This window comes from Lissotriton vulgaris, unplaced genomic scaffold (genome assembly GCF_964263255.1).
Source record: "Lissotriton vulgaris unplaced genomic scaffold, aLisVul1.2 SCAFFOLD_722, whole genome shotgun sequence".
Classification (NCBI taxonomy): Eukaryota; Metazoa; Chordata; class Amphibia; order Caudata; family Salamandridae; genus Lissotriton; species Lissotriton vulgaris.
The window spans coordinates 710,442-957,971 of record NW_028247608.1 but is presented as its reverse complement, the minus strand read 5'-3'; the positions used below and the strand labels follow the sequence as shown (position 1 = coordinate 957,971).

General features: G+C 45.7%; 1 protein-coding gene across 1 annotated transcript; it reads left to right on the top strand.

The window, feature by feature from the left end:
- Positions 1-7,139: 7,139 nt before the first annotated feature.
- Positions 7,140-116,321, top strand: DNAJC5 (DnaJ heat shock protein family (Hsp40) member C5). The gene is made up of 5 exons (XM_086949752.1): positions 7,140-7,233; positions 56,465-56,582; positions 80,771-80,984; positions 85,195-85,366; positions 113,170-116,321. The coding sequence occupies exons 2-5, from the start codon at positions 56,476-56,478 to the stop codon at positions 113,271-113,273; spliced, it is 597 nt and encodes a 198-aa protein (XP_086805878.1). The 5' UTR covers positions 7,140-7,233; positions 56,465-56,475; the 3' UTR covers positions 113,274-116,321.
- Positions 116,322-247,530: the final 131,209 nt, after the last annotated feature.

Genomic DNA, 247,530 nt, shown 5'->3' with positions numbered 1-247,530 from the left:
TACGATACCAGATCCTGTTCTTTTTTAATAATTTTTAAAAAGAAACCTTCCTTAATCCTGATACACACATGATATGCTTGGGGACAAATGTTATCCAGCTTTAATGAGGGGCCTTCGGATGGCGGACTGTTGTTTTTCTTGGCATAATTGACTTGATTTGACCGTAACCGTACTAGCGGCCGGCCGTGATGGTTGTAGGCCCGTGACTGTACCTGATTGACGTAACAATAAAGGTTTACCAAAAAAAAAAAGTTGTGCAGGACACGGAGCAGTGGGGAAACACTGAGTTCCCTGGGAATCATGGGGCAGAGCTACACGGAGAGTATGGGGGAGATTTGTTGAGTAAAACAGCACACAGAGGAGACAACATGAACAGTCATGCATCCTCATGGAGCTCTGAAATAAAAAATAAAAAAAAAGCAGTTCCTAGACTGTAGGCATTGGAAGGCTACAACAGAAGCTATTATTTTGGAAGAAAGAAAGACCTCGATTAAGAAGAAAGCCATTAAAAAAGACAGTCAACCAGTCCTGAGCATTGTACTACACAAAGCCCTTTCTAAGTATTGGTGTTGTACACAACAGGTCTTTTGACAACAGACCGCTAAACGCGATCAGTAGGCAAGACCTAAAATCGATTTTATATCACCACACCACACATGAATGCAGCTTAGCCAAGGTGAAACCAGCTTAATACTTAATACATGCTTAATACTCGGACCCGTTGCTGGAAGTGGCAGGGGTGTTCAGGCTTTGGTTATACCTTTTGGGGTGGCGGTCTTGGATTTGGGGTGGAGGTCTTGGATTTGGGGTGGAAGGAAGCCTTCAGGTGTTCACCAAGCCCCAGACTGAGATGGGCTTGGTATGAACCCGGCATACACTTTACCGTGACAGATTGCACTTTACATCCATGATATGCAGATTTCTTCTATGCCACTTTATCTCATTCAAGATATCCTGGAAATCTAGTCCGGCTCCAGCCCTTGTGGATCAACATTGGACACCGCTCCAGTGACTACCTGAGGTTTCCACATTGGAATTTGGACAATGCTCAGCCCTGGGCAAAGGCAGAAGTAGAAAGCCATGGTGCAAACAATAGCTTAACAAACACGTAAAATCACATATTTGTGACTGTGTCATAGCTTAGGGCGCACTGGAAGCACATACTTTGAAGCACCGTGTGTGCTTTTGGCGGGTCTACTACTATGTGTTATCAGCTGTGGACGACAGACCGTGGGATAGACTGGTGGTTCCGCCTGCATTGTGTACAAGTTGCAGGCCCTGTACATACGAGTTTCGCAGGCCAGGAAGTGCAGTCATCTGATTTCTGGCAATTTGAGAACGCTTTCCTGCACTGCGGAAGCGTGATCGCCTTTACCATGCACATGGCCTCCCTTCCCCCACCCCACTGACTCACTTTCACCTTAGCAGGAATTGCACTTAACTCCCATGAGAGATGCATCTGAAGGCCTCATTCGCTTCGCTTTTCCTCACCCCAGAGGCCCTGAATTGTGAGTCATGAAGACCAACACCCTCTGTACATCAGCATCCGTTAATAAAGGGGAAAAAAGCTGATTACTGTAGGCTGATTCTTAAACTATCTTTCAGCTGCTAATATTATATAGAAAGGTTACCATAGGCGAAGTCAGCATAAACATGGTTCAGATCCGACACCTCACACAGGAAGATTGAGAGCGTGAACGCCCTGTTACTGCTGGCTCTGGCTTCAGACCATGCACTGGAAAGTTAGAAGCAGCGAGGCTGTCTTACAGCGGGTTCTGGTTCCAGATCCTACATAAGATTGGCAGCGGCTCATCCATCTTTCACCTGATGTTGACAAGCAACCTATAGAGTAAAGTCAACAGGAGTGATTCCACGCAGATCGGGCTAATGGCCTGTAAAGAGAAGCCATGCAGAAATAACGCTGTCTGACATTTTGGATGAGACAGTGAAGCCATATTACCTCTTTGTATGGACTTTCGATAGCACACTGGAAGGTTTGTAGTAGTAAAATCATACAGCTCCTGGTACTGATATTGTACCTTTCACAGGAAGCACTGTAATAGTGGTATTACCCCACACCAGGTGCTGATACCAACCAATGCACAAAGGTGCAGCAGTTAACACACCTTGTCTGACACCTGATGTTATAGAGGATGCTTGGGCCAATGAGATCCTCATACATCGTGCTCTGGTACATGGCAGTATTTAGGACTTATGGAAGCAGTGAGGTCTTCTTGTACCTAAGCTAGCTAAAGAACTTGAGGACCCTCTCCATGGCAAACCAGTACTATTTTTCCGCTCTCCTTCTTTGTGAACTTTGGTTCTTTTTTTCATGAAAAATGTCTAAACATCAGAAACGTCTTTGCCAATTCTGCCCCCCCCCCGACTAGTTCATCTCTCACCGACTCTGTTGTCCCTAAAGTTTGTGTCTTGAACAGATTACCCTCATCAGTACCCCCTCGCACCTTCAACTGACCTTCCGACCCCAGCATCCAAGGTTGCTTCAGTGCTCTCTCCAGGTTATAGGCCACTCACTCTCCAATTGCTTGTTGTTACAGCAAAAAATTGTGGCTCCCTTCTTTTTTTTTTAAACATGATGGTCCTATAAGACCGTGGGAACATCAGGTTGGTTTACATACTATTGATTCACACCAAAATAATAGAAAAGTCTGTAAGTCTCCAAGTATCACCATTTTTTTATCTTCCACAGTCCCAAGACCCTGTCATTGGATAGAGATTGCTCTCAAACCAGCTTTAGATGACATTCTGCTTGGCTTTGATGGAGGTGGTATTCTTAGTTCTTTTAGATCTCGGTGATCATTGGCACGGTTGATAATCCAAGGCTCTGGACTGAATCACCAACTTTCCGTGAAACAAGGTCCAGGTATCTTTCTCTGTTCCGATTCCACTATGAAGCTTTAATTGTCCCTCAGGGATCCCCACTCAGACCTACACACTCTTCAATGCTTATGTGGCTGCTCTGGTAGCCCAAATCATTGCCTTAGGGTTCACTTTTGCATACATTGATTTACTCCAGCTCCACATCCGGCTTGATGGAACCTCAGCTGACTATTTCTACTTTTCACAACTGTGTATCTAGCAGCAGAGTCTTTGAAAACACCCTGAAGCCCAATTTTGATATATCATAGATAGGTTCTTTGTCTAGAATGTCCACCCTTTCTCTGCCTGACCTTTAGAGTGGAGATATCTGATGCCCGGCCTTCTTTCCAGCCCTTGATCCCAGCTGCACAATCTTGGTGTAAATCTTGCTAAATCTGTGTATTTGTTTTTTTTATCAACAAAAAAACTTCTGCCTGTTTATTCTTGCTCAAAACTTTGAGAATAAGTCTCACTCTTCTTCATTTTGAAGGTAGGACTATAATCACCCAGGCTGCAGTCTTTTTATGAGTGGCCAATGGAAATGCTCTTTATTTAGATCTTCCTTAGGTCCTTGTAGCCTTATTTCAGATAAGACCGAACACCACTGCTTGGCTGTTACTGTGTCCATCACCGCAACTCTGTTGCTTCTCACCTTGCCAGACTCACTGGGTTCCCGTCGACAAAAGAATTGCCTTTTCAGTCTACGTATTGTCTTTCCACTGCGCTGTTAACGCATGGGGACTCCTGTGTTTGCAGAGTAGGCCTGTGTGTTGCATCACTCTTTGTCCCTGCCAGGGAAACCTAATTTCTGCTATTCTCTTATAAAGGGGCCATCCTCTCGAATACTCTTACTCTACAACTGTAGTCTAATCTTCTGAACTTTCAGGTACAGCTGAAGAACCATCTTTTAATGCTTTTTGGTCCGTGTCTGGAACGGAGCTTGCATTCAGTGTCAGTGCACCAAAGGGTATCGGCGTGCTCTGTACGTTCACAAATCAACCTGTCATTCACCTGTTGCTGATATCCTACAGTACACTGGAATTTTGGCAGTAGAATAATCCTTTCTCCCAGTATGCTGCCCGAAGGAGAGAAAGTGACCCAGAGCAATTAGTTCCAAAAGTAATTATCTATTTCTTTTTCCTGGCAGTTGTATTAGTCAAGTGTTTTGCCCTGGGGACAGTGCAGCTTATTGGGAGAGTGCTCCTTTTATCCACAGATAAAATTTTCCCCTAGAGGAAGAGGGTGAGGTTTCGCAGGTGTGTTTTGTCACATTCGTCTTTCTGCTTCCATGTGGAGGACATGAATTTAGTGGCGCTTCAATGCGGGGTGGCAGAGCTGAGGAGGTGGTATAACCCCAATTGCACTTCCTGTTCTCTTGCCATAAGCAGGCAACAGTATAGGGGAGAGGTGTGGCGCAGCAGCCAGGGCAGCTGACTCCGGAGCGCAGGGTTTACCGTTAGATCGCCGGCGGCAGCTCGTCTCAGCACTGTGTGACTTTAGGCAATAGCTCACTTAATCTCACTGAAGACCCCCAGCGCCTTGAAACCCTTGAAGGGTGATATATTCGCACTTTACAAATACCGGATTTGGATTTAAGTATTAAACGCGGTTTCCCCTTTAAAGGTGCCTATAAGTATCATAAGTATCGCCTAAATAATATTAGTTCCACTTTGAGAGGCAAATGGGCATTGGCCAAGCATTTAATTGTCTTCTGCTGAGAGCTATATGTCACCTTGCAGTGTCATCAGAACCCCTAGTCCCACATGCAGACATTGTACAAAGTGAAGCTGATCTCTACTTTTGGTGAGCTGCAGCGATTTTATGAACGGTCGGTTTAGCTCTTCAGAGGTGCAGAGCAAGTTGGAGAGGCCTGCTTCATCCGCAAAAAGGAAAGGAGACAGTAGTTTTTCTCCTCTTGGGTGAAGGTTGATCCTCAGTTCCACTATTTATAAAATTCTGAGTACTTCAGAAGAGGGTAGCAGTACTAACTGCTATCATGTATAAAAACGTTATGAAGCCTACATTCAACAATGAGCTTTAAGCCATGTTTCACATCTCCTGCCGAAGTCTTGTTCCATTGTCATTTTTTAGGGCTCACCTACTAGACAACACAAGCTGACTGGTTGTGAATGACTTAATGCGAACTCGTAGTGGGTTTACAGCCCACCCATTGTTTCATTGGTTGTCTTTATGGTCACTCATGTGTTTGTTTCTTATTCATTGGCTTTCCTTCCTCTTTTTGTGTATATATCTTCCCTGGATAATAGCCTCTTTATGATTCTTTTTATTGGCCGACTTGTATCCTTTCACATATTTATTCTGCATTCGATGAGTGCTTATGTTTTCTAGCTCGCTCTCCCTTGTGCTGCTTCATCCCCTTAAATACTCATGTCTGACCGCTCCATCCACACCTATGTGTTTCTGCCTTCCTTACACATTGTCTGTAAAATCACAGCAACAAAGATATTTTTACTGGGGTATGGCTGAAGAGCAGACTTGAAAGGTTGTTTTTGTTTAATCTAATGCATTCCACGATTGCACAGAAGCACAAACTTTGGCGCACACAGGCTTTTATGATGTTGAGGAAGAGTCACTGAGCTGATGTCTGGGCTGAAGGTGTACTTAGCATGACACTTCTGATGTATGTGGAAAGTAAATGAGGCAAGCAGATCAGCACTCGCATTATATGCAAGAACTATTGCCTTTTTTTTCTCTTGCAGCTTAAGGCAGTGAGAATGATCCTGCCATGCTTTCTGATCATCTAATGCCTGCTCTGATGGGTAATAAGGGGCTGTGCTGGGTGGGAGGTCTGACAACTCAAGGTGGCTATTACAAAAATCTGCACCCACTGCGAGGCTCCTCACACCTATTAATGCCCAGACTCGAACAGAGTGTTTTAATCATCTACCCATTCACTTATCCAACTTGATAACTTCAGCCTACCAAAGTCATCTCTCTACTGGTCTCAAACTCCTCTACTTCTTCAGACGTTTGCTACTGTTGACCACCACATTCTGCTCTCCACCCTAACTAGTATTAGGATCCCAGACTCTTCTCTTGTATTATATTCCGAACTGACTCGTGTGCAGCTTAGCACATCAGTTGCCATCGCATTTCCTACATCACAGACCACATCCCTGCTCCAAATGTGTGGGAAGTAACTTTGCTTACTTTAAACTGCATTCATGTGTCTCCGCCCTCCCTACACAATCCTGCATCTGAGTGTGGATACTTATGCATTTGCCACGTACTGCTGAATAGGTCAACATCCCGCACCCTTTCAGCACTTTGAGTATTTTCTTACTAGAGAAAACTGCCCTATGCTTCAACCCAAGCGAGATCCAACTAAACTGCAGAACCACAAAATTTCTTGATGCAGTGGCAAAGAGAATCAAGGAGGCACAAAAAGAAGCAACTGACCAATAGCCGGAAACATGTTCTGGGGTATTTTTCGAACTTTTGGTTAGACTGCAGAAGAAGTTGAACCACTGAAACATTTTAACTTTTGATACTTACTCTTTTATTCTTATTAGTAACCACCCTTTCTTTTAAACAATGTATCTTAAATTGTTGAGTTTTAATTAACTGTGCAATAAACTTTACTCTTACTCTTACTCTGAGGGCGACTGCGACTTGGCCCACATGATGAGGTGTCCTGGATTGCATCCACTTCTGACCTGTAGGGACTTGAAAAAAATATTTATATTTAGCAACCTGTGTGAAGTGTGGGGGAAACCTTGTCAGCTTTGTGAAGGTTGTCGAGTTATACTCAAGATCGGAAGTCATTTTATTTGTGATTTTTTTTGTTGCTACAAACAGGATCTTAGCAGAGAAAAGGTCTTTATACGTTTGCCATTGTGCATGAACAACTCTTAGTTAAATTAGAGTGAAATTATTACAACACGCAGTATGACTTTACAGGGGCTAATTTAAATGAAACTTTGTGAATGGTGAAATCTGAAACTCTGAAAACATTGCTGACCGAAAAGAAAACTTTGCACACGCCGAGTTTCAAAGAGGTGGTGAAGATCCAGCTCACTTGCAAACCTAGAAAACAGTGTCATTGAATGTAAACTCTCAGTACTGGAGTCTATGAAATCGATGGCCCTCTGGCAGTGATGCTCCTCAAGCAAGGGCAGCATTTGTCTATTAGTATAACTCAAGTGTTCTGAAGCTGCCTTCGCAGCATGTCACATTCTGTACATTACCTTGCCCACACCTTCTGTTGCTAACTCCCTTCTTTTTCCTTTTCTTTTTTTAGGAAGAAGGGGTCCTTGTAGCTTTGAAGCCAGCGCTGAAGACCAAAGTTGGCGGCCACCGCTTCTTGACATTTCCTTCAGCCATAATATCACAGTAAGGGTTGGCAGGGAAAATCTGGTTTCATTGTTTGGTTACTTGTTGAGTGCCAAGTTATAGCTTTAGGATGTCATTGAATATTCAGTATTCTTTCTATGTATCTTCTCTGTGTGGTGACATTCTTCATCTGGTGGCTGGTGTGTAGGCGGCCTTGCAGAACACAATTAGCTCCTGTCTGAATAAAGTCTTCAGCTTCTACCTCCTGCATGTGTTGGTGGTACCTACAACATGGCACCTCCTTTATCAGGAAATCTCCATGAGGCTGTGGTGCCCTGCAGATCATTAAAGGGCTACAATAAACTGAGGATCCCAGCATAGTTGCTGCATAAACGTAGGGAGGCGGTGTTGTATTACCAGGTTTGGATGGCAAGTTTGTGATGTACTTGGCGGGTGACAGTCTTGCTGTGGAGGTGACTTGCTGAAGAACTCTGGTGTGTGTAGCAGACTTCTCTCTTTGCTGCTAGCTTGTCAGGCTCCATCCCTCAAGGACCTGTGAGTTTAACTAGCCTGCATCCAGTTGCCTTCAGGGAGCTATGACAGAGCACAGAGATTAAGAAACGTGATATTAATGTGTGCATAAATCATTCATGTCCTCGCACAGAGGGTAAAAAAGCTTCCTAGGAACTGCGCAGGCTGGCTTAGAACACTATCTCCCTTCACCAGGAGAAGTGGAGGAATATTTGCCTCCCTAGGCTAAATAATATTTTGCTACTCCCTCCCTTAACACAGGAGTTGCTGGTTGCTTTAGGAAGCAAATTAGCAGCGCCCTGCTGCTGACTCTATGTACGTCTACAATGAATTGCTTTGCTTTAGAATCAAACCAGCCCTTCTCAGGTGATGTCAGAACTAATGGTGGACTTTTTTTTACCTGAAATGCGAAAATTTCGAAATATACCTTCATATACATTTTACTCGTGGAATAGAATGTTGTACTCCTGGTGGAATTTCACCCATGCATGAACGAGCGTACCGGCTCAAAAGACCATGAACTGACATGAAGCATAAACCCTCCAAAAAAGGCCTAAAATAGGTCAAAACATCAATCAATCACAGTATTTCTAAAGCACGCTACATACCCGTGAATGTCTCAAGGCGCTGGGGGGCCACTACTGATCGAAGAGCCAGGTCTTGAGAAGTCTTCTGAAGGCCAGCCGGTCCTGGGTCTGTCGTAGGCTGGTAGGGAGAGTGTTCCAGGTCTTGGCGGCGAGGTAGGAGAAGGGTCTGCCACCAGCGGTTGTTTTCCGGATACGGGGAATTGAGGCGAGGCTGGCAGAGCGGAGGCTGCGGGTGGGGGTGTGGAAGCTGAGTCGGTCGTTGAGGTATGTAGGTCCGGTGTTGTTAGACGGACCGGGAGGGTCGGCCGAGATTACGGGGAGAGGTCTCCAGGGAGAGCCGTCTCCAACGACTGTACAGATAAGTAACTTCCCCCCCACAGACGGACACCACACAAGATTGAAGGTTAACGAGACTTTATATGCACTTCTTAGGTTACGTTGATATAATACAAGGAGGTCTGGACTCAGGGGTCCCCTCGGTTCTGATCTCTGGTTGAGGAAAAGGGTAGCGGGACAGTCTTAGTTACCAATGAGTTCAATAGCTCTCAATCCTCGAGCTCGGCGTGGTTGCTGATCGGGCCGTGGAGGAGCCAAGCAGGTCCCGAGATGGATGAAGGGTGGTCGGCGGGCCGTGGAGAAGCCAAGCAGGTCCCGATATGGATGAAGGATGGTCGACGGGCCGTGGAGAAGCCAAGCAGGTCCCGATGCAGATGACAGTTACAACGGTCCGCGGCCTCGCCAGCAGATCCGGACGACGGTGAAGGATGAAGGTTACGACGGCTGTGGCAGCGCCAACAGGCAGGATGATGGTGCACAGGACAGAGCTACGGCAGCGCCAGTAGTCCGTCCAGGATGAGTTCTTCTTTCGTCTCTCGACTCCAAGATACAACTGCCTTCCTGTTCTGGAGCTGCCCCAGTTATAGGGCTGGCGTGCTTTGATGTCCGGACCCTCGCACTTGGAGGTCGGGAGGTCCGGGATGAGGGAGTCCAGACACCCAGCAGGGGGGTGGAGCCAGCGCCCGGGGAGGCGATGGGCGAGCGGCACTGGCCGGGGGAGAACCATCGACACCTCTTTCTCCCATTGACTGGCCAAGTAGCTCGCTCGCCTCCTGGGTGGAGGGTGGTGCCGGAATGTCTGAGGCCGGGCTAGGCCCAGGGTTGAGGTCGATCGGGGGCCAGGCGGCCTCGTGGCGAAGTGTCCAAGATGGCGGCCCGGGCTGGGCGCGTGGGTCGGCCGTGGATCGGACCCACGAGGTTATCATGCTCGAGGGCAGGTGTCCCTGAGGGGACGTAGGACGTGCAATGGTGGTGTGTGGTGCTTGTATGACTGGCTCGGGCTTGGTCGAGCCGGGGGAGAGCGGCCCGTCATGTGGCCTGTCCAACATGCGTCCCCCCCAGCTGAAGGCGGGGAGAGTTACCCATCCTCTTGGGGACTCTCTTCGTCGAGGCGGAAAAACCGGGACAGGCCATCCGCGTTGGCGTGGTCAGACCCAGGCCGGTGTTCAACGGTAAAGTCCATACCTTGCAAGGAGATGGACCAGCGTAGCAGTTTTGGGTTTTCCCCCCGCATATGCATCAACCACTGCAGGGGTCGGTGGTCAGTCTGCACCCGGAAGTGGGTGCCAAAAAGGTAGGGTCGGAGCTTCTTGAGGGCCCATACCACAGCGAAGGCTTCCCTCTCTATGGTGCTCCAGCGTTGCTCCCGTGGTAGGAGTCTCCGGCTGATGAAGGCCACCGGTTGATCAAGGCCTTCGGTGTTCACCTGGGACAGGACCGCCCCAATGCCCTGGTCGGAGGCATCCGTCTGGACGACGAACTCCCGGCTGTAGTCTGGGGCCTGGAGTACAGGAGCGGAACACATGGCGGCCTTTAGCTGTTCGAAGGCCGCTTGACACTCTGGGGTCCAGTTCACCTTCTTGGGCTGATTTTTCGACGTGAGTTCGGTGAGAGGCCCCACGATGGTACCATAGTCTTTCACGAACCTTCGGTAGTAGCCCGTGAGGCCCAGGAAGGCTCGCACCTCAGTTTGAGTGTTAGGGGGTTGCCAGTTCTGGATGGCGGCAATTTTCAGTTGAAGAGGGGCCACTAGACCGCTTCCCACTTGGTGTCCGAGGTAGGTCACTGACCCTTGTCCAATTTGACATTTGCTGGCCTTGATCGTGAGGCCAGCTCGCTGAAGGGCTTGCAACACTGCTTGGAGGTGGTGGAGGTGCTCGGTCCAGTGGTGGCTGTACACAGCGATGTCGTCCAGGTAGGCGGCGCTGAACTCTTCGAGCCCCGCCAGGACCTGATTGACGAGCCGTTGGAACGTCGCTGGGGCATTTTTCATGCCGAAGGGCATGACCGTGAAGTGATAGTGGCCATCGGGGGTGGAGAAGGCAGAACGTTCTTGTGCTCGGGGTGTGAGGCCGATCTGCCAATATCCTGCCGTTAGATCGAAGATGCTGAGGTAGCGGGCAGCGCCCATTCGGTCGACCAGTTCATCTGCCCGGGGGATGGGGTGTGCGTCCGTTCTGGTGACTTCATTCAGGCCCCGGTAGTCGACACAGAACCGGAGTTCGGGTGTGGTTCCGGGGGCGGCTGCTTTGGGGACCAGTACGACCGGGCTGGCCCATGGACTGTCGGAGGGCTCGATGACCCCGAGCGTGAGCATCTTAGTTACTTCCGCCTGGATGCAGGCCCGTACCCGATCAGGTACGCGGTAGGCCCGGTGGCGGATAGGAGGGCTGTCTCCGGTGTCCACATCGTGCACACACCAGGAAGTGACACCTGGGGTGAGGGAGAACAGGCTGGCAAACCGTGATAGGAGGGCTTGGCACTCTTGGCGTTGTTCCTGGGAGAGGGTCTCCGAGAGTCGGACCCCATCCACGGAGCCGTCTTGCTCCTGGGTCCGCAAGAGGTCAGGGAGAGGCTCGGAGTCGTCCTCAACCCCGTTGTCTGTGGCCATCAAGAGGCTGAGTTCTGTTCGTGCAAAGTGGGGTTTCAGTCTGTTGGTGTGGAGGACTCGGAGCGGATTCCGGGCGGACTCCATATCGATCAGATAGGTGGCGGGTCCCTTGCGCTCGATTACTTTGAAGGGTCCCGTCCATTTGTCTTGGAGAGCGCACGGTTCTGTGGGGGACATTACCCAGACCTGTTGCCCCGGCTCGAATTCAATAGATGAGGCGTTCTGGTCATACCATCTCTTCATGTCCTCTTGACTGGCCTCTAGGTTGGCTTTCGCTAGGTCTCTGAACCGCTGGGACTGGTTGCGGAGGGTGAGGAGGTACCGGAAGACATCTGGAGGACTCTTGGCCGGAGGCAACTCCCAGCCTTCTTTGATCAGGCTGAGTGGCCCCCGTACTGGGTGCCCATAGAGCAGCTCGAATGGGCTGAAGCCTAGGGACTTCTGTGGGACCTCCCGGTAGGCGAAGAGGAGGCACGGCAGCAGCACGTCCCACTGGCGACGGAGGGGTTCCTCCAATCCCCCGATCATCCCTTTTAGAGTGCGATTGAACCGCTCAACAAGTCCGTTTCCTTGGGGGTGATAGGGGGTCGTGAAGCGGTAGGTGACCCCACACTGTTGCCAGAGGGACTTCATGTATTTGGAAATAAAGTTCGTGCCTCTGTCACTGACGACTTCTCGGGGGAACCCCACACGGGAGAAGATCCCCATCAGGGCCCTGCCGACCACTGGGGCTGTGACGGTCCGGAGAGGAATAGCCTCAGGGTAGCGGGTGGCGTGGTCCACTAGTACTAGGATGAAGCGATGGCCTTGTCTTGTACGTGGGTCTAGGGGTCCCACAATGTCTATTCCGACCCTCTCAAATGGGGTCGTGACTACGGGAAAGGGTTGCAGGGGGGCCTTTAATTTGCGGCCGCTCTTCCCACTGGCTTGGCACGTGGGGCAAGATCGGCAATGCTGGTGCACATCGTTTCTCATTTTTGGCCAGAAGAAGTGGGTCACTAGGCGGCTGTAGGTTTTATCTTGTCCCAGGTGCCCTGCCAGGGGGACATCGTGGGCCAGATTTAGCAGGAAGTCTCTAAAGCGGAGTGGCACCACTAGTACTCGGTTGGCCCCCAGCTCGGCGATTCGTTGCTCGCTGTACAGTAGGTCATTGTCCCAGTAGACCCAATGAGTTCCGGAGGTATCCCCTGCGCTTTGGGCGAGCGCTTGTTGTCGGAGTCCCTCAAGGGAGGGACAGGTCTTCTGCTCCTGACGAAATTGTTCTTGTGTGGGCCCCCCTTCTTGAGCCCACTGGTCGAGATTAGCAAGGTCGGAAGGTTGAGCAGGTTCGAGGGGGATGCCCTGGTCGGGGGTCTCGGCGGGGGCGACCGGAGGCGGAGGCGCCGGCCATTCTGGTTCTTCCGGGTGATGGTTGGCACGGGCGGCCATAGACCGGGTGGTGACGCACGCCCAGTCTGGGACGCCCAACATCCCCAAGTGTTCTTTTCGCTCCACGGCTGCCCACGGGGAGCTTTCCAGGTCATTTCCGAGGAGGCAGTCCACGGGGGCGTCGTCTCGGACCGTTACTTTCAACATGCCGGAGACCCCTCCCCACTCAAAGGGGACGCAGGCCATCCGACACAGACTCTCCGAGTTGTCGGCTGATCGTACAGGGCAGAGAATGTTCGGTAGATATTGTTCTGGGGTCACCAGATGACAGCGGACGGCTGTCACACTGGCCCCGGTGTCTCGAAGGGCTTCGGCCCGTTGTCCATTGATGCTCACCCATTGGCTGTACTTCTGGGTGTTAGCGGGTAGGGGGACCCGCGGGACCATGTCTCTTCCCCCTAAGCACGCGAGAGTCATGGCGGCTGGCTCCCACCCTTGATACTCTTGCTCGTCTGTTTCTGGTTCCTCGGAGATCTGTTCTTCCCCTAGTGCCGCGGCGGCCACCTGGCGGGGTCTTGGGCTCGGATACTGCGGGCAGCTTGGGTCATTTGCATAGTGGCCTACTCGTTGGCATCGGTGACATGTAACATTGGCTCTGTATCCCGGTCGCGCCGGGGTGCTGCCCCGGTTGGCCGGGGGGGTGGTGCTGGTAGTGGGGGCGGCCGGAGTGTTGTCTCTTCCTCGTCCTTGGCCCCCTCCTCCTCCTCTGGATCGGTGGTGACCATTGTTGTTCCTGTTCTGCTCGTAGGACCCATTCCGGCCCACTCGGGTGATCTCCCACCGGTCAGCTTCGGCTGCGAGCTGCCGGGGATCGGTTAACTTGCTGTCGAGGAGGTGTTGGCGTAGTTCAATGAAGCAGTTGTTGGACAGATGCTCCCATACCATCAGATTGAACAACTGCTCGTAGGTCGTGACGTTGTTCCCTCTGATCCAGCCTTCGAAGGCTCGGCTGAAGTACGTTACATAGTCCACCCAAGTTGTACCTGGAATGCGTGTGCAGTCTCGGAACCTCTGACGGTACATCTCGGGCGTGAGGCCATAGCGAGTGAGGAGGGCCGCTTTCATATGGTCGTAGGAGGTCATCTGGTGGTCTGGGAGCTGTAACAGAGTATCGCGGCCCTCATTGAGGAATTTGCCCCATAGGCCGGCTCCCCAGTCGGCTCTATCGATCCGGTGCGCAGTCATCGCGATTTCATATGCCTTAAACCATTGCTGGATGTCGTCTTCTCGAAAATATTCTCGGACCACATCCTTGGGGATGTGCACTTTTTTGTCCGTGGTCCCGGGGGTGGACGGTCTGTCGGGCACCCCTAATTCTTTATTCTGTTTGCGCAGGTTGATCTCGGCTAGGTTCCGCTCGTGCTCGTACGTTAGTCTTTTTTCCTCGAGCTCCCTTTGCCTCTGTTTCTCCTCTCTTTCTTCTCGGAGGCGAAGGTGCTCTAAGTTTATTTTTTGCTCGGCCAATTTGAGTTCTATGTCCATCTTGAGTCGGGCCATTTCAAGTTCGTGTAGTCGGGCTTTTTCTCTTTCTTGGATCTCGTCTTGCGAGAGACCCGTTCTTTGCTCTTCAGGGGCCGTGTTGGTCTTTTTCGCGGTGCTTTGCTCCGGGGCTTCGACATCCCCGGTCTCTGCCCAAGATTCTAGGGCATGCTTAAAATCGTCCTTGGTACTTAGTCCGGTGGTAGCGATACCTAGTTCGATGCAGAACTGCTTTAGTTCACGATGGCTGTATTCCTCTAGCTTTTCCATTTGGAACTTCTCAGTTGATCCGCTCTCTTTAGTCGACATTGTTGTTCGTTGTGGGGTGAGCTACTCTCTGTACGTTATGCGGTGATTCGGATCGCGCCGCTGGCCACCAATGTTAGACGGACCGGGAGGGTCGGCCGAGATTACGGGGAGAGGTCTCCAGGGAGAGCCGTCTCCAACGACTGTACAGATAAGTAACTTCCCCCCCACAGACGGACACCACACAAGATTGAAGGTTAACGAGACTTTATATGCACTTCTTAGGTTACGTTGATATAATACAAGGAGGTCTGGACTCAGGGGTCCCCTCGGTTCTGATCTCTGGTTGAGGAAAAGGGTAGCGGGACAGTCTTAGTTACCAATGAGTTCAATAGCTCTCAATCCTCGAGCTCGGCGTGGTTGCTGATCGGGCCGTGGAGGAGCCAAGCAGGTCCCGAGATGGATGAAGGGTGGTCGGCGGGCCGTGGAGAAGCCAAGCAGGTCCCGATATGGATGAAGGATGGTCGACGGGCCGTGGAGAAGCCAAGCAGGTCCCGATGCAGATGACAGTTACAACGGTCCGCGGCCTCGCCAGCAGATCCGGACGACGGTGAAGGATGAAGGTTACGACGGCTGTGGCAGCGCCAACAGGCAGGATGATGGTGCACAGGACAGAGCTACGGCAGCGCCAGTAGTCCGTCCAGGATGAGTTCTTCTTTCGTCTCTCGACTCCAAGATACAACTGCCTTCCTGTTCTGGAGCTGCCCCAGTTATAGGGCTGGCGTGCTTTGATGTCCGGACCCTCGCACTTGGAGGTCGGGAGGTCCGGGATGAGGGAGTCCAGACACCCAGCAGGGGGGTGGAGCCAGCGCCCGGGGAGGCGATGGGCGAGCGGCACTGGCCGGGGGAGAACCATCGACACCTCTTTCTCCCATTGACTGGCCAAGTAGCTCGCTCGCCTCCTGGGTGGAGGGTGGTGCCGGAATGTCTGAGGCCGGGCTAGGCCCAGGGTTGAGGTCGATCGGGGGCCAGGCGGCCTCGTGGCGAAGTGTCCAAGATGGCGGCCCGGGCTGGGCGCGTGGGTCGGCCGTGGATCGGACCCACGAGGTTATCATGCTCGAGGGCAGGTGTCCCTGAGGGGACGTAGGACGTGCAATGGTGGTGTGTGGTGCTTGTATGACTGGCTCGGGCTTGGTCGAGCCGGGGGAGAGCGGCCCGTCATGTGGCCTGTCCAACATGTGTTGTGTAGCGCTTTGTGTACGTGGATGAGGAGTTTGAAGGTGATCCTCTTGTTGACGGGGAGCCAGTGTAGGCCTCTCAGATGGGGTGTGATGTGGCTGCGTTGGGGGACGTTCAGGATCAGTCGTGCCGAGGCGTTCTGGATTCGTTGTAGTCGTCTCAGGAGCTTAATTTTGTTCCTGAGTAGAGGGCGTTCCCGTAGTCGAGTCTGCTGGTGACGAGGGCCTGGGTGACGGTTTTTCTCATGTCGGGGGGGATCCATTTGAAGATCCTGCGGAGCATTCGGAGGGTGTTGAAGCAGGGCGCCGAGAGAGTGGTGACTTGCTTGGTCATGGAGAGGGCAGAGTTGAGGATGACCCCCAGGTTGCGTGCGTGGTCGGTGGGTTCCGGGGCGGTGCCTAGCGATGTGGGCCACCAGGATTCGTCCCAGGCTGATGGGGTGGGTCCGAGGATGAGGACCTCCGTCTTGTCTGAATTCAGCTTCAGTCTGCTTTCCTTCATCCAGTCGGCGACAGCCTTCATTCCTCTGTGGAGATTGGCCTTGGCAGTGTGGGGGTCTTTGGTGAGCGAGATGATCAGCTGGGTGTCGTCTGCGTAGGAGATAATGTTGAGGCTATGTTGTCGTGCAACGTGGGTGAGCGGTGCCATGTAGATATTGAACAGCGTCGGGCTGAGGGAGGATCCCTGAGGGACGCCGCAGATGATCTCGGTGGTTTTTGAGCGGAAGGGTGGGAGGCGGACGCTCTGGGTTCTGCCGGAGAGGAAGGATGTGGTTCAGGCCAGGGCCTTCTCTTGGATTCCGGCGTCGTGGAGGCGTGCTGATAAGGAACGGTGGCAGACGGTGTTGAAGGCTGCTGGTAGGTCCAGGAGGATGAGGTCGGCTGTTTCTCCCTTGTCCATCAGGATCCTGATGTCGGTGGGGGCGATGAGGGCGGTTTCGGTGCTGTGGTTGCTGCGAAAACCGGATTGGGAAGGGTCCAGGATGTTGTTGTCTTCGAGGTAGCGGGTTAGCTGTTTGCTGACTTTAGCCGGGAACGGGAGCAGGGAGATGGGCCGGAAGTTCTTGAGGTCCTTGGGGTACGCCTTGGGTTTCTTCAGTAGGGCGTTGATCTCGGCGTGCTTCCAGCTTTCCGGGAAGGTTGCTATCTCGAAGGAGATGTTGATTGCTTTCCGGAGGTGGGGCGCGATGGTTGTGCTGGCTTTGTTGAAAACGTGGTGAGGGCAGGGGTCGGATGGTGATCCGGAGTGGATGGAGTTCATGGTTTTGATGGTGTCTTCGTCGCTGACGGTGGACCAGGCGGCTGGTGCGGGTGGAGGTCGCGGGGGTGGTGGTCTCGGTGGTGGGTGCGGGGTGTCGGACTTGAAGCTGTCGTGGATGTCAGTGATCTTGCGGTGAAAGAAGGTGGCCAGGGAGTCGCACAGGTCCTGTGATGTTGGAATGTCGTTGGTGTTGGAGCTGGGGTTGGAGAGTTATTTCACGATGCTGAAGAGTTCTTTGGTGTTGTGTGCGTTGTTGTCTAGGCGGTCCTTGAAGGCGGTCCTCTTGGTGGTCCTGATGAGTTGGTGGTGTCTGCGGTTGGCGTTCTTGTGGGCTATGTGGCTGTCTGGTGTTGGGTCGTGGAGTCATTTCTTCTCCAGCTTCCGGCAGGTGCGCTTGGATGTCCGGAGGTCTTCGGTGAACCAGGCGGCTATCTTGTTGGTGTGGTTGGTTGTGGAGATCTTGAGAGGGGCGAGGGCATTGGCGCAGTCGTTGATCCTCTGTTTGAGGTTGGTCGAGGCAGTGTCGGGGTCGATGGGGTCGGCGGGTGGTCTCAGGGCGAGGGTGGTTGTCAGTTGGTCCTTGGTGACCTTGCCCCAGCAGCGGCGTGGCAACTGTTGGGTGCGGTGGTGTGTGGTGGGTTTCTTGAAGGTGAACTCAACACATCTGTGGTCGGTCCAGTGGGGGTCGGTGGTGTGGTTGAAGGAGACGTGGGGGCTTGCGGAGAAGATGGGGTCCCGCATGTGTCCGGCGGCATAGGTGGGGGTCGTTAAGAGCTGTTTGAGTCCGAGGTTGGCGAGATTGTTGATCAGGGCGGTGGAGTTGGCGTCGTCGTTATTCTCGAGGTGGAAGTTAAGGTCCCCGAGGAGGATGTAGTCCGTGGAGGTGAGGGCGTGGGTGCTTGTGAGGTCGGCGATGGTGTCGTTGAACTGTGGTCATGGTCCGGGTGGTCTGTAGACGAGTGTTCCTCTCAGGGTCGTGTTGGGGTCGGTGTGGATCTGGAAGTGCATGTGTTCGGCAGTGGTGAGGGTGTCGTCGGTGTTGGTCAAGACTCTGAGGGTGTCTTTGTGGACGATGGCGATTCCCCCTCCAACTCCATTGGCGCGGTCTCTGCGAGAGATCTTGTAGCCATGTGGGATGGCTATGGCGATGTCTGGTGCTGAGGTGGCGTTCAGCCAGGTCTCCGTCAGGAAGGCGACGTCGGGGCGGTAGAATCTAGGAGGTCCCAAAGTTCGATGGCGTGCTTGCGAGCGGAGCGGGTGTTGAGGAGGATGCATCTAAGGTGGTTGGGTTCTCTGCTTGGAGGCTTGGCTGGCTGGATGCTGGTGAAGCTGCAGCTCCGACAGGTTAAGGCCCCTTGGGTGTGCTTTGGTAAGGCCTGGTAGCAGGGGTGGTCTCGTCCGGTGTTGAGTGCGTTGAGGGTGCTTGAGTCGTAGTGCAGTCTGGCGTTGCGGCGGGCACGGGGTCCAGGGGTTCTGGCGCTAGGCACAGTCCAGGCGCAGACGGGCTTGCTTTTGGCGCTTTCACAATCGCTGCGCCCGCTACACGCGTCCGCTGCTCGTCTGGATGACGGTTGCCATTTCAGGCGGAGGAGGAGGGAGGAGCAGCGGGGAGGCAGGAGCGGGCGGCGAGGGGGCATGGCCACGAGGGAAGCGGCGGGAAACCTGTAACGGGGGAAGCGTCGAGAAAAGCGAGGCAACAGTGAGCAGAGTATGGACACGGAAAATACAGCAGTGGGCAGAGTATGAATACCAACAATCACAATCACAATTACCAGTCACAGAAAACAAACCGCTAGTAGAGTGCTGTGCAAAGCATAGGAAGCTCGAACACTACTGGAGGCAGCAACGGGGGTGAGCGCGAACAGGAGGAACTGTTGGCGGCAGGGGGAGCGATCCGGCCCTTGGGCGAGGTCGGGGTCACCCTGACTGACCGGCAGTGGCCTCTTATAAGACGGGAGGGGGTGTGGCCACGAGGGAAGCAGCAGGAAACCTGTAACTGGGGAAGAGGCGAGAAAAGCGAGGCAACAGTGAGCAGAGTATGGACACGGAAAATACAGCAGTGGGCAGAGTATGAATACCAACAATCACAATCACAATCACAATCACAATTAGCAATCACAGAAAACAAACCGCAGGCAGAGTGCTGTGCAGGGCACAGGGGGCTCAAACACTACTGGAGGCAGCAGCGAGGGTGAGCGCGAACAGGAGGAGCTGTTGGCGGCAGGGGGAACGATCCGGCCCTTGGGCGAGGTCGGGCCTCGCTTCATGGTCCAGGCCCGAACACTGCCTCTTTTCCTCTTCGAGGATAGCAGAGCACCACAAGGGGAATGTCATGATAGGAGCTGATCAAGGTCCTAACCTGTTGAAAGTAGAGGTGTTAAATTATGCATATGTTGAGAAGTTGGACTTGAACCCCTATTGCAGGGGATTTGATGAAGGAGGTCAGCTGCATGATGAATTCACTCCTCTGTTCCTGGTGGTAGGCGAAGATTTTGTGGAGGGTTGTTACAAGGTAGAGATGAAGAAAGGAAAAACATGTAGGTGTAGTGGATTAGGAAAATCCATAAACTTAGTTTTGTAAGAGTTTGCTGTGAGGGAGCAACGGGCCTTCCAGTGGTTTATGAGACAGTCTGGATTTTAGCCTGGAGGAAGAGTAAGATGAAAAACGTGAAGGATATTTTATCGGTACATGGTTTATAAGAGAATCCACATGATATAATTTCGCAATAATAGGTGTGTGGGACAAAAGTCCTTTCCGTGGCTTTGATAATGGGTGTCACCTTTTCCTGTTCTGTACATTTTTGTTTGCAGTCAATTGAAGTAATAACCTGTGAGCCTCCATAATCCAACAAGAGATGTTTAGAAGTGGAACACAGCTCTCCTGAAAGGGCATGCACCCAAAGTGTACCCTTCATCATACTGAGGCGGTGACTACTGCTTTCTCTTAATTTGCTGCAAGGTGACTGGCTCTGATGTCAGTGGTTTGTGGTTCAGAGGGTACAGATTATTTTACCGTCATCCCCTTGTATGCTGTTGGGCACAGGACAGATTTGTTTTGTGTGGTTTGCATGAAGAATGCTGGGTGGCCATTTGGGATTCCAGATGTATGCTGCACATGATTATGGCTTTCTTGTAGGCTGTGGTTTGTCGATGGTGGACTTCCTTTCCTCACATTTGGATAAAAGTTTGGAAATTAATGTATAGTTATGCTATTATTGACTCAGGCTTTCATCTGTGCTCCCATAGTAGGATAAATACTGACCTCCCAGTAGTCACAACTTTTCTGGCTTTAAGAGGGCTCTGCATATCGGTGTAGAGAGTACATTGCCAGTGCTAGTCCCTTTCTGGTATTTGCCTTCCTTTAAAGCTCAAGAGAAGATTTGGGCCCTACAGTTCTTGGCCTTATGACCAGAGCTGAAGGACATGTGATGAACTGCTCAGTGATGAGGCGATCGTACTCCTGCCAGACAGGAAGACTGCACGTCCAACAGAGTGAGGAGCTGTGGTTCCTCTCTTCAGTGCATCAGCCCGCTATGAGTGTTGTGGTTTTAGCAGCCTTAAAGGCCACATCCATTACCCAAAACATAGTTTCACCTGTGGTTGATGAGTTGCAAAGATACTGTCTTGCGAGCCGTATTAGTGTGTGTGCACCATCCTCCTGCTCGTATGTGTATGTATAACTCCAGGTAGACTGAGATATTTTTGTTTTCCTCTGCCATTGGGGTTGTTGAGTGGCTGCAGCTTATCATTCTGATTCTGGACCTCATACACTAACGTATAAATTCTGAAAATATTGCTACGTAAAGGTGCAGTCACACCCTAGCCATAAATTCAACTTCCCAACAGGAACTAATTAGGATTTGGCTCAGCTGGGTGCCCAGGACACTGGAAAACTGGACAGAATTTTTTTAAATGTATAAGCGCGCTTAAAGCCTGGTATCCTAAAGGGACTTGGTAGTGGGGTTGTTCCACTATAGACTTTGACCCCACCTCCCTGAAAGAACTTTTTGAAACTTAAAAACGTACTGGTACCGGTTTAGACCTCAACTGGTCCACGTATCCCGAAAGACTATCCATTTGACACATTCAGATGGTTAAATAGACCACAAAAATTTTGTGGGACCTGGTTTGACACCCAGCAATGTCATCTTCAACATGGATAGGGCCAATACTTTGGTTGGGTGATCGATTTGTAAAACTGTTTTTTGATGGAAACTCTGCAGCAGCGTTTCAAACCCACTCAGCTGTCTAGTCTTGCGGCGTGACCCCTAGCCCTTACAGAGGGCAGCCAGATGTATCCAAACTGGACACATTGTATTTGTATTGTCTCTAACCTCTGTCCTATTATTTAAAAACTGTTTAAAACATTGTGTTCCCAGTCAGTCATAAAGTGGATTTGAGGACACATAAATACCACCCATAGACTAACATTAGCCAAAGGATTTTGTTATTGGAAAATATAGCCCTTCATGTGTAAACCCGTTAGACCGGTTTGAGCTTGCATCTTGAAAGGTTCTAGCACCTTTGGATTTTTTTGCTTATATTCTAACAATTTTATTTACTTAACCTTGCCTTGAAGTCTTGTTTTTTCTTTGAAGATAAATGACTACTGGACATTAGAGGTGTGTTTTATTCACTATGTGCCTCTTTTCCAGTTTTAACCCTTACCATCTCCTTGAGGAAACTTCTCTAGCATTGGATTTTCCATAAATTCACATGCTTTAATGATTCCCTGTCGTCTAGCCAGGAATCCCCTGTTACTTTAAATTGCAATAAACAGTGTTAAAATGTCCATAAACCTCAACAGCAGTGCTTGTTTACTAGCACATTCACCTCATTTGAAACAATCCCAACTTCGGCCAATGAGGTATGTGAAACTATGTTCACCTCAAACTTTGTCTGGTAAATTAGTTATGTGTTGTGAGGGGCAGGAGATGTCGGTGAGCTCGCTGTCATTATCATGGTTCAGTTGGTCCAGGAAGGCGTGAGCAGATCCTGTGAGAATTGCTGTTTGTTTAATGGAATTGGTTTGGGATACGTAGAGTAGCTGACGGTGGTGGTTCCTCCTCCTCCTCTAAGGCAGAGGAGTGTCACCCCACTGCTTTGGAGCAGTGAAATAAAGGAAAAATAAAATGTTCTCCTGCTACGACAGCTTTGCTGGTGGGGTGGGCCTGCTCTGATAACAGAGGAGCATGGGGAGGAGTGGTGGCACACTAAGTGTGCAAAACTGTTTGACCGCTGTCTGGGGCCAGCCAGTCATGCACATTTTGCATGTTCTCCACCCAGGCTGTATCACAGCCAGGGTGGAGAACATGCCCAGGCTCCCACTGCCTGTCTGAGCGCTGAACCACGGCGCTCAGACCAATCACAACGTTCTTAGGGGAGCCTGGGGGCTTCCTGCTCATGCCGCCGACCAGGAGAGACGACGTAGGGACGATGAAGTAGAGATGTGGCGAGGAAGTACTTTTTTTTTTTTTCTTTCTTTTTTTACTCCCAACTGATCCGTGCCTTCTGCCACTGGTAGCTGAGCAGGATGTTAATCAACATATGGATTATGGACCTGGCCTGATGGTGGAGTGGTGATTGGCGAGTAAAACAAAAATGATAATGGATGACAGAGATGAGAATTAAGGTCAGGAGCTTTTGTGGTGTAGTAAGTTGATAGAGTGGGTGCTTGAATATGCACTCTCATTTTGAGTGTATGGAGGAGTGTTTGCTGTTTGATGGTTTTCTCCAGGTTCAAGCTACCAGGAACCTTGATGAGGAAGTTAGCAGCAAATACTGGATTGTGCAGTTTGATTTAGCAGGTGGCAGTGTAAGTGATGACTGTGTGTTGAGGAATGGGGAGCCACACCGCCTTAGAACAAGGTATGCTGGGTGGCAAGTGAGTGAGAGGAGCATAGAGCCTTCTATGACTTATTGGAGTATTATTGTGATTTGCCCAAGTGTTACATGAGAGGACGTGAACGAGAATAGGAACATACACCAAAAGGTACTTGCATTGAAGAACATGTGTTCTACATGCTTCTTGTTGGGTTTCCTATGATTCGTTGGCTAACTTCAGCATGTCTCCTAGAACTGAATCAATAACCTGTTTTACATGTTATGCTTTGCTACCAACAACATAAAATCAGTTTACATGAACTGCTCCCCGCCAGTTTGCAGTCCTCAACAAGAAGTGGAATGGAATAGCATCTGTTTGGTTGACACCGTATGGGGCAGATGGGGTGGGTGCAGGCGCTAGTGGCTATGTCCTATGGCATTCCTTCTTTGTGAACAAATACAGACTTTGAATGTGGACTTCACCACCAGTCCCGTCTACCTATTCTTCCTTTGCATGCTAACTGAGCAGATCTTGTGCAGTCTGCAGCTTTACTCTTTATTTAATTTAGCTTGAGTACCAGTCCAGAGTCCAGCAACTGTCCATGGTTGTTGGTAGCTTCCCAAAGGTTTGTCTCCTAGCCCCAACACTGGCCTTTGCGAGGTATTTTTCTTCAATTTAACCATCCTGCACTGGTCCAAATTTGAGACTGCCTAAAAAATTAGTGTCATGGTATTCTCAGTGGTATAATTATGACCTTACAAGAAGAGAAAGGACAGAGGTAAATACCCCATGCATGCCTTTATGTTTTGGAGTGCCGGAACATTTACGCTCTGTGGTGATTGTGGGGTAGCGACGTTTTGCAGGATCAGTTGTCTCTTTGTTGTCATATAGCAGACACTTCCTGCTTTGGCATAAAACGCTCCTGCTGAATAGAAAGCCCTCCATATCTTGTGTCAGTAAGGGACCCAATCTCATGGGTGTTTCTGAACCATGTATATGTGCAAGCAAGCTGTCTCACCTTGACATTTGTAACTACTTGAACAAAGGTTTGAAAACATAGGTCGACTTTTCAGACCGTTGACTCAGAGTGTGGCTTCTGATCTTTTGGTCTTGCCTAGTGCATGTGCTATTGCATGTAAAGACCTTGTGTTAAAAAAAAACTATAAAGGGCTTTGGACTTGGCCATTACTTAACATTGTTTGGCTTCGTTGTAACTCTTTTTTTCTTGCTTCTCATCGGCGAGCATGTGTCATCTTCAGTTTGTCTGTTTCTCTCTTCCCTGGAGCATGGGCAAAGTACTGATTGATTTCTTAATCAGTGGACTCCCTTGCTGCCTGTGCTGAGATTGTGGTACTTTTTTTGTTTCTTTCTTGCAAGACAACTTGATTACGGGTTGGTGAGTACTTTGTAGCACGCAAATTACTTTACATAGTGAAGCTATTTTGGCGAAGCGCACAAACAAGTAATAAATCCCTTTTCGCTATAAAGTAATTTTCATGCTACAATGTTGTCTCTGGGCCGTAAGTGTGAAAACACAAACCTTTTGAAAACACTGCGTGTTTGATGATGACTAAACATACTCTAAATTATAAAACCAGAAACCCACAAACATATATTTTGGTTACCTTTCGCTTTTAATGATTATGAAGCTGTAAGCAAACACCCTTCCATTAAAACTGTTGCCAAGCAGAATGTGTTTTTGAGAATGAACATTTACTGCTGTGCCACATTTACTCATTTGTTGGTTCCCTTTTTATCATTTAGCGGATGTTTAGTTCATCATCAACCACGCAGTGTTTTCAAAAGGTTTGTTCCACCCGTCCCTTACCTTCCTTTACCTTTACCCACCCCTGAACACTAAAATTACCCATTTATTTTACAAAAGGTCGATGCACCAGAAAAGAAGTCCACATCCAATGTAATCCCTAAACCTTAAAATCACCCTTACCTTCGTTTACCATCTCCCACAAAGTACCTCCTGTTACCTCAACCCTTCCCATAACCTAAAATAAAACCACCCTTCCCTTACCTCTGCCATCCCAAAACCCTAAAATCACCCTTACCTCTCCCTATGCCGAACTCTAAAATCACACTTACCACCTCCTCTAACCAAACCCTAAAACCACCCTTACCTCGACCCACCCCTAAACCCTAAAAACACCCTCCCCTCCTGTTCTTCAACTCCCCACTAAACCCCTTACCTCCCTTTACCTCTACCCATCTTAAACCCTGAATTCACCCTTATCTCCCTTTACCTCGACCCACCTCTAAGCCCTAAAATTACCCTTACCTCCCTTTACCTCTACCCTCCCACAAACCCTAAAATCATCCTTACCTCCCTTTACCACTGCCCACCCCTAAACCTTAAAATCACCCTTATTTCCCTTTACCTCTACCCGTGCCTAAACCCTGAAATCACCCTTGCCTCCCTTTATCCCTACACACCCCAAACACTAAAATTACCCTTACCTCCCTTTACTTACTTATGTATTCATTTTTATTTAGCACAAACTGTACCCGGAGGTGTCTGAGCACTTTACAACAGAGCGAAGAAAGTAACATAAGTAACGAGAGTAGCATGGTAGTATGTAAAACTACTTATATGTACACCAGGTACTCGTGGTGAAAGTTACAGATTAAAAAATTACACATTCCCTCAAGATTACATAATAAGAAAAGGTGGAGTGATTTGGGTTATACAAGTACAGAATACTTATTTACAAAATTGAGATGGAGGGTCGTAGTAACTCTTGTGAGTGCCATGTAGCAATCAGGGTCCTGAACTGAGATGAGGGTGTGTGTGCCTGGTGGGGAGCTGGGCGAGGAGACTTACTGATAGAAGTGTCTCTGGAAGAGAAGAGTTTCAAGATCAGTGTAAAAAATTCAGAAAGAGGCGGTGGTCAGAAGTTTTGGAGGTAGCGAGTTCCAAATTTGAGTTTTATTACCGGAGAAGGATTGCGCCATAAGTCTTTCCTGTTTGAAAGTTGGAAGTTCGAGCAGTACATTTTCAGCATTGCGTGAGGGTCTGGAGCCACCTGATATTTTGAGTTTGTTGGCCAGGTAGCGAGAGGTGGGTGATGCAAGCAGTCTTATATATTGACCTAGATTCAAATGGAAGCCAGCAAAGATAAAGCAGTATAGGTGTAATATGGTAATTTCTTTTGGCCCCGTAGACGAAACGTGCCGCTGAATGGAGGATGCTTTTTAAAGGAGATAGGTGGGTTTTGGGGAGGCCAGCAAAAAGAAAATTACAGTGGTTCAATCTTTGGTACTCTTTAGACTGGACTAGAGTTTTCAGGTCTTGCTCAGGAATGAAATGGCAAATCCCCCAGAGAAGGCGCAGTTGGTAGCGTGCCTTCTTGGCCATGGTGTTTTAGCTTTAACCATACCAAACCCTGAAATCACCCTTAACTCCCTTTACCTCTACCATCCCTAAACCCTAAAATCACACTTGCCTCTACCCAACCCGAATCCTAAAATGACCTTTACCTCCCTTTACCTCAACCCATCACTAAACCTTAAAATCATACTTGCCTTTCTTTACCTCTACCCATCCCGAAATCCTAAAATCAACCTTACCTCTCCCTAACCCGAATCCTAAAATGACCCTTACCTCAACCCAGCCCTAAACCCTTAAAGCACCCTTACCTCCCGTTACCATTACCCACAACAAACCTTGAAATCCCTCTTACCTTTCTTTACGTTATCCACCCTAAGACTTAAAATCACCTTCACCTCCCTTTACCTCAACCCAGCCCTAAACCCTAAAATGACCCTTACCTCTCTTTACCTCCACACACCTGCTAACCCTAAAATCGCCCTTAAATCTCTTAACCTCGACTCGGCAAACAACCCTAAAATCATCCTTAATTTCCTTTATCGTTATCCAACCCTAAAACTTAAAATCACCCTTACTTCCCTTTATCCCTACCAACCCCTGATCCCCAAAATCACCCTTACCTCCCTTTACTTCTTCCCATCACTAAACCTTAAAATCACTCTTGCCTTTTTTTTTAACCTCTACTCATCCCAAACTCTAAAATCATCCTTATCTCCCTTTACCTCAACCCAACACTAAGCTCTAAAATCATCCTTAACCCCTTGTTCTTCAACCCACCCCTAAACCCTAAAATCACCCATACCCCCCTTTACTTCTAGCCACCCCTGAAAGCACCTTTATCTCCCTTTACCCTCCCACAAACCCTGACATCCTTAACTCCATTTACTACTACCCACCCCTAAACCCTAAAATCACCCTTTACCTCTACACATTTTACAACCCTAAAATCACCCTTCTTTCCCTTCAACTCTACCCGTTCCTAAACCCTGAAATTATCATTACCTCCTTTAATTCTACCCAGCCTGACCCGCCAGTGCTTGAAATGGAAAAATAGAAGTGCAGGTATTCTGTACCAGAGTACCTACCTGCTTGTTTTTAGAAGAGCCGATACTCTCCAATTAAAAGTATAGTATTTCTCTTGAGAAGTGTCTGTACTCTCCCTCTCAAACAAAAAATGCTGGTATTCTGTAACGGACAGTACTGGCCAATTTAAAGCACTGCTGACCCCTGAAATCACCCTCCTTTTACCTCAACCCTTAAATCACCCCTACCTCCTGTTACCTCTGTCCACAACAAACCCTAAAATCTCCCTGACCTCTTTACCGTTACCCACCCCTGAAACTACAAATCACCCTCACCTCCCTTTACCTCTAACCAGCCCTAAACTGACCCTTACCTCCCTTTACCTACCCTTGATCCCTAAAATCACACATACCTTCCTTAATCTCTACCCACCTATAAACCCTAAATGTATCCTTACCTCCTCCATCCAGCCTCCAATCACCTTCAAACATTAAAATCCCCCTTACTTCCCTTTACCTCTACCCACCCCTAAACCCTAAAACAAATACTTAACACTTAAAGACAAAGAGTTCTTAGTTTGCCCTATATTCCATGCGAGTATAACAATCGCTATGGGGCTGGATGGCTTGGGGGGAATTTTATTGTTCGCTGTTGACAGGCTAATTCTTGAGGCTAATTCCCATTGATCCTCGTGGGCCCTCCTGGTTGTAGGCGACTGTCTGTATGAAGCGAGAGAATGAAAGAAAGAGTTGTACCATAAAATCCTGTGCCAGCCTTCAAGAGTACCATAAAATCCTGTGCCAGCCTTCAAGAGTACATTCATGTCCAGTTCTTATTGTCCTTCTAGTGTCCATGCCCTGACTGAAGCCCCTGCGATGTCCTTGTCCTCCAGGTGCACTACACATGGGCTTCATGTTACCAAGTAAAGCTAGGCCTTTGTCCAGCTGGGCATCTCAGTGTTTTTTTTGCACTGCTAATTAGCAATTGGAATGGAGGGATGTGAGGGAAAGGTGTGCAGTGGAGTTTTTGCATTTTTCTATGTTATGTCTGATTTATTCCCTTAAAATCGTTATTATTTCTCCTTCTTTTGTCCTTTTTGGTTGGCTTTGTGTAAGAGATGGATGGTCTGTCAATCATTTCTGGTGCCGAGTGTTTGTACACAAGTGTCCCGCAGCATGGTGTGATATACTAGGCGTAGAGAAAGCGGGGCACAATGTGTTGTGGGTCGTAAGCATAGACAAAGGATGTTGAAATGAAGTCAGGAACTTGTTACAGATGATGCACGTGTGCACGCCTACCCGTCAACAGGTCCAGTACAGCCTACGCGTCTGCAAAACTATCCTATTCACAACGTTCCTGGTGGGCATTTTTTTGTGCGTCATAAAATTGGTTGCAGTTAGGCCTTTGTATAAGATACATGGTGTGACGCATGAGGATCCGAGGCGTGCTTCTATCTTGGTGCGATGAACCAGCAGCTGCGCGTAAGTATGAAGTGCGAGAATAGATGAGTCCGTGCATTCGGTTGCTTGTCATCTTTTTAAAGATTGGTCTGTATCATCTAATTCTGGGTCGCAACTTCCATTGTGCAGCAGGTGCAGTGCACCGGGGCGTAGAAGCCCGATGAGCCCACTGAACCTTAATTATGAATGAATTTCATAATTCAGACTGCAGTCAGGAGGCCCATTTTCTTCTTTGCACCCGTGCCTATCACACTCGGGCTGCGCTACTGATTTCATTATGTGAAAGCCAGATGTTTGGCACGACATTGACATGTATTATTATTATTATTAGTGCACTATGCAGCGTGAGACCAGGCTCTTCCGTCAGGTCAGACCCACTTCCTCCCGCCTGGCTTGTTCTTCGAGCCAGACATGGTCCGTTCAGCTGTGCACTGTCCGGCGACTCGAGGGTGTTCAGTAATGGCGCGCTTCCGCCGGTCTGGCTTCCGAGGGAGCGAGTCTCCACACCCCCTCCCATCCTCTGACAGAGCACCACCTCAAGGAGGCCCCCAGCCGGTACTGGCCCACTTCCGCCCGCCTGGTTTCTAATTGGATACTGGCGCCCCCGAGGCCTGCGTGGGCGCTCGCGCTGCCCGTGGGCGTGCGTGCCCGACGCCGCAGAGCACGTGGTGGCTGCGGCAGCAGCGGGAGCTACCATCAGGTTCAGGGTTTTCGCGGCTCTGCGGCGCGGACTCCAATTAACACGTTGCGCGAATCCTGCCGACGCCGTCAAGTCTCACCTTGGAGCCCTCGCAGAGATGGAGACGGGAGGGAGTTGTTGCAGCTATGAGATGTTCTTTATGTTATGGGGCCGGTTATATCCAGGAGCTCAGGGGAGACTGTTGTCTAAGCTGCTTCTGATGCCTTCTCATTCGCCATGTGCCGATGATCTCTGTTGAGCATAATTTATTTAGTACACATACTATCTTGGCATATAATTCTTTATTTTTATTACTCTTTGAGAACGTTTGTGCTGAGTGCAAGGCTATTACGACAGAGCAAATTTGGAGGCATTGTAAAAATTGGCCCACAGAATAGCCAATCTGGAAGCTAAAAGCAACCCTCCAAAATATTTAAATACTAGTTCATAACCCACAGAGGAAGTATTCCAATTACCTGAGCTCGCAGCTTATCGGAAGAAAGGGGTTGCATATTAAATTGTGCATATTTCATAACTCCAATTTTTATGCCTGGCGTGACTATTCAGTTGTTAATTGACCTTGTGTTGAGCAGACAAATAGCTTTAAGAAACTTTGCTTCAAGAGGGTCTTCCATCTTTGCCACCCGAAACCCCCCCCCTATCAACCCTTCAGAAACCTCACCCTCTTCAGTAACTCCGAGCTGTAACAGTTTGTCCAAGTCTTAAGTGGTTGCATCATGAGGTTTGCCACCCCCTGACTTGATACTACTGGTTTAGTGTTGTTTTTTAAACTTTTTCTGTGTTGAAAGTTCTTCAAAAGTTCCTAGCCCTCCTTGAAAACATCCCCAAAATCTCTCAAGATGTCCTCATCCTCATTGATGTTGGCCAACAATAAGATCTGATCTGGGGTATTGGGGTTAAGCTTGAACCTCAAATCGTTCTGGTGTCTCCATCCCAGTCACCCTCCCTGGCCACAGAGACTTTGCCAGCAGTCTCGCTCCCCTTGAAAATAATTATTTATCATGTAACCTATTAAGTTAATCTTGACACTGCCATAACCACCAGGGTTGATATTAAGTGGAGACCTCTCCAGATCGTTTCAGCCAGTTTTTATTGCCTACAAGAATAAAAGGGGAAGCCAAGTCTGTTGTTACTATCTCCATTTTGTTGAAAGTCTTATGTATTTAGGTCTATCTTCCTTGTTTGATGGAATCCTTGTGTGCTCTACTGTTAAGAATGTCTGTCTCCTTTAGGAGCTATTATGGACTGAAAGTTCTTGTTAGTTGAAGCAAGATACTGCCATGCTTGCTTCTTCTTGGTGGATTCATTAAGCTTTCTCAATGCAACATCCTGTTTGTGTCGTTATTGTAGATGTAAATGAACAATAAGCTTTCTCACAGATCTTCCTATAGGACTGTATTAAAATGCGGTGTGCCAGGACATCCGACTGTTGCACCTAGATGTAAATAACAATTATAACGAAAGACAAAATGGGAAAACAAATCAAAAGCAAATTCACATTGAAGGTATAGGCAAGTTGGACTAACCAATTCCTAACTTTGCCACTGGATTTGAGCTAGCCTGGCTGATGAGGGGTGTTACCCGGAAACCGGTCCCAGGATGATTGTTCTGGTCCAGGGAAGGCCTGGCTTGGCCGTATGGGCTGGACTGTTCCCATGAGGCACAGGGTCAAGACTGATTTGCATATAGCTGTGTCTGAATGCGAAGTGAGCTAAAGAATGATGATGGATTCAACCCAGATCTGAGAGTGAGTGTCTGAAAAGTTTCAGCGCTCTGTCCATCATTTTCTTGTGTTTTGCTTGCTTTCTTTCTTTGCCCTAAGTTATCTAGGTATGCCCGACCTGGGTCCCTTGCTCATTTTCAACAAAAGGAAAAAATCCCTCGGTTGAATGTCACTAAAGGATGCCCTAGTTCAATCCACACTTCATTCACACCAGTGTCAAAAATCCGAGAGCCCCATGGTTATACACATCATAAACATTGCAGAAGTAAAAACAAATCTTCACAAGATATGGTCCAATTTATTGATCAATCAGTATACACTCATAGAAGTACAAAAAGAGACAAATTTGAAGTGAATCATTAGAAAACATCATGAACAATTAATCCGTTTGGAATCTATACATCATGTCCGGCTAGTATCAGCAGATGACACACCAATAGTTCCTCGAATTTAATTTAAAAAAACTATGCATCAACGTGTTTCGGTGTTGTGGCTTGATACGTACACCACCTTTTTCAAGACAGAGTAATAGATTGTCTCTTTTTCGAGTTAAAATAACTCCTGAGTTGAGTTAATGAGGCTCCGTTCTCAATGTGAGTCCTCCGGAGGCTACCCAGTTTACCTATGTAGGTGTTCTACGTAGCTTTCCTCAAAAAGCTGATCCCATGAGATGAATTTCATATGTCACAGTCGTGGGTATATCTTAAATCACAAAGACGATTTTGTTCTATATTTTTTTGCTCGTATATTGCTCTGAATAATTGATGGCTCAGCCCGATCGGGTCAGTGAAGTCCAATATCATAAGCATAGGCGTCAGCGTGATTGTGCTGTGTAGCCGTCATGGTGTTACTTTGTTATATGGTTCCCAAATACGGCAAACCTGTTGTTCTTGCGAGCAGCGTACGCGGTAACGCGTCGTCCTTGTAATACCCGGAATCCCTTGCTCACTTTGCCACTGGATTCAAGCTAGCCTGGATGATGAGGGTTTTTACCCCAAAACTGGTCCCAGGATGCTTGTTTCCAGTCCAGAGACGACCTAGCTTGGCAGTTCGGGCTGGACTGTTTCCATGCGGAACAGGGTCAAGACTGATTTGCAGATAGCTGTGTCTGAACTGGGATGGCGAGGTGAGCTATAGAACAATGATCGATTCAACCCAGATCTGTGACTGGGGGTGAGTGTATGAAAAGTTTCAGTGCTCTGTCCATCATTTCCTTGTATTTGCTAACTTATTCCTCTCCCAGGACAATGTTGTTTCTGATTGACACTTCCCACCACAGCTGTAGCAGTGTTGGTTAAGGGTAGAAGGTATCTTCTTAATGAAGCCGTCTCTGTTGTCTGGCCACTTTTCATCACCCTACCAACTTCCCCACAAGCTTCAAAATATTGTTTAAAGACTTTGCTTTGTGTGCAGCACTAGCACACAGCATGAGTTTCCCTTAGTATCGACAACAAAGAGAGGTTCTACATAGCAATAACATCTCTTTACTTTGCAATTCGCCATTCTGTGAAATACTCCATTCCATTTAACATTGCAGTCCATATAAAACTGCAATAGGGATACCATTCCTTGCAGCATTCCACTTTCTCACTCCACTCCATCTGACATTCCTCTGCATGTTAAGTTCCATTCCATGAAGCATTCACCTCCAGTACATGGAGCGTTCCGCTTCATGGAACAGCACCATTAGACTGCAACATTTCACTCCATCTAGCTTTTCTTTCCATGAAACATTCCACTTCATGCAATAATCATGCAATAATCCATTCCATCTCGTTCTGTGTGTTATTTCTGCCCGGTACTTCATTGCTGCATTGACACTTGAGTTTCAGCTCAATGTAACACTCCTCTCTGAAATATTCCTCTCCATGCCAAAGGTGCCTTAACCGTGTGAGCGATCTTGCAACCGCATACATTTGGCGAACCAATACAGTTCATAAGGTAGCGCAGTTAACTAATGTTCTGCCTGTTATTACTAAATAAATCTTGTTGAACTCCAACCTGGCTAAGTTTGCTAAAATGAGTACAACCAAGTGGGGTGAATTTAACTGTTATTTAGTGCAGTAGTTTCCAAACCTTTGACTCCTGAGGACCATCATTGAGTCACTACCGGGAGCCAGGGTCCCCCAAGCAATTTGTACTATTTAAATTTCAAACATTAAACAGTGATCCGCATAAAATACACAAACAAGTGCATACTAAACAAATACTCAAATTAGTAAAGTTTATCTTATATGGAAAACATTTGCAAAGATTGAAAACATTTATGGGAAAGTCAGTGCTTCATCTCGGCAACTAACTTTTCAATGTTTAGTTTTATTTGGCAGTACGAGGCTACTGTGCGGGCTGGACTGAAAAACCCAAAGCAACCCTGGCAAATGTTGTAAGACCAGTCCCCTTACAGTGCACACCAACTGCAGCTAGTGAGCCTGACCACTACAAATGGGGCTTTGAGGGGCTCTAACCCCAAGAAATTTAGGGAAATAGTGCATCCTACAACACATTTGTCATTATATTTTAAATTGTATTAGCTTTTGAAGCATAGTAAATGATTACCTTGCTATGCACCAGGATACACCAATCGCTGTTGGGGCTCTTCAATGATTCCCTCACTATCACCCTCCAACAGAGCATTTTATCTCTTTATAGCCACTCTCTCACATGTACATCATTTGTTTTATAGTTCCTCTGATACCAGTGTAGGGTGTCATAGCACTTTACGTCAGACTCATACAGAGACAATGAATCATATGTTTGCAAATCAGTGTATAGAAAATGTTACATTAGGCAAAGGGGTCTACAATGTGTAGTATTCACATGTCATCCATATTGGCAGTCAAGAGTGCTTGATCTGGAGAAGCACAAACTCAGGATTCAGAAAATAACACAGAGATTAGCATTGACTTTAACCCCTTCCATGCTGATGACAGAACGGTTCCGTCATCAGCATCGGTTGAGCTGTGCTGATGACCGAACCGTTCCGTCATGACTCCGCCTGCGCAAGGCGGAGTCAGCACAGGCGGGGAATATGCCCCGCACGCAAGGGGTTAATAATAGAATATATATCTACCCAAACAAACCTTTTTTTAACAGCATCATGATAATGAAAGATTGGGGGGAAAACATAACTTACTAACTTGTACTATGCAGTTTGCATGCAGCTCTTTGATGGCAGTTCATCGCTCACTGTGCTAGATTTGAATTGTAACTTATGAACTGCATAGTAACAACAGAATCTCTGACAAAAGCAGTAACCAACTGAGCTATGCACATAAAATACTGTTTTTATAAATGCATGGTACACGTTCTTTGTAGCAGGCATATTAACCCTCTGCGCTAACTTAGATGAGTCAAAGCTGCCACTGGACAAAATTCACATCTCTCTCCAGCAGGTATATTGATCACCAGAGTTATCTTGATGCTTTTATTGTTGCCTGAAAACTGCTGATAATAGAAGGAACTTTGCAATGCTTTTAAAACTCCTGCCTACGGACCCCCTGGAAATGTGTCACGGACCCCTGGGGTTTTGCGGACCACAGTTTGGGATCCACTGATTTAGTGTGCTAATTAGCCTCAAGACTGTAGTTGGAAAAAATACCCAAGACACTATATATCTTGTAAAAGGCTAAATCTGTTGTATTTATAAATGCCTGTTACTTGATTTTGCCAATCTCAGAGCACACTGGCTTTGTACGTTGCTGTGGTGTTTTAGGCTCTTCATTATACAAGGCTCTGTGGTTCTCCTGTTGCCAAGACTTGCTTTTTGAGATTCATACCATGTCACTGCAAAAATTCAGGCAGATTAGTCTGTAGTGGAGCTAACTAGATTCTGGGCTGTACAGGACTTCAAGTTTTCTCTCTTGATTAGTCTGTCATGGCTTAGTTTTCCTGATGGCCGTAGTAGGGATCCAAGTCCTAACCCAGGGTTTATTTTAATCTTAGTACAATAGTTAGGAATGAGTTCCTCAACACAGGGGTTGCCCCCCTTACCCCAGCCATTTCTTGTTCTTTACTGCATCATCGGGCTTCTGAGTTGAATGCATTGTCCAAGAGGAGGACATAGGACTTATTCTACAGGTTTTATGTTCCTAAATATCCTGTTCTGTACTACTCCCACCATGTCCGAATCCCTTGAGAGCTTGTGAGTGTTGAAACATACCCGTCTAGTTGCTGTGTAAAACATTTCGCCATTGTCCAGCCTTCATATGGACAGACATACGGACCCCTCTATCCTGGTCATTATTTCTTACCAGAGCAGTCAGCCACCGGAGTGGACTTGACTTGTGTTCTTAATGCCAGCTAAATATTATATTATTGGCTGAAGTTGAACCCGTTCTCTGAAACTCTTCGGGTGACATATTTTTGGATCCATAGAGAAGAATGCAGATTCTTGGTCACTGACCCTGTTCCTGATGGTGGGACCTGCTCTGTCACGCATCAGAGCTAGTTTGATGAAAAACAGGTTTCCTGCATTTGGTCTAAAACTGGAGTAAAATGGTGGAATCTCTTTTCCACAATGCCCCACATTCACTCAACTTACCTTCAACCTGCCTAATAGTCGGCACCACTTTTGACGTTTCTTAAACCAACTGACTAAATGTTTTAGAAATTGTAAGAGGAATTATTTAAAAAATAGGTAAGTGTCAGGTTTGTAAGAAGCTCATGCAGGACAATGGGATAGTGGCTGTGGATTAATAGTGAAGTATGGGTTCTTTCCAGATGATCCTCCCACGTTTTGAATGAGACAGAGACTTCCAGTACGACCTAAATCGAGATCTACTACTACTGCGTTGAGTCTCAGGTTGAGGTTGGTTGGGTGGTGGAGAGACCTGTACAGGGGGCACCACTGGAAATATCGGTAGGTGCAGAGATATCAATGGTTCTAGAGATGAAGGTGGCTCTGGAGAAAACGAAGAAGAGACTGATCGCTTTTGGAACTGGTCATCAACTGCTTATGTGTTTTTGACCTCAACCGTACATGTGTTTGACATTAAGTGTTTCAATGTAAAAGGAGACCCACATCTCAACGGTGAGCAGGTTGGCACAATACCAGTTTTTTACGTCAATGGCTTTGAGGTGGGACAGGAACGCCGTCTTTTGTTCTGTGTATGTCTCTTTGGTTCTACCCTTCAAGGTATTCTTGGAGGATGAAGAGTGAGCAGAGATAAATTACACTTTATTCTCACCCTTCGGGGCACCCTGAAGCTGCCTTCTGGAGTCTCTCCTGTGGACCTTTGCACCCTGATCCTCTGACTGTTCTTTAGTGTCATCCGTCCCCAACCCTCTCCCTGGCATTTTCTGGCAGTGGTTGCCCCAAAAATATAAAGACTGAACTCTGTGCTCCAGGATCCTGTTACCAGGAACCGGAAAAACAACTGATCTGTCACCTTCAAGTTATGTTGGATGATGCTCTTAATATCACAGTGACAGTTTTTGACTCCATATTGCAGCCTGTCCACTGGCCTGATCAATCGTTCCCTTTTTTTTTTCTTTCAAAAAGGCTTGTAAAAGATGTTTTCTAGCCTCCTTTCTCGATGTAGTGACAATTGATTTTAATTGGATACCTTTTTTAAACGGAACATAAATGAAGTCTAGCCCTCTTTAACCTGGAATAGGCTGCAAAAAAATGCTTCTATGTAAGCACAGTTGTCTACTGAATAGGTTTACGCAGCTATACATATGTACATTTTAGAAATATTTTGGGCAAAGTGTTCTGGGATCCTGTATGTCGGGACAATTCTGTGCGTATAACTTTGAGGATTGCAGTAGAAGAGAATTAGGATTACAGGTAAGTAACTTTTCCTTCTTTGGTGTTTACGAGGAGGCCATAGAAAGGAGTGTTTCTCAGGTACCAGGGGCAGTTCTTTATTGCCTTGGCTACTTCTGTGCATGCAAAAAAGTGTGGTCTTGCTCAGAATATTCAAAATGCTGATCCTCCAAAGCCATCTGCTTTACTATCATATTTATCCTATCACAGGCCTTTTTGTTTGCTCTCTTGCTTTCAGCAACCGCTACCTGTTTGAAGGCGATTCCATCCCAGGTACAGCAGGATGTCCTTCTGCTTAAAAATGATGAGAAAACTGAACCCTGTATTTTTTCATAATGCTCTTTTCTCCCTCAGCCCATGCTCTGACTCCATAAGTGCTTGTCTCTAGAGATTTAATTGAAAAAAAAATTGGAATGAAACAAGTATTGACAAAACCAATCGGTCTCACCTATGCACAAGCTATTGTCTTTGTCAATATGATTTAGTCATGGTGTACAGCAGCGTGGCAGCTGTTCAACATGGTAAAGTTAGTAGCATAGAAAGGAGTGGCATAGAGTGGAGTGGCATGGAATGTTGTGGAGTAGTGTGGCGTAGAGTGTAGTGGTCTAAAGTGGCCCAGAGGGATTTGCGTAGAGTGGAGTGGCATAGAGTGTAGTAGATTACCAGAGTGGAGTGACGTAAAGCGTCCTATATTGAGGTAAAGTAGAGAGAAGTGGTGTAGAGTGGAGTGACATGGTGTAGAAGGGCATGGCGTAGAGTGGCATGGAGTGGTGTAGAGTGGTATGGAGTATGAATGATGTGGTAGCGCACTGCCATTACATACTTGGTTTTTAATTAAAATTACTATTATATTTTCACAGACATACAGTTTTCCTGATAAAAATTATACAGTGCACAAACAATAATGCTGCCATTACAGACAACGCATTTTCGTTTGATAGGACCATTACGTTTTGATAGTATTAAAATATTTGTTTCCACCACACTTTTGAAGTACAAATCATTTGCTTTTCTAATTCTGATATATTCTGAAATATTTGCAAAGTTATTTACAGACATTTAAGTTTTGTTGGGTTCTATAAAAATGGCTTTCCTTTCACAACCCCAGATTGTCACATACATCCTCTCACTTTAAAAGTCAGAGAAACAAAAGTAAACACTAAATTCCCTTGATAGAGCCTGACATTTGACCTTTATCTTTGAAGGCACAGCAAATATAACAAGATAAGAGCGAACTATAAAGGCCTGTTTACAGAAAGCAAACACTTGTGGAAGAATACAGTAATCATGCAATGTTGCCTGGGAGGGACAAAGACATCCAGGAGAGCCTAAACAAGTAAAGCCTACAAATAGAAAGCAAGCAAATGAGAGTTGCAGAGCCAATGGTAAGTAATGGGCAGAATGCATTCCTAGGTCAGCTTTCGGAATGTCCCCAAGAAATCTTTAGCAGCCATACAGCTGCGCTGTCTAGTAGGCTTTGACCTTAAAAGGGAAGAAAGAACACAACCATACGGCCAGTGCTTGATGCAGCTGAACTTCTCAAAACTTTAAGACTCTGGCAGTCTGTGAAAAATTGAACTGTGACTTCCTTTCCCAGTTTATCCTTCCTCTTTTAAGAATCATTGTAGATTCTGGTAGGGATGTCATGTAGCCATCACATGGCTTAGCTAGTCACTCAGCACAACCTTGTTCCTGCACCCAAATCTGCTCACTCCTGAGAAAACGATGAATTTGGTGTTGGACATGTGCCATTGAGTGTGGTATTGGATGGTATGACCATTGATTGCTGTGGAACATCAATAAGAGTTGCACTGCAAGAATCATGCTGTCAAAGTTTCTAAAATGAAAGTGGTAGCAGGATTTGAATTGAGGTTGTTGGATCTATTGAAGGCTGTGGGTGAAGTGCAAATAAAGAGACTTATTAATGGAAAAGTGTTCTGTTTGCTTCTGGAAGTGCTGTATCGAGGAACTCGTATAGTTGACTGTGTACACCGATACTACGGTTGCAGCCTTGCACAGCCTGGGGTACCGACGGAGAGAGTGGTGCCTCACGTCCTGAGCTGCTGCCAGGTGAGGTGATGTTCCTTACTCTTAATTGATGGGTTGACTAGTACACCATGAGCATCCATCAGAGATTTTGTGTTGTGTAGGTTGTATAGTACCCGATTTTGTCACTTTTTTTGCAAATCTACATTCAAGGATTAGAGTAGGTGGGATTTAGTAGTGCCAAGGTTGGTGTGCCCTGTGACTGAGAGTTTCCTTGCAAAATGTAAACATTTTAAGGGTATTCATCAATTTCTCATGAATCTCTTCTCACACTGTAAAATTTTGACATTTTACTCCTGACAAGGGCGCAAGAGGTAAACGTTTTCCAGGGTGTAAAAAAAGGGAGTTCAGGGAAAGTGAATTTGTAATCACTCAACACTCATGCAAAACTGTAATTTACAAAGGTTTGTTAGGAGTACAGTTTGCAAGCCTGCTTCTGTAAACACATGTGAATTCCTGAAAGTTGTGAATCTGCACGAATGCAAGGCCTTGTACCTATGGGTGCACTTTTTTGAGTTTGTAACTATCAAGCCCCTAATTTATTTTTATTTTGCACACAATATTGGCTATAATGTTTTAAGACTAATTCTCCAATATGCATCTTTTATTCTGGCATGGTGCAAACCTGTTTTACTGACTGATACCTCAGATAGATTATATTTTTTCATAGTGTTATTTTTTGTAAACATTTTATTTTGAAAGCAAACAATCGCCAATCTTGCTTTTGTGCTCATGCATGTAGTTGTATATAATTAGGGAGCATGCTGGGACAATTATAAATAGCCTCAAATCACTTGCTCAACTAGTATAGGTGTTATTATTAATGAATTATATATGTAGGTTTGAACAACTTCTATATATGGATTCAAATGTTTCCTTCAGTGGCAGACAATCCCCTTCAACAGATCCATACTGTGGTACTGTAAACTTGCAGCTAACGGGATTGTGCTGCACAGAATTGGGCCTTCTTGTCCAATGGACAAAATAAACATGAACACTTGTCCTTGACCCCAAATAATATGTCCTCAGTTCCAACCCCTGTGAGTATTCAAAAAGCTAAGTGGAACCCTGGATAAAACATCTGAAGGGGACTGGCTGGCTCCGATAGGAGACGGAGTGAGAAGACAGCCACATCTTTGTAGTAGCAGCAGAATGAATGTGTAGTAGCTGAAAAGAGGTTGTGTTCCTTTGTTAGGATTCAGTCAGTCATTTGCAACATCCAAATATTTATTTTACTAGATTCTGTCACTCCTACTCCCCACCCTCCTCCCCCCACGACTACGCTTTTCAATGTGACTGAGATTTATGGAACTTTAATGATGTGTGCATCCCAAGTATGTGAATTAGAGTTTTAGAATTTTAAATGGTGGGTGTTGTGGGTGCAGACAAATCTCATAATTCTTCAGGAAACACAACTATTGGAAAGCAAATCATCCATTGAAAGCAGGTTTGAAAGAAACCAGTTTCCAATCTCGGTAATCTACTAATAGAGGGGTTTCTGTATTAGAGAAGGTACAGAGGATATCCTTGTCTAATATTAGAACAAACCCTTGAGGTACATAGCTCATCACAAGAGTTAAGTGTGGGGAAGATGTGTTCAGACTGGCATCAATATACTATCCCAGCGTTGTAGTGTAGTTCCTATATCCCTGATAGGCGCTGCGTATTGGAATAATGTACACCATAGTTTTGACATAGGACTGAGGTCAGTATGTCTCTATCGAGTACATTAAACATAATTACTTGTGTGTGCCAGCTAACTCAGAGGCAGGCGCGGTGCGTCCATTGGGGCGTAGGGGCGTAGCCTCACTAAACCACATACAAATTTTTAAAAAAATCGCGCTACCTGCCGGCCGGGAATCCGGGAGACACCCGACTTTCCCGGAGTGCGCAGGGGGGGTGGGGGCCTGATGGGCCTGCTAAAGCTGCGCATGTCGACTTCTGGGCACAAACATGCCCGCGCATGCACAGATTGTTTCCCCCCTGATTTTCCCTTTAGAGAGAGGACATGGGGGCGGGCGGCAGCCCCCGGGGTTGTACATGGCGACTGGGCGAGCAGTTATGGTGCCCCCCCAGCCAATCCTGGCTGGGGGGGCACCATACAGCGCCAGGATTGGCTGGTCAATACCTAGCCCGAGTACATAACCCCCTGTCTGGGGGGCCAGAGCTCTCTCCCTCCCTCGTACTGCGGCCTCTGTTTGTTTATGGGGTTCGTTTGATGGAAGACTTGACCTCAGACCTGACCTGACCGGACCCAGGAAGGAATACTTGAGAGGGCGACACTGCGACAGTCAAGTCCCGAAGGAACCGCTCGGCCAGGGAGACCCGGCGTTCACACCAGCTCAGGTATGATCAGAGTGCTATGAAGGAACATTGTTTACTAAACGGGTTCACTGTAGTAGTGTAGTGTACACGGAAAGTGAAATCCGACCTTGAGAAATATAGATGCCGAGTGATTTTTATTTATTAAATTATGCCGCAGTAGCAATCGCCAGTTAGGCAGCACAGGTTTGCTTATGAAATGTGGTGATAGAAAAGTATATACCTGATTAACTCATTAAAGAAACACTATAGGAAGTAACGTCGTTATGCACGCGCTTGGAATGGCGGTTTTTGGCGCGCTGCTACAAATGAGTGTAGCTTTGTCGGCCATCTAACTGCTAATGACTCGTTTTGCTGCCCTTATTTAAACTAGTTTTGCTGGCCCTTCTGCCCTCATTTACACTCGTTTTGCTGCCCTTCTGCCCTCATTTACACTCGTTTTGCTGCCCTTCTGCAACTCGTTTTGCTGCCCTTCTGCCGTCAATTAGACTCGTTTTGCTGCCCTCATTTACACTCGTTTTGCTGCCCTTCTGCAACATTTGTGTTTGTCAGTGTTACATGCAATGTTTATTCCCCACGATCCCCACCCCTTTATGAATGATGGATGCAGGATGGATGAGTGGATGGATGGATGGGTGGATGGATGGATGGGTGGATGCATGAATGAATGATGGATGCAGGATGGATGAGGGATGGATGGGTGGATGGATGAATGGATGGGTGCATGAATGAATGATGGATGCAGGATGGATGGGTGGATGGGTGGATGGGTGGATGGATGGATGGATGGATGGGTGGGTGGATGGATGGGTGGGTGGGTGGGTGGATGGATGGGTGGGTGGGTGGGTGGATGGATGGATGGATGGATGGATGGGTGGATGCATGAATGAATGATGGATGCAGGATGGATGGATGGGTGGATGCATGAATTATTATTATTATTGTATTTCTTATATAGCGCCAGAATCGACGGATGCAGGATGGATGCAGAATTGGTGGATGGATGGGTGGATGGATGGATGGGTGGATGGATGGATGGGTGGATGCATGAATGAATGATGGATGCAGGATGGATGCAGGATGGATGGGTGGGTGGATGCATGAATGAATGATGGATGCAGGATGGGTGGGTGGGTGGGTGGATGCATGAATGAATGATGGATGCAGGATGGATGGGTGGATGGATGGGTGAATGCATGAATGAATGATGGATGCAGGATGGATGGGTGGGTGGATGCATGAATGAAAGATGGATGCAGGATGGATGGGTGGGTGGATGCATGAATGAATGATGAATTGAGGATGGATGCAGGATGGATGGATGGATGGATGGATGGGTGGATGCATGAATGAATGATGGATGCAGGATGGATGGATGGATGGATGGGTGGATGCATGAATGGATGCAGGATGGATGATGGATGGGTGGATGGATGGGGTGGATGGATGGATGGGTGGATGCATGAATGAATGATGTATGGATGCAGGATGGGTGGGTGGATGGATGGGTGGATGGATGCATGAATGATGTATGGATGGATGCAAGGTGGTTCCGGCTCGCTTGCTGCGGTGCAATATGCAAATTAGTTTACGCCGCACCACTTTCAAATGTCACTAGCCGCCCCTGCTCAGAGGTCACTAGAAACCTTCTTTTTTTTTTTTTCTTTGAAAACCTTTATTTAACATTTGCAATCAAATACAGACAAGGGCCTACAACCCCCAGGGCTGGCCGCTAAGCATTTCAGTACGTTATTACAATCCAACTTCAAACCCGCCTCCCTGGGGAGCATAGGAACTCCATCCACAAAGCGCATCGGTTGCAAAGGCAGTTCAATTCGGAAACAGGATAGGAGGTTTTCATTTTAAAATAGTAAGAAGAAAGGATCAGGTGTCGCACAGTGTCTCGGATCACAAAGGGGGGCGAGCAAAGAAACAATGTGTCCAAAATAAGCTCGCTATAATATAAGTCAACGGCGTTAAGACATATGACATCAGGATAAACTAGGACATTATTATTCGTCTACGCCATCATTATTGTCCGCCCCATAGCACCAAAACCTCAGAAAAAGTCAAGGTACAGATGTAGAAACAAGGATGTAAGAAAGCCGAACCCACTACACTAACCCGGAAAAGGAAAAGAAGAAAAGACAAGGGAAGAGAAGGAAGAAAAGAGGCCATAGAACAAAAATAAAAACTAACACCCATCCCCACACCCCGCACCCCTGCTGATGACTACGGCCACCCCTCTCGCAGCGTGCCTGTCACCCAGTAACCAGAACCCGAAATATAGAAGAAAGGGAAAGAAAGAAAAGGCAAAGAACCCCACTCGATGAGGGAAATCGGAGGAGGGCATATTTCTACGGACTCCCGGTCTCCTTCCCCCGTCGTAGCCAGCCCCGCCCTGGACTCCGTTAGGTCAATAAAACAATCCCGTTAAACATAGTGTCACAAAGAGACCCAGATAAAATCTCAACCCTGGCCCCGTCGATCAAATTCACTGAAGTCGTCAATTAAGGAAAGCCCTTTCCACAAATCACTGCAAAAGTCTACAGAACAGGAGTACACAGATGAGAAAAGAACGGCAGGTCTCAATGTAGATGGTTGGTGCCAATGTTGCCCCTCCCTGTCTTCGAAGCCAAGCTTTACCCCATCCGCCATCTTGAAAGACCGACAGGGGAGGGGAGTCGACACGGTCCGAAACAGCAAAAGATAAAAAGTAGAAAGTTCCAAAATGGGGACGACATGTAAATGTTCCGAGGGATACACAATCGGGGGTTCCAACGGCTCCATTGGGTGACCAGGCACAGTACAGTCAGGTAGATCCACTACAATAGGGGCAAACCCTGCTTCCAGCGCCGGGTCAAAATACGTCTCCGAAACATCTATTGAAAAGCGGGCTGGCTGCCGGGTCGCGGGTGTCGAGTCAGGATCCGGTCTCAGGCCTGGGAGTCCATCCGTCGCAGACAACAAACTGCAAGTCTGGACTTCAATAGTCCCCTTAAGTGCCATGAGTGCCTCCAGCACCGTTCGCAGTGACGGGCCAGTTCGAGCCTGCTCCGCTAGATGCCTTTCGTCCTCCAACATGGTGGTCCCCACGGAGAGGCGCCTTCTCCGGGGCAAAATTAGGCGGAGCAGGAGTAAGCCATGAGGGACTGACAATTAGCGAGCAGTAATACGCAGCGAGGCACCGACCCGGGGGAATCGGCGATGTGAATGCCGAACCCCCGGTCAGGGACCCCCGCGACACAGCACCGTGTGTCACTCGTCACCTCACCTACTGTAGGGCACCAGGCAGCTGATGGTAGCAGACCAATCAAAAAGTCCGAGTGTTCCAGAGATCGGACCCGACCACATTCAGCAGTCCGTTGTTATTCAACTCGGACCCGGCAGAGCCCGCACTCGAGACCCCGGCGTCCCTACTGGGTTAGGCCTCAATGCGACCATCGAAGTAGCTCCGCTCCACAACGGCGGAGAAACTCCGGGATTGCACCACTGGAATGCGGGTCGGATCACACACACGGATCCGGTGCAGGTAATCAGGATAAGCAACAGGATAATCGTGCGAAGGACGGAGGTCAGCGGAGCCAGGAAACTATGCGGCCATCTTGGTTGGTGTCGTAGCTCCTCCTCCACTAGAAACCTTCTTGAATGAACAAGAAGGGATTCGTTTCTGACAACTGCATAAACATGACAACTTTGTTTCCCTTAGAGTCTGAATAATCTTAGAGTCGTGGAAACAATAGATAACCGTTTCACTCAGTCAATCGTGCATGCTTCCTTTCTACAGAGTGTTGCACAGAAGTAGGGAGACGGGCGTTTCAATAAAAAGGGTTTATTGAACAATCTTATTTCTCATGCAAGAGATATGAACTGCTACAATCATAAGACAGAATGCGAAGTATAAAATGTACAGCGTTAGCAGTAAGATGAAATAAAACATTAATAGCATGTCTTGTAGCTATGACATATATTCATTAAAATACATACATAAATGACACAGGCTAAAATACTCATCTGGTGCTTCTAAAATAATCCTACCCCATTGTACCTAACTTCAGTCTAGTACGAGGGAAGAAGTAGGTGCTGTTTTAGTCTGGGTTAGTTATGCCAAGAGTTGCCAAAAGTTTCTCTTGGTCCAAATCAGCTCCATACCTTAGAATGAGAGAGGTTGGTATCTCTTTCCCGGGAATCGATCTCTACCACTGCATAAGGGAAGTCAGAAACACTGGAGCTGGATTCTCGGCGAGGAGGATGACAGTGTCTGGTCAGTGCGTCAGTTGGGGACTTGACTTCCTTCGGGACTTGTTGTGGGGAGCCGCTTCGTGCAAGTAGGTAGCCGAACCGCACCGCGCCTTACCATAGCAAGTGAAGGTATATTTATACCTTGAAGGTGTTTAAGCATGCCAGTATTGACATAAAAGTCTGGCATAAGAACGACATGAATGAACCCCTAAGGAATAGGTGTTCATGCATAATAAATGAGTTCTTGGAGAAATCACTATCCACGCAAGGGGAAGTCTTAAAGGCTTTAGAGTCTGGTTTTCCAAGAACTCGTTGTGACGTAGATGAATGGATGTAAGTAGCCATGCCTGTATTTGGTTAGCATGAACAATGCCTAAATAGGGCTGGATTCCAATGCCTAAATAAGGGCAATGTGAATTGTACCTGTATAAGGGCATGAATCGGGAAATTCATACGGAATTCAAATCGACACACAACAGCGTAGACAGAACCAAATACTTTGAGCTTCTACTAAATATGGATGGACTTCCTCTACCCCTTTATCATAGAATCTATGTTGGATGTATAACTAGATAGACCTCTAAAACCTTGTAAGCATAGTTAACACAGCTGTGATAATGAAGGATTTACACGTGAAATTTGGAAGATGCATCAGACCTAAGAAGCTTTAATTTCATTTCTGGAAAGTATGGCCATCAGTCGAGAGAGTCCTAACATTTCACTTAATTATATCCCCAGGCAGGGATATCATTAAGATTGAACAAGGGAATGCATTGGTAAAAAGTAGATTGATGCTCTGTAGAAGGCTTTTCCTGGAAGCAGCAGTCAAGAAAGTATTGCACTCCAGGTCAGATGAAATCTTTCAATTCAGGTTGGCTCAATCCTCTGTGAAAGATATGAGAGATATATCAAAAGTACTTCAAAGGGTTATTTAGAGAAATTTCTGTAGGTCTCATGAGCTAAAGATTGAGAGCTAGAGGAGAAACTGAAGGACTTTGAAACTAAATGGCATTGTTACCATAAGTCAGTGGACCAAAAATAAATTATTCAGGGATTTTCCTCACATGCAATAAGTCCAGATTATTCAGTCTATGATCGCAATGTTTCAGTCTCTGTCTTGGATCATGGGGAGAAGTTATGAGGCCATTTGTCTGATCTTGAAGGCCTTCACGTCCTCCATAAAGGAGAGGCTGGTGCAGGTTTCATGGAAAACACCTCCACCTTGTGATTCTTCAACAAGCAGGGCAAAGCAGGGTCTTGGTCCTGTGTCAGGCGGCTCTTGACTTGAGGTGGTTATAGCGCCAGGACATTTACCTGACTGGCTGCAAACCACCTAGCAGGGTCACTTAGCACCATACCAGAGGAACTGAGCAGATGGCGCCTGGAAGATCACAATAGTGAGGAGAACCCTGGCCAGATCTTTTCGCTACCATCACAACACGCAGTTTTGAAAGATTTGCCCTTTGACGTTTACACAAGAACATTGATGCAGTGTGGCTGGAGTGGAAGATGGGGCTCCTTTATTTGTTCCCACCCTCCTCTCCTGGCTAGAGTACTGAAAGAGATCAAGAACAACTGCGCCTAAGCCATTCTGGTTGCCCCGGATACCTGGACCGTCTGGCCATGAGTATCTGTCTTCCGATTTGGCAGCCGCTTCATGAGGACCTTTAGCCTTGGGAACACTGCACGGTCCTCCACCCTACTCCTTTCAATCTACATGTGTGGCGATAGAGTGGTGGCAACTGACTGCGTTTAATCTGCCGCCTGCATTTGTGGATTTTATCTTTGTCTTTGGGTTTAGGGCCCATTCTTACAGTGCCAAAGCTGCGTCTCCTGGAAATTTGTCAAAACACTGCTGCCTTGACAGCCAGATTCAACAGGAGTGACTATTTGGCTGTTCGGTCCTGCAGGACCTTTTGGTCTGTGTCTTTCCACAGACCAACTACCGATGGAGATACTGCTTTTGCATATATTCTGGTGAGGAATCTGCAGTTGAAAGTATCCATGAAAAGAATAAGTTATTTACTTTGGTAATACTCTTCTACTCTTTCTAACAGCACGTTCCTCACTGCCCTCCTGCCTCCCTGTTCTGTTGAATGGATTCTTTTTCCATCTAAAAACATCCCAAATTGGAGATGTGCACACTGGCATGAACAGTTGGTTTGTGGTTCCACGTTCAAGGACGTGGACGGTGTACAGAAAGAAACTGATGTAAGAGCGATTGGGTAAGAGCGCTTGGGTGGTCGTTTTTGGGGCAAAGCGGAGTCTAGGTAAAGTCGCACTATGCCAACTAGTGGCTTACAGTGGCTATGCTGAAAACGTTCCTGATCTGGTCTGGCACCTGAAAATATTCTAAGTGGAAGGAATCTATAGTTACATTGATTATCTGTGTTACTGAAGGCAAGTAATTTGTTCATCTTTTCTATAAGAGCCTCTTGATGCTGTTAGTAGTAAAGCCAGTCTGACAATGTCATTTAAATAGTGATGCTAATACTAAATGTGATTTCACCACTTATTTAATCAGTTGCATTTGTAATGTCATCATCAGTAACCCCTTCGCTGCTTGTGATGACCAACGGCCGTCGCGTGCACTTCCTCCGTAGTGCTGCACACGTCCGTTGGCCGTCGCGGCCCCGCCCACTGCTTTAATCTGCTTCACCGTGGCGGAATTGCCGCCGCGGTTAACACTGGTGACATCAACTATAACAAACAGCTACCGGAAGCAAATAGATGCCCTAAAAGATCATATAGATCATAAAGGTTGTAGTTGGCCTGACTAGATGTCCTCAGAGTTTGCACGTAGACTGCAAATGAGCAGTACATCTGTATGCCATCATTTACAGAGAAAATGCTGATTGCATGGAGCTGGAAGTGTTCAGAAGTGCTGGTTGGAAACTAAATACATTCCGCCAGGTAACATGTAGAGAATAGTCTTCCGCCTATAGAGAGAGCAATATTCACAAAAGTCTACCCTCAGCAGCTGCAGGTCATCCCAGGGAACTTGCAGAGAAGAAAGACTGTTGTAGTGTTGCTACCAAGGAACAGATCTCCTTATAAATATTAAATATACTTGTAAGACTGCAGTACTACTGTCTAAAGATTAGTAGTCCTCGCACATAGATGGAAAGAAGTATTTCTTGGCTAGTAGCAGAATTGGAAAAAAAGGCAATTGCTTGCAGCTTCTGTGATGTATTGAAAAGGGCACTAGAAGGCCTTATGGTTGCTTCGCTAACAATAATTCGCGAATAACTGTTTTTAAAGTTGTGATTAATATCTATAAAGACCCCTCAATGAAGGCTTTTCAGGACATTGTAAGTTTTTATGTATTTTTGTGTATTACATTAATTGCTAATTGGTCTTGGTAGACAACCATAACGTTGCTTAAAAGATTTTTTTTTAAATCACTGATATTATATTATGTAATTCTGCATTAACATGACCATTCACACACACAGCTCAGTCAGCATGTGTCTCTTCTATCAGGCAAGAATAGCAGCGTTGTAACCCCATGAACACAGCAGATTTGTGACTAATGTTTGGTGTTTCAGCATCTGCTACCTGGATTAGTAGGCCAGTAAAGGGTTAAAGAAGAGCCGTGAAGGGACACAGCTAGTGTGTAAATACCTGTTAATCCACCACGTGCTAGGAGTAAGGCTAACTTAATCCCAACACAGGGGTCGCTTTGCCGGCGGAAGCTGATCTGTCTGCATTAACTGGCGGTTGGAGCTAATCTGGGAATGTTTTTATAGATTTCACCAAAGTGCAGCCACAACCCTTCCAGTCTGTGCATGCTGAATCCTGCCAGCCCCCTGTAGGCACAGACTTCACAAGCAAAAGTACAGTCCATATGTCTTGCCTATGAGAGCTATTGGTGTGGGCAATGTTTTGTAGCCATGCTGTACAGCACCACAGACGATTTGCAGTGGGGCTTCAACTAATTTAAGAAAGCACTATTAGACAGCCAGGGTTAATGTCCTTTTTTCTTTTTATAATAAAAAAAGTGCATTAACACTGGATGAATCATAGTCCCTTTTTTAATTAATCTTTTTAGCCATGCTGCCCAGAAGTTATGCTACCATACAGCATGGCTACAAATTATTGCCAAAGTTGGCAATAACTATGCTGTTTAGCATGAACACAAAGCAATGGCAAAGCCAATGGGCCTAAAGACGAGACCTATTGGCTTTGCCAATGCATTTTAGGTCTCGGCCCAGCACTCCGGGGATTCTGAGCTAATCCATGTGTTTGCCTTTGCATGATAAAAAGAAAACACTTGACATTTGGCAAAAAATCCAATAATGTAAAGAAAGCAATTGCGCCCATGCCCATGTCTTTGTGAAAATGTATTTGGAAGCAGATAACCCCTGTTTTCACATTAAAAGCTGATGACATCTTTTGTGCAGTAAACATTCATTTTACAGGAGAAAAGGGCATCGTTGAAGTGTGTGTGGTGTAGTAAAACATTGCTACAAATGGCAAGAGATTTAACAAGGACAGCAGGGAAGAATAATACAAGTAGTACCTCAGCCACAGCGCGATCAGCGAAAGGAGAGCAATCAAGTTGATGTACTCAGTGCCTGGTCCATGCTTCAGTCGGAAAAAAAAGGAAGTGAAGCCAGCATGTGCGGGCCAATTTCACGTCAACAAATAAATGTAACATTGATGGCAACAAATGTAAATCAGTGTGCGGGCTGTAGGCCCCTTGTTGCATAAATTATCTCTTACAAGTCAGAGCGCATGCGCTGTTGCAGATCAGACCAACAGCCTGGAGCTGCGAACGATGACAACCTGGCCTCGGGCCTGAATTGATGACATGCGACCTATGCTATAGGTCTGGTAATGAATACGTATCATTTGCGAACACTGATCCGTCTGGCGTGTAGCATGTGACAAAGGCCTAAAGTGAGGAAATGTGGTCCTGTAGCAGCAGTTTACTTCCTTCTCCCTTTGGTCAAAGCCTTCAAGAGGAATGTGACCAAATATCTCTGACAAGACTACATAGAGTCCCCTTCGAGACTACACCTCCATCCATGCCACCTCCGTACCATTGCATGTCGGAGGATCATCTGGCCCTTCTCCAACAGTAAGTTTCGGCACTCTTAGCCAAGGGAGTCATCTAGCGCGTTCCTGTCCCCGAAGTAAGTCGTGATTGCTATTCCCACTACTTTCTGGCGCCCAAGAAGGACAAAGGCCTGCATCCTATCTTGGATCTCAGGAACGTCAACCGCTTCCTCCGGAAGGAGAAGTTCAAGATGTTGATGCTCGCTCGACCCTGGAGACTGGGTGGTAGCGTTGGACTTGCAAGATGCTTATTTTCACATCCCGTCCTGCCATCCCACCAGGCGTTACCTGTGGTTCACGGTAGGCCACAAACAGTTTCAGTTTGCCCTACTCCCATTTGGCCTTATCAGCGCCCTTTGGGTGTTCACAAAAGTGATGGCGGTGGTCACAGCTCATCTGCGCAGATCAAGGGTTCCAGTCGTTCCCTATCTCGACAACTAGCTGTTGAAGGTTGGCTCGCCCCAGGCTGTTGTCTCCCATTCCAGACTACAGCCGACCTCCCGCCTTCACTGGGGTTCTCCATCAACGTGCTGAAGTCACACCTCTCTCCCTATTTTCATCGTAATGGTTCTGGATACGACGCAGTTTCGGGTCTATCCTCCTAAACAGTGAGTCCAGGATATTCGGGCTATGATTCCTATCTTTCAGCCTCTATCCCAGGTTTCGGTCAGGATAACCGTCTGGCTCCTGGGCCTGATGGCCACCTGTATCCTGCTGGTGGACCATGACAGATGGCATATGTGGGCTCTGCGGTGAGACCTGAAGTTCCAGTGGGCACAGCATCAGGGGAATCTGTCTGATTGTGTTCAGAGGGCACTGCACGACAATTGTAGTGATGGCTAACTAACCAGGATTGGATCAACAGCAGATCCCTCTCCCTTCCCCAACCAGAGTTCACAGTGGTGACATATGCATCCCTTCTGTGGGGGGGGCAGCCACATGGGAGAGACAGAGATCAGAGGGCTCAGTCTCCGGCGGAGTCCGGGCTCCACATCAACCTTCTGGAGCTTCGGGCGATCCATCTTGCACTAAAAGCATTCCTTCCCTCTGTCTGGGGAAGAGTAGTCCAGCTCCACAAGTAATCATTACAACAGATGCATCTTTACACCGTTTGGGAGGGGGCGCACATGCAAGATCTCAGTGTGTGGTCAGTGGTTCAGTGGTCTTCAATTAAAATGTCTTTACACTTCAGTCATCTCTAGCTTCTTGCGATTCAATTAGCTCTCACAGCTTTTCAACAGCATCTTCAACACACAGTGGTTCAATTCCACACAGGCAACATGACCGTCATGTATTACATTAAAAAAACAGGGAGAAACCCACTACATACAGTGGTCTCTAGCTCACTTCATAAGGTATAAAGCCATACATCACATCATCCACTTCCTAGCAGAATACCTACCAGGGATGTACATTGACTTTGCAGGTGCACAAATGGGAATTTGGCACAACTTTACTTTACTCATACTTCCAACTGGGGGAGCCCGGAAGGTAGATCTATTTGCCACACAACAGAATGCAAAATGCCAAAGATTCGCCTCCAGGTTTTCTCACCCTCAGTCCAAGAGCAATGCCCTATGGATCTATTGGTCAGGGATATTTGGCTACGTTTTTCCTCCTCTCCCACTCATTCCTTAATTGGTTCAGAACCTCAGGCAAACATCTCTTACACTGATCCTATTAGCCCCTACATGGACTCCAAAATCATGGTTCACAACTCTGCTAAATCTGTCAATTGTGTCACATGAGAAGTTGCCAATCTGGCCACACCTAACTCGGGATACGAGCAGGATCATACACCCCAAGTTCCTCAATCTAGCGATTTGGCTCCTGAGATCCTAGAGTTTGGATACCCACATTTTCCACAAGAATGGATATCCATTCTTAAACAAGCTTGTTGGATCACCTCACAGGCATGCTATGCATCAAAACAGAAAGATTTGTACACTATTGCTTAACAAAACAGATACAACCACTCTCACCTATGGTACAAGATCTTGTTTGTTACCTACTTCACCTACAACAGGCAGGCCTTGCCTACACTTACATTCACTAGCACTTGCTGCGTATATGCAAAACAGACCGCAAACATCTTTGTTTAACATTCCAGTGATCAAAGTCTTTATGGAAAGACTTAAAAGGGTTTTTGCACCCTCCACTCCACCAGCACCAATCTGGAATCTCAATATAGTCCTCACCAGACTCATGGGTCCTCCTTTAGAACTATTACATGTATTTGATCTACAGATTCTCACATGGAAAGTAAACTTGAGTAGCTATAACATCCCTCAAATGGATCAGCGAACTTCAGGCACTCACTTTGGATGAACAGATTTTTGAAGTCCGTCCTAATAAACTAGTACTAAGAACAAATCTAAAATTTCTCCCTAATGTGAGTTCTTCTTTTCATTTAAATCAGTCCATTGATGTCCCAGTTTTCTTTCCAAAACCAGACTCCATAGCGGAAAGAGCACTTACATTGAAGAGGCGAAACCCTTTAATAAAACTCTGCAGCTTTTTGTCGTTTTTTAAAACCTTCGAAAAGGCTCTCCAATTTCCATACCAGGAATTGCAAGGTGGATAGTAAGATGTACACAAACTTGCTACCGCAGGGATTGCTTCTCACCTCCTCTGACAACTACAGACCATACAGAAAGCCACAGCCAGACTCCTCCTGAATCTCCCTAGAGAAACCCACATCATCCCCTACCTCAGGGAACTCCACTGGCTCCTGGTACAGAAAAGCTGCCAGTTCAAGCTCCTGACCCATGCATACACACACGCCCATACACAACTGTGGACTTGCCTTTCTTGAACCATCGCCTGAACTTCCATCAGCCCACCAGACGCCTCCGCTCCACATACCTTTCTCCAACCCTCCCCTCTGCATCCAACGTAGCATATGCAGAGGTCACTCCTTCTATCTAGCAGTGAAGACATGGAACAAGCTACCCTATCATGTACGGACCTCCCCATCTTTTCCAGAGTCCCGAAAGTCCTTCAAGACTGGCTATTCGGCTAATCAATTGGACTTTGTCACTGCATGATACCCTTACAGGAGACGAGTAGCGCTGTACTGACCACAAGGCCAAATGAATTCTATCTGCTACTCCAAGATATCATTTCACATATAAAAAAGAGCATTTTTAGGCAACATTCCTTTAGTGGACATCTGTAAAGCAGCCACATGGAATAACCCACATGTATTCCTCAAGCATTACTGTTGAAATGTTCTAGCTAACCAACTAGCTAGAGTGCTTCAGGCTGTCTTGCAAACACGTTTTCAAGCATCTAGCCACCGCTTTTTGGGGAGCACTACTTTACACTCGATGCTAAGCCCATGTATAATAATAATAATAATAAAAGATTAAGATTCTGCTCTGGCTGACACGGTCAAGCTGCACCCACCCTGTATCTAATGCCAACACATGCTACAATAGGAATATATTACTTAACCTGTTAGCATCTGTTTGTAGTGTGGGGTACTGTAGATTTATGCGCCACGTGGCCTCCTCCCCAGAAGCTACTGACTGATGAACGATCTTTCCTATTATACATTTACCTTCCTACAATATAACTTACATGGTCATTTTTACTGCCTCATTTGCTGCACATGTCTTAAGCTCACTCGATGAGTTAAAAACAATCTAGCAAATCGACCTACCTAATTATTATTAATGAGGCAGGTCGCAATTTGCAACCCATTACGAATCGTTAAAATCACAGGGATGATGGCCTACTGGGGTAAGCTGATCACTATGTCTGTGATTGCTTTTAATTAAAGCTGTCATTAAAAAAAAATGCAGGCAGTTTTCCTTAAAGGAAAATAGGTTGCATTTAAAAAAGAAAAATTAAAAGTTTTATTTTTATTTTTCAAGAACAGGCAGTGGTCCGTGGGACCACTGCCTTCTCTTAAAAAACACATTTTTGCAAACTTTGGGACTGCTTCCAGTTTGCGAATGGGTTGCCACCTACTTGAAGTAGGTGGGAAAATGCAAATGTTTTGTGACAGCATTTTGGTTGTAAAATATTCTTGCATGCTGGAGCGATTAGGTATTAGGAAGAGACGCCCTAAACACGCTTCTCACTAATACCGAATCGGTATGTATTCACAATTTTAAATTGCGATTCGGTTACATGTCATCAAATCGCATTCATACATACCAAAATGTATTTTACTGGTTGCAAATGGCCCGATTCAATGAATCAGGCTGTTTGCTATTGGTAAAATGCGTGATACATATGGCCCAAAATCTTGTAACTTTTACAGACTTTTCGAATAAAATCAACTTTCAATGTCTGAGCCCAACACTAGATGGCAGGGTATGCTAAGCATATGAATCTATGGCACTACATGCTACCAATAGACACTTACAGGGAAAGTAACATTCTTTTTAGTGTGTACAATTGTATGTAGAAAACTAACTGATCACTACAGTTATGTCTAAGGCATACCTTTTCATCACTGAGAATGCTCTCTTTAACTGGCCTCGGAAGGGAGCTTGTTGCGTGTAGGACAGTAAACATGTGTTTTCTTAACGTTCTGCTATGCATGTTGGCACCCGTAATAGAAAATTCCGAGCCCTAGAACACTATTTTTTTGTTATTACAATTCATTGTGGGATATATTTTGAAAGGGTTATGAAAATCCTAGGACTGTTTTATCTATATTCATGATACCATATTGGATGCCCCCTCATATTTTGAATTTTCTGTATTTTTCACTCTTACAAATGTTAGAATGATTCTAGTTTCTAACCCCTCAAGTGTTAGATTGATGGTAGCTTCCTCCTTCAAAGGGGTTAGATTGATGGTAGCTTCCTTCCTCACAAGGGTTAGATTGATGGTAGCTACTTCCCTCATAGGGGTTAGATTGATGGTAGCTACTTCCCTCACAGGGGTTAGATTGATGGTAGCTTCTCACTCGCAAGGGTTAGATTGATGGTAGTGCATCTCTCACAAGGTTGAGATTGATGGTACCTTCCTTCCTCACAAGGGTTAGATTGATGGTAGTTTCTCTCTCACAAGGGATATATTGGTGGTAGCTTCCTCCTTCAAAGGGGTTAGAATGATGGTAGCTTCCTCTTTCACAGGAGTTTGATTGATGGTAGCTTCCTTCCTCAAAAGGGTTAGATTGATGGTAGCTTCCTTCCTCACAAGGGTTAGATTGATGGTAGCTTCCTTCCTCACAAGGGTTAGAGTGATGGTAGCTTCCTTCCTTACAATGGTTAGATTGATGGTAGCTTCCTTCCTCACAAGGGTTAGTTTGATGGTAGCTTCCTTCCTTACAATGGTTAGATTGATGGTAGCTTCCTTCCTCACAATGGTTAGATTGATGGTAGCTTCCTTCCTCACAAGGGTTAGTTTGATGGTAGCTTCCTTCCTCACAATGGTTAGATTGATGGTAGCTTCCTTCCTTACAATGGTTAGATTGATGGTAGCTTCCTTCCTCACAATGGTTAGATTGATGGTAGCTACTTCCCTCACAGGGGTTAGATTGATGGTAGCTTCTCTCTCACAAGGGTTAGATTGATGGTAGCTTCCTTCCTCACAAGGGTTAGATTGATGGTAGCTTTCTCTCTCACATGAGTTTGATTGATGGTACCTTCCTTCCTCACAATGGTTAGATTGATGGTAGCTTCCTTCCTTACAATGGTTAGATTGATGGTAGCTTCCTTCCTGAAGGACTGAAGACTCTACTCTTCCCTTGAGCGCTCCCTCACTTGACTTCCCACCTTCCAGGATGTGTTCATCAGCGCCAGGATGCCTAAGGGTAGCTGAGCGCTCTACAAAACCTAAAATCAAATCAATCAAATCAAATCTTCCTCACAAGGGTTAGATTGATGGTAGCTTCCTTCCTCACAAGGGTTAGATTGATATGAACTTCCTCCCTCACAGCTGTTAGACTGGTGGAAGTTTACACCGCCTGGACTTTTAGATTTGACAGTAGGCAGTTTCCACCTTCACAAATATTGATTGACAACAGTTTACATCCTCACAGGCATTCGAAAGGCTGCAGTTTTAGCTGTTTCAAGAGTTGTCTAAATATTTTTTTCATCCATACAGATTAGCTGACCATGTCAGAGCAGCGGCAGCGTTCCCTGTCCACGTCTGGAGATTCGCTCTACCACGTGCTGGGGCTGGACAAGAACGCCACGTCCGATGACATCAAGAAGTGCTACAGGTGAGCTGGGAAGGGAGGGTCTCTGAACACCCAGAAGTAGTTGTGGGGAGGAGGCGAGAGAAGGAAATTGGACATTGGAAGCCCTGATGAAGGAGAAAATAGACATTTGGGCTGGGCAACAGCAGGGGTAAGGGTGGGAGGTACGTGTATCTTCATCCCTCAAGGCTAAATATTAGTCAGTAATCTGAAATCCAACAGCAGTAGTCATTACATGGAGATCAAACACATATTCTACTGGCCTAGGAAGTCGGATGGTGTGACGGTCTGGCGCCACAGATTTCCTGTTTTTGTGCAGCACATACACGGAAGGGCCAGTAGGTTGTAGCACTGTTCTTCCTGTATTTGTGAAGAACATACCTGGAGGACATGGTTTGGAGACCCAGCTTTCTTGCACTTGTGTACCACATTTCTTGGAGGGCGAGAAATGTGGCTTTCCCAATTTCCTATACTGGTGTTGTGAATACCTGTGAATTGCCTAATTTAAAACCCCCTTTTATGCATTATATCTAGGTGGGAGGCTACATCTAAGTTCTAAATTTCATGTATTCATCTACAGCATACATAGAAGTGCAGGCAGTTCGGAATTCTAGATTTTCTATATTTGTGTAATTCCTGTCTTGGAGCATCTAGCATAGAAACCTAGATTACATGTATGCATGTAGTAGCTACCTAGCCTGAACACTAGCTATCCTGTATTTGTCTAGGGCAAACAAGGGCAGGAGTTAGTTTGGGACCACTGACTCCATGTATTTGTGATCCACCTACCTGGTAGGGCAAATATTGTGGGGGACTAAATGTACAGGTGCCTGTGCAGTGCATTACTAGGAGGAGAGGCTAGAGGTTCTAGATTTCTTATGTTAGTGGTGCAGTGGTTCCTAATCTTTATAGAATCTCGACCCACATTAAGAATACCTATCTTTAATGAACAAGATGGGTGATTTTTGAATGTAACTAAAGCATTGTGTGGTAGCACTTCGTCATTTACAGACAGTTTACACATACATACAGTTTTACTGGTATAGCTTTATAGGCCACAAGTGAAGATACAAATCTGGTTTCTATGAATATTTATCATTTGTGCATTACCAAGTAAAGTTTCTTGATCCTACTAAAATATCTGGTTCTAGCACTTCAGATTTGCCACAAAAATGTGTGTTCTTTGCTTTCCTAACTGCTACCTGCTAAATGCATGCAGGTCATTTACAGTTATTTACATTTTTATTGTGTGTTGCAAAAAGGACATCCTACATCCTTTTCATTCACACTCCCTGTACTCCAGCATGACTGTCACACTTTAAAAACTCCTCTCACTTTGCAGTCTGAGAAAGAAAGGTAAACACCAATCCAATGTTAAAAGAAAAAGCAATTTACCAGAAGACATAGTCTGACATTTGACCTCTGCCTTTAGAGCACTGGCAAATGTGACAAGATAAACACAGAATATAAAGGCATCTTTATTTATTGCTCTGACTTTCCCCACCCGACAAAAATCAGCTCGCGACCCACTAGTGGGTCACAACGTACAGTTTGAGAAACGCTGCTGTACCTCATACTTGGTAGACGGTTAGTTTCAAGACCTTGATTCTGAATATTTATGCAGTACATACGTAGGAGGGAAGCTAGTGTTGAGTTTTACATTTTTGCATATACGTTTTACAAACCTAGGAGGGCGGCAAGTGTGGGGCTAAAGATTTGCTTTGTTAATATTGTGCATATCGAAGTGGAGGCTAGCTTAGAGACCTCGAATCAATGTATAAGTGTAGTAAAAATATAAACAAATACGTGCCCAGGAGGACGGCTAGTGAGGAGTACAGTCTAAATGTTCTGTTTTCACATAGCACATACCTAAGTGGGCAGCTAGTGTGGTGTTCTCGATTTCCTAAATTGGCGGAGTGCTTACCAGGGATGTGGCTAGATCAGTGTTTCCTAAAGGGTGGGTCGCTGTCCACTCGTTCAGAGTGAGTCGATTTTTGGTGTGTTGCCAAAGTCCAAGCAATAAACAAAAATGCCTTTAAATGCTTTATTTATTGTCCCATTTTTGCTTTGCTTCAAAGATGGAGATCAAATATCAGGCTATGTCCTCTGCTGCTTATTTTTTAACACATTGACGGGTGTTTATGAACTCCTCTCACTTTGCAGACAGAGAAAGAAATAAGTAAAGACATTCGGGCTGGGGTACATGAAGTGTGAAAGGAAATGAAAGGCTGTAGGATGTCATTGTTTTCCCTTACACAAGAAAATGTAAATCCTGTAAATGAACTGTACACATTCAGCAGACAGTTGTTATTCTGAAGTGTTGTGGAAACAAAGATTTTATTAGGATCAGAGCAAATCAAGACACTTCCCTTGATGATGCACAATTAATAAATATTCATTGCAGTCCAGTTTCCACACATTATCCTTTGTGTACAGCTTTATCTGTAAGACTGTATGTCTTTGGAAATGTAGCCACCATTTCAAAGGAAAATGTGCAGTCTATAAATAATACGCTCCCAAACCATTATTTAAATTAAAAATCGCCTGTCTCATGTCCATTAAAGCGGGGTGAGTGGCGAAAGTTTGTCATGCTAAAAAGTGGGTCTTGGTTCTAAAAGGTTTGGGAGCACAGGGCTAGATTATGTATTTATTGTACATGCCTAGGAGTGCGTCTAATGCCTAGTGCTAGATTTCCATGTATTTGTGAAGTGATTACATGGGAAGTTGTCTAGTGTGGATCCGTGGATTCACGTTTTTGGAAACCACACACTGAGAGTTGAACCCTGTCCCTCGTATTCCAGGAGGAGGGAATAGACTTAGATTTGTGTCTGCGCTTCTCACTTTCTTCCACGTGGTGGTGCCATCGAGCCATGGCATAATTATTTATTAAATGCACAATTATCGCCTGTTGAACGGATACACTGAGAGACTGCTTCTGGCTTGCCCTTCGAGAGTAGTGAATACATACACAGACCGCTTGGCAACGTTTTCACTATTTGTTTACTTTATTCCCCAATTGCTGTCAGGGCTCAGAAGCTAAACAAATCTGTGAATTAGCAGAAAAGCAGGTGCTCCTGCTGCCCAACTCGTTTCATTAACCGGGTCTGGTGGCTTAGTGGACAAATCGTCCACAGTAAGGGCCTGTGTTTGACCTCATGGTCACAGGTTCAAATCCTAGCGGTTCCACTCATCCTTTCATCTTTCTGATGTCGATAAAATGAGTATCATTGAGTTGAGTTACAATAAACATCTGTTATGCAGCTCCAAGATGTCCTCGGGTGAATGTGCGATTTACAAATACACATGCTATGTTATGTTATTAACCTCGGAAGACAAGTGGTTGTTTTGTGTGTTAGCAGATTTTTATTGTCAGCATGCTATACTCGCAAAAAATTGGGTTTGGACTTATAAATGGCTCGGTCTGTGCGCATTGATTTTGTACTTGATAAGGTTGTTCTGATCATCTATTGGCTGTATATTAATGAATTGTCCTGGGAATGCCTTCTTAATTAAATTATGGATTTTATTGTATTTCTGCAAACCCCATCCGACATGATGTAAATTATTCATTCCTCTATTGTGACATGTATTTTTGTTTTTATGCATCTTTTATGGCCATAATGTGCCGAAATAAAGATTATTGAAATACACATGCTATGTTATGTTATTAACCTCGGAAAAAGCAATGATTGAATTGTTGCTAATCGAACCCCTCGCCGCCCTGTGCCTGAATTTCCCCCCCCCCCCACACACACACCTAGGCAGCAGATGCTTCATTGTAATGTAAGTGCAATTGCATTTATATAACGCTTAAACATGCTATGTTCTGTTATGAACCTCGGAAGCAGCAATTATTGAATTGGTGCCAATCTAACTGCTCGCCGCCCTGTGTCTGTACACCTCCCCACCCACCTAGGCAGCATATGCGGCATTGTAATGTAAATGCATGTATATGGATCTTACTGCCCCTCATGAAGCCTTGAAGCACTTTATGCTGCTCTGGAAACCCAAGGTTAGTAGTTAATCTAGTGGTTAGGTAATTGCTGATTATTGGGATTAGTCTCATTCATTTACTCCAGTTTTTAGGTCTCGCCTGTCGATGCGCATGCGCATCGAGCAAGCGAGAGTATTGGGACTTATCCACTCTTTCCCCAACTTGCAAGGAATCGTGGCGATTCCTTGCAGTGCCCGTGACTTTTAAGCTCAATGCGCATGCGCATTGAGCTTAAAAGCGCGTGCACATGCCCCCAGCCGCCTGCCTTGCCTACTCTCCCGCCCCCTCACTTCTTGATTGCACGGCCGCTAGGCCGTGCCTCCCCTACTCTCCTACTCTCCTCCCCTCGCCGTCTGTTCCCGCACTCCTCCCACAGCCCCGCTCCGCCCCCTCCCCTGCCTGGTCGCGTCGCATTTATCCTCCCCCCAGCCGCCTGCCTTGTTTGTTTTGTTTTCTTTGGTGTTCGGTGTAGTGCTTAGATTCTGTCTGAGCACTTCGAGGAACTGCAATCCTTTGGAGACTAGAAACGAAATGGGGAGATTTGTGCTATAGAGAACGTCACAGCACGCAGGGTGAGCAGTGGGCCAGCTACGGGCTATGACTATTGATTTCTTTTTTTGCTGTCCCATAATTTTACATCCAGTGCATGTCAAGGTTCGTTTCTACTCATTTTATTGAGCATATTTGTATAGTGCCAACTCAACTTTTGCTCAACAACGCGCTCGCTGTACATTAGACCAAAAGAGCGGAACAAAAGTTATTCCAATAAATCAGTTGTTGAGAGTGACAGCTTTTGGCTACTTTCTTTTGCGATGGAACAGGTCTTTCGAGCAAGAATTTGCGCCTGTGGTCGCCATATGCGCCCAAGTAGGGGCCACCCGCCCCTTGGTCCAAATTGGGCAACTGGTCTCTGTAGCCCTGAAAAGTGTACGTTTAATACTTCTGTTTTCTGTAATAACGTTATCTTTGAAGGTCAGAATACTTACTTTTTCTGAATTTCCTTTATTTTCCAAGCCCCTAACACCTTCGGTGGCAAATACTAGCTATGCCTCACAGCGCTATATGTTTCTGATAAGGGATGGCACCTTTCCCAAGCTCGCACTATCAGGAACGATCAACCTCCCCCATTGCCTCCTTTAAGCTTCTTTACTGTGAGTGCTCAATAAAATGTTCACGCTGACGTTCACCAAGCAGGGCGAAACGTGTCCGTGATTGTGGCACGTCTTTGAGCGCGTTCTTCCTCTGGCTCACGGAATTGCATTTACCCTCCAGTGATACTGGGTGACGTCATGCTTCCAGTCATTGCAACTGAAAAGGGCGCCTGTTTTTCACACTCACAGTTCTGGTTGTGAGCACCTCCCAGGGTGTAGACTCGACAGAGTTGGTTGGGAGAGTCCCGCAGGAATGCGTTTGAGGAACGAAAGAGAGCTAGAAAAACAAGGCGTGAGTCGATGTGTTTATCGATTCGTGCTTTCAGGAGTGCCTTCACCAAACGGGACTCACTCCCCTTCCCGCCGTGTCGCATTTCTCCTCCCCCCTCCCCTCTCTTCCCTCCGTCTTGTTTGTTTATTTTACCCGCTCCGCCCCCTCCCCTTCCCGCCGTGTCGCATTTCTCCTCCCCCCTCCCCTCTCTTCCCTCCGTCTTGTTTGTTTATTTTACCCGCTCCGCCCCCTCCCCTTCCCGCCGTGTCGCATTTCTCCTCCCCCCTCCCCTCTCTTCCCTCCGTCTTGTTTTTTTTTTACAATTTTTACCCAAATCCAGACAAAGGACCCTATATCGCCTATAGCAATACAAAGACAAATAATGACGCCGTAAAAATAATTTGCAACAAACTCTCCTAGGTTAGACAGGTGGGAAAAGTTAGGAACAATATTGTTTAAAATGTATCCGAATTAAGTAGGGTTACAGCGTTCACTGTACGGCTGTAAAATAGTCTGAATAAACTGCAGGATACACCATCCCACTGTGGTGCAGCTTTTCACTTGTGCAAAGCAGTGTTCCTACCGGGACCTTGCAGGAAACCGCCTACTATGCTAATCACAAGACTCCGTGTTTGCACAGTGGGGGACAGCACACCTAGAGCGAACCCAAATACCGTCTAATACAGGCCATATTTGCAGTGTAATTACCGACACCCAGGTTGCAATCAGTGCTCATTTTATGCACCTCGGACAGACAAAAGGCCCAGTCACCTGGTCACATTCGAAACAAGTGCACTCGAGGCTTTAGTTAATGGTACGTGCTCCTAGCTTTCCGGGACAACCTTTTGTATCATTAATGGGGGAACGACTCCTGCGGTGACGGAGCGAGGATTATGACGTTCATTGCCCTCAGCTTTTCACTTGTGCAAAGCAGTGTTCCTACCGGGACCTTGCAGGAAACCGCCTACTATGCTAATCACAAGACTCCGTGTTTGCACATTGGGGGACAGCACACCTAGAGCGAACCCAAATACCGTCTAATACAGGCCATATTTGCAGTGTAATTACCGACACCCAGGTTGCAATCAGTGCTCATTTTATGCACCTCGGACAGACAAAAGGCCCAGTCACCTGGTTACATTCGAAACAAGTGCACTCGAGGCTTTAGTTAATGGTACGTGCTCCTAGCTTTCCGGGACAACCTTTTGTATCATTAATGGGGGAACGACTCCTGCGGTGACGGAGCGAGGATTATGACGTTCATTGCCCTCGTGTTTTGAAAAATACCACCGAGTTAGAATGCAACATTTTAGAGCATTTCGACGGGATTCCTGACATTCCCTCCTGCAAGAAATACATTTTCTACAGAAAATTCACGGTTTTTGTATGTCCGTAATAACGTCGCAGGATTCTGCGTTTGCCCACGTGGCTACACCTTCTGCAAGAGGCAGATTCTGTTTTTATTTCCTGTCCCCCCTGAATTTAGTTATTTGGAGCGTTTATATATATATGCTGCCTCATGGCCATTGGGGTATTAGGTTGCCTTACAACTGAACATTCCAAACATTCTGGGAGAATGAATCAGGAACGTCATTAGCAGGGATGCACAGCACGGAGGAAGACTTTGACTTGAGTGATGTTTTACAAGCACTGGGCACTCAAATACCAGCCTGGCTTGCTCCGAAAAACAGCTCCCAACAGAAATACACGAGGACGAACATGGTTTCATGTCAAAACCTCCTCAGAGAAGCCTAACACTTACAGCGGGGCATAAAGGCCAGATGCGCCCCTCCTTGTCCTTACCGCACCCCCTCTGCGCAGGGAGAACGACCCTCCAATTGTTCCGCGCTGGCCAGCTGCTTTTGTGCTGACAGGTCACGTGACCAAAACAGGACTCATAACAATGGCGCCCCCGCGGAGGTACATGAATATCGAGCAGCAGGCTGTAAAGTAATCAAGGAGGCCGCTATTGTGCCGACTCCTGGTGGTCTTCTTACACGGCCGCTCTTGCATATTAGATCTCTGAAAGCCAGCTCTGGGTCATTTAGGAGAAATCAATGTCGAACCCTCATAAACCCTCACATACATGTGAAAACACAGAATGACCAGTCGGGGCTGCTGGGGGAAACGGCAGCACATACATACAGGGTTCTAAATCATTATCCAACTGGGAGCCGCAAACAGATCCCTGCACGTATGCAAGACAAAATACAATTATATCGTATATATATATCCACTTTGGGTTTCTCTTACTTCCATATATGTCTTTTGGATATAGTCTTAACTCTAAAGCTCACATCTGGATTTTGTCTGAATCTTGTATTTTTAGATTATTTACTAAAAAATCAAAAGTAAATTAAAAAACGCGTGGGTTCTTCTAGACTAGAGACTTGCACAGGGCGACCAGGTCCTTAGTTTTCTTCTTGCTTAATCTATAGGCCCTCGGCACCAGTAACGTTCTCCATCCGGAAGACATCGTCTCATATCAGGGTCTGAAACGTTGCATCACACAATTTCTGGTTTGTTTCATCACCCCTGGTTCACAAATGCTAGAGGTGTCACATTTACAAAAATTATAACTATTGGCTTTGTAAAGAAGAAAGCTATTAATTTAGCTATTTAGAAAAAACAACACATAAATAAAAAACAAAAAAATAAATAACACCTATAGCTCAAACTTTACTACTGCGAGACCTATTGCATTTCCAATGCTTGTTTTTTATAGTTAGTGGTTGTTTACAGCAGTTCGGTGTGATCATTAGTGCGGGGGCAAGGGAGTTTATGCAGATGGTTGGAGGATTAATAGATGAGCTGAAGGAGATTAAGTATCGTTGGCTTCAAGGGGTATGACTTTCAAAGAAGGAGCGATTGTGATCTTGAAATAAGACCTGGTTAGGTTGCAGATGTACATTAATTGAGATTAAAGTAAACATGTGACTTAGACTAGGATGTGCTCAGCGACAGGAGGCATGCAATGGATGGAAAAAGTCATTTGAATGAAAAGAGTAGACAGTCAGAAGTTGAAAGTCGAGGTCGGGTCTACATTCAGGGCGTTTTAGGAATATTGTGGAGGCTTTTTGAAATAGCATGCGATTTGAGGATGCAAAACTGCAGAAAGAAGCAACATAATTTGCGTGTGCGGTAGTGCTATATTTGCTATTTTGATAGGCACTAGAATCAGGCGAACATCTGTCGGATGCTAGGCTATTGATAGACCACCGGTTCAGCAAGGACAGCTCAGCTTCTCAGATACTAAAGAGTAAAGTAATGGTTGAATGCACATATAGGGAAATATTGAGAGCTTTAGGCCGTCCGAGGAAGTAGTATCCTACCAATGTGATGATATACAGGATAAATAATGCAACATATAAAAGGATATTCTCCAATTGCTTATGTTTTATGATGGTTGCCCTTAAACTTTGGGTCATGGTTTTAATTCAGAAAGAAAAGTGGGGTTTACTATGGATGCAGCCGATTTGGCATGGCACAGGATGAGGGTCTGGATAACAACCCCAGACAGTTGAAGTGTATTGCCTGCATTCCTGTGCCTTGAAGGTGGAGACCAGACACTGAGTTGAGGGAGGTTGGAGACCAGGCGCTCCTTACAAATTCAATGAGGTGAGGCTGATTAGTCCTTTTTCCAAGTTCTACAGGTTAGGTAGATGGCAAGCTTGAGGGTGGAACTGCAGTTTCTATTATTCAGCGTGAGGAAGTTTCTAGGCAGGGCCTGTCCTTTTGTGTCTTTAATTGCTGCAATGGGATGGTTTAGGACATCTAGGATCAAGTATCTCACACTTAGTTGCATCTGTGTGGTGGGTGCTTCAGATTGGAGATGGCCCCAGTGCTACCTGCTGTGAGAAGCATTACTTTACACAAAGGATGCACCATACTGAGGAGAGAAGGTTTTTTAAAATGTGTATTTTAAATTCAGAAACAATAGGATTCTAATGGTGTAGGAACACACTGCACAAAGCTGATGTTTCTCATTCGTAAATAACCCCTTTTGCTCACTGTCGCCCGGCATCGTATTAGCCAAACATCAGAACTGCTGACCACACACTCCCCCAGCCCTGTGTCTTCTTTACCGCCTGCCTTTATCAGATGACGGCTCTTCCCATGTGTTTGAAAAACAAAGATCCAAGTTGGCGAGTGGGGTTTACCAGTGGCTGCAGAAGGTTAGGAGCCTGAGCATAATGAAGTCAAAGTGCAGCCCTGCTATATACTTCGCATAGGTGCAGAGTCATTCATGAAGTCACTCAGAAAAGACCGCAAGTGCTGTGCAAGTCATGCGTGTGACATCCGGCATGGTATGTCACAAATGCCATTTCTTGCGTGCCACACTGATTATTCTCTCAAACTCTCCAGTGGAAGGAGGGGGGGGGGTGTAAATCCTCTCCTCTGGCCCCAGGGATGCCCTACCCAAGTACAGGCACACCCTCAAGTGTAATGCTGGTACAGTATGTGGCCACCACCAGGAGGGGAACAGAACTCGAGGCAATGTTTTTAGATGAAAATTATACTTTTAGACATTGGTCACTATACGGCATACAAAACGTGATTGTTAAACTACCATTCGGTCAGAATATTTCTGTATAACTTTCAATCTGTGCTCCATGATTTATCTTTCTTGCTCAACACCTATGCAGAAGCTGCACTTCATGATGGTCTTTCACAGCAGACCCTCCTTTCTGATGGATACTTCTAATAGCCGATTCCTCGCCTTTAGAATACCAGCACCAGGCTGCCTATGTAAAATGTTCAGCACAACCCCCTGCATGCCAGTAGGTTGTGTCGGGTGGCTCCGTGTCGACTCTGCTTTGCCCCAGAGGTGACTGCTGGAGTCGCTTATAGGCACCACGCAAACATGCTGTCAGTTTCTTTCTCTCCACTCCTTCGTAAGCGGATCAACATTTAATTCCAATGTGCAAGGGAACAGGTCCCTTCCTAAAACTACGGGATTAAGTCTTGTAGGGGCTACCAGAAACACTGTCTGTTAAAGATCCCCATGAGGTGTGTCCCTGGTGTTTGTACGATCAGTGTGTCCTGATGCACACGAATGTGATCCTGGAAAGCGAAGCCAAGCTGCATGTTGCTGAGCACTGCAGAAAGTCATGTAAGGGCCACTCCTACTCAAAGTCAAGGAAACACAACTGTTTCTGCTCTTGGGCGGTGTCATGCAATGACATTGTTGATGTCACGGTCCAAGTGTTCGGGTAAGTCCAAATTCTAAAAGAAGCACAAGCAGTCCAAGCAGGCCTCCTCCCAGCTTCTTCACTCTGCGCCTCAGAAGACTTGAGGATGTCAAGGTGCACCTAATTCTCGCTGCCAGTCCCCTACTCAGGAGCCCATTCCACAATTGATCCTGATGCACCCTGAATTTCCGCATCTGTCAGCAATGCTACAAGCGATTGAGGTGTTTAAGAAAGCCATGCTCCAAATCATTGGTACCCTACTGGCTCCCTCTGGCACGCCTCTGGGCTCCATGTTTCTGCGAAAGCCTCCAGTCTGGGTACTGACAGCGGGTCTGTCCTTGACACGCTCTGTGAGTCCTGAACCAACTATGGGTTTAGCTCCAACTTTGGAGCCGACTCCATGCCAGGTGCCATGATCTGTACTGGTCCCTACTACATTGTGCCAGAGGAGGGCATCTATCACCTTGTCCTGTCCTACGTCTAAACCGAATCCATCTCAATCTTGGCTGATGTAGCTCTTTGGCACAATCACAACACACTCTGCTCTCATACCCTCTGACTCTGTTCAGACTTGTAGCCACCCCTAGTACTCCAGCAACTGTTCAGATCGGACTCTAACCTGAGCCTACCAGCTTTTGGTGATGATGGTGGGGACGAATTCTCCCCACACTACCAACGGCAGTTTTTATCTGGGCATACAATAGGCCCGTGGGCTGGCCACTTCCCCTAACTTGGGGCTGCTTCATTCACCATGGCCATTATACAGGTGGCTGAAGTCTTAGATTTGGATTTCCCTCCATTGAGGTAAAAACCAACTTCCTTACAGAAGTATTACAGCCTGGATATTCCTCATCTGAAACCCTACTGCAGTTCAATAACTTCCTGACTGATGCTTCTCTCAGCACTTGGGCTAAACCCTGCTCCCACCCACCTGTAAACAGTCAGGTGGCTCATCACAGGCCTGCTCTGGGGGACCCTGCCTTTCTGACACAGCACCCTACTCCTGAGAGCCTAGCAATACAATTTGTTTCCTACTACCCCCATGAACAAAGTCAAAAGGAACTTAACCATTTAAGAAGAGAATGTTTCTTCCACTAGCATTGCCCCCGGGTCAGTTAATGCCAGCTTTTTGCTGGCAAGGTACTCCCATGCATTAAGGGACTTGTTTGCTGAAAGCTTATAGGCAGCCCCAAAATAATGTTGTGCCAAAAAGGTATAGACTGTTCAAGGTGGCCAAGTATGTCATAGGTTAGTCCTGTGTTAATAGGTTGAGTGCGTTACTTGGGATGTAAACGCATCCCTGTGTTTGGGCACACTGTGGTGGTTCGTTGCAAAAATACAACAGACTCCGGTGTGTTTCAAAGAAATAAAGTCTTTTTACTTTCAAAGATTCATTTTTAAGTTGTTTTCTTTGTAAGTGTTCATAATATCCAAAAGAGTACTTTTGTTTAGTACCAGGGATTAAACATAAAGGTGCTCCAATGCATTTCGGACCACAAGGTCCTTTTTCTAGGAGTGCTGTAAGAAACAGAATTAAGCGCTTATCAGCAAATGTTAACAAAACATAATATAAACAAGAACACATTATTACCTGTTAAGTGCACTGAAATAGAAATAATCGTGAAGAGTGACAGCGTAGCGGAGTTGGTCAGTACGTACAGCTCATAATTTGAAATATCGGATGAAAGGTGATCATGCAAGGAGGTATTCGTGAATTGAAACGACCGGGTGTTAGATACATCGGAGGGAAGGTGATCATGCGGGAAGGTGTTCGTGAATTAACGGGTGTTGGGTAGTGGTAAAAAAGGTTGGACTAGAGGCGGTTTACGTGAAAAATCATGCGCGTGCATTACAGAGAGTCGTGTATTTAAAACAGTAAATACATGCAGCTCGTCGAAGACGAGACTTACGTAAATGTCATTGATCCCGTTGAACACGTTCTAAACAAAAAATAGAGCGAAGGATGTAAACGCGTGTAAGCTGTAATGAAAACAGCCTCGGATATAATGTGGGATGGTGATTCATACTTACTGGAAAGTATAGGCGCATCTGGACAAGCAGGGAATCTCTGGTTGTGGAGAGTGCTCGGTGAAGCGTGCGAACTCCGCGGAGTTAAAGCGTAGTTCGAAGTGAGGGACACGTGATGGGGTGATTAAAGATGAAAGAGGGACTAGGGGCACCTAATGTGGAAAACGGTCGGCCATCTTAGAGGAGGGTAGAGAAAGGTGTGTTACGATGAAAAAATAGGTAATGTGAACTGTCATGCACTACAAGCAGATAGGACAAAATGTTACAATGTGTATCATAAGTATCAGAGGATACTACAGGTAACAACTTAATTCTAAATGGTCATTCAGACCATGCGGCTTCATGGCCTGAAGTCTGTAAATCCAAGAGATCTCTCTCTGTAGGAGTCTCTTATTAATGTCTCTTCCTTCCACTTTAGGTACAGTTTCAAGTACAAGGAATTTGAGTTGTGCGACGTTATGGTTTGCTTCAATGAAATGAATGGCTACATTGGACTTTACGTTCTTGGTTCTAATGTTTGATTTGTGCTCATTCACACGAATCTTGATTTTTCTGGTGGTTTTTCCAACATATATTATGCCGCATGGGCATTTCAAGAGATAAATGAGGTTTGACGAATCACAAGTTGCATCGACGTTGAGTTTTATCTCAAATCCTCTCATCGGATGGTTGATCGTGTTCCCTTTAATGATGTTATTGCAATTATTGCAATGATGACATGGACGTGTGCCAGTGTGTCTTTGGGGTTCTGTGGTGGGTCTAGATAAGACCTCTTTGAGATTCGCTGTGCGGGTATAAGCAAAGATAGGTGTGTCCTTAAATAGGTCACCAAAGTCTGGTTCCGAAGATAGAATGCGCCAGTGTTTCATAATGATGTTCTTGTATGTTTTGCTGGATGTTGAGAATTTGGAAACAAGTACCATTCTTTTATTGTCTTTTTTAACTGAGCCTTTGAGGGCTTCTGATCGAGGAATAGTGGACACTCTCTGAATGGCTTCATTGATGGTTTCCTTGGGGTACCCTCTGTTCAGGAATCTTTTCGCCATGGTTTGCAGTTAAAAAAGACAATAAAAGAATGGTACTTGTTTCCAAATTCTCAACATCCAGCAAAACATACAAGAACATCATTATGAAACACTGGCGCATTCTATCTTCGGAACCAGACTTTGGTGACCTATTTAAGGACACACCTATCTTTGCTTATACCCGCACAGCGAATCTCAAAGAGGTCTTATCTAGACCCACCACAGAACCCCAAAGACACACTGGCACACGTCCATGTCATCATTGCAATAATTGCAATAACATCATTAAAGGGAATACGATCAACCATCCGATGAGAGGATTTGAGATAAAACTCAACGTCGATGCAACTTGTGATTCGTCAAACCTCATTTATCTCTTGAAATGCCCATGCGGCATGATATATGTTGGAAAAACCACCAGAAAAATCAAGATTCGTGTGAATGAGCACAAATCAAACATTAGAACCAAGAACGTAAAGTCCAATGTAGCCATTCATTTCATTGAAGCAAACCATAACGTCGCACAACTCAAATTCCTTGTACTTGAAACTGTACCTAAAGTGGAAGGAAGAGACATTAATAAGACACTCCTGCAGAGAGAGATCTCTTGGATTTACAGACTTCAGGCCATGAAGCCGCATGGTCTGAATGACCGTTTAGAATTAAGTTGTTACCTGTAGTATCCTCTGATACTTATGATACACATTGTAACATTTTGTCCTATCTGCTTGTAGTGCATGACAGTTCACATTACCTATTCTTTCATCGTAACACACCTTTCTCTACCCTCCTCTAAGATGGCCGACCGTTTTCCACATTAGGTGCCCCTAGTCCCTCTTTCATCTTTAATCACCCCATCACGTGTCCCTCACTTCGAACTACGCTTTAACTCCGCGGAATTCGCACGCTTCACCGAGCACTCTCCACAACCAGAGATTCCCTGCTTGTCCAGATGCGCCTATACTTTCCAGTAAGTTTGAATCACCATCCCACATTATATCCGAGGCTGTTTTCATTACAGCTTACACGCGTTTACATCCTTCGCTCTATTTTTTGTTTAGAACGTGTTCAACTGGATCAATGACATTTACGTAAGTCTCGTCTTCGACGAGCTGCATGTATTTACTGTTTCAAATACACGACTCTCTGTAATGCACGCGCATGATTTTTCACGTAAACCGCCTCTAGTCCAACCTTTTTTACCACTACCCAACACCCGTTAATTCACGAACACCTTCCCGCATGATCACCTTCCCTCCGATGTATCTAACACCCGGTCGTTTCAATTCACGAATACCTCCTTGCATGATCACCTTTCATCCGATATTTCAAAGTATGAGCTGTACGTACTGACCAACTCCGCTACGCTGTCACTCTTCACGATTATTTCTATTTCAGTGCACTTAACAGGTAATAATGTGTTCTTGTTTATATTATGTTTTGTTAACATTTGCTAATAAGCGCTTAATTCTGTTTCTTACAGCGCTCCTAGAAAAAGGACCTTGTGGTCCGAAATGCATTGGAGCACCTTTATGTTTAATCCCTGGTACTAAACAAAAGTACTCTTTTGGATATTATGAACACTTACAAAGAAAACAACTTAAAAATGAATCTTTGAAAGTAAAAAGACTTTATTTCTTTGAAACACACCGGAGTCTGTTGTATTTTTGCAACGAACCACCACAGTGTGCCCAAACACAGGGATGCGTTTACATCCCAAGTAACGCACTCAACCTATTAGCAATCCTTCGACGTACGTGGACAGTTACGTCACCTGATGGAGCACCTTTAAACTTATGAACTTATAACATAGTTACACATCCCATTCACATCAAACTCAAGCAGTGCGCCGTGCCAGCCCCATTAAATAGGTTAGTCCTGTGTGCCACTGTCTGTTTTGCAAAATAGTCAGGACTAGCGTGGTGCTCCACATGGATGAGATCCACAGACTTCTCAAATGACGTTCAGGCGTCACTTTATTTATTTATTTATTTATTTATTTATTTATTTATTTATTCAGTGTTTTCTATTGCGCAAACAAGACCCAAGATTGTGTGTCAGAGCGCTTTACAGTTTAACAGGATTCAACTTCCGAAGTTATACATGTCCTTTAGGCATACTATGAGTCGTAAGTATTCATCTAACAGTGGCACACACTTACACTTACAAATAATACACATACTGATGCTTACTAAGAATCAACTCGAGTTACAGTAGGGCATGTCCTGTCACACTTACATTTACAAATAATACTCATAATACTGATGATTATTAGGATTCAACTTGAGTTACAGTAGGACATGTCCTGTCAAATACAACATGTGGCTTTTAGAGGTACCTATCCATAGACCACACCCCCGTCATCTAGAGAAGGGACTGAATGTATCAAACAATGCTGGTTATAAGCGATAGAGCTTGATCAAGGAGGGTGATCTGGAATGCGTTATCCACAGTTTCATTGCCCGAGATTAGCAGGATTGTTATCCTGCCTAATGTAGCCTATTGGAATAGCTGATTGTAGAAGATCCAGGGATTGTCTGTTGGTCTCAGATAGAACCCTAGTATTGTCCACTATTAGTTAAGGGAGGAGTTTGCTCATATGAAACGAACTCGCTTCCTTTTTGAATTGTTGAAGCGGACGTGATTCTTCTAATATTCGGGGGCAGAGCATTCCAAATTCTTGGTGCAGCTCTCGAGAACTCTCTATGATATTTTCTCTTCTTATGGAATAATGCTGGTTTCAGTAAAAAAAAAATCTCCAGAGCTGCAAGAGAATCTGCTGCCTCCAGGTATCGTAATTTTCTGGGCAAGGTAAAGTGGTGTTTTGTGGTGTAGTGGCTTGTGTGTGATACATGCCATGTTTACATGGATTCTTGCTTCGCATAGCAGCCATTTGAGTGCATTCAGATGTGGAGTGATGTGGTCAAATTTTCTAGATCCTGTTATGAGTCTACCTGCTGCATTGAGGCAAGCTTTTAGGGGAGCTGTTGAAATCTTAGGTAGTCCTGATAGAGTTGTGCATCCGTACTGCATCCTCGAGATGACCAAAACCTGGACAGCTTTAAAGAATGTGCCTTTTAATGAGAAGGATATCTCCCTCCTCGAACTCCCCAAAAACAGCAGAGCCACTACACACTCCCTCATCTCTCCACACCAACAAAGCAGTTCCTCAACAATTGCGTCCCTTTTTGAGGCATCGCTAGTGGTTCATCTACAGACCACATCAAGGCCAGTCATCCCAACAACCGGCACTCCAGTCCTTTCGGAGAATCCAGCCGGCAATGTCCAGGCCTGCAGGGACAGTGAACCTCCCAGTCCTCAGCCCCTTCGGCAGCAGCCCCCAAGCCGCTGTAGTTTGCCCTTACATGAAAATGACCACTCTGTGGAAGGCAGAATCAGCCATTTTGTTCCCATGTGGCAGGCCATAATATCTGACTGGTATGTCCGGCAGATAGTCCAACAAGGCTATGCCCTACCGTTCCTTTCCATCAGCTGCATCTTCCATCCACATTAGAGCTGCTTCGGAGGATCATTTGTCCATTTTGCTGCAGGAAGTTCGGGCTGTTTTGGAGAAAGGAATCATAGAGATGACCCTGGCCTCAGACATCTAAACTGGGTGTTACTCCTATTGTTTCCTTGTACCAAAAAGGCTGGAGGCCTTCGTTCTATTTTAGACCTTTGTCCTCAATTTGCTCCTGAAAAATGACAAATTCAAGATGCCCATACTGCCTCACATTCTACCTGCCCTGGATCCAGGTGACTGGATGTTGGTGTTTGAATTGCAAAATGGCGATTTTTATTCCTCCCTGTCCTAATGGCGCTATCTACAGTTTAAGGCGGGCCACAAGCATTTTTAGTTTGCTGCTCTCCCTTTTGGTCTTATCCGTGCTCCTCGGAATGAAAGGTGATGGTCGCAGAGTACCTTCAAAAGTTGGGAGTACTAGTCTTCCCCTACCATGACTGGCTGTGGAAGGCGGGCTCGGCACACTCATGGACCCCCTCCAGATGACTCCAAATGTCCTTGCATCACTGGCGTGGACAATGAAAATGTTGAAGTTACGCCTGACTTTGCAGAGGCTTGCTTTCATTGGAGTCATTCTGGATATGGGGCACATTCGGGCCTTCTCTCCAAATCAAAGAGTTCGAGACATTCGTGCTTGTTTCCCGATGTTTCATCCTCAGTCCTGGGTCTCAGTGAAAATGTCTCTGAAGCTACTTGGCCTGCTGGCCAACCTCTCTTTAAATGTTGCAGCGTACAGGCTTAGCCAGCGGTGCCTTGTGGATCACTTTTTGGCAGTTACACCGGATTGTAGAGCAGGGCATCTTCCTGCAATGGAGAGAACCTTGTTCAATCTCCTCACAACTGCTGAGTATGCACAATATCAGCAATTCTGTATGCTGGAGTTTCCAAGAAAGCGCTCTTGTGGAGACACATTTAATCGAGAGTGGAACATGGTTTAGCTGTATGCCTTCACGCCGCTATCACTGGTGCCCCAAGTCTGAGGAAGGTCAGGAAGGCCAGGGCCGAAGTCATTCTAGAGACCCCAAATTGGGCCAGGAGAGTGTGCTCCACAGAACTTCTGGGCATGGGCATCTGTCCTCTAGTCAGCCTGCTGCGTCTGTAAGATCTTCTATCACAGCTGCAGGGCAGGGCCCTGCACTCGAGCTTGTGCAATCTGCACCTCCATACATGGAGAGGCTGCCGCAGTTAACAGCATTTGATCTACCTGCTGAGGTAGCGGATGTTATCCTGGTGGACAGGCACCTTGCTACAAAGTATGTTAACACTAGATGATGGGATAGGTTTGTGGCCTGGTGCGACACCTAGAACACAGACCCTTTGTTGGCCAAAATGCCCGACGTGTTATTGTTTGATTTGTTATTGGCGCAGGAACAAAGGACTTGCGGTACGCACTATTAAAGGCTACATGTCGGCCTTCCAGCCTTTTTCTGTTTACTTAACCAGCCATCCTTGTTCAGATCACCTGTTGTGATACGTTTTCTCAAACGTTTAGTCCACATGTTTGATTCTAAGCCTTTTGTGATGCCACATTGGGACCATACTTTAGTCCTAGCTTTCCTTACGTGTCCCATCTTTTGAGCAGTTACACAGCTGTCCCCTACATCTCCTGACCCTGTGAAGATAGTCTTTCTCATTGCGATCACCTCAGCTCGGCGCGTGAGTGAGCTTCAAGCTTCTTCAGTCCTGCCGTCCTCCTCCACCACCTCTCAGGATAAATTGGTGCTGATGACTAGAGCGGGCTTTCTGCCGAAAGTTGGCTTTTTCACGTCAGACAGTCCATCACTATTCTGACATTCTTTGCCCCACCTTACCCCTCGATAGAGGAGGTGAAGCGCCATCGTTTGGATAGCAAAAGAACTGTCCGCTTCAACTTCGATAGTTCCAAAGACCATCGGGTGGACAATCACGTTTTTGTGGGGTTCTCTGGGTCAAACAGTGGCAAGGCAGAACGCAAATTGAGCTTATCCTGGTGGATGGTCCCTGCATCAAGATCTGTTTCATGTTAGCCAAAAGGCAGCCCCGTGAAAGATTGCAGTTTCACTCCACCAGGGCCAAAGCTGCTACCACTGCCCTGGCATGTTGTGTGCATGTCTTGGATATTTGTGAGGCTGTTCATATGGGCTTCAGTGCACACCTTCATGAAGCATTATTGTCTTGACAACCAGGTCAGATGGAAATGGCTTTTTGGCCATTTGGTTCGTATGTGTTGTAAAGGTGAGGGATCTTCGCTTACATAGAGTATCAATCAGAAAAAGCATTACCAGGGGTAAGTAACTTGTTCGTTATGCGCCTACTCCTAACACCATTGCTGAAAAGAAATAACTTCTCAGGGATCCCACAAACTTTCGGTGTGGTCCGGTATAGTTGACTTGTAGTAGAAGTCGGTGAAAGCATTTTTATATGATTTATTTTTAAAGAATTTAGTAACAGTGAGAAATTGAGTTGAACTTATCTGGCTTAATTTATTAGCCTCAAACACATCCTTTTTCAAGATTGCTCAGCGTGTAAAGGCACTTTCCAAAAACATGGGGGATCAGATCTGTAATGCTTGATGGGGAACATTTCATGCTTTTATGTTTATAGTTCAGGACACATCTTTCTGGCTGCACGGTTATGTTAAATAATTCTATACAGCTTTACGCCACCCTAGGGCCACCTCGTAATGTCAAGTAGGATTGAAGATATAGTAAACCGGGACCAGAAGGGAGGAAAGGCAGAAGTGTAATACATGGAATTGGGCTCGTGACTTGTGAATGTAGTGGTCTTTCTCAAAACACTGAAACCTCACTGGGTGGTATGAATGTGGTGGATAGCTGCAATGGGTGTCTGGCAGGTGTGTAAGGAAGGAACAAAAGGGGTGAAGGGAAAGCTTATCAGTAGGGAAAAGGTACCTTGACACTTTACACAGCTGGGAGAGTTCACATAATAAATCGAGATGAGCCCTGTTACTGCATTTCAAAGAGACATATCATTTTACACCTGACTAGGACATCCCAGCCCACCGACCTGCATCCCCTCCTCACACTTACTGTGGTTGATCCCTAGCTTTCATCTTGCTTCCTCGGCACAATTTCTCCCTTGTCTTCCGAGCCTTTTTGAACCAATGTAATAATTGGTTCGAGTAATTTACCTGCCATTCCTGTAAATAAATCTTTGCAAATTTTACCCCTGAGCTTCCTTTAAACCTTAGTCTTCATAGCATGTTCTCGGGTTGCAGGAGTGCCGTCCTGATGCAGAGAGACAGCCTCCTATAGGGCCTTTGGTTTTTTTCATGAATTTATAACTTCTCACACATCCTTTCCTTCCACCTTCTGTGACAGGAGATCTTCCCGGCACAGCAGGTTGATTAGAGGACAGATGCTCATGCCCAGAAGTTCTGGGTAGCACACTCTCCTGGCCCAATCCGGGGTCTCTAGGATGACTTTGGCCCTGTCATTCCTGACCTTCCCTCCTCAGTCCAAATGCTGAAATTATTGACCCTCTTATTATAGCCTTGTTCTTTCAACAATACACTGTTTTGGTCACTGTTCTGGACACCTATCCAATCAAAGCCTGTGAAACTTGAAATTGTCATGTCAGTGAGGTCCCACTGATATCTGTAGTGGTAAAGCCAACAGCTTTCCAGACCTTGTAGCACGGGAACTCATTGCAGATTTCAGAGATAAGTTGTGCAGCTAGCCATTACACAGACTGAGGTAGGCTGTATTTTGTGTTACGACACTTTATATCACCTGTATGTGTTTAGCCCATATTCTAACATTGTTAGGGCTTTGCAGAAATTTCACAAGTCCCTTGACTTCCAGCTTTTCATGATTCTAGGGTTGAAAATCACAGACCTCGTCTGAATCCGATTATAGTGATCTGTTACCCATAGTGTGTCCTAGTTGTGTTCTCAGTTATATGGTTATTCCAGCAACTGTGGGAGTATGGTTTTGATGTTTAGGCATCCGGGCTGGAGGAGGTAGGCATTTTCTATTACATCTTCAAGAATGATGGGTACTCCTGTTGCCACACCGGTGGGATATATGTGGTGTTTATTGTTGGCAAGTGCTGTTGAATTCTGTTTGTAATATGGCATGTTTGGGACTTTTGTCCAAAGTGTTCCGTTGGATGTTAGTCTGCAGCATATCATGGTGGGAAGTACAGATTTGAATATTATAGAAGGTCACTTACATTGCACACCTCTTGTAATGTATGTATGCAAGGTGTTCCCTTTAATACACCCTGTAGCAAATGTGTGTGTATTGTTTCTTAGTGGTTAGTGCTTTGGGAGTCATCGGAGAGCTGGCTGTGTGGCATACCCAGGCTCTACTGGCTGTATGAAAGGGGGTCTGTTTAATGTATTCTGTGGGGAGTTTGTGTGTTTGCAACATATGCTGTGGCATTCATTCCTGTTGGGTAGCTAGCATTTTGGTTCCTTGCTTATTTATGGAAATGATCTTAGCACAAACCTAACCTGAAGGTCCGTGGAGTACTGTGTAATCGCACATGGCCCTCCAACTCCAATCCGCTCTCTGGTTTCAATGATTTGTTGAAAGAACCTGCCTGAATAAGCTGCACAGCATGGCGGCATTTGGGAGCTGGCCCTCAAAGAGAAGGAGACCTGTTGATTGAAGGAGAGAGTCCCTGTGGCCATGGTGTGTGTAGTCCCTACTTGCCTACCCTCAAATCTTCACTGGCAAGTGGTGTCAGCCCTGGCTGCTGGGCAGGAGGAGCCCAGTGAGGAAGTGGACAAAGACTTGTTCTCCAGGAAGCTATCAAATCAATAGTCTTTGAACAGAGTTTTGGGAAGTACTTATGGTGAATTAAAATCAACCGTACTGTGGACTAAAGAAAAGGACCAGGCTCAAAGGCAGTACTGTTTCGCTCAAAAAACACAACAGGGATGCTAAGGGTCTAAAGAGGAAGCTACAAAGAACCAGTACATTCATAAGTAGTATGTGTAAGGAGAGCAGGAAGAATGTGAAATAATACCCATCAGCCCACCCAATGGCGGAGTCTCGTCATCTGGGTTTTGTTAAGAACTGGTATCTGCTAAGTACCTCCTTGATTGTATGTAGAGGAATACTAGCGACAGATCCACCAGTGATAGAGAGCCAGCTGACAGAGTAAATTAACTTGGGTGGACGACTTGATTGTATCTGGTTTTGTTTACCAGTTGACATGTAGGGGTTGACGGGTGGGTCCAAGCTGGAGTTAAAGCATTTATTGCTTTAAATGTGCTGGGTACTCTGCTTTCATTTGTGGCAGTTTGTTTTGAAAGACAATTGGCAGTGCTGGTCATGGCACATGAATAGTAGTGCGTGTTACCTAAATGCGCGGCCCAGATCTCTGTACTGGGGTGAATGTATGACATTGTTCTGCATTCTGTCCATCAATTGTTCTTTTTGCACTTGTCACCCCGAGTGGGCAGAGTATGCCCAGCCGTGGGTCCCGTGCTCTCCATGTAGCTGGAGTCAAGCTATCCTGGCTGATGAGGGTTGAAACCCCGAAACCGGTCCTAGGATGCTGGTTTCCAGTCCAGGGAGGACCTGGCTTGGCAGTTCAGGCTGGACTGTTCCCATGGGCACAGGGTCAAGACCGATTTGCATATGGCTGGGTTCAAACTGGAATGGCATAGGGAGCAAAACAACAATGGATTTAGTCTCAGATATCTGTATTGGAGTGAATGTATGACATTGTTCTGCATTCTGTCCATCAATTGTTCTTTTTGCACCTAAATGCGCGCATTACACTGTTGATGGCCTCAATACCAGCCCACAGGTGTTGCGAGTATGGGCGTTGCAGAAATTCCAACAAGTCCCCTGACTTCCAGCTTCCATGATTCTAGAGTTAAAAATCACAGACCTCGTCTGAATCCGCTCATAATGATGTGTAAAGTATGGCATACTGATCACTCCGGTGGGGGCACACTCAAGTGATTCTTTTACACTCTTCATGAGTATAAGGCAAGTATGGCGAGTGTGTGAGGTCTCTGCTTTAGAGAAGGAATCTACCATGGTTTGACCAGAGGGCATCACTTCTACTTTGAACACCACGAGTTAAGCAACTGTGAGAAGAGCAGAGATATTGTGCTTCTCTTACGGTGTAGTCGTGGCATCTCAAACGTAATATCTAGAGGTGAGCCCTGCACATCTTGGAATGCTGACAGTAGAGCTATGGCTTTCAGGTGCACAGTGGATGCATAAGAAGTGCTTGAGCACCAGGACCTTTAATGAATTGGTGTTTCCGATGCGAGGAAAAGAGAACTTGGGATATTACTAGAGACGTGGAGATAGAAAGGAGACTGGTGTACAAGGAAAATTGTTCAAACGTTGTCGGATAATCAAAACAGAAATTGGCTGGCAGTTATGTTAAAAGAAAGAAAAAATCCATGTAATTAATTTGCAGAGACATTTGACATGCTGTGCCATTCATAATGTTCAATGTGCTAATGTTTGCCTTTGTCCCCCCTAATACAGGGGGTTCATAAGGTTAAAAAATGTTTTGGCTTCTGATTATTGCGTATGTTTTCCATAAACCCCTATTAGTAATGAACGTGTCTGGATGGTAAGGTAAATGTTCGTGTAAGTCAGAGTTTTGGGAATTTCATTTTATGTTAATGGTTAATGCTATGTCATTAGTGTGCAGAATTATTTGTGCTGCACGACAGGTTAGTATGTTTATAGTTTTCTGCTATTTGTTGAGTTGGGAGTGCAGTGTGAGCCCACCCTTTTGACTCCATATGTTTTAGTATGATGGAGTCACTTGCCACTGAAGAGGAGCAGTCTACACTTGGGTGAGCACAAGCATGGTCATGGTTATAACCTCCGCCCGACTGGCACCCTGGCCTGCACATGCGAAGTTTGGACACAAACCGGGTGGGAGGTTATACAAGAAAGACCAGGACACCCAGTAGCCTGCTTTCACTATTCTGTGAAAGGCCAACACTTTATTTTATGTCACAGAGAACCATGTTGTTTCATCTGTACAAGTTGCGGCTTCCTAATAATTTCTCACATGTGATTTGTGTTTTCTCCTGCCTCCAGGAAACTGGCACTGAAGTATCATCCCGATAAGAACCCCGATAACCCAGAAGCTGCAGAGAAATTTAAGGAGATTAACAATGCTCATGGGATACTGACCGATGGCACAAAGAGGAACATCTACGACAAATACGGCTCACTTGGGCTCTACGTGGCCGAGCAATTTGGCGAGGAAAATGTCAATACCTACTTTGTGCTGTCCAGCTGGTGGGCAAAGGTAAGAGTTCAGCAGAGACTTCCATTTCCAATTCAACACCTCTGCTCTTCCCTGCTTCATGTCTCTTAGCCAAATTGTACTCCTGACTCTCTCTCTCCCTCTCACCCTCCAACCCCCCTCTCGGCTCCTTCCTCCAGCCCCTTTCTCTTCTCTTCCATCTAGCCCCTCTCTCTTCTCTTCCGTCTAGTCCCTCTCTCTTCTCTTCCCTCTAGCCCCTCTCTCTGCTCTTCTTTCCTGCCCTCTCTATGCTCCTTGCTCCACGCCCACTCTTTCTGCTCTTCCCTCTAGCTTCACTCTGCACTTCTCTCCAGTCCCACTCTCTGCGGTCTCCTCTAGACTCACTCTCTGCTCGATCCTCAAGACCAGTTCTCTGCTCTACCCTCCAGGCCAGTTCTCTGCTCTACCCTGCAGGCACGCTCTCTGCTCTACCCTCCAGGCCGTTCTCTCCTCCAGACCCACTCTCTGCTGTTTCCTCCTGGCCCACTCTCTGCTCTTCTCTCTAGCCCTATTCTTTATGCTCTTCCCTCAGCCCCGTTCTAATCTCTGATTTTCCCTACAGCACGATGCTCTCTGCTCTTCCCTACAGCCCACTCTCTGCCCTCCCCTCCAATCCATTACCCTCTCTGCTCATCAATCCAGCCCCTTCTTCTCGTCTCGTCCCCCAGCACTTCTTTCTTCTTGGGCCCCCAGCACCATTCTCTTCTTGTTCCTCCAGCCCCACTCTCTGCCCGTCCCCTAGCTCCACTCTCTGCCCGTCCCCTAGCTCCACTCTCTGCCCGTCCCCTAGCTCCACTCTCTGCCCGTCCCCTAGCTCCACTCTCTGCCCGTCCCCTAGCTCCACTCTCTGCCCGTCCCCTAGCTCCACTCTGCCCGTCCCCTAGCTCCACTCTCTGCCTGCCCCCTAGCTCCACTCTCTGCCTGCCCCCTAGCTCCACTCTCTGCTTGTCACCCCTAGCTGCGCTCTCTGCCCGCCACCCCTAGCTCCAATCTCTGCCCGTTGCCCCTAGCTCCAATCTCTGCCCGTTGCCCCTAGCTCCACTCTCTGCCCGTCGCCCCTAGCTCCACTCTCTGCCCGTCGCCCCTAGCTCCTCCCTCTGCCCGTCGCCCCCTAGCTCCACTCTCTGCCCGTCGCCTCTAGCTCCACTCTCTGCCCGTTGCCTCTAGCTCCACTCTCTGCCCGTCGCCCCTAGCTGCGCACTCTGCCCGTTGCCCCTAGCTGCACTCTCTGCCCGTCGCCGCCCCTAGCTCCACTCCCTGCCCACTCCACCTAGCTCCACTCCCTGCCCGTCGCCCCTAGCTCCACTCTGCCCGTCGCCCCTAGCTCCACTCTGCCCGTCGCCCCTAGCTCCACTCTGCCCGTCGCCCCTAGCTCCACTCTGCCCGTCGCCCCTAGCTCCACTCTGCCCGTCCCCCCAGCTCCTCCCTCTGCCCGTCGCCTCTAGCTCCACTCTCTGCCTGTTCCCCCTTATCCCACTATCTGCCCTCCCCCCAGCCCCACTCTCTGCTAGTCTCCCTTGATCGTCCCCCTGGCCCCGCTCTCTGCTCGTCCACCCTAGCCCCGCTCTCTGCTTGTCTCCCCCTGACCCCGCTCTCTGCTCGTCGTCTTCCCCCTGGCCCCGCTCTCTGCTTGTCCCCCCCTGGCCCCGCTCTCTGCTCGTTGTCTTCCCCCCTGGCCCCGCTCTCTGCTCGTCCCCCCTAGCCCCGCTTTGTGCTCGTTCCCCCCCCCCCCCTCGGTCCCGCTCACTGGTCGTCTCACCCACCCCCTGACCCCGCTCCTTGCTTGTTCCCCCCCCTGGCCCCGCTCTCTGCTCGTTGTCTCTCCCTGGCTCCGCTCCCTGCTCGTCTCTCCCTGGCCCCGCTCTCTGCTCGTCGTCTCTCCCTGGCTCCGCTCCCTGCTCGTCCCCCCCTGACTCCGCTCCCTGCTCGTCCCCCCCTGGCCCCGCTCCCTGCTCGTCCCCCCCTGGCCCCGCTCCCTGCTCGTCCCCCCCTGGCCCCGCTCCCTGCTCGTCCCCCCCTGGCCCCGCTCCCTGCTCGTCCCCCCCTGGCCCCGCTCCCTGCTCGTCCCCCCCTGGCCCCGCTCCCTGCTCGTCCCCCCCTGGCCCCGCTCCCTGCTCGTCCCCCCCTGGCCCCGCTCCCTGCTCGTCCCCCCCTGGCCCCGCTCCCTGCTCGTCCCCCCTTGGCCCCGCTCCCTGTTCGTCCCCCCTGGCCCCGCTCCCTGCTCATACCCCCTGGCCGGCTCTCTGCTCGCCTCTCCTGGGCCCTGATCTCTGCTTGTCCCCCCTGGCCCCCACTCTCTGCTTGTCCCCCCCTGGCCCCCACTCTCTGCTTGTCCCCCCCTGGCCCCCACTCTCTGCTTGTCCCCCCCTGGCCCAGCTCTCTGCTCCTCCCCCCCTGGCCCAGCTCTCTGCTCCTCCCCCCTTGGCCCCGCTCCCTGTTCGTCCCCCCTGGCCCCGCTCCCTGCTCGCCTCTCCTGGGCCCTGATCTCTGCTTGTCCCCCCTGGCCCCCACTCTCTGCTTGTCCCCCCCTGGCCCCCACTCTCTGCTTGTCCCCCCCTGGCCCCCACTCTCTGCTTGTCCCCCCCTGGCCCAGCTCTCTGCTCCTCCCCCCCTGGCCCAGCTCTCTGCTCCTCCCCCCCTGGCCCCGCTCTCTGCTCGTCGTCTTCCCCCCTGGCCCCGCTCTATGCTCGTCCCCCCAGCCCCGCTCTTTGCTCGTCCCCCCCCCAACCCCCCCGGCCCGCTCTCTGCTCGTCCCCCCCCCTGACCCCGCTCTCTGCTCGTCCCCCCCTGACCCCGCTCTCTGCTCGTCCCCCCCCTGACCCCGCTCTCTGCTCGTCGTCTCCCCCTGGCTCCGCTCTCTGCTCCTCCCTCCTGACCACACTCTCTGCTCTCCCCCCCTGGCCCCGCTCCCTGCTCGTCCCCCCTGGCCCCGCTCCCTGCTCGTCCCCCCTGGCCCCGCTCCCTGCTCGTCCCCCCTGGCCCCGCTCCCTGCTCGTCCCCCCTGGCCCCGCTCCCTGCTCGTCCCCCCTGGCCCCGCTCCCTGCTCGTCCCCCCTGGCCCCGCTCCCTGCTCGTCCCCCCTGGCCCCGCTCCCTGCTCGTCCCCCCTGGCCCCGCTCCCTGCTCGTCCCCCCTGGCCCCGCTCCCTGCTCGTCCCCCCTGGCCCCGCTCCCTGCTCGTCCCCCCTGGCCCCGCTCCCTGCTCGTCCCCCCTGGCCCTGCTTCCTGCTCATCCCCCCTGGCCGGCTGTCTGCTCGCCTCTCCTGGGCCCCGATCTCTGCTCGTCTACCCTGGCCCCCACTCTCTGCTCATCCCCCCTGGCCCCGCTCTCTGCACATTCCCCTAGCCCCCTCTCTGCTTGTCCCCCTAGCCCCCTCTCTGCTCGTCCCCCTAGCCCCCCCTCTCTGCTCGTCCCCCTAGCCCCCCCTCTCTGCTCGTCCCCCTCTCTGCTCTTCTCTCCTGCTCCACTCTGTTCCGCCTCCCCCCCTCCCCCCACCCGGCCCACACTTTGGTCTTTCCCCCAGCTCCACTCTTTCTTTTCTTCCGTCCAGCCAGGTGCCCTATTTCTTCTTTTCCCTTCAGCTGCACACTCTGCTCTTCCCTACTGCAAGACTCTCCTCTTCGCTCTTGCTGGGGGCAGATTGGATCTGTGCCCCAGCTCTATTTGTTAGTCCCACCCCCTCAATGTGCCGCACCAAAACTAGTGAATGTCAAGAGGGGGAAAAAAACTGACATTGCACTTTTGCCACACACATTATACCCAACTCCCTTTTACCTCACTGATGTCAGTGTCACCAGTCCTTGAGTGTTGTCCCCATTCCCTGGATCTTTTCACCCTGGACTCAGCTGTTTTCAGCCCGGGTCACGGTGCACAGACTTCTCTTTTCTCTCTAGGGACCAGTCCCTGCTCTTCTCTCTCCAGGGCCTAGTCACTGCTCTCTTTCCCCCGTGCTTGGTGCCTGCTCTCTTTGCCCTAGTACCTGGAGCATGCTGTGTGCCTCCAGGCCCAGTGCCTGCTTTCTTTTGCCGCTCCCAGTGCCTGCTCTCCTCTTCCCAGCGATCATTGTCTGCTTTTTTCACCCCAGACCAGCATCATCTATGGAAGTCGCTTTAGGCCATGGTAGAATCTGATCACTAATCCAGTCTGAGCCCTCATCGGAGTAGAGCACCTAGGCGTTCAACCTGTTGGGTCATCCTTTGCCTCTTGTGCCTGCAGGCCCTCTTCGTCTTTTGTGGCCTGGCCACAGGCTGCTACTGCTGCTGCTGCTTGTGCTGTTGCTGTAACTGCTGCTGCGGGAAGTGTAAACCTAAGCCACCAGAGGGCGATGAGCCAGAGTTCTACGTGTCACCAGAGGACCTGGAGGCGCAACTACAGTCAGATGAGCGGGGTAAGTCCCTGGGGTTGCGGGGCTGGGGGTAAAGCAGGGGAATGGATCTAGAGGAAGCACTTTGGAGGATCCCAAGTTGTTCAGGTTTTGGAGAACTACACATCTATGGCGGAAACTGCGGATACTTCAAAGCTGCGGGTTCTAGATGACCACACTCGGAACCAATGTGTTAGGGATGGTGCTAAAATAGCAGCAGTTTTAACTTCCTGCACTGATAGTTTTGGGTGGGACAAAGAGATGGCAAAGCAGACCCAAGAAAGAAGGTAAATAGAGCCACATGTATAAACCTTTTTGCCTGTCACAAACTGGCCGATTCTGTGAATCAACCCATTTGCTAACACAAAAAGGCTTTTGGAGACTTAGAAAGCCCTATTTGCGAATCTGTAACCTATTACAAGAATAGAGTGTATTCTTTCAGGCTACTAAGTTAGATCTTTAATAAGGTATTTGACGATCCTAGACCCATCATATTCAATTGGTTGATCAGTCTTGCCTGTCGGTAAAATATAGAATATTTCCCGCTTAATACAATTTCAGTTTCAGTTTCATAAGTCTTTATTTCGGTAAAATTAACCATAAAAGACATCACAAAATAAAACACACAGTATAGCATTAAAACTAACATAATACATGAATTACATAATACACGGTGCATCATTGGCTGTTCAATAATAAAAGTAATAGTGATAATAATAATAACAATAGACTGTCAGACTAGCTAACTAATGCTGTGCATATATTTAACTCTAATTAGCCAAGACCAGCCTAGAAATTTGGCTACTGATATGGCTACCGGGAGAGATGTTACCATTCCTAACAACCTTAGGGCCTCGTCTGCCCCTCTCGTCTTGAACTTCTGACAAATCGGTTTTAGCCATTTTTTCCGTGGGGCAACATATGCAGAGCATACAAAAAAGAAATGACCCAAAGTTTCCTTCTGGTTATGACACCATGGGCATGAATCCCCTACACCCCCCCTCCATTTGTGTGTAAACGACCTCAAGGGTAACGTTCCTGCTCTAAATTGATGGAAGAGTTTTCTATCAATACTCTTTGTTATGGCATCCCAGTAATGCTCCAAACTTGTATCCCCTTTATGGCTTAAAAATCTACCAGAGAGGGTTAATGAGCTATGTTCCATAATCAGTCTATTTCTATATGCCGCCCAAAACTGGTCTTTGAGATCCTTTTTTCCGGGGAACTCGCTGGTCCTGGGATCCGACCATAGCTGGATAAGGCCCATATCTGACAGTGTGGATTTAACCGCTTTAAACCAAGGGAGATTGCCACTACCCACTATTCGTCTGAGGTCTTCTATACCCACAGCAAAGGAGGCCAATTCAGGAGTTACCCATATTCTCCTCCATAATAGGATAATTCTCAGTTTGGCTAGTTCCTCTATTGGATAACAGCCCAGGTCCAACATTAAAGGAAGCATGGGGGTCGATTGAGGGAGACCCACCAAGTTTCGTAAAAATGTATTTTGTATTTTCTCAAGTTGGGACAAGTTAGCGTAACCCCATAGGTCCGCTCCATAAACAATTGCCGATCTAATCTTAATATTGTATATTTTGAGTGCTGGGCTCACTCTCTTGGTTAGAGAGGATCTCTGCTCCTTAACCAGTGTCCCACTCAACTGTGAAAATGTTAATGACAATGCGTCCAACTGAGCAGACCATCTTAATCTATGGTCCAGAACCACCCCCAGGTAAGTCATCTCATATACCTGTTCCAAATTTACACCATTAAGATTAACTTGTCCCAATCTTGGTCTATTTCTGGTAAAAACCATAAACTTGGTTTTGCTTGTATTGACCTGTAAGTCGTTGGCGTCACAAAATTCTACAAATTTGCTAAGTGCCAATTGTAGCCCCTTTTGGGTTTTTGAAAGTAAAAGCGTATCGTCCGCAAAAATTAGAAGCGGAACCTTCATACCACCTAAGCTAGGTGCGTCTGTGGGAGTATCCGAAAAATAATCAACAACTCTATTAATATAAAGGAGAAAGAGGGTGGGGGCAAGGACACATCCTTGACGGACACCTCGAGTCACTGGAAACTTTTTGGTGACTTGGCCCTGCTTGCCCCAACGAACCTGTGCATAATTCTTCTCATGGAGTCTTATAATTAAATCCAACAGGTCCATTGGCAGACCCATTTGTGACAAAGCCTCCCACAATTTGGTTCTTGGTACCAAGTCGAAGGCGGACTTAAGGTCCACAAAAGCCGCATAAATCACACCTTCACTTAAAACCACCACCTTCCAATAGATTAATAAGAATCTTAAGATCTGATCTATTGTGCTTACGCAAGGCCTAAAGCCGGCCTGCAGTGGTGCTAGAATAGACTTTTCATCCATCCATGCTGTGATCTTAAACAGCACCATCCGAGAGATGATTTTTTGGATGGCGTCTATGAGGCTAATTGGACGGTAGTTAATGGGCAGGGAGCGATCCCCCTTTTTAAAAATTGGAATGATTTCCGCCCCCTGCCAAGAGTCTAGTATCGGGGCACCATCTGCCACAGCATTAGCTATCTTCAATATGTAAGGGACCCAAGCTGCCTGATCTGATTTAAAGAGATCTGAGGGAATGCAATCTATGCCGGGAGCTTTCCCACCTTTAGTCTGGTTTAAGGCCAACTCCACATCTAGACTATCAAAAAGGGGATATCAGTCACTAAACAAGCATGGGCAAGAAATATAAGTACACTCTAGCTAAAATGAAGGACCGTCATATGGACTGCAGAGTCAATACTCCACAAATGCTTTTTTTCCATCCATTCTGTATCTTTTTTATTATTGTTTTTTTTCTTCTTTTTTTAGCTAAAAGAACAAGAATGACTATATGTTCAGTTGACAGTAATTCAAAGCCATAAGTATCTTCTATATGTGCCAATAGAAAAAACATATCTCCGAGGCATGTGAGCTGTAGATCACATGCATTGCATACTCCTGCCATCTAGTGTTGGGCCCGGATTTTTGCAAGTTGTTTTTCTCCAAAGAAGTCTTTTCAGTCACGAGGTAAGGCGACTCCTCCTTTCGGTGATAGTGTGCGTGGGCATCGACTCCATTGTTAGATTGTTTTTTTCCGCCACCGGATTCGGATGTGTATTGCTGCACTACGGTTCGAAACCGTTCTTTGGCTTTCCCTCGGTGCGCAAACCACTCACTTCGGTATTGTTTCGAACGTGTATCGCACTTGTCCGCGTATCGTATCAGTCGCGGAAAATCTATATTTCAATCAGGAAACTCGGTTGGGCCTAGCCGCGCCGGTGCACCTCGCAGTTGATGGAACGGACTCCATTCAGATTCTGTCCTCGGTGCAATTGCGAAGTATTCAAGCACCAACTCACACGAAGTGTGCAACTTCTGCTTATCTTCGGAGTACAATGAACAGGATTGAAACATGTGCAGATCATTTTTGTCTAAGAAAACGCTTCGCGATAGTCGGGCTCGACGTTGTGAAATGCAAAGCCAAAACATCGAATACACGCTGGACATCTTCAGTGAAGGTTCCTAGCAGAATTCGATGCACAAGGGGCAGAAGACGAACTGGAAGAACTTGTATCCATTCTGGAATCGGACTCCGAGATGGAAGACAACATACCTCAAGGTCAACTTCCCGTGAGTACCGAACACCCCTTGCCACAAAATCGAACTCAGACCAAGCAAAAGGCTTTGGTTCCGCAACCTTCTTCGGGCCACGGTCAGCACAGAGAAGATGTTTCTGACGCCCCGCCTTCCGGCACCGGCACGTCGTTAAGCCTTCTGGCTTGGAATTGAGGTGGGCAAAGTCAGACACCGAGCCGAAACTTTCAGGCTCGAAGTCGAAAACTGCTTCGGAGCTGAAACCCTTGACACCGAAATCAAAGGCTGCTTTGGAACCGAAATGTTCCACGCTGAAAAGTCATTCTACCCCGGCACCGAAGTGCTCAGTGCTGAAACCGAAAAATTTAACTCCGAAGCTGCAGGATCCAATTTTCGACGCTCCACCACCTAAATCGGACCCAAAACAAAAGGAACTTTATATTATTACTGATACAGGACATGTTCTTACTAAACTGCGTAAGAAGTGCAAACCTGAGTCAGAGGACACATATTATCACATTCCTTTGAAGAGCAAGATTGTTGGTACTAACCCCTTTTCTCCTTCTCTTCCACCACATTCCCCTACACCACCTTCCCACAATTATAACATTTACTTATTACACCAACTAACTCTCCACCGAAGTAGATAAGTCGTTGGAGAAAATGAAGAAAGGCGCAAAAGTGGCTAAGTAAATGGGAACTCTATAGTCTCCTTCTAATCGCGGCTCCTTTCATCGTTCCTTCTATCGTGGTGGGTCCAAGAACATGTCCTCAGACAATACTGCTGCCTCGTACAAAGGCAACAATTAATCCTCCTGCTCAAGAGGCTTCTTTAGTGGAGGATATAGAGGTAATAACGGCAAAGGTAGGGGCAAAGGTTACACACCACGCAATTCCCCCTCCCCTAACATGCAGTGACTTGCCTACACTTCCCCCTCGATTATTTAACACCTGCCGGGGACGTCTTCTGCAATTCCTCCCCATTTGGCAATCAATAACCACATACAAATGGGTGTTATGAATTATCCAACATGGTTATTGCCTGGAGCTTACCAACAATCCTCCAAACATTCCACCCCATTCTCACAAAATTTCACCAGAACATTTACACCTGCTCAAACAGGAATTCCAGTCTCTCATGTTAAAAGGAGCCATAGAGCCTGTACCCTTACAATATCAAGGGTCAGGCGTGTACTCCCTGTATTGTCCAATTCTCAAAAAGGACGGCTCCTTGAGACCTATTCTGGACCACAGAGAACTAATTCACTACATACTGTCAAAGCATTTCTACATGGTCAATCAATCAATCAGTGACACTTGTAAAGCGCGCTACATACCCGTAGGGTCTCAAGGCGCTTGGGGGGGGGGGGGTGCCGCTACTGCTCGAACAGCCAGGTCTTCAGCTTCTTCCTGAAGGAGAGGTGGTCTTGGGTCAGGCGCAGGTCGGACGGGAGGGAGTTCCAGGTCTTGGCGGCCAGGTAGGAGAAGGACCTTCCTCCTGTAGTCGCTCTTCGGATGCGGGGGACGGCGGCGAGGGCGTGGTTGGCTGATCGGAGGTGGCGTTTGGGAGCGTAGAAGTTGACTCGGCTGTTGAGGTAGCTCGGGCCTTGGTCGTGTAGGGCTTTGTGTGCGTGGGTGAGGAGGCGGAAGGTGATTCTCTTGTTGATGGGGAGCCAGTGAAGGTCTCTCAGATGTCCGGAGATGTGGCTGGATCGTGGGATGTCGAGGATGAGTCTGGCTGAGGCGTTTTGGATCCGCTGGAGTCTCTTCTGGAGCTTGGCGGTGGTCCCGGCGTAGAGGGCGTTGCCGTAGTCCAGTCGGCTGGTGACGAGGGCCTGGGTGACGGTCTTCCTGGTCTCTGTGGGGATCCACCAGAAGATCTTCCGTAGCATGCGTAGGATGTTGAAGCACGCCGAGGAGACGCTGTTGACTTGCCTGGTCATGGAGAGGGAGGAGTCCAGGATGAAGCCCAGGTTTCGTGCATGGTCTGTCGGTTTGGGTGCGGTGCCCAGGGCGGGAGGCCACCAGGAGTCGTCCCAGGCGGAGGGTGAGGAGCCCAGGATGAGGACCTCCGTCTTGTCCGAGTTCAGTTTCAGGCGGCTGGTCGTCATCCACTCGGCTACCTCTTTCATCCCTTCGTGCAGGTTGGCTCTGGCGGCGGCGGGGTCGTTGGTCAGGGAGAGGATCAGCTGGGTGTCGTCGGCGTAGGAGATGATGCTGAGGTGGTGTTTGCGTACGATGGCCGCGAGGGGGCTCATGTAGACGTTGAAGAGGGTGGCACTTCAACAAGTGCTCCCACTTCAACAAGTGCTCCCACTTCAACAAGTGCTCCCACTTCAACAAGTGCTCCCACTTCAACAAGTGCTCCCACTTCAACAAGTGCTCCCACTTCTACAAGTGCTCCCACTTCTACAAGTGCTCCCACTTCTACAAGTGCTCCCACTTCTACAGCAGGGCAACTTTATGTCTACTCTAGACTTAAAGGACACATATTTCCACATTCTAATTCATCCTGCTCATTGCATATACCTCAGACTCATGATAGTGGGTCATCATTACCAATTCAAAGTACTACAGTTTGGAGTCACCACTGCTCCCAGGATATTTACCATATGCCTGGCAATAGTCTCAGCTCATCTGAGAAGACAGCACATCCATGTCTTCCATTACCTGGACGGCTGGCTCATCAAAGCCAGCACTTACCAAAAGTGTCTCCAACACACTCAAGCCACAATTCAGTTATTACACCAACTAGGGTTTACAGTGAATGTGTTGAAGTCTCATCTACAGCCTTCCAACACACAAACCTATCTGGGAGCCACCATAGACACTCAAATAGCTCTAGCCTCTCCCAATGCTGACCGAATTCTCAATATTCGGTCCCTTCTCACTCATTTTCAGCCCAACCAATCATTACCAGCTAGAGTATTCATGCAACTGATAGGAATGATGACATCTTGCATCTTAATTGTTCCCCACGCAAGACTTCACATGCGTCCCCTTCAAGAATGCTTAGCAAGTCTGTGGAACCAGTCGCAGGGTCAGTTGACCGATCTAGTGTTGATAGATGGCCATGTCCATCGCTCTCTGCAGTGGTAGAACCCACAAAATGTACCCAAAGGCGGCCTTTCATTGACCCTGTTCCACATACGTGCTAACAGCAGATGCATCGCTCACTGGTTGGGGTGCTCACCTACACAATCCAAGGTTTGTGAAGTCTAAAGTACAAGAGTCTCCATATAAACCACCTAGAGCTACTAGCAGTATTTCTAGCGCTTGGAGCTTTTCAAATTAATCTCATAGGCAAAGCTGTCCTAGTCTGCACAGGCAACATGACAGCTATGTATTATATACAGAAACAGGGGGGGCACACTATCTCCAACTGTCACGCCTAGAACAAGCCTTTTGGAAATGTGCTATACACCACAAGATTTATCTCCTGGCAAAACATCTTCCAGGAGTTAACAATCCGATTGCAGAACTTCTCAGCAGACAGAGATAGCAAATCGATGAGTGGGAACTTCATTTCCAAATTCTCCTCTCCTACTTTCAGGAATGGGGATTTCCTCAAATAGACCTGTTTGCTATTGTATTTGCCTACACTTTTCCGCCTCTCCCACTCATTCCTTTGGTAGTTCGGAAGCTCTGACAAACATCCCTCAAACTGATTCTCATAGCTCCCACATGGGCACTCCAACCTTGGTTCACCACTCTGCTGGAGCTCTCAGTAGTTCCACACCAAAAGCTGCATCTCAACTCCAGTCTCCTCACTCAGAGTCATGGAGAAATCAGACATCCAAATCCCAAAGAACTCAACCTGGCGATTTGGCTTTTGAAGTCATAGAGTTTGATTATTTACAATTACCACCAGACTGTATGAATATCCTAAAAGAGGCTAGAAAACCTACTACTAGGGCATGTTATGCAGCAAAATGGAAACGGTTTTTATCTATTGCAACAATAACAATATCAATCCTCTTGATGCTTCTGTGCAAAATATCATCTGTTATCTGTTACATTTACAGCAATCTGTACTAGCCTATACATCCATTCGCTTACATCTAGCAACAGTAGCTGCATACTTACAAAACAGAAAACACGGATTTCTATTCAGAGTACCAGTGATAAAAGCCTTTATGGAAGGATTAAAAAGAGTGATACCACCAAGAGTGCCACCTGCACCAGTATGGCACTTACAAATAGTCCTTATAAGGCTAATGGGTCCATCATTTGAACCAATGCACAGGTGTCAATTACAATTCCTTGTGTAGAAGGTTGCTTTTCTTATCGCAATCACTTCACTAAGGAGAGTTGGTGAACTCCAGACATTAACTATACAAGAGCCTTTCTTTCAGCGTCACAGAGTGGTTCTTCGAACCAATCCTAAATTTCTTCCTAAAGTAGTTTCTGCTTTTCATATCAATCAATCAATTGAGTTACCTGTTTTCTTTCCTCAACCTGATTCTGTAGCAGAACGAGCTCTACACACACTTGATGTTAGAATAGCTCTACTATATTATGTGGAAAGAACAAAAGAATTTCGTAAAACAAAGCCGCTTTTTGTTGCTTTTTCACCACCACACAAAGGCAATCCCATATCTAAATCCGGCATTGCAAGATGGATTGTGAAATGTATCCAGACATGTTACGTGAAAGCAAGAAGAACTTTGATAATAACCCCTAAAGCGCATTCACCTCACAAAATAGGGGCTACTATGGCCTTCTTAGGGAATATTGCCCTAGCTGATATCTGGAAGGTGGCAACATGGTCTACACTGTACACATTCACCAGACACTATTGTATAGATGTGTTAGCGAGGCAACAAGCTAATGTAGGCCAGGCAGTACTCAAAACACTTTTAGGGGTGCCGCTCGGAGACGAGTTTGGACTGTTTGACCATTTGAACCCTGCTGGGAAGTTGCCGTAAGAGAGGAGAAGCTGCGCTTGGGGAAATCCTGCAGACCTCGAGGACGGGACTGCGAGGCCCACCAGGCTGTGCGCAGGAACACCTTGCACACCTGCCGCCTCTTCCCGTGACTCCTCCCCTCTGGCAGCGCCTTGATAACGCCTCGCGGCCCCCGCTTCGCGGGAGCCGCTCGGAGACGAGTTTGGACTGTTTGACCATTTGAACCCTGCTGGGAAGTTGCCGTAAGAGAGGAGAAGCTGCGCTTGGGGAAATCCTGCTGACCTCGAGGACGGGACTGCGAGGCCCACCAGGCTGTGCGCAGGAACACCTTGCACACCTGCCGCCTCTTCCCGTGACTCCTCCCCTCTGGCAGCGCCTTGATAACGCCTCGCGGCCCCCGCTTCGCGGGAGCCGCTCGGAGACGAGTTTGGACTGTTTGACCATTTGAACCCTGCTGGGAAGTTGCCGTAAGAGAGGAGAAGCTGCGCTTGGGGAAATCCTGCTGACCTCGAGGACGGGACTGCGAGGCCCACCAGGCTGTGCGCAGGAACACCTTGCACACCTGCCGCCTCTTCCCGTGACTCCTCCCCTCTGGCAGCGCCTTGATAACGCCTCGCGGCCCCCGCTTCGCGGGAGCCGCTCGGAGACGAGTTTGGTCTGTTTGACCATTTGAACCCTGCTGGGAAGTTGCCGTAAGAGAGGAGAAGCTGCGCTTGGGGAAATCCTGCTGACCTCGAGGACGGGACTGCGAGGCCCACCAGGCTGTGCGCAGGAACACCTTGCACACCTGCCGCCTCTTCCCGTGACTCCTCCCCTCTGGCAGCGCCTTGATAACGCCTCGCGGCCCCCGCTTCGCAGGAGCCGCTCGGAGACGAGTTTGGACTGTTTGACCATTTGAACCCTGCTGGGAAGTTGCCGTAAGAGAGGAGAAGCTGCGCTTGGGGAAATCCTGCTGACCTCGAGGACGGGACTGCGAGGCCCACCAGGCTGTGCGCAGGAACACCTTGCACACCTGCCGCCTCTTCCCGTGACTCCTCCCCTCTGGCAGCGCCTTGATAACGCCTCGCGGCCCCCGCTTCGCGGGAGCCGCTCTGAGACGAGTTTGGACTGTTTGACCATTTGAACCCTGCTGGGAAGTTGCCGTAAGAGAGGAGAAGCTGCGCTTGGGGAAATCCTGCTGACCTCGAGGACGGGACTGCGAGGCCCACCAGGCTGTGCGCAGGAACACCTTGCACACCTGCCGCCTCTTCCCGTGACTCCTCCCCTCTGGCAGCGCCTTGATAACGCCTCGCGGCCCCCGGTTCGCGGGAGCCGCTCGGAGACGAGTTTGGTCTGTTTGACCATTTGAACCCTGCTGGGAAGTTGCCGTAAGAGAGGAGAAGCTGCGCTTGGGGAAATCCTGCTGACCTCGAGGACGGGACTGCGAGGCCCACCAGGCTGTGCGCAGGAACACCTTGCACACCTGCCGCCTCTTCCCGTGACTCCTCCCCTTTAACCAGCCTCCCGTATATGACCTGGTGCTGCAACGCGTGAGCGGGACGCGTGTGCGGGACATATCCGGGACAAAGCCCGGACTAAGGGCGGACCCTCTGAGACCCTCAGAGAACCGAGGTGACCGGACTGGGCTCTGCCCCTTGGTATTCTATCCTTTGCTCGTTATCGTTATAGGCTCTTTTGGATAACTCTTGGACTGTTATTTGTATTCATATGATATCGCCAGTTTGGAGTTGATTATGTCTGACAAACAGGGGGGTATGTTAAACAAAACCCTAGACGACTATTTTACAAAATCCACTCCTGAAATTCCTAAGGAAATGGCTTTGGCGGAGCGACGAGCTGAACGCCGTCGTTCCGTGGAAAGCATGAAGGGTAGGGCACTGTCACCATTACCTTTACCTGCTACTCATATTAATGAGTCTACCCAGAAAGCCAATGAAATTGTACATATACTGGATAGCCAGCCTCTGGAAGCGAGTGATATCACGCCCATATTAACTACCTCCCCTAACCCGGATTTGAATGCCCCCCCCCCCCCCAGCATCCCATACGAGTACTCCTAGTTTAACGAAGGCATCTGCCCCTATGTTTACCAAAACAACGCGAAATAGGGCAAAAAAAATTATGCCTGCTCCTAGAACATATGGCCCACCCCCAAATAAAAAACGGCGGAAAAGGGGGGACTCACAATTACCAAAAGTGAGCCACTCCGACTTTGGGAAAAAGACGAAGATTATTGTTAAAAACCCCAACAATCCACTAGTAGTCACAGAAGGAACTAACATTATATCATCATCCTTACCTAATATGTCTACAAACAAAGAGGTTAGTTCAGATACTACTATGGTTGATAATGTGTCCCAAGCAATCCAAGGCCTTGTCACATTAGATACTCTAGAGAGTTTAATTAAAAATTACTCGGCGTCAATTTTGGAGAGGCTGATCGAAGTGGAACTTAGATTATGTAAAATTGAGCAGGCATTGGGAAGCAATGAAGTTGCCACCACTGTGGCTCCAAGTAATGTACTGCACAATACTACATTACCACCTCAACCCATCATTGCTGTCCCAGTCCCTGTCCCAATTTCCACTCCGACTACGAATCCTTCCACTCCAAAGCACACGGGGAACAAAATGATCGCACAATCTAACCCACCACCCAAACAGTTACAAAAAAAACCAGATCAGATAACGGGTACTTTAGTTAGTAAATCTTCTAATAGCATGGCAAACACACTCCAGGAGAGACCAACAAGGGAGGCGGGGGGCTCTAAGTATACCTGGGGGAGACCCAAACGGACCCCCTTACCCGAACTCCCGCCAGAGGCAGTGCCTTTTGTGGTAGTTCTAACAGGAGTCCCTGTGTTGGAATCGAACAAGCGGGAGGGTTTTGCCCAATTGAAGAATAAGATTATGCATTGGCTAAGTCTATTCAGGCCAATTGCAAATCATATTAGTGGCGAAATTGTTCACGTTCGCCGTCTTCAATGGCTGGGGGGTAGACCCAAAGACATCGAGGGTGATGTGGTGGTAGTGAACTTTAGGGATCCTAATGCTGTCCAATTTATATTAAATTGGCCGCCAGGTAATACTAACAACTGCATAATCCCTAGACCACTGACATATTTCTACCCAAGGTCAGTGGTGTTTCCATCTCAGCACCAACCACCCCAGCATATAACATCACAACCTTACCCAACTAGCTATCTTCCAACCACACAGTGTTGGGAACACTCAACATGCACCGTACCCGTTAAACTTACAGAATGTTAAGAACCCACAATATTTGCCATATTCGGTCCCAGTCCCTGATTCCCATGGATGGAACTATGTGCCTGCTAGACCTTATAACGTCAACAACAGAAGAATGGATCATTTAAAACCATTCACACCTCTAGAGACCTCAAATAGATTTGACATATTTAGTGGCCTAGATGATTGTGATTGATGTTATCGGACATGGGGGGGTGAGGAAAGTGGAATAAGAACCCCCAGTGCTGTGGGTATTGCTAATGAAGCCGAAGTGTTGGTGAATTCTGGGCCCTTACCTTTGGTTGATTTAGCAACTAGGGATATAACTACCCCAGGTGAGAGTCAAATACATCCAAATGTGCTGGTAGCACCTCAGAATAAATTGAGGAGTACGATAACATCTGAGGAAGTTTCTTTGGTAGTACAACTTGAGGCTCTACCTAGATGTAGGGAGACACAAAAGGTAGTTCCTGAAATGACAGCAGCAACAAGGGAGCCAATAAAATTGGTTTCCTGGAACATAGCCGGAGTCTCAAAAAATTTGAGGGACCCAGAATGGGCTAGTTACATTGAATCCTCTGACTTCTGTATGTTACAGGAAACCTGGGCAGTTGATACACCACATAGATTAGGGTACAAGACTTATGGAATTGGTGCGACTCCATCCAGAAGTGGAAGGGCCTCGGGTGGATTACTAATCTGGGTGAAAGTACACATAAGGGCACGTATTGAGGTGGTGGATACAAATTCCCTAGATATACTAGCATTAAAAATTACTGTATGCGAAGGGAAAAATGTATTCTTAATAAATATCTATAATAGGCCATCACCCAAAACAAGTGAATCACTGATATTATCCAAATTAGATTGTTTTCTAAGCAAATTAGATGGTAGGGAGGACTTTATTATCCTGGCTGGCGACTTAAATTGTAATTATGAGCCAGTCATGGGTCTTAGTGACATTTTTGAAGAGGAAGACCAGGCTAATAAAATTCCCACCATGGATAATGTTAAATTAGTCAAATGTTCAACCTTGGCACTCCAAATGATTAAAATATGTACAGAGCACTGTCTTAGGGCCTGCAATGGACGGTTACCGTCTGATTGCTTGAAGAAACCCACCTTTTGCAGGAGAAACTGCCAAAGTAATATAGACTTTGTGATTGCCTCTATACCAACTTGGCCCTATCTTCTTGATCTTGAGGTAACGGAGAGGCTAGAGAGTGACCACTTTCCTCTAGATCTTAAAATGGAAGCCACATTGCTAGAGGATATAGCTTCCCCTCTATTAGCAGATGAAAATAATGGTGACAACACTGAGATCCATATTAGCAATAATAGGCGATCACTCAAATGGCCATTTATATTGGACCATGGCGATATCCTTGTAGAAATATATACACTATTTGCAGGTACCTTTGGACCATACCTAGTCTCAACATCAGATGAGGAAAATAAATCTCATTTTAGGACATTACACCAAACATTTTTTGATGATCTAAAACTTTTAGTTACCAAAATGCCTAAGAAGAATCAACAAAAGAAACAGAATTTATCTCACGGCAAACCCTGGTATGACAGAACCTGCAGAGAGTCCAAAAGGGCACTCCTATTAGCGATTAAATCTAAGGCACCACTAGATATCAAAACAGCTAGGAACAATGATAAGTCTGTACAAAAGGCTTCAAAAATAGCTTGGGAAGAAGAAAAGTGGGCTGATATGCTGCTGGCCGCCAAATCACGTGATAACGTAGCATTTTGGAGGCTAGTAGCCAATGGAAATCATGTAGGGAGAGTGGTTAAGGACGTCTATTTGGACGAACAAACCTGGATTAACCACTTTACTAACCTTTACAAAAAATATGATGATCCCCACATAGACACGAATCCCCCAAGCTACGAACTTCCAAATGACTATCTGGACTTTACATTGGGTGAAACCGAGTTGGCAATAAGCCAAATAAAATCTGGCAAAGCCCCAGGTCTAGACAAGATCCCGGGCGACTTATATAAGCACGACTTAAAAGTATGGGTACCATACATTAACTATCTGTGCAATAAGTTATCCCGTACTCTAGACTTCCCAGAAAGTTGGAAGGGAGCCGAAATTGTTTTAATTTTTAAAAAAGGAGACAGGATGGACCCCTCTAACTATCGACCAATCAGTTTAATGGATATACTCCAGAAAATTTTTGCACGACATATCTTATTTCGTGTCAATGATTGGCTGGAGGAAAATACAATTCTAACTAGATACTAAGCTGGATTTAGATCCAAAGTTAGCACAATAGACCAGATCTTTAGACTCTGCTGCCTTTATTGGAAATATGTAAAGATCAAAAGGGGTCATTTATATGTTGCCTTTGTTGATTTAAGGGCAGCATTTGATTTAGTGCCTCGCAATTTCCTATGGAAAACGTTGAGTGCAGTAGGGCTGCCTAATAATTTACTAGTTCAGATTAAAGAGCTACATGAAGGAAATTTCGCGAGAATTCGATGGGGCCCAAATGGTGAACTGACCCCAAAAATTCCCATCGAGCGTGGTGTTCGCCAAGGCTGCGTACTGGCCCCCACGCTCTTTTCTATTTTCGTGAATGACATTGCCTCATATCTAGAGGGATGTAAAAACGATTCCCCTAAACTGAACGGTGAAAAGGTAACATCCCTATTATTTGCTGACGACACCATCTTGATTTCCCAAACTAAAAGAGGTCTCCAGGCACTATTGAATTCCTTTAGTGATTATTGCAGTAAGAAGGGACTGGAGATCAATGGGAAAAAGACAAAATGTATGGCCCTAAATCCAACCAAACCAGACAAAGGCTGTCAAATGTTAAAAGGAGCTAAATTAGAATCGGTGCCCCACTTTTCATACTTAGGGGTGACATTAGACTCCAATTTTACTTGGAAAGCCCAAATGGAAAAAAGTAAGTTAACATTTTCTCAGAATGTAAAACCTATCCTTAGGAAACAAAGCCTGAGCACTAGCAAAGCCGTGTCCCCGGCGATTGAACTTTTCAAATTTAAAGTACAACCAGCAGTGCTATATGGTGCAGAAATTTGGGGCCTTGGATCCAAGGGCACTTTTAGTGTCCTGGACAACAATTTTATGAGAAGTTTGGCAAGGGTCCCGAGAGGTACTCCTTTAGTGCCCCTCCAATTTGACCTAAACATCAAAAGGACTGACCACCACATCATATTACGCCCATTGCTGCTGTGGGTCAGACTATGGCGGGTACCTGAATTACAAGACTACAGGGACGGGCTAATTGAAGTTATGGAGCTTGACAGCTTAAAAGCTATTCCGTGGTTAACACATGTTAAAACTTGGTTTATTAAAATAGGTCTGAAACACTTTTGGGAGAATCTGGATCAACTACCATCCAACTCGAAATTAATTCTAAAAAGGGCCTTCTGGACCTTCATTGTTAACATGATCACAAGTGCTCCAACTGGTGGGACCTTAGTAACAAAATTCCTCACCTTTAAGGACGTTCCATTGTTCGAAACTTTTATGGATGAAATAGAGCCCCCTCTTGCCAAATCTTTATTTTTAAAATTTAGATATGGAAATCTCTTAATAAAGTCAACTTTGGCACGTTGGGTAAGGGGGCCAAATTCTTCATCCTTAGTGATAGACGAACTATGTTCCATGTGCGATGGCCACCAGATAGAAAACGAGCAACATATCCTCTTTTTTTGCCCTGTGTACGCACAGGCCAGGAAAAGATGGATCAAACCAATCTGCCTATTGTTAGGCGTGAGATCATGTACACAGGCTTTGAGAATTTTTACAACTAACACAACTCAACCAATAATATTTAGTGTTAGCAGATTTTTACATTCTATTTTTTTCATAAGGAAACAACTGGGACTTCAATTGTAACTGGGGTCAACTCTAGAGATAGAATTGGTCCATTTTTAAGTAATTAGTGGGGGGTCCATTACTGATTTTTTTGCTGTTTGTGTATGATTGTCTCTATTATGAAATGAATCGTTTTAGCTAATGGTTTTAAAGTTCCATGCTGTACTGTTTCTATGTTCTTTTTTTAACTGTAATGTATATGCATTGTTTCTTTTATGGCCACAAAGCCGAAATAAAGAATTTTGAAATAAAACACTTTTTCAAACAACCGCAATGGCTACAGGTTAGCCACCCCTTTGGGAATATACTGCTGCATAGTCTATGCAAAGCATGTGATCTACAGCTCACATGACTAGAACGGATAATGTTACTTACCCAGTAAGCATATGGTATGTAGAGCTGTAGCTTCACATGCGCCTCCTTAGGTACCTGTAGTTGTTGCAGTTTCTTACTTTACATATATACGCATGGACATCTCTATTTTACACTTCCTTACTTCATTCTTACCCTCTGCGGGAAAACAATCTAACAATGGAGTCGATGCCCATGCACACTCGGAGTCACCTTACCTTGTGACTTGCAAAAACGTCTTCAAAGTAAAACAACTTGCAAACATCTGGACCCAACACTAGATGGCAGGAGTATGCAAAGCATGTGAATCTACAGCTCTACATGCCAAGAACAGATGCTTACTAAGTAACATTATCCTTTTCCTGTGATGCTTTTTAATACCGAACACGATTATTATTCCTATCTAAGTATACCTGCCTGCTATGAAATGCTTGTTATGTTCTTTAAAAACTCTGTTAGGGTAATTTATTCTCTTTCATATTTTGTTGCAAGTATATGGCCACCATCTTTATGCTGCACAGTGGTTTTCATTTCTTTTCATTTTTTTTGCATATGTTTGCAATAAAAATAATTTAAAAGTAAAGAGCCACCACCACACCAGTCCATCTGTTATTGAAAAGCACAGGTCTCCTCTCATGCGCTCATTTTTCGCATTGTCAGTGGTCTCTTGCTTCCCACAGGGCTCACTCTTCCTCCACCTTTGCCTTTCTTCTTTGTACCCATATGACAAAGGAGATTGCATTTTTAGATCCTTCTCTAAACACTGGTGATTTGTAATTCGTGGAGTGCAGTTTGTCAGTGAATTTCTCTTGTGGAGTGTTTAGAGTTCAAGGCTATCGTGCAGTCTCCATATTGGCTGCTCCCTATCACTTCCATTTAACTGTTGGTAACATCCCAGGTGGCCACTTCTGTCTCCGACACTCAATTTCCTTGGGCAGTGACGTGTTCGAATAAATTATCTCTGGATCAAGTTAATCTTGCCTTAATGGTGTTGATCTGTTATTTCACCCTAGATGTCCCGTAGGCCCTCTTTCATGGTCTGTGCATCATCAGCTTCTGTGTGGCTGTGTTGCACTACTACCCTGGTCTTTGTCTGTTCTGAACCTTGGATCCCCTGCTTGGGTGAAGCAGTTGCAAATGATCTGTTATTGTACAAAGGCACTTAGCTTTGTGGTTGCTTGCTTTCTCCAAGCAAGTGTGGCAGCATGGGTTCTACCCTCCACCACCCCATCCAGCTCCCTTGCCTGCGATGCTTCATGTCCCCCACCCATAAGTCTGCAGGTACCACATGGCCATTCTCACTCCCAACTATGTCTACCCCAGGAATTGGACAAAACTGCCAAGGCTCCTTCTCTGATAATGGATCCTTGTAATTTTTAATTTTATTTGATTCATCTAAAATGAATTTGCCCTCTGCAGCCTTGATGTTGTCTACATTTTTCCTTACCAGCACCGCCACAATGTTCTTCTAAAACTGATTGTTAATATTAGTGCATTGCACCACTGCTGATAACATCCTGTCAGAGGATAGAAATATGCCAAATTGTTCTCTTTCAAGTATTGTGTGGTGGCACTTATTACTAGCTATTTTGGAGAATTCCAGTCTGCAGGCATGGGAGCTAGAGAAGGATGCATCAACTTCTACCATCTGTAGCATATCATTTATTTTTTACTGGGAAATACCACGTTAACAAGTGAGGAGATTGATGTAATAATAAACTGTAAAAAGCGCAGAGGAGTATTGTACCATAGTCGCAGGTAAGTAACCTGTTCTTGTTTAGAATGCCTTTCCATTTCTCAGCTTATCTTTATACAACCCAGTGTGTATGCCAGTGGATCAGTTGAAATAATTAGTTCTAATTTCTCATAATCCAAAAAATAAGTTAAATCACCCATAATGTACAAGCATCTTAATTTGTAATGGAAATATTAATATTGGACATTGAGTCAGTGGCAGCTTAAAATTAGATTCTTCTTACTTCAAGTCTGAACAATGCAACAATTAATCAGCATCATCAACCCCAACAAGCACATCAGAGGACAGATGTTTGGGCATACCTCCCCTATAGACCTGTCACTAGTTAACAACTCCATGAAACAAGCCAGAACATTACAAGTTTCTTTGTCATCTCATCACAATACCCACGAAAGCTGTTTTTCTACTTATTTCTTATTCAAGGAGAAGTGATCACTGTCCTTGTTTTCCTTTAACCACTAATGTTCCCATAGCAATGTAGTAACAGGCAAATCCTCCACACCCACCAGCTTATTACCACAAATTAAACTCTTTTCCCCCTCAAATTCCATGCTCTATCGCTTGGGGATTTTAGTTCAATTGGAAAGTTTGCCTTTTCAAATGGCTATTTAATTTTATGTAATGACATGTACATGATTTCTTTTTTAAAATGTTTCCAAGTCCTCTTACTGTTTAACCACAAGTTGGTTTCTTTCTGGCATTTAAAGAACAATAACTTTGTGTTCGAGGCATGTGAGCTGCTGATCACATGCTTTGCATACTCCTGCCATCTAGTGTTGGGTCCGGATGTTTGCAAGTTGTTTTTCTTCAAAGAAGTCTTTCCAGTCACGCGGTAGGTGACTCCTCCTTTCGGTGATAGTGCGCATGGGCATCGATTCCATTGTTATTGTTTTATTCTGCCATCGTGTTCGGCCGTGAATTGCTGCGCTCCAGTTTCTTCGGTTTCCCTCGGTGCGCAAGACAATCGCCCTCAACAGTATTGTTTTCGATCGTGTTACTTAAAAATCCCTCTTTCGATCGGGTAACTTGTGGAAGGCCGTCGGACCTACCCGCATTGGTCCGCTCCGCAGCCGATGGAACAGACTCCATTTAATTTCTGCCCTCGGTGCCACGCGAAGTATCCGCGCACCAAATCTGCAACCTGTGCTTGTCACCGGAGCACTGAGAACAGGACTGCAATGCATGTAAGGCTTTCTGATTAAAAAAAAACGCTTTGCGACCGTCTGGCTCGATGTCGCGAAATGCAGAGCCAACACACAAGTTCCATTCCGGACCTCTTCGGAGAAGATTTAGAACAAGAGGCCAAAGACTACATGAAAGCTGAGGAGGAATAAGTCCCAATCTTCATTTCTGACTACAGCTCCGACGGGGACGAAGACATCCCGCAAGGGCAGTGTACCATGAGTACAGATCCTCCTTTGCCCCAAAGTCCACCTCAGCCCAAGAAGAAGGCTCCCGTCCAACCCCCGCCTCCGGGCCACGGTCGGCATGGAGAACATTTTTCAGACGCCCACCCTCCGGCTCGGCACCAAAACACACAGATGTGCCGATTCCATCTAAGGAACAACATTTTGATGCCCTGCCTTCCAAACCGGATCCTAAACAAAGAGAGCTATATATCCACCCAACTACTGGACATATCTCCACAAAACTGACAAAACGGAAACCTGAGACAGAAGAAGCCTACAACATTCCTTTAAAAAGGAAAAATGTCGGTACAAATCCTTCTCTTCCTCCCCTTCCATCTCCTCCTTCTCCTCAGTTTCAACCTTTAATGATTTCACCTCAACACTCACCACCACATGCACCTGAAGATCAGGATGATCGGGATGGGTCTGGGGACAATTACCGAATACCCCCAGACCCCTGGACAGATTATAACACCAATGCCCCCACAGGGAATGATCCTGACCTGTACCCTACCAAGCTCTCTCCGCCGGACTACAGTGTAGGTTATATAGAACTGCTAGGTAGAGCTACTAACTACCATGGTGTTCAGCTGCATAAGGAATCCCTAGAATAGTATTTCCTTTTCGAGACCATTAGTAGCACACAAAAGTCCTCACACACACTTCCCATGCTCAAGGGTATGATCAGGCATGTTGACAATATTTTTAATGACCCCGTCAGGGCCCGTATACTTATTCCTGGGGTAGATAAGAAATATAAGCCAGCACCATCTGAATCATCATACATAAAGGGCCAATTACCATTGGATTACTTAGTGGTGTCTAACACAGGCAAGAGGGCCAATTCGCACACAACAGGAGATGCTCCAGATAAAGAATCTAAGCTGATTGACACTTCGGGTAAAAGGGTAGCCTCTCAGGCTGCAAACTTCTGGCGCAATTCCAATACACAAGCGCTGCTAGCGCGATACCAAAGGCTGGATTGGGATGAGATGGAGCAGTTGCTCCAATTTCTACCTGATGAGAACAAGTCCAAAGCGCAAGACCTAGTGCAGGAGGGACAGCTCATTTCAAATAATTCAATCAGGTGCCGCTAGATGCTGCAGACACTGCTGCTAGAGCTGTGAACACCAGTATCCTTTTAAGAAGGCATACCTGGCTACGTATTTCAGGATTCAAACCAGAGGTTCAGACTTCTATCCTGAACACACCATTCGATAAAGAACACCTATTTGACTGTGTGGTAGATTCATCATTGGAAAAAATGAAAAAGGACACAAAAGTTGCCAAATCTATGGGAGCCCTTCAATTAACACCAGGACGTGGTTCTTTTCGGCGCTCCTACCACAGAGGATCTAAAAATACCTCCTCAGACACTACTACCACCACTTATAAAGGCAACAATCAACCCTCTGCCTCTATTGGTTCCTTCAGAGGGGGGGGGGGGGGGGGGTTACAGAGGCAACAATGGCAAGGGTAGAGGTAAAGGCTCAAATACACGAGCATCCCCCTCCAATACCAAACAGTGACTTCCCTGCACTACCCCACGACCATCTAACACCTGTCGGGGCGTCTTTCACATTTCCTACCAGTCTGACAGTCCATAACTACAGACAAATGGGTACTGGAGATTATCCATTCTGGTTACAGCCTGGAGTTCACCAACAATCCACTAAACATTCCCCCAAAGTCACACAAACTCTCACCGAATCACCTACACCTCCTCAAACAAGAGGTTCAGTCTCTCCTTCTAAAAGGGACTATAGAGCCCGTACCACTACAATAACACTGGTCGAGCTATGTGTACTCTTTTTACTTTCTGATACCCAAAAAGGACGGTTCTCTCAGACCAATCTTGGACCTCAGAGAACTAAATCTTTACATACATTCAGACCATTTTCACATGGTAACACTTCAACAAGTTCTACCACTTCTACAACAGTGCGATTTTCTGTCTACCATAGACTTAAAGGACGCAGATTTTCATATCCCAATCCATCCCGCTCATTGCAAATTTCTCTGATTTGTGATTGCGGGCCAACATTACCAGTTCAGGGTACTCTCCTTCGAAGTCACCACTGCTCCAAGATTCTTCACAAAGTGTCTGGTAGTAGATGCTGCTCACCTGAGAAGACAACACATTCATGTCTTCCCCTATATGGACAATTGGCTCATCAAAGCCAGTACGTATCCAAAATGTCTCCAACACACTTACAGAGCACTACAGTTACTACATCAACTGGGGTTCGCAGTTAATGTGCTAAAATCACATCTCCAACCTTCCAATACTCAAAACTACCTAGGAGCCACTTTAGATACTGAAAAGGCTTTGGCCTTTCGCAACGCAGCCAGAATTCGCAATATTCAGGCCCTAGTTTCCAGTTTCAATCCAATCACTCGCTTCCGGCTCGAGTGTATATGCAACTACTGGGAATGATGGCATCTTGCATTGTGATCGTTCCCCATGCCAGGCTTCACATGCGGCCCCTACAAGAATGCTTAGCAAGACAGTGGAACCAATCACAGGGTCTTTTAATCGATCTAGTGTTGGTAAGCGGCCGTACTCCTCACTCTCTTCACTGGTGGAATACACAAAACTTGTCAAAAGGACGGCCCTTCATAGACCCAGTTCCAAAGACAATGCTAACAGCGGACGCGTCCCTCACTGGCTGGGGGGTCCATCTTCAGCACCATTCAGTGCAAGGCCCGTGGAACCAACAGCAAAAATCGCTCCACATCAACCATCTAGTCTTTCTAGCACTCAAAGCATTTCAAACTCACCTGGTTTGCAGGGGGTGGGGGGACACACTCTCCCACGGTCACACTTGGCCCAAGACATTTGGAGGTGGGCCATTCACCACAAAATCCATCTTCTAGCTGAACACCTCCCAGGAGTCAACAATCAGATTGCGGATCGCCTCAGCCTACAGAGGCATCAAATACACAAATGGACTTTCACCCAGACATTGGACATTGACTCCTGAGGCGGAAAGCCGGGAGAGACGCTCGTTTGTTTTAAAATTGTATTTTGCATTGATTGTTTTTACCTGGCTGCACTCTCCTCCCTGGGCACTTCTCCCCTCATAACTTGCTGGATACCCCCGCGCAGCGGATGTAAGCGCTGCCGCGGGTTGGAAAAATCATTGCCGCCATTACACCACCAGCCCACAGGCCACGCCCACTGCCGTGAGGCCACTCCCCCCTCTCCTCCTGTAATAATGTGCATTTCTCGGACGCGCAGCGGACGAGCGCAACAGGCGCGCCAAAGGCAAGCCCGTCTGCGCCCGTCCACGGCCGGACGGGGTCAGGGGCACAGCACCACGCCCTTCCTATTTCCTACCTCCCCGATATACTTTGCGCATATCAAGGCCCTTGGGACTTGAATCAAGCAGCGTGGGGGCATATCATGGATGCCGGGATTTCACGTGCTTATCCCCTTCCCTCTCTACCACCCAACCTGCCTTCACTATCCCGACCTTCCACCTGCCCCAGTTCTTTTATTCCCCAAGCAAGTGACACATCGACCATCTCTGCCTTCCTATTAAATACACGGTCAGCTGTAAAACACCATCTTGACCTGTTCATTTTTTTGGACACTCTCACCTATTATTCCTCACGGAAACTTGGTTTTGCCAGGACTCCTTGCCCAATTTACTTGCGGCCCTGCCCACTTCGTACTATGCTTTGCGGGCTGATCGGCCTCCTGGCAAAGCAGGGGGGGGAGTGGCTCTGATTATTCGCTCTGACCTACACTTTCAACCATTATCCCACCCACCAATCCCAGCAGTTGACTACTTAGTTGTACGCTCTAACTCTTTTCAGACACCATTCACTTGTGTTTTGATGTACCGCCCTCCCCAAATTATGCCTCATTTCCTTCCGGCTTTTCAGGACCTGTTAGCCACATTGGCTGTGAATAACTCGGCGGTCCTGGTACTTGGAGACTTTAATTTTTGGCCATCTGACCCGGCTGAAGACGTCCCTTCCAGAGACTTCACGGAATCACTCTACAGTCTGAATTTCATATCACATATTCATACCCCAACCCACGTTCAGGGTCATATTTTGGACCAAGTCTGGTCTCTCAATATCCCTATCCCTGCTCCTATTATCACCCCCTGTTTGTGGTCCGATCATCATTTGATTTCCTTTTCCTTGGATTTAAGTTTAACCACAAAACCCCCCTTGCCCAAGAACACCTGGGCTCGTAACTGGGGCAAAGTTGATGTCCCCTCCTTTTGCTCCTCTCTATTAGCCTCCAGTCCAGCTATAGAGGAACTTTCCACACCGTTTCAAGCCGAGACGTTAAACAAATGGCTGTCCAATGCCTGTGATCAGGTGGCCCCCCTAAGGCGCATTAGGGTAAGACGCGCCCATGACGTTAACAAATGGTTCTGCCCGGAGCTCAAGGTGAAAAAACTGGTTGTCCGCCGAGCAGAGCGTGTCTGGAGACGTTCTTATTGCACTGCCTCTAAATCATTGTACTCCTCCATCCAGGCTGAGTACAAGAAAGCCATCTTAGACGCTAAAACCAGCTATTTCTCCAATAAGATCCTCCGGGCAGAGAACCAACCCAGAGAAATGTTCGCCACAGTCTTTGAATTGGCCTCTTCGGACAGGGCCACCTCCAAGCCTGTACCCTCCCAGCCCCTGTGTGACTCGCTGAATTATTTTTTTATTAATAAAATTGCAGACATTAAGGCCAACACCCCCCCCCCCTTTCCCCAGCCTTTTTAAACCCTGACCCACCACCCAATACCAATCACCTTGATTACATAACTCCTCTGTCTAAAGAAATGTTCTCGCTTTGCTCCCCTGCATCAAGTCTGGATCTCCTTCTGACATTTGCCCGGCTTACATCCTACGCGACATCTTCCTGACCTGCCCTTCCCCTCCTCTTACTTTTCTCAATGAGACCCTCAAGCCAGGATTTGTCCCTCCCTGTCACAAATCAGCTACCATCGTCCCAATCTTAACAAAACCAGTCGCAGATTCAACAGCGTTAGCAAACTATCGGCCTATTTCCCTTCTCCCTTACCTGGCCAAAGTTCTTGAACGCCACGCCACTAAAGTCCTCAGCTCTTTCATCGAGGACAGTGGCTACCTCGCACCGTGCCAAGCAGGGTTCCGCCCTCTACATTCCACCGAAAAAGTGGTGGTCTCCGTCATGGACACACTTAGAGAGGGGCTAGATGCTAATCTCCCACAGGCATTGGTTCTTCTAGACTTGTCGGCCGCCTTCGACACGGTTGACCACACCATCCTTCTCTCCCGTGTCGAGGCGGCAGGCATTGGAGGTTCTGCCCTGGCCTAGCCCAGCTCATTTCTGAGCGATCGTTCACAGGCAGTCCATTTGGCAGACTTTTCCTCCCCTGCCTGCAAAGTGCACTGTGGCGTTCCCCAGGGATCTTCTCTTTCCCCTCTTCTTTTTAATTTGTATTTCTTTCCACTTATTTCTGCCCTGCAGAGGATGGAGGTCACGGTGTTTAATTACGCCGATGACCTCCAGCTCATTTTTAACCTCTCTGATTCTTCTGATTCTATCCACAATTTCCAGTCGGTGATGGTCTTTATCAGGGATTGGATGAGCTTTAACCATCTTAAGCTCAACCCTGATAAGACCGAGCTTCTCCTCACTGGTGGTAAACTCAACCCTTGGTCTTCTATCTTCTGGCCCCCTTCTTTTGGTCTTCCCCCTTCTCCTTCTCCCTCCGTCAAGACACTGGGGATTATACTCAATCATAATCTCACCTTACACTCCCAGATCAGCACGGTGGTTTCTTCTTGTTTTTTTATTTTGCGCACTATTCGAAAGATCTCACAGATTTTTTCCGTTTCAGCTCTTAAACTTATTCTTATGGCTATGGTCCTGTCCCGTTTAGATTACGGCAACGTTCTGTACAATGGGGCCCCCGCATACGCCATCCGGCGGCTCCAACTGGTGCAGAACCAAGCTGCCCGCTTGGTCTACGGCTTACCTAAATCACATCACATTACACCCCTTCTAAGATCCCTTCATTGGCTCCCTATCAGAGAAAGGGCCCTTTTTAAGATGGGATGTATTACGTTCCAGGCCCTTGCAGGAACAGCTCCGTTCTTTATTAAGTCCAAAATCGAACCCTACATCCCCAGCAGACAACTGCGTTCCTCCTTTCTGTCCCTCTTGGTGGTGCCCAGGTTCAAGAAGAGCAAAATGGGAGGCTCTAAGTTCTCTGTCCTTGCTCCGCAATTTTGGAACTCTTTACCTCTCCCCATGAGATCAATACCATCCTATCTGGAGTTTCGCAGCACCCTGAAAACTACTCTGTTTTCACAGGCTTTTAATATCTAAACCGCTTTGACATCTTATTCAGGATTCCCCCTCAACAGCGCCATGAAATCGCTTGGTGAACGTGCGCTCAACAAATACCTTTAAATTCAAATTCAAATTCACCCTCGGGTTCTCCTTTCATACTTTCAAAGTTGGGGAGTCCCTCAGTTAGATCTGTTTGCCACACACCAAAATGCTCAAGCTTCGCCTCCAGGTACCCATACCCGCAGTCCAAAGGCAATGCATAATGGATGAACTGGTCAGGGATATTTGCCTACGCCTTTCCGCCTCTCCCACTCATTCCATTAGTAGTTTGGAAGCTCAGACACACATCCCTCACACTAATCTTAGTAGCTCCCACATGGACCCGTCAACCATGGTTCACAACCCTGTTGTAGCTGTCCCTGGTTCCACATCAAAAGCTGCCCATAACATCTAGTCTTCTCACACAGCCATTGAGAAATCAGACACCCAGATACCAAACATCTGAACCTCTCAATCTGGCTCCTGAAGTCATAGAGTTTGGTCATCTGAATCTTCCACCAGACTGTAAGAACATCATTAGGGAGGCCAGAAAACCTACTACAAGAGCCTGCTACGCTGCTAAATGGAAACGTTTTGTTATCTATTGCAATAGCAATAATGTCAATCCTCATGATGCTTCAATACAAAACATCATTTATTACCTGTTACACTTACAACAATCCGGATTGGCTTACACTTCTATCCGACTACATCTCGCTGCAATAGCTGCTTATCTACAGAATAGGCAACATTTATTGCTTTTCAGAGTGCCCGTAATCAAAGGTTTCCTGGATGGACTTAAGAGTCATACCACTGAGACTTCCACCTGTCCCAGTGTGGAATCTTAACATAGTCCTCACAAGGTTAAAGGGCTCACCTTTTGAACCCATGCACAAATGTGAGCCACAGTTTCTCTTTTGGAAAACTGCTCTCCTCATTGCAATCACTTCACTGAGGATAGTGGGTGAACTACAGGCACTTACCATAGAAGAACCTTTTTTCCGGTTACATAGAGACAAAGTGCGTCTTCGTACCAACCCCAAATTTCTACCTAAGGTAGTAACTGCCTTTCACATCAATCAGTCAGTTGAATTACCAGTATTCTTTCCTTAACCTGATTTTGTGGCAGAATGAGCTCTACATACCTTGGATGTCAGAAGAGCCCTTTTATATTACATTGAAAAGACAAAATAATTTCGTAAAACCAAACAACTTTTTTTTGCTTTTGCACCACCTCACAAGGGCAATCCCATATCCAAGTCCGGTATTGCCAGGTGGATTGTTAAATGCATCCCAACTTGTTATGCAAAAGAAAAAAAGAACTTTAACTATACCCACTAGAGCGCATTCCACTTGCAAAATAGGGGCTACTATGGCTTTCTTAGGAAACATCCCCATAGTTGGCATTTATAAAGCTGCAACATGGTCTATACCGCACACATTCACCAAACACTATTGTGTAGATGTGTTAGCGAAACAACAAGCTAATGTGGGCCAGGCAATAATTGGAATACTGTTTCAGACACCTCCAGCAGCTACAGGTTAGCCACCGCATTGGGAGAATACTTCTGTATAATCTTTGCAAAGCATGTGATCTGCATCTCACATACCTCGAACGGATAATGTTACTTACCCAGTAAACATCTGTTCTTGGCATGTACAGCTGTAGATTCACATGCGACCACCCGCCTCCCTGGCTACCTGTAGCTGCTGCAGTTCTCTCTTTTATTATACATACATATGCATGAACATCTCTATTCTTTAGTACTAACTCCATTCTCACCCTCTGCTGGAAAACAATCTAACAATGGAGTCGATGCCCATGTGCACTATCACCGAAAGGAGGAGTTACCTACCTTGTGACTGGAAAGATGTCTCCGAAGAAAAACAACTTTTAAACATCCGGACCCAACACTAGATGGCAGGAGTATGCAAAGCATGTGAATCTACAGCTGTACATGCCAAGAACATATGTCTACTGGGTAAGTAATATTATCCTTTAATTTTAAATGTAGCTACTGCCAAAATCTATTCCTTAATTTTATGCAAACTAAACGTATCGCTGTGCTGCTGTGTGTTGATGAAAGGTGGGGGCAGGGAGGTGGGGGATGTGTGTGTGTGTGTGTGTGTGTGTGTGTGTGTGTGTGTGTGTGTGTGTGTGTGTGTGTGTGTGCGCGTGCGCGTGCATGTCCTCGTATGCCTGAATGTGTGTGTCCGCACATGCATGTAAATGTATGTGTGGGGATGGGATGGGGAGAGTTGAGGCTGGGGATTTGAATTAAATGGATATTGATATCCTTGGACATTCTGAAGGTCACCCCTTTTTGTCATTCTCCTTATTTACAGAGACAGCAGACACACCAATCCTGGTACAGCCCTCGTCTGCCACGGAGACCACGCAGCTGACGGCAGACTCACACCCCAGCTACCACACCGACAAGCTAAACTGAGCCCCAGCAAGTGATCACATTGTTCTCCAGACACAACCGTGAAGGGAAGGAAGTCATTGAGGAGGCCAACTCTCCGCTGGGTTTATGTGCTTTAGAAACAGGGGTGGGCGACTCATAGGACCAGTCAGTGTCTCCACCCTTCCACACACACATCCATTCAAGCCTTTTTTTTTCCACCTAAAACCACATTCACCAAACTCCTGCCAAGGTTTTTGTAATCCTTTTCTCCCTCTGCATTGTGTTCGACGTTCCACCTCTGTTGTGCTCATCCTCCTCACTGTGTCCAGTGCAACCTCCTATTGCTCAATTCCCTGTTGCTGTCCTGACTCGGGGATGGCCCTGCCTGTTTTTCCTGCTTAGTCTTGCTCTGGCATACATCTAAACTCTCGCACCACATTACACACACATTTGTCCCTTCTTTCTGGATCTCCTGTTGTGAGTTATTATTGCTGTATTTTCCCTTTTTACTATGGTTCACTTTTTAGTGGTGATTCCCTCATGTGAGTTCTGCCCCGTTGGTCTTCAATCTTTGTGGTAATTGACATGTGTCCATATCCCATCTCTCCTTACTCCCTTTACCATCTTCACTTGCCCATGTCATCATATCTTTGGGGTGTTGCTCCCTGTCTCTTCTCCAGTTCTCGACATCATGTCTCAGGGTGTCATTCCTGCCTATGCTGCCCACTTGATATTCTGACATAGTTCCTGTCTCTTTTGCCCATCCCGTCTTGGCACTCTGACCCAAAATGATTACAACCTGTGTTGCCCTCTTAATGTCTAGTCGCTGGGCTGTTTTGTGCCCGAGCTGCTGGCCCACCCTTCCTTGGTGTTCTTTGTTGGGGCTATTTCTGCACCTCGTCCCCTTTGACGCGCTGTCTTGGGATGTTCGAGCATGGTGCCACCTTGGCACCCTGCCATAGAGGGCATCTTCTCGCATGCAGTACTAATGTTCGGTTTTGCTGAGGTTTTGTTCTTCGTTCTGTTCCCCCTGCTCTAATTCCTGACCATTTTTACATTGACTCGGCCTCCTGCAAAGCATGTGTGCGTTTAGCTGTGTCTCTGTGCTGTGTATGTACTGAGGAGTTGTTTAAGCTGGAGACATTTCAGTGTAAGAACAGTAGTGTCCCCTTTTTCCTGCTCTGCCTCTTAAGCGGGGGAGATTCCCCAGAGAATGCCATAGCCTGGGCATGCCTCTAACTAAAAGTGCTTACCCCTTAAAGGGATAGTCAAGCCACAGTTTAGTTTAAAATTCTCGCTTATACTCTTTTTACTATCATCCTTGTTGTTGGTTTTGAATGATGTGTTTTACTACAGTATGTCTTTTTATGTTTAGTGTATATGAAGCTCAGTTTTATTTTTAATAGACCATCCCATCTCGATGAACATAACATGGGAGAGTTCTCGCCTCTGGTGGGTCAGATCTATAGTCCCTGCAGTGCTGCTGTAGTCTAGATTAGGCCATCCACAGGGCCCCAGTCCTGAATATCACAGCAGGAATATTTGAGACTGCAGTGGTTCATGATAGTCAGGCTAGTCAGTCTGGAACTGTTCAGCAAGCTACCACTCCTCACTTCTACCTGATTTCTTGCTGTCTGATAGCAAGCACATCTGGAAGTCTATCGATGGTCTGGGGATTGTAGAGCAGTGGTTCCTTGAGAAACATGTACATGCTCATCTTCGGGGTGTAGGCAAGCGCCAGAGACGCACATGTTGAACCAAAGGAATATCAGAAAATTTCCTTACATGGCAGGGCCTCCAAACTCAATGAGACCTAGTCTATCATTCGTCAAGCACTTTAGTGCCAAAAACCTTTGTAACATTTCATTGTGGGACTCAGAGCATTACATCTAGGCAGACAGAACTATGTATCCCAGAATGTCTGTGAGCCAGGAAGGGATTTAAACGATTTGACTTGGGGTCGCATAAGAGAACATGATACTCCTACCCATCGTCTCTGACGCATTCCCATATGACTTTTTGACTTGTGTTTAACTGCACTGTTGAAGAGACAAGCACCCTATTTTCTGAGAATAGCCATTTCTTTGTGTCCCATAAAAATGGCTTCCATGCTCTTTATTCCTCTAGCCACTGTACATGTTGGTTACATTAAGCAATATTTGTTAGCACAATTTAAGGATAAGTCATTAGAGTGTCACAATTTTAATTGTAAAAAGCATAGAGCAGTGTTCTTCTATTTCAAATTAGGCAAATATATCGAAGCTTGTTTTTGAAAAGGAAAATATATCAAATACATAAATGAGTCACTGAAACTACTTCCGAGAGCATAGGAAAAGGGTGCTCAGACACAGAAGCTTACAACGGTCAAGTGAGTTTTTAGAATAGGTATAGAGGTTCATAGTACAGCATCCAGTAAGGGCCATTCTGTATCCTTCAAAAAAGCTTGAAGGCACTTCTTCAGGGAAGCTAAAGAGCTGACTGCCTTTTGGCCTCGCACACAATGTTCCATATTTCAAGAATCCTCCATTTCTCTTGTATCCCCTGTGGGTTGATCTAATTTTCTGAACAAAAAGAAGACTGACCGTTTCTTCTGCACCACGCTGACACATCTCTCCCTTGTTACAGTGAACTTTGTGCTACCTGGATGTTCAGAGAACTTAAAAGTGCTATATATTGCCCCATATGTTGGCTGCTAAAGTTTTCAGTGTGTGGAAGTCTGGTTTGGACAGTATGGGCATAACTGTCTCCTCTAGAAACAGAAAGAGATGGCTGTGTTTTGGGAGTTTGACTGGTCTATATTCACAGCAACATCATCTCCTGAAAACCAATTAGCTATAATCATTTTTTTACTGGGCAGTTTTTGTAAATTCTTTGGATACTGGTGAAGGTGTTATCCTCTACTCCCTCTCTATCTTCTTCCAGTTATGATGAATCATTTTGGGATCTACAACTTTGAAGAAAATGCCAAAAATCCAGGCAGTCCTTTTTGGACAAGACAATCGTGGGTAACATCCTTTTTCCTAGACCTGGTGCCATGGGAAAATCGATAGTCCTGCTCCCAAGGTTTGTTGGTAAATTTGGGGGAAGTTCAAAAAATGTTTTTACTCCTCAAGACTGTGCCAGTTAGAGGGTGAGACAAGCCTGTTAACATTTAGGCTGTAAAGGCCATCACGTCCTTATTCTACCATAAGTACGCACGCCCTGGTGGTGTGACCAGATATATTTTGGTCAACACTGTTTACTGCTAACCTTAGACACCTTTAGATAGAAGGAATATATTGCGCTAGCTTTTTAGAGGCGTCTCTTGCTCTCATTTCAGATACATAATAATTGGAATATGATTCATGCACAGAGCTCCTCCTACCTCAATAGGCTGGTCAGCTGTTACATTTTTCTTGGAACCATTGATTACTAAATAATTATTTTCCTTCAGCCTCTCTTTTAACAAAAGCCTGAAGCAGGAGTGGGCAACTCTTAATTTGGGCAGCTAATGTTTTGGGAACTTCCAACCTTTGCATTTTCACGAACCTCAACAAAATACCATCTTCCAACATACCCTCAAATTATCTCTTTCAACTCTGTACCTTTTCAAGAACAGCCTATACAGTAGAAATAGCCCCAAACTGCCTTTATTTGATCATAAAATAAGAGAATTGCTTTTCCTTGTTACTTTGTCAATATTTTTATGCAGAATAAAAAAAGGGCATATTTCTTGCCTTTATGGTCCTTTGGAAAGACAGTTTAGAGTCTTACTAGTTCCATGGTCTCATCCCATTTAGGTTGGTCTTAGCTTTCAATTAGAGTGGAGTTTGATGGAGCCAAGAGGGAATATCTGCCAGTATTAACAAAGCTACTGGGTTATAAAGGGCATGCCCTCTGGCAGTCGCGCTTTGTTCTACAAGCATAATCCTGATGTATTTCTCTTGTATGCTCATCTAGGCACCTGGAAGTAGTCTGCATTGAGTTGGCTGAGGTGAGACTGAAGGGCCAGTTTGCAGGAAGAGACACTGAATCGACTTCTCTAGAAGGGTGGCCATATAGATTGCTGCATCAGAATGCATCCACTTAATGCAGATGGGGTGGGAGCTGCGTAGAGAAAAAAGCTGTAGGGGAACCATTCCTACTGTGCTGCCACCCTACGCATTGCTTGGCATTGAGGCGGGCTGGTTGTTTTGGTTGAGCACTTAAAAAATCTTTATGAGAACCATACTCTAGTCTAATTACCTGATAATGAAGAACAGTTACTCGCTGTCCGTTACGCCGATTGGCATGTAGGGCCACGTCTGTGTTTTAGGCAGTTTCTGTATGGTGCCTCGTGTGTTCTTCAGGGTTTTAATTTGTTTCCGCTGTTTGCCTTTAGGCATTCTTCGGCCTGCCTCTCTTCCGTTTGCCTTCAGGGGTCCAATGAAAGCTATTCTTTTGATGGAGTGTTTTTCTCTCCTGGTGGTGTTTCCCATCCATTTCCATCTTTCTTTCATAATGATTGTGTTCAAAGTTTCTTGCTTGTATCTGGTGAGCAGTTCCAAGTTGGAAATGGTTTGCAGCCAGAAAATCTGCAAGATTCTTCTCAGGTTACTGGTTTGGAAGGCTGACATTTTGGTGATGTCACCTTTCATCAGCTTGGTGTTGGTGCTGCACTAAGATGACCTCAACACATATACAGAGAACAATGAGAAACGTTCCAATTGTTCTTTCAACGTAAGCTGTAAAATCTGTGGCAATATTCTATAGTTTAATAATTACTGAAATCAAATGTGACCCATTCAGGAAAACTGAAGCTACATTTCTATTTTGTCAGAAAACTGACTCTTCGTATCGATAACGTTCTTGGATTCATTCATGATTACTTTACCTTCCTCCTTTATTCTACTTACCTTGTGCATAAATAGTCTACTAATCAAAGAAACCTTGCAGCTTTTCCTCAGTTCTTTGTAGAAACAAAGTTAATGTTTAAGCTAACTCTTGGTAAAGAATGCAGGTTTCTGAATTCATTGTGTGAAGGACGCCTGTGACAGCAGATGAGTGCTGTCCAGGGGTTACAAGGAAGCAGTGTGTTCTTGGTTTCTCTTCTTTCAATCACAATTCTATTTTTAGGAAAACTGATGGTAGCATGTTCACAGTCCTATTGCCCACCAAACTTCTCTCACTGAACTGCTTCTAGGACAGGTAAAAGGCATAACGTACCATTCAAAATGAGGTATCTTTCTACCATTGTGAGAATATCTTCATACACTTGTCCTCCAGGCCAAGAAAACACCATCTACATCTGAAGGAAGGGGAGCATAGGATCAGGAAAAGAGTTGTAACATTCCTATTAAAGGCGGTAAAATGCGATTTTTATCGGCCTCTTGTTTTCTTAAAGCTAATGTTATGCCTGGTCTTTCTGTTACGGACTGGTGTAGCTTAGCAGTGGATGTGCCTGGCACGCTGCTGAATCTAGTTGCTCAATTTCTCTCCATCTGAGTCTGGTTTTCATCACAACCAATGTTAAAATCTGGTTTGAAATTGAATACTTTTAAAAACTATTAAAAATAATCATTGATTGATAGGCAATCTGATGAACTTAAGTCTTTCAAATCATGCAGAAACAAAACATGCAGTTAAGTTGAAAATTAATTTAAAAAAAATCCTATTCTGTTTGAGAATGTCAACTGCCTCTGTTATACCCGTTGAAAACCTGTTTGTTACATAGGAAAATTGTGCTTCACCCCTATGCAGTCTGAAATCATAGATATCTAGAAGTTAGTGTTCATAGCTCGAACCCTGTATTATTGGACTAGCCTACATGTTAAACAGGATCATATCACTGACATTTCGTATAGTTGGCCTCCAGTACTGGACCCCATGCTCCTGTTGCGGTCTCTCCAGTGATGTCTCGTATGGTATTACTATTTCCTTTCACTTGCTGGTGCTCTCACAACCTGTGAACCCAGCTTTTCTCTAGGGATCCCCTTAGGAAAACATTTTGTTGCTGCTCAGAGCTGCTTCGAGCTGCTTGAAGTTATCTTGTTCGTAAGGAAATCTTCGGATTACCCCCATTAGCCAGTGACTGACAGACCAGTGGTGACAGGACAAGAACTGTGATGTGTCTGGTGTCAGCCAGAGTCTGCCACAGCCATAGTTATCTCGTAAGGTCACTGACTTGGTGTTGAAGTCACTAGATCTGTTTGAGGCAGTTTACCGCAGCCCTACCGCATTGTGAGAGCATGTTCCATATGGGAAATGTGAAAATCTGTGTGACAACAATTTAAAAACCTGAACCATTGCAGTGTATTGCACACAAAACTATGAAGGAACTGTGCCATAACTGGCACTTCAGGACCTCAATCAAGTGTAAAGCTGCTAATGTTGCCATTAGTTTCATTTTTTTTATATTTTGTACGTAGTTTAGATTTAGCCCATCTGTTTGGCTATGCTGTTTGTTAATGTCACAGCAGTTGATGGTCCTTCTGCTTGAGACATAGCAGCTGTAGGTTATTGCTTTAGGAACCGGAGATGGGGTCATTCAGAACATTAGAGTATTAGTAATTCCTTGGATGAGGCTCCAGTGTTCTATTAGACGAACAGGAGTGTGTGGGAACCATGGCATAGGACATGGCGATGGTAGGTTCACAAAGCTTTGTCAAATATCAGAGATACACTGGATCTCTCCCTTCCAACTCCTGCAATGGTGCTGTATGCACTGTTCCCCAGTTTGGTTTCACATGCGCAATGATTCCTGGACCACATTCAATCACTCATTTCTTCGTTTATAAAGATGCTTATGAAGCACTTACTCAAATTGAATTGTTCTTGGCACTTGAATAAAACGTGCGAAGCATCCACAAATGGTTTTAAGTTGAGACTGCTTCACTTGGTAATATGATGTCATCACCTGTGCCCTTCCAAAATCTAGTACCAAGCGCATATTTACTGATATTGTCGCATAGGTAGAGAAATCAACACTGACATTGATGGCTCGTGATGACCGCCTGGCCTTTGTAGTTTTACCTTTCCTCACCTGCTGCAGCACTGTACGATCTGCTTGATCTTAGACTTTTTCTTTTATCTTCCATTACTTGCTCTCCTGTCCTACATATCTACACCAAATACATGTACTTACAGTTAAACTAAGAGGGAATTATTACATAGCCCGTGTTTATCCTGAAAATCTGGCCCTAATGAAAATTAGAAAATTGAACTTTTCAAGCCATTTCTCAGTTTTGGAACTCATCCAGTTTCAAGGCAAAGTATAAAATAAGGCACCTAAACAAAAAGCATAAATGTAGAGCACACAAAAGCTTGAGGAAAGCGAAAGTAAAGCCAGAAAGCTCCTTCCGATGGTTCAATTCACTGAACCAATCGTAATAAACCAAAGTGGCTAGAATGATTTAAAGACGCACCCTTTTAAGGACACTGATCGCCTCATTATGACACCATTGGTCAATTAGAAGAGAGTACCAGTGCAGACCAGTCACTAGCCAGTGAGAGAGGTGCCTTTGGCAGAAGACCTCATAGTGTTTACAGAGAGTTCCTTAACCGCATCGCTGCGGCGGCTTTTCCCGCTGTGTGCGGCAATTTACGAAAAGCCGCGTTACGTGACGAGCTCAGCTCGTCATCCGCACACGACTACCGTGGCTGATGACGAGCTGAGCTCGTCATCAGCAGCGAAGGGGTTAAGAAAGGATGTTTGGGGTGAGGGGGTGGCAGGGATCTAAGAAATCAAAGGCTTAGTCTTTTTGTTTGCATCTTCCACTCAATGTTTATCTGAGTGTGCTACTAGGCAGCCCAAGTAGGAGATATGTATTTTAGGACAGCGTGCCATTTCCTTCGGAGATACCATCTCTGCTGATTGATTGTCACAGGGTGTGTATTTGTATCCCGTGTCTATCTTGATGGTTCAGTGCACAGATTCTGAATCTGTGCACAGAGACTCATCCAGAATTTATAAAAGTTTGCAGGAAAAGAGCAGGCCCCTCATATTATTCCTCATTTCAGCCAGAAAAAAACTCATAATAACATGGTGTAGCAGATAAATTCCCGGCTGAAAAAAATGATTCCATCTCCATAATTTGAATCCCTCTGCCAGCACTGCTCTATTTGTAATCTGGGAAATCAGGGCCAAAATGTCATATATTTCTGGAAAATGAAGGTCCAAGTCGGTGACATCAAAGATCCTTCAGAGCAACATTCTGTGTGGACAGTAAGATTCTCTGGGAAACACTTGGCATGTCTTAGAATTCCTGCATGGCGTTGAGCGAAAGCTCGTATTGCACTTGGCTTACCGTATGATGACTTGTTGTTTCCTGATAGCTTAGGATATCCATAATGCTCCGATTAGTGTCACCCTACCGATACCCAAAACTGTTTCTCACTCAATATTGGTGATCTGACGAAAGAGGAAGCTGTCAAGTCAAGTTAGTTTTGTGTGTCCTTTTTGATGCGTTTTTATTTTAAGAATCACGTTTAACTTATGCTTGTTCAGCATCACTCAAATTCCTTTCCTGCTGCCAACTGCCTTTGCTGATAGTTTGGGGCTGTTTTACTGTCATTTAACACTTTGAGGTGTTTATCTTTCCCAAAAAGACCCTTTCTGGAAAAATCTGTTAAGAATTTCTATCTCTGGTGTTGTGGTGGAATGAATCAACCACAACATAATAGAATGGATAAAACCAGAACATGACCACAGCTGGCAAAGAATTATGAGCATAATGCACAAATAGTCTTGTAAGTGTTCACTCGTATGTGAGTGTAGATTTCCTACAATCTGGGATTTAATGAAATTTCCAGGAATCCGCCTTGAAAGCTTTGCCAGGTGCAAGCTTCCATTCAGATTTGTAAGATAGCACAGAAATAAGCAGCCAGAGCTTTCACGTGGAGAGGATTGACACATATTTAATTCCTGCTCTTATGTCTAGAGCTTGATAGAAGTGCTCAGCCAATTGTGACCTAAAATAAAGCAAAGTGAATAATGAGCCTGCAATTTTGTGGAATAAGGGAGCCAGGGTTAAAATAAGGGGTTAGGTTTTTTCAGCTTTCATAAAGTTTCATGGAAAAGTTTGCAACTTCCCAAGGTAATAAACATTCTCACTTTGCCACCCGGTGCATAGAAAAAAATGCAAAAGGTAAATTTGCTGAGAATAATTCTGCAAACATTTGCCATTATGCAGAAAAGTTTTGCAAAAGTTAATATGCATAAAAAACTTCTGCATGCATCTTGCAGTTTCGCTTTGTACAAGTAGAACAAAAATAATATTGGTAACTGCTGTAAAGTGTCTAACAGTATGGAAAAAGTTTAATGTGGGCAGAGGTAAAATGGCACCTCAGAACTTATGCAAAACATGAAATGTTGAAACTTTACAAAACTACAGGCACAAAAAAAACTTTGCATACTCCTAATTAAAATTCTGTTTTCCTCCTTCCACGGCCTACAGCTGAGCCATTTTTCCAACATGCTCTTGATAAAAGATTCTTGGGATCTACATTTTAGGTTTGTTTTCTATTTAATAGGCATTCTAATCATTTGTCTACTCCTGAAACTAAGTTTCTAGGTGTATAGATCGCGACAGCAAGCCCTGTTGGGTCCATCTATTCTGTTTCCACGCCTGCTGTAACTCTGTAGTCTTATTGTCTGTATGTCTCTACCTTATACTTGTCACCTCCTTAAGTTCTGTCACAGGCTTCGAATCTTGCATGATCTCTTCCACCTTCTCACCTACCCCTCCTTTGTTCACTAGCCATCCTCCCTGAGGTGATTTCCCCTTATTTAATGCTTTGCCTCTGTTGTGGAATTCCTGGCAATCACTTTTTACCTCGAGGTCTATATTGGAAGCTGAGAACAGGACGGTTCCGCCAGAAGTATGGACATTTCACCTCAATTGGCTCTGGGAGAGCTTTGTATCCTTGGTGAAAGCATTATTTAAATATATAAGTACATATTTGTTATTAAGCGGTTGCCTAGAGGTAGAAAGTTGTCTTAGTGCTGCTGGTTGTAATTTTATGATGTACTGTAATCTGGAATACCTGAATCCGGTCATAAAGATTTTTTTGGCAGGGATAGGAGAGAGAAATTCCAAGATATCGGATACTGTCTCCCTAATCATTTATGTATCACATAAATGTACTCTGCAGCCTATGATCAAAAAGACTTCCCAATTGAAATGAAAAAGTATGCAATAGAAGGTAACCCACGGGAAACCTGTATAGTTTTGTCACCCACTTTCTTAGTGGCATGCTTCATCATTGGGTCCTATGCCGGTTCCTATAAACCAGGACAGGCTCAACCATATTCCATACACCCAGGCATCCCTTTAATAACTGGTGTCCATGGTATAGATAAGAACAGTTAACTAAAACATGTCGACACTAGGAACGGTATAGAGTCATTATAACCCTTTGAAACCCCACATCTGTTTTTATCTATACCATGGACACCCTTTATTAAAGGGATGCTTGGGTGTTACTAAGATATTTTCATCTCGGAAGACCCTGAAAGTAAAAAAAATTGTAATACTCCTTTGAATATGCCTTTTAGCGTCCAGGCTGAGACCCAGTGATGAAGCATGCCACTAGTAGATTATGTGAGAGTCTGTATTAAAAATGATTGACTTTTCTCGTGTGCTATCTTCATTTGTTTTCATTTTGATTCCGTTTGGAAGTCTTTTTGATCATAGGTTGTACGATATTTTTTGTGATGAAGTACTGTAATCTGGGTGAGTTCACGATTGTTCTGGCCCCCGAGGCAGTGACATTTTCTCATACTGTCCCCTGACAATGGGACCATATATATAATGCTTCTTGAGTCTACCTGAAGCCCACTGTTAATTTCAACCTAGGCTGATGATTTCCATTGCTTTAATGTTGCACTGCTCCTAAAGGTCACAAACAGAGGGATTTGGTGCTGCAGACTGTAAGACAAAAAAAGAAAATAGGTGAAACTTAAATAGTCTAGTCTGGATGTCATTTGACACTCGCTTTCTTAAATATTGCTTTTGTTTTAGGTGGAACGCTAGTGTCCATATAGAAACTACCCAAACTGTCAAATGTGCATTATGTAAGTTTACTGGTCCATGCAGACCCAATACGTCGTATATTGTAAGGATTGTGGCCAAATGCTCCCCCCAATTACAGTCACCCTGATTCATATCCTTTTTTTCCATCTCGTCGGTGGTCCAGCATCCCTCCACTTGCCGCTTTTGACACACAAGCACTCCTGCCTGCAGATAACGTTTTATTTTCTAGCCCGGCAGCTGTGTCTTAGCTTTTCAGAATTATGTTTCAGAACTAATTACCAGTACTGCACAATCATATCTTGACCTGATTACCAGGGTGCACTGTCTGATCAAGCTATCGTATCGAAAACTAGTTCCCAGAATGCATTTTCTGAGTAGAAGATCATCCTTAAAACTAGTTTCTAGAATGCATGGCTTGAACAAGCAGTCCCATTCAAAAGTATCTCCCATTGTGTATGCAAGTGATTATGTACAGAACTAATTCCCTGAATGATGTTGTCCAAGCAATCTATCTCATGTTTGTTTTGTAAAAGCAATGCAATATTTTCTGATCCGTGGAAATTTGTTTAAATTGCATACAAAAATGGGACCTGTGTCATCAGGTGCTCCACAGACTTTTAAGCCAAACATATATTTTGTTAGGGACATGCGGGACCTATAATGTATTTGTGTGTATTTGTTGTTTAAAAATAATCATGTTTGCAGATAAATGATTTGTTCATCCAACGTGACCAAGGAACCTAGAGGTCTGCCAAGTGGACTGTGAGTTGGTTCTGTTGTGTTGTCCCATGCTATGGTTGAGAGATCATGTCTGTATGTGGGTGCCTATGACATCAGTAACTGAGTGATCTTGGCCCCAGTTTTTGTTATCTGTGTCTTGCGAATTTTGTCTTGGCATGGCAACGTATTCCATCTTCATGTCAGCTGCTCCCTGACCTCAAGTGATCCCTTCTCCTGAAAGTCCGATTCTGAAGCCTGGGTTTGCAGCCTGACCTGATAGGCAGTCCCAGACCATGGATGAATTCTGGATGTGCACTAACAGCAAAGGACACCGAGCATTTTAAAGGAAAAAGTGTCCCATTTGAACCAGTTATCAGGTGTCACCACAATCAATGCATCAAACACAATCGAAAGCAGTTTTGCGCTAATTAGATCTCCTTCTTTGTAAAGGACCGTAGTTTAACTGTACTGTGGATGTCTGAGGTCTGTGGTTACTACTGAACTCCTATGTACATAATGTTTAACACAGAGCAGAACCATTTTTTGTGTTTTTAGCATGGCCAGTTATATACCGTATGTCTGAATATAAACTTTGAGAAAACCACACACAAAAAAAATGTTAAATTATCTGAACCAATGTTGTAAAATAAATGTTTTAAATGCAGGAACATACCTGTCTTTCCAATTTACTTTGCAATTCATAGTTCTGCTTCCTGTGGTGCATATTGCAGAATGGTTTCTGTGGTGTGGGAAATGTGTGAGGAGTTACTTTTGAAATTGCAGTGTATGTGGAGATGAACAATCCCAGATGAGACTATTTTGGCACAGAGGTAGGACCGTGGATGAAGCTGCAATCATTTTTTCAAAGGAGTCCTGACATAGTTGTATGTTTTGTTTTTATTAACCTGCCGTATTTGCTGAAAAGGAATGCAACTTTTTATTTTACGTTTCCTTACAAAATTTAAAATTTGATTGTTTTGTTTTTTTAAATATTTTTTTATTGGAAAGTTCATCAGTTACATAATCAACAATCTCAAAAAAAGTAATTACATCATTACAATTGTTTAAAACTGATTTTAGCAAATCCATTTCGAAAAATGCAATATATTAAACTTGCTTTCATAAAATACAACACAGAACCCCCCCCTGCACTTGAAAATAAAAACAATCCATAATTGTTCATTGCACATATTACCAATAAAGCATCCTTATCCAATGCCTCCCAAAGTTCTAAGAATTTCCGATAACATCTTGATCTTAGCACACATCTCTTTTCGCATTCCCTGATTCTACATAATTTGGACCACCGTTGTTGAAATTTTGGAGTATCTTCAGACCATCACTTTTGAAGAATTCATGATCTGGCAATTAAAATGACAACATATAGTCGCATTTTTTTGTAGAAGGCCAATATTTAGATTAGATGAGTACCCCAAGACCATTATCAGAACATCTGCAAGAACAGTACTGATCAGTCTCTGCCCATAACTTTCTTAATTTTGAACAGCTGTATATAAAATAGATCAAATTCCCTCCACCTAAAGCAATTTGCAGAAATGTGAGGGTTAGATTCATGGAGAAGGGGCGGAGTTCTGTAAAGCAACCCCTTGGAATAAAATTAGAGTCGCTGCCAATGCACCCCCTTTAATAGGGAGGAATTTATATCATTTATTTTATCCTAAGTTATAGCAGAAACCTGAAGGTTTTCTGTAGACTGCCATTTATCACGCACGTTCTTGAAGAGCTTAGCGTCCTTGTATTTGCGTTAAAGGAAAGCCAGCAACTTATAGATCCACAAGTCCTAGATTCTATCAAGTCCTCTGCTAGCTCCAAAGTTTGCCAATATACCTATGAATCTCGTAAAAAATGTCTAATTTTATGAAAGGACCACTGCGTTGATGCTTTAAAGTAATTAATGCTAGGCTCAACTTCCCTCTAGTTCTTCCAATGTTCTGCATCTAGAAAACCCCATATCGTAAGACACCCATTGCTCTCCCCCCTAGAAGCAACATTTTTTTCTAAAAGGGTTGACCCACAATATTTATATCTGTCAAATAAGTTGCTCCATTAAAAAAAGGAATATCATAATGCCTAAACATTTGCTGCTTACACTTAATGGTCCACTGTAGAATCTTATTTCTCACTTTTTATTGGAACTTTCATGAGGTGTACAAAATCCACAATTTCATACTCCTATAAGAACATTTCTAAAAAAGAATCATCGAACACATTAATACCTGGGGACTTGAAAAACTTATATGTAGTATGTGCAAATTCACAAAGTAATATTCTTTCAAGTTGTGAAGAGCAAGCCCTCCTTCTTTCACTGGCCTGCATAATGTATCTATTGCCAATCTATGCATAAAAAAGCTGAAAATATGCCCTGCATCTCTTTTGAAAATGTCATTTGTACAGCATTAGGAATAGCAGCAAACAAAAAAATTGCATAAAGTTAAAATAGACATTTGAATCAAAGCTACCTGACCCTTTATTAAAAGAGGTAAATTTGTCCATTTTATAAACAGACCCTTAATCTTATTAAGGAAACATAATACAAATGTTATAAATCAATAATCTTTTCTGAGACGTATATCCCTAGATATCTCTTTGGCCTTAAATTAACTGAAGGATGGAATTTTGTTCATAAAGTGTCTAGTGCGCTAATGCATTATAAAATATCAGTTTTTAATTTATTTATCTTATACCCTCTCAATAATTGATATTCTTGAAAAATGTCAAACACCCTCTTTTGGCTCTCTAAATCGGGTTTAAGAAACAATGGTTAAATCATAAGCGTATAATTTAATAGTCAACATACCTTTCAATGGTGGTACGTTATTCACATTAGTTCGAACAACTATAACTAGTTGCTCTATAAAAAGGGCAAAGAGTATAGGTGACAGAAAATAGCCCTGTCTTGTACCTCTGCTCACTTAGCAAGTTCCAATTTTACTGGAATTTAAAATTATTTGTGCAGAAGCTCCTTTATATAAATAGGATATTATTTTGATAACATTAGAGCGGAACCCAAACTCGCCAAGGATAGTAAAAAGACTTTCATAGCACAGTAAATTGAAATCCTTTTGGGCATCTAATAACATAATCTGAGCCGGAGTTTTATTTTGTGAAACATAATCCAAAGCTTCAATCAGAAAGTTTGTATTAAAACATAGTTGTCTCCCAGGTACAAAGCCGCACTGAACCGGATGTATAACCGAGCCTAAAATGCTACTTATTCTATTTGCTAAAAGTTTAGTTATAATTAAGGCTTCCAGTTTTTCATTTTTACTGATTTTTACAGATAAATACAGACAGAAAACAATTTATTTCCTGTCTGTTTTTATTTTTAAAAGCGGAAAACTACAGAAAATTGTGACTCTCCTTGTTGTCCTTTATGAATTCCAGACCAACTGCTAAGCAGATAGACACCATGGGAATTTAAAAACAGGATGCAATTAACTTGAATACATGCATATGTTAACATATATTTATATATAATGCTAATATTGAAATGTGGGTGTAGTGTTTTGTTATATTTGACTGATTCATTTGCTAAAACACAACAGGCATCAAAGTATGAGTGCATATTTATTTGTTAAATAAATGTGGAAATATACCCTTTTTAACTCAATTTTTTTCTCAAAACAGAAAATAAATATGGATAAATAACAATAAAATAGCCCAAAAATAAATATGGATAAATACAGACGGAAATGTAAAAAAAAAAACCATAAAACCGGGAGCCCTGGTTATAATTTTATTATTAACATTTAAAAGACTTGTAGGTCTATGTGAGTTTACATTTTCCTTATCCTTGTTTTTCTTCAGAAAGAAAGCTAACCACAACTGCAGTGCGAGTTGAAGCCAGGATGTCACCTCCAGATTGAGATTATTAAAAAAAAACATTGCCCAGATGTTTTTAACATGCTAATCCCTGAGATTCCATCTTTACCAGAGCATGATCCAAAAAAACATTTTGAATGTGCATACAGCTAATTGATTTCGAATTGCGAGAGGAGAGAAAATAATCTAATCTGGCAGCATATTCATATTTTTCCGAAAAACAGGAGTATTGACGCTTATCTGGGTGTGCTATCTGCAATAAATCAGATCCAGCCCCCTCATACATTCCAACAATGCATTTGCACCGTATTCTACTTGTGTCTATCGGAAGATGAATCTAGCTTCGGATTTTTAAAGAAATTAAAGTCACCACCTAAAATTACAGATCCAGGGATATTCAACAATGCCTGGTATAGCTCTAACAAGAGTACTGAATCAAGTAAGATCGGCATCTAAATTGTGGCTATAGTAAGTCTAGTATTATTAAGTATGCTGCTAATTAAACTCCCTCTGCCTTCTGTGTCAGACCAGGAAAAAGTCATTTGAAACAGGAAATTCTTTTTATTTCATATTCTTTTTATTAGAATTTTTTTAGAGAGTGAAACAGAAGCATTACATATGCAACATTAGACAAGTAGTAAAAGAAAAATTATTTTAAACCAAAACTGCTACTCCTCTATGAGTGGCATTTGCAGTTGACCTATATTGATAACCTGCCCATTGCCTAAATATTTTGTATGTAGGGTCCCTTTTATACATGTCATGCGTCTCCTGAATAAGCACAATATCCGAGGAGTGACTTCTAACCCATTCATCTATAGCCCGAGCTTTGCTTTTATTATTGAGACCGTTAGCATTTAAGGGGACAATTCGTAAGGAGCCCTTATGCAACTGCATTTAGCATTACCACAGCCACAAAAGCTGACCAAATTAACTTAAAATATAAAGCAAATAGCAATAGGGAACACATTGTCTCTTCACATGGTAAGAGCATATTCCATATTTCCCATAAGTGCATAAAATAATAACCTCCAACCTTATTGCACCCTCTCTCAAAACAATATAAAATTGTGTTTGCAGCATTTTCTGCGACTTAAAGTGCAACATGCCTAATAAAGTGCCTATTTCTTCCAGGAATAAAGTGCAATGATACATCTTGAATCTAAAAACAGGTGCCTGAGTGCTTTGTTAAAGTCAAAAGAAACCACTTAAGATAACACAAAGGCATAGTAACAACATGCCGCCCATAACTTTTTTTAATTTTGAAATTTTCATTAACATTTTCCTGGATTAATGATAAATAAAATAACTCCCAACATTTACTGCATCTTAGAGTGCCACATGTATAGAAAAGTACATAATCCATTGAAGAATAAAATGCATTGTTTTCACATTCATTATAAAAGAAAGGGACTGAATGCATTGACTGAGGCAAAGAAAGCCCCTTGGGATACTTCCTAAGCTAACAAACAAGAATACATCATACAGTGCATCACGTTTTAAATTTGAAGTCTTCGTTAGCCATTCCCCTTGATTCTTAATAGAACATACAGCATTTTGCAGACCTGTACTCTTCCATAATCGTTCTCTACCAATCGATTTCCTACAATTGCTTCATTTTGTACTTCTTTCTAACATAGCCAACCTATAAAGGCTAGTAGTGAACGCTCCAATTTTTCTCCCGTGCTGTAACCCAGTGCGCCCACTCATCCCCCACAAAACCCAACACCCAAGGTGCCCTGAGGGAGGATAGCCCACACTTCCTCCCTCTCACCTTTTGAAATGCCTGGGTGCCATGGTGCTGCACCCTGGACACTCATGCTACCAGAGAGACTGAAGGTCCTTTGAACCACACCTCCAGAATATCAAATGAACGCCATTAAAAGGCTGTATAAGGTGCCGTTTGTCATCATCCTACACAGCTAAACCGATTTGAATGCATAACACCAGAGAACCTCAGGTCTAACCCAATACCCCATACACCTTGCTTATAGACCTGTAAACTAAAGAAGCAAAAAAGATTCATGCATTAATGTATGACATTCTTCAGATCTACACTTCATGTAACTTAATTAGACAAAGATTGCAAACGCGTCTGAGCCTTTTCTACATCTGCAAAGAGATAACACTGGCTTTTTGCTAAAACTTTAAGTTTAGATTGTTGTGTAATAGACGCTTTTGCCCCCTCTCTTTAAATAAACCAGGCATCCTAACAAAGTCTCTTCGCCTCCGTGCTGCTACAGCAGTCATATTATACAGAACAAGGGAACCCAAAGGAATTTTAGACAGGGACCTTGGGCAATTTCATGTTATAGAGAACAGTGGTCCCTATTCAGGGGGAATACAGTGTGATAGATAACCATACACTAGAATAGAATGTATGTCTTTTGTCCAGCCTGACAAGAATTTATTTTCATAGTATTTTTCAAAAGTAGTATCAAATAAAACATTCAAATGACAAGTGGGCACAGCCGTGACCCACAGAACACAAGACAGAACAATAAACACAGAATTGGCCAAAAGGCAAGCAAAATGGGTCTGTACACTTGTACTCAGTATAGACAGACACAAATTAATCATTTAACACCGTTGCACAATGTGTTATAGCTTGAGTCTGGTGCATAGGGTGTTTGGGTGTCGACGACGTTTCGATGCCAACATTAAATTTAGGGCATCATCTTCAGGACAAACAAATAATGCATTGCTGTCTTGATAATAATGTATCACACCTTTTTAACAATTCTAAGGTGGCAGAGAATCAACGGTTCACTGTAGGTGCAAGGGCGCTCAACATCTGGACTTTGGGGGTTGGTGGCACCAGCGGGATCAATTCTGTTTGCTTAATGGCAGAAAGTCCTGTTGGGTGCTGTGTGCCAGCTGTTGGAGAATGCACGATCGCATTACTTCAGTGAGTGTGGGCAGTATCGCCGCATCTGCTTCGGAGTTTCAATGGAGACCGAGTCTCCATTGAAACTCCGAAGCAGATGCGGCGATACTGCCCACACTCACTGAAGTAATGCGATCGTGCATTCTCCAACAGCTGGCACACAGCACCCAACAGGACTTTCTGCCATTAAGCAAACAGAATTGATCCCCCTGGTGCCACCAACCCCCAAAGTCCAGATGATGAGCGCCCTTGCGCCTACAGTTAACCGTTGATTCTCTGCCACCTTAGAATTGTTAAAAAGGTGTGATACATTATTATCAAGACAGCAATGCATTATTTGTTTGTCCTGAAGATGATGCCCTAAATTTAATGTTGGCATCGAAACGTCGTCGACACCCAAACACCCTATGCACCAGACTCAAGCTATAACACATTGTGCAACGGTGTTAAATGATTAATTTGTGTCTGTCTATACTGAGTACAAGTGTACAGACCCATTTTGGCTTGCCTTTTGGCCAATTCTGTGTTTATTGTTCTGTCTTGTGTTCTGTGGGTCACGGCTGTGCCCACTTGTCATTTGAATGTTTTATTTGATACTACTTTTGAAAAATACTATGAAAATAAATTCTTGTCCGGCTGGACAAAAGACATACATTCTATTCTAGTGTATGGTTATCTATCACACTGTATTCCCCCTGAATAGGGACCACTGTTCTCTATAACATGCTACAGCAGTCATGTCTGAAAAAAATGTCAATTGAGGCACTTCTTGAGTCGAAAGAGTTTTTTTCTATGGCTTTAGACAGAATGTTCTCTTTGATTCGGAAGTCGGCAAAATTAACTTCTATTGTGCGAGGGTATCTGGCATTCGATTGGCGATGAGCAGGTACCCTATGAGCTCTTGTAATAGTTAGATCTCCTGTTACCTCCAGAATTGCATTCTTTGTCAAGGAATCAACCCAGTCTCGCACATGAGGCCCTTTACTTCCTTCATGAACACCTACTATGCGAAGATTCGAGTGCCTCTTATCATTTTCAAAGTTCTGCCATTTACTTTCAATAGAGTCTTTACTTTGCCGAATTTGCTTAAGTTCCTGTTCCATGGATAAAACTTTATCCTCTAAGCTGGAGGCTCGACCTTCAGCCTCTGTCCTCCGCTCCGGCAGTTTGACCATTGCTTCCTCGATCTTAGTCAGTCTCGCATGTAATGCTGCGATTTCCTGAGACTGTGTTATTCAAAGTTCTTTTATTTCAGCAAGGATAAGCTCAAACATGCTTTTAATGGACTGACTGGATTGCAGTTCTTGTTGTAAATCCTGGCAATTTACCTTACTCCTGTCTTCCATTATTTCTGGGAAGATTTCTACCCTAGTTGCTGTTATGTCCTGGATAACTAGCTGTCGATTCATGTCCTCACCTGCTTGAGACGTTATGGAGCTCCCGTTGATGTTGTTTTGAAAAAAGAGGGTATTGTTTAACTACAGTGGGGCTTACAACCGGCTCTGCAGCTAATACCGCAGAATTTCCCCCCAATATACTGTTACTTCCCATTTTTTCCAGAGTGGAGATGGACCCAAATTTATGCAAATCAGAAATTTCTTCACCACTTTCAGTCTCTGTCCCTTTCTCTCTTTCAGTTTGGTTATTGGAACCCTCTATTTTTTCTGCCTTCAAAAGCAGCTGTACTTTTAAATCCATCCTGTGTTGTGCATTCCTCAATGCTTGAGTATTAGTAGGTGGTCTTTCTTGAGTGCCCTTTTGCTGCAATTTCTCAGCAGGAGTAGACTGGCTAAACGAGGCTGTGTTGGCACTTGTACGTTTGTGCTTGAGTGTGCGCATGCTGTGGCCGAGAATGCCTTATCCCCCCACTTCCTCTTCTTGGTATCAGTAGTTGCATTTGAAGTGAAGAGCGAAGTAATTGGCTAGGAGAATGCCATTTGAACATGGTCTTCAGCCTTAAGGGATAGGAAGCGGGCAGTGACTTATGGACCATACAAAGTGATTTAAAACTGATGCGTTGTTCAATGGGGAGCCAATGTAGATGTTCTAGTCCCTTCTTGGCGGATTGTTTTTGGGGAATGTCCAGAATGAGTCTTGCCAATGCATTCTGCAGTACCTGGAGTTTATGTTATAAGCTCTTATTAGCAAGTCTGGACAATATCAGGGCCAGTGCTACCTGGATCCTAGCTGAACGCTGGACAAAAGGGAAGATATTTTTTAACATCCCTATGAGCCATGAGCAGCCTTTTTGGTCGGGACAGGACAGCATCCCAAAGATAGAGGCCAACAGCTACAGTTCCATTTGGTTGCCCCTGATCTGAATATCATCACCTCAGTTTTTTCCCCGTTAAGTTTCAGGAAGTTAGCGCACATCTAGTCTGCCACTCCGGACATAAATCCACCCACATTCTCTGACCATGAGCCCAGCCCCTTGGGGATGGTAACCATAATTTGTGTATCGTCTGCATATGACACCACCTCTAATCCAAAAGAATGGATTACCGTTGCGAGGGGTGCTACATACAGATTAAAGAGGGTGGGACTCGAGGAAGACCCCTGCAGGACTCCACAAGATAGAGAATAGGAGTCTGAGTGAAAAGATTTTAGATTCACCCTTTTGATCTCCGTCGGGAATGAGGACAGAAGGGCAAGTGCTTGATGAGAAATACCAAGACTCCGGAGTCTGTCCAGCAGCAGCGTAGGAAAGATGGTATCAAATGCTGCTGACAGATCCAAGAGAATTAGCACTACTCCCTGCCCTTCATCCACCGTACGCCTGATATGATCCAAGGCTGAAACCAAGGCCATTTCTGTACCGTGATGCCTTCTGAATCTGAACTGCGACTCATTGAGCCAAGATTGCTGATCTGCAGTTTCCATAAGCTGCTTGTTGGAATGCAGTTCCAGGATTTTTGCTTGACCAGGGAGCAGGGAGATGGGGCGATAGTTTTTACAGTCCATAGAGTCTAGATTTGGGTTTTTTCAAAAGAGGTCTTATGATGGCTTGTTTCCAAGAGTGAGAATAGATTCCAGAACGGATACTGATATTCATTAATTTACAGAGGGGTCTGCCATGTTATCAGCAGTCATATGTAGAATTGTTGGTGGGCATGCCTCCATAGGAGAGCCTGAATGCGTTATCATAAGATAATGTACAAGAAGAGGTGGCGTAAGGTCACAAAATTTTGAAAGACTTCTGTGTTCACTGTTGGGCGTCAGTGGAGCATCTTTGATAGGACTTCGGATTTATAATGGGTGTTTTTGAGTCTGACTCTAAACCAGTGTATATGTCCGTGATCTTATTTTGGAAAAAGATAGCTAATTGATTGCAGAATGTTTGTGATGTGTCAGGTTCTGACAAGGATTGGGAAGATGAGAGCTGTTGTACTAACTGAAACAGTTGTTTGGTAGATCTTGAATTATCAATTACGTGCGCGCAGTACAAAGATTTTTCTTCCGCAAGTGTGCATTTATATTCCTCAACCCCAGCTTTATATATAATTCTGGGCCTAACTATGCAGCCTTAATCAGCAAGTACAGGCTCAGCATGACAGTTCTTTCAGTTTTTAGCCAACTTTTGGATAACAGCCTGGAAGCATGGGAACATGGCCTTAATGCAAGATACGGGTCTTAATGTACAACAGTTCTTGCAGTTTTCTGCCAATTTTTGGACAGCAGCTAGAAGGCCTGAGAATGTTGGCTTAATGCATGATACGGTCCTTAATGTACAGCCCTAATCAGCAGATGCGGGCTTAACAAGACAGACCCCCTGCCTTGGTGAGACCCGACGTGTCCAGGTTCCACGTGACGGTGCACTCTCACCTAAACCGCCAGGGAGGCGCCACACACCACACCGATGACGCTGCGCCTATTGTGCTCTTTCTCTGAAGCGCGCCGTTCCACTCCTCTTTCTGCCCTGTAGTGGCAAATCCATGGGTTTACTTCAGCATCGCAGTCACAGCCCTCCGCACACTCTGGCTGGTCGCCCCATTCCCAGCCTCCTCGGCCTCATGCCTTCACTTCCGGTGCGTGGCCAGGTGAGCGCACGAATGGCAACGCATGTCTGAAGCATCCACAGTCATTCCTTACAACCATTTTGATAGGTGTATTTTTTTTTAAAATACGCCACCCCTTAACTTTTGAATACTTTCAAAATTCAACCACTCCCCCATTGTTATGTAACATTTGGTGATTTTGACAGGTTTGCTGAAGATTTGTTGCAAATGTGAAAAGTTATCGTGAAACCAAAGAACTTATTTAACCAAGAATTGTCAAACTAACTTAAACTATGTAGATACCAATCAGTGGCTCCAGTATTAATATTTTTTTTGCCCCAACTTAAACTGCGACCCCAGTGAGCGTGTGGAATTCTCGCTACAGTACTTATGCCCAAGACTTTCAATTGCAATGATTGCAAAACTTTTGTGCAGGCCGTAACCACCATTTACCTCGTTAGAGATTTCGTTTTATTTCTTCAACTCTTTATAGCCAGCCTCTTGACCGTACTTGCTCCCCATCAAGAGCCTCCCGTACCCCTTGTTTGAAGTGTTAAGGGTTCATCAAGGCAAATTACGGTGACTCATTTTTAACAAAAAGGGTACTATGATCCCCTTCAGCTGGTTTGCAGGATCAATATTCAGGAACAAAACCCTTCCCATCAATCAGATAACTGAATTGCCAATGGAAATATGTGAATCTTTTTGGAATCATGAAGATGCATTAATTTTACATTTTCATGGTGCAAGACCATTACGTTTGTGTTCCTAATTTTGTTGACCTGACATTTTTATGTGGTGGACACAAGGTACACAATTTGAGAAAGAAATATAGCTTGAATTACATTGTACACCCTGATGAAGTGAAAAGTTATTTGCAAAGCAACTGTTGGCATTCATTTGGCTATGGATGGAACATCAGGCTTCTGCATTGAACGTAGTCTTAAATACATTGAGGAATACCTTTTAGAGGAACTTTCTATTGTGTTCTTGATTCATGGTGTAATGTATATAGCCTCTAGAGTTCCATCTCAACAGTTTTACATTGATTTGCATCATGATATACCGTTCAGGCTAAGCGTATAGAGGTTGTGCACCTTAAGCACTGGTTGGAAGTAAACCACTATTAAAGATGTGCTTTGGTTTGGATGTGCCTGCCTTCCTTATTTGTCAAGTGCCCAAAGTGTAACAAGAAGTAATCAGAGTAAGAACCACATGAGTTCTGTATCCTGTGCCTGTCATAGAAACTAGCTGCAAAGCAATTTACCTTCAGCATTAAAAATATCAAAGAACCTGGCAAGATGGCCGACCCATTGCGTTCATGTGAAGCTCTGTAAACCTCCTTCCGAAATACGTGTAATACTCACAGTCACAATATCAGCAACCTGTTGGCCTTGCAATGCTAGACCAGAAATTGTTCTATTCTGACGCAAATAGGATCCTAATAGAGAAGCTCCCCTGGAGACAACTGTTGGCGGCATGGAGAGCACAGCCGAAGTACTTACCAAGCGGGCAAAAAGTGAACAGATGGAGGACCAGTTGCTTCACAGGTTCATCAGAACTTTAGGGAGTGGTGCTGGAGACCCTGACAAGATGGCGCCTGCTGGAGATGGAAAAAGAAGTACAGCTTAGCTGCAGGCTGGAATAGTGATAACACTCCAAATTGGCAGTAGGTGAGACACTGCCTGACCTGTACTTTGACAGTTCTGGGGCTCCAGCGTTGGCAGCAGACACATCAGAACTTGGAAGAAGATGCAGCGGCCCTATTAGATAAATAATTCCTAGCAGAAATGTATTAGGAAGTGCAGCCAAGCTTCGACCTGCACGGGTGATGGCACAATACTTTGGTGAGAGACACTTGAAAAGGGATGAGCCACTACAGACTCAGCCGTGGCCTGTGTGGGGGGGGGTGCTAGCAGCAAGCTGTGACCACGGTATCACACAGGCTGGGAGGTGGCAGTGAGACCTTGGAGCCTGCTGAGAGGCAACGGAGCCAGCTGTGGGCTTCGGATAGGAGGTTGGAAAGTAAAGGGCTCATGATGAGCTGAGTGCCACAGATGAACAGACTCGAGGATTGGACTGCCTTGATCTAGATTCTGCCACAAGTTTCTTACTGGAAAGCATTAATAACTGGTCAGATGTACGCTGTACTCATGAACCTGGCTTTACATAGCCTACCTGCATTTGGTTAAAATATCGTAACTGAAACTGATATATTGTACAACAATAAGTCCAACTGCATATGCCCTCTTATAATTGTTTTTACATGCCCACTCTTTTCCATGTTACTTGCCCTAACACACATCACTCCGATACAGATACCTCCCTTCTAACATGGCCGCCACTTCCTACCAATCTATGCCCTATCCACAATGGCCGCTGTTTTTCACTATACCTGACTGTTTAGTCCCTCCTTCACTCTCACTCCAAGTCACGTGATCCCTCCCTTCACCAATCCCGTATGCATTTAATCCCTCCCAGCAGACACCATCGCTGAGAACACTCCCCACAGACACCGCAATCACGCCGCTGCGCCGAGAAATGCCCGGTAAGTTTGTATACTCCTCACGGGCTGCTAGCCACACCACTTGACTATCCCAACCTGACCCGGACCTTTCCCTTCTATCCCCAGGCCATCGCGCCGTTGGCTTCATCGTATTGGATTTTTTAAAAGCCGATTCCAAATAGAGATTCAGGCGCCCACACCGTCGGTGTGGTCCTGTACACCTTAAACTAGGTAAGCGTATCCCCCCTTTCAACCCGCACCAGCCACCCCACCTACCACACCCCCCTAGGTCCCCCTCTAACTCCCTCTTCCACTCACTTAGGTCCAAGACCTCGGAATTTCACCGGCCCCAGGGTGCAACATTAGCCACTGCAACTCTCTCCATTTCCAATTATCGGTAAGTCATACCGCCTGTGCCGTTTCCGACCTCTCGGCTCCAGCACCGGTTGCATGAGGTCCACATCACTCCGGCTGTCTAAACGCGTTCACCCTCATCACGCCGTCCCTTAAGCACTCTCATGATCTTGTTGCACCTTTATACCGAAATTGAATGTTTTAAAATGGAATTTTAAACAGAAACCGTTAATTGTCCAAAGTATGGAATCCTGCTTCTATCTTATGGTCAAATCTCCATGACGAGTCTTCATACTACTCCGACGCCATCCTTAGGAATTGTACCCTTAAGGCACGGATTGTGCATGAATTTCACGCCACTTCTTTAGGCACTCTAATGAAATTGTTGCGCCGCAATATTAAACTTTTTAACTAAGTGCATAGCATGTACTGTCAATTGATCATCACTATTTACTTCAAGCGTACCACCAAGTATGATCTCCCGCTCCTGTTCTTAGTTTATATCACCATGAGGAATCTTCACATTAATCTGATGCCACCCTTAGGAAATGTGCCCTTAAATGTACCGACTGTGCATGGAGTGCACTTGCGCACCAGTTTTTTTGTAGAAATATGTTATTTCTTGGTTCTACATTCTCTCAACACTCTTAACTCCCTTGGACCTTGTCCTCCTTTTTTCCCCTCTCTCTCCCCTGTTAGGGATCTGAGGCAACAAATATTAGGCATATCATTCATGTCCTGATGATGATCCGTGTATCAAGATAACGATCGAAACGCCGTCGACTTCTCATAACACCGTATACAAGCTCTAAATCCTATGTGTGCTACTACTGTAAATGTGTTTTGTTATGTTTTGCTGTACCTTGACACTGTGTAATCCCTGGTACTGTAAAACTCTTGTTTTTGCCTACAAGCCTTTGTGTTCCAGTCCTGTCAATGATTGTTTGTTGCACATGTGTTGAGTAGGGTACAGGCTTGTGCCCCACTTTGTGAATTGTTGTGTAACATCTCCTATATTTAACTTTAAGTAAATATTAGACCTCTGCCCGGCTGGGTATGTCCAAACAATATAGCTACCATTGAGTCTATATTTATTCACCTTGAAAAATTCCCCCAAAGGGACCACTGTTGTTTAAATAACAGATGAACAGGCAGCAGAGAACTTGAAGGAGAGTGACATACGAGGTAAGGAAACCTTGAGAGTGGGGAGTGAAAAAAACTTGGGCTACTCCACTTGATGCAGGCCTCATAATTGTAGAATTATGGGCAGAATGAGCTTGAAAGACTAAGCTTCGTTCCTGCCCCCATTCTTACGAGAAGTGACAAAAACTGGTGGTGACCTAAATTGCAAAAGTAAAACCTAGCTTTGTGACTCCACTCAGTGGATATCAAGAAGAATAACTGCTAAATATTGGTTGTGATTGGGGAAGTAGCAGCCTGCAATATCAAAACTTAATGCACAGAAGCAAACATAAGGAAACAAGAGGAAATTGATTAAGCTTTTGTCAGACGTGAGGTATATGTTGATTGATAGCTAGCGCTTGCCCACTGATGCGACTGGACTTCATGAACTTTCACTGCACTGTTTGCAGAGTAACCAAAATACATGGAAACCTTAACAGCTTGTCACTTCATCTTAACAGACAGTTAATGTTGTTAAAGGACATAACCATGAAGCTCAGCAGCAAAATATGCAATGACATCTTGATTGGGTTCTGTATCAATGAGTAAGAAGGGGCGGCAGTCACAGGAACAACCGTCAGAACCCACCTAAATACAGACGCTACAAGTAATTGAAAGTTCATAATTGGCCTTACAAGCTAAAATAGACCCAACATTGATAGAATTCAGCTCATTTGAGGACAGATTTGCACTAAGTTGTCAGCAGAGTGCAAGAAACCAGCAATGGTGGAGCACATCGAGTTGGGTGGGAAGGAACTACAAAACAGAGGTCACATTTTCTTAGATTGCACACTAGGAGTGGAAGATACCAAGGGAGGATTGAGGAGAAGCAACCTCAGACTGCGGGGGTTCGTAATGCAAGCAGGTGATACATTTGTGTTGGAATTTATGCAAAGTACTGATAAAGGGGAAACTGAGCCCCTTTGGGTGTGGTCACGTCAACAGTATGTCACCGGCCACCGGCGCAACACTTCACTGAGAGACAAGGAACAAAGATATGAGATGACGAAAACTCATGTTGAAGTGGCACATTTATTATTAATTCACAAGTGGACCAATAAAGGCGTACCTTTAGCAGAACAATAAATGCATATCATTTCATACTACTGAGTAAAAGCCATTTAAGAAATCCCGACTTCACTCTGTCAGGAGTAAATGCAACATGACAGAAGCTCAAAATGTTGTAAGGCAAGCTGAAATGAGTATCTTTAAAAAAAAAAAAGGCATAATTGAAAACGGCTAGATATCCAAAGACATAGAATACATTTGTTATAAAGTTCTAGTGCCTAGAAGCAAGCCTTTCTGATGGGAACTTGAGACAAGCCTTCATGAAGAGAACTATTCATGCAGGTTAAACATTTTAAAGAGACACAGAATGCGAGGGGCCAGGATTATTTAAAAAGGCACAAATGAAATTAATTGAGGAATGAAAAAACACATTTCTATAAAAATTCAGTGCCAGGAGGCACCTAACTAGGAAGATTAGCCAAACAGGATCTAATTATTTAACCCCTCCCCTGCTGATGACGGAACCGCTCCGTCATCAGCCGCGGTTGCGCTGTGCTGATGACGGAGCGGTTCCGTCTCGGCACGCCTGCGTGGTGCGGATTCCGCGCCTGGGCTGAGCGCTCCATTGAGCGGGCGAGGCCGTGACGGAACCGCTCCGTCATGAGCACAGCGCAACCGCGGCTGATGACGGAGAGGCTCCGTCACCAGCATGGGAGCGCCGCGTGGCCCCCCCCCCGCCCCCTTAGCGCTGCTGCGGAATAGCCGCCGCAGCGAAGGGGTTAAAGAAACCTCAAATGCAAGGAATTGGGTTGTGGATCAAAAATACCGAGTATAGTCAGAGATTTAAAAGGCAAAGATATTATCTAGCCTGGGAGGGCATCACCTGAGAGAGTAGGCTTGACAGTCCCAAATCAGATAAACGGCCGGCCGGAGAACTCACGCTCGTGATGGACACAGCAGCAAGTTCTGGCTTCAGATTTGATGTGTTAGATCTAATATACCTGGAAATGCAGAACCAAGGTTCTATTCTGACGTCTTTGCTGACGCATTTTCGGTGAAGGTGGCTGACCGCATGTCCAAGAACATGGAACTGGTCAAGTGGGTTGATCGGGTGGTTGGCCATGGTTGACCCCACGATATAAACAAACGGCTATGTTTGACCACAAAATATAAACAAACAATCATCTGATCACGAACATCTCTCTAAAAAAGTATATGTGAGAGTGGAACTTGGGGCATGTGCTAATATCATAAGACATTGCAGTTTTCATTTGAGCAAGCTATCTTTCAAAAACAATGTAGCAAGATGTACCAGCTTATCTTGTGTACGTGCGTGTTGGGGGGTGTCTTGCAATGGTGCTTGTGAAAGGGTACTGTACTTTCCAGGGTTGCTCAAGTTACCTCGCTGTGTTCAGCACATCAGAAATGCACGTTTAAAAATTATTTAGGCCCAGTGGATTTGGTTAACATAAGGCGGTGGCCTTTGGCTTGGGCCTACAAACCCGGGATTCAGGGGATCCGTGGGATTTCATTTGCTGATTGTACATGGCAAAAAGTGTGGGATTTTAAGCATATTTTCAGATTCTCTCTGGCAGGGCCATGTAGGACCTTCAGGCTATCAAGGTCGATAAAAAATGCTCTTCTTGGCCATCAGATGGTAGAGCGTGATCCTGACCCTCCATCAGTACAGCCCGCCATTAGGCTACCTAGACCCTCTGGTACGAGCAGGCTGGGCCGACTTACCAACTAGAGACATGAAACCTGGTGGACTGTACCCCGCGAGCCACTTGCACACTACATGATGATGGTGTGTTCTGGACAACGGTATCTGCAAACTTCACGGCCGGGCATAGCTCCGCCGCAGCGCCGCACCAGCAGCAAAGGGCCGGGCCTTGCTCCGCCTGTTTCCCGGCCGGGCTTGGCTCCGCCGGGCCCCTCCCACCACCAGTGACGCCCTCAACAGCGCCAGGAGGCGCATAAAGGCAGCACCAGGGCCGAGTCCATTGGGAGTCCTTACCAACGGTATCTGCAAACTTCACGGCCGGGCATAGCTCCGCCGCAGCGCCGCACCAGCAGCAAAGGGCCGGGCCTTGCTCCGCCTGTTTCCCGACCGGGCTTGGCTCCGCCGGGCCCCTCCCACCACCAGTGACGCCCTCAACAGCGCCAGGAGGCGCATAAAGGCAGCGCCAGGGCCGAGTCCAGTGGGGGTCCTTACCAACGGTATCTGCAAACTTCACGGCCGGGCATAGCTCCGCCGCAGCGCCGCACCAGCAGCAAAGGGCCGGGCCTTGCTCTGCCTGTTTCCCGGCCGGGCTTGGCTCCGCCGGGCCCCTCCCACCACCAGTGACGCCCTCAACAGCGCCAGGAGGTGCATAAAGGCCGCGCCAGGGCCGAGTCCAGTGGGGGTCCTTACCAACGGTATCTGCAAACTTCACGGCCGGGCATAGCTCCGCCGCAGCGCCGCACCAGCAGCAAAGGGCCGGGCCTTGCTCCGCCTGTTTCCCGGCCGGGCTTGGCTCCGCCGGGCCCCTCCCACCACCAGTGACGTCCTCAACAGCAACAGGAGGCGCATAAAGGCAGCGCCAGGGCCGAGTCCAGTGGGGGTCCTTACCAACGGTATCTGCAAACTTCACGGCCGGGCATAGCTCCGCCGCAGCGCCGCACCAGCAGCAAAGGGCCGGGCCTTGCTCCGCCTGTTTCCCGGCCGGGCTTGGCTCCGCCGGGCCCCTCCCACCACCAGTGACGCCCTCAACAGCTCCAGGAGGCGCATAAAGGCAACGCCAGTCCCTCGTCCCGCGGGACGCGTGCGGGACGCGCCGGGCTAAGCCCGGGCAAAGGGCGGGCCCTCTGTGGCCCTCAGAGGCCTGAGGAGACTGGACTGGGCCAGGGACCCTACACCATTTAATCTGGACTTTTATTGTGTACCATTCACGTGAGACTTTATTTTTATTTTTCATCTTGGTGTATTTCATATGAGTGAGTAGTGGCTTTTATATGACCTTGCATATTGCTTTATATTGATATAAGATGTCTAAAACTAAAAATGATAAACCTGTAATAGGTGCCGGTACCATTGACAACTATATGGTGAAGAAAGTAAGTCAGATCAATAATGAAAGACGTGCTTCACTAGGGAAGGGGACTTCGACACTGGTTTTACCAGACTTGTCTCCGCAAAGGGTAATCATAGAGGATGAGGCAAATACGAGCGAAACAGTCAGTGTAGACCCACAGACGCCCACTACGGTGAGTGTCGAGGTACATTCAGATCAACACGCCCTGTCAAGTGAGGAAACAGGCGAAGCTCCGCCTGTTATTAGGCCGATGCGAACCTGCAGGATAGCACATCAAAAACGGGGGGGGAAACATAGCACTAAAAGAAGGGATCAGGACGGTAAAGGAAAGAATAGCCCTGTCATAAACCCCTTTGTGTTCACAGGAAATAATGATAGTGGTCCTAACATAAATGCTGAACAGTTTGCTTCTCTTATTAAAAACCTAGAAGCAAAATTTGTAGCAAAATTAGAGGAGGCGATTAAACCACTGACCATTCAGATAGAGAGCCTGGTCACGGAAGTGGCTAGGCTGGGCGGCCTGGTGTCTGCACACCAGGCTGCACCCACCAGTGGTAGGGTTAAGGCTGGGGGAAGAGGGCTGGAGGTGACGAGTGCTAAAGATCATCAGAACACTCGCAATACTGTTGCAGTAGCTACTACTGTGAATGATGCACCAAGTACACCAGTCGTCCCAGTAGCACCTGCGTTGTTGACACAACCCAATTTAGCCCCACGAAGTGGACCAGCTTCAAGGTCCACCAGGAATCACCGTTACTTGAATCTACCACCTGACTGTGCACCGTTTGTGGTGGTATTGACCAACGTTCCATCAAGTGGTACTCATCCCGCCTCACCATATGATGAATCTCACGCATCACTGAAAAATAAGACAGTAGCATGGCTTAACAAAAATTGCGGTTTTCCCCCCTCTTATTCAGATCAGATAATGGCAGTAAGGAGGGTGAACTGGGTAGGCCCGTCTAAAAAGTTGGGAAATGGGGATTGCATTGTTGTAAATTTTAAACATCCACAACATGTGGCAACTGTTCTCTTAAGAGCATCCTCATTAGTATATCATGAGAACAGTATTTGTGTGCGCCCGCTGGGGTACTTCTATGCACACCTGTGCAAACCCACCCCCCAACAAAGGATAACTAGGCGGGTGTTTGAACTTCGGACTCCAGCCATGGATACACAATTTATATATAACATTACTAATCCATGTGGGCCTGGAAACCTGGATGAAACCTACAACAGGATCACTAGCGCTGGACGCTACCACCATGGGTCTAACATTTACACACAGAACAGGTATGATGCTTTGTCTGGACTCGAGATGTGTGATTGACGGGAGGTACCTGCGGCTCAGGGCACTGTGGCTTCAGGTGAACCTATACCCGTACAGAACTCACTGGACATAATATCTGGATGTTTTGTTGTCTCATGGAATATTGCGGGTTTGGCTGCCAAAATGGCAGATGAAAACTGGGTTAATTACATCAAGCAATTTAAGGTCATTTGTTTACAAGAAACTTGGCTTGTTGAGTGTGATATTTTCCTGGAAGGGTACAAGGCCTTCTATGTGCCAGCCACTCCATCTGTTAGGGGTAGACCAAAGGGGGGACTTGTGATTTTTGTTTCCATTCTAGTCCCTTGTAAAATGCGCAGAATTGAATCACAGTATTCTGGAGTGATGGGTTTAGTTTTAAATGGAGATAACTGTCGGGCTGGTCTGGTGAATTTTTATAATGCAACTAACGATAGTGCAGGTTTTAATCAAATATCGCTATTGAACTCTTTTATTACTACTTCTATGAAAGATTTCGGTCATAATCTTATGATCATGGGAGATTTTAATGTGCATCCTTGCGGTGATCCATTGAAAAAATGCTTAACGGATTTGTGTTGTGAGCGCCTGGGAGGTATACACATTGAACATACAGTGGATGGGGAACTTTGTAATGATTTAATGAACAACTTTGACCTCTCACTGGCTATGTCACTCAGGGACCCGTTAAAATGTTTTGATATTCCTACTTTCAAAGGGCATGGCAGGGGCACTTTTATTGATCATATGTTAGTCTCACTGACGATGCAGACTTTTCTGGATTCGTTCAGTATTGAGCAAAGTGAATTCAGTGACCATAACCCTCTAATAATTCGTCTGAAGGGACCTTGGGTTAACAAGGGAAATCAGAACTGTAGCTCAGGCAGGCTGTGTACAACGGATGGGAGGCGGCGACTTAAATGGTCAATGGTTACCCCAGATCGCCTTTACAAAAATATAGTGGATATATGTACTGAGGATATTAAGAAATGTACACACGTGGGGGGAGATCCCAGGCAGGTGCTCATTGCCTATCAAAACTTGTCGGAGAAGGTGTCAGAACTCATGACGGCCCCTGCAAAGAACTTGGTGAAAGGGGGTCCTAGGTGGTTTAACAACGATTGTACCAAAGCCGCACGTAATCTCAGGTTAGCTCTGTCAGTCACCCCGAGAAATCAGGAGGGTGTAAAACTGTGTCGGAAAGAATACAAGTCTGTTATTGCATCCCGTAAGGAGTTTTTAAGAAAAGAGGCTTGGGATGAAATACTTGACCCCTCCACCTTAAATTGTAGTACTAAATTCTGGGCCTTAGTTAAAAGACCGTTTCTGGTAGAAGACCCGGGTGATGGATTAGATTGCTGCATAACTAAGGAGGAGTGGGAACTTCATTTTAAAAAATTGTATCACTCAGCGGACCCTGTAATAGTTGATGTTTTACCTTATGATAGGGGAGGCACACTTAAATTTGATATAAGCGAGGTAATGGATGCCATAGAAGGACTTACAGCTAGGAAGGCCCCTGGACCAGATGGAATCCCACCGGATCTCTATAAATCAGATCCAGGTTTTTTGGCACCCATCTTGGTTGCTGTATTTAATGCAGCTGCTATAGTGGGCTGTCCCTTGTCCTGGGGTTTATCAACAATTGTCCCTGTGTTTAAGAAAGGTGACAAGGGCAGCCCCCTCTGTTATCGTCCGATTTCATTAATAGATTCCATGGTCAAAATTATGGGGAGGATCTTACTGCAGCGTATATCAAGCTGGACGTCGGACAATAACATAATGTCCATCTCCCAATATGGCTTCTGTAGTGGCCGGTCCACCATAACCCAGTGCCTCAACCTCTTTCTTATATTGAGTAAATATACTGTTGTGCAAAAGGGAGCCGTCCACCTTGCCTTCATGGATCTGTCATCCGCCTTTGACTGTTAACAGGGGAAGGCTGTGGCAGACCATGCGGGAGAAAGGTGTGGACACAGGGATTGTGGATTTTCTGGTGGACTTGCACAGTAACACCAGTGAAAATGTTAGGTACTCAACAAATGGGGAAACTACTGGTAATTTTAACATTAAAAAGGGGGTGCGCCAAGGCTGCATCCTGGCCCCATTTCTTTTTAATTTTTATATTAATGACTTAGATGCTGCACTTCAGGAGGTAAAATCAGATTGCCCCAGAGTTGGCAGGCGGGGTATTCCTCTACTTTTATATGCAGATGATGCGGTCTTAATCTCTAGAACGGAAAAGGGTCTCCAGGCACTTTTGAATGCTTTCAATATCTTTATGACAAATAGAGACCTATTGGTCAACAATTCTAAATCATATATAATGCATGTTGGCCAACAACCGAACGAATTTTATTTTTAAACTTGATGATGCTCGGATCCCCATCACTCAAACATTTTCATATCTAAGTGTCTTATTTGACACAAAGCTCAGCTGGGGCCCTCATGTAGCAAGAAAGAAAGGGGAAATGACAAGGGTAAATGCCTCTATTTTTAATTTTGCTACAAAACTGGGGAAGAAGCCAAATACTGCAATGATGAAACTCTATAATGCCAAATCGATAGCGACCGCAGTATATGGGAGTGAGCTATGGGGCTACGTAAGTGGTGAACAGTTACAGGTTACTGAAAACAATTTTTTAAAACGTCTCCTCTGTGTTCCAGCCAGTACATCGAACTTAGCAGTACACAAAGAACTGGGGACTCAGTACCTATCTGATATATTTGCGCTAAGACCACTGACATGCTGGGTAAAATTGTGGCTAAATCAAGATATTCCGCATACCCACCTGATTTTGAAAGACCTTGTGTCTCAGGACAACTCAATGTGCGTGCCCTGGTTAAAATACCTGAAATCTTGTTTTTTGAGGCTTGGATGTTTGAATCTGTTTGAAAACCCCTGTGGGATTGTAAAAGGAGATGTGGCAGCAATTAAGCAGGCTTTTCATATGAATAGGAGGGCCCAAAGAGAAGGGGAGGAACTTATGAAACCTAATATTAGGAAATATGTTATGTTAAAAACCTGTGACACTATGGAACTATATTTAACATGCACCTTCACTTCTCACGAGAAATGTTTGCTGACGAGGTTCAGGTTTAATATTTTTCATCATCTTTTAATTAGACCTAAATCTGATATTTTTAATAAAACTGCTGCTCCCTGTGGCTGCGACGGGAAGTCTCCACAGGATATGCTGCATTTTATATTTTTATGTAGGTTTTATGAATACCCACGCAGACGTTACCTTGTTGCTCTTTTAAAGAAATTAAATTTTAATCAAATAAGACCAGCCCTTATGTATTTACAGCTTTTGCACAGTGACAGTGTTCTTCATGTCTAAGAATCTTTAAAATTAACTGTCAAACTGAGAAAGTGCCTGGATCAGTGACTTTACACCTCTGAAGGATGATGAGCTTATTTATGGAAAGACCTTGTATTATGTTGTGAATCCAGTATTAATAGCACTTTATTGTTGATTTTGCCTACTTACTCATTAATGAAATATGCATAATATGCATTTTTGTAATTGTGATTTTAAATATGAAATGTTTAATGTATTTTATATGTGTACTTTTATGGTTTAAAATATAACCGAAATAAAGTCTCTATTGATATATTGACAACAATCAGTGCTGTGAGACTTACAGCACTCTTTGGTGTGTGTGAGTTGAAAATGCAGGCCTCTTGCAGAGTGATGTAAAATGGAAGAATTTTACAAATTAATCGTATTGCACCTTCCATGTATTCTGTCACGTTTTAATTCATATGAGTTCACATATATGAATAATTGATGCACTAGAAAACTTTAAAGCATTTTTTATAGTTCTACACATGCAATTAATATTAACTACAGTCAGCAAGTATTTTTTTTAAATGAAATACATGAATATATGAAATGCAATGGGGTATACATAGGCAGAAACAAATGTAAAGATTATTTCACAGGGTCCCACTGCATTCTTGTCCTTAGAATGCGCCCCCAGCGCATTGACACAGTTGCCCCCTCCTGGCCGACCACCAAGAGTCATCCCCAAGATATGTAATTACAGAGACAGAAATGAGAAGATCAGGGGAACCACAACATAAACGCAGGGCGATTAATGAGATTCCCAGCCTAAACTCAAAAATGACAAAAACTGAAAAATGCATTGCAAGAGGTTAGGCAAAAACTGCTTGTGCTAAATTTGAACAGCATGTGGATATATCCTGCTAAGGTGAACATTATTCATGGGAGTAAAACGCATTTCTTGATCGAACTAGAGGGAATGTCTCGAATTATGCAACCTGGTCAAGATGCCGTCATGTCAACTGCAAGTGGGATAACACAAGAGAACTAAAGGGCAGTATAGAGAGGCTAAAATAGCAGCAAAGAATGGAGATTTGGAGATCTCTCCTCTAGAATAGCCGCACAGAGAAGATGGGACATCAGAAGCAGAAGAAACTCGTGATACGCAGGATGGCTGAAGGCGAGGGCATTGATCATTCGTAGGATCAAGGTGATAAGCAGTGGGCTGCATCTGAGGCTAGAGAGGTGAGCAGGACCAACAAAGACCAAGCAGGACTTTAAGGAGGCTAGAGGCAGAATTAGCAAGGAAAACCCTGAGATGTATATAATAGTAGTAGTGGGTAATGGAGCGAGAAGGCGATACGATCAGCAGCTACTACAGCCATAGAATGACACGCACTGAAAGTGGCGTTGCAAGGGGAATGCATGACCAGGCATAAGGTACCACAATTCAGCTGGAACGCACAATTATCCCACAGGTGGGTAGAACTCACAAGATTTGCATAAGTAGTAGTTAACGAACCAATGAGACAGAAAAATAATAGAGATTTTTTTTTAACTTGGGATGCATTAGACTAATTTACTCACACCACAGAAAAAAACTATAGAAAAGGAGTTAATAAAAGGGCAGCTGTTGACTTGACATGGGAGGAGAGCGAACCCTCACAATGTGATACATGAGCTGAAGGAAGGTAGTGGTGAAAAGGCAATTGCGCTTATAGGATTAAATGAGGCATTTTGAGAGCCTGAGAAGCAGGCCTTCACCCAGCCACAACAGAGAAGACTGCAAGGGAGCAAACACATTTTTTAAATTGAATTGAACTGCCTATACTTTACAGATGGAAGAATTGAACTCCCCACTGACTTAGAAAGCTGGCGGGAAGAGACTGTTTCCCAGAGTCTCTATACCACAGACTACCAGTTGTACTGTTGTAAAGGCTGTTCGAGGTCTGTCTCGAAGCGCCAAGCACAAAAATGCTTCCAAGCACTATGAAAGGAGCTATAATGACTTTGGGGCATATTATCAAGAGCGGAGTTAAAAATTATTGCCGGTTTAGCGGCAGAAAACTGCAGCTAAAACAGCGATAATGGGCTTGATAATATGCCCTTGAGAATTCCAATAGAAGTCCATGTTCTGGTGAGAACATGGGCTTCTGTTGGAATTCTCCAGGGCATATTATCAAGCCCATTATCGCTGCTTTAGCAGCAGTTTTCTGCCGCTAAACCGGCTATAATTTTACCGCTGTTCTTGATAATATGCCCCCATGATACCAAACCAGGCAGCAAGCAGGCTGATTGCGCACAGTACCACCCGCTATCTATGGTCAACACAGATGTTAAACTTAGCAGAGACTTAGTAATTAGGTTGATCAAGGGGTAGACAGTGTTGTACACTCTGACCAATGGGGTTTATACGGGCCGAAACACCGCTCCAAATTTGAGAAGTTTCACACATATTACATCGATTAATATTAGCGGAAAAGCACTACGCCTCAGCAGTGATAGACATTGAAAAATATTTTTATACCATTGGAAAAGACTAAACACTGCAGGTTCAAGAAAAAATGGGATTTGGACTGGGCTGGCTTGGTCGGAGTCAAAGGTGAGTATAAAGACAGTCGAGTAATATAAGATCAAGAGAGGGATCAGTCATGCACATAGTATCTTTGTACAGGGGTAACTTGCTATAGCTTCGCAGATTGCAAGAATCTGTGCTGCCTCAGTAGTTGGAATGTTTTGTTCTAGTTTCAGGCCTGCATACTGACTTCGGTAAGCCTAAATTATTTCCTTGATTGCTCCCTGGACGGCGCGAGAGGTGAGGCTTGAACTGGGGATGTGATATGATTCAGACATACTCCGATACCTTGATATACAATTGATGTACACGGCGGAGGGACATTACCAAAAATGGGTATGGTACTTTAGTGACTGCGTAGCTCAATAGTTTTGGAAAACTTTATTTTTCTCTATTATAGGATGGATATTTCTAGTTAATATGGTGTTTCTACCCAGATGTTTATATTGGTTTCAACATTCAACTTGCCCTTTGCCAGAAGGGCAATCCAGGCATTGAATAGCTTGGATACCCAACTGAGACAGACACAGCCAGGGTAAGGGTTAAAATTGAGTTGGGAGAAGGATGCCCCATGATTACCATATCTGAAAGCATATTACATAGCTCCAGTACAGAGTAAGATGTAAGGACAGTGAGAATAGTGAGGCGGTGCAAAAAACTGAATTATTATTTAGGGTGGGTTACTGCTTACTTGAAGGATAGTTAGGGTGAACCCTCTAAGTCACCAAGTTAACCTGAGCTCAACCTTGTGGTTGCTATGCCGCAAGGCAGACAGACTTGAGTTAGGGCAATGTGTAAAGTACAAAAAACTGTGATAGTGAAAACCTCGAAACAATATAAACCCCAAACTAAATTAGAGAAAAAGTACAATTAAATGATATACCACCGCATTCTGATCCAAAGATTGCGGGGTGTGGGAGTGACGGGGATTGCTCTCAAGTGGCTGCAGTCTTTTCTTACTGATAGATCTTTTATGGTCTTCGAAGAGGAGGCTCTGTCACAACAGACCCCCCTACAGTATGGTGTCCCCCAGGGATCCTCTTTAAGCCCCACAATGTTTAACATCTATATGCAGCCCCTGGCAGACATTGTGCTTCCTTGGGGGGTCCAGCTGCTCACGTACGCTGACGACACCCAGTTGGTGGTGTCGCTCAGCAAAAGTGTCACAAGTGATAAGAATCTTACCTCGTGTCTGACCAAAGTAGCTGAATGGATGGATCTTTCGTTCCTCAAATTGAATGGATCCAAAACGGAAATCATGCTACTTGGACATGCAGCCCCCCCTAACTTAGACCTGTGGTGGCCTAGTTGTTTCGGTTCACCCCCTTTGCCCAAGAAACAAGTTAAGAGTCTTGGTGTATGGCTGGACTCCAACCTTAGCCTTTCCGTACAATCACGCAAAGTGGCCGCAACTTGCTATGGCCTAATCAGACTTATGAGGAAGATTCTGACGCTCCTTCCTTTTGACGTTAGGCGACTGCTGGTTCAGGCCCTTATTCTGTCAAGGCTTTATTACGCCAATGCGGTCTACTTGATAGTCCCTATCAATGTCTTACAAGTGGTTCAGAATTGTGCTGCTCGACTTCTGTTGAATGTCCAGAGGCGGGCTTCCGCCAGGTCTGCCCTTTCTCAACTACACTGGCTTCCAGTGCAACAAAGGATCTGGTTTAACACCATCGCTGCTAGTGATATTTTCCTGCTGTGCTGTAATTTTCAAAAGTCCATTGTTCATGACGAGCTGGGCTCGTCATCAGCCTGGCAGGAGGCTACTTCATGACGAGCCCAGCTCGTCATGAGCCTGGAAGGGGTTAAGGCCATGTGCATTGTGCATAAGTCAATCACCGGTATTGGCCCCCCGGTAATCGTGCCTATGCTGAAATCCTATCAAGCTCCTAGGACACTGAGATCAAATAACAAAACATTTCTGACTGTTCCCAGGATCCGTCGGTCCCGCATGGGTGGCTGACGTTGCGCCTTTCATGCTGCAAACTTGTGGAATCGGCTCCCCAATTCCATCCGCCTGGAACCTAACCATCTCCTTTTTAGGAAACTGTTGAAGACCTTTCTCTTTCCTTGAGTAGTGCGCTGGGATGCCCTAGGGTAGCCCTGTGCAATAGAAATGTGTATTCATTCATTCATATATCAAAATGCCAAAAATCCAATATTGGGAACCAGAGATGTGAATTTTTAAAGGTTTAAGTAGAAATAGTGCCAAATAAGCACTAGGTGCCAATGATAGTCTATGGTCATGGTAGATCAGGACCTAGGCACAATGTCAGGCTAACCGTGATGGAATGTGGGTTGGATACACTAACCAGAATTGTCCCGGTCAAAGATTTTACCTTCTGACTAAGGCTTTTAAGGACCAGTCAACCACAGGAGTACACTTCTAAAGTCTCCCTGGACCTCAGACAAAGGTCTCGGAGACTTGCAGGATGTCAAGCAGAGGCCAACAGCAGGGTCCAGTCCAGTTCCCCCTGGCCAGTTGGGTACATCCAGGAAAATGCCACTTGCAGCTTGTTTTCTCCCTGTAGCCACATAGGAGGTAAGTGAACTGACCCTTGGATTCCACTTCTTTATCCTGGGTACACGACGGAGCAGGTCCAGTCATTCAAAGCTCCGCTGTGGGTACAGACATTAGGTCCAGTCCTCTTACGATATTCTACAGGCGGTCCATAAAGTGTTCTGAAGTGGGTGTTTTTTTTATTTTTTTTTATATTCACAAGTATGGTAAGTTTATTTCAGTATCACTTATGAATTTATTTTTTTTAAACTGTTTTTATTGTTTTATGCAATATATAGGCATTAAAGACAGTGTACAAAGAATCACATAATAACATTTGATGGTACACAGTTGAAGATCTCAATGGTATGGAGTCAATAGTGTTTCGCTTTCTTGCAATGCTCCCTATGTCAGTAGAATCTCAGCTTTACTCACCAACCAGCCCTCATTCTTCATCTGAGCTCTCTCCCTCTGACTCTGGTAATGGGTCACATATATCCCCTGATATACATTCCAAGCCGCCCATATTTTTGTCCATTTCCTGGGGCTCTTTCGATTAGCATATACAGTTCGTTCAGTGACCATGAGCCCATCCATGTCTATGCACCAGGCCACTAGAGATGGCTCCTCCGCCGCCCCCATTTCTGCGCCACATTTCGTTTCGCTACCATGAGACCTAGCGTGACCCATATTTGACCGTATCTGGCAAGATCATTAGGCTGCCATATATTGAGTAGGCACCTACGTGGGTCAGGGAGGAGCGAGATTCCCATCGCTTGCGATATTGTACGTAGCACCTGCCGCCAGTAGTTTGTTATTGCTGCACATTCCCATATTGTGTGAATGAATGACCTTTCTTCACCGCATCCTCTAAGGCAATATGAATGTGGCGCTCTATGTATTTTATATAACATGGTCCTAGTGTAGTATACTCGGTGGAGAATCTTAAGTTGTATTAATCGGAACCTTGAAGAGATTCCGACCTCTCTAGGGGACGCCAGGGCCTCTTGCCATTCTGAATCATCCACATCGCTTATTTCCAATGTCCATTTGCCCCTTAGTACTACTGTTGGGTCTGGCAGGTTATTAATTAGTTTTCTGTATGTGAAGGACGTAGCAAGTTTTTGCATGTGTTCAGTGAGTAGTCGGTCTTCTAACGGGGCTGATTCGGGGACCTCCGTGTCTGGCGGTATCGCTGTCAACAGTGCGTGACGTATTTGGGCATACCTATATGACTCGCTGGGGCTCAAATCATATTGTGTCTGAAGTTGGGCAAATGATATCACTGTACCCTCTCCCATAGGTCACCCACCGTGGAGATGCCTATGTTGTCCCACCGGTCAAATCCTTTGCTGTTACTCAGCTGCCCCAGAGAAGTGGGTGTTTTAAGGTGCCACATTTATGCCTGGCACCAGCTAGTGGGTGGGGTTGATTCTTGGGCACTCCCTAAAACCAAAGGAGTAAAAGTTGCCAGGGCCAACCCTACCCACTTTTACAGTAGTTTATGTTTGCTTTACTGCAAACCGGCCCAAAGAACCAATTTTTAGGGCATGTTTGATATAGTAAAAGTCTTCAGTTACTCTATATTGGGCTCTGTGGGCTAGGGTTTTGGGAGTTTCAGAGGGAAATCACAGTTTTTAACACTAAAATCCAGTTTGAAGCAGGCATTGAACCTACAACAAACCTAGAGACATACGTCTGGTAGGACAAAAGTAGGGTCCTTCAGCACCTGGGCAGTGGATCCACGAGAATGGTCTTGGCATCCTGTTCTCTCCTTTTCAAGTGTGACGCAAGTATTACATGAAGCTCAACAGACCTATCACGGAAGATTTGACAGTGTGGTGTCACAGGATGCCCGCACTGCCAAGTATGAATATTCTGTGGAGTTCAAAGGAGGCATCACTGCCCATTCAGGTCAGTGTGCTCCTCGGGATGGCATATTACACCTTTTTCACACACATTAAAGGCAGGTCAGAGGCTGTGAGAAGCTGGAGGAGCTGTCAGTAGATCTTCAAGGATAAAACTTTTTGTAGCATAATTGGAAAAACTTTACATAATTTAGTCCTTAATGCCACATAACTTGAGTAGCAGTTGGTCTTTATACCACTGTTTTTTGTGCAGTAACATTACAAAAGCATTTTAAAAATATGTACTTACAGAGACGTACCACCCGTTTCTTCTGTGCAGTGGTCTCCTAATCCCCTTGGCCCATAGAAGTAATGCCCAAGTGATGTACATGTACCTATTGTTGATGACTGAAGGCAGAGCTGAAACAGTTGCTTACCGGGGACATTTCCCACAAAGACCATTGATGTACTATGGCCCTCTTCTGGCTTGGCTAGCATTCCTCATTCCAGCAGGTATCACCTGCCACAGCATTTCTTCCTCTGTTACAGCCTGCTCCAAGAATACCAGGAAGAATTTCAAAGAAAAAAAAACTCTGCAAAAATCTTTTTGAATTATTTCTCACCCTGGGCCTTCAGCCCCTCCTCCGCCACTAACCCGTATGTACACTTTTTCCTCTTTGCGCCACCCTTCCCGCAGATTTTCTTTTTTTTGTATTCTCTTAAGGGCATCTTTTCCTGTGAGGAACATAGTGAACAGGAATTGAATCCGTTTCTAAAGCCCAACTCTCACATCTTAGAATTTTTCTTTTTCTTTGGAGGCTCCACCCCCGCCCTCATTTAAAAAAAAATTTCCCCCCACCTATTCCAACTGCAGTATGACATCTTGGGGTGCAGTGAATGTGGGCAATTGACTGACAGTGAGATCGTTCTAAAGAGGCCACCTACCTGAAAAACTAGTTGTTATTAGAGGATTGGTCTGACAATGGCATTTTACATAACGCGCTAAAATTCTTTACCAAGAACCCCTTACCCCAGAACCAGCTAAGAACTTGAAGAAGGTAGCCTTTCTTGCCTTCAGCTGGAAGTTCGTCTATTACCAAATAGAAGAAGATTGTAGGATAGGTTCCTTCCTCTGATTTGAATCTGTCCTCTACAGGTCTGTCTCTTAGATGTGTTGCAAGACTCTTTTCTGAACAGATTGATTGTAATATTTATTTCTACCTCCTTTGTAAGATACCTGGTGGAGTAATTTGACTCTTGAAGAAGCCAGATAGGCTGGGAGCCTGAAAAGTCCAGAACCAGATAGACCCTGCTGACAGGTCCACGACATCCAGTTAACGTGTGCTGCTAGGTGAGCTGCTGAGACCTGCACCCTGTGGTTGGAATGGCCCTAACAACATTTCCAAGGGACTACATCAGTAGAGACCAATCCATAGCAGCTGCCAAAGGGAAAAACAGCTTGCAAGCATGCAAAGCAGAAAGCTAGCAAAATCACCACTGAGAGGAAGACCGAAGCACCAAGGAAGAATGGTTTTCGGCGCCCCTATTTTTCTCTGAGGATACTGTGATAACAATGAATGCAGAAGCAGTCTCAGCTGTGCCAGTGGGTTGGGGTGAAAAATAGCCCGAACTAGGGGCCATATGTATCAAGCAAAATTGCATTCGCAAACGCCGAAATTCGCAGGATTTTGGCGTTTGCGAATGCAATTTTGCCAAATGGTATGTATTAAGGAAAAATAAGGAAATTTGCGATTCCTTATTTTGTGATTTCATTTAAGGAATTGCAAATTTTGCGATTTCTTAAATGCAATGTAAGAAGCACCAAAAAAGTGCAATTTGGCCTTAAGGAATCGCAAATTACCACCAACTTCAAGTTGGTGGTAATTTGCGATTTCTTTCACAGATGCACTTTTTGACATTTGTGAAGGTGCCATGTGGCGCACATACATGCACTTAGAGCATGTATGTGCGCCAAATTTCAGGGGTGCATCAGGATGTCCTTATGACACCCTTGCACCCTTGAAATTATTCTCAATTTGCTATTATCAATTTGCGAATCGCAAATTGAGAATAACTTCCCATTTATTCCTATGGGCCTCCTGGCCCATAGAAATGAATGGGAAAGTATTCCTTAATTGCAATTCGCAATTTGCTAATCGCAATTAAGGACTATTAAGAAATCGCAAAAAAAAATTGATTTATACATACATCCCTTTTTGCAATTCTCAAATAGCGATTTCTAAAAAATCGCTATTTGAGAATCGCAAATCAGGATGTTGATATATATGGCCCTAGATGTGGTAATAGTTTCAGATGTGCAGTTTGGGCTAGGCACGTCACCACAGCACGCATATGGCAAATCTTGAATGATAAAGAAGGAGGAATCAGAGGTGTGCAACTTGCATATATGTATGACCATCAATGAATGTGCCACCAGGAATTAACTCTACCCTCTTTGCATGTTGTTTTTGGTGGTTTCAGATTCTTCAGGAAAGATTGAATGTTGGCCATTAGAGCAAGTGCTCCAGATGCAAGCCAATGAGCGTGGGCAGACTGCAGTGGAGTTGTTCATGCTTTAGTGAAGGGGTGTCCAACCTTTTATGTAATGAGAGCTACTAAATGAAACCAGGGAAAGTAAACAAAATGTGTGACACGGTTTCAATGCGTGCAGACCGGGAAAGTAAACAAAACAAAAAGTTCAACACAAAAGCGGAAGAACACAGTATTTCGGTCAGGAATTGAAAGAAGCCCTCTTTTAAGATATATTAAATACATGAGATTTCACAAGCACAGTGCAAGTGAAACCTAAAAATATATTATTGTCTCAAGCTACGAATATTTATAGTGACCACATCGGACAAGATGACCTTAATGGCAACCTCTTGGTAGTATATGAGGAAATATTACATCAGTGCAGCTGGCAGACTGGCTAGCAGTATTCTGAAAAAGGCTTTATCAATTTGGAATGCCTCTACATGGGTAATACGTGACTGCCACAGCTACAGTGCACCAAGATAATAAGTCTCCACAATGCCGCAATTTATCACACACATATCAGCTTGATTATAACATGTATTTGTAAAGTGCACATTTACCCTATTTGGTGTCCTGGCACTAAAATAACATAGGTTTATTGTTAACTAACTGAATGGTTGCAATGGCTGAATTGGAAATGTAACTGAAAATGTAAGCATTTTAGACTAACATCTGCTTATGAGTTCTGAAAATACACACATTTCAATCTCAGCCTCGCTCTTTTGAATTTTGGTATACATATATTCATTCAACAATGCAAACGTTTCTAATTTAGTGAGCTGGGTTGCACACACATGAACTATTTGCAGGTAGTTGAAGAGCTAGTAGTAGCTCACAACCTACATGTTGGAGAAGCCTGCTTTAGTACAGTCTTTCAAATAGCATCTGTGGTAGTGGATTTCATCTTTATAGTGTTTCATGGTGAAAATGCCAGTGCATTTATAAATATTTCACATACAATCAATCAGCCAGGTCTCAACTATAGGATGACTTTAACTACAATAATGCACTGTTATATGGGCCTCTATTACCGTCAAGGAGTTCTAGTGATGTGATAGAGACCAAAATGGGAAAGGTCTGTTTGTTTTAAATGTCACCGGGACCCAAAGAAGGCAGCCTAGGACCATATTGCAGTATGTATTTTTTATTCTAGATGCTTATTATGGCCAAGTCAGCATGACAAAGGTGTATTTTTCAAACGGGGAAGTGTTGTTTGAAAACAAAGTTAAATACTGGACTATACTGTTTGATTGGCTGTAGTAAAAAGAAGAGAAAATAGTTAATTAAGAAATTAGAATTTTAGGAGAAAAAAACATTTTGCTTTCTTAAAAAATACATTCGGTCTATAGAAGAAATTGTTGAAGATGTTTTCTGAGGTGCAGCTAACAATGGGCACTGATTGGAATTAAAATGGTTCAGTTTTGTTATCATTCATGAATAAAACTTAAAGGGCCAGATGTAGGTCACCAAATACCGGTCGGTAACAGCCGATTTCGGCCGTTACCGACCGGTATTTGGGTTTTGACATGTAGGTGGCCTTAATTTTACCGATTTGGTAAATTTACCGAGTCGGTAAAATACCGAATCGCTAAATTTACCGAATCGGTAAATCCAGATGTAGGTGGCACTTTAAACAGTGCCACAGGCCATTACCAATTAGTTATTTACCACCAAATACTATTTGGTGGTAAATAACGAATACCTGTGTACATGCACATCTGTGCATGTACACCTGTGCCATGTGACACACATACATGCCCTTAGGGCATGTATGTGTGCCACATGGCATATAAGCCGAAATCAGGGGTGCAACAGGGTGTCAAAGTGACACCCTCTTCCCCTTGACAATTCTGTATTTTTACCGAATCGGTAAATACCGATTCGGTAATTACCGAATCCTTCCGATTCAGTAAAAAATACTGAATTTTAAGCTACATCTCATTTACCGAATCTAGAATACCGAATCGGTAACATTCTGTATTTTAGAGTCGGTAAATGAGGATTACCTACATCGGGCCCAAAATGCCTGAGACGGCTGAAATCCATTAGGAGTGAAATCTTACACTCCTTGCTAAAGGTAGGTGGGTGGCGCTTGCTAACACCTCTTCCTGCTTTTATGCAGCTGCAGAAGGGTATATTTGTTAACAATTGTGACTAACAGTCACGAGTCACGACTGCCGCCAATATACAGTGGTAGTGGGGGGTGCAGGGGGTTTAATAGGAATAAGACTTCCCTGATGCTGCCTCACACCTTGGTGCTCCCGTGCTCTCCTGCTCCCAGCAGTCCCGAGGACACCATCACAGACATCCCATCCAATCCAGACGCTGCTCTTATGCTATTGCCTAGCATGAGATCAGCGCCCTGAGCGGATTGGTTTAATGCTCTCAGGCACAGAAATTCTGTGCCGTTTCTGCACCAACTGTGGAACACAGCAGGGTTGGAGAAAACTAAGTGCGTATGTCAGTTCGACAGTCCTAATACCACCGCTGCTCCTCCCTGCCATGGCCCGGGCCCTCCCTACACATGCTCGGCTCACAGGCTCAGCCAGTATCTTAAAAAAACAATTCTAATAACATTGTTTTATTATCATTTTATTTTTCAACTGCTGGCTTTGAGCAGTGGGGCGACAATCCTCGCCATTACAGAGGAGCCGCCGCTGGTGACAGAAGCCCTGGGACAGCTGTCAGCTGCCCTGCTGCTGTCGAATGCAGCATTGTTTACCCATGAAGAACTGGAGCATATGCCCCTTCTAGTTTTTGTTCTCTTAAACCCCAGGCTCTTCTCTAAAAAGGATGGTCACACGCGTCCCGAACTTTTGGGAACCAGGGAAAGCAGGTGTAGTTAAGGAAACAAAATCTGTCCCTCGGCCCCTGAGGTCAGGAAGAGAATATATGCATCTATTGCCCTTGGGCAAGGTGAGGGAGTGGGGTCATAGTACACCTGTCCTTGGGAAATGTACAGGGTGAAAACAATCAGCCCATTTACCTGGTCAATGTGCAGTGATTAAATTATGAAAATAGACCCACCTTTGTGAAAGATAGGGGAATGCACAATACCCCCACCTTTGGACAGGGCTGGAGTATCTTTGGACTTGAGAAAGGGATGTGGTTTTAATTGCAAGAAATGCCTACCATTCACCCCAACTCCTAAGGTGGTGAGTGAAGTCCTTACCTTGTCTATTTTTACCTCTTAGTCATTCCCGATGTTCGGGAACATATGGAGAATATTGAAAGTACATTTTTAGTTATAAACATCAGCAGACAATCATACACCATCAGACTATCAAGCAGCCACATACACTCCCATCATTTGCCAACAAACCCACCATCAGACGTCGATAGACCCACTCAAATGCACTCACACCTTCCATCAAACACCATCTATCACATGATCACACACCCATTGGTCCAACACAGATGCATCAAGTGCCTACACACACATTAGACACCGAGGCAGATGTGCACGGGAACACCCTTAAGAAAGCATGCCTGGCTAACGGTTTCCGGAGTCACGCCAGATATACAAGCCTTGTGCATTAATAAGCACTTCACAGGTCACACCCTCATCAACCCAGATGTGAACAAGGCCTTACAGCACATTAAGAAGCAGAAAGAAATGTCTAAGGCAAAAGAGTCACTGCAGTTTTGAAGAACCTTCAAGTGGAGTACCATGGGAGCCAAAATACCACCCAAACTGACGGCGTTCCCCAGCATGGAACAGCCCCACAACAGCCGGGTTTAGCCAGCCATCCACTAGCACCACAGGGCACAACATCTGAGTGGCAACATGTCACACGGCAGCCCTTTCAAAGAATGGGTAGAAAACCAGGTCCAAGAAGATCAATGCCAACACCGAGTGACTCTCACCAGGCACTCACCCAGCAACACCACTGCAGGGGCAGAATAGGGGGATTCCGCCATCAATGGGTTGGCGGTGGGATATCAATCAATCATCCAAGCAGATACTGGACATTATAAAGCATGGCTATTGCAACAAGCTTCTCAAAAGGCCACCTCCGTACCACCAAGAGAGAGCGGTTGTTCAAGGAAGGAATGCTCCACCTGGGGCAGAAGGTAAAGGAGCTTATAAAAAAAGCCATGCAAAGAGTCCCTGAAAAGAAAACTCAGAACAGGGATCTACTCATCATACTTACTCGTACCAAAACCAGATCAGCCCTTGAGGCCTATCCTAGACCTCAGGCAGCATCATCAAAAGTCAATGCTTCAAAATCACTACATTGCAAGAGATAATTGCACTCCTAAAAAGAGGGGACTATGTGGCCATGGTAGACCTAAAAGATGCCTACCTGCTCATCCCAGTGAATCATCTCAGATTCATGTTAGTCCGCGTACATTACTAGTACAATGAGTTACCCATCAGTATAAAGTCAGCACCAGGGTCTTTACAAAATGTCTGGCGGCGGTAGCTGAACACCCAAGGACTATTGGTTGGCGAAACAAGGTTTGCAATGCAAATGTCAGGAGAACATTTGCACACTAATGAAAATACTACACAGACTCGGTTTCTCTGTAAACTTAGTGAAATCCTCCCTGATTCAGGAACAAGTAAAGGTGTTCTTGTGAGCTACACTAAATTCAAGTAAGGTAAGGGCTTACCCAATACCCAAGAGAATCAAGACATTGGCAGCCCAAGGTCACCTCTACCAGAATCAGAGGTCTCTGACAGTGAGAACGGTAATGAAGCTAATGGGTGTGATGGCATACTGCATCACGCTCTTCCACACTGCACAAGCACTCAATCCAGGAATGGCTGCAAAACAGATGGTCACATGTCACGGGGAGTTAGGAAGTTCTAGCGGTTGTTACAGAAGGAATTCAGAAGTAGTAGGATGGTGGAGCACAGATCATGTTCCATTGGGAGACCTTTCAAATCACCAACTCCAATCGTGACTTCACCAAAGTTGCTTCACATATAGGAACAAGGTTGTATTTGTTTTCCAACCTAACTCAGGATGTATAGGAATGATTTAAAGGAAAATTACCTTTTTGATACACGTACCTGGTGTACAAAATATACAAGCTAAGCAGGCCCATAAAAAACGCACCCCACAAGTGCGAGCCAAAACACTAGATGCAATTTTTCTCAGATGTGGGACCCTAGACATCGATTTGTTTGCAAGCCTAGACAATACAAAATGACAAAACTTCACATTCAGGTATCAACTCCACTGATCCAAACAGCATGTCTTATCAATGGACTGGTCATTGAAATTTGTATCCAGCAGTGGGCCAGTTAGAATTGGTTCTCAGACCTAGAAGGGATTTTGCTGGAACAATGATAAGCCTGCAAGCAGCACAGGATCTACTCCATATTCAAGGGGGAAGACACGTCTGCAACCTGGAAACAGCCAGGCTCAGTCTGGCTGCCAGACCCATGAGTGCTAAAAATTCTATCACCTCTGTCTCCCGCAGAGAATTATGGATATCCTCAAGGAAGCCAGAAAGCAGATTACCCGCAAGTGCTACACCAAAACCTGGAGCAGTTATATCCACTGGTGCAAAGGACAAGGTCTCACCACTAAAAGAACTGACAGTTCCACAGTCCTTACATACCTAACCCACTTGCTCGATGAAAACCTAACCTGTGCATCACTCAAAGTTACCTGTCAGCCTTTGTAGCGTAAACTAGCGGACTCATTGTGGGAAGGCTTTTAACCTACCAGTCATAACGAGGTTTCTAGAAGGAGCGAAGATGGTTTCACCCACCAAGGTTGGCACCCATTCCCATGTGGAACAAACTACTGTACTCAGTCAACTAATGAAGGAGCCATTCGAACCAGTGCACAACTGCAAATAGTATTAACCCAAAATTCAGCCTTTCTAGTAGCCATCACTTCACTACCTAGGGTCAGTAAACTTTAAGCACTCAAAATCCTAGAACCATATTTACAAATTCATACGGCCAAAGCGGTCTTGAGGACAAACTTGCAGTTCCTCCTTAAGGTGGTGTTACACTTCCATGTTAACAAAACAATACTACTACCTGCTTTCTTCCAGCAGTCAAAAATGCATGCTAAAAGAGCCCTATGCATGCAGATGTACGGAGAATGCGCATGTACTAGCCCCAGAAACAAAGGGTCTAAAGAAAGGAAATCAAAATTCTTTATCTCCTTTGCACAAGCAAACATAGGGATACCAGTAACTAAGGTAACCATTGCATGATGGATTGTGCAGACATTTTTGAGGTGTTACAAAGAAGTGAGAAAGCAGCAAATAAACAAACAGTGCACTCTACAAGTTAAAGGAAGCAAGCCTTGCCTTGATACAAAATGTTTTCATCAATGACCTATGTTTGACTGCTACATGTTCCACCAAACACAACTGCACACAGCATTACTGAGTGGACATTCAAATACACAGAGTGGATCAAGTGGGACAAAGGGAACTAAAATACCTGTTTACAAGTTCATGCAGATTTCAACACTGCCTCCCTAAGGACACAGATAAGCTTACTAAATGAATGCATAGCCTGTCAATCACTCAAAGAAACCGTACTTGTAAAGCGCGATTTATCACCCAAGCGGGTATCCAGGTGAAGAGCCAGGTCTTGAGTTTCTTCCTGAAGTCTGTCAGCAAGGGAGATTTTCGGAGGTGGAGGACATTCCAGGGCTTGGCGGCGAGGTGGGAGAAGGAACGTCCTCGGCTGTGACTACGTGGATGCCCAGTGTCTGTGCAAGGGCGAGGTGGGTGGGGGATGGTTATTGGAAGTTGAGGCGGTGGTTCATGTAGGAAGATCCTTGGTTGTGCAGGGCTTTGAATGTGTGAGTAAGTAGTTTGAATTGAGATCCAATGTTGATTTCTCATGTGGTGGGTGATGGGGGTCTTTTTGGGTAGATTGAGGATTAGTCTGGCGGCAGAGTTCTGTACCATCTGGAGTCTTCTCATGAGTTCGCTTGTGGTGCCTGTGCAGAGTGCATTACTGTAGTCCAAACGGCTGGTGATAAAGGCTTGCATGATTGTTTTCCTGGTGCTGGTGGGTAGCCATGTGGAGATTCTTCGGAGCATGCGGAGGGTGTGGAAGCAGGCCACAGAGACATGTTGATCTGTCGTTTAATGGTGAATTTGCTGTTTAAGATGATGACGAGGTTCCGGGTGTGGTCTTTCGGTGTAGGTGTGGATCTGAGCTCTGCAGGCCACCAGGTGTTGATCCAGAGGGAGTTGTGGTTGCCAAAGATCAGCAGTTATGTTTTGTCCGTGTTTTGCTTCAGGCAGTTGTATTTTATCGAGATTGAGAAATTCTTCATGCAGTTATGGAAGTTGGTCTTCAATGTGGTGGGGTCTGCTGAGAGTGAGAGGATGTGTGGGCTGTCGTCGGCTTAGGATATGATGTTGTTGTCATAGGTTTTGATCATGTCGGCTAGCGGCGTCATGTAGTTGTTGAAGAGGGTGGGGCTGAGGGATGGGCCTTGAGGGACGCCACAGAGGGTGCTCTTGGGTTGCGAGGTGAAGGGAAGGGAAGGAGGCAGATTGTCCGTGTTTGTCCAGTGAGGAATTATACAATCAATCTGAGTGTGTTTTCTTAAATTCTGACCTGGTGCAGCATGGGAATGCAAAAAAGTATCATGCTGAAAAACAAAATGGTTACTTACCTGTAGGAGTGCTATCTGGATCCACATGTGACCCACCCCACAAGCTGGGAATTTCATGCCTCTTCAAGTCATCAGGGGGAAAACAAATCCAAGATGGCAACCACACACAGGAACTTCCTGGGTTTATAACTGATGTAACAGGGGTATGGACATACCAGGAGTTGTTACACGGCAGTACTTACAAAAAAGAGGTAATTCTGGACATAACCACTACATGGTGAAATTATATACAGCATGCAAATCCAGAAAATTCTTCAAGTTGCAAAATTACTCCTACAGTAAGTCATCATTTATTTTTGCCTCTTACAGCAAATATGCTATGTGATGTTATAGGGGCACATAGCCATCCAGAGGAAGAAGGGGGAGGCATTGGCAAATTAAAAGGAGAACATGGTGATGTTAGCAACTCATAAAGTTGGGGCTCCCTCATGCTGTACTGTGGAGGTAGCAGCTAAGGCTCTGAATTGCCAATTAGATAAGTTGAATGTTCAAGTAGAGCTACTGCACATATTAGCATCCTTTGTTGCATCAACAGTAGTGTAAGATCCTTCCACGTTCTTTGAAATCAACGGAGAGGAATCCAAGTTTGATACCTTTACTTGTGATTGCTATCCCTTGATTGGCAGTCTTAGTGAATTGCTTAGGATTATTCACAGTATGATGCATGATTTTAGTTTGGCCCTTCAACCCTAGGCAGATGCCTATCTTGGGCATTAACTAGTCATCTTGAACTGCAGTCAAAACCATCCATGAATCAATAACAATAAAATTCACATTTTGATAGAGACTTCTCGCTACAGATTTCCTGCCTTTTGAACATTTCCCAGGCTCGGAGAGTCCAACTGATACCGAGGGCAAAACCACTGGTGGTCCTATAGATGGAAGGCCTCTCTGCTCCTTGGAGCCAGAAGGCAAGCTAGAGGGAGTCAGCAAAGATCTGAAGAGTCAGAGCATGGCCATGTGAAACCCTTCGATCTGTTTAGGAGTGGCGTAGAGCCCCGGAAACATTGATTGTGCCAGAACGAACTGTGGGATCCGCTCCAAAGTAGATGGACTCTAGGAGCGAGATCGAGAGCCATGATGCGGAACCTGAGGGGCTGAGTCCCTCCTTGATATCTTATGTTTCTTTTTAGATTTGCCAAAAAATTTGGATCTTGGCGAACACAGACCTCTGAACAGCTCCCTCCATCGACTCCTGGAGTGATAATGGGACCAGGACTGTGCCTTTGAATTGGAGCGCAATTTGAACCGGTCTAGTCACAGGGTCTTCATATCCTTTGCACTGTAGAATTTCACCTGGAGGTCTCGGATAGCATTTGGAGTCAATGATGTATAGTCGCTGCAGCTCTACCTGATGGGGATCTACAACAGACATTTGTTTGCGACCGCTCCTGCTGTGCTTAAAACCTGTTGTTTTTGTGGGTGACATTCCTTTGCTCACTAAATTTTCTGTAGAGAAATTATGAGGTAAGTGTCTGAGAAACAAGGAGTATCTCCGGATCCGCCTCTGGTGATGCAGAAATAAAGGAACTGACGTCAGTATGTGGGAGTGACACCTATATAGACACTGCGCATCATTTCCAGAGTAGAGCTGCATCGGTGTGAAACCACGCAATGCCACCTACCGGAGCGCAGAAGTACTTCTGAAAAGTTTCCAGATCCAGTTTTAGGACTGTGAAATATTCAAAAGGTAAGCAACATGTTGCTAGATAGAGCCGCTACCAAATAAAGCGTTACTCAAGGTAAGTAACGTGTCCTTCAGAAAGCCAGCACTCCCCCAGAAAAGATATGACCAAGATTGAAAACCCACCGTCCTGCTTGAGTAAATCAGCCTAGTCCACAAAGGCCAAAGATGTGGGTGCAATTTTTTTTCTCTAATCCCTATAGCTAGAAGAAAAACGCTGAGGGAAAGTACTTATGATAAAAAACGATGTTTCTTAAGTTTATAGTTTCCCCAGTGCACAATAAAGTCATGACTACTACTGCACTCTATCTGATGTTCGAAAAATTAGGCAGAGACAGCACAGGATTCAGCAACTAGTTCCTTTATTGCAGCTGGGGTAGGAAGACTCCGGTGAGTGGTTATTAGAAGACGAAATTCGAATTAAAATGGACAAACTCACGAAAAGGTGAATTATGACTTTCACGACTGGTGGGAAACGTCTGATAGATTCCTGGAAGGTGAGCCGGGGCCTGCCCGGTCACACGCCTCGCAGGACATATCTGTCACCTTAGAATTGCCCACTATGATGCACTATATAACCATATGATTGTGATCTCTGTTCCTGCTATATATATGTCACTGATATTACTTTAAGCTTTTCCTTTTTTCATTTGCAGAACTACTTTGTGTTGGAGTCCCTCCAATGACAATACTGTAATATTTCTTCCTTTCGATGATTAACTTGAATGAAAATTCGTACATGGAAAAATACCATGGTCCCCGAATGTGTTATTTTAGACGGGCGAGCTAATCATGGGAGCTCAGTAGTAATAAGGCTACAATTATTTTGGCCTTTTCTAATGGAGAAGCAGAAAGATCTGTACGCATGACTAATGTGGCCACAGAGGCATCTTCTGGAGAATTGATTCACATCCGGGCCATTCTTATTAGCATCTCCTATGAAGAGTGATGCGGGCATGCACACTATACTTGAGATGGTGCAAGAGCCTGGACCCTTGGTAGGAGGATTGACTCGGGCGTGTCTAAACACCTTGCAGACAGTAACACCTGATGGTTTACTTCAAGATACCTCTAGAGGCTCAAGATATGTAAGCCCATCTCCTGTAGATGGTGAAGCGTAGCTTCAACCTAACGTTCACCCCAGTAAATCTCGAGAGGCCAGTGAGACATCCAACAGAGGGAATATCTTGAAATCTTTGCATTCACATCTGAAGATATTTCAGCTTTAATTTGTGGGTATTGAATCAATTAGATTATATAGAAAGAGATACAGAGGTACTATTGAAATGAGTCCAGTTACATGGTGTTCAATGGAAGGATTGAAGAGTGCTTGGACTGTAATGACACTTACTTTCATGGGGTATCAGAATTGAAAACTCCCTCAGAACTGTTAACACCAACGCCGCAGGGCTAATTTCCCCATGGCGCTGGGGGGCAGAGGGGCACGCGCAGCGCCACGGTGCTCGTGACGAGCTCGGCTCGTCACGCTGCACGGTGGCACTGTGCCCATGACAAGCTGAGCTGGTCATGACCACACCCGTTTCTTAGAACGCTCAGCACCGCTTGGGAATTAGCCCCGCGTGTGAGCGCCGCGCGTGTCATGGCGAGCTCAGCTCGTCATGAGCACACAGCAATCATGCCTCATGACGAGCTGAGCTCGTCATGAGCACAGAAGGGCTTAAGCGATCTATCTTGCAGAAGGCTGTGCTACGCCACAGGAGAGCTACTTAAAATGTACCTTTAACGATGCCCCCAATGGGTTTAGCAATACATTGAAGAAGCATTTACTCAGCAGTGTGCTGGGGAGCTGACTCTGAGGCCATTTAGGGATTCCATTGTCAGCCATGTTAGTAAAGGTAAAGGAGGATAATATGGCATTAGAGACTACTTCTACCACCACAGATTCTTTGCTGCCATAGGATTGGAATTCGGTGGCACAAACATTAAGCCAGCATGATTACCCAAGCTGATAATATGCATTTGGTAGAACGAGTACCATTTACTGAAGCGCTGCATTTTGATCGCAAGGCATCTTTCCTATACTGGAACACATCAGGTTTGTCCCGTCTGCTCGAGGACAATCAGTACTTTTGTTTTTAAAATCATGGGAAATTTCCTGCTTCTCCCTGGGTATTGGGGATTTCACTTCTATGTTAAGAGGGCCTCTAGATTTGGCACCCTCTGATGGATTATCCATATTTATTTCAACAACACTAAAAGCCGGGGCTGTGAGTTTAGAACAAGCATATGATTTTTAGTTCATGAAATATGGATTTTGTTGATTGACAAACCCTTGGGTACCCAGAGACGTTCAAAAAAGGAGATATATAATTTTTGATTAGCTCTCAGAGAAGCAATCATGGCCAACACTTCATTTGAAGTGATCATGGGAGGGGAGTTTAACAAGAACTTGAGACATACTGACTCTGACTTTGAGACAGCAGCCATTGATGTACGCTGAACAAGCCAAAGGTTTTTTCCAGCGAATCAAAAGAGAGTTCCAGCAGGTCACCAAGTTCCAGTCTAATTCATGCTCTCAAACTTAGAACACTGAACACTACATGTGTGTGTGTGTGTGTGTGTGTGTATATATATGTATGTATCAGGTAGCATCTGGCAGTATTATATTCTATTTGTCTGTACGCTACCTTATTTAATCAACATTTGAATTTGAGAGTTATTAGATAAGAGGTTAGTGGCCCACTCCCATTGGCGATGCATATGACGTTTGAGGCATGAGGAGGCCAAGATTACTTAGCTTTAGGAAATATGGTGCTATCACACAATATCAAAAAGTGGGCCAAGAGAGTCGCTGCTTGCTATCTTTATGGACGCACAAAGCGAGTTGTGACGGCTCGCATGGAGAATTTAATGTAGCTAACTCCCCTCTGACGGAGGTAAAAATATGATCCCAATTCTTAGACCACCTACTACTGTGTTTTCTTACACTTAGTAGGAGGAAATCGCATGGGGTGATGATAGGGTTGATAAACCCACCACACCATATATAAGAAAGGCTGTGTGGAGGACCCAGAATACTGCGTTGTTCATTGAGTGGCCGCTGGACCCTACCATTGATGCCCACCCTGGCACCAGAGTGACTTCGGTCCTGCTAAGATGGTTGTTTGGACATTCAGAAGTAGAAGTGCCAGAGGGGAGATCTTACGGTGACTTGAACTGTTTTCTCCTAAGCAAACCTCCCTTCCATTCAGACTTCCCATGGAGCGTGGGAGAACATTGACACAATGTGAACAGATTGAGAGATTAGGCGGCAGTGAGGAGCACCCAGCAGTGTGTTGCATTTGTGGCATGTGAAGAGACAGTGTGAGGGACACAGGGGCATGTTGAGACAGTGCAGGGAGCTTTAAAATATTGACAGACATTGTGAAGAGCCTGGGACACACATTGATAATGTGTGGTTCTTTGTGCACTTGGACAGAGTGGGCAGCTTGCAGACCTGGTCAGACACTGTGAGGCGCTTTGACACAAGGACAGTGTGATGAAATCAGGATGTGTGTCAGTGTGAGGACAGTGAGGTCCTTGGGCCACAATCTGTGTATCTTGGAACACCTGGATAGACTGTGTGAGGAGTGTTGGGACATGGAGGAAGAGAGTAAGAAACTCAAAGGACTTTACTAAAAGCTCTTGAACAGATCAACCAAAAAGTATACGCTGAATGGGTGGGAGGGTGGGAGCCCTGAAATACCCCAAAATATGGAACATGCTGGGGTTGACATTGGGAGAAAGAAACATCGCTAAAGCTTGGGGAGCCAGAAGTCGCCGTCTCTAGGTTTCTAAAACGGTATGTGGACTGGTGCATGATAGCTGAAAAAGCAGCGTATGAAAAAGAGAGGTTGCCTAAAGAAAATCACAAGATATGGAACACTTGGAGTGCCTACCATGGCCTGGCTCTGGCAGGGTTTGATCCAGCACCACAGAGGGACAGCCATGGGACCCCCTATAATGCTAGATTATGGAGGTGGTTGGGAGGGGGGGACTTGTCAGAGGGGTTTGGCTCTATTCATCGATATAATGACTATGTACTAGACAGTGAAATCTGAAATGCTATTGCATTTTAATTATTTTAAAGATTTATAAAAATTTGAGTTATTTAAAAGATTTATAAAAATATATATTGTGAAAACTTTCAGGCACATTGACAATGTGAGGCCCTCAAGGGACATGGTGGATAAGTGTGAACGGCTTTGAAACATGGAGAGACGCAGGGAGCTCTGGGATGAGGAACAGACGGTGTAAGGGGGTGGCACGTGGAGTGTGTACAGAGACATAAGCACATGCACCAACAGCGTGGAGCGCTCTGGACCTGGGGAGACCTGTTCGGAAAATATGAGCAGCTCATGGCACATTAACAGTGGGCGTGGCTTTGAGCACATGGGCCCACGATGTGAGGAGCTTGCTTGGGGTCCTCAGCGGGTACTGTCAAGTCAAGTCAGCACTTATATAGCGCACTACATACCCAGAGGGTCTCAAGGCGCTTGAGGAAAAGGGGGGTAATTTACTTATCGAATATCCAAGTTTTTAGTTGTTTTCTGAAGGAGAGGTGGTTCTGTGTAAGGCGGAGGTGAATGGGGAGAGAGTTCCAAGTTTTGGCTGCTAAGTAAGAGAAGGATCTTCCCCCCCATGGTGGTTCTGTGGATGCGCGGGACAGCGGCGAGGGCTTGATTGGACTATCGCAGCTGGCGAGTGGGGGTGTAAAAGGATAGGCGCGTGTTGAGGCATTCGGGACCTAGGTCGTAGAGGGCTTTGTGTGCGTGGGTGAGGAGCTTTGTCACATAGACAGTGTTGCATGTTCCAGGCACATGGCCAGAGAGTGTGGACATTTGGCGTCTCTGAGCCAACACCATACAGGTCCCAGAGCACAGGGCTAGCGAGAGTGGGAGGGTCAGGGAACATGGATAGAGAGTGAGCAATCGAAATGCCTTGAAAGGCAGGAGTGAGGAGATTGAGAGCCCAGGAGAGCCCATGTGGGGAGCTTTATTGACCAGGGTAGTGTGAGAGTTTGCTAACACGTGAGGCTGATTGACTTATCCCGGGTTAAAAATGCTTGATTAAGACCCAAGGCTCTAATCGCGATGGCCCTATCTACATGGGAAAATGTAGGTGGAGACACAACATGGGAAATCCAAAGAGCCATGGGTTGGAAAAGTAAAAGTACTTTCGAGAAATGTACAGACGTTTGTGACTCTAACTTAAGTACAATGCATGAGCAATGATTCTGTTTTGTGTGATGCTCCCTTAAAAGCCAGACATCCTGGAATCATCTCCTACACCAGCTGCGTCTGGCCCAACAGGACAAGCACTCACCTGGATTGAAGGCAGCCTGGACAAGAATTGGGAGCTGTTTTGAATGCAGGGGAGAGAATTGCCTTTGCTCTTAGCTAACTCAGGAGGCCTCCAGCTCTTCTTATTTTTCAAGCTCTCAGCAGAGATAAGCCTATCAAGACAAGTATTTGTGACTTTGGAGTTCTGCGGACATCTATCTTCTGAATCCTTGTTCAGGGCCAGATTCTGATAAACGGCTGGGTCCCAGTTCCCTTTTGCCATCTTGCAGTCTTGTTACCCCAGCCACTTTTATGCTGGTTTGAGGGTCTGGAAGGGAGCTAGGTCCTAAATCCTCTTTGTTAGTGTGGGTCTCTTAGGCGGAGCTGTATCCTTAATCGCTCATGATGGTGACAAAGCAGGCCACAACGCGTAAACAGATACCCTCAATGCATGTAAACAGAGTGAATCTCGGGGAGATGGAAACTCCAAGCCTTATAGTGAATGTGTTGAGCCTAAAATGACCCCTGTATATTGTACAGGCATGTGCCCTTGCCCTGAGTGATCATCTGCATGTGAAACTGGTATCCTGACTTTTTATTTGGTCCCTGGCGTCATGCTAACTTATTGTGTGCTTGGGGGCCTGGACATGTCATTTCCATTGTTAGATTCATGACCTGTTCTGTGACCCGGAAGGGCATATCAAGCAGGCTTTCATAATAGACGCTGTACTACTGCCCGTGCCCTGGGTTCATCACATAATGGAGTGGTGGCAGGATTCCATGTTTTGTGAATGGGTGTTGTGACCAGACCTTTCCATCTGTGACCATGAGAGTGTGGTCTACTGGTGCCTCTCCTTGTGAAGTGCTGCTGTTACATGATGCTCAGAAACTTGTGTTAAAATGCCATGTGCATGTCAAGTAAGTGTGCATATACAGTATATGTGTAGCCTAGTGTGGTAGTATTATTCCCTGTTTGGAGTGTGAGTAACTGGGTCTACCCATTTTAACTGCCCCTGGTTTAGCATAGCACAAGATCAAGTGTGACATTAGCTTCCCCAGAGAGTGGATGTGTATTGGCTGCATTCAGGGGGCTGGAGGGTGTAGACCCCCACACATTCTCGTGTGGAAAATGGAGACTGGGCTAACCATAGAAATTGCATGAATGCCGTGTTTCTAAAGGAGTGCTGATTTGTTCTGCCTGAGCATTGCTGTTTAGTGGATTGAGGGAATAGACAATAGTTTCTGTTGATCAAGGTGATTAAGTATCTAAGCAAGGCTTCACCTTTTGCCTGTCCCTGATTACTGTGAAGAAGGCTAATGATAGCCAGGTGCAGAGAGCTCGCATGTCATTGTGCCCATTTTTGAGGTACCCTTGTTCTTGGAACCAGCCCCTTTATTACTTGTTATGAGAGACATCACGTTGCACCAAAGTGTATGGAGAGCAAGGTGAACATGACACTTGGAGGAGAGCCAAACCACACTGATTCTGAAGCGTTGGACAGTGGGTCTACATCCCCAGTCTGGAAAATGTGCATAAAAAGGATTCCAAACAATCCCACTTTGTCCCAGTCCTATTTGACCAATGAAGGGAGTTCTCTACAGTGTACTCGAAGAGCTGCTGTGCACCAGGGCTGGTGTCTGCCTAATGGCTAGACTCAAAGAATTGAGGGTATATTACCTGAAGTCAGCATGTCTTACTATGTAGCTGGCAGTCTACCACGGGCAAAAGAGACTGGTGGAGGTGCTGCCGCTGCCGACAAGGAAAAGAAAGCAGAGTTGTTCACATGTGAGAGTCATTATCGTCCCAGAGGACGCAACTGCCTCAAAGTCACCACCGTGAGGAACTAAGCCAGGAGGCTGCATGCCACAGCTGTGCACCAGGTTATAGCTGGCTAAGAAGGCCACATTGCTGAAGCTGATGCGGCTGCGCAAGCCTTTACCTTCCTGAACCTTGTCCTGAGCGAAGTCTCGGCTCCCATGTCAAAGAAGTCACAGCATGAGGGCAGGAGAGCAACCGATTCCTCCGCAAAGCTTGGAATACCTCAAACAAAGCCCGTAAACTGTGCACCTCCTTGCGCTGCCATTACGTCACTTTTTTTGACGCAACTACGGCGTGAAAATGCGGCCAATTTACAATGTGACACATTGAGGAAGATGCATCACGTTGTAAAGCCTGCGTCACAATATATCTGCGCTGGGTATAATGTATGCACGCTAAGCGTTCCCACGCAAAAAGCCATGTAGAACTGATGCAGTGAAATTTACAACATTTCACTGCGTCACGGACACCTTCACTGCGTCAAAATCCCTACGCCTGCTCAGACCAGGCATAAGGAATGACGCAGGGCTTTTTGAATGGGACTCACCTATCTGTGGTGGCACATTGCTGGCGTTGCGTCATTTTCATGAGCAACTCCAGCGGTGCGTCACTTTTGTGCCAACAGATGCGGCTGTATTACTGACGCATCAGTTAATCCTTGCACCATGGAGCACTGTATTGTAAATATAGCGCATCCATGGTGGTGCAAGGACATTTGGCACTGACACAAGGAAACTGACGCATCTGTGCAAATGCGTCAGTTCCTTGTAAATCTGCCCCTTAGAGAATTAGGGAACGGTAACAGAGGGGGGGTTGCACCTCCCTGTAAGAATGCTTCTTAGTACAGCCCTGTATTTTGTACTCTTCGGATTGTGTAGTATTTTGCACTGCTGAGATTTAAAGCATTTTCTTTTTTCATAAAAGAGAAACACTGGGTTGGACATTGTTCTTGTGTCTTTTGGTTGTCTGTTGAGTTTTGATCTCTTCCACAACACCCCCCCAACCTCACTCACCACACTTCCTCCCTGAGAAGCCTATGACTGCCCTCACCAACCCTGAGAGTCTAATTTGAAAAGCATGTACTTGGCCTAGTTTCCAGCGCCATACTAGGACACACCCCAGGACGCGATTGGCTAACAATGTCAACCCCGATGGTTGGGCTCCTGTCTTCACGGTGGCCGCACAAACACAGTCTGGTAGAATGAAACGCAGAGAAGAAGATACGACAAGGACTGTACTAGAGAATTGAGTAAGACCCTGGGAGCGGGAGACTCCGGATAGTACACAGTGATGGTGAGAACTTAGGTGGGAAAGACTCTGGGGATAATAGCCACGAGTACCGTGAAACTAGAGATTATATCCACTAGTACAGTAGACTAAAAGAGCCAGGTTTTCACGTTTTTCGGAAACGATTTTTCGAAAAACTCAGACCTGAGATGAACTGGTAACCTTCCATAATCTCAAGGCTCGAAACCCAAATGAGCAGTTACCCATCCGGGTTCTTCTCACCATGGGGACCTCCACCAACCTGGCGCTAGTTAACCTCCGCCGTCGGCCAGGCTGGTATGGTTTCATCAGAGAAGACAGGTAGCGGGGGCCATTGCTATTAAACGTTTTGTGACAGAGGCACAAAGCTTTGAAGGCAATTCTTTTGCTCAAAGGGAGCAAGTGCGCCTTGGCCAAGCCTACAGGTGTGCGTCTGGGAAGATTGAACAATAGCTGTGCCACCACATTTTGGACTCTCTGCAGCTTCTGCAGTCTGCCCAGAGAGGCCCTAATGTATAATACATTGCAATAATCTAGTTTAGGGATTAGGGCAGAAGGCGTGAGACGCTCTGGCCACACCGACTGTAAGTGTGATGAGTTCAACATACGGGCCAAATTTGGCAGCCAATTCACAGGGACAGTCACTGGAGGGTGAAAGCCATTGCTAATATTGCAGCACATTAAAGGCATGAATGACAAGTTTTGGTTCTGTCCCTATGATACTCTGGCTATGCATGGATTGTGTGCCTGACCCTGCTGGCACTCCTCAGCCTTACTCCCAACATCTAATTTCATGATCTCTAGTGGCTGGTTTTGACACAATCAGCATAGACTAGGAAAGTTTACACTAGAAAGTCAAGTTCTGCACAAGGAGAGGTGTTTACCAATCAGATTATAACATGAATAACATACCCTCGTGCTGGTTATTTGCTTTACTGTGTATCCTTCTTTTGTAAATTAGTTTAGGCAAAGAAGGCTTGCATGCATAGGACTTGCCCCTCATCTTCATCGTTTGAATACAGATAATATATATATATATATATATACACATACATATATATATATATAATGTAACAGGAGTAGCCTATTGTACTAGCACCTGAGCACGGGTCCCAAGAGCCGAAGACGTGTTCTCTTCACCCTACTCAGTGGAAGTCTCTATTAATCTTAAGAGGAAGAAAGGTGCAATCCGCCCACTTGTATTAGTATCACTGAATATGGGTAGCCCAAATCTCTCAAGTACATTTTTGCTAAAGTTGCGTTTTTGTTTTAGTTCAGTGCAGATTTGGATATTTCATAAATCTTCCACAAATTTGGGAAATGATTTGCAGATTTCTTAACTCTTCCAGAATGTTGTGGCATGTAGAAAGAGTGTTGAAACTTCACAAATAAATGAGATTGACTGATGAAAGCAGTCGAAGCTGCACTGCTGCTATTAGCATAGAATAGTAACTTTGCAGGCAGTGATGCTCATTAAATATAAGATCAGTTCAGTTGAGTGAAGGCTGGACTGCGTGTTGGTCCACCCATTCTGTGTCCCCTATCCTCTTCCGGCCGTGATGCGCCTACACAGTCGCCAGTCCCTCACTGTGTCATGTGACTCTTCACACCACCCATACCTTACCAGTGGTGCCTGCAAGATGGCGTCCTTCCAAGTCTATTTCCTGGTCCGGCATGCCCTGCCCACTGCACATCCGGAGGAGGAAGTCATCATATAGAAGCGGTCATGTACACTTTAGCACTACGTCCCACCCCTACCAAATTCACTATCACTGTAACTGAATGCACATGCCAATTGTTAAGTTACAAGGCGGAGACATGTGTAGGAGACAGATGGAGTGAGGGTTAGAAGTCAGGACTTACAAATTGTAACTGAAGAGAGGTGTCTGAGGGGTAGGAGCACAGTGTCATCTTAAGGATTTTGGATGGGCCCCAGGGTAGACATTTTTGGGGATCCCTGTCTGGATCAACTTGAATTGTATTTCCCATCTGTTGCCAAGTCAAGCCCTATGTTACTAAATAATATTGAATTATAGGTTAAAAGATAAGATACAAAAATACACAGAAATGAGCTAGGGAGAACGTTCACTTTCCATGGGGTCCCATTGGAAAGTGGCAGCCCCGGCCAATTGCCCACTTTGCCCATGCCTTAAAACGTCTCTGGCAAGAGACCCTTCATAATTCAATTAGGCTTTTTTCTAAACATTAGGAATAAATACAGGAAGTTCAGTTTAATGCACTTAAATTATTTTTTTTAGCATTGCCCTAAGAAACATTAATATGGTTTTAACTTGTTTCTGCAATTTTGACCTCCTTTTATTGTACAAATGTGCAAAAAGACCTACAGATCTTCACATATTTTCCCATTGATTCGGACTGTCTCTACTTATGACTCATAACCTGCCCACTGATCCATGCAGCAGGTGCATCAAACCACTGGACTACATAACAGCTGCTCTACCTGAAGTACAAATCATACACAAGTTTGAAAAACAAAATACAAGCAAATAAAGTGCTTTTAGTCAGATTCTTTGAACAGCATTGGGTCTTTTACTCTCTTGTGCAGAAGATAAGTCCAGCGCTGAGTGTTGCCATAGGTTTTAAGGGCATGTCGCCCGACACGTGACTCCCTTTCGATGGCAAGTCCCTATGAGTTAATATAAATGTCCCCGTCCCCTCATTTCCCAATGTTCTGCAGCAGCATCCTATTGCTGAAGGCCTTCTGAGCCTGCTTCTCAGCTCTTGACATCTCCAGGAACTCCCTCAGGATGTGGAAGGTGAGGTCCAATGAGTTGGGCTTCCCATCCTGCCTCTTGGAAGCATACGATGACCTTGGCTCCCTGCGATCCCGCTGCACTTCTTGGTCTGAGCTGTGCGACCTACAGTGAGCCGGGTGCCTCCGACCTGGTCCCAGGACCTCCCTCCGGCCACCATCGTCCAAATCCTCACCATTGGTCCGTGGCAGGTTCTCTGCTACCGGCGGCGGGCGTGGCCAGAGGCCCAGGCTAGCGTCGGCCAAAAGTGCGTAGTAGCGAGGGGCTTGTGGAAAAGTCAAGGGGTAGCCATGGTTCTCTGAGGGCAGGAGGTGCAGAGCCAGTAGGGAAGCCATCAATATCACCTCTGACTTCATGGCCCTTGATTGTCGTCAAACGTTGTCCCAAGGTCCGCCCACCGTGCAGGGGCAACGTAGGCTCTATAGATAAATAAACACATAACATGCGCATTACGTTCCTGATCTTCACAGCTAGAACGTTTGTCAAGTAACAATTGGAAGCATGTTTCATTTTCCTTCAAAATTTCGAATAGCTTAGTGTGCAAATAGTTTTTATCACCATTTTTTACATTTTAATCATGTAATTAACATGTTGAAAGTATTGAGAACTTTAGCTTAGAGAGATGTGATGTATACCAACATAAAGTACATACAGTTCCAAGATCACAAATTCTGAAACTTCAGTAGTCAAAGATATCGAAAAATCTGATTTTTTATTTCCTCACTAACACAGGTGAAGAGACTGAATCTTCACAGCTATACATGTTCTTTGTTTAAGCAATAGGGGCTGCACTAGAAAAGGAACATATATTTCGGCTTGGGAAACTTGAAATTTGAAAAATATCCAATTAGCTGTCTTTTGAGGATTTTAAAATTCTGACTGATATGATGGCCAGCACAGCCAGGAGACCAAGGTTTTCACAATTTAGCCAGAAAATGAAAACCACCCCTACTTTGAACTAAAGCGCTGATGCCACCAAGGAACAGAAGCAAGTGAGCTGAGCCCTCCCTAGAACACCTTCTTTGTCTCTTCCATCAATGCATCTATCCATTCATTCTTTCCCCATTCCATCCACCCGCTGATATCCACTATTTCACCCTGATATTCTATCATCCATTCATTCTTTCATCCATCATCCAATCTTTTCCCATTCATCCATCCTGCCATCTGTCCGTCCATCCATCCGTCCACTCTGCCATATACATCCACACATCCATCCATACACTTTCCCACCCATACACTATGCCGTCCCTCGATCCACTCTGTCATCTACCTATCCACTCTACCACCCATCGATATATCCACTCTGCCTTCCATCCACTTTGCCATTAATTTACCCACTCAATTATCTACCAAACCATCCACTTTGTAAATCATCCATTTATACACATTGTCAAACCTCCATCCATCTATCCATCCATCTCTACCCTCTATCCTTCCATCCATTCTGTCATCCATCCACTCTGCCATCCATCCTTCCACTCTACCATCCATCCACCCATTCACCCTGCCATCCATCCACCCACCTACTCTACCACCCATCTGCTCTGTCATTCATCCATCAACACTGCCATTCATCCACTCTGCTACCCATTTGCTCGGTCACTCATCGATCAATTCTGCCATTCATCTGTTCATCCACTCTGCCATCCATAAATTCACCCTGTCATCCCTCCACCCACCCATCAACTTTGCCATCCATTCATCTTCCCAACCAGTCACCCATCCACTCTGCCATCTATCCGTCCACTCTGTCATCTATCTGTCCACTGTACCCATCCATACTCCCATCTATCCATCCACTCTGCTAATCATCCATCCACTCTTCCACTCTGCCATCAATCCACTCTGCCATCCATCCACTGTAACACTCATCTACTCTGCCATTCATCCATCAGTGCTTACATTCTGCCATCCATCCATCAGATCATCCACTCTGCCTTCCTCCTATCCATTTATGCATTTACTCTGCCATCCATCCATTCATCAACTCAGGCATTAATCCATCCACTCTGCCATCCAATCACTCTGCCGTCCATCCTGCCCTTCATCCATCATCCACCCATCAGCTGCCTTCTATCTATCCACTATGCCATCTATTCACTCTTCTTTCCACCCACCCACTCATCCATCCATCCCATTACTCTGTCATCCTTTCGCCTATCCAACCATCTATCTATTAACTCTCATCCATTCACTCATCCATCCTTTCACCTGTCTATTCACTATCCATCTATCCCTTTACTCTCCCATCCTTTCATCTGTTCACCGACCAATCGATTTACTAACTTATCCATTTACTCTGCCATCCTTTCCCTGTGAGTTCACCTATCCATTCACCCACTCATCCTCCTATCCCTTTACTTTGCCATCCTTTTACCTGTCTATCCACCTATTATTCACTCATCCTTTCACCCTCTCATTCATCCTCATACTCATTCATCCATCAAGAAATATGTAATTCATCCATACTTCCTTCCTTTCACCCTTCCTTCCTAAATTCCTTCTTTCTTTCCCTGGTCTGTTTACCCAGCTGTATTTTGTCCTTGCTTCTTCTGCTCCTCTATTGATGCTGAATTCCAACCTTAAGGAAGAGCCTTTGTCTGCCAAGTTGCAGTCAGAAGAGGCCCATGAAGAGTGCCACCCCCGCTGTAGCTGCTTAAACGGGGGTTCACAACGCCCCTGTGTTGATTGGAGGACCTTAAAAGGGGGATAGGTCCCTTTGAACGCTATCCCCATCGCTCAGGGCATCCTCCTTGGAGCAGGAATGTATACAAGTGTACAAGGGTAAGTTAAAGCGATGTAGTTACTCTGTATGGCTTCCTTGTAAAGACACTCTTGTGAATACCAGGTTCAATACCGATTTATTCACTACTTTGACCTCCAAGCAATGAAAAAAGAGGCTTGAAGCCACTACTTTGGAGACATAAGGGAGGCTGTAAAATGGTTGCTTGTGGTCTGCCATTTCACCAGCATCTCTTGTGTCTTTGCAGACCTGAGAGAAGAAGAGAAGTAGGGGAAGCTGTCTTGTGCTGGCGCTCGCTGTCAGCTATGCGGAGATCCGCAACTGACGGGAAACGCCTGCTGCGCTGACAGCGGGTCTCGCTGACGTATACAAAAAAGTGTTGGGTGGAATGCTTGAATTATCCTCAGCCACTGGTAACGTATCCAAGTCTATCATTATTTTGCACACCATGCCACCTCAGTTTGGACCCAGCCATAAGCGAGCCAGTATTGACCCTGCTTCAATGGTAACAGTCCAGCCCGAACTGCCAGGCATGGTCCTTCCTGAACCGGAACACAAGCAGCCCAGGATCGGTTCGCCCTTATTAGGGTTCATCAGTCGGTTTGGCTCATGGAGCCACTGGTGGCGCATTACTGGTTCATATTCACTGCGTAAGCCCCGCTTTTGGTGGGAAAAGTAAGAAGAAGCCTCAAGAGTGTGAGAGAAAGGCATGACACCAAGGGGCCGATTCCATCTGGGTCGGAAATCACTCCGACCGAGCCGGATCCGGACTGTTTTCCGACCGATCCGGACTCCTGCAGTCCGACCGAGCGAGTACGATGCGGCCGCATGCTGTCGGACTCGGTTCGGTGGGGCTCCCATAGAAGTCAATGGGAGCCGGTCGTACATGGGATCCCATTGACTGAATGTGTACGTTGCGGACAAGTGCGCTCCCTACAGTGGGTATGCACCGGTGCCATCCGCACCGTACATGCCTGTGTTGGGGAGACCCATGGGTTTCCCCCTGTGTCCGAGTCATAAGGCTGCGGGTAACAGGGGGTCTGATGCGGACCCCCAAAGTCCTTCTCCCGGCGCTATTGCGACCCGGAAGCTCTGACTCGATCAGGCTGTCCGAATCGAGCATCATACTAGCTCGGTCGTGAAACGTCTCCATTGCTCTTCACGGTTAGCTTACGGCCGAGTCGTACAGAGCTGTTCGGACCCGGAAACGATTCGGATGGAGATTTCACACTTGTTCGCATCGTACTTCGACGTCCGGACCCGTGTACGAACCGGACCGTAATTCAGGCTCCGAATCGGGTCTGCTAATGCCGAACCCGATTCGGTGCCCTTCCGACCGAGACCAGAATCAGCCCCCAAATATTTGGGGCTTATTTACAAGCCCCTTGCACCGCTGATACATCATCTTTTAGTGACTCGCCGTCCGTGCAATCTGCAGCCCAATATTTACAAGGACACGTAAATCCACCCTGTGTGCTTTTTGTGTCCTTGTAAATATGGCCCCTTTACACGCAACACTTTGTGTGAAGGGGTGTGTCATGGGTGTTGCTGCGGGTGTTCCCATGCAACACCCATGCCTTCTGCCGCATTTCCAGATTTACCAGAAATTGTAAGCCTGGAAATGCGTCAGAATGCTATGCCTCCCCACTGGAGGCGTAGGGAGGCGCAATAAGGACAAATGTTTTCATTTCTCCTTATTTTTTCCTCTTTCTATGTGTGCTGCATTCTTCAGCACACATAGGAAGAGGAAATCACATTCTTGTGATTGTTTTTATGCAAGAAGGTGTCCCTCTCTCCACAAAAACAATAATTTCTGTGACGCAGACACCCTTGCACCATGGTGCAAGGGTGCCTGCGCCAGCGCATGGAAGCTAATTGTGTGCCAGCGCAGGGGAGAGCAAAGGGATCTATCATGTCATTGTAGATATGACGCATCCCTTTGCTTCAGAATTAACGCAGTGCGGAGCAACCAAATGGCTTGCGGCACCCCGCTGTGTTAATTCCCTGTAAATAAGGCCCTTCATTTCTCTATTATTGCACCAAGGAGAAAGAGGGTGGGAGTTATTGAAAGGGCAGGACAACAGCACTTTTTAATGAGATAGGACAGGGTGCGATCAGGTGGGGTGAAGTGGGGAGTCACTGGTAATAAGGGAGGGTGGCAGGACAGCAGATATTGTTTCCTCCACCTGTGCGGGGTTGACAGGGGTTCTGCATGAGTAGTGGTGGGATAACAATTCTTTTTAAAGTAGGATGAGTGTGGCAGGACCCCTGGTATATTTTTTTTGAAGCACAATTAATTGGGAGGGGGGCTGAAGGAGTGGTGTGGCTCACTGGTTAGAGGCGGCAGACCCGGAAGCAGAGGACGGCCCGGGACCAGGGTTCAATTCCCGACGCGGCAGGGTCGTGAACCAGGGTCAGCGGACTTGATAATTCTCGCCTCGGTGCCTACTCTAACCAGGGATCACACTCGGCAACTCTGGGCATTAGCTTGCCTCATCTCCACAACGGCCCCCCATACGCCGGGGATGCCTGGTTTCACCTTGGAGATACCCAGGAGGGAACATCTCACAGGGAAAGCCAGGACGGGTTCCCCAGCGGTCTATAGCGCCAGGACGCCTCCGGGTAGCAGTGCACTTTACAAGACACACACATTTACAAGGAGGTGAGGACATGTTCAAAGCTCCCCTGTGATTTCTACTCCTGCACCGCTGATCCATGGGACCAGTTGAGCATGGAAGAGAATTCAGGTCGTGCGGGGAACATGCACAGCACAAAATTGATTGTGGATAATACTCAATAATATGCAGTTTTCCACCTCAGTGTTTCAAGTCACATAGACAAATCGCAGTCTTGTTTTCTGGCCAATGCTACTTCAGACCCTCAGTGGAAACCAACCCGGTTATTGACAGTTACCCATCTATAATTCTATATGGTTTTTTTATGCTGAGGGATCTGTGTGACATCAGCAAAGGAAGTAAAGGAGTGAGTGAGCATGGAGAAGCAGTGGAATGCAGTTTCAGGTATTGTGTGCTACTGGAATTCACAACCAAAATGGTTGTCAACTCTGGCAACTGCTGTGAAATCATAACAGTTGCAGAAATACATGTTTTGGATAATGGGGACAGTGAAGGACATTTGGAACTCAACATTTTTGAGAGGTTGGTTTCAATGATGACGTTGGTTTCAATAATGACATTGGTGTCTGCTGAGTGAGTCCAAGTGATGTCACAGAGAGCGAGTGTTACAGCAAACAAATGATGGACGGAATGCTGACAATGCAAACATTCTCCCCCAGTCAAAAGATCGGGGTTGAATCCATTGTTTTTTGCCCACTGCACCACCCCAGTTTGGACCCAGCCATATGCAAATCAGTCTTGACCCTGTGCCCCATGGGAACAGTCCAGACCGAACTGCCAGGCCAGGTACTCCCTGGACCGGAAACAAGCATCCTGGGACCGGTTTCAGGATGTGTCCCCCTTCTTCAGCCAGGAGAGCTTGAATCCAATGGCACAGTGAGCAAGGGACCCATAGAGAGCGAGAGCAAAACTCATGTTGTCTATGATGTCACTTGGAACCTTGAGCTGAAACATGCAAAGCTGCTGACCCCTTCGCATTCATATCTGCATGTTGCTTATGCCCCTGCGTGAACACTTCCCCGTGAGGTGATCCCTTGGAAGAGGTGGGATGGGGAAGAAGGATTTATGAGGGAGCCATGCACAACACCTCCTTCCCTCCCTTCACCTATAGGCTCTGCCGCCTCCTTCCTATATATAAAATGTGTATATCAAGAGAAGAGACCTGAAAGCAATAGGAAGGAAATAAATGGCGTAGAGCTGCTTTTGGTGTGACACAAAAGGAACTCGCTGAACCTGGGTGCAATAAACACAATTCTGAAAAGATAAATAGAAATCGCCTTTTCAACATTGGTTCATAAAAAATATTCAAGACAGTTGCTTATATTACCTACATTGAGTTTTATTCCTGATCAAAATGTAACCCTACCAATTCTAATGAATTCCGACAGTAGACAGCCAACCTGTGCTGGATCCATGTACCACCTTTCTGTAAGAAATCCATAGGAGGCACTGCTTTCTCAGTACAAATCGTTAAGCTCTTGGACTCACTACCAGCGAAGATTCAAAGCAATGCTATTTTCTAAGATAAATCATCCAACAGGCGGGACAGCACCCAAAAATAATATTCTTCTCCCTCAAGTGCAAGCTACAGTCAACAGATACGGAACAGCCCAACTAGCACACAACTTTCTATGTCCAGGTAATTCATATAGATCCTTCCTGGCCTACTCTGATACTCATACCATCACACTTAGCCTCCAGGCAGCCAATGGTAGTCTAACCAGGCTACATAATAATACTCTTATACTATATCATGTAAGCAGGTCATGTCCATCACCCAGTGATGTACCAGACCATCACAATAAACCACCCATCACCAAAGAAGAGATCTGCCACATACCGCAGGGCTCCTTATGGTGCCAATTTAGTGCACCACCGTAGGTCTCAACCAGCCTTGGAGGCTATTTGGAGGGAGTCAGGGGTCGCAGCTGTGACCTCTAGCTTGCTCCCTGCTACTCCTGCCACTTTCTCTGCGACCCCTGGCCTCAGAAGCGGAATCTTTTTTACCTCCTCTGAGGCCAGGGGTTGCAAAGGAAGTCCCAGGAGTAGTAGCAGGGTCGGATAGGGATTAAAAATCGGCCCGGGCACACTAAAAAATGTAGCCCATATTTGCATATTGCCCTTCTGCAAACACTGCCTCTGTGAAATTTTATAAAGAAGGGGGGGGGGGGAGTGAGGGGGCCAAAAAAACGCACGGATTAGTTTACACTGGTGAAACGCACCTGAAAACAAGTGAGGCCGCTTCTGCTAAGCCCCCCTGCCCCACTCACTATGCATGCATTAATGGGCCGGCCCAGCCAGAGAAAGGGAGTGACACCTTTGCCACTGATAAAAGGAAGGTAATGGATGCCCATCTGCCTCCAGAAAGGCCACTCAGGCACCCACTGAGCCGCTGGCGGCATCGAACAATTCAGAAACCACCGAAATCGTACCCCCAGGTTGCTCAAAAAAGCAGCCCACAGCTGGAACTGGAAACCGGCCCCTTGGGCATTACCCGAGTGACCGTGTTACCAATCCGACGCTGAGTGGTAGGGAACAAGCTAGAGGTCACAGCTGCAACCCCTGACTACCTCCAAATGTCAACCATGCACCCAGCTACTTACTATGACGCTGTTTGACATCGCACATTGACAATGCTCAGGGCCGGCTTTAGGCATGTGCAAGCTGTGCACCTGCACAGGGCCTCCAAACCCCAGGGGCCACCACGCCAATATATATCCTTTATATAATAATCCTTTGAGGATGGATACATATTTGCGTGGCGGCCCCTGGCAGGTATTTGGCAGCCTCCGGCTCTTTTCCACTTCCAAACACCCTGACCCCCCCTCTTCACTGGCCTCCGCGCTCCGCCCCACCCAGACCCCCACTTCCGGGGCCCCCTACCTACGCTCCCTGCCCAGGGCCTCCATGAGCATAGAGCCGCCCCTGCAATGCTTCACAGGATGATGGTAACAAAGTTCATCCTAGAAGATGTCTTCACAGTTTCTTCCTCCAACCCAAGCCTGCTCAGGGCCATATACTTTAAACAAAACATCTCAGAATGGACAACCCAATGCAATAACCAGAGAAGTGGACGATGGTCATTAGAAGTACCAGAAAGGGGGCCTGCAGAGCTGCTCAAAGATGCCAACTTACCAAAAGCCATAAACTATACGGCTGCCTCTCACACTTTTCGATCCATCACACTGCTGCGTGCTGCGTCCCATTCCAGGATCACCGTACCTTGGTGGCCATCAAACACGATATGGACCCACTCCCCACATAGGACTGCAAAACTAAGACAACATCCTTCCAACCACACACCCTGCACGGTGTAGCATGCTACCCATGTAGGCAAGCGCTATAGGAGTGTTACAATACATTTCTCAAGGCACTGTATAAGTTTTATTTATTTATTTATTTGCTTATATAGCGCAGGAATTCGACCCCCGAAGGGATTTCTCCACGCTTGTACGTTAAGAAGCAGAGGGTCAGTAAAGGATGAGATTTAAGGTGCCAGTAACAGGCACTGCCTCAAATAGATGTGCATGTCACTTGCATGTTGGTGCATCCATTTGCCGGCATAGCTTCGGTGCATCAGCACTGTGCTGCCTGGAATAAATCATCAGTTTCAAAAAGGTACTGTAGGTCTTATCTTCCTCATGTCCCAATGTGGTTCATTGCCCGGGACCCGGGAGTAAAATAGCTTGAGTAGCATTTTTATTAATCTACGCTATTGCAAATTAAAATGCCGAAAAGAAACAGATAGTTCAGTTAATAAGCCAAAAACTGAAAACTAGAAACAGGAGATGGTGGGGGGGTAAATTTACCACGAGTCTAATGTATCTTACACAATCCAGAAATGTCAGTGGGAAATAATGCGCCAACATTGGCGCAGTTTTCTGCTCTGCCCTCTCCCTGCCACACCCTATTTTTGTAATCCAGTCCAAACTGGAGCCCACAAATGATTCTGTTCTATATAGTGCTCTCCTCCTGCAACAATAACATGGTCTCTTCAAAGCGCTTTTTCACCTTCCTCTGTTAAATACCCAGGGGGCCTACTTACAGCCCCTTGCGCCGCCGGGACATTAGTTTTACTCCTGTTAAAAGTGATCCACTGCAGTGCAAGTGGCTTGTAAATTACCCCCCCCCCCCTTCAGTGGTTAATTTGTAAAAAAAAAAAAAAAGGGTGGGCGAATTTACAAACCCTCTTTGCCGCCGGTACGCCACATTTTTCCCATTTTTAAAATGACGCACAGGTGGCGCAAGGGGCTTGTAAATAAACCCCTAAGTGCCTGGGCTGTCATCAGAGGGCAGCTTGTACCAGCCCATTTCCCCTGTTAGCGCCGCCTAAACCAGAACCAACTACTAACCATGAAAGTGGAGCGGGATGTGGCATAATGGCCAGAGCAGTTGACATCGTAGCTAGGGAACCAGGTTTGAATCTCGGTCTGGGCTCAACATCCTGTGTTTCTGGGCATACCATAAATGAATGTGTCCTTAATTGATGCTCATGAAAATTGCTGGTGTCTAGGATTAAGTGCCGGTGATGAGCACCGGAAACCACTCCTCAAATTAAGCACTGTGTAAAGACCTCACATCAGTGCTTTAAATGGAAATATAGAAGTGTGGGTACTCGCTAACTAAAGTAACTGTATGCTGAGGAGACGTATAGGTACTATGCCTTGCAAATTAAAAAAGTGCAGGTACACAGTACCGGACAGCACCTGCTAACTGAAAGCACTCCCTTCAAATGGAAATACAGAAGTACAGGCACTCACTAGTTGGAGTATTTGTTTGCTCCTGAGAGGTGTGAGTACTCTCTCGTTATAAGTGCTGACCACTGCTGAGAAGTGCAGGTACTCTCCCTTTCAAATTAAAGAAGATGCAGGTACTCAGTACTGGACAGCGACTGCCCATTTAAAGCGCTGCCTCGCATAAACCATATTCATACATGATGTGGGCGTTTCCATTCATATTTCTCCTCAGCTGTATTAAGACTTACACCTGATACAGACTGTCTAGGTCGTTTTATGTCCAACTTCACCGGCTCCTTCGGGTTAGGTTTTTTTCTCTGCATTTGGGATCTGGTTCTTTGGGATTTTTGCAGGCACTGGAAAACTGCGGAAGGTGAGGCAGAACAAATCAAACCATATACCCCCAGTGAAGAGATCTGGGTTAAATCCATCATTCTTTTGGTCACTCCGCCACCACAGTTTAGACCTGGCCATATGCAAATCAGTCTTGACCCTGTGCCTCATGGGAACAGTCCAGCCCTAACTGCCAAGCCAGGTCATCCCTGGACATCCCTGGACTGGAAACAAGCATCCTAAGACCGGTGTTGGGGTTTCACCCCTCTTCAGCCAGGATAGCTTGATTCCAGTGGCACAGTGAGCCCGGGACCTATGTCTGGGCATTCCTGGAGCACTTAGGGTGAGAAAGCAAAGGACACACAGTTGATGGACGGAATGCAGAACAAATCAAATGCAAAAAGCACAGTTGATGGACAGAATGCAGAACAAGGTCATACATTCACCCCAGTACAGAGATCTGAGCCTAAATCCATCGTTTTTTTGCACTCCACACCACCCCAGTTCAGACATGGCCATATGCAAATCAGTCTGACCCTGTGTCTCATGGGAACAGTCCAGCCCGAACTGCCAAGCCATGCCTTTCCTGGACCGGAAACAAGCATTCGAGGACCGGTTTCTGGCTAATCAGTCGTCTTCAGCCCAGCTTGCTTGAATCCAGTGGTGTGGAGAACAAATCAAAACATTCACCCCACCCCTTGAGAAGTGTGAATACTCTCTTATTATAAGTACTAACCACTGCTGAGAAGTGCAGGTACTCTCCCTTTCAAATTAAAGAAGTGCAGGTACTCGGCAACAGACGGCACCTGCCCATTTAAAGGGATCTATGTTGATACAACGCATGTTATTACAACGCATGCTTTACAACGCAATTTTTACAACGCAAAAACTTTTACAACGCATGTATTTACAACGAATGTTTTTACAACGCAGGTACCTTTACAACGCATACCATTACAACGTAAGTATTGGTAAATATATATTAATTTTATAATCGTAAATTAATTTAAAAAAATATAATTTAATGTAATTTAATTTATATTTAATTTTAATTTATTTTTACCCAGTACCCCTGTACCCCCAAAACCCAAAACTGACCCTGAACCCCAAAAATACCCCTTTACCCAAAAACTAAAAACTGACCATGAACCCCAAAAATACCCCTTTACCCAAAAACTAAAAACTGACCCTGAACCCCAAAAATACCCCTTTACCCAAAAACTAAAAACTGACCCTGAACCCCAAAAATACCCCTTTACCCAAAAACTAAAAACTGACCCTGAACCCCAAAAATACCCCTTTACCCAAAAACTAAAAACTGACCCTGAACCCTAAAAATACCCCTTTACCCAAAAACTAAAAACTGACCCTGAACCCCAAAAATACCCCTTTACCCAAAAACTAAAAACTGACCCTGAACCCCAAAAATACCCCTTTACCCAAAAACTAAAAACTGACCCTGAACCCCAAAAATACCCCTTTACCCAAAAACTAAAAACTGACCCTGAACCCCAAAAATACCCCTTTACCCAAAAACTAAAAACTGACCCTGAACCCCAAAAATACCCCTTTACCCAAAAACTAAAAACTGACCCTGAACCCTAAAAATACCCCTTTACCCAAAAACTAAAAACTGACCCTGAACCCCAAAAATACCCCTTTACCCAAAAACTAAAAACTGACCCTGAACCCCAAAAATACCCCTTTACCCAAAAACTAAAAACTGACCCTGAACCCCAAAAATACCCCTTTACCCAAAAACTAAAAACTGACCCTGAACCCTAAAAATACCCCTTTACCCAAAAACTAAAAACCTGACCCTGAACCCCAAAAATACCCCTTTACCCAAAAACTAAAAACTGACCCTTAACCCCAAAAATACCCCTTTACCCAAAAACTAAAAACTGACCCTGAACCCCAAAAATACCCCTTTACCCAAAAACTAAAAACTGACCCTGAACCCCAAAAACACCCCTTTACCCCAAACATATAACATTTTAAATATAATTATATACTTACCAATACTTACGTTGTAATGGTATGCGTTGTAAAGGTACCTGCGTTGTAAAAACATTTGTTGTAAATACATGCGTTGTAAAAGTTTTTGCGATGTAAAAGTTGCGTTGTAATGGTATGTCGTTGTAAAAGTTGCGTTGTAAGTGATGTTTCCCCATTTAAAGCGCTGCCTCGCATAAATCACATACAAACATGATGGGGAGGGGGTGTCTATTCACATTTCCCCTCCACGGTCGGGCAGAGACCAACAGCTGTATTAAGACTTACACCTTATACTGACTGTCCGGGTCCTTTCATGTCCGACTTCACCGGCTCCTTCAAGTTGTTTTTTCTTTTCTCTCTGCTTTGGAATTTTGGGGCATATTATCAAGACTCGGCGATAAAATTATCGCCGCTTTTTTGGCAGGGAACTGACGATAAAGTGGCGATAATGGGCTTGATAATATGCTCTATGGAATTCCAATAGAAGCTCATGTTAAATGTCCTTCACATCTAACATGAGCTTCTATTGGAATTCCATAGAGCATATTATCAAGCCCATTATCGCCACTTTATCGGCAGTTTCCTGCCGATAAAGAGGCGATAATTTTATCGCCGAGTCTTGATAATATGCCCCTTTGTTCTTTGGGATTTTTTGCAGGAATCGGAAAAACTGACGGAAAGGTAGCCCTGGCGGGGAACGGACGCGGAGCTCTGCGACTGGACGCCGATACAATTCGGACTAAATCGTCTTCGGTGAATAGTTTATAACTGAAGTGACCCAGAGGCGATGAAACAACTAAACAGATCCATTTGCGCAGCATGCAGACAACCGTGCATCTGAAGGTGGCGGGTTTAGATACCACTCACTGAGCGCCTTGCATGCAGCGCACACTGAGCCAAACAGCCTCTAGGCCAGGGGTATTCAAACTGTGGGGCGCGACCCCCAGGGGGGCCGTGGAGCGATGCAGAGGGGTCGCGCCTTCACAGTGTCACTTCTGCCATGGCCTCAAGGGCTTCAGCCCCCCTCCTCCCCCATCCTGTGTCTCAGCCCGGCTGCTGCAGTGCAGCTCGCGCTCCTGGGGCCTTGCTGGGCAGTGTCTGGAGTCTTATCTCCGGCCCGAGTTTTTCACAGGTCTTTAAAGACCATTAGCATATTTACATGCCTTTGTTAATTGATTACCAAAGCTTAGTTTTTTTAATGGTTCCAGTACCCCCTGGGCCCCCACTCTGCCTATTCCTTACATCTGTATTTTTACACTTACTGCTGTAGTGTGAGAATGCATTTAAAGAAAAAAAATATAAAGTTGGGTTGCCAAAAGAAACATGCCTGCTATGTGTTGTTTAAAGATCCTGCAGAGACCTGCTCTTGACACTAAATTGAGTTATAAATAAAAAAGAATGTATTAATTAGTGATGTGACTTTTCTGTCTTTATTTTCTTTAATTATTAGTCATGGATCATTGAGGCATCCCTAGAACACAATTAAAAGTGCTTTCTATGTATATTTGCTGTTTTAAGTATTCACAGATAAGTGCAAACAATACAGCTTTAGGTGACTGCTTATTTCTGGGCCATCAAAATAATGAGCTGGTAACCCTAATCATTAGACTGGAAGTTTGTTACAGGATCGGCACATTATTTATTTCCTCCACCCTCGAACCCTGATTAATGCCATTAAAGCAACAGTTTAACTTATATCTGAAACCCTACGCTTCAAGTTTCTGGGAATGCACCCTGCTTTCAGACTACTCACTTCTCATTCTCGCCTTCACTTTCACGTTCACCCTGCACTCCCAGCGATCGCAATGCACTCACACTGATCACCAGGCACTCATAGCGATCACCATGCACTCACACTGATCACCATGCACTCACACTGATCACCATGCACTCACACTGATCACCATGCACTCACACTGATCACCATGCACGCACACTGATCACCATGCACTCATAGGGATCACCATGCACTCACACTGATCACCATGCACTCACACTGATCACCATGCACTCGCACTGATCACCATGCACTCACACTGATCACCATGCACTCACACTGATCACCATGCACTCACACTATTCACCCGCTCACCATGCACTCACACTGATCACCATGCACGCACACTGATCACCATGCACGCACACTGATCACCATGCACTCACACCAATCACCATGCCCTCACACCATTCACCATGCACTCACACCATTCACCCGCTTACCCTGCACTCAGTGATCACAATGCACTCACACTGATCACAGTGCACTCACACCAATCACCATGCACTCACACCATTCACCATGCACTCACACCATTCATCCGCTCACCCTGCACTCAGTGATCACAATGCACTCACACTGATCACAGTGCACTCACACTGATCATCTTGCACTCACAACATTCACCCACTCACCCTGCACTCACAGTGATCATAATGTACTCACAGTGCTCACAATGTACTCACAGCGATCACAATGCACTTGCACTGATCACCATGCACTCACAACATTCACCTGCTCACCCTGCCCTCACAGTGATCACTCTGCACTAAAACTTTGCTTGCATTGTTCACTCTGTACCCCACCCTGCAGTCACACGAGCACACTTCTCACCCTGCCCTCAAGTGACACTTCACTCACCTGTCCCCCCTTTACTGCTCAATCTGTAGCTCACTCAAACAAGGCCATCACTAACCATGCACTAATTCGTCCCGCTCTGCACTTACAGCCGAACCCAAATTCATATGGTCACCTCACTCACCCTGCAGTCACTCCTTTTACCCTACTCTCACACTGTTGCATTGCTCACCGTGCAGTCACATGGGCACTCTTGTCACCCACACAGTGCAGAAGGTTAAAGTGCCTGGTACAAAGAAGATGTACCATGCACATTACAGAACTGAGTGTGAGTAAACTATGAGTAGCGCTATAAAAAAATGAAATGTTTGTCAGACAGGTGCTATAGAGAGATGTGTATTGTTGGTGAATGGTAGTGAGGGAATTCATGGAGAAGGTGGAAAGACTGTTGCACCGTGTGCGTTCAGTGCTTGGACAAGCCCTGGCTGGGAGTGTTAAACCCCCCCCCCCCCCCCCCCCCCCCGAAGTTCGGGTCTAGTGGATACCCTGCTTCTGCCTATTATTTACATTTGTAGTGCGCTACTGTTACCAAAAGGTGTCCTGGGACTAATAGCCATCTGCCTGCAATGTGAGAGAGGGATCCGGGGTTGGGAGAGGAGAGAAGAGAGGGATGGAAGGAAGGGGGTGAGAGGAAAGGGGCATGGGTAAACTGCTTAACTCTGCACAAGACCACCACGGTTTGAATGCACCCTTGCTGCTCCCGGCCATGGCCAGGTGAGCTTCTAATTTGGCAGCGCGTATTCCTGCCGATTGGGAGGCCCTTCACAGAGGTTGACTAGACACCTTTCTGATGTTAATTGCTGTATTTTGGTTATAAACTGGTACTGATGGGGTAAAATCTTTCCTCAGTATTACTGTGTTTAAAAAAAATCTAAATAATAAAGCAATGCTACCCCAAAATACGCAGCATCACAGAACATTATTTACATTTTCTACTCTCACAACTTAGTCAAGCCTGTCGCATAATTTGGTCCTCACCTTCCTCATAACCTAGAGGTTTAAAAATTTTTGTCAGGAGGGGGTCCTTACGCTTGAAAATGCTGACAGGGGGGTCTCGGCATCCAAAAGTTTGAGGACCTCTGCTCTAGGCGCTTGGCTTGTCATGTTTTATTTCTAGCACCAAACATGGCTATTGTTGTGTCGAGGGATAAAAGGGAGGGCTTGTCCCTTGTGGGGCGGGGCCCGGCGAGTATTACTTTGCAACATTGTTCGCCCATGCCTGTAGTGGAAAAGTGGACAAAAAAATTATGGACTAGAATGTAGCTCTGTTGTGCAGATTTACAAGCCCCTTGCGCCACTTTTGCATCACTTTTAACATGGGGAAAAGTGACGCATTGTGGCGCAAGGGGCTTGTAAATCTGTGTATTTAGCGGTCGCTGAGTTTAAATCAAGGGGCAGATTTACAAGCCCCTTGCGCCTCTTTTACGCCACCGTTGCGTCACTTTTGTGACGCAGCAGCGCAAAAGATGCGCCATGTGGCGGGATATTTACAACGTGACGCATCTGGGAGATGCGTCACGTTGTGAAGCCCTGCGTCAGAAGCAGGCTTTCTGGCGCAGGGGTGGGCGTTCCAGCGCAGGAACGCCTCCTAAAAGTGGCTGAGTGAAATCTACAAGATTTCACTCAGTCACTTTGGGGCCCATGCTGCGTCAAAACCCTGTGCCTGCTTGACCACAACCGCCGGGTGGATTTCGTACGACGGGAATTCCGGGATTTAACCCATATATCAACCTCCAGCCCTAGAGCTACGAGCAGGGATTATACTACACCTGTCAGCTCAAAAAAGAACTCTGCTCCCTGAGTATTTAAACTCTGGTTTTTGGAACTTGTCAAATTGGAACCAGAAATGAAATAATATATGCTGTATATGTGGAAATAGCCTTGAGGAAGCCCCGGCGCAACTCGCCAATAGGGGGCGAAACACGTGTCGGCTGTCCATGTTTTATTATCAAACAATAAAGATGTCTCACTGCAATCTAAAGTAGCTCTGGTCTTGTATGACGATTTCAAAGAACGGATATTAATCCAAACAAGTATTTGTTGATTTCTTTTGGAGTACACACTCTCCTTTTCTCAAACGCGTCAAAACCCTGCGCCTGCTTGTAGCAGGCGTAAGGATTGACATAGCATTGTAAGAATAAGCCCCCCTAGAGCATTGCTGGAGCTGCGTCGCGCTTGCGACGCAACTCCAGCAATGCGTCACTTTTATGGCACAGATGCGTGGCGCATCTGTGCCGTTTTTGCCCCATGGTGCGCCGCATTGTCAATGCGGCGCATCCATGGTGGCGGAGGCAACGCGCACAATAAGTGGCGCAACCCTGCTGATATGCAGGGATGCGTCACTTATTGTAAATCTGCCATATTTTATCCACCATTCTTTGCTCGTCTCAGTGAGTAGCCCTAAGTGGCAGGTGTGCCCAGACTACACAGGTTAAGCCCGGATGAAAGTAGCCTGTAGTAGTTACTTAATTGGGAGTCTGGGCTGGACTTTTCGCTTGGCGCCATGACAGTATAGCCTATGTTTGGTAGCTGCCTGTAGTGATGATGAGCAAAAAAACGAAGGAATGGAATCCAGAGCAGTGGAAATAGCAGCCGTCCTTTCTCTTAGCTTCCAGCAGGGTATGTCAAAGGGTGCCCGCGGGAGCCTGATGCTGAGTCAATGTCGTGTCACTGGCGCCAGAATCAGTTATATTATTATCTTATATTTGGTGCCAAGCACCGAAAACAGCACATAGCCGAAGACAACTGGATCTACGACTCGAATAAAACATAAGAAATGTTTGTTAAAACGCTGAGTTTTCGCTGATCTGAAAACGTCTCGGTTTGGGACATAAGCACGTATGCTGAGAGGCAGCGTCACGGCGCGCTCCGTAGTTTAGAGGAATCTGTGGAAAGGGGCGGGACTTCATAAATCAGAGTTCCGGCTTTTGAGACCACGAAGAGGAATTGATGGACGAGAAGACGGACCTGTTCGGGCGCAGAAGACAAACTCCGTGGTTAAGAGTTCAGGAATCTTCTAGTACGTGAAACATGTTGCTTTAAGGGAAGCCTGCAACGAACCAAATAAATGGTGCGCATTTTATCAACCTCGAGTGGATGAAAAGCTGAGCTGGGTCAGTTATGTTGCAGATTGCATACTGATTTCTTCAGTTGGCGCATTGGCCTATTGTCTGTTTTGTCTCATTGAATCGCTCAAGACCGCTTCTTATTCACAAACCTCCACTTTGAGAACAATATAAATATATTTTTAGGCATGATGTTCAAGAAATGAAGGCAGAGATATCTGGTGGCTTTCGTGGGACATTGTAAAGTGCGGAGAAGAGACGGTTCTCACCCCACGCCGTCCCGAGACTGACAAATCTGCCTTTGTGACCTGAAATCTGCGTATTTATCTCTAAAACCATGGCTTTAAGTGGGCCGGGTGCCGCCGGTGCTCAGCACCGGCAGTTCTTAAAAGCAGGTGCCGAGACGGGTCTCTATCGGGCTCTCCATTTTTTTACCTTCAGGGTGGGGGAAAAAAAGCTTAGTTCAGCAATAGTAGTACCACCAGCCATTGCTTTTGATGTAACATGAAAGAGACTCATTTTTCGGTTTTATATACGTAAACTTGGAGCAAACAAGTTACACAAGAAAGGAAGCATTTTCAATACTATGTACAACGAAGCCATAGTTATTGCAGTTATTGCATAATACAATTTACAACCATTGACAAAGCCAATAGTCCTGGTTTGCTGTGAATGTAAGGTTGTTTGCTGTGTTATATATATGAACGAATGGACAGAAGTATAAAAATACCAGTGGGGCCGCACACTGTGCTAAATACAGATTTTTACCTTAAGTGTTTTTAAGCCACACCCTTAATTACATCGGCCACGGCCCTAGGAGAGACCCCCGCAGTTTTTTCATCCCACTTAAAGCCCTGTCTAAACCTGTTCATCAACAATGAGCAAAGCCCCCTTTGCAGGAAATCTTAGCGCGAAAAGATGTTTCCATCCTTGCGTCGGGGCGGGCGTGTCTGTGACGACTCAAACTGCCAGGGAGAACATCAAACTGACACCGGAAGAACAGGCTTCCCAAAAGTTTCCTGCGCATGAGCTCAACCCTCTGAGCTATCGCGTCAGCTAATATTTATACTGTGAGTGTGAACACCACTGTACTGTGATGGGAAAATGTGTCTGCAGGAGGCACGCAACCCACCAAGCTATGTAGTCAGCAATGTGGCAATCTCGTCCTTCTGGCCACCAATGGTAGGCGATCCTCACCACCCCCGACAGCAGACCCCCAATCCAGTGACCTATCAACTATTTTGTTTCCTTAAGGTTGTGGCAACCGCTGGATAGTGTAGCAAAAGGTCACCAAAGCAGGCGCGCAGCCCACTGAGCTAATATCACCGATTAGGCATGCTTATTTGGGGCCACCAGCCAGTGATTTACAACCGCCTCGTCAGCAGCTAGACAGAAAACTCACGGAGTTATTAACACGTAGTAATTCTGTAGTGGTTTAATCTGCATATTTTCTGATGTGGAATTTACTGCTACAAATTCTTATGCTCGAATCACTGCTATGTAGTGAAGTAAAATGTCACCTCAGCAGGCGCGTAGCCGAAGGAGCTATCTTACCAGCAATATATGCATTGCAGTGTTTGTGGACCGCCGATCTTAGTGACAGAACAGGCGCCCTTCTCAATAAACCATCACCCGGTACGCATCTTTATTCACAAGGAGTAGAAATGAGTAAAATACCCCATTCATGCTTTTTAGTACATTAATAGATTCCAATTTGAAATAAAAAGCTCACTGAAAAAAAGCTTCTTGTCTTCTACTACAGTTTATATGAAATTATTCCCAGTGGGTTTTTGCCTGTCAGATCTTCCCGCAAGCGCGCGAGTGTAGCGCTCTATCAGCCGCCTTCGCTGCGCATTAGAAACCCCCGTGCCTGAAGGGAACATGCGAGCGCCACAGACCTGGAGAAAAGGTACAGCCTTTCAGGTAGTAAAGACGTGGAAAGAAAGAATTCCACGCCTGGAGTGGGCTCCGGTACGGTGGGGTGCAATGCGTCATGACGCACCGGACATAGGCCCATGCGCGCTCACACTTACCTGTGGAGGTGTGCACCGCGCCTTGCAGCCTTCTTCTGGGAGTCATGCCGCCTCAGATATCACATTTATATACCGAGGGAGGCTGGGGCCCCCCACCTCCCAGACTCCCCGAGCAGGCGTGGGAGCGCTGCGCCTCCCTGGATGACACGCCAGTGACGCCGAGATGTGGGGAGCAGGGGTACTGTTTGACAACAAGGGGCACTTTGGAGGCGCTCAGCTGTGCTAGGCACACGTCATGGTGAGACGTTTCGGGCGCAGTTTTATTGGAGGGCATGCTAGTTGGTATGCAGGCAGAAGGAGGCCTATTGCCCATAGTGTCACTTATTTGAAGAACCATATTTAGACCATGTAAAGTCATCCTGCGTGACTTTTAATGGCTCTGCGTGAAAGGGGCGTTCCAAGGGTGTTGCTGTGGGTGTTCCCACACAACATCCATAGAACCTATTCCCATATTTATAAAGTGTTGTATACCTGGGAATGCGTCAGAATCGTCAGAATCCTATGCATCCCCCAGCGAGGCGTAGGAGTGGCGCAACGAGGAGAAATTTTGCAGCACGTACACGTCACAAGCGCGACGCAGCTCCAGCAATGCTCTGGGGGGCCCTATCTGTCCAATGCTGTGTCAATCCTTACGCTTGCTTCAAGCAGGCGCAGGGTTTTGACGCAGCATTGGCCTAAAAGTGACTGAGTGAAATATTGTAGATTTCACTCAGCCACTTTTAGGAGGCGTTCCTGTGCAGGAACGCCCCCCCCCTGCGCCGGAACGCCTCCTTATGGCACAGGGCTTTACAACGTGACACATCTCCCAGATGCGTCACGTTGTAAATACCCCGCACCATGGTGCACCTTTTGCGGAATTGACGCAACGGCGGCGTAAAAGAGGCGCAAGGGGCTTGTAAATCTGCCCCAAAGTGTTTTGCGCTGGGGAGGTGTCTTTTTCACAGAGCAAAAACCACTGTGCTTGACTGACAGGTGCACCAGCTGAGTGGATCTTCACACATCTGAAGGCTTTGACCCTAACCACTCGACCAAGATAGCCAGACTGTGCTTTGTGTCATAAATGAATGCCTTCTTGACGCAAACAAGGAAAGTCTATTAATATTCTGAAAAAAACAAAACAAACCATGCACTGCGCATGTGCTGCAGTGCACAGTACACATCCAATTTGTGGTAACTTTCAGAGTTTGTCTAAGCATTGGAATTTGCACTGGAAGGCTATGCTTCTGGTACAAATCCTATGCTAGGCAGCGCACATTCATGTCTGCACCTTGTGCCAGGCTGTGCGTTGCATGAGGCGGCCTTGTTTGAGTGCAGCAAACGGCAGCAGGAAGACAATCTTAGTAGATAAGGCCCTGTGCTGTGTTTTCCCTCTTGCAGAACACAGCACAGTAAACTTAGATTCTACTCTGCATTAGGTGAAAACTTAGTAAATCTATGCCTTCACTGTCGGAAATCACTGCCTTTTTGGCTTTTGGTTGAGTCTATCCTGTGAGTGACAAGAAGTCCTGTCCCTAGCCACCCATTCATAAAAGAGATTTGTAAAATATTTAAGATTTGTGCATCGAGAATTAGACAAACTATTCCAGTTTGGAGTAATACAACAGTTAATGAAAAGAAACCCAACCTGCGACCCCTTCCCCTGCACACATATTGTGTTTAGTCAGGAGAGCACATGATTGCACTAGTGAATGTACAAGTTCTGGGTCCTGGAACAGAGTGAGCAGGGAAAGATCATATGCTCCGTGGGTGCCGTCTGGTTAAGTAAGGTCTCGGTCATCTGCAGTTCCCTCTCCACCCTCTAGTGGGAGATCTGGAGCCTCAGTGTTGGCCTGGAGATTGGTCAGGATGGTGTCCCAATTGGTGACAAAGGCAAGTTTGCGCAGTCCTAAGTTGTCTTCCTGTGCAGTGCAACACTTTCTGCCTGGGACGATGAGATAAGGGATTATGTCTAGGCTGCTAGAGCTGGAGACTCAGGTGAATTCCAGCACCGAGTAATAAGGCGTTTGTCAGCAATCCCAGATCTAGGAAACAGGAGGTGACCCTCTGTTTTTGTCCCTGTGGTAGAGGCCTATTAGGCATGTTTCCCACATGTGCAATGCAGGGAGCTCTCTGCCAGTTTATATGTGAAGCGTGAAAGCTCACCAGTAGCGGCTGAAGAGATGGGCAGGCCCATAGCATGTGGAATAGATCTTTGTCGACCAAGTGACAGCGAGGGCAGGCAGTGTCTGTGCAGTGGAAATAGCAATTCTTTTGGCTGGGGTAAAGTAGGCCCTCTGTATTATCTAAAATGGGATAAGTCAGAAATGAGCATTGCGTGGAATATGAACTGGGCTATCCAACAAGGTGACCCACTCCTTGTCCGTGCAGGGGAGAACCAGGTCTCCCACCCAATGAGTGTGCAGGGGTGTACATAAATGGATTATTTGAAGGGTGTTGGATACGTTTCAGGGGTGCAACGACTCCACATACGCAGCTACATTTTGCCTCTTAACACCCTCAGGGAAGCCAATCATGCAGACATTGTTTCTCGTGAAGTGGCCTTCTTCGTCCTCTGCCCTGCACTCCATAGTGTGCACTCAATCAATTAGTGCCTGTAATGATGATTTCACTTCTCGGAACTTCAGTTGAAGTTCGGCAAGAGTTTGTTCCGTGGTATAGACCTTGTTGGCTAGTTTGCATTGGTCCACGTGCAGCAGTGTGAATCTGTTGCCATATTATCAATCTTGCTTTCTAGGGAAGCATGAGTGCTTTCCAGGGAAGCTTGGATTCTTTCAAGACCCTCCGAGATGATGTCCAGCTTGTCCCCAATGGACGGGGGATGTTCGGGGAGATCCAAAGTGTTGGGGCTGCTAACTGCAATGTCCATAGTAACTGATGCGCTCAAAGGTGTGTTCTGTGTGCCCGAGCGTAGACGGCCCATGTTGGTTCGATATGTGTGCTGTTTATAGGACGGCAATTCCAAGGCCCTACATCAGTGGACCCGCTTGCCGATGCCTGCTCACCTCCACAGACATCGCAGCATGAGCAGCCAGTGTGACCATGTGTGTCCAGGTACTGACGCACAACAGGAAGGGCACCAGCAGTAGTAGCTATGAAGAGGGCAGGAATGCACCTCAACAAGTATCAGATGTGCGTCGCTCAATGGAGGCGGCCACACAGGATAAGGCGAGCCTGGTGGTGTATGGCCAGTAAGGGTGTGATACGATGGAGGCGCAGCCACAGCAAATCATGGTTCATGTTCCAGGCTACTGTGTGGAAGGGCCCGCTTGCTTGCGCCTTTGAGTGCAATGGGGCACCGCAGCACGAGCAGCCCAGTGTGTCCTAGTGTATTTAGCCTGTGATTCCCCACAGCAAAGGTGCCCAATTGAATGTGAGGCAGGGGGTCGAGGATGTGTCCTCCTGCAATCCTGCATGTCTGCTAAGCGGGTTAGGGTGGTTGCGCTTGTCATATTTAGGATCGATGAGGGACAGACGCGGTACATTGAAGGCTCCTGTGAGGCAAGGTGCTCTCCGTGACAGTGTCCCTGGGTGTTCCGAAACAAACGCCCCTCGACCTCAGCCGCACAGGGCAGACAGGTGGGTCGCGGAAGGGCCACATAGGAGTTCAATGGGAGAGCAGCTGCCAGCCGACTGAAGAAGTGCAGGTAGTGTAATGACTGGAACTATGCAGGAGCAGAGTCTTGTTGCCGCATCAAACCCTGTGGCCCACCCCACCAGATCTTAGAAAGTGCTGTTAGACTCAGATATCGAGTGGGAATGTCACCATAGGAATGCGGCTCTCCACCTAAACCAACAAGCTTGGCCCGTGATAATAGGGTCAGCCAACCCGAGTTTGCCCTTTAAAAGCGGCGATCGCCATAGTAATGCGACTCTTCGCCTATACCAATAAGTTTGGCCCGTGACAAGAGGGCCAGCCAACCCAAGTGAGCCTCTTAAGAGCGGCAGTCGCCATAGCGACTCAAGTCAAGTCAAGTCAAGTCAGAAGATTTGTATAGCGCGCTACATACCCAGAGGGTCTCAAGGCGCTAGAAAGGTGGGGAGTTACTTGTCGAATATCCACGTTTTGAGTTGCTTTCTGAATGTTAGGTGGTTCTGAGTAAGGCGAAGGTGAGTGGGAAGTGAGTTCCAAGTTTTAGCTGCTAGGTAGGAGAAGGATCTACCTCCCATGGTGGTTTTGTTGATGCGAGGTACAGTGGCAAGGGCTTGGTTGGAGGATCGTAGCTGGCGGGAGGGGGTGTAGAAGGATAGTCGTGTGTTGAGGCATTCGGGTCCGATTTCGTAGAGTGCTTTGTGTGCGTGGGTAAGGAGCCGGAAAGTGATCCTCTTATTGACGGGGAGCCAGTGGAGGTTTTTCAGGTGATCAGAGATGTGTTCTTTACGCGGGATGTCTAATATGAGCCTGGCTGAGGCGTTCTGGATGCGTTGTAGTTTTTTCTGGAGTTTTGCGGTGGTGCCGGCGTAGAGGGTGTTTCCGTAGTCCAGTCGGCTCGTGACCAGAGCGTGGGTGACTGTTTTTCTAGTTTCGGTAGGGATCCAGCGGAATGTTTTTTTGAGCATGCGAAGAATGTTGAAGCAAGATGAAGAAACGGCGTTGACTTGTCTGTTCATCGAGAGTGAGGAATCCAGGATGACGCCCAGGTTCCGTGCGTGGTCCGTCGGGATGGGTGCTTTTCCAAGGGCCTCTGGCCACCAAGAGTCGTCCCAGGCGGAGGGGGAGGTACCTAAGATGAGGACTTCTGTTTTGTCTGAGTTCAGTTTCAGACGGCTGTGCTTCATCCATTCGGCTACTTCTTTCATTCCTTCGTGTAGGTTGGTTTTGGCCGTGTTAGGGTCTCTGGTGAGTGATAGGATCAGTTGAGTGTCGTCGGCGTAGGAGATGATGTTGAGGTTATGTTGGCGTGCGATGGCCGCGAGGGGGCTCATGTAGACGTTGAAGAGGGTGGGACTGAGTGAGGACCCTTGAGGTACGCCGCAGAAGACTTCAGTAGCCTCTGACTTGAATGGTGGAAGGTGGACTCTCTGGGTTCTTCCGGAGAGGAACGAGGTGATCCATTCCAGTGCTTTTCCTTGGATTCCGATGTTTTTGAGGCGCTGTAGAAGGGTGCTATGGCAGACTGTGTCGAAGGCTGCGGAGAGGTCGAGGAGGATGAGGGCGACTGTGTCTCCATTGTCCAGTAGAGTTCGAATGTCGTCTGTTGCTGCGATGAGGGCGGTTTCTGTGCTGTGCTTGGCTCGGAAGCCGGACTGTGAGGAGTCGAGGGATTTGTTTGTTTCGAGGAATGCAGCGAGCTGGTTGTTGACAGCTTTCTCGATGACTTTGGCCGGGAATGGAAGGAGTGAGATAGGGCGGTAGTTTTTGAGTTCGGTGGGGTCAGCTGTGGGTTTCTTCAGGAGGGCGCTGAGTTCGGCATGTTTCCAGCTTTCCGGGAAGGTTGCGGAGTTGAGGGAGCAGTTGATGACGTCTCGGAGGTGCGGTGCAATAATGGAGTCTGCTTTGTTGAAGATGTGGTGAGGGCAAGGGTCAGTGGGGGATCCTGAGTGGATAGAGTTCATCAGACGGATGGTGTCCTCAGTGGAGATTGGCTTCCAGTCATTGAGGATGTTCAGGGGGGGTGGGGGTCCTGCAGGGGATTGGGTGGTTTGGTCTCCGGGTTGGTTGTCGAAGCTGTTGTGGATGTCTGCAATTTTGTTGTGGAAGAATGAGGCTAGGGAGTCGCAGAGGGCTTGAGAGGGGGTGATGTCGTTGGAGTTGGCTGAGGGGTTGGTAAATTCCTTGACGATGTTGAATAATTCCTTGCTGTTGTGGGCGTTGTTATCTAGACGGTCCTTGAAGGCTGCTTTCTTGGCATTTCGGATTAGTTGGTGGTGTATGCGGGTGGCGTTTTTGAAGGCGTCCTTGGTGCTGGTGTTTGGGTCTTTTTTCCAGGTCTTCTCGAGGGAGCGACAGAGTTTCTTGGATTTCTTAAGGTCATTGTTGAACCAGGAGGCCTTCTTGCTGCCTAGTTTGATTTGTCGTTTTTTCAGTGGTGCTAGGATGTCGGCGCTGTTGGATAGCCATTGGGTGAGGTTGGTGGCTGCTTGGTCTGGGTTTGAGGAGTGGGCGGGGGGCTTTTGAAGAAGCGATGAGGAGATCTGGTCGATGGTGATTTTGTTCCAGTTTCTTTGCAGAGTGGGTTGGGGGTGGTTGTTGGATGTGGGCTTATTGTAGGTGAAGTTAACGCAGCTGTGGTCAGTCCAAAGGAGAGCTGTGGTGTGGCTGAAGGAGACATGTTTGCTGGAGGTGAAGATAGGGTCGAGTGTGTGACCTGCGATGTGGGTGGGGGTAGTGACGAGTTGTTTAAGTCCGAGGTTTGCGAGGTTGTCCAAAAGGGTGGTGGTGTTGCGGTCGTTGTTCTTTTCAAGGTGAAAGTTGAGGTCTCCCAAAAGGATGTAGTCCTCGGAGGGGAGGGCGTGTGGAGTGATGAAGTCCGTGATGTCTTCACTAAACTGTGCACGGGGTCCTGGTGGCCTGTAAAGGAGGGTGCCTCTGAGTGTGGTCTTGGGGTCGATGTGGATCTGGAAGTGAAGGTGTTCAGAGTTGGCGAGATTGACGTCTGAGCTGGTTGAGATGCGGATGGATTTCTTATGGACGATAGCGATGCCTCCTCCTGTGTGGCCGGTACGGTCCTTGCGAATGATCTTATAGCCTTCCGGGATGGCAATGGTGATGTCTGGGGCTGAGGAGGCATTCATCCATGTTTCTGTTAGGAAGGCGACGTCCGGAGAGATGGTGTCGAGTAGATTCCAGAGGTCAATGGCGTGTCTGTGGACCGAGCGGGTGTTGAGCAGGATGCATTGTAGGTGTTTGGGATCGGATATCTGTTTTGAGTTCGTAGATGTGGAGTTGTTCTTGGAGCCGTCGAACTTGCAGGAGTAGCAGGAAAAGGGTCCATGGGTGTGTCCAGGAGCAGCTTGGACGCAGTTGAGGGAGCGGCCGGGGTTGAGGGCTAGGAGGGTGGAGGCATTGTAAGTAATGCGGGAGGGGTGGACTTTACGAGGACCAGGGGTTCTGGCGCTGGGCGCGGTCCAGGCGCGGACGGGCGTAGACGGGCTTACCTTTGGCGCACCTTTGGCGCGAATGGGGCGCGATCGCTGCGCGTGGACGCTGCGCGTTAGGTCATTGGTCATAAATGGATGGTGGAGGGGGCGGAGCGTGGGAGGGGCAGCAGCTGGGAGGAGGCGGTGGCGGGAGGAGGGGCGGACCAGGGGAAAAACCAAAACACAAAATGGAGGGTCAAAGGCGAGCACAGCCAGGGGCAGCAAATGCACAGCGTGAAACGAGCCTTACACGCACAAATCAGCTGAAAAGTCTGAGTTACTGCCTCAGAGACGTCGCGCTGCTAATTAAATAAATAAGGCGACAGTGCGGCACATATAAATAATTAAAGCGACAGTGCAGCGCAATTCAGAAAGTACAGTTCAGCGCTATGGAGCGACAGTGCAGCGCTAGCAATTTAATAAATAAAGGACAATGCAGCGTTAGGAGCTGAAATGCAGAAAAACAGAACGATACCAGCGTGTAGCTCAGCTGTGGCGTGAGGGAGCAACTGGACTGAATGAGGGTCCAGGCGGTCACAGGGAGCTCGGGAGCGAGGAAGGGTATTACTCGTGGGTGGGAGGGGCAGCAGCTGGGAGGAGGCGGTGGCGGGAGGAGGGGCGGACCAGGGGAAAAACCAAAACACAAAATGGAGGGTCAAAGGCGAGCACAGCCAGGGGCAGCAAATGCACAGCGTGAAACAAGCCTTACACGCACAAATCAGCTGAAAAGTCTGAGTTACTGCCTCAGAGACGTCGCGCTGCTAATTAAATAAATAAGGCGACAGTGCGGCACATATAAATAATTAAAGCGACAGTGCAGCGCAATTCAGAAAGTACAGTTCAGCGCTATGGAGCGACAGTGCAGCGCTAGCAATTAAATAAATAAAGGACAATGCAGCGTTAGGAGCTGAAATGCAGGAAAACAGAACGATACCAGCGTGTAGCACCAACAACAATAGAATGCGGCAAGCTAACTTTATGAAAAGATAGCAATATTATAAAATAGTGTTTTAAAATACACCCAGTGATGAAACGGCATCTTAGTAAGGACAGCCCCGAATGCGAACGTTACCATAATAATGTGTATCACCGCCCAAACTAATAAGCTTTGCCTTTGACAATAGATTGAGGCAACCCGAGCGAGCCTTATAAATATTATAAAATAATGCTCTCAAAACACCCAGTTAAGAAATGGCATCATATTAAAGATGGCTCCGAGTGGGAACGTCACCATAGCAATGCGTCTCACCGCCTAAACCAATAAGCCTTGCTTATGATAATGTATTTAGCCAACCCGAGCGAGCCGGCAAAACCGGCGGTCGCCATAGCGACTCCCACAACATGGAGATATCCCGACCAATCATAACTCTCGAAATTGGGCGCCCAATCAACTGACGGCGACTACTTAGGCTGTTAAACACCGCGGGTCTAACATTACCCAAAAACGCCGTGTGGTGAGAACTAGGACGGGCTGCCAGGAAGGAAGGAGCAGGGAGGCCGATACCTGTAATCTGGGTGAGTAAAACGAACAGAGCAGGGGCTTTTCTTGTACTGGCAGAGACAATTTAGATACTCAATGTGTTGACAATAATTTAGGCACTCCGGTCCCCAGACAGTAAATAAATAAAAATGTAAGATGAGGGATAGACAACGAACAGTATAGAGTACAATGGAGTACAATAACAATGATGTTGAGCTTAATTGCCGGTCACAAAACTTTTTATAGGTAATGGACGAGAGCACATTATGTTGATATTCAAACTACTAACATTTAACAGCTGTAAGAATAATATAGGATAAATAGGCGAAAGCAGTTCAGGAAGACTGAGGAGTCAAACATAAGAGATTTAAACTAGAAGTTATGTGTTAACAGCAATAGATACATACATTACATAAATGCAAGATAGGATAGTGCTCCAAAGATTAGGAGATAACTAATGACATCCATACCCTTACAGAGATCAACAACTCGAGGAGGACAATCCCGAATACATTGATCGTGGTGTTTGATATATCCTGACCTAATTGAAAGTGGTTTTGGATTTCAGCAACCGGTATTCAGGCTCCCACGGTGAGTGCAACTATAGGGAAATTGTTTCAAGGGAATAATGATAGTGTAACAGGGATTGGGCGTTACATACACTACATCAATGTTAATTTTGCAGGGAGAACATTGCCGGATAAATTTACAAAACGGTGGCTCCTCCTGGCAGCTAAATACGGCAGGAACGTAGCCTATTGAAAGGTATGTTGTCCACCATAGGGAATTACCCAATAGTGCACCAACAGGGCAAGAATAATTAAAAACAATCCCTGTATATTGTGCTCTTATATCTACAGGCACAGAAGGAGGGAATCAGGTCCCTTTTGATATCCAATAAACATAACGATCTTAAACCAGAGGAAATTGAATTCACCCTTCTAACATTAGGTATGTACCAATGAGATCTATCATTCAAATGCATCGCAAGCATGAATATGTATATTTATAAATCATTAGCATTTATATGTCTTTATTCAGAGACAGAGCAATTTTGCACATAACTACCAGCAAATTGCGACCTACCACCTGTCCGAATTTTTAAAAGGACTCTTCATTGAACCAACTAGTTCCGTCCACATGGGCTATAAATCCATTTGGAATAACAAGGTACGCAGCCAATATAAGAGATTACGTACTATTTTTAGTGATGGCAGCATGGGGATCTTCTTAATAATGTACACATATCCAAGGGGAAGGCAAAATAGAGGAATGTATAGATGTACAAATAATAACTGTTAACAACAATCAATGTGAACTGAAAACAGAGATACAGATCAAGTGGTTTGGAATAAATAAAAATGTGTGTAGACCAACAGGACAAAGAGTAAACTAAATCGGGAGAATGTAATGTGATAACAGATATATGAACATTGTAGCAGCCACTCTTAATTGTTTGGTAACTTTGTGTTTTATTATTTTAATTGTTTAGAATCAGTCCTGATGAAGGTGTACTAAAGAAAGCCGAAACGCCGCGTCGACCTTTTGATTCTGTGCTTATATTTATATTTTATCAAAGATATTGTGATGATCATGTTTATTGCTAAATGTTTTTAAAGTGGTTTTTAAGGTATTTTGTAAATTGATAAAGTGTAATAAAATTGATATTGTTACCAAACACATGTGGTGATATGCTTTTAAATCAAAAAATGTTTCCATGCGTGCCATAATGTTATAATGAGATTTGTCATATTGATTGAAGGTATCTGAAGAAACTACTTAAGAATCTGTCATTTACCCGTGTCTACTCTGGAAACTATAAGTGCGCAATTTTAATTAATCAACTACATAAGTGTGCACTCTTTGCCTTTCCCGAGGAATTTATGCCCCTCCTTTTTCAACAATCATTATAATCTATAATTGTTACGCCCATCTGTCCAACACTAAAATAAGACACAACCTGAGTTGTCCACCGACCCAGGACGTTTGTTTTTCTAAAATTTGTTTCCCCACCGTCCTCTATAATTCAGTGTGGGGTCCTCCTAATTTTTGTCACACCACCCCACCAGATCTACACTGCAATCCCCCGGGTGCCAGTGGCAGCGGTCTGTATTGATTTTAGAGGGAGGCACGGGTTGGATTAAAGAGGAAGGGTCCCTGCGTTTCTAGCTCTCACTGCCAGCATGTGTGTAGGCCAGGGCCACAAGCACCAACCCCACCGGGCAGTGAGGCATTCAGGCCGGCTGCAGTGTCCCCATAGTTAGGCCTTGTTCAGAAACAACTTCATGGAGGCAGGAAAGCCGGGCAGGTGGTGAAGAGAAGCTTTTGTGTGGGGGCAGCGCCAACTCAATAGCCCCCCCCAATAAATATAGTTCATACCAGGGTCTAGTGAGGCTTCCGATCTCACAGTGTGAAAGTGGGCCTCTCAGTGGTACTACACCATGCCGCCTCCCGAATGTGGGTGGGGGACTCCTGGGTAAAAGAAGCAGAAGGGTGAACAGTGCACACAGGCGCAGGGGACTGCCAGCTCCGCGGGGTCTGTGCACAAGAGGCAGTGTCATGTGAGGCCTTGAATCCCGGCATCAGCCCGGTAGGGTGATGGCACCTTCACTCACAGCTGGCGGCCGTGGCTTCATTGGGGAGGAAGTAATGGCTCCATTGGTGCCAGGTAAGGCAGAAAGGGTGATAATCAGAGTCTAATTTGCCAATGACAGACGGTATGTAGTATATAAGGTGGATAAATGGGGTTGCACAGCGGAGTTTCGTTAGAGTGCATCTGCCATCTTTGCTGTGCAAGCCAAGCCCCCCCCTCAGCCAATTAACCCTGGTGGTTCACTTCTTTGTTCTGGGAACAAGCGAGACCAGATCCAGTCATCCAGGGCTTCCCTCAGGCCACAGCTAGTAGGCTGAGTTCTCTTCTGATCTTTCATAGGTTCAGAAAGTGTTCTGAAATCGGTGCCTCATTTATGTCTGGAACCTGCTAGGTGGGGGTGACCCCTGGGACCACCCTATCCAGTAGTGTATGACATTGTTCTGCATTCTGTCCATCAACTGTTGTTTTGTATTTGTCACCCCGAGTGGGATGGTTATGCTCAGATGTGAGTCCCATGCTCTCCACACCACTGGAGTCAAACTATCCTGGCTGAAGACGGCTGATAGCTAGAAACCGGTCCTAGGATGCTTGATTCCGGTCCAGGAAAGACATGGTTTGGCAGTTCGGGCTGGATTGTTCCCATGAGGCACAGGGTCAAGGCTGATTTGCATATGGCCATGTCTGAACTGGGGTAGTGTGGAGTGCAAAAAAACGATGGATTTAGGCCCAGATCTTTGTACTGGGGTGAATGTATGACATTGTTCTGCATTCTGTCCATCAACTGTTGTTTTGCATTTGTCACCCTGAGTGGGATGGGTATGCTCAGACGTGAGTCCCATGCTCTCCACACCACTGGAGTCAAGCTATCCTGGCTGAAGACGGCTGATAGCCAGAAACCGGTCCTCGAATGCTTGATTCCGGTCCAGGAAAGACATGGCTTGGCAGTTCGGGCTGGACTGTTCCTATGAGGCACAGGGTCAAGGCTGATTTGCAAATGGCCATGTCTGAACTGGGGTGGTGTGGAGTGCAAAAAACATTGGATTTAGGCCCAGATCTCTGTACTGGGGTGAATGTATGACATTGTTCTGCACTCTGTCCATCAACTGTTGTTTTGCATTTGTCACCCTAAGTGGGATGGGTATGCTCAGACGTGAGTCCCATGCTCTCCACACCACAGGAGTCAAGCTATCCTGGCTGAAGACGGCTGATAGCCAGAAACCGGTCCTAGGATGCTTGATTCCGGTCCAGGAAAGACATGGCTTGGCAGTTTGGGCTGGACTGTACCCATGAGGCACAGGGTCAAGGCTGATTTGCATATGGCCATGTCTGAACTGGGGTGGGGTGGAGTGCAAAAAAACGATGGATTTAGGCCCAAATCTCTGTACTGGGGTGAATGTATGACATTGTTCTGCACTCTGTCCATCAACTGTTGTTTTGCATTTGTCACCCAGAGTGGGATGGGTATTCTCAGACGTGAGTCCCATGCTCTCCACACTACTGGAGTCAAGCTATCTTGGCTGAAGACGCCTGATCGCCAGAAACTGGTCCTAGGATGCCTGATTCCGGTCCAGGAAAGACATGGCTTGGCAGTTCGGGCAGGACTGTTCCCATGAGGTACAGGGTCAAGGCTGATTTGCATATGGCCATGTCTGAACTGCGGTGGTGTGGAGTGCAAAAAACGATGGATTTAGGCACAGATCTCTCTACTGGGGTGAATATATGACATTGTTCTGCATTCTGTCCATCAACTGTTGTTTTGCATTTGTCACCTAGAGTGGGATGGGTATGCTCAGACGTGAGTCCCATGCTCTCCACACCACTGGAGTCAAGCTATCCTGGCTGATAGCCAGAAACCGATCCTATGATGCTTGATTCCGGTCCAGGAAAGACATGGCTTGGCAGTTCGGGCTGGGCTGTTCCCATGAGGCACAGGGTCAAGGCTGATTTGCATATGGCCATGTCTGAACTGGGGTGGTGTGGAGTGCAAAAAAACAATGGATTTAGGCCCAGATCTCTGTACTGGGGTGAATGTATGACATTGTTCTGCATTCTGTCCATCAACTGCTGTTTTGCATTTGACACCCTGAGTGGGATGGGTATGCTCAGACGTGAGTCCCATGCTCTCCACACCAAAGGAGTCAAGCTATCCTGGCTGAAGATGGCTGATAGCCAGAAACCGGTCCTAGGATGCTTGATTCCGGTCCAGGAAAGACATGGCTTGGCAGTTCGGGCTGGACTGTTCCCATGAGGCACAGGGTCAAGGCTGATTTGCATATGGCCATGTCTGAACTGGGGTGGTGTGGAGTGCAAAAAAACGATGGATTTAGGCCTAGATCTCTGTACTGGGGTGAATGTATGACATTGTTCTGCATTCTGTCCGTCAACTGTTGTTTTGCATATTGGAATATATATGCAAAAATGAAATCAATCAATATATTCCAATTAAATAGGATCCATCAGTTTAGTCTTTAGCCCTGCAATTTTCCATGAAAGTATATTTAAAGTCTCGGGGAAATGAGTATCAGCTTGTTTAGGAGGTGGATTTCCAACTTTTGTATGTATATGGTCTGCTAAGGGATTTCCATTAAGTGCATGAGTTCCTATGCTTGTTGCCTTTGCAATGTCCAAACTGAGGGATGGAGCTCAGTCAGCATGCAAAGGACGCTGTTGGATTTCACATTGAGCTGGCTTTCCAGAGAGACTACCCATAATATCCGTAACTGTCAATCTTGGCCGCCCAGGGGTGACCGAGCTTCAAAACTGTTTGTTGTAGGGAAATTGAAGAGTAGCTGCCCAGACTTAGCAGATATACACGCCACAGGTTCTACAGTCTTGGGAGGTCTATTAGGCCTTTAAAAAAATAGAAGCACCCTAATAGAAGCACCTAAATTTCGCTCTTTGATGATGACATCCTGGTGACGCGCTGCAACAAGAGCATAGCGATTTAGGGGTTCTTAAAGTTGACTATCACGCAATCCCCAGGCGTATCTTTAGGGTGAATGCCCAGCCATGCACTGCTTCCCACAAACACGACTTCCTGCGCTAAATCCTGCAACCAGCCAGTGTTAGTCTTCAGCCCAAAAATGTATTGATTTCTCAGGGAAGTATAGTCTTTTCTGCTATGTGGTGGTAGTATGGGGACATCCTTGAGAATAATTAGATAAGGTGTGCATTCTGAAGGTAGTTGAGGATAGATAGACTGAGATCTGCCAGAACAGTTAGGAGGTTTGTTCCCAGCGAGATCTTCTGTCGTTTGTGTCCTCCTAAGCTGCAGAGCTCGCCCTTCTAAATTACCCCCAGGGTTCCGGTTATGTGAGAATTGAGGCACTTGAGATGATTGGGATATAGTCGTTGCCCGGGGCTGCTGCGACTGCTGAACAGATATCTGTGAGGACTTCAAGACTGATTTTTATATGTCTGTGTCCAATATGGGTTGGCCTGGTATGCAAAATAGGGATGAACTAGGTTGGGGCCGAGTAAGTACCAGTGGCTGAGATTAATTTAAGCATTCCATCAATCCCATTTTTGTAAACGTCAGTGTGACGCCCTAAGTGGGACGTGTATGCCATGTGTAGGTCCTGTGCACACTGTGCAACCAAGTTATACCCGGCTGATGAGCCCTAATAAAGGTGAAACAGGTCCTGGGTTGCTTGGGTTCCAGTTCAGGAAGGACTTGGTGTGTTATTTCGAGCTGGACTATTTAAACCGGAGCAGAGTCAAGATTGATTTGCATATGGCTGGGTCCGAACTGAGGTGGTGTGGTGTGCAAAATAACAACGGACTGGGGTGCAGTCTGAGTAATGACCAGTGTGACGCCCTAAGTGGGACAGGTATGCCCAGATGTGGTTCTTGTCTGCACTGTTCCACTAGATCCAAGCTTTACCCACTTCCTGAGCTCTAATAAGCGTGAGGCTAGTCCTTGGTTTCTTATGTTCAGGTTTAGGGAGGACATGTCCTGACAGTTCGGGCTAGACTGTCCCCATTGGAGCAGAGTCGAGGCTGATTTGCATATTGCAGAGTCCACATTGAGGTAGTATGGTGTGCACAATACTAATGAACTCTAATACAGTCTCGAGTACTTACCAGTGGCTGAGATTAATTCAAGCATTCTAACACTTTTTTGTATACGGCAGTACACTAGTGACATTTAACTTGCATACCCTGGGTACATTTTGCACCATATACTAGAGACTTATAGGTAAGTTAGGAGTAAACCAGTTCAACCATTTTTAAAAAGGGAGTACAGCCTCTTTACTACTAGTTAGCAGGGGTGAAGTACACAGAGTTCTAAAGCAAGCAAAAATCTAGGATCCAGCAAAAGGTAAAACATCTGGGGTGACCAAGCAGAAAAGGCAATGCCCTACAATTGGGGTGTGGAGAAAGGTTAGCTTGTAGGCTATAAGAGTTAGAGGGACTGAGAATGTTGTGATCAATAAAGGAGATGGTGGGTGGGAAGGGAGGAGATGGAGAGGGCTGGTGGGGGCGGTTATTGAAGGTCTGGCCAGGTGCATTCCAGGACAGATCGTATTATAATGGAAATGGGGTATGAGAAGTAAAGAGGTGCCTAAGAGGAGCTGACAATATATCACTGCAAAACTCACCATGGCGTCCTCCTCTGAGACGAATGTGGGCCACTCTTGACAACTATTTCAGCGCCCACAAACCATCATGAACCGCTCACACTGCACTTTCGATCCCGGTCACCTTAGCTTCGCCTTAACTGTGCTCGAGCTCTCCACGACATCTAGCTGGTTATTCATACTGTCTCGACAGCGGCTAAGGCACTGATACTATTGTTCCTACTTAAGCGACATGTAAGTTCATTCATATGATTTTTTATTTTGCCTGAAGCTTGATGTCACCCATCCAATTATCACTCTCACAGTCATTACTTTAAGCTTATGTACCTTAACCGTATGCTTTTCTTGTGGAGAAGTGTGGCTCAATGGTTAGAGCGGCAGACCCTGATGCAGAGGTCTGGCCCGGGACTAGGATTCAATTCCCGCCTTAGCGGGTCTTAGGCTCAATTTCCTCAGACCTGATAATTCTCGCCTCGGTGCCTATTCTAATCATGGGTCCCACTCTGCAACTCTGGGCAATAGCTTGCTTAATCTCCACAACGGTCCCAACAGCGCTAAGGATGCCTGGCTTCACCTTGGGGGTGCCCAGGAGTGGACACCTCACAGGGAAAGCCAGGATGGGTTCCACAGCGGTATGTGTTACAGCGCCAGGACACCCCAGTTGGGATATTAGTGCGCTTTACAAGTACAAATTACATTTACATTTTCTCTTTTATGGTTTTAATGTCTGTAATGTTTTTCATACCTTGCCTATTTGGAAACTACCAATAAAAACGTTTGGACATGAGAAGTAAAGAGATGATGTGGGCAGAGGTACACTCACTGTGGACAGTTTGTGTTGTTACACTGGACACCAACTGTCAACACCAGGCAGAAGGTGCAGAAGGGAGGGGATGACAAGGACAAGAGGCACAGTTCTTGATGATGATATTAATGATGGTTTGGGGGAGTCAGATAGGTGCACCATGAAACAGGGAGGAGGAAGAGGAAGGTAAAGAAAGGATAAAAGGAGGTGAAGGAAGGGTAGTAATTGATGGCCTTTTTGGGAAGCTAAAATTGAGGAAGAGCTTCAGAGACAGAGGGGTAATTTGAGGGAGCAGTAAAGGGTGAGGAGTGAGGGAAGAAAGAGTTGATTGTGAAAGGAAGGATATAATGTCCTGGAGCGAAAGGCAACTGTATTAGATGGCATGGGGTGGATGAAGTGGCGAGGGATCCAAGGAGACAGAGGAATATTTATTTGAAAAGACGAAAAAGTGTGTAGTTGGAAGATGGTTGGAGGTAGAGGTGTTTGGTTTTGAATTTAGGGGCTCATTATAATGTCGGACGGAAAGCCTCCGCCCGACGTTGTCTCAGAATCGGGACCGACCGAATTGCGGTCGGCAGTTCCGACCAACGGATTACAATGCGGGTGAACACTGTTCGGTCGGAGTCCCATTGCTTCCTGTGGGAGCCCATGTTACGCTTGAGAACTGGCCATAACAAAGGTTCCTATGGGGAAATGGGGTGTTTGTGGAAAACCCTGCAACCTGTCACTGGCACCCCATGGTGGCTGCTACACAGTGCAGGGTTTTACACCTTGGCCATCAATCGGAGGCCGCAGGGCCAAGGGGGTCCTGCCAGGGGCCCGAGAGCCACTCTCCGACAGCCCTTTCGTATCGGACAGGCCGACTCGGAAAGGCCACTCGGAAAGGCCGCTCGGAAAGGCTTTTGGAAATCAACATCATAATCCCTCGGGCAGAAACGCTGCCCATAGGGGTGTACGATGCAGTTCCGACTGACAGGAATACTCCGAGAGTCTCTCCGAACCGATTCGGAATGACCGTGCGGTTTACATTCCGACCGCAAACATCGTAATTGGTCGGTCGGATTGTAATCCGAGTCGGTCGGAAGGGTTTTGATGTAGTCGAGGAGATTTCGACTGTCAGCTGGAGGCTTTTTGCCCGATATTGTAATGAGCCCCTTAGTGTGTGTATATGATTCTTGTGAGTTCAGGTAAAAGAGTGGAGAAGATATATAGATTGATGACAGAGGATTCTAGCAATAGTTTTCCATTACATTACGTGTTGCATTACAACAAAAACATTTCCTGACATTTTTGGAAACCTATATTACACAAGACTGGACGAAATGTGGTTCTTATGCATACAATTTCAAGTATGATTTAATGATTTTAATGAACTCATTTTCTTCATGTTGGCACCTGTTAGCCATTCTCATGCTGCTAAACTCACTAGGTTCTCGTTGCCCTACTCGTTCACCCTCACATTTTTAGTAACGAGCGCATGATAGCTTTATTTGAAAATGTATGACCCTTGGCAAGTTTTACTTTTTGGTGCTTATGTTTTTGTAGATCCAGTCAGGAATCTACAAATGTCCCCCCCCAAATTCAGTCTGGGGAATACCTGGCTGGCGGCGCTCTGATACCATTGAATCCTGTGAGAGTAAAACAGTCAGGGCAGAACTGGAGCACTAAATATTAATAGGGAGGTTTTTCCAGAAGGTATGATTTCAGAATACCAATTACCAAAATATCACCATACATAACTATTATGGCCCAAATATGGTTTACCAAATATTGCTTTATTACATGTACATTTTCTATTATTGTCTCCAAAGAGAGCCGAACGACTTTGGAGGAAAGACTGGCAGCATGCCAGCAAGGAAGCCTACCAAAACTCAGTTAGATTATATAAAACTGCTATTAGGCGCTCTAAAGCTTCCCATTATGATACCCGGATAAAAGAATCCACTAACTCAGCCAGGGAATCTTTCCTAATCGTAAAAGAACTTCTGAAAGTACCAACCTCTCCTTCCTCCAATACCCCCCCTGTGGACCGAAGCAACGAATTAGCCACCTATTTCAATGACAAAATTGCCCGCATCTTAGCATCCCTTCCCCCTCCCTGTCCCTCTAGCCACATGGACAATGATTCACCCCCCAACCAGTCTGGAAGCAGCTTACGCCCTCAACTTGCGACATTTAGGCCAGTAACCTGCAACGAGGTAGAAGCTACCTTGACCAAAATGAAAAGCGGATCACCTTTGGACCCTGTACCCATTAGATTCCTCAAAACTGTAGCCCCCGTCATCATTCCCACGATCACGGAGCTTATTAACAGCTCACTTACCCGGGGATCGGTTCCCGCTAGCTGGAAGAGTGCAGTGGTGAAGGCACTCCTTAAAAAACCCCAGCTAGACCCAGCAGATATGGCAAACTATCGGCCAATCTCACTCCTCCCTGGTATTAGCAAGGTAGCCGAGAAACTGGTCAACGGACAACTGTCTCAGTTTCTCGAGGCAAATAACATCCTACGGCAATCCCAAACTGGGTTCCGCCCGGGCCATGGCACAGATACTGCCCTTCTTGCCGTCATCGAGGAGGCAAGGCGCATTCTAGATTCAGGAGGGTCAGTGGCAGTGATCCTCCTGGATCTTAGTGCAGCCTTCGACACAGTCAACCATCGTGTCCTCCTCCATCGGTTGGCGGCAGCAGGGCTCACCGGGATGGCACTCAGATGGATAGAGCCCTTCCTTGCTGGGCGCACGTTCCAGGTATGGGACGGCAGCCATCGCTCGTCCACTCTTCCCCTTATGAGCGGGGTCCCTCAGGGATCTTCCCTGAGCCCGACGCTTTTTAATGCTTACATGGCCCCCCTTGAAGACGTGGTGATACCATTCGGTATAAAAATAGTGAGCTACGCTGATGATACACAGCTGGTCGTCTCCCTATCCCAACTAGACGACCACCCTGACAATCTGGCAAACTGCCTTACGGAAATCCACGGTTGGATGTGTGAGTCATCACTAAAACTAAATGGGTCAAAGACCGAAGTGATGCTCATGGGAAAGCAATGGGTGACCATCCCCCCAGCGGTCTGGCCAGACGTGTTCGGGGAAATTCCGACCCCGAAACATGAAATCAAGACCCTAGGAGTATGGTTAGAACCCGAGCTCTCAATGAAAACGCAAGCGGCCAAAACTGCAGGAACCTGTTTTGGGCTTATGCGTACCACCCGCAGGATTCTCCCCCTACTCCCCCCCGCATCCAGGAAACTACTGGTCCAAGGGCTCATACTGTCAAGTCTGGACTATAGTAATATGATCTACCTGGGAGCCCCGGAGGCCACTCTGGCGAAACTGCAACGAACACAGAATGCAGCAGCCCGTCTACTCATGAATCTCCCCTCCAGAGTGTCAGCGAAACCTGCTATCAAGGCCCTGCACTGGCTCCCTGTGCGCCAAAGAGTGGAATTCAAAGCCATGTGCACGGCATACAAACTGATCAATGGAGGTGGCCCTTCGATCCTCAGCGACCTGGTTACTCCATATAAAGCGTCCAGATCCCTGAGGTCCGAGAGTGAGCACCTAGCCAACATCCCCAAATTTAAAAAGACACGCACTGGAGGTAGACGCTTCTCAGTGAAAGCTTCCACTGGATGGAATTCCCTCCCAATCACCCTTAGACTGGAATCCAATTATTTGATTTTTAGAAAAAAATTGAAAACACTTTTATTCCCTAAATAACGTCATCCCCCCCCTTTCCTCCCTCTCATCTGGATAACAAATGTTTATAGCGCGGGGATGCCCTCGGGTCACCAGGCGCTTTACAAGTCGCTAAGTAATAATAATAATAATAAATACAGTGATGTTTTTGTTTTTCATAAACAATGTCTACTTTTTATCAAAAAATATTTAGATTAAATATATTCTGGCACCACACCATCCACACAACCCCAAAGCTCTCCCAGGACTGCAGCTTTTTCCAGGGCTCTTGGTACAAGATCCTGCATCCTGGCTTTGGGAAGTGTCATCCTACTGACCGGCACAGAAGGCGCCCGAAAGGTGTTGCATTGTATTCCATTGATTTTAGTTGTTGTTGCAATAATCATCACTAGGTTTCTTCATACAATGGCACTGCGAGACTCTTCCAGTGCAATGCGTTACCAATGGGTTTTCTGGAAAACCACCACTCTGTTGTCAATGAGGTGAGGAACCAAGCCATCGAGGGGATAATAGCATCCCTCAGACGTAAATGTAAATGTAAATTGATACTTGTATAGAGCACTACTCACCCGCAAGGGTCTCAAGGCGCTAGTACGAATACCACTGTGGAACCCATCCTGGCTTTTCCTGTGAGGCGTTCACTCCTGGGCACCCCCAAGGTGGAGGCCAGGCATCCTTAGCGTTGTGGGGGCCGTTGTGGAGATTAAGCAAGCTATTGCCCAGAGTTGCGGAGTGGGACTCCATGATTGGAATAGGCACGAGGCAAGAATTATCAGGTCTGTGGAATTTTGACAGGCCGAGGCAGGGAATTGAACCCTGGTCCCAGGCTAGACCTCTGCAACAGGGTCTGCCGCTCTAATCATTGAGCCATACGTATCCACCATGACCCATGCTGGAGGTAGACATCCAGAAGGTGGAAGCCTTGTTTTGAGTGTGGTGCGGGTCTAGTTTTAGGGGAAGCTAGGTGAAACATAAACAAACCATACATTAGTGGGCAAGGAGAGCTTTTAACTATGACTGTGAACGTGCACACCAGAAATATGTGTGAGAGGCAAGCGAGAGATGCTGAGAGTGTGCTTTTGACCATCAGATTCAAAATGACGTACATTTCCATTTGTTCATTAAGTATTTGTTCACAATTATACATGATTACGATGAAATTTGATGGTGTATGTTAGATACCTGATTGGTTATTCAGAATACTGATTGTTCCTTTTAGTTAGTCACTGAATATTCCGAGTAATCATTCAGAGGGCTATTTACAAGGATAACTTAGACCTCTGAGAAAGTCAAACGTGTAAGTATAAATTTACTCTTACACGTTTGAGAAATTTTACAACTTTGGCTATTCTCAAAATCAGAGTGTAAATGTACTCAAAAGTGTAGACTTACACAACTTCGCTCTCTGAAATAGGGAGTAGTGCAACATTACTGCTGCCAAAAACAAACAGTTGTAAGTAGCACCATTCATGGCCAACCATTGGTCCTGCTACACTCTCCCATATAAAATAATAGCGTTAGAGGCTTAAAAAAACCCTATAGGAAATAATGTTACTCTAAATTCAAATATGTAAAATAGTTAAAAACATAAATAAATATAATTTAATGTTAAAACAACCTAAAAATGAAACCTGTATTATTTCATTTTAAAATATTTAAACATTTCTTTTACTTTATAAATTAATGGTATAGTCATGCTCATTAAACTATAATGAAATTACTTTTCATTCTATACATCCCTTATAATAATTATTAATGCATATTTTTTAATTTAGACGTGAATTTGTTTTTTTACTTACATTTACTAATGTTTATTTAGTGTAATGTTTAAAATATTTTAAAATATTATTGAAAATTGAGCTAAACGTTCTGTAGCATTTTCTACATTTTGTTCTAAATTAAAAATAAATACATATATTTCGTTCACATTAATATTTACATAAATATTTCTACTAATTTATTATAACGTTTAATACACTTGTTTAAATCTCCCTATACTTTTCCAAAGAGAGACCTCAACCCAAAGTGTGGAATCTTCCTAAGGTATAGGAAAAGTAAAAATGTTTATTTAACTCAAAGCAAGTAATCAAAATATGTGTAGGTTAAATATTAGTAGGCATGTAGCTACCATAGAATCCTGTGAGAGTTAAACAGTCAGGGTAGATCTCGAGCATTGAATATTCATAGGGAGGTTTAGGGCTGGCTTTAGCGCTGGTGGCGTCCGGTGCAACAATTATTTTTGGCGCCCCTTCCCATGACCTCCTTCTCGGATTCCCTCCTCCATGCCACTTATCTGTCGATAGCCCCTTTCTCACATGCATTTAATTTGTTTTAAAGCACTGATAAAGGCTGGCTTTACTAATTAGAATATATAGCTATCCAAAAAATCCCTTTTTAGCAACATTAGGAATAGATAATGAAAGATTGAACGTCTTAACTATTTTATGCAGCTTGCATGCATTTTTTTGATGACAGTTTGTAACAGCCACTTTTCTTTATCAGGGTTGTATCTTATGAACTGCAGTAACAAAAGGATCTCTGTGACAAAAGCAGTAATCCACTCAGCTATCCACACGAAATACAGATCTGTGATATGCTCAGTACACATTCTTTGCAGCAGGCATTTTAACCCTCTGCGCTACTTTATGCCACTAGCAAAACTCCAATCTCACTCTCTAGCAGGAACATAAATCACAAGAGTTATCTTGCCATTTTTTATTGCTGCTGGAAAGCACTATTAAATTAATTTTTAATTAAATATTTAATTTAAATGTATTGCATTAAAGAATTATTTCTAAAAAGTTTAAATTAAAAAATAATTTCCCATCTAATGAAAAAATACTATGCATTATTAATTATTGTGATGCATAGTAATAATGTAACATAATTTAATTTATATTTAACAAATTGTTATATTACAATAATGCATAAATTCAAAAAGGTTTGTGAAATATTTTATGATTAAATAATAAAAGTTTTATGTTTAGATATTGTTCTAACATAAACCTCTATTTATTTATATTTTACCTAGTGTTTTGGGTCTCTTTTTGTCTGTAGTAACTTTAGGAGAACAGTTTGTGAACAGCAATGGGCTTACTCTTTACTCATACCTAGCCCTCCCTAACCCCCTCCATACTCTTCTCTAAACCTCTCCCATATAGTAGTTAGTGTGCCCCTTTTTCTAATCAATGCCTTGGTCCCTCCCAATTTTACTACTAAGGGGTATATTACAATGTTGTTCGGAAAGGCTTCGAATGGTATACAGTTAGTCCGAACCTGATACGGGGCCCGCCTTTCTGACAGACTCAGACATTTTTCCGAATGACAGATTCCAATGGTTGGAAACCGTTCAGACTTTCCTACTCGGTTCTGAACAGCATCGGCAGTAACCAAGTCAGTTGGAGCCGAATCATAGAGGTCTACGGAACACGTTTATGAAAGAGCGATTAAGATGTCAGATTCAGACAGTCTTTCTGAATCGGTTGTTCCGACACAAATCAGCTGTCGGAACCCAACTTTGGGGGCCTGTAGCAGACCCCCCTTCACCCGGGGCCTCCGTATTGGGCCCAAGGGGTACCCCAGGGTCCCCACTTTCCGTGCATGCACAGTGTGGCAGGCACCATGGGGTGCCTTCCACAGAGTGCCCGATTTTCCCCACTCACCCCTTTTTAGGTCTCGACTTAAAGCATTGCTTTAGCAATGGGTGTTTGTCGAGATTCTAGTAAGCGGTCGAAAAGTGTACCTAAACGGCGGATTAGCCACAGTTCATGTGATCTATGCGCGTGCACAAACCAGCCACGTGATACACCACCATTTGTCTGTGCCTCGCCTCAGACTTCAAAGCTGCCGCTCCCCCCCATCATACTTCAAAGGCGGCCGCTCCCCCGCCCGCCGCATCAGACTTCAAAGGAATGCCCTTCTCTCCCTATATAGTGTCTTTCCCTGCTCTCGCGTTGGTCTGGCCGTGTCTCGCGTCTCCAGCCCCCTCCTCCCACACATTTTTAGGTCGAGCCACTCGACTTTAAGTAAAAGGGGAGCTCAAAAGTGCTACCCATGTTTGCAGGCTGGCAGTGGCTACAAGCTTAAGTGCCCGTGCACGCGCAGCCATCTGCTTTTCCTGCCTTTCCATGGCGCCTCTCACAACTGCCCCCCCACCACATAGCGTGTCTCACGGCCGCGCCGTGTCACCATCGACCACTTTCACTTTTACAGCCGTGCTATCGTGTCTCTTTATTAATATGTCTCTTCCTCTGCACGCGCTCAGATCTGCTCATGTAAGACGCCCTAACTTTTTATGTGTTTTTGCAGATTATACAGCGCGAGTTCGACCCGATGGTTTCATAGCGCTTTACACGAGCACATTCATATTTGTTAGGCGCAGGCAGATCCCTTTCACCCTTCTGTTCCCTCTCCCTCCTCCTACACACCCCTTTCCTGCAAATCAAAGTACTTGACTGAACTGACATGCACCCCCTCCGGCTCACACTCACCTTAAGTGCCACCGGAGCATACGGGCAGCAGGGCCAGCAGCCCCCAGATGCAGAAGTGCAGGGTGCCGTGCAGTGCCACGTTCCTCGTTCTTTTTTTTTCTTCTGGACGAAAGTGAAAGCCTACCGTGCTGGTTTATAGTAGCCTTTTTTTTTTTTTGCAGAGTTTTTATATAGTACACACATTCATTTTGTTAGGCACAGGGAGATTAATTTTGCTCCTCAAATGCTGTTGCTGTGTTGCCATCTCTCTAGTTTTCCTCTGTGCCGCTTCTAACGAGTTCACCATTTCTCCACGCTTACTCCCGCTCCCCTTTGCGCGTTCACCCCGACCGGACGTGCATGCCTACTGGCTTTGCCCCAGCCTCACACGATCACTGACTGTGCCCCAGCCAACTCTGTCCCAGCCTCACATAGCACCGACTCTGCCCCAGCCCTACCAGCCTCGATTCTACCCTTAAAGTATAGATCTGACTGGCCCTCATGACTCCGCCTGTGCTCAGCCGTCCTCGCCTGTACCCTCCAGGCGAGGCGCAGATCTAGCGGTTCGCCCTCCTTTCTGCTCTATGAGGCACTGAGAAGTGCATGCCCTCCCCGCCTGCAGCTGGCCTTGTTTAGTAAAGGTGTGCGTTATATATTTTAAAAGCATTTCGATTTGTTTTATAAATTAATTTATTTACATCCAAAAAGGGCAAGGTAGCGTGTGTGTGCGTGTTTCAAAGCACCCCCCCACCCCCTTCTTCCGGCTTATGCTTGTTACTGCCCGCCTTCGGTGCATGTTCAGATATCTCCGGACTCATGGGGTAAGTCTTGTTATGTGTAAAAGCATCTGAAAGCTACCACTTCCCCTCCTAACGCGGTGGCTCGTCTCATATGGCATTTGTAGATTTCTTCTGTGCTGTTTGCGTGCTTCAGTTACCTATTTGTGTCATTTGTTCATGTAAGAAGCTGGTGTTGTGTTTAATTGAATGCCCTTGTTTGCATTTGGGCCAATGGCATCCTGGCGACTTCACAGTAAGGGCTACAGTTCAAAGTGCTGCAAGCACTACACAAGCTCAGGGCATGATTCGAAGTCTGACGGGTGTATTACTCAGTCACAAATGTGGTGGATATCTTGTATGCCTTATTAACAGTGCCAGGATATAATGCACTTGAAGTAAGGCGTATAGGTCAGAGTAATTAGTCCACAGTGCTGAGTGCAGTTGCCAAAGCTCTGTTTTGAAGATCGAGGCCTACTGGTATTTAATGCTGGCACACCAGTTACCAAGGCTGGTTGGTCTTGAAGCCCCCCCTCACCCTCACCCACCCTCACATCCTCACCCTTACTCCCCCTCACACCCCCTCACCCTCACTCCCCCTCACACCCTCTCACACACCCTCACTCACCCTCACTCACCCTCACACACCCTCACTCACCCTCACACACCCTCACTCACCCTCACACCCTCACACCCTCATACCCCCTCACCCTCATACCCCCTCTCACACCCTCACACCCCCTCACCCTCACAACCCTCTCACCCTCACAACCCTCTCACCCTCACAAACCTCACTCACCCTCACACCCCTACACCCTCACACCCCCTCACCCTCACACCCTCTCACCCTCACACACCCTCACTCACCTTCACACCCTCATATCCCCTCACCCTCACACACCCTCACACCCTCACACACCCTCACACCCTTACATCCTCACCCTCACACCCTCACCCTCACCCTCACACCCTCACCCGCACACCCTCACACACCCTCACACCCCTCACCCCCACACCCTCACACCCTTACACACCCCCACACACCCTCACACACCCTCAGAACCCTCTCACCCTCACACACACACTCACCAGCATAGCATAACAAAACATAGCATAGCATAACAAAACATAGCATTGCATAACAAAAAAAGCATAGGATAGCAAAACATAGCATAGCATAGCATAACAAAACAAGGCATAGGATAGCAAAACATAGCATAACAAAACAAAGCATAGGATAGCAAAACAAAACATAGCATAGCATAACAAAACAAAACAGCATAGCAAAACACAACAAAGCATAGCATAGCATAAAAAACACAACATAGCATAACATAACAAAACATAGCATAGCATAACAAAGCATAGCATAACAAAACATAGCATAACAAAACATAGCAAAGCATAGCATAACAAAACACACCAAAATATAGCGTACATAACAAAACATAGCATAAGAAAACATAGCATAGCATAACAAAATACACAAAACATAGCATAACAAAACACAACATAGCATAGCATAACAAAACGAAGCTTAGCATACTATAACAAAACATAGCATAACAAAACATAGCATAGGAAAACAAAGCATAGCATATTAAAACACAACAAAACATAGCATAGCATAACAAAACATAGCATAGCATAACATAGCATAGCAAAACACAACGAAACATAGCATAGCATAACAAAACACAACAAAACATAGCATAGCATAACAAAAGAAAGCATAGGATAGCAAAACTAAACATAGCATAACAAAACAAAGCATAGCATAACAAAACAAAGCATAGCGTAGCAAAACAAAACATAGCATAGCAAAACAAAACATAGCATAGCAAAACAAAACATTGCAAAGCAAAACAAAACATAGCATACCATAACAAAACATAGCATAGAAAAACAAAGCATAGCATAGCAAAACACAACAAACATAGCATAGCATAACAAAACATTGCATAGCATAACCAAACAAAGCATAGGATAGCAAAACTAAACATAGCATAACAAAACAAAGCATAGCATAACAAAACAAAGCATAGCATAACAAAACAAAGCATAGCGTAGCAAAACAAAACATAGCACAGCAAAACAAAAATAGCATAGCAAAACAAAAATAGCATAGCAAAACAAAACATAGCATAGCATAACAAAACATAGCATGACATAACAAAACATAGCATAACAAATCACAACAAGACATAGCATAACATAACATAGCAAAGCACAACAAAACATAGCATAGCTTAACAAAACACAAGAAAACATAGCATAGCAAAACAAAACATAGAATAGCATAGCAAAACATAGCATAGCAAAACAAAGCATAGCATATAAAACACAACAAAACAGCATAGCATAGCAAAGCATAGCATAGCAAACCATAGTATAGCATAACAAAACATAGCATAGCAAAACAAAACACAGCATAGGATAGCAAAACATAGCATAGCATAACAAAACATAGCATAGCATAACAAATCAAAGCATAGGATAGCAAAACATAGCATAGCATAACAAAACAAAACATAGGATAGCAAAACAAAACATAGCATAGCAAACAGCATCACTCAGCACCACCACAGCATCACTCAGGGGCACCACAACATCACTATGCGCTACCACAACATCACTGAACGCCACAGCATCACTCGTTCGCCGCCACCACAGCATCAATCTGTGCAACCGTTCAACAACAACTGGTTCAAATATGTTCTCTCAATGTTTCAAGCTTTATTACAAATGTAACAAAAATATGTTAATATTTCACTTATGTTCTTGGATTTTCATCACAATAAAATACACTGAACATAATCTTCACAAAAGTTATTTACAAAAGTTTAAGCTATTGCCATTATTAATTACAATAACTTTTATTTAAGTATTAATTATTTAAAAATATTAAAAGCCATTGTTATTTGTAATATCAATACATGTAAGTCATGTAAATACAACATATATTTCATTACAAATGCTATAGGTGTCACATTTGCGAAAGTTATAACTACTGGCATTGTAAAGGACAAAGCTATTAATTTCGCGATTTTCAAAAACAAAACATAAATAAAAAAATTGTCATTTACAATACCAATATCTCAAACTTTCCTAATGCGAGACCTATTGCATTGCAAATGATTGTTTCAATGGGGGCCTGTGTAGACGGTCGGAACACAGGCTCCCATTGAAGTCAATACGAGTCCGATCGAACGATTTTCGGAAGCATCGTAATCAGTCGGTCAGACTTGCAGAATCCAATTTGGTTGGAAACAATTCTGAAACCGATTCAATCTGAAGAGTTTCCGAACTACATCATAATTGACCCCTAAGTAGTAAACTAATTTGTCAAGATCTCTGCATAGAAAAGATGCAGGATGTGAAGATTTAAACTCAAAGGTTTGTGAATAGTGTTTGTTGTACTTTAGTAGTACTATTTATAGTGCAACTAAACATACTACAAAAGCAGTTTGTCAATAGGCCGTGCAGTGTCTTCCTCCGCCCCGGGCCATGCAAATGAAATACAGCAACACGGGAGCTGCAGTCAAACACTTCTTTATTCCTCGGCATACACTCATACAGTGCACATTATCCCATGCTCAACATTAACCACAACCTAACACATCCCCGCATATGGCTTAATTCCTGTTCAGAGTCTTCCTCAGAACCTCGATGGTCCTAGTGCGTATAATATCAATATGCTACATCTCCCCCTTTGTTAAATAAAAACTGGTGAACATCACTTTTCTTCAGTCGGCGAGGTGCTCGCACTTGTTGGCCGGACTGGGTGATGCGAGATGATTGAGGTCCAGCCTGATCGGACAAGTGTGATATAGGCTCAAGGGCTTGAGCCGGATCTGCTGGCAGAACTACTTCAAGTCTGGGTTCAGGACTTGACAAGTGTCACGGTAGGTGTCTGAAATGTAGCATGTCCTGAGTGATGGAGTGTCCAGGACAATATGCTGTTATCATGTGTCCCTTGCACGCCACTACCTGCAGAGGATCAGTGGCAAAAGGAGTGTCCATTTTCCGTTTTCATTTCTGTTTAACCAAATCCAAACTCCTTTGTCAAAGACTGTCTCCTGGGCATGACAACGCTGATCGGCATATGTTTTAATTTTCCTTTTCCAAGTCCTGTCTGTGGCTCGAACTTGGTCAGTATTCACTGATTGATCTGACGTCCATTGAGGTAGTTTTGTTCTGATTGCTCTCCCAAATTGCAAGGTGGCTGTAACCTCACCGGTTGTGGAGTGAGGAGTTGGTCAGTAGGCCCAGAGAGCCTGGCACATGGCTTGGTTATGATCAATTCCTTTAATGGACGCTTGTTGGATTACTTTCCTGAGGAGGCCCATGAATCGTTTACCTACACCATTGGCTTGGGGCCAGAGAGGTGTATTCTTTTGGTGTTTGACGATAAGTCAGACAAGAACCTCTTTGAACTCTCTGCTGCTAAAGGGTGGGCTACTGTCATTTTTTGGGAACGCCGCACATTGCAAAGATGTCATCAACTTGTTTTATGACCTTCTCATGGGTTGTTGAAGATAGATCTTCAACCAAAGGAAAATGTGAATATTCATCAATGACTACCATGAGATGGTGTCCATTTCCTAAAGTAGCCCAAATAAGTCAACTGCAACTCTTTCCCGGGCATGGGCATGAAGGTCAGACATTGTCACTGGGTGTTGTCACCTTAGGAGACAATCTATTACAAATGTGACACATTTTCAGCTCTTTCTCAACTTGCTCATCTAGTTGAGGAAATCACACTCGATCCCATAGGGCTCTTTTGGTTGCTACGGGATCATTGTGTCCTTCTTGAGCCAACTCGATGAGCCACTGTCTTAGGCTTTCACGTATAATTATTCTTGAGCCTCTCAGTATTACGCCTTCTTGAGTGAAGGCTAACTCGTCCTGCACATTTTTGAGCTTTTGGAACTCAACAGCATCAGCAAGAGGCCAGGTACTTCTCCTCCATGATTGGATAGCAATAAGTTCTTTAACGATCATCATGTATTTATCAACATTGGTGGCATCAATTATTTGTTCCACTGATAGAGCCGCTGGGGTGCTGGATCTCATGATAAAGTTGAGATATGCTTCAGCCGTTTCAGATCTCGAACCTTGACGATGTAGCGGCGCTCATGAAAAGTAATCTGCTGGATTTTGATCTTTCTATGGTTTGTGCCCAATCTCATAGTCATACTCTTGCAGTCTTAACCCCCACCTCTCGATACAAGGGAACATCTTAGCCTTTGGGTCCCAAAAGTTGTAAGTAACGCCTGGTGACCTGTGATGACAGTGAATCGTTTTCCATAGAGGAATACATGAAAATGTTTGCAGGCCCACACCACAGTCAGACTCTATTTCTACAGCTAACAGTAGGCATGTCCTGTCTCAGACAGGCTCTGACTGGCATAGGCCTCAGTGTGTCTCTGAGCATTCGGATGGCCATTTGTGTTGAGCACGGATTTCCCCTAGCCATACTGGGCTTGCATCAACCATTATTTCAGTATATAACTTGGGGTCAAAGTAAGCCATTTCAGTTGCCTTTTCAGTCGCATGTTTAATATCTCTGAAACACCTGTTGCATTCTCGAGACTATTGTAATGGTACATTTTTGTTTTGTCAAATCTCTTAATGAGGTGCTCACTGTAGCAAAGTTGAGACTGTATCCTGAGCAATAACTGGCCATGCCCAGAAAGGATGGTAACATGGAAAAATCTGTGGTCAAGTGGATGATGGTGCTAGCACCTTGTCCGGGTCTGGAGTTATTCTCCCATCAGATACTGTGTGCCCAGAAAACTTGAGTTTGGTTTTGTGAAACGCACACTTTGCAGCATTCCAAGTATGACCTGCATCAACTAGGAACTGGCACACTTGGTTAAGGGCTTTATCGTGTTGAAAGCACGTGTAACAAGCTGGATAACTCAACAAATAGCATTCTGAAATATCTCCGCCGCTGTAGATCCTCCAAAAACTCAGGGGTATATTCACAACACAATGGCCGAGCGAAGTGTTACGCAAAAATTGGTAACGCCGCTCTCCAACATTTCCCCTAGCACTGGCGCTAAATTTAGCTGCTTAGTGCCAACGCAGGCACTCTTGCACCATAGTGCAAGGGTGCCATCGTTGCAGGGAATGATTGTTTAAGTGCAGGAAGGTGTCTTTTCCTGCACATAAACAATCACTAATGGCAATTGCTCTTTCTCTGTGTGCTGCAGAATGCAGAACACATAGAAACAGCAAAAACAAGGAGAAATTAATAATTTCTCCTCGTTGCACCAGTTTCCGACCAGGTTTTCCCTGGTTTTATTTATGGTGCTGCCCCATACCTTGTAGATATGGGGCAGCATCAAAAAGCAATGTCTGGTGCAGCAGAACTCCCACTGCAACACCCATTGCCCATCTTTTTCATGCTAAGTGCTGCGCAAATTAGGGGCATTATTTACAAGGCGGCGTTAAGCCATGTTAAGGCAAAGGGGTTATCGCCACGAGAACGTCACAAAAAGTGACATTCTGGTGGATATAACACCTTGTAAATATACCTCTATGTCTCTTCTATCTGAGCAAGCCAACATGAGTGGAAAAGGTAGTCATCTCCCTGCAGTTCTCCTCTAGTTCAAGGTGATATTATCCTGTAACAAAACAAATATGTGGAGGGTCAAGGGGAATATTTATAGACCTGTCTGCTCATTCCCCTACTTTAAGATATAGAACACACAATAGAGCAGACCAGGTCTGGAAAGAGTGTGTAGCTGTGCTGGCCAAGGTGCAATGATGGATGCATGCATGAATGTCCGGTGCTTGTAAAACACTGGCTAGATAAATCCCATCAGGCCACCCTTTATGGTGGAGTTTGCGTCATGTGGGATGTTACTGATCAATCAGTGGCGGTGCGTCCATTGGGGGCGTTGGGGCGTTGCCCCACTAGCCATGGACGACTGCACTGCCATGAATAATGACTTTAAAAAAATAAATCAGACTTTTTAAAATGAAATTTGAGCCGAGCGCACTGCGCGCTACCTGCTTTGGGAAAAGCCCGGCCGAATCTGGCATCCATAAGGAAGTGGGCCGAGGGGGGCGGGGCTGCAGCAGAGTGACAGGCAGGCAGGTCACACAGACAGGCAGCGAGGTGCTGACTGCGCATTGTGAATCCCGGAGTAGTCAATTTTTTGACTGACCCGCGCAAGCGTACAGTAGACCTTCCCTCCCCTCACCCTCCCTCCTTAGCACTCAGATACATAGGGGGACCCGGGGCCTCGGTCTCATGTAGGGCAGATAGTGTCCTGCTCGTAATCCAATCCTGGCGCAGTGGCGCTGTTCACGTGGCGCCAGGATTGGCTGCTGCAGCAGGATGGTGCAGCGCGTGGGTGTTGGCTGCTCTGAAGAGAGTAAGTGTGAAACTGAAAGTCATATAGCTGAGAGGGTCTGTAGTGGCGCCAACGGACCCGCGGCCTGCTCAGGAGTCGGACCTCAGGTAGGATTGTTTAAATATATATTTTATGTGGCGGGGTCTGGCCCAGTAGTAAGCCATGTGGCTATTGTTGTGCAATTGTGATGCAATGCTCGTCTTGTCTGTGCGTAGGCGAGACTCGCCGATCTGTTGAATGAACCGTGTCTGAGTCTGGCTACAGTTCTGCTTACTCATATTTCAGTTTTTTTTTGCAATCAAATACTTATTCACTCGTTCCGTACTGTAAATCATCTGACTCGTGCGTTTCTTTACCTATACTCCAGTATACTGATTCCCCCTAGGTCCAAAGTAAGTCTGGCCTGGCTGTTATCCTGAATCCCTGCAAGCATCATGCATTGCTCCGGGACCACATTCATTGAAATCATGTATGGAGACGAGACAGTTTTGCATAGGGTGCCGGGCGATGCATTATTAATCTTAGAGTCGGAGATCTGAGTTCAGAGAGATGTGAGGAGCAACTACAACGAGTACAGGTGGAAAGGTCAGCGCTGCGGTAATGAGTGGGACTGGGAGTGAATATTAATAATGAACTAGGCTGACATCCTTGACCCTGAGTGATATTCAGGAATTTCTGGTCATCATGTAACTGTGTACAGTCTTCTTGTTATGGCTGTCTTGACAGTGCGGTCGGGTTAAGTCAGAGCTGAAGACTTACGATTCCTAGCAGCCCATCCACATACTGCCAGTTCTTTCGTACACCGGAGCACTAGCGATATGTTCAGGCCGTCATCACAAACACAGCACTGATGGCTTCTCTCAAACTGTGCAGCTTAGCACTGTCATGCCTTGATCATACCTGTTGCTGTCCCCATATCCACCAACATCCGATGAGTGAGAAACTGCTTTTTAATAGGCTTCTCCGCTTATATCTACTTAAATTGAAGCACTTTCTGAAAGGTGTTGGTATATTAGAATGTCAACTGATTGTATGGGAGACACTGACACATGTAGCTCCATTTGAAAGTTATTTCGACTCATAGGTCAATATTTTATTGGGCTCGATAATCCTTTTTTAGGCGCCAACAGGTGCTTGCTTTTGAATCGGGATTTACAAGTAAAGTGAAAGTACAATTTTTTTTTCTAAAACAGAAATGTATCAAAATAATGCCTGGTGAAAACTGTACAATGAAACGCCACACCAATGCATGAAAACCTCTGTTGAGCTCTATGGGTTGTGATATTGAAGCTATACCTTCAGAGTTGGTACTCGTTTCTTTAAACTTTGCTGGTAGCATAATAAATGTGTAGTTGTGCGAGAGACCCAATATTTCTGTGTTGCATGTTTTCAGGAAATTAGAAGGAATGAAATGACTTCCCCTCACAAAGGTGTTGTCAGCATTGACTCTGGCACTTAGCACGCGAGCCCTCAATCGCATGGAAACCACGCTAACATCACCACATTGTCTGTAACCAACAGCGCGCCATCGCGCACTATTTGAGGAAGATTCCTTATAGACCAGCAATAAGCTATGTTTTCATTCGCACAGTCTTCCTTTGCAATATTCTATGTGTGCACCCCGAAATTTGAATGCCTGAGGTGTCATGAACAAACATGGTAATGGAATGAGAAAAGAGACTTGACAGGGTATAATTAAATTAGTAATTTGTAACTTTTGTAGTCTCTTTTGGACGGCTCAGCTTAGTATCTAGATATAAATTGAAATAAATGCATTCTTGCTGCATGGTAGTTTGGTCTGGGGGCCCATAGTCTGGTGCAGTTTCTATGTCTGGGTCTGTACTCAAAAATGCATTGTATCTCAAAGTCTGTTAAGAAGCTCTGTGGTTATACTGAATACGCAGCTATGCATGTTATGACATCTCTTTATTAATTTAATAACTGCACTTTCACAATTGCTTTCTTTGACCTCCCTGGTTTATCAAATTTGCTTGAAAATGCAACATTTGTCCACTCTTTTGTCAAAAATTTCTTGGGGGGTTATCCCACCAAAACCCCTTGGGTTGTTCCCGCTCGCTTGCTACAGTGCAGTATGAGAATGATTTTACGCCCCACTGCTTTCAAATGTCACCAGCCGCCACTGTGATCAATCCAAATCACAAACGACCTTATAGTGTCGATATTGAAATGGATGTCAAGGATCTAGCCGTGATGTCCATTGTTGAAGTGATATTTGCTAAAGTGCAGTGCTTAAGTGAGATAAAATTGACTACACGGGCATTGTAAAGTATTCAAAGTGCACTACATGTGTCAAGAGTTAAAAACACGCCGAGTAGTAAGACTACCCCATGGCGTTTTGTGCAAATCGGTCGACATGTTTCAGCCCATGGGGCATTGCCCCGGCTTTCTTCAGGACCATAAAAAGGAAGGCTACTGCAATAAACCATGTATTAAATCAAAAACACAGAATGTACTGAAGAAGGTACATATCTACCAGGAACCTTCATATTTGACTGCCCACTGGGAGGAGAGAAGACCATCTTCTTCCTAGAAAACAAAAATTGTTTCACAAACAAACACCATATTGTACACATGCATTCACAAAAGTGCACAAAGACCACACAGACACAACACACCTGCATGAATGATTTGCATTCAGCATTATATGAAAAGCCTAATAGCTTAAAACAACACGAGGCATTTCCTCATGGTGTTACTCACCCAGCTTTGTGTGGGTGAAGACCTCACCTCACCCGGCGACCGCTCGGGAGTATGAGACCCCGCTCTATAGTGTAGAAAAAGGAAACCATGAGTACATGACTCTATAGTATCCTAGCCAATTGCTCTACACACAAAACCAAACAGACGTGTGATAGTACCCCAACTGTTCAACCTTGAGTAAACCTACATTAATGCACATGAGACGCTTGGAGAACACGCATACTGTAGTGCTCTTCTAAACATAGAGCACAGAACAAGTACTCAGGTTAACCTCAGAGTGTGTTATAGGTAGCTCCTAAAGATCTTACCTGGAGTCACAGTGTATAATTAATTGTGACAGGTCCACATGAATGCCCCAGAATTAGTAATGGGGACTGTGCATAGTTAAGGGTTAATAAAATGCCCAGCGACAGAGATCTTGCCTGTAGTCACAGTGCATAATTACTTGTGGCAGGTCCTCATGAATGCCCCAGAAATAGTGATGGGGACTGTGCATAGTTGAGGGTTAATAGAATGCCCAGCGACAGAGAGCTACAAACTCCTCGGTGTCTGGGGGGCATAGGGGGCCGTTCTAAGCTCATCTCGACGAGTACACCCGACTAAACCATTCAGTAAGGGCTAACTAAACGCGAGAGAGAACTCACCTATCCGTCGGTGCCTCGGATAGTAAACCGAGCGGAAGTGGAGGTGTTGAAACACACCGCCCTTCGTCTTTTAGTAGCCGCCGGTAAAGGACCAAACTGTGGTCGCCAGCGTGAAAATCGAGACACTGCTCTTGCGCGCATGCGCGCATACCTAAAGTTAATTCAAGGTAACAGCGTGAAAAAGGAGACACTGCTCTTCTGCACCTGCGTTGTAACACTGGTCCTCGGGAATCACCAATAGAGCGTATTTCTTCTGTTTACCGAGCATACAAGGGGATATATAAACGCTTGCATCCTAATGGTTGTAAAACGATCTGGAACCAAAGGAAAAACTGCTCAAATTAAAGAGTGTATTTTATGGTCTCAGAACAACCCTGGAAACATGTGCATGTCCGGTTAGGAAACCCTGTATTCATATCATGAGCCCAATGCGTATTGCGCAGGAACGGTTTTAGCTAAGGTATCTCGTCTTGAGTGCTCATTGTGTGGAAGTGCTTGGCCCCGATGCCAAAGAAATATAATCAATACAGAGTCACTCTAAGGTAGAGTGTGGCATCCACTATAAACTACTTATTATAAGGGAGGACTAAGCCTCAGAGTGGAAACTGATAGTAAGGAGCACAATGTGGCCCTTATCAAAGATCATTATGTTTGTAATTTCACGAAGTTATTGTTATCTCAAGTGTTAAAGAAAATAGGTATCAGACTGGATGAACAGAAGGGAAGCGCACACAATTATGTTCGGTGAGCTTGGCCAATGCAACCAAAAAATGCGTTGCATCCGTACAAAAAGACCCGCAACTGAAAAGTTGCTCTTAATTATAACAAAACAAATATGTGGAGGGTCAAGGGGAATATTTATAGACCTGTCTGCTCATTCCCCTACTTTAAGATATAGAACACACAATAGAGCAGACCAGGTCTGGAAAGAGTGTGTAGCTGTGCTGGCCAAGGTGCAATGATGGATGCATGCATGAATGTCCGGTGCTTGTAAAACACTGGCTAGATAAATCCCATCAGGCCACCCTTTATGGTGGAGTTTGCGTCATGTGGGATGTTACTGATCAATCCAAATCACAAACGACCTTATAGTGTCGATATTGAAATGGATGTCAAGGATCTAGCCGTGATGTCCATTGTTGAAGTGATATTTGCTAAAGTGCAGTGCTTAAGTGAGATAAAATTGACTACACGGGCATTGTAAAGTATTCAAAGTGCACTACATGTGTCAAGAGTTAAAAACACGCCGAGTAGTAAGACTACCCCATGGCGTTTTGTGCAAATCGGTCGACATGTTTCAGCCCATGGGGCATTGCCCCGGCTTTCTTCAGGACCATAAAAAGGAAGGCTACTGCAATAAACCATGTATTAAATCAAAAACACAGAATGTACTGAAGAAGGTACATATCTACCAGGAACCTTCATATTTGACTGCCCACTGGGAGGAGAGAAGACCATCTTCTTCCTAGAAAACAAAAATTGTTTCACAAACAAACACCATATTGTACACATGCATTCACAAAAGTGCACAAAGACCACACAGACACAACACACCTGCATGAATGATTTGCATTCAGCATTATATGAAAAGCCTAATAGCTTAAAACAACACGAGGCATTTCCTCATGGTGTTACTCACCCAGCTTTGTGTGGGTGAAGACCTCACCTCACCCGGCGACCGCTCGGGAGTATGAGACCCCGCTCTATAGTGTAGAAAAAGGAAACCATGAGTACATGACTCTATAGTATCCTAGCCAATTGCTCTACACACAAAACCAAACAGACGTGTGATAGTACCCCAACTGTTCATTGAATTACTAATTCTGGGGCATTCATGTGGACCTGTCACAATTAATTATACACTGTGACTCCAGGTAAGATCTTTAGGAGCTACCTATAACACACTCTGAGGTTAACCTGAGTACTTGTTCTGTGCTCTATGTTTAGAAGAGCACTACAGTATGCGTGTTCTCCAAGCGTCTCATGTGCATTAATGTAGGTTTACTCAAGGTTGAACAGTTGGGGTACTATCACACGTCTGTTTGGTTTCGTGTGTAGAGCAATTGGCTAGGATACTATAGAGTCATGTACTCATGGTTTCCTTTTTCTACACTATAGAGCGGGGTCTCATACTCCCGAGCGGTCGCCGGGTGAGGTGAGGTCTTCACCCACACAAAGCTGGGTGAGTAACACCATGAGGAAATGCCTCGTGTTGTTTTAAGCTATTAGGCTTTTCATATAATGCTGAATGCAAATCATTCATGCAGGTGTGTTGTGTCTGTGTGGTCTTTGTGCACTTTTGTGAATGTATGTGTACAATATGGTGTTTGTTTGTGAAACAATTTTTGTTTTCTAGGAAGAAGATGGTCTTCTCTCCTCCCAGTGGGCAGTCAAATATGAAGGTTCCTGGTAGATATGTACCTTCTTCAGTACATTCTGTGTTTTTGATTTAATACATGGTTTATTGCAGTAGCCTTCCTTTTTATGGTCCTGAAGAAAGCCGGGGCAATGCCCCATGGGCTGAAACATGTCGACCGATTTGCACAAAACGCCATGGGGTAGTCTTACTACTCGGCGTGTTTTTAACTCTTGACACATGTAGTGCACTTTGAATACTTTACAATGCCCGTGTAGTCAATTTTATCTCACTTAAGCACTGCACTTTAGCAAATATCACTTCAACAATGGACATCACGGCTAGATCCTTGACATCCATTTCAATATCGACACTATAAGGTCGTTTGTGATTTGGATTGATCAGTAACATCCCACATGACGCAAACTCCACCATAAAGGGTGGCCTGATGGGATTTATCTAGCCAGTGTTTTACAAGCACCGGACATTCATGCATGCATCCATCATTGCACCTTGGCCAGCACAGCTACACACTCTTTCCAGACCTGGTCTGCTCTATTGTGTGTTCTATATCTTAAAGTAGGGGAATGAGCAGACAGGTCTATAAATATTCCCCTTGACCCTCCACATATTTGTTTTGTTATAATTAAGAGCAACTTTTCAGTTGCGGGTCTTTTTGTACGGATGCAACGCATTTTTTGGTTGCATTGGCCAAGCTCACCGAACATAATTGTGTGCGCTTCCCTTCTGTTCATCCAGTCTGATACCTATTTTCTTTAACACTTGAGATAACAATAACTTCGTGAAATTACAAACATAATGATCTTTGATAAGGGCCACATTGTGCTCCTTACTATCAGTTTCCACTCTGAGGCTTAGTCCTCCCTTATAATAAGTAGTTTATAGTGGATGCCACACTCTACCTTAGAGTGACTCTGTATTGATTATATTTCTTTGGCATCGGGGTCAAGCACTTCCACACAATGAGCACTCAAGACGAGATACCTTAGCTAAAACCGTTCCTGCGCAATACGCATTGGGCTCATGATATGAATACAGGGTTTCCTAACCGGACATGCACATGTTTCCAGGGTTGTTCTGAGACCATAAAATACACTCTTTAATTTGAGCAGTTTTTCCTTTGGTTCCAGATCGTTTTACAACCATTAGGATGCAAGCGTTTATATATCCCCTTGTATGCTCGGTAAACAGAAGAAATACGCTCTATTGGTGATTCCTGAGGACCAGTGTTACAACGCAGGTGCAGAAGAGCAGTGTCTCCTTTTTCACGCTGTTACCTTGAATTAACTTTAGGTATGCACGCATGCGCGCAAGAGCAGTGTCTCGATTTTCACGCTGGCGACCACAGTTTGGTCCTTTACCGGCGGCTACTAAAAGACGAAGGGCGGTGTGTTTCAACACCTCCACTTCCGCTCGGTTTACTATCCGAGGCACCGACGGATAGGTGAGTTCTCTCTCGCGTTTAGTTAGCCCTTACTGAATGGTTTAGTCGGGTGTACTCGTCGAGATGAGCTTAGAACGGCCCCCTATGCCCCCCAGACACCGAGGAGTTTGTAGCTCTCTGTCGCTGGGCATTCTATTAACCCTCAACTATGCACAGTCCCCATCACTATTTCTGGGGCATTCATGAGGACCTGCCACAAGTAATTATGCACTGTGACTACAGGCAAGATCTCTGTCGCTGGGCATTTTATTAACCCTTAACTATGCACAGTCCCCATTACTAATTCTGGGGCATTCATGTGGACCTGTCACAATTAATTATACACTGTGACTCCAGGTAAGATCTTTAGGAGCTACCTATAACACACTCTGAGGTTAACCTGAGTACTTGTTCTGTGCTCTATGTTTAGAAGAGCACTACAGTATGCGTGTTCTCCAAGCGTCTCATGTGCATTAATGTAGGTTTACTCAAGGTTGAACAGTTGGGGTACTATCACACGTCTGTTTGGTTTTGTGTGTAGAGCAATTGGCTAGGATACTATAGAGTCATGTACTCATGGTTTCCTTTTTCTACACTATAGAGCGGGGTCTCATACTCCCGAGCGGTCGCCGGGTGAGGTGAGGTCTTCACCCACACAAAGCTGGGTGAGTAACACCATGAGGAAATGCCTCGTGTTGTTTTAAGCTATTAGGCTTTTCATATAATGCTGAATGCAAATCATTCATGCAGGTGTGTTGTGTCTGTGTGGTCTTTGTGCACTTTTGTGAATGCATGTGTACAATATGGTGTTTGTTTGTGAAACAATTTTTGTTTTCTAGGAAGAAGATGGTCTTCTCTCCTCCCAGTGGGCAGTCAAATATGAAGGTTCCTGGTAGATATGTACCTTCTTCAGTACATTCTGTGTTTTTGATTTAATACATGGTTTATTGCAGTAGCCTTCCTTTTTATGGTCCTGAAGAAAGCCGGGGCAATGCCCCATGGGCTGAAACATGTCGACCGATTTGCACAAAACGCCATGGGGTAGTCTTACTACTCGGCGTGTTTTTAACTCTTGACACATGTAGTGCACTTTGAATACTTTACAATGCCCGTGTAGTCAATTTTATCTCACTTAAGCACTGCACTTTAGCAAATATCACTTCAACAATGGACATCACGGCTAGATCCTTGACATCCATTTCAATATCGACACTATAAGGTCGTTTGTGATTTGGATTGATCAGTAACATCCCACATGACGCAAACTCCACCATAAAGGGTGGCCTGATGGGATTTATCTAGCCAGTGTTTTACAAGCACCGGATATTATCCTGTATTCAGATTGAGACTGGAAAACACTATGGCTCCGTTCAATTGCATGATCATGTCTGCTATGAGTGGGCAAGAGTGTCTCTCCCTCTTGATGGCTTTATTTGCCTGGTGCATATCAACGCAGATGTGCACTGCAGCACTACTTTCCTTCTTTGGTACTACCACTATGGGCAAAACCCATGGCGTGTGGCCTGTGGAATGTTCAATGATGTCATGCTTTAAAGGTGCTTCCAACTCTTTCTCTACAGCTTCTTGTAAATGGAAACCAACTCTATGGTGTCGCTGAGCAACAGGGCGAATGTCTTCATTGATGTGGAGCTGTACTTTAATTTTCTTGAGTTGTCTCAGGCCATGAAACAACAATGGGAATTGGCTTGTGATCTCAGACTGAGCACAACGTTTGTGGTTGAGGGATATCAACCCCAGGTCAGCTGCAATAGCAAAACTGAGCAAACAGGCACTCGACAAAGTCCCTTGTAGAACATGAATGGTGGCTTGTACCAATGTCTTTGTGTGTCACATTGTCGCTGTGAATGACCCTTTGGTTTTGTAGTGGCTCAGGAGTGGCCCAGGTGTATACCTTCTTGCCTGATCGAGTGAGGCGTGGCACAGGGGATAAGCATTTAAACCTTTCCATGGGAAATATACTAATCGACGCACCACTGTCTATGATAGGGGGATCATTCACTCTCAACGTGATTTTGGGACAATGTCCAACTGAAGTTTGTTGCTTCGTTTGGTCAATTTTCTTTGAATTGTGTTTTTCTTTACAGGCAGCCAAATCCACACGTGCACGCCATCTTTAGTAGACATTATCAGTGCACACCCATCTTTTTCGCTGGTACTCAATAGTTACGTTGAAGACCCTTGTACGATGAGCTTGATGATTGCTTTTGCCTGCTTTCCATTTGTCATAGCTGATGTTTTTTGTTATGTGGGCGTGGTGAGAGTGCTTCTGGAACGTTCTCACATCCATCTTTTTTTTCGATCATGACACACCTGATTTTTCTTTAGCTCGGCATACGTTTATAAAATTATTCTTTTTTCCACAACCTTTGCATACCTGCCCAATGACTGGACATTCACCGCCATGGGGTAATAAAAATCCACATTGGAAGCAAGTTTTGATTTCTTTGAAGACGTTGACTTAAGGTGCTTCTTCCTTTTGCTTGTGCTTGCTTTTCACAGCCAAGGCTGATTCATTAGGGGCTGTTTCTGCTTTCATGTCAGCAGCTAGTTGGTCTGCTTGTTCTTCTGTTCTCACAGCCATCAGCATTTTCGCCAAGCTGTGGGTTTCTCTCAACATGCGCCTTGTAAACTAATCTGAAAGGTAGCCATCAATGATTCTGAAGCGTATGGCATCTTCCCCGGTGAAATCACAAAACTTGACATTTTTAATGAGTGTATCAAGTCTTTCAACAAATTCATCCATTGTTTCACTAACCTGTTTTGGTGCTTGGTTGAAGATATACCTTTCATAGTCGACATTCAGCATTGGGCTGAACTTGGTCTCCAATGCTTCTTTTACCTTCTGGCATGATTTTGCATCAGTCTGTGAAACTTTCTTTAGCACTTTTTTCACTCATTCACCTGCAAGTTGTTTTTAAAGTATTTGATGATTTTCTTTTCTTCTTCTTCTTCTGGTGTATCTATGAAGTCATTGAATGTTTTGATCCACGCAGCCCACCTGGCACTAATGTTCTGCTTCTTAGAAGTGTCGAAGAGAGGAGGTGACTTCAGGAACATGGCTGCATTGTATTTTGTGCTCCCTTTTCCTGCCATTGGAAGCACGTGTTGTTCAGACAGCTATTGCTCATCCGTGTAGCCCCTGCAACTTCTGCAAGCACAACCATTGTGCTTTATCTTGGGTCGCCACGCCCGATCTGAGGTTGCTGAACTTGTCTTTGGCAGAGAGTAAATTCTCTGTTTCTCAACCCTGGTTGTCGCTGCCATTATCTGTCTGCTTCGTTTGAATAATTGCTCTGTATTCCGGGCGTAGTACAGCGTTTCTGTCAACCGCTTCACCAGTTTTTTTTGGCAGGTGTTTTGAATGGGCTCCTCAGCAGTGCCTTCACTTTCTTGTTTGGCCGTGTATGGGCTGCAGCAGGGCTTTGACTCCACATGTGCCTATCCCAGCATTTTTTTGCATCAATTTGAGGCACATGTGGCATGTACAAGCAGTTTGCCGTACCATTGCAAACTCTCAGGGAGAGCAGCCTTGTTTTCTTCGGGGCACATATCCCCTGCTCGTCACCAGATGTAGTGTCATCCCCATCTCTGGAGCTGCAGTCCAACACTTCTTTATTCCTCAGCATGTACTCACACACCGTGCATTATCGATTACTCAACATTAACCACACCCTAACACCTCCACGCATATGGCGTAGTTCCTGTTTAGAGTTCACACCGGAACCCACAAGGGTCCTAGGGCCATATGTATCAAGCCTTTTTCGATTCGCAAAGGCCGGAATTCGGCAAATTCTGGCCTTTGCGAATCGCAAAAGGCTGTTTTGCATTTTTTGATATGTATTAAAAAATCGCATCATAAGGAATCGCATAAATTTGCGATTCCTTATTTTGCTATAGCATTTAAAGAATCGCAATTTTGCCATTCCTTAAATGCTATGTATGAAGCATTTTTCTATAGCGTATTAAGCTTAAGAAATCGCAATTTACCACCAACTTTCAATTGGTGGTAATTTGCGATTTCTTGTAAAAATGCACAAATTGGCATTTTTTAATGTGGCATGTGACGCACATACATGCCCATAGGGCATGTATGTGCGCCATATGCACACACATGCTGATTTCAGGGGTGCAGCAGGGTGTCCTTGAGACACCCCTGCACCCTTGAAATCAATCTCATTTTGCGATTAGCAAATTGCGAATCGCAAAATGAAAAGCATTTCACAATCATTCCTATGGGCCTCCTGGCCCATAGGAATGAATGGGAAATTATTCCTTATTTGCGAATTCGCAACTTGCGAATTCGCAAATAAGGAAGAATAAGGAATCGCAGAAAAAATGTGATTTTTTACATACATACCGTTTTGCGATTTCTAAATAGCGATTCCTTAAAAATCGCTATTTAGAAATTGCAAAACGGAACTATGATACATATGGCCCCAAGTGTAGAAAAAAAACATCGGTTCTCTTTTCCAAGTCTTGCAACACTAACAATATTAACTTTAGGTACTCCAGAATGTTCCTTTGTTCATGATATTTGTGGAGGTGTTAACGCCTGTTGACGGCATCCCTGAAATGGGCTCTCTGAATATTAATTCTGATGCTTCCTTCACGTGTACACCGCTGTCTCCACACAGGAACCAGCCTCGTATGCGTGTTCTGGGATGATAGAAATGTGACCAGTTGTTGACAGACATCTGCTTCTTGTGTACGCGTCGTTTTGATCATGTAACACGTTCGCCACACCGCTTATGTCAAAACTTTCACAAGTTAAGTGTTTTCTCCCCAAAATGCGACAATTCGCCATTAAAAGCCTCCCGCAGGGATGGTGGCGGACTGTGCTAGTGATTCACTTTAAAAGCTGAATTTCTAAATAGGACATCAATGTTCCTTGGAAATGCTGCTGCACAGAGCAATTTTCTTCATTCCAGTGTTAAGCCTCTTGCTTAATACCCTTTGCACCCGCCTCAATACTACTAAAACAAGGACAATCTCTGTAGGTGTAGGCATATAGTTAGCTGAGTACCGTTTCTCAGCCCACAGTCTTCGCCCACCACCACTCTGCGGCTTTTAGCACAAACTGCAGAGAATGTGCTGTGCTTGTCAGTCATGAACTAATCATTTTTTGAAAGAGAAAATAATAATAATAAGTGTATGAGGTTTTCTTAGAGGTGCGACCTCTCACCGCTTCAGCCCTCCCCTCCACTCTGAGGGTACACTCAGTTGGGAGGGGGCTCACTATCCTGTACTCTGACCGGCTGCCCCGGGCCACCAAAGGTGGCCACCTACGAGGGCGGCCACCCTTAGTGCCAGAGGATGGCACAGACCCCGGAACGGTCTAGTGTTTGGGGGGACCAGATAGTCCCCCAGTGATGTCACTTCCCGTTTGGGGAGGGGTCCGAGGAGGCTATATAACCTAGGGGGCGAGGGTCAAGCGCCCTCTTTGTTCCTGGCCGCTGCTCGCGCTGACCCTCGCCCTCCCCTGCCCGGACCCTGAGCGGGTGACTGCCCGTTGCTGTTTTTGCTGAAAGGTGAGGATGAGATAAGATAAGAAACATTTTATTATGTATAGTTAATTAAAACCAGTACAATCGTTGCATTTAAACACATTTTTAAAATGTGATAAAAAAGTCTGTATAATTGTCATTATCTAAGTCCATGCGGTAAGGGACCAAGAGTATTTGTCTTGCAGTATTCCCTAGGTCGGGGCGGGCTAGGCATTTGTAGCCCAAAGTTCGACCGTTAGGTGCCGGAACCAGTACTTGCCGCAGGTTGTAGATTGGATAGTCTTTGCTCTATCGTGATGAGAAACTTAACGTATCTGCAGTTCAGTTTTGTGTTCGCAGGGTTCAAGCATGCAAGCACAGCCTGCCTGCGCGTGCTGGGCCCTATCTGCTTGAAAGGTGAGGAGGCGAGTTGTGTGTTTGTATGCTGGGTCGAGGGTGGTGGTTCTGCGATGGGGAGTGCGGGGGGGGTCCGTTCAGCACGGGCGGGAGGGGGGGAAGTGCTGAGCTCAAGCGACAAACGAACACACAGGGGCATATTTGAAGGGAATGGCATAGAGCAGCGTCGCAAATCTTTTTGCTACAGTGCCTGGCACCAATTCGAAAGGACAAGAATGCGCCGTGTTTACAAGATAGGGTGCGTTCCTGTCCTTTCAGCCAGTGCTGGTGCACATTTTGCAGCTATGCAGCAACACAGACACACTTGCACCATGGTGCACGTGTGTCTGTGTTGTTGGCACAATTGTTTTTGTGCAGGAAGAGGTCCCTTCCTACATTAAATCAATACCGAGAGGCATTTTCCTCTTGGTGAAAGTGATAGGGTTGGCATTCTGGATTCACAACAACCTCTTCCTGGTGAGCTGCTCCCTTGGGTTGGCCAGACGACCAGCAAGACGAAGTACCTGGTTGATGAATTTGGTGCCTGCAGATTTATTTTTATTTTATTTTCAGAGTTTTGTATAGCGCGAACAAGATCCTTGCAGATATCAGAGCTCTTTACATACATATGAGAGGAGAGCGCAATAAAGAAAACTTAATAAGGCAATTCATACATACATATGAAAGGAGAACACAATAGAGAAACTTAAATTTGTGCAGGGAGCGCACAATGCCAGGTAGTAGAGTGTGATTGTGTGGTCGATTGAGGCACTGAAATACAAGGGGGAGGCAAACAGTAATTGCATAGTTAATGCTCAAATGAATTTAGCCATGAGGATAGATTTGACTTCTTTTTTGAAGGAGGCAGTGGATGAGATGAGTCTCGTTTCTGGCAGGAGGGCATTCCAGATCCTGGGAGCCATCCCTGAGAAGGAACGCTTGTAAGTTTTTTTCTTGTGGAATCTTTGTGGTTTCAAAAGGAGAGTTTCTGTGCTTCTTGTGGCTCTTGAGCCTCCTGAGATTGTCAGTTTCTGAGCAATGTAGCTGGGCGGGCTGTGATGTAAGGCTTTGTGAGTAATGCATGCGATTTTCAGGTGTATTCTGGCTTCGAGCGGTAGCCAATTCAGAGATTTTTAATCCGGAGAGATGTGTGAGCGTTTTTTTGATCCAGTTATAAGCCTTGCTGCAGCATTGATGGAAGCTCTTAATGGTGCAGTTGTTGATAATGGAAGGCCGCAGAGGGCGGTACTTCCATAATCAATCCGAGGGATAACTAGCGCTTGAACTGCAGTTCTAAAGTCGTTGGCTGGGAGGAAGGGTTTCAGCTTTCTCAAGGTATTTATTTGGAAATTAGCTCCCTTGGTTGCATTGCAAATATGTTGTTGCATATTGAGATTGGAATCAAGGGGGATGGGTCCTCCACCCCCGGGAGATTCGACTTGGCTGTTGAAGGGGAGAACAGTCCTCCAGAGGTCTAGGAAGGCTGGTCAGTTTCTGGATGATTCAGTCTTTGTGATTGCCGCTGTGCAAGCAGCCAGGCAGGGGTTGGCGACAATCTCGGTGCAGGACCTCTGTTCTCACGACTTCGGCTCTTGTTTGTTGCTCCTTTGGTTCCCAGAAGGTAAATCTGAGTTCCTGGTGTCAGGGGGACCCCGAAATCCTGAATTTAGGGGCATTGAGGGGAGTGTAGGGTGGCAGCCAATTGGCTAATTACCGCTGGGGGGACTACACCCCCTATATAACCACTTCCTGTGGAGAGTGGGAATATTCCTGACCCTGAGTTCCTAGTTACACCAAATTCAAAATGGCGAAACCCTTTCTCGGCTGTCCACTTCAGATGGCCCACCTTAGGTGTGTGCCTAGCCTGGAAGTGCAACACACCCCCTGACTATCTAATTTTCCCACCTGCTCTGGTGCCATATGGGCCTCAGGCAGGGGGTGGCATTCCCCAAGACTGGTGGAAGCAAAGGTTGCATGTCAAAGGCGGCAGAGGTTTTGAAGACTCTGGCCTAGATATGCTAATTAACTAGCCATCCTGCTGGAGGAGGTATGAACACCTTCTTCTGAAGCAGGCATTCTTTCTGGCCTCTGAGAGAGTGGGCTCTCCACTACAGGAGGTCAGAAACTTGTGTGTGGTTGCAGGCTGGATGATACCAGTCAGCCAGCATACTAGAGTACTAGTAGGTGTTCAAGAGGCATTTAAAAGGTGCCCTATTTGTGCATTTCACAATAAATCTGATACTAGCAACAGTATAGCTTTATTGAAATGAGATGTTTGATACCAAACAGCATTAGTTTCAGTGCAGTCATTATGTATCTGGGTAACTCAAAATGACCAGTGCCCGGTACACATCTTTAGCATGGCTGCATGATCACTTGCAATGCCCTAGTAATGGTGCTAGGCATCACAGAGGCATACCAACTGATGCAGATATGTACTCACAAGGATTTTAAGGCACTCTGACTTAGGGCTCTAATGCCTGCTGTAATAGTGACTCACATATAAGGGATACAGTGTGTTTGGGCATTGCACACAAGGAGTGTGTAATGTCATATTTTCAGAAGGGCTTGCACCCTCTCATGCATCCTGCAGCGGAAGTCTGCATGAGGTTTTTGTGAGGGTCCCTTTGGGTGGTATAATACATGCCCTCTTTAGTACCTAGGGTCTGGGTACCATAGGAACAATTTACCAAGGACTTACAGGGGTGCAAAAGTCATTGCCAAGTGGGTTACAATTGAACCCATGTACGTTTTAGGGAAAGAGCACTGGCACTGGGGGCTCTTTAGCAGGGACCCAGTGCACATCCAGTCAAGAATATCAGTACCAGTCGGCAAAAAGTGTGTGGGGGCATATTAAAAAGGACACTTTTCTATATTTGTTAAATGGAACTTGGTTAACATCCTGACCTCCCCATTGGTCACTTCCACTTTAAAAGTACCTGCCAGTGTTAGCGCGTTCTGCACCCCCCAAAGGCCTAGATTTTCACTGAGATGGGCGACAACAGTGGCTGTGCTAACAATGTGTATAGATGCCAGTCCATGACATTAACCGACACCCCAGTGTCTAACAGGGCGCCAACTTTTTTTACTCTGCAATGAGGATGTCACACATCTGTGGAGGGCACCAGCATCTATCCACGCTGCCCCATCGAA

What these genes read in the sequence shown, in the direction of transcription:
- DNAJC5 (XM_086949752.1), top strand. Translation starts at nt 56,476, where the DNA reads ATGTCAGAGCAGCGGCAGCGTTCCCTGTCCACGTCTGGAGATTCGCTC. An exon ending in GACATCAAGAAGTGCTACAG is followed by an intron (nt 56,583 to 80,770) that starts GTGAGCTGGGAA and finishes TCCTGCCTCCAG; the next exon opens with GAAACTGGCACTGAAGTATC. An exon ending in TGTCCAGCTGGTGGGCAAAG is followed by an intron (nt 80,985 to 85,194) that starts GTAAGAGTTCAG and finishes TTGTGCCTGCAG; the next exon opens with GCCCTCTTCGTCTTTTGTGG.